The sequence below is a fragment of the Lytechinus variegatus genome, chromosome 4 (genome assembly GCF_018143015.1).
Source record: "Lytechinus variegatus isolate NC3 chromosome 4, Lvar_3.0, whole genome shotgun sequence".
NCBI classification, from domain to species: domain Eukaryota; kingdom Metazoa; phylum Echinodermata; class Echinoidea; order Temnopleuroida; family Toxopneustidae; genus Lytechinus; species Lytechinus variegatus.
In genome coordinates, this window is record NC_054743.1 from 35,655,003 (window position 1) to 35,942,615 (window position 287,613).

A 287,613-nucleotide genomic window follows, 5' to 3' on the forward strand; every position below is an offset into this window, starting at 1 on the left:
GGGGGACTTATTTTCTACAATTTGATTCCATTGATTATTTCACATGATTGATAGCAAAAAATTGTCTCGATGATCAAATGCAAACAAAAAATAAAAATGAAATACCTGACTTCACAATTTAGATGGCAGAACTTGAACTTGAAATATGTTCATTTTCTGGTGGAGTTCACTAACTTTTTCAAACAAATTTTTGGGTGAAGGCCATTTTATTGTAATCCCTTCAAATTCAGTTTTAGATCAATTCCGTATTTTTTTATCTTATCATAACTTTTTATTTAGTTAGAGGCTTGGTTATATATTTAATTGAATTGTTTACAGGAGAGTTCATTCTTATGTTTATTTTTTGAAAGGACAATTACAGAAACAATGATGAAAGTTGGGATAAATTGTATCAGCGAATATCAAGTTTAATAAATTTACTTTTAATTTGTAATGTTGGAAGGGATCAACTATCCAATATATCATGTACATGAATTACATAGAGTGCCATTTTGTTGGAAAAATTGAAACATTATTTACACAACATCATTTACTTTTTCATTCAACTTGTAAGACACATTAATACAAATCAGACATAAACCATTAAAAAGCCCTTAAAAGTGATGTATAGTGAAAATTTATAGTCCATCATGACATAAGGGACAGTGCATGTTACACGGGATGTTACACAGGTACATGTATATCATGAATTTTGAAAGTAAGTCTGTTTGTCTTTAATGATTTTTTTTTTTATCAACCCTTTAACCATATTTTCAAGCTTGAACCAAGAACTGTTAGAAATCACTGTCATTGATACAGATGATTTTTTTTTCTCAGCTGGGTGATGCACAATTGCACAGAACATACTTTAGTGTGAAATAATTTTATCCGCCGTCTTATTTTAACCCCTAATCCGTGCACTTAAACTATTTTAATATCCTCATTTGCAAAAAAGTATGAAAATTGGGAAACACTGCAGACAGCGCAGCAGAAGCATCATGCATGATGTTGAAATACAGAAGTTATACTGCCCTCTGCGACAATTAACAAGCAAGTGCAGTTCGATCCGCCATGAATTTACTTCGTACGTGAATTCAGGAGGAGATCCCTGTTATTTCCGTTTGTTTTGGGTGTGTTGCCCAGGAGAATACAGGAGTTTAGCATTTCTTTTAAATTTTGGAGACTTGCAGACAGTCTATAAGAGAAGAATATCACTTTATGGTATGTTATATTTATATAATTTTGTGTGAAACATGAGCCTTAATTCCAGTGAGTGAGTGGGCTTTGCGCGATTGGCCAATCCCTATCGCCGGATCGGGACCACTTCATTCAACACAGTGCACCCCGCCCTGGCCTGGCCCGGGTACAGCGAGCAAAGAGGCGCAAGGCCGAGGGCGAGGCGTCAGGTCAGGGGAGAGTAAAAAAGAAGTTAGGTCTTAACCTGACACTAGCTTTCTGCACATAGATGCAGCTGCATACACTTGCTTTCAACAATCGCATGTCACCAAAAATAAATAGCAAAAGTAAACAAAGGGGTCAAAGCTTCGAGTTTGACAAAAATTTTGCAGAAGGTCTGTCTCTGTTTTGTTTAGACCAAAAGCTTCAGTCTCTGTATTTTGGTTGTTCCGCTGAACTGCGTTGGCGCACTCACCAATACATAGACTGAAAAGCTTGGAGGCCCGTACGTACAGACAACGTATTTTAGCAGTAACGTTAGATCGAACAGCGGGAACCCGATTTTCCGATCGTTTTTTTGTACATAAAATGTCATATTATGAAAAAGAAATCACATCCATATTTACGAAAAAATGTTTAAAATTCAGAAATATCGTACCTTAGACCTCAGTTACCGCTAATTCTTTTGAAATGATGATCGAAACATCGTCATCTTCGATCCTTTCGTTGGTCAAGGTAAGTTGCCATCTTGGATGACGTCATCATCATTACAGACGTATTTACCAGTCGCTACCTATCGCGATTTGTGCCGCTGCTTTGCGCTGCGCTTGGACATATTGATGTGCGTGCGTTCGGAACTTGTCGCTCGCATTGATTGGCCAAGATATCGAAAATTTAATCGGAAAGCCTTGATAAAAGCACAACTCGTTGACGGCTGCCATATTTTCCTCTCCGGCAGAAAGTCAAAAAATAAGGAATAACCCGGGAATAACTCATCGGTAACGTATATTTTCAAAATATTATAAAATGTATATGATATCAATAGAAAGATTAGAGTCTAACGAAAATAGTGGACCTTCGTCCAAGATAATATAATGTCATTTAGAATCTAAAAGAAGTAACAAATCTGGACAAAACCCGTCCGCCGAATTCGGACCAGATTACACATGAAGGCTCGTACTGACACATTGCCGTCGGTAAATGGGGATTGTAATAAAATGTCAGAAATTGTTGAATAAATCCCCAGAAACGACGGTTATTCCTGTCTATGTTTTGTTGTGCTGAACTCGGCCCGGTCTGGCTAGCCTGGAGTGGAGGCGTCTGGGCCTGGGGAGTATGGTCACTTCCCCCATGTCTGCATGGTCTCCCAAGTCTGCGCACCCGCGTATCTGCGCGATTCTAGTAAAAGAAGATACGCAACGAACACGAACTTTACACTCAAAATGGTGGGAAAATAATGAATTCAGGGCATTTCATGTTACAGCCTCAAAATGCAGCCTTTCTCATCAAAATCCCTGAATCATGTGCAAAGTGAATGAGTGCGCAGACATGGGGTACCATTTTTTTTTCAATTTGAAAATGACTGCCCAATGTTTTTTCAAAGAAAATCATAAAGGCCCTATTTCTTTCACATTTTTATGAGATATTTGGCACACTAACTCATTATGATGTAAGGAACATTATCAACTGAAAGATTTTGTGAAATAAGAAGAAATTTATGTTAAATCTTAACTCAAATTGTTAGGTGCGCAGACTTGGGGCCCACCATCATAAGTCATCTAGGCCTACAATGTACCTATGTACGTAGGGTTCTCCCCTAACGCCTGGCTCGGCTTTATATGCCTGGCTGTAGAGGTAAGGATTACCCGTGGTGAACCTAGACCTAAATCACCAATTTTATTTTTTGTTTTTCACCCAAAGTTATGTACATGGGCAAGTTTCATGTTTAGATCTACCCCCATTTTTGTCATTTTCAAATTTTCATTAAATAGTGAAATTGAAAAAAAGTTAAGAGCAAGAGCGTTTACTTACCCTGTCTGTTTACGTCGCCATTTTTCTTTCTTTCGTTATCGATACCTAGATACCTCACGCATGCAGAGCTGCAACCTAGATTTTAAAAATACTTGCATTTGCCGATTAATATCACGATTTGTAAAATATTTGTTTCGGTTGATAAATATCATAAAATAATTTATATGATATTTATTGATTAAAACAAATATTTTGCGATTCCTGATATCTATCGGCAGATGCAAGTATTTTTTTAATCCAAGTTGGCAGCTCTACACTGTGTGTTACGATCACTGAGGTAAAAACCCAAATTTGTTTTGTGTGTGGATGCCAAAGAAATCCTCAAGAAAAAAAAGTAGATGGTGAATTTTTAAAGTAGACTGAAAAGGGGTAGTTTTTCATGAGGAACCTGCTCATTACATTTCCACTTTAATACCGCCATGGTAATCCCTTTTTATCAAATGTATAAGAAGTAAATTGCTCTCCCACATTGTACCGGCCGCAGAGAATTGTTGTTAGCACTAACAATGCACTAACAGAGGCCCTGTTACAACCAGTAATATCGCATCATCGATGCCTGATGACACAATCTATTTACAAATGTTTTGGCTTTATAATCTGAAAGGTGTGACTAGGCTTGCTGTTACTTTAGTACTCTGTTTATAGGATAACAACGTTTCTGTGTGGTTGGCGCTGGAGACTGTCTCTGAAATTTATAAAAGTCTGTGATATTGTAGATCTTCCACATGGGAGAAAATCTCCCATGTTGGCAGTGCATCTCTGCTGCTTGTAAAAACTAAAATGTGAAAATATGGTGAACTCCGTAGAACACCTCGATACACCCCGAAAAACGAGCAATGATCCTTTAGGGAAATGAATGCCCTTCATTTCTTGATGACAACACTTTAAGTTTTTCATACAATACTACATACATCTTTAGAAATGTTTATCAAACACATGGACAGGGAGCTCCACTGCATTTTGGACCGGGCAGAATCAGAGTACTGGAGGTGCAGCACAGTAGGGTAGAATGGCCCAGACTGAGCTCGAAGTGCGCAAAATTATATTTTGTCAGACCTTCATTTCTGAGGAGTGCAATCGTGCCGGCGTTCCTACCGCGCTCCTAAAAAACATGAGGAGAGCAAAAAATCATGCTCCTCAAAAAATTGCTAGAAATTCACATTTTACATCTTTAAATCCATGAAATGGCCATCTATTTTCCACAGTTCCTTGAAATTATTTTGATTTAGTTGTAAACTATCAGAAAAGTGAAGAATATTCACCTCTGATTTGAATTTAAACTCGGTAAATATTATAGTCCCATATGTAGATTTTCATGGCAACACCATGGAAGTCTACATTTGGGACTACAATTTACCAAGTGTAAGATCAAATCAGAGTTGTGAAAGAGGTGAATATTCTTCATTTTTCTGATAGTTTTCAACTAAATCAACATAATTTCAAGAAATTATGGAAAATAGATGGCCATTTCATGGATTTAAAGATGCAAAATATGAAATTGTAGCAATTTTTTTTTTTGCAGGAGCGCGATATTTTGTTAACGTATTGACCCAGGCCTAGATTCACCACAGATTAATTAATAGCTACACAGCTATTGCATATATGATGTTAAGAAAAATCTACAATTTATCATACATGTATTGAATTGATTTGAGCTCCTCAAGGAGATCGATTCTGAGGAGCTCAATTGAGCTCCTCAAAAAAACAAGGAGAGCGATTTAATGAGCTCCACGAAAACATAAACGTGAAGGACTGTTTTGTGCTACAGGTATATTTTTTATTGAAACATGTTCTGGGCACTGCAGAATCGACTGGGTATAATGTCAAGCCCATATACATGTACATGTAGCGTCACCTTGATACTTGATTTTTTTATTTGCCTACTTTATTCCTATCTGTGAAGTGACTATTTGATGTTATTGAGGGTACTGTATTTATACACTGCAACGAATAAAACAAGAGCAATTTCATTGAAAATAGTTGTATACTTTGCTCATCAATTGTTATGCCACTGATAGTAGCTACTGCTGTAATAAAATTCTGTCCCATGATGCATCAATACAATAACCGTGAACACATTGATTCATTTCTGACATGTCTTCAATTACACCTGATCACAGGTACATTCTGGGCTGGACCACCCTGGAGTCCAAGCCCATCTCAAGTTCAATTTCTGCTATTTGATACACAATGCATTGTATCATTGATCAAGGAAAATGGGCAAAGAATAACAATTTTATTTGGTTTAAGAGTAGGGCTAGCACTCAATGACTTCACTAAATGATAGATATTGTTTTTTTAAATACTGGTTGCCTGCTGTAGCATCAAATGGACGTTTGATATCACTTGACAAAATAAGGGAAAGATCACCCAGACTAAAACTTGTTTGTTGTTAAAAGATTAAAGGTTATTAAAATTTTGATATCTTGATTTGTGACATCAAGCTTTTTGCTATGGTCTTGAAGTAGAAAGATCAATGAAATGTCATTTTTGCAAAAAAAAAATGAAAGCAGTTTTATTGTACTTTCATTATTTCAAATCATTTCACACCAACTCTCGAAACAAACAAATTTCGAGTCATCTTGAATCAATAAAAAAAGAGCATTTTATGTACATTTAAGTATGGGGCAGGTCCTTGTGTACATGCATGTCACAAATCAAACACAAATTTCTAATAACTTCATCTTAAATGGATTTTCCTCAAGCCCCCACCTATAATATTAATGATTTTTTTTCTGGTATTTTCACAACAAACTTTTTATCAACATGAACTTCCCCTTTACATTGCTGATCATCAATAAAGTGGTATAAAACTGAAAATGAAACTTTAACAATTTGCTGTATCATGTGCAGTGAAAACATCTTTTAAAAAACGGTAGAAATTACAATGCTTTCATTTTCTTGCTTCATTTAATACTCATGTACCACATTTAACAGAAAATTCATGGAAATAGTTTCCCCTTGAAATTCAAATGTATATACACTTTATATCACATGGGTTTTTGGAATCTTCTCTTTTTAACCTGTGTATGAGATTGGCTCATTTTATCAAAGCTGCATCAAATCACATAAATGAAAGGAGGAACCAGTTGTTGCTATTTAGGTACAACATGTATCAATTAAATATCAATATAAGTATCTGAATCGCTTCGAGGGAATAAATGGAAATAGATGTATGGTATGTATTTGTGAATGTCTGTTTTCTAGAGCAATAAAAATGAAGATAAAATTTCTTTGATGATGGAAGCCAAAACAACATGCAGTGGAAACAGACTAAGCAATTGGCTTCCTGTATACAGTTGTGCGTCTGTATGATATAGCTTTAAACATTCCAACCCAAATAAAAGAGTTGTTAACAATGAAAAAGAAAAATCAGGCAAGTTGATATGTGAAAAGTTGGAACAATGTCGGACAAACAGTAGGAAAGTTATGAATTTCAAAAAGTTGTAAGAATTATTAATCACTATACCCATGGAGCCTTCAAATCGGCCGCATTTGTGATGTCATCATGATGTAAGGCAAGGACTAACTGTACTCTTCCCTGTACTTGAATACACATGGCTAAAATCAAACTCCCCAAAGTTTTAATATTTCAAAGTTCATTCTTTCATGAGGACATAGATACAATATGCTACATGTACATGTACCTGGATATTATTATTACTACTGACCCAGTGGAATACATGTACATGTAGGTACAATGTACTCCGCAGAAGACTACAAACCCTGATAATGGCCGAGATGGGAAACTTGTCCTGTCCCCGTGTAATAATTACATTACCCAGTTGCCAATTTGAATTTACATAGTATTTAATAGGGATCTCAATTTGAAAGCAGCCATAACTATATTATTTGCTTGTCCGATTTCTTTCAAACTTTCACCATTCTGTTGTACTTGTTTTTCTCCTTTCCCCAACAAAATTTTATGACTAAAGTTGGATTGTACTTTTAAACCTCAGTCAGTGGCTTGTGTATGCTACAGGCTCAAGTACTAGTGTAGCGTACATCACCTGAAGTAACACCAACTTTATGTACATGTATCCTACATGTAGACCAATCCATATTTTAGCCTAAGTTCAGACTTGATAACATCGGCATGTACTGTAAAATGTAGATTTTGAATTATTGATTGAACTGTGAATTCTGAGGACTCTGACAGTATGTTTTGTCCCCCTGCTGCTACCATAGTACACTGGAGGCATGGGGGGGGGGTATATTAATAATTTGAAACTTTTTTTTCATGCAGGAAGGACATACATACATTACATGGCATCACTGAAGGGCAAATATTAGCCTACAATGTACATGTAGGCCTATAATGTCACAAAGTGAACATTCACTTTATTTTTCTGCACATATATATCTACAGTTGTACAATATACAGTGTATGTGATGGTACTTCTCTGTGCACATTTTAGATGAATAATTGTAGTTGGAATGTGTATGCAGGAAAAGGCAAAATTCCCAGTCCTTGAATCAGGAGTGTGTAACGAAATTGAATTTGCATCTATTTCCTGGGTGCAAATGAATACAATTGTCACCTCGCTAGCCGAGCTGGGTTGGTTTGGCTACGGCTTCCTGTTCAGAAAGTGCTTTGATGAACCCATCCGCTGCCGTTTTCAGTATGACGTATGCAGGGAGCTACTGTGAATAAAGCCGTAGGAGTCTCGATAGGGTTAAAAGTCGTAAGAGCAGGACGGAGAGTTTAGGATGGTTTGGGGTTGGCCTCCTGCATAATGCATGGAAAACAATCTACCACTGGTGTCACAAATTGTAGTGTATACTGTAGAATTAAACTATCATGACTGCAAAAACAGGTTATGTCTCACATCAACTTATTTTTTATTTATTTGTTTGTTTCTTCGTTCGTTTGTTCATTCATTCATCTATTTATATTCATTTATTTATTTATATATTTTTTTTTGAGGGGAGGGTCCTGCTAAATTTACCAATTTGATTTCCTAGCTTTCCTGTATTCATGACTAGAAATTACATTTGGGTTTACTGTAACTTCCATCAGGCGTTACATTCCTTGTGATCGGGTTTGGGGAAAGCAGGTCAAATATGCTGCTCAAATGTGATAGTTCCATGTAGTGCTTGTATTAAGACTGCATTATTCATGCACCAGAGACAAGTACATGTATGTAGGCTACACCTACATTTGTCAGCACAGTCATAATTTTTCATGCAAACTGTCTTTAGTGCAGTCATCAACAGCTTTTGTAAAAACTGTGTGCGTACATACATGTACATGTATAAATGTACTGTAAAAATGACACTGCTGATAAATGTAGATACGTACATGTACATACATGTACATGTGTGTACTTCTTTCTGGTCACAGAAACTCAGAAAGCCTCTTTATAAACTTGGGTCAGATAAACCTCTCATGTGAACAGAGTCTTCGGATAAGCAACTGCAAGTATGTATTGCACATGTGTTTGTGTGTTCAGCAGGCCCAATGCAGGCTAGGCTTTCGGTCCCTGCATACGGCGTGCCGTGAGCGAGCGGCATATCGCATTGCAATTAAGATTCGAGTGACGATGAAGTTGTAATGGTAACCGTCAAAACAGGCTTCAATAAGGAAACGTCGAGCTGTCAGTACCTCACAGGGCCTCCCCAAAACTACAAGGAGGAAGCAAGCAAGTACATGTAGATGAGAATCCTCCCTTTTGTTTACAGATAAACTGCAGGGGTGGTATTGTTAATGGTGAATTTCACCCTGGCATAAAGTTTTCTTCGTCGAAAGCAGAAGAACAAAAGAAATTATATTATTAGTTATGATATTGCAAATATCTGTCAAGGAAATGAAGGAATAAGGAGTTTTGAATATTGAAAGTTTTAATTTTGTAGCGTCACAAACTAGTACATGTAGTTTTCCCTATGTCATGTAATGCCATTTTCTAAAACAAAATCGAAAGTGATATAATTGGAGCATGTTTTCATTAGACACATACCCCTATTCTATAAGAAAATAATACTATTATTCATCATGAATCATGATAATAAATGAGAATTTATGGAATTACATCTGCTCGCATATAAATGTCATGAATTTTAAAAACTGAAAGATTATTAAACTCTCTTATTCTTCGATAGATGGGTATAACCTTGAATATTCTTTCTCATACATGTAGATTGTAAAAAATCATCGGCTGGGTGAACTTCACCTTTAAACCTTCATGATGTTTTATTAAACTGAGACCATATTTTTTGGGGGAGTGCCTGCTGCTGTGTGCGCTCTGTAGGCCATTTCTCTCAACTGGTTCCTTTTTTTACATTCGGTGTAGCCTACAACATGTGTACGTAGGCCTACATGTATTTTAAATACTACCCAATGTTCCATTTTTGCTGAGTCAACAGTCATATTACTATGGTATGGTTGGTGTGATACTGTGGACCATGGTGATATTCTGGTTTCATCTTATATGAGATGGTCTTCCAACATTTGTTCCAATGTTGTGCACAGCTAAAAGTCAACTTGTTACAAAATATTGTGTTAAAGTTCCCCCATCGGTGGGCCCCCTGCATGCAGGGAAATATAATAGCCATCTGTAACAACTTGTCACCCTTTTTCCCAGGAATGTCTTGCAAGTGTCTTTATACCGAAGGCCTATTTCCATCAGCCTGTGCTGAACAAATTTGCTATTTCTGACCTGGGTCCCATAATACAAAGGTTAGCGATTAATTGTATGCTTGATTTTTACGATTAATTATTCATTGTAGTCAATGCAATTATGCTTAAAAATATGCTCTACGATCATTGCTACGCTTTGTGTTACTGATCCCTGGCAACTATCAGATCAGAACCATCACAGATCAAAAGATAGCAATTAGTGGGCTATTTATTTTGCTGGCTTCATCCCGCGATGATGTATTCTGAGTCAACTTGAGATGCTTGCAAATACTTTGCTATTTGCCAAACTTTTATTAAAGAAGAATGAAACCTTTGGAACAAGATAGCTTGTGTGAAAACAGAAAAAATCATAGAAACAGATCAACGAAAGTTTGAGAAAAATCGGACAAATAATGAGAAAGTTATGAGTATTTGAATATTGCGATCACTAATGCTATGGAGATCTCACATTGGCAATGCGACAAAGATGTGTGATGTCACTTGTGAACAACTCTCCCAATTTACTTAAGGGCAATTCCACAGGTTGGGACAAATCTGTAACGTGAGTAACCGACACATTCCAAAGATTTGCCAGGAGCATAATAGAATTTCCCAAGTTTTGTTTTTATACAAAGGATAGTCGGACTGTGTACTTTGTTGTGATACGGAGATGTTTAGTTCCTATCAATAATAATGGAGTTACAGCTCCAAGTATGAGTCAAGGTGTCTCCAAATGTAACGTGAGTAACCGTGGAATAGCCCTTAAGTATATATTTCACTTAAACTGCCTCTTTTATCACATCTATCAGTAGATCATGTGTTCTTTCTGTAGGAGGGCATGTAATACAGATTTTTAAAGAATATATCATGGATAAAGAGTTTGTATCGCCATAAGAAAAAGCAAAAAGAGACATTTTTTTTTGGGGGGGTATTTTATAGTCCATCAAAGGAAAGTTGTTCACATGTGACTTCACACATCCTTGTCGCATTGCCAATGGGAGGATCTCCATGGCATTAGTGATTGCAATATTTGAATGCTCATAACTACCTCATTATTTGTCCGATTTTTCTCAAACTTTCTTTGTTATTATTCAAACTTTCTTTGATTTTTCTGTTTTGACACAAGCCTACTTGTTCCAAAGGTTTCATTCCCCTTTAAAGTCAAAGATTCGGATTCACTCTGGTTTGGGGTTTGGAATAGGCCTAGTTTGTTAACAGTACCATATCAATGCATGCTATTTTCAAAGGAGTATTGAAAATGTTTCCTTTCTTGATATAAACCTAGGGTCACATTCTACACTCAAACAAAAAAATCTCAAATGTGGTCGTTAAGACCAAAAAGGTTTATCTTTATCGGGGCGAAAATATATTTGTTTGATTTGGCTAGGATCTTGAGATCATTATTTAAAAAGCAAACTCGGCTGGTGGAAAACCAGTGCCAGAAAAAAACCCGCAGCTCATTTGAAGGAATTCATCAAATTGCAAAAGCCAGGGAGGGCTGTAAACAGTGACAGTTTTATGAATATTCACGACACATACAGTAGTTCTTGCCACAATCGTCACCTCTGGAGAGATCAACGGTGAAAGGAAGGAACCCATTTCTAGGTTAGCTGAAGCTTGTCTAGATAAAGTATGGGGTTTTATACCTTCTTGATGACAGGAAATATGGGAAATAATATGTAGATGATGTCTTGTTTTTGCCTAAAAATACTTTTTTTTGCATCCCCACCTGCTTTTTTTTTTGGGGGGGGTGGGGGTGGCACTCGATCAACCCTTAAAAATGGTACAGATTGTGGCACAGGCAAAATGAAAAAAATGGGAGGGGGGGGGGGCTTATTTTGGAATGGGCTGAGCTGATCATGAAAGAGACATGACAGCATTTGAGATTCGAGATGGAGTTTTCTCTGCACCAGGTGGGGTAATAGTTAAGGGACAAGACCACCTCCCAAAAAATGATTTGAATAAAAAGAGAAAAATCCAACAAGCATAACACTGAAAATTTCATCGAAATCGGATGTAAAATAAGAAAGTTATGGCATAAAGTTTCACTTAATTTCACAAAACAGTTATATGCACATCCTGGTCAGTATGTAAATGAAGACACTGATGACATCATCCTCTCTATTTCTTTTGTATTTTATTATATGAAATATGAAATATTTTTATTTTTCTCATCATTGTCATGTGAAATGAAGTTTCATTCCTCCCTGCACACATGGAATTCCATTATTTTAATATTTTGTGCTTCAGGCAAGGAGGTCCTAATCATCAAATTTGTAAAAATTGAAATATTGTATAATTCAAACAATACAATACAAAAGAAATAGTGATTGAGTGACATGATCGACTCTCTCATTTGGATGTAACTGGCTCGTTCATATAACTATTTTGTTAAAATAAGCGAAACTTTGAAATGTCATAACTTCGTTATTTTTCATATGATTTTGATGAAATTTTCAGCATTGTGCTTGTCTGATTTTTCTGTATTGATTCAAATCAACATTTTTCTGAGGTGGACTTGACCTTTAATACTGGGTATTTTCAAACTGAAGTAGAATTTGCATTAAATTATATTTTGTTCCTGTTTGGTTCTGTAGGTGTGAATATGCCTTGGTACATGTAGATATTTTCAGTCTATCGTTTTTTTCCTTCAATTGTTTAATAGCCAATAGGTGGTTTCAGACCGCCTCGAAGTTCGCCAGTTCCAGGTATTCTCTGATCGGGAAATTTACCCCGATCAGAAAATACCAGGTATTTTGGTAATGTGAAAGCAAACTACGCGTAATCTCCCCGAAAGAAAATACCCGCTAAATAGTAGGTACTTGGCGAAATTACGAGAACTTTCGTGGGGATTTTTCCAAGGTCGCAGGTATTTTGGCGATGTGAAAGCAAATTACGGGAACTTTTATCCCAGCGTGTCGTTGGGCGCGGCGGCGTGGGTGGCTGCTGGGCTAGAGATTTTGAATCTCCCGCCTTGCCTGCTTATCAGACAACACTGCGCATGCTCGTAACTTCGGGAACTTATCCCGAAGGATGTGTTTCGGGGCGGTGTGAATGCAGGAATAATTAACGGGTATTTTTAGCCTTAAAAAGTTCTCGTAATTTAACGGGGATTCTTGTGATCGAGGCGGTTTGAAACCGCCTAATGTAACCTTCAAGTAGTTTCGAGCATTTGTTCTCTTCAAAGTATTGAACATGGGTGCAAGCACATCATCCAGCAATGGTCAGATACATGTACATGTATGCAATATACGCAGGCACTGCTCTGTTGTGTATCATGCGCAAGATAAAATTGATCTCTGATATATTTCATGAGAGATAAATTTTAATCTCTAAAGAATACCAATTTCATTTTTAAAAGATAAATATTTCGAAGATATACATGCAATGTCCATAGAATACCACCCCTGACCATGGGACCCAGACCATTATTAAAAGGTATGGTGATTGATCATTGATTTTTATTATGATTACAATCAACCTTATGATCAATCATGAAAAGGCTTTTATTGTACTTAATTGCATAGAATAGGCCTATAGATTTTAATAGTTTCTTGCCATTTTGCACACTTCGCCTTCCATACCTCTGGCTAGTGGCTACACACACATACATGTAGGCCTACACTCCAGGAAATAAATGACATCATTCATGAAGCCATTGTGAGCAAAATGACCAGGAAATGAAGCACAAGACTGCATGCTGATTGCAATTAATGATTGCTCTTTAAAGTATTTAATCCCATGTAATCTGTTAAGAACATTCCGAGATGGGTTTGCGCAATTACTGAAGTCCTTCCCTATTGGTGGTTGTATGGCGCTCAGACGCATAGGCCTTGAGGCGGATTTTAAATGAGTTTTAATGAATGACTCTTCCCAGGCCATGGAAGGTGTTACCTGAGGCTGAAACTGCTTTTTTTAGGGGGGGGGGGAGGGGGAGGGGTGTCCATCTGCTTTCTAAACTTTTGAGATTGCAATTGACTCTGTTTATTCTACCATTACCATGGAATCATGCTATTACTATCCTCTGTTTATACTGTAGGGCTCCCATGTAAAACAGTGTTCCAATTACTGATGGGGCTACCCTGCTGACATAAAATTTAATATGTAAAAGGTAAATAATATTGTGTACATGTATTTGATATGGAACATTGATTTTACAATAGTAGGCCTTCATGTACAGTATTTTTGTACATGTACTTGTATACATAATTGCAGGTACAAACATGTAGGCCTATTGGTTTGTGGCTTGTGCTGTTATTTAATACAATTGTGCTGTACATGTACATATGCATACTTGATACTCTTACATGTACATGTACATTACTTCCTGTAGATATTAATTGCAAAATATGATCACTGCTGAGTGATATTGTTTTTGTTTTGTACACACATGTACATGTAGAACAACATGAACAGCAATGAGTACTGTACATATACTGGTACATCCATGCATTATTTGTTTTTCACAAGAATCAAGTTTAGTGCAGTTGTAATATTGCATACATGTATTGCTCAGGTGACCTGACTCACTGTTCAAACAAGACAAAACACACATTCACCCATTGATTACAAAAGTATGATCATGTCTGTACCTTGAACATTGTCCTAGATGAAACCAAACTCATATAAACCATGGAGGTCTCTCTTTTCTATTTCCATGGTGATACATACCCTCTTTTTCAATGAATGGTGAGATATGGAATGAGAATAGGGCTCTTGGAAAGGAGTCAGAGAATAGAAAGGTGATACTACAGACACAAAAGAAGAATAGTTTGGTGTGTATCGAGACAGTAGGCGTATTCAGACCACCTCGAAGTTGGAGAATACCAGGGGTCCGTTGCAGAAAGAGTTGCGTTTAAACGCAAGTCAAAAAATCAATCGCAAGTCCCAAATGCGTGCTGTTGATTGGCTAAAAAATAAAGTTGCGAGTAATTTTTATAGTTGCGAGTAATTTTTATAGTTGCGAGTAATTTTTATAGTTGCGAGTAATTTTTATAGTTGCGATTGATTGCAACTGTTTCTGCAACAGACCCCAGGTGGTTCCGTGACATTTGCTTCGGCGACTGTTGTTCCGATGGGAAAACCTCCAAAAGTAAATAGATCGTAATCCTAATCTTGACATCATTCTGAACTAAAATATCACAAAATAAAATCCAAATTCTAAACCCTACAGAGTATGCTCACTATTAAAGACATGAAGACCGGAGCAAGTGTCGCAGGAGCAAATGTTGCATCATGATGTCACCTACTACCAGGTATTCTCTGATCCGAAAATTTGCCCTGATCTTCCCCGAACAGAAAATACCAGATATTCTTGACAATGTAATTTAAAGCAAAATACTTGTAATACTCCGGAAAGAAGATACCTTGTGCACTCTACTTGTCAAAATTACGAGAACTTTCGGAGGGTCTTACATGTATTTCAAGTTCACAGGTACTGTATTTTGGGAGTGTGATAGCAAATTAACAAGAGCTTTCTCAACCCAGTGAGTGGCCTCGCCTGCTAATCGTACCATATTTCGTTGGCTTGAAATGGCAAGAACTGCATCCCAAAGGGTCTGATTCGGGTTGGTGAGAATGCAGAAAGTTTGGTAATTTAAAGAGAAATTCCAGTAGTTGCAGTAAACACTGATTTCATGAGAAAGTCTGTAAAACAAGGCTTAATTGTCAGTATATCATCGAGGATCTAGATCTGGTACAGTTACATTAACTGAACTTTGTGAAATCTTGAAATCTACGCTGAAAAACTTTTACACCGAAGATCCCCAACACAGATATTAAAGCGCACGTGGGACAATGTATAATTATTGCTTAGAGCGTCGGGCCAGACGCCCTACCCAAATCCTGTGCTTATTTTCTGATTTCTCAGCAATTACACAATTTCTTCCAGAATCCTTTGGCACATGCGTTTTATTTACACATACAGACACTTTAGTGGTCATTTCATTGGATTCTGTACGAACTCATTTTGATATCGTTACCAAAACTAGCATTTCCCTTTAAGGTCTGAACAAGTAATCAGGTATTCTGGTGATCGAGTCAGTTTGAATACTCGTACTGTAGTGTGGCCACGAAGCAGTGAGGATGATGTCATCTATTTAATAGAGTTTTTTTTTTTTTTTTTTTTTTGGGGGGAATGCTATCTGATCTGGGCCCCGTCTTACAAAGAGTTGCGATTGATTGGATCAATCGTAACTCTTTGTAAGACGGGACCCAGATGTACATCATGTAGGCCTACGTGTACATTATGAAATGATTAGGTACTTGTCTTCAGATGCAATGCCATAATGATTAGTCATTATTGTACCACCTCGGTCTGTCCACCTCTATGGACATGTACATTGTACATGTAGGCCGACATGGTAGAAATAACATTCAGCTATATAGCCATCTATGCAGCTTTTTTGGCTTCAATTCAAGAAAAGATCCTGCATATAGAAAATTTAAATATTGACTGAGTGAGAGGAATGATAAAAGAGAGGCCAATCAAATGATTTCTTCTGAACATGTACAAGTAGGCCCCCCCCCCTAAGCTTCAGTACAGTGTACATGTACATACTGTATGTTCAGTTCTGTCAATTTGCAGAGCTGCAGTGCTGCACAGTTTTTTTAGAGACCAATATATGTAAATACCTGTACAGTAACTGAGCAAACAATATGACAGCATTGAACCAGATATGTGTACACAAATCCTTGATTTAAGTCCTCATGTCATCAGTTGCGCCCTGGCCTGAGTCATGCTTTTTGCATTGAGAAATTCTCTGAAATTGTCTTTTGTCCAGTATTTGGTACCACAATAAAAGATGCAGGAAACTGCCTTGTACATGTACATGTATTCATGAGTCTTACACAGAAATAAAAATTATGTAGGCATGCAGAGCATTTAATAGCAATTTAATCATCATGTAGGCTTAATACATGTACATGTAAAGATTTTTTCATATGTTTTTACATGTCATAATTGTTAGTTTTGATTGTAGATTTACAGATTACAGAATTTTGGCCTGCATAGTAGTTGTATACATGTACACTTTCCTCGGGCCCAGACAAATAACACATTGATAGACCTTGTTGCCCTGAATGGATCGTAAATGGATATCAATGCAGTGTTATTATTGTCTAGGGAGATACCTAATTGAGATCATGACATTCACACCTAGTAGTCTGCAACTGCAAGCACAGGCTCATATGTATTTGACACTTAATAAACCATTCATACCATGTCTCAAGTGAAGATTAGACACCAAACTCTATCAACGTGTCAAAGACAGCCATACTGTACATATAGACTCACTACTTCAGACTCTGCATTATGCACTTTGTGCGAATTGCAAAACCCAAAGGTCTATGCACGCAGACTATCATACAATGTACATGTAGGCTGCGCAACTACAGGTTTAATTTCAACAAAGCCAGTACAGGTAGAAGTCAAAATCACAAATTGACACTTATTTTTTATATAGATGGGTTTTATAGGCTTGTGGATTTGCTTCATCATGCAAATTAATTTGAATATTCTGTAGTCATACAGAACACAGAAGTATATCATTTCAAATAAAGATTCGTTGAATACATCCAAGTGAGAGCCCGAAAGATTGCTCACTCCCTCATGAATACACTTTGCAAACAAGGTGAAAATTTGTTTTGATACATTTTGTACATGTAGGCCTACATTTTTCTACATACACAACATACACCATGTGCAGAGTTTAATGATAAAGGGTAATTGGATTTGTACAGTATTTCATGAGGTAATACGGGGTAGTTGTGGTTGTAACACGCACATTGGTTATTATTTATTGATGGAGCAAGGTGAAATCAATTCCTGTTTGTTATCAGAGTACACATACATGTAGCGTCCTCATATTCTAGATTCCCAGGTCGTGCCTCGATTGTCAATCATCAGCTGAAATTCATAATATGAAGTCCTCTACTGCATTCTACTCTGAAGGAGACAGCCATTGAATACAGTAAATACGACCAATTGTCTTGTTTGACTGGACTGCTATTACCCATAGAAGGATACACAAGTTATGTCAATATGTCTTTCACTCTGCAAATTGGCAATAAAAATTGATTACCCTCTTGTATTGTTTGAAAGAGTTTTCTATGGATGTACATGTATGTGTACATTAACATGTTGGCCTATCGAGTGGAAATGAATTGTTTATGTCATGGCTTTGTGAATTATGTAGTTTCATAACTTTTGAATGAGGATTTGCTTTCAATACAGTTTGTTGCCATTAGCCTTGATATTTTATTTAAAGAGAAATGCCACTGCCAGTAATTGCAGTAAACACGGATGTAATGAGAAAGTCTGTAAAACCAGGCTTAATTCATTGTCAGTACATCATCGAGGATCTAGATCTGGTACAGTCACATAAACTGAACTTTGTGAAATCTTGAAATCTACGCTAAAAAATATTCACACTGAAGATCCCAACACAGATAAGCGCACGTGGGACAGTGTATTATTATTGCTTTGAATGTCGTGCCCGACGTTTGACCCAAATCCCCCCGAATCCTGTGCTTATTTGCTAATTTCTCAGCAATTGCACAATTTCTTCCAGAATCCTTTGGCAAATATTCTTTATTTATACAAACAGACACTTTGGAGGTCAATTCATTGGATTCTGTACAAACTCATTTTGATATCATTACCAAAACTGGCATTCACCTTTAAAGTTTACCGGTTTGTAGTCTGCTGTCTGCAGACCCATGTCCACCATTCCATCGATAACTGAGTCTTGATACAAGGCTAGCCCAAGGAATGAAGGTGTACCCAAGAAAACAACAACGGCACTTTGGAACACAAGTCCCATTAATAGCATGCTGAGTTGCCTACATGTTCATTGCGCTCCTGTCTATAATTTTAAGCTTCTTGTAAATTCAATCTCTTTTCCACAAATCTCAATTCCCAGTACTGAAGGATCATTCGTGTTATTTTGCATCATATACAGTAGGCCGTACAGGTTTTTAAGAAAAACATCCTGTTGTCACTCCGCTCTTCTTCCTTTCTACCAGTAAATCGGTTTTCCATGGTGACTGAAACATGATCTCCTGTTACAGGCATTTTGGTTTAATGCTGTTCCCACCATGTACTTGTTTCATTTACATACATGTACATGTACAACTTGTAGCCTAAATTGTACATGTTAATAAAACTGACCAAGTAGCAAAACCATGCAACAGGCAAAAATTCAAAATAAGGTCATAATTTTCAATTTTTCTCCACATTACTTTCTACCAGAATCATTTTGGGCTCTAAGTTGAGACCATTTTGATATTGTCATCACACAACTGGGCTCCGTAACACGAAGGTTTGCAATCAGTCGCTGAATACCAGTGACCAATCAAGATCATCGTTGCATGCGCGCTCTGTTTAAAATACCGACCGGGAACCAATCAGTGCGCTTCTTTTATATTGGCAATTCATTGGAAACCTTTGTGTTACGAAGCCCAGGCATTTATAATGCCAATAAAAAGACTAGTGAGTAGTCAGAATCATACACAGGTGCTAGGGTTTGTTGTTTGTGCACATATTGTTGACAGACTATATAGAGTACCTCCTCACATTTCATCCTTTCTGTCTCATGTGATTCTGCCTGTGGCTCAACTACATACATGTATCGCCTTATTCTCAATATTTTGAATCACCACGGACCATCCATCCATTAATTGGGGAGGGGGAATATGGATTTTAATCTCTCGCATGAATCAACACTTCACACTTCAATTGATAGCGATTTTTAGCAGACGTAATTGTAATGTGGAAGAAATTGGCTTGTGCAACCATTCGCATGTGATTTGTTATGGCAGCGTATGCATGATATGTAGAAAAAAAGACAATATTCACATTCAGTGGGCTTACTCTGGGTTACATGTATATTGTGTAATTTTGAGCCCAGAAAGTAGAAACACTAATCATAACATTTTGTCTCACACCATGTTCAAGCATTGGTCTTTGTCATTTCTACTTGTGTACAATGTAGCTTTGCTTTTGAACAATATTCTGATCAAATTGATCTTTTGTGTGAACTTTGGTTTTGATTCAAGATCTCTGTAGATAATGTGTAACATGTACTTGGTCTATAGCACTTTTGTGCTGGCATGATTATCCTGAATATGTGTTGAGACACTCAATTATTTATCTCCATTTACAGTACATGTACATTGCATCCAACTTGTTTTATATGTAGTTTACCGAAATTGTCATTCAAAACTTTCTTTTTCTCTTCATAATGTGACATTTCTCATTCATGATTAATTGACAATTTCACATTTGCATTTTTCATATACATTTCATCCACTTTTTTCTATTTTCTCCACCACAGGTTAGCAGTGAGATGACCGATCCGCGATGCCATTGATCAAGCGAGAGGTCGAGCCTGTCCTGGTCAGTCGTGTGGACATTGGCCAGGGCATCCAGAACGAGTTGGAATGTGTCACCAACTACACTCTATCAAGTATCATCCGTCAGCTCAGCAACCTTGGCAAGCATGCTGAGGACATCTTCGGGGAGCTGTACAGGGAGGCCATGGGACTGTCTGGGAGGGCGAACATCCTCCAGGACCGCATTGACAAGCTGTCAGATAAGGTCACCAAGTTGGACGCTACAAGGGACCAAGGTGAGTTTTAATCTAGGTCAGGTCATCCTCAAGGTTATTAGATCACAAAACCTCTGAGGAAAAACTTAAATGTTGCCCTAAGAAAAAATTTGAATTGGTGAAACTAGTTTTCAATTGATGTCAGTCATGTCTGTTGATTTTGACCTCTCACCATTGGTGTTCCCCAGGGATGTGCAGAAGTGTTTTGGTTCTTTTTTATTCTGGAAAAAACACTGAAAGGAAATTATGTTTATCAGAGAGGACTGTGGCCTGTGATTTGTTCTTCCTTACAAATTGTTTTTGGTCTTTATGGAATATAAACCCTAGGTCCTGTACTCACAATCACAAATCTTAGCGATAGATTGTACATGTAAGGCTGCTTTTATGATTATTGCATTGCTTCTTTAGTACATCAATCAGTCATACAGAAAAGCAGTACAAAAAATTGCTTTTAATAGGTTTATAGCTTTCTGTTCATGGCCAATGTCATTCTGTCCTGAAGTTTTTCAAGTGATAGATACATATTTAAATTCAATCAAAATGCAAAACCGGATTCAGCACATTATCACGAGGCTGTTGATAAAGACAATGAAACTGCGAAACTGGCTCTAAAGCAATTCTGAACCATGTTATTCTTTGCCTTGCTGGGAAGTGTTACATTCTGCTTGGTTGTTTGCCAGGTCAGGGGTCTGTATCTACAGAGCGATGGAGAATTCCAGGGGTATACATGAACAAGCACACGTAATTGCTTTGAATAGTAAAGGGCAATCACAGATTCTATGTACACTTCTGTTCATGGTCAGAGTCATTTGGTTCTGAAATTTCTGAAGGACTTTATACGTGTACCTACTCAATACATCCGTTTGTTAAGAATGCATACATGTACTAGGACAATAGAAAATGAACTTGTGATAGGTTTGTGAACTCAGTCCCTTGTGGAAATCAGGTGACAGGTCAAGATATATATCAGCCCAACATGCCACATAAATCTGTCAGCATGAGAGTGTAACCACCCATTCTTGTGACCAACATTTTTTCTCCCAGTTTGGTAAAAAAAAAAAACTATTCACCTACATTCATACTGAAAGTATAGATGTAGGCCCTACAAACATTTAGATGTCATAATAAAGCGACTTACCTTGGCTATTGGGAATTAATGTTGTATATTTATTTACAGCTTTACTACTCATCCTCAATTTTGAACAAGTAGGCGTACTGATTTTAATCATTGTAAAAATGGGCATTGGAGTCAAGAATATTTTGTGATACATTGTGTGGTTCAGGTTTTCTATACAGGGCTATTTCAAAGCTTTTAATCAGTAAATTTATAGGATTATTTGTATCATGGGCTGAATTGCCCTCAGTCCCTGCGTAGTCGGTACCTACATGTAGTTACCATAATCACAAAAGGTGGTTTCAAACCGCCTTGATCACAAGAATCTCTGTTCAAAAATTAAAAGAACTTTTTCAGGCTAAGAAATACTGTAAAAGTGGAAATATTCGCGGTGTGGAAATTTTCGCGCATTTCGCAGCAAGATCGGCGAGCGCGAATTTAAAAACACGCGAATTTATGAGCGTCTATTTTAATGCAAGTTTTGAAACGCGGTTCAATTGCGTGTATCGTTATGGCAAAGAGATTGCATAATTTGATCTAAAGAGGGCGGCATTTACACAAGCATGCTTGAGCTCCAAAATCATGTGCATCGCGAGAATTTCTAAAAAGCAATGCGATCATTTTTTAACAGTCGCAGATCGGTATTTAAATTATGATTTTGGTTGAAATATAAATTGCTTTTGCTGTTTGATTGGTGAGTGTTTAGATCTGTTTAGTTTTTGAGAAGACGTTGGGTCGATCGCCCGTGTTTGTTGATTGATCCCATGCACTTTGAATAGCCGTAATCCCCCCGATCCTTACCCGGTGCTCGGCCGTCCGTACCAGGCCAGCAGCTAGCAGCGCCTCCGTTTTGCCTTTCCCAATGTCCGCCCCGCAAAGAAAAGTTGCGCTAAATGTCACAAAAGCTCATAATTAGATCAAAACAATGCTGAATTATGCCGCCCTAGAGCTAAAATTATGATCAGAAAATACAATTTCGTTGCTAAAATTTTAATTAAAACCATTCAAAGACGGCAAGAAGGAAGTGACATTGTGACTATGGAGTGTGCAGCGCGAATTTAAAAACCCGCGAAAATAACAGCGTTTACAGTACCTGTTGAATATTCTCGCATTCACAACACCCAGAAACGTACCCTTTGTTATTAAGGTTCCTGAAGTTACTAGCATGTGCTGTATGGTCTGTTAAGCAAGCAAGGAGCGAGATTCAAAATCGCTAGCTCAGCAGCCAACCACGGTGCCTGCGGTCAACTACCGTACACACTGTGCTAAAAGTTCTTGTATTTTGCTTTCACACTGCCAAAACACCTGCATGCGACCTTGGAAAAATTTTAACAAAATAGTTATATGAACGAGCCAGTTACATCCAAATGAGAGAGTCGATGATGTCACTCACTATTTCTTTTGTTTTTTATTGTTTGAATACAATATTTCAAATTTTACGAATTTGACGATTATTACCTCCTTGCCTGAAGCACAAAATGTTAAAATAATGGAATTCCACGTGTTCAGGGAGGAATGAAACTTCATTTCACATGACAATGATGAGAAAATCAAAATATTTCATATTTCACATAATAAAATACAAAAGAAATAGTGAGTGAGTGATGTCATCAGTTCCCTCATTTGCATACCGACCGAGATGTACATATAACTGTTTTGTGAAATGAAGCGAAACTTTAAGATGTCATAACTTTCTTATTTTACATCCGATTTTGATGAAATTTTCAGTGTTACACTTGTTGATTTTTTCTCTTTTTATTCAAATCAAGTTTTTGTTGGGGTGGACTTGTCCTTTAATGTAGCAATCATAATATTTAACACACCTTACCTGACAATGATATGCTCTGTCTATGTATTGATGATATGTATCTTTGTTTCAATTTGAGATCAGTGGGTGGTTTCAAACTGCCTCGATCACAAGAGTCCCCGTTAAATTACGAGAACTTTTTAAGGCTACAAAATACCCGTTAATCATTCCTGCATTCACACCGCCCCAAAACACATCCTTCGGGATAAGTTCCCGAAGTTACGAGCATGCGCAGTATGGTCTGATAAGCAGGCAAGGCGCGAGATTCAAAATCACTAGCCCAGCAGCCACCCACGCCGCCGCGCCCAACGACACGCTGGGCTAAAAATTCCCGTAATTTGCTTTCACATCGCCAAAATACCTGCGACCTTGGAAAAATCCCCACGAAAGTTCTCGTAATTTCGCCAAGTACCTACTATTTAGCGGGTATTTTCTTTCGGGGAAATTACGCGTAGTTTGCTTTCACATTACCAAAATACCTGGTATTTTCTGATCGGGGTAAATTTCCCGATCAGAGAATACCTGGAACTGGCGAACTTCGAGGCGGTCTGAAACCACCTAGTGACTCGTCAGCAGTATCATGACTGAACTCGCCATAAAAAATGAGAGTGACAGTAGCCTAAACATTGTCAAGTTACTTGTGGTTTCTCTATGGAATGCAAACTTTAATGGGCTTCGAGCTGTAACGTGGATCTCATGTCCCCAAACCTTACTGAAAAATCACAGAAGAGGCAGTTTCATATTTCTAAAATGTTTCTCTCTTTATCCATTCCATTGAATGCCTTACGGCTGCCCAGTGTGGTGCCACTTCAAGACTTCATAATTGGAAAGATAGTCCTGATTTTGCTATAAAATGCGAACATCTTTTTAGAGTAGGGGATTCAGGGGAAAAGGTATTTTTCTGAGAGCAATCCTTTGTTGTTTAGGAGGGGGAGGGAGGGGATATTTTGGGGGTCTATGAAGAAGAAGAAGGAAAAAAACAGTAGTAGAGTACCTTAGTTACAGTTTTATTCAGACTTGTACATAATATAGTCTTTTCTTATAATCTTAATTTCTTAATCTTCAATATTTATTAGATTAGGGCCCATTTCATAAATGCTCTCAGTAATATATAATAAATTCTGATGTGGCATATTTACTCATGCCATAGCTATTCACTTTGTCCATCCAATTTTATCGGCTTTTATATACATACATGTAAAAGAAGTTGATATTATGATAATGTTCAAGTCTTTGAATCAGGGACAAGAAGGAGAACATGCTACCACTTATGTAATTTGAAGCAATAGGTTTACTAATTGCTTGCCAGGTCATTGACCTCATCTCAGATGCTACTCTAGTCAGTCTTCAATAATGAATACAAGCCCTGTGTTGTTATTTGCATTTTGGGGGCTGTGAACTTTTTTAGGCAATCATATGCAATGTTGTGTCATGTTGTAGGACATGAAGGCAGCATGTAATTTAGTCATTAAGTACATTGATAATTACCAGTTTAATTACAGTATCTCAAAGTAAAGCTGCCTGCTAGTGCCAGTTCAAATGTATACATGCACTGTATACTGCAAATCTGAGGGGATTTAGGGAATCAGAATACATACACAAGTACACTCCCAAAAATGAATAATAAGGTCAATAAATAAATCAAAGTGATGATAATAGTATGATAATAAAGTACATATATAAAAGTATATGAGTAAATAAGAAAGAAATGAAAATATGAAATGAAAAAGTAAAATATACATTTACACAAATGAATGATGATGAGAAAAGATCAATGAATTCTATATGAAAGAAAAACCCAAAACTAAAACAAAAATATTTGAAATAAAGGGATGAAATAACAAAAAAAAGACATGGATGCTTCAGGAATGCCTTTAATAATAATAAGAAAATGTTCATCAGCACTTTGCACAAAGTGCATACTTTACAATACATTGAACTGGAAGAAGACTTGAAGTTGTATTAGAATAATTACTGAGATCTTTATTGCTTTCAAGCTATATTTGAAAACTACATGTATGATTTTTAATGTACAATTGCCTTTCAGAGGACATTATTCTCAAAGTGATGTTCATTTCATGACTGACAAATATAGAATGCTTGAATGAAACCATGCTTTCAGTTGTATGCATTTGAAGCTTTGTTTTTGTTATCAAAGAAAGAGCTGATTGAATGCAGTCTTATCAAAGATACCCTTGGAGTCTCTTCTTACAGAATAGTTTAATTAAAACAAGGCAGATAGATTATAGTTTCAGGAGTTGATAAATGTCAAGACAGACATGTGAAAGGGGCATCTTACCATTATCCACAGGCGTGGACTATGAGGCTGTTCTCACTACGTTCCTAAAACTAGTTTACTGGAAACTAGTTTAGTGGAAACTAGTTTAACGCGTAGTGAGAACGGTCAAAGCGGTCTTGGAAGCGATCTTCCAAACCAGTTTGGAAAACCACCTCGCGATGTAGTTTTCAAGATCGCTTTGCCTTGTTAAAGTGGTTTTAGCGTAAGTGAGGACACAACCGTTCTTCGGGAAGCGATCTTCGCACATTTTGAGCGCGCTACTCCACACGACAGGTGTAGAATGTCTATGCTGCGGTTTCGAATTTCGCGCGAAACGTGTCACCCTACTGAGAGCGTTTCCATAGCAACAAGAGCGCTTCCATAGCAACAAGAGCGCTTTACGTGAAGTGATTTTGAAAACCACTTTCGTGTGATCAAGTGGGAACGCTAGCAAAGCGATCTTCCAAAGTGGTTTTCTGAATCGGCTTCCAGTAAACTAGTTTTAGAAAGCGTAATGAGAACGGCCTCTATCACTGTATAGGGAGGGGGGGGGGGGAGTGGAAGATGCAGACACCAGGGTTGGACTCAATTACTTTCTTCAATTACAATTATGTAATTGAGTAAATGTTCAATTACAATTACTTTTGTCAATTACAATTACAATTCAATTACTTTCTATATTAAAGCAGGGCTTGACATTAGCAGTGGCCCGGTGGTCCGGGGCAACCAAAAAAGAGAGTCGGGCCACCTAAATTCTGTAAAAGCCCAGACTTGGTTGCCCAGTTGGGCTACTGAAGTTAGTGATAAATTGTAATATTTTTATTGTTTTAAGGCAACCACATCTGCTTTGCGGGCCACCAAAAATATGAAATTGATGAATTTTGTGGACTGATTGGGCCACCAAGAAAAAAAGTTAGCGTGGAGCCTTGATTAAAGTCATAAATCAGATCAATTTATTATTTGTACATGTATGTAGCGCCACCCATTTTGTGCACTTCTTTTATATAGCAATAGTGTCTTCTCTTTCCTCCCTATTATGAAGGCTACAGTTCCATGCAAGAGAGCTCTACATGTATTACAATTACATTTTCTTTCCCTTAAAAATTTCAGTTACAAATTACAATTACAATACTAAAAAAAATGTAATTAATTATTATGATTGATCAATTACCTTATAATTGAGTCCAACCCTTGCAGACACAAAAATATGGAAATAGAATTGGACACCATGTAGAATGCCTTTACATTGGGCAACCTGTATAAACAGATAAAAATATCCAGATTACCTTTTTTTTCCTTGTCAGTTTTTTTTTAAACAAATTTGCACCTCGTTAATGTCTGGTTCTGGATCCACACCTGATCCACCTCTGTGATATACTTGCAGACACGATCTGTGGATATTCTTCATCTTCACATTCAAGGAAAATTACACATTGAAGGAAAATGAGACTTTGTGTCATGAGAAAAAGAAAGACACATATCTTCTGTGCCATTTAAAGCCCAAGTCTTGTTAAGGTTAGATATCAAAACTTTTTTCTTTGCAGATTCTTGTTTAAATATGTACATGAAGCAAGACAAACCATATTGCAAATTTTATTATTAATCTAGATAGAGATACATTATCAAATAGAGTCATTAACTACTCTGTGGCCATCAAGTTAAAAAAGTTTGACTGAAAATGTCCTAGTCATTATGAAATGTGTGTTGATACATGTAGCTCACAGAGAGTTGCCAAACAATATGTACATGTATGACACATTCTGATAGTGATAAACTGCAAGAATATTCACAAAACCCCTTGAAGCTAGCCTAACAGTCAAGAGCAACTGAAATTGCTCAATATCATTTTCGAAGGGGGAACACCCTTTTATCAAGTTGTTTTTTAAAGCAGAGAAGAATATTCAAGAATGATATCACTTGAAAGTTCAATTGAAGTTGAAGTCTTCATGCGTTATTAAAACAAAGTGATAAGAATGTTTGTGTTTATGATAAAATCATCACATTAGCATCTCTAGTACATGTACATATACAGTGGGAATTGATGTGTACTTCCTTTTTGCTTGTAATGCCACTCAATTTTTGATATAAACAGTTAAAAATTATATTTAATTTTAGTTCATGGCCCTCGCACTAAGACCCGCTATAGTGATCGTGCATTTTCTGTAATTGCTCCCACCCTTTGGAATAAACTCCCAATTCATATCCAAAATGCTCCCTCCGTAGAAAATTTCAAATCGTCACTTAAAGCTCACCTTTTCTCATAATTTTTTTTTTTTTACCGATTGACTGTATATTATTATAATCTGCCAACCTGTGCGCTTTGAAACACCAGTATAAAGCACCCTACAAATGTTATTATTATTATTGTTATTAGTCGTAACTTTTCACTGGGAAATACATATACATGTATCATGCTGTTTGAAATTTTAATCATTTTGTTTTTTATGAGCCTGTCACTCTAACAACTATTGTTTGAACTTTTAAACAATTTAAACAAGTTTAAAAGTTCGAACAATAGTTACGAGAGTGATGGCTTTAGAATATGTGCTTGAAATTTTAGCTTTGATTTTTACTGAGCAAATTCTTCATCTCTCCAAAATTTGGATGGTATTTTATGCAGATTCAGAAACAACGCGCATTGTTGTATTGGGTCTTTGTGCAAATTTGAATGCAAAACACAATCCTGAGAATCGCAATAATAGATTGTATTACATATGCCCTTTTTACACAGGATTTTCTTAACCCCGGACTATCGCTAACCCCGTACTATCCTTAACCCCGTACTATTTTTCTTCCTTTTCACACATGCCAAATTGTTATTGCTAACCCCGGATAAGGAATGCTTGCTTTTTACACACGAAACTCGCTAACCCCAGACTAGTGGTTTTTGTCGATCATTCGTAGTACAAGTGCTTCACTTGTACACTTTTTACACACGCTACAATTTCCTTAACCCCGTACTATAGGTGGGGCCAAATTGCCATTTAGCCCCACCTATAGTACGGGGTTAAGCTTAGCCCACTTTCGTTTTACACATGCGATCTTAACCCCGTACTATTGCTCTTAGCACCGCAATTGGTGGGATAACCCTGCTTTTTTGCAGGGCCAAATAATCCCGTACTATAGGTGGGGTTAGCCCACTTTGCAAAAACGCTGTGTAAAACGAAAGTGGGCTAAGCTTAACCCCGTACTATAGGTGGGGCTAAATTGCCATTTAGCCCCACCAATAGTACGGGGTTAAGGAAATTTTAGTCTGTCTAAAAAGGGTAATACATTGTACAGTAGTATCTGTTTTTGAGATAGAGACCTCTTTTTACAGGCATGTAGGAGAATAACAGAATCAATGAAATGTGTTGTTCATTGATAAATTGCCCTTGATCACTTCACAGTCCATTTCTCAAATTGCGGAACTGGGATTTTGTGGTTTTGATGATCTCATAATCCAATATCAAACTCTCTTTATTGGCCATTTGATTTTGAATTGTCACCCACGTGTTGATTTTTCTGCTTTTATCAAAATGACAATTTGGGATAATTTATTGTATGGTATTCTGTAAAACCGTGTTTTAATAGGGGATTTGAAGCCCTGCTTTGGTAACAAACAAACTGGTTTATGACACATTTATGCCACAGATTGAAATTGCCAATTTTTACTTCCCTGAGGTCATATTCTGGAGACAACTTGTTTAGGGGCCAAAATGTGTAAATGAATCCAGCAAAAAACTTCTTTAGGGGGTACATAGTACGTACATGTACATGTATTTTGAACTCAGAGAAAAAACTCATTTAGGGGGTGTTTCGAAATAAGTTGGTTGCGCATGCATACAGCAATACATTTGACTGCCCCCCCCCCGGTGCTGTATCAGGAATTTGTGCACGATTAATAATGAATATTTACACGTAGAATAATGAATATTTACCCGTAGAAGTAACAACAAAACGTTCCATACTGCATACAATACATGAGAACAAGCAATCAATCAAGCTAATATATAGAAGTAAATTACTCAGGAAAAAGTGAATTAAAAGGAAGTTTTGAAGGCAAGAATACTAAAAAGGCTCTCTTTAATATTGAAAGAGGCCCTGTCTCTGCTGTACTCCTTCAAATATCAAAGATCCTGCTCTTGAGCCTTTCAATGACTTTAATTAGATTGGCACCAATCTTGGTCGTTGACAGTTGAGGAAGACATCGCTTTAGGTATTACCTTTCTTTTAGTCCAGGAAATCGAATCTCTTCTCGGGGCTCTAGAGTACCGTTCTTATTTACACATGGCTGCACCCTCAAGATTGAAAGCTCGAACGTATTTCCGGGTGACAAACTTTTGATCACTCGGATTCTAGGGTAATCATTTCTACCCTACAGTATGTAGATTTATGTTTAGAAACAAGTATCCCTGTTTAAGCCTGAATCAAAGATGCATCGGCTATTGCACATGTTCATGTATGAACAAATGTATGGTGCACATGTATGTAGGCCTTCATGTACATGTAGGAAAACAAAATACATGTATACATGTAGTAATAATTCTAAACTTAGTATTAAACTTTACCTTTGTCTAGTTTGTAATATACTAAGATACTATAAAAGTTCTTTGAAAGTCCTTTTATTCTGAAAGGTTTTTTTTTCTATTCCAATTTAATAGTCTGAATTGATTTTCATGATTTGTCTCTGTACATACATGTTTTTTTTTTGGATATGAACTGGATGCAGAACATTTCTATTGATTGAAGGTCAAGGAAGAGAATTGGAATGCTGCTTTGAGTTTTAATAGTAGGACCTTGATGCCAAGGAACTGCACTGTGCCAAAATATTGATAAAACGTTGAATTTCTTGCACTACTATTACCGTGTTTACACATTGACTCGGCTCGCGTGTTGAATCCGCGAGCCGGGTTGAACACTGCGAAGAAGGGATCAGAGATCGCGTTTATACGTACATATAAAAAGGCGAGTTCAACATGGCTCGCGGATCTCGAACGGAAGAAGAATTATGACGTCGCAAATTAAAGGCGGGAAATTCACCGCCGGAATCGAATCTTGTCCGTGCGAACAACAACAATGCCAAAAGTGAAAGCGCGCGCAGTGACCTAGGTCAAGAGAGTTCGACACGGCTTTCTGTTTACACACGAAAAAATTGCCGAGTCTGACTCGGCTCGCGGGTTGAAACCTACGATTTTGGCGGATCGAAAAAGCCGTGTTCGACACGGCTCGCGGATCACACTGATCGCGTTTACACAGCATAAAATTGCCGTGTTGAGCACGGCTCGCGTGTCGAACCCCCGAGCCGTGTCCCTGTGTAAACACGGTATTTATGAACTAGTTGTACTGTGATACTCTGTATGTTTCCCTGTTACACTAAAAAAAAACTTTGTGCAGACTTATTTATTCTTTAATGATTAATGAAGACAATTTTTATTGCCTGGTCTGCACTTCAGGGCTTGGTCTGAAGTCTCTTGACTATTCATTCATGTTAATGCAAGAAAAGGGTACATGTACATGTACTCCTTTGATTGGATGGATATGCTCCTCCAAAGTCTTTTTTATGGAGGCATTTCATTTTTCATTTCTCTGAAGTAAAAAAAGTAAATTTGCCTGTTTTTTAAATGAAAAATACTGGTAAGCTATCAGTGCATTCAGTGCAATAGGTTTGGAGGTTTGATGTTAAACTTTTGAGTTGCCAAGCAAAGTAACAAAGTCACAAGTACATGTAGGTGACATCATATGCAAATATAATTTCCTGTTTTGGGGAACAAGGTCCAACTTTGAATTCAGAAACTTTAAATTTATGACAGACATAGCCTAAGGGTGGTTTTATTGCCACATAAATTTTGTTGTATAGGGTCATTCCGTGTCAAATCACCCAAAAATAAATTAAAATTAAATCGCACCATCTCAGAATTCGTTCATTTTTTGTATATAGGGAGTTTGACATGGCCCATGTCCACATATTTTTTTTTAGCGCAATCGGATGCACGGTTTTCCCGTTATGACACGCCCAATTTCGGTGATTTGACCGAAAATGGGCGCGGCCGCCAAGTTTTAAATGACCGTGGCTCGGTAACCGATGCACCAAAATCAGTAAAAATGGTATCATTGGATAGGAAATTGAATGAACTATATGAAAAATGTGTTATTTTTAATGTAGGGGCAATATAATGAGTGATGACCTTTTGACCTTTGCATTGACCTTGAATTTGACCCCCGGGGTCACACTATTTTGAGTAAATATTTCAATATATGAATACCTTACATTATTTCTATATAATATTAAAAAACTGGAGGTGTATTATTTTTTGTTTTTGTTCCAACTTCTCTCGAAGAAGGCATACTTTTTGCAAATATTTTTACTACAGTCCCACACATACTAATTTCTGTATTGTATAGTGAATACACATAATGTATGTTGATACGAAGTATCTCAAAACTTTGTTAATTACTGGAAATTCCCAAATTTTCCATGTATGTAATGATGTGCATGCCTGCAAATCAGCATTATGAGGTAGGTCCATGAGAAACATGAATTACACTACCTTAATACATTTTACCAATCTTCCGGGGGGGCAGTCAAATATATTGCTGTACACACGTGTGACAAAAAAAATGCATTTAAAGGTGTGGTTTTACAGTTTTGGATGCAAGCCACGCATGCACTCGTTAAGGATGTCAAAAACACCAATTTTCAAAAAAGGGGTAGTTTTGAAAGACTGGTCAATGGTCAATTGCAGGGTGAAGCGCATTTAGGGTATTTTTTTTTCCAAAGCTTTGTTATTAGACTGGCCAAACGTGTTTAGGGTATGTTTTTTTTCCCCGGGGTCATATTCTGGCGACGACTTGTTTAGGGGCCAAAAGTGTAAATAGTAAATAAAGCCCGTGAAAAACTTGTTTACGGGGTTATTTTGCACACAGAGAAAAACTCGTTTAGGTGGTGTTTGGAAATAATTTGGCCTCGCGTGTGTAACTGTACAGTGCTACATTTGACTGCCCCCCCCCTACCCCAGGACCAACCTTGTACTGATCAGAGCTCAAGAGAATGTGTCCAATGTGGGTATATTTTTGCAATATAAGTTTCTGAGATGACATATTTCTGAGATGATGATGAAAAGACGGAGCATTAATCTAGCACAATGTTTTCTTCTCCGACCCAACACATATCTTCCTTTGCTAGCCCATGAGGATGCATAAATTTGACAGGATAGTCTCCAAACTCTTTGGAGATCTCATCTACCGTACTAATCCAGGGTTAATCATTTTAACTATTATAATGTTTTATACCCTCGCAAATTGGACTGTAAACACGTAGCTTTCCTAGCGAAATAAATACATGTACCCTGTTTTCGTTATTTAAGTGTTTTTGACACCCTTATTACTCATGTAAGTAACATGCAATATCTTGAAAAAGAGATGTATATTTTTTACGTTTTTTGGTTGCGCATGTTATCTACTTGTCAATGGAAGTCCCCCCCCCCCATCTAACTTCTGATCACTAACCAATGTGTTCCCTCGATAAGTTGGACAAATTACGTACAAAACATGTGCTATCTGAATAGTCACTCATGAAATGGTACATCTATAGCATAAGATATCTAGGCAAGTGTCCAAGCAAAAAAAAAGCAAAAAACAAATAAACTGCTGTAAGTTGAGGAAAGAGCTGGTTCAGCAGGAACAAGTGTCTTATTATCTTATCAGTGAATCTGGTTACATGTAATTCTACATACATTACAATTTATGAAATGCCTTTTTGGTGGGGGGGGGGGGAGGGGCTCAGCTCAATGGATCAATTTGTATACATTGTACACTTTGGGAACAATCCAGTACATGAAACCCACACAGTGAAAATTTGTTTACATTACAAAGAAATTACAGTGGGTCATACATGTATCTGCCTCATATGGTAATTATGGGCAGGGAACTATTCCTCCATGATAAAACATGTTATTACTGTTTACTGAGTTTGGCTGGACATAAACTATATGTTTAAGAACAGTGGAAAGACATGAATTGTACAGCTTCAGTAAAAGAGTGCATCCATCCCTTATTGCATCACAAGTATTGAATGCACGTTCACTGACCCAGCACAAATAGATATGTGTGGGACTGTAATGAGAATTTTTGCAGTAAGAAAGCATATTTTGAGAGTGGTTTTAAGACAGAGAAAAAATAATACACTTCCAATTTTTTGATATTGTGTAAAAATAATGTTAGGAATTCAGATATAAAAATATTGACCTAAAATAGTGTTACCCGGGGGTCAAATTCAAGGTCAATGCAAAGGTCAAAAGGTCATCACTCATTATATTACCCCTACATAAAAAATAACACATTTTTCAGATAGTTCATTCAATTTTCTATCCACTGATACCTTTTTTACTGATTTTGGTCCATCAGTTACCGAGCTATGGTCGCTTAAAACTTGGCGGCCACGCCCATTTTCGGCCAAATCAACGAAATTGGGCGTGTCATAACGGGAAAACCGTGCATCCGATTGCGCTAAAAAAAATATGTGGACATGGGCCATGTCAAACTCCCTATATGAGCATGATCGGTTCATCACGGACGGACATTTGATAGATTTTGAAAGTTTTGAAGGCTTGTAACAAATTAGGAATAAGATGAACAAGGTTCCTTTGTGTTTTATAGTGAAGGGTAGGACATAGTATGCTGAATGATTAAAAAAGTTTGTTGCCATGGTTACCTACAAACACAGGTATCCACTAAATGTGCCATATCACGGACGGACAAGATAGAAATGTGGTTTTTTAGAATTTTTGTACATTTTTATTGTTTCTATCTAAACAGCTTTACATGGACCAATTATTGTTAATGCACCTAACACTCGGGTATGTTAGCTTTTATGTTCAGCATATTGAATTCTTAACCAATATCAAACTTCCGAGAGAATTGCAAATATTTTCCATCACGGACGGACATCATGGACGGACATCACGGACGGACACAATTAAAATACAATGGAAGTACTCTGTAAAAAGTTCTTAGTACTTTTTTGGTAAACAAATGCAATTGTTTTGATGATTTGTACATATTTTAATAATATTAAACAGTATTAGTTGCACAATCAAGTTGCTACAACTTCAATCAAGTTGCTGCAACTTGATTTAAGATGTAGCAACTTGATTTCTATGCTAGACGCACAGTATAATCTAGACATACGATTGCTCTAACACATTTCTTGTCAAAATCGAACGTAAAGAATAGGTGATGTACAACTGTATAATAAAAAAAAAAAAAAAAAAACGTAAAAAGCCATTGATATGCAGGCAGAAAGGAGCAAATTCACATGACAGTCCTTTTACTTTCAGAAGATGTTAGTATTCATAGAGAATTAGCAAGTGAAAAGACTTTAAATGAAAAATTGACATCCTGGTTCTTCCCGCATACATTTTTTACATAGTTTTTGTGGCTCAACTTACCCCAGACGATGGCACAACTTACCCCACAGATGGGGCAAGTTGAGCAATTTTGACATCCTTTTTTTCAAAGGTCACAATGACATTCAGCGTTGGGGTAGAAAGTTATATATAGGTGAAAAATATTTCCCAAGAATCAAATTTAAAGGTAAGGTACTTATTTCTACAATATTACTAGTCATATCAATTCTAACGTGCAAAATGCAAAAAGTGTCATAACTTACCCCGCCTTCCCCTATTGTCTTTTTAAAGTGTAGAATACAAGTAGGTTCAAAATCAACAGCTAGTTGATTATTGATCATGTTGATACAAGTATTTTTATGATCATGATGATTTTAGGCATTAATTTTCCAAGAGCAAAGATGTTTTTTTAAGGTCCAAAAACTAAATCTAAAAGATTAACAGGTCACTGATCCTTATGCTTGTTTGTTGGATCAACACTTGTCAGGGGCTCTCTTTAAATCCATCTTTTGCATATATCAAAGCGGAGACACCCCATAACATCAACAGCCCTCATGTATTTAGGCCCTGACCGAATCCAAAATTGAAATTGATATTCCAATCCAAAGCTTAACTTCTAAACACTACATTGCAAGCTTTATGCATTTTCACAGTTTACCAGATAAGCGATTTGCTTAAAATTAGCTCCAAAATGGACTTCGAAAAAAGGTATTCGTGTAATTTTCACAAACCTATGTTCTGTTAGAAGCATTGTGAATCCATAAGTCTGTACATGGAAAAATTGATTTTTCTGCTTATCAGATTATGCATTGCATTCTACTTCTTCTCCATCACTTTCTGCAAGCTTGAATTGATGAAATCTACAGCTTTGGACTTGTTCTTGCCATACTTTGTTTCCCGCTTTTTTGGCATATACATGTACATGCAGCTTTTCAACTCTATCTGCATTCCAATAATGCTTAACAATTTTCCTGACAACAATATAGCCCCAATAACGGCCAAACAAAGATATCACAAAAAAATTGTGAAGAGTTGTAGGCTTATTCCATTTGAGTTCTGAATAATTCTCAGAGCCATTTTTCACTGCAATTAGAAGCTAAAATTAAACTCATAATCTGCTCAGCAAAGTTTCTCATTTGCATATATGAATCTTTCCACAAGTATTTCACTCGTCCGTCCGTGATGAAATTAATGTCTGTCCGTGATCATTTTTCATTGATTTATTAAATGCATAAAATGTATGGATTTTAGCTATGTTCAAATAAAATGATGAACAGTGTCCAGTGAAATACTTCTACACACTTTTATTTCTGTTTCTATTCTGATAAAGAATAAAAAGCCGAGTCCATAGACATTATCCTAATAAAAGTGATCACGGACGGACATTAATTTCATCACGGACGGGAAATGTTAACATCTACAAGGAAAGTTTACTTCCCATATTTTTTTCCTACTAATTTATGTTTGATGATAGATTAATGTTCAGAGTGCAAGACCATTAAAAAAATTGGAGTAACTTTGAAAACAATAAAACTAGAGTGAAATGAATTTGAGTGAATTAACTTTGTCCGTCCGTGATCAAATTAATGTCCGTCCGTGATCATTTTTGACTGACTTTATGATATGGATAAAATGTATGGATTTTAGCCATGTTCAAATAAAATAATGTACAGTGTTTAGAGAGATACCTCTAAACCTTTTTATTTTTTATTTCTACTCTGATAAAGAATAAAAAAACTTTTCATCTTTTTTTCCATCACGGACGGAAATTTCAAAATGGAAATGTTAACACCTACCAAAAAAAATTAGTTCCCAATATTTTTTTTCTACTATATTATGTCTGATAATAGAGAAATGTTCAGAGTGCAAGAACATCCAAACCAAATTAGAGTAACTTTAAAAACAATAAAACTAGAGTGAATTTAATTTGAGTAAAAATGTCCGTCCGTGATGAGAGGTAGCAGCACCCCCATGAATAAAATGGACTATTCCGGTACTTTCGGAATCATCAATCTTCATGAAACTTAGTTTTTTGAAACCTGAGATATCAAAGATTATTTTAAAAGCAAATTTGATAAAAGTACCTTAAAAAAAATTTTTCACCTCAATGCGAACCCTTAACCGATCATGCTCATATACCAAAAATGAACGAATCCTGAGACGGTGCGATTTAACTCGTTGGGTGAATTGACATGGAATGACCCATTACTTTCTTTTGCATTTAGCTTGCAATTACATATTGTATGAAGGCCTGCATATGTACTGTCCATCCCATGCCATCAGTGTGAGAAAAATTAATATGGAAAATTTTGAGGGGAGCAAATCTTTTAAAAATGAAATATATCAAAAGTACATACATGCGTAGATGTATGTTTTCTTTGTATTGAAAATGAATAGCAATTCAACTTTCCTGGGAGGCTTCAAAAATTTAATAGAATTATGATTTTTAATCTCTAAATATCATATTAAAATGGATACATGTAGAAAAATAAGAAACTTATTGCCCATATTCTTAAGTCGGGTCGAACTTAGACCAGGCCTGGTGTAAACTCTGTGCTAAAATGACAGGAAGCCATAAACATCAAGATTTAGCCTACATGTACATGTTTTGTCTTGTATTATACTGAAATACACTGTTCTCTTTCCTTGTTCCCTAAAAATGGTGGAGACAACTGTCTTTATATCCATCCAAGACAGAATTTAAAAATAATTTGACAGTGATATGAGCAGATAAATTAATCTTTTTGCCTATCAATAATAGATCACAGTTGAGATTGAACTTGACTACATAATGTATTATGAGCCTACATGTACATGTATATGTACTGTATATGTGTAGGCCTACTTTGTATAATTTGATCCAAAAATTTGATCCCAATGAGAAGATACAAATGTACCGGGGTAAATTAATTTTCATTTGGAGTCTATAGGTGGTTTCAAACCGCCTCGATCACAAGAATCCCCGTTAAATTACGAGAACTTTTTAAGGCTAAAAAATACCCGTTAATTATTCCTGCATTCACACCGCCCCGAAACACATCCTTCGGGATAAGTTCTTGAAGTTACGAGCATGCGCAGTGTGGTCTGATAAGCAGGCAAGGCGGGAGATTCAAAATCACTAGCCCAGCAGCCACCCACGCCGCCGCGCCCAACGACACGCTGGGATAAAATTTCCCGTAATTTGCTTTCACATCGCCAAAATACCTGCGACCTTGGAAAAATCCCCACGAAAGTTCTCGTAATTTCGCCAAGTACCTACTATTTAGCGGGTATTTTCTTTCGGGGAAATTACGCATAGTTTGCTTTCACATTACCAAAATACCTGGTATTTTCTGATCGGGGTAAATTTCCCGATCAGAGAATACCTGGAACTGGCGAACTTCGAGGCGGTCTGAAACCGCCTTATGGCATCACAAGGACAGCAAGCTCTGACCAGTACAGTTGAGCAACTTGAGTTCAAGAAGAATGGGAATTGTAGTCAAGGGGGTGGGGGAGGGGGTAGGGTGGTGGAAGATGGAATGTTATATTCATACACTGTAATTGATAATGGAGTTGAGTCAGTTGACATCAAATCATATTAGGGTTGAAATATTACTTAAAGTATGAAAGCCCCCTCAAGGCATTGTCTCCTTTTTCATGAAGTTGATATCCACTTTTATTACAAATGTCGGTCAGTGATTTTACAAACCTTGCCTTACCTCCAAAACATGATATTGAAATAATTTCATTCAAAGTTTGGATGTTTTTCAGACGCTCGTAACTTAACGCTTTTCTATCCTTTTATAATGTATTCAAAAATTTGTTTGCATAGGATCAAAGTTATTCTTTATGATAGGAATTTTGATCTCAAATTTGGTATTAATTCTGTAGAGACAGGCTTTCAGAATATATACCTACATGTATGTAGACAACCCATTTTGTGAGAATTAAAAAAAAAGGTCTAAATGCCAACTCGGAGGTCGACATCTGTATGTAGCATACTTGTAGACCTGCATCCAGATTAATTTATTGTCTGGAGTACTGGATTATCATGGGAAATATTAATGTGTATTGAATGAGTTGCCTGTGAACTTAGAGCCTTTCGGGCGAGTGTTTTCAGTATTTTCATTCTGATGATGGATAGCTACCAATTGGTGTAAACATACATGTTATGTTTTAAAGCGTAAACATATAGGCCTACTGTTCAAGGGGCCTGGAAACTGAATCTTTATCAGGTGGTCCTTCTCTAAAGGTGGCCCAAAAGCTGGTTTGACTGTATGCCTATGCAGCCGATTTAGGTTTATTCTCTGTTTATTTGCTACAATGACATGTAGGCTCCTACATTATGCCCCATTTACATTGCATTATTTTGCATCCAAAGAGAATTGGTTTAAAAATCCATGTGAAGACTCACCGCATGTTCATGTCAGTGTACATGTCTGTTGGGACCAGAGAGCATTCATTTTATTTTTAATAGCTATCAGATATGGTCGAGGTTGCAAGGTGAGGAGGTTGGATCTCCAAAACATCTGGCATCTGCCACGAAAATTGACATTTTCCACATCTGTTTAATTGATTGGTATTCCACTCAGTCTAATGCTGTAGTGTGAGGCACACAATGCACGCAGCGCACAGGACACGAAGTGTAATCTACAATGTACATGTATCTTGGTTTCAACAATATTAAAGTTTGAGGAAACACGCTTAAGTTTCAATTTCAACCATTCCATGCCCTTTTAAAAAGAGTTTTCTATTTTCTTGATTATTTTGACAAACACTCATGTATGACATGCTATTTCCTTCCAATTGTTGTATTAAAAAAAATCATCTCTCCATTTTGTTTCTGTTTGAAAGGTTAGGAGGTATCCTCTATGCATGTTTTGATACTCTACATAAAAGAAAGAAAGTAGAAAAAATATAGGGGCCTATTGATGAATTATAGAATATTTCAATATTTGCAGCTATGACAAATTTGTGATAAAATTGATTCCCTACATAAGATTTGTGTAGGCTTACATAAAGTGCTTAAAAACAATAAATGGAAATTGAACATGGCCTCTCCTATACATGTAGGAATGAGAAAAATTGAAATATTTCATGTGCAGTGTATAATAATAATGAGATAAACATTTTTGTTCAGTGTTATTCTTGTTTGATTTTTATTATTCATTCATTTCAACTTTTTGTTGGGATGCGCTTGGCCTTTGAATAGAGAAAAAAGAAATAAATGCAGCTTCTTTTGTGTATGAAGAGTGTGAAATACCTTAAATTGTAAACATTTTCCACCCATTGTGGAAGAAAAAGAAAGAGTTGTGAAGAAATAAATATGTTTTGAAAAGTGAAAGCAAAATAATTTTATTTGATGTATATAATGAAAGTAAAGAGTTTCATCCGACCTGAGTGTGAATTTCAAAGTCATGTTCTCATTTTTCTTGAAGTGGAGAACTGGAGATCTATATTCATTGAAAGTTGAAACACTACTAATATTCCTGCAGCAATGTCCACTGCAGTACATGTGTATTTTCAGTTGTGCTGTGCTCGTAGACTGTTTGGAGGTTGAAATTGGGAAAATGGTATAAAAAATAATTTTAATAGCCATTTTTTTCTTACTGTGTGAACGCATCTTTGTACATTACATGTACATAGCAGTCTCCGACTCTTATACCCTTTTTAGACAGGCTAAAATTTCCTTAACCCCGTACTATTGGTGGGGCTAAATGGCAATTTAGCCCCACCTATAGTACGGGGTTAAGCTTAGCCCACTTTCGTTTTACACAGCGTTTTTGCAAAGTGGGCTAACCCCACCTATAGTACGGGATTATTTGGCCCTGCAAAAGAGCAGGGTTATCCCACCAATTGCGGTGCTAAGAGCAATAGTACGGGGTTAAGATCGCATGTGTAAAACGAAAGTGGGCTAAGCTTAACCCCGTACTATAGGTGGGGCTAAATGGCAATTTGGCCCTACCTATAGTACGGGGTTAAGGAAATTGTAGTGTGTGTAAAAAGTATACGAGTGAAGCACTTGTACTACGAATGATCGACAAAAACCACTAGTCCGGGGTTAGCGAGTTTCGTGTGTAAAAAGCAAGCATTCCTTATCCGGGGTTAGCAATAACAATTTGGCATGTGTGAAAAGGAAAAAAATAGTACGGGGTTAAGGATAGTACGGGGTTAGCGATAGTCCGGGGTTAAGAAAATCCTGTGTAAAAAGGGTATTAGTAAAATGTACGCCTAGGGGCTAATGGGACTTAAAGTTAATCCCTGTCCCTCACCGCAGGAAAAAATCACAGGGGGGGAGGCGATTTAGCTCAAAATGCACAGAAGAGCCCTGAAAAAGGTGCCATGGATATCCCGGGGATATCCCCATTTATTGCAATGGTATAGCTTATCCAAATTTGTTAAAAGTAGACCCCTACCCCCCCCCCCCCCAAAAAAGAGTCAAGCTGAAAAAAAATGAAAACCCCTGTAAATAACCACTTGGGTCAATACAGAACAATTACATGTAGGAATGAAGAGAGAAAACAGAATCCCATTTTCAGAAAGCATTTGTCTTTCCTGCAACGTAATTTGATTTGTGACTGATAAGTTTGTTAAACTTACTGTACATGTATGTTGCTTTTTATTGATTCAATTTCTCTCTACAGATTCCATTATCATTATGTCATGAGTTATAACCAAAATTTATCATTGTCATTGTTATTTATTAATTTCTTTGTCTTTAGGTTTCATATATGTTCTCTTTATTGCCATATTTACATGTATATTGTTGATTTATAATCCATAACATTATTTTCCTTTTCCAACTACAGGTTATTTTTTCAAATTTGTAAATAATTATAAAAGTGCAGCATTATTTTGAAGTATATAACTACCAAGTCATGGTTATCATTGCATCTCATTTCCTTCCATTGGAATGATTATCCATCAGGCTTTCTCTGAATTTATGATCTCTCCAAAGATTATTTGGTTTTTGAGCTTTTCTGTACTTCAATTAAAATCACATTTTAAGTTAGTATCATTATTTTTTGTTCCTTTTCTTTTCTTTCCACCATATTTCCATCTCTATCCATCAGTATCCCTCCAAGACATTCATATGCGCAAAGCCTTCAAAAGTTCGCTGGCCCTGGAGACAGAGGTGGTCTCCTCCCCCACCATGCCGTCGGCGATGAGGGAGACGTACATGAGATGCGAGAAGCCGCCAAAGTTATCACTGCTCAACCAGTTCAGGTAGAGGGAGCTTTCTAATCTCATTTCAGAGTGGTTTGTTTAAAATGAGAGTGGCATCAATGGAAAATGATCCCCTTTTTTGTGCTGCCTGCAGTTGTACAGTCAGCCTGCAGTGACTGTTAACCAGCAGGATTCATCATGTTTTTTTCAGAGGGGGGGGGCACCCCCTTTTTTTGAGGGGGGGTCTGCTTTGTGCAATACACCATTTTACAACACCAGGGGCCTGTTGCATAAAACTTTTTACCTGAGAAAACTCTGGTAAAAAATGAAAACTAAGGTTAGTCTGATTTCTGCCATTGACTTTATCACAGGGCAAAAACTCCGGTAAAAACAACCTGAGTTTTCTCAGGTAAGACGTTTTATGCAACAGGCTCCAGGTGGGTGTTTCATAAAAGCTGTTTCTATTGAGAGTGACTGGTGAACCTTTCTCACACGCTAAAACAGTCACCAATGAACATTTAATGGTGAATATCATTTATCGCAAGTAAAGGATCACCAGTCGTTCATAAAGTCACTCTTAACTTTAATAGGAAGTTTACAAACAGCTTTATTAAATGTCCCCTTTACTGACTATAAGAATAGACATTTTATTCAAGCATTAACCCTTTATGGTGAGCCATATAGATGTGTGCTGATAATTTTTCTTTTAGCATGGTAAATTCTCAATCAACATCATTTCACATTAGTGGTAAGGGGGTGAAATTGAAGGCAAAAGGACAACAAACTCCATTTAGATAAATCTTGTGTAAAGAACAAAAAAAAAACTTAGCCCTTGGACTTATGATATCTGGCAGAGGTCTTGACATTTGATTTGTCGTTTTGTGATATAAAAAATCATGATCATATAGTACAGTGGTTAGCACAAATTGCTAATTAATGTTTATGAAGCCTGAAATATATCTTCTATTGATTTTTTTACTGGCTCAGTACATGGTCTTTGGCCATAGGCATGTGGTTATAAACTAACATGAAAATAAATGTATGGTGCCACTCTCACTTTATACCCACTCTGTCGCATTGGGGGAGCTCTACATTGTTGCCACTTGAATCATAGTGTTTTCCATATTTTATTGAAATAGATGTTGTGGTGGTAACATATTCTTTAGACAGTTGTCTGATGGTTGTGTAATACTGCTTGCAATAATTGCTTGATACTGTCAGATTTCTTAAGGTTATTTTGGTGATGGGCAGTCAGTTGGCATGCTTTATTAAAACACTTGTTTACGTACATGTTACATGCTGGTAACTCCTTGGTATTAACAATGATGCATGTAACGCTACTAAAATACTTTTATTAGCAATAGCTGATAGTTAATTTGTCATAGAAATGGTGGATTTGTAATTGCTTTGTGAAAAGAAATCCTATTTGGGTGAATAACAGGACATCTTAAAGAAGGGAAAAGGGAAAGTTAATCCATATTCGCATTCCTCAATCTGGACAAGTGGTCTGTAAATACCATCCAATCGAATCACGTTCGGTCAAGTGAAATGTAAATATGAAGGGGAGAGATAGTGATTGAATATTTGGCTCCTACTACCAGTCTACATAAACTTTTCACTGTAAAAGAGGGTTTGGTGTAGAAAAGAGGATACAAAATCGTTTGCAAGCTTTCTTGTGTCCTTCTGTTGATTGCGAAAAAAAGGCCGCAGTTGAACTGCCAAACAAATGAAGGAACTGCCAAACAAACGAAAGAAATTTTTACGAGAGTTTGGTCACAGATTTGAGCTTGTTTTTATAGAACTGGGAGAAAATGAAAAATTGAAAATATCTTTCAATGTTGCATGTACAATTTAATATCAATTGAACAGATTTTTTTTCATGACTTTGTATAGTTTCTGTTCATTATTTTTGTTTCATTTTCCACTTTGGGCTAACAGCAGTTTTGATATTAGAATATTTTTGTGTGCAACATAAGGCCAGTTCTCTACCACTGCCACAAAATCATAATTTTCTTACGCTACATGTACACTTCATGTCGTTGCCAAGTAGTCCTTTGATTAATAACAATCTTTTCTGGGTTTTGTTTCATTTTGTCATATGAGTAGGTGAAAAAATCATTACAAATTCTTTTCATGTCTGGTTAAGTTGGGTATATTATAAGTGTGGCATGAATAATTTGACATTTGCAAAAGAGTTGACCTCATTGAATAGCACATGCTTTCCACCAAAGTTGCATGCATGATACAGGTTTCTTGAACTTGTACAGGTACTTCAGGGACACATTTTTCTAATAAAAAATTTCCTCAGTCACTCATTTCACATCAGCATCATTGTTGTCAGCCATTAATGGATTCATAGTTTATTTGATTGATTTTTGATACATGACTGAGATAAATCTTGAAAGAAAGGTATATCCCCAAATAATGAATCTAAAACAAACACATGCTTTACAATCCCACTGCTGCCACCGATAATATGGAATAGTTTTCCTGGATGAGGACCCTACACCATACCAGTGTTCTCAGCAGCCAGACACTATGCTGCTTACACCAGAGACACGCCCTCCAGCCCTGGCCACCCTCTATCACCAAAGTGATCCAATCCCCGCTCTAGAAATGCTAAATGTGTTCAGGTAATCCTTGTCTTGGGATTGGAGGATTAAGCAAGTTTGAATCGATACTTGTTTAAGAGAATTAAACTTGCACTTCAATTGATGACAACACTCTCGGTTGCACAACATTTGAAATTAGTTTTATCCATTTGTGCATAATATGCATGTGTGAATGATAAGGTCAATTCAATAAACAAAAGTTAATTGACCTATGAATATTCTTGAATTTGTCCAAAAAGCACTGCTTTATGCAAAATTTCAACTTTTGAGACATGAGCATACTGATAAATGTTATTTCCTGAGAGTTTTACACAATACATCGACTTATCTCTTTGCCTGAACCTAATTCTCAGTCAAAGGCCTTTCAGTTTCAAAGGATAGATCACTAATAAATATACATGTAAGCCTTCGATACCCAAATACATTTACACAGCCAGCCTGGGACAGCTTGTTTTCCACCTACTCTAATTTTTAAAGACATGGGTGAACGAGAGAGAGAGCTTGGTGCTATTCAAATAATAAGCAAAAGTGGTATGTTTTGATACAACCTTGGAATACTACATATTTATAAATGGTGGTCTTGCATGAACTATGTATTGATACTCAGTGGGCCAGTAGTGCAGTTACTTGTATCCATAACCAGCAAAGTAGTTTATACAGGAATGCTGAGTCTGAATATCGTATCTAAAAAGATGATCACATCTAGATTGACGTCATGTAAATTTCCTCTACGCTTGATACTCTACATGTTTGTTTTTCGTTCTCTTCATCGATTGCAGGGAGGATGGAAAAGACGGTCTAAAATTCTACACAGATCCCAAGTTCTTCTTCGAGAGATGGTGCAACGAACAACGGAAAGACATCGAGAATAACATTAGGAAAAAGAGGAGGAGAAGAGTATGTTTTTTGTTCCTTTGTGGATATTTCTTTGATAAATTGCCATCTTGGTCTATTTTGACCTAATCTAATTCCCATTCCTTCTAATCAGACATGGTCCATTCTCCTTTCATTTATATCCAATTTGTGTAATGCTTTGTGCTAGTTCGTCAAGTCCGTATTACATTATTCCCATTTTGGTGATTACACCCTTGGTCAAACACATACACATGCTTGTGACATATTAAAGCAAAAGCAACTCCCCATTCTGCTCCCTATCCACCTCCCGTAATTATTCATCTAAAGAACTATCCAAGTTCGGTATTTGTTGAAATAGTATAATTGGATGGGTGGAATAAAAGATCTGCTAAAATGAAATTGTTCTCTTGAGTCATGTTTATAGAACAATGACATGTCAGCCTTGGAAAGGTGGGAATGTCAACTGCCATATTACTTTTGTATTGATTTTGAATTTGAGTTATACTGTAGATGAGGTTTAGCTTGCATCTTACAGGTATTTAAATGAAAATGAGATCAGTCGACAAAATATATTTCTATTTTCTTTTTTGAACAGCAAAAGAAGCCAGCAACAGACAAGGGTTCAGTGCCAAAGGTCCCTGTCAATACGAGGAAGAATCGTTATCAGATGTACGCAGACGGGGCAGAGTTTGCTAAGCAACAGAGACCGCAGCAGAGTATAACAAACACCCATATATCATCGAACCAGGTCAACCAAGATCCAGCCAAACACAGGATATCGCACTCCGACTCCATTATCTCCAGTACGCCATCCGATGACTCGGGCATCAACGGTCAGTCGATGCGAAGGAAACCGACACAGGGTCCACCGCCTCCTCCGGTATCGCAGGGTGGGGAGCCTCCCATGAATGGGGATGTGGTGTTGAGGCCGGTTAGACCGGCGCCAGCGCGCCCGCCCAGCCAGCAACAGCAACCGCAACCACCACCCATGAACAACCACGCCCCGATGATGCCACCACCCCCGCCACCCGATGTGCCTCAACAGCAGAGCTACCTCAGCTCTGGGACGTCCGGTTACTCGAGCGCGAGCGACCTCCCACCTCCGCCACCGCCGCCGCAGCAACCCGTCATGATGAATAACCACGCCCCGGCCCAGGCGCCGCAGCCAGTATTGTCGCAGCCACTTCCAAACAACATTCCCCCGCCACCTCCCCCTCCCCCCGTGGGCGGCCCTGCCCCGCCTCCTCCACCGCCCATTGGTGGGATCCAGGTTCAGAAGCCACCTGCCACCAACAACAATGTCCCTGCCGCACCCCCACCACCCCCTGATCAGTTCAGGCTACCATCCACTCAACCAGATCCGGCTGCTAATCCCAACAATACTAGTCCTGTTGTCAACTCGCCCAACAAGCCGCCACCAGTACAAGCCAGTGATCCAAGAAGTGATCTATTAGCAGCAATCAAAGAAGGTTTGTATGGCTTCTTTGGCTCTGTGAGATGTATCTGCTTTCCTAAAATGGAAGTTCTCCCTTCATTAAAGCAGAAAATTGAGAGAAACATATGAATGAAGAGAGTTCAGCATTTTAAGTAATGAATTTCGTGACACGTGTACTTGCAGCTCCCGAATATGTCGTCTAATTCTGATTTTAAAAAATCCTGAAAGTAATCTTTTCCAACCCCCCCCCCCCCAAAATTTAAAGATTTTACCTGTGCATTCAATATATAATCCCAAATGCTGTTTTTTACACATTGAAAAATTACTATTAATTGAATTCTAATTTCATGATTTATTGCATGTGAGGGAGCTGCATGCATGTACATGTAACATCACAAAATTAAAACCTAACCGTATCTATCTCTTATTCTTTTATGGATTTATACCAATTCTTCATTACAAGTCTGTCATTTTTCTGCTTGTATTAAAATCAAATTTTTTCCGCTTGTATTAAAATCAATTTTTTTCCGCTTTTGAGAGAGAGAGAAAAAAAATCCCAGCATCACTGAGCACTGTAGAGATTTCTTTAAGAAATGAATGAAATTTGACTTTTCTTTTCCATTGTGTTGTGTGATCTGGCCAGTCGAGTAATATGTTACATACCAAAATTCAACTTGGAATTGAATTTGTAATTTTAAAGATAAATACCAGTTGTGGTGACAATCTGAAAATGAGTTCGAACAGAATCCAATGAAATTACCAACAAAGTGGTTGTATGTTAAATATGTGGCAAATAGCGCAGGAAGAAAAAGGTAATTGCAGAGAAATGAGAAAAGTAAGCACAGAATCCCGTCAAATGTGGAAGGCTGTGGCCCAGTGGATTAGTCTCCGGACTTTGAAATAGAGTTTTGTGGGTTCAAATCCCAATCATGGCGTAGTTTCCTTCAGCAAGAAATTTATCCACATTGTGCTTCACTCAATCCAGGTGAGGTGAATGGTACCTGGCAGGAATTTATTCCTTGAAATGCACTGAGCGCTTAAAGGCTGCTTGAGCTACAGCTTGGACAATAATATCCAAGTCCTTTGGAAGCGCATAGAGACGTTATTCATAGTAGTGTGTTATGCGCTATACAAGAACTGACTATTAAATTTTGGGTAATTTTCGAGGCAATATTAATACACTGTTCCACATATGCTTTTCTGCATTAGTATCATCAGAATTATAGATTTTTAGCTAAGATTTCATGATTTTACAAAGATAAGTTGACATTAATGTACAAGATCTAGAAGTATGATGATATTTTGACAATTAACAGTGATTTAAAAGACTTTCTCATGAAGTAATTTGCTGCACTACTGTCTTTCACCTTGAAGTTGCTCTTGATTCTATGTCCAAAAACCCCTGAAATGAGCGAGTACAAAAAATGTCAACAAAACAATGATTTCATCGTGGAATTTTTATTTTGGTTTCCTTTCAGGAATGAAACTTAGGAAAGTAGAGGTACAAGAAGAGAAGCAGAGACACAGCGAACCCGCACCAAACAGCGTAGAAGCCATCCTACGACGTCGTATAGCAGTCGAACTCAGCTCCGACGAGGACAGTCAAGTATCTAGCGATTATGAGGCAGAGTGGTCAGACGACGATTGAGCTAGCATTTTTTGTAAAGCCAGAGACGTATCTTTTCTAGGGCATTCGCAATCGTAGGGTTTTGATGATCAATATTGCTGTTTAGCCTGAAACATCACCAGGGCCGGTTACGTGAAGCTTATCAATTGATCGTTGGGCTGATCTCTACGATTAATTGCATTGATTATTGTGTATGAATCAGTCATAGATATCAGCCCTGTCATCTATCGCTATGCTTTGTGTTACGGGGCTCAGGGCTCTCTAACACAAAACTTTGCAATTGATCATCAAAATATATTTGTATGATTGATTGCATTAAATACAGTTTACAATCAATAAGATAAAAAAAACAATTGCAAGATCAGTCACTGAACATTTTGATTTAGCACCCAGGTGTTGTTTCACAAAGATTTAAGTACGACTTACATGTACGTCGCACTTGTATGCTGACTTGTACATGATATTCAACACGCAGTCTTATTGATCGATACACAGTAGTGCGCATCCTCTTGGCATGATCTGACCAATGCTGTCTTGCCTTTTATACCGCTCACAACTACACATTTAAGTGTGGCTCTAAGTCATATTTAAATCTTTGTGAACACCCCCCAGGTATATATATATAGATGTGAGGAAACATTCTTTTTATCACAGTCCAAGAAGGTATCCTCTATCCTTGAAAGCTTTCGCCTGCAGTGCTGTGATCTTCATCACACTTTCGTTGTAGCTTAGGAGTAGGTCTGATGGAGCTTGCAGCGTCGCAGGAAAAATCTTGCCAAAACTGGTGAATTTTTCCTGCTTTGCATTGAAAAGACATTTTCATGTCTTATCACACCAACTGGATGAACCTCCTCGGTGATCAATAGGTTCAGACTAAACAGCTTATTGTGACTGGGTGTGGAGCTAAGAAAACTTGCTCTTGATACATGTAAACAAAATGTGATTTTCTTTGAGAAACACTTTAGATTACATATCGTACAAGAAGATGTTTCGTCAACGAAACGATCGTAGAACTGATTGTGAGAGATTGATGAAAGCTCCCATTATTAAACCGTGTTTAGGAAATCATTTGAGACAGCTTGGAATATAATTCCTAGACTTGGCAATGTTGATGGTCGATATTGCATGATCTAAAAATTGATTTGTTGATTAATTTTAAGACCGATGAAACATTCAACGAGCATGCCTAGCACTGTTGGAGGTTTGACAAGTACATTATTTAAGCATGTATCTTGCTGCTGATGATAATTTTTGTTGTTGAGTTTGTGTTAGCTCCTGGAAAAGCCAAGCTGCTAGTATTGCGAAGCTTCCGTAATCTTGCATCATCGCAGTTTCATGGCTATGATGGAAAGCGGTGAAGTCTCTGGTTTTACAAATCGCTTAAGTTTTTCTATTTGATATAACTGCATTATCAAGTTAGTAGTATGATGTTGTTATAAAGTTACAGTATCATATTGCAACCAGTTTATTATATTGCATTTAGATTGAAATCTATTGCAAACAATGCTCAAATTTGCCCTCATGGCGTAATAATTTCCTCCATTGTTTTGGGGGCTTTTTTTCAAGGGGGGTAGGAAGCTTTATAACAGATTATTCAAATCAAAGTCAGAAAGTGTATGATTTCTATTTTTATTATATTGTAAGCCACTTTTTTTACAAAATGCATGAAACTTGATTTTTCATTACTGTAGATTTGAACCTTCGCCTCTTCAAAAACCCATCTTCTATTCTTGATATCACTTCATTTGGCCAAACACAAATGATTTTCAATAAAAGATGCATACATCCTTGTTTGTCGATTTCAAGGCAATGCGAAAATAGAAGTAACTGCAATAACTTATTTCACCACTATAGATAGTAATCAACACATTCATATAATCAAATACTCTATTAAAGCATCTTCACTTTCATAATAGGTATTCCTTTCAATCATACATACAAAAAAGATCATTAGAATCACTTCCTTTTTTTGTGTGTGTATAGTAATCTTATATAGTATTTTGAAAATGAAAAAGATTGTGGCCATACAAGAGTCAGGATCCTTCTGATTATATTACAGCTTTATATTCTTTCAACACTTTAGGCGAAAGTGTTGTTCTTAGCAGATGACTTTTTTTTTGCTGGCTTTAAATTACTGATCGATATATATATATTTCTATTTAATGATAGTCCTGCAAGGCATTTTACATTTGGCTCGGCCAAATGTAATGATTTATGACGTGTAATTATGCTATGTAAATTATGTGAGATAGCAGATGTGTAATTTTGAGTATGAACTGTATTGTACATAGGAACATATATTTACATTTTTGGTGAAAAAACTTTCAAAAGTGTCAAATTTTTTGTACATTAGGAATTTTCTATCACTGTCTCGTCCCAGAGTAAGGCTAATATGTGACACATCCTTAAGAATCATTGTCGACTTTGAAGTTCAGTTATCGCCCAGGCTTTGACAATGACAAACAAGGCACGTTCTTAATTGAAAGTGCCAGTACCCTTGACAGACCCAATCTCAATTAAGCGCACAGGGTAACAATGTTTTCAACATTTGCAGTGCAACAGAACGCATACCCCGAAGAAAAGTCCCAACCATCCAATTTCAGGAAAATTCATTGCATTGATATCAGCACAAAGTAATTAACAGAACTGCGGAATAGAGGAGGCGTAATAGATTTGGTAGAGCGGGGGTTTTGGTATAGGGTGACCCGGGTATGATCCTATGTGATGCACCAGGGCCATTGGTAAGGCGTTAGTCCACATTACCAGGTCCCTCGGAAAGGACCACAAGCATTCGGTCCACTGGTTGCTTGCTTAAAAGCATTATGCTTTCTTAGCAATTTGGTAAAAAATCACAATCATTGCATGGTTCTTGTTGCAGGCTTCCCTTTAGATACTTCTCCGTTGAACAAGTTCGGTCAGACAATGTTTGACAACTGCAAAATCATGTTCGCTTGCCATGGATGATATCAAGAAAGATGAACATGGTCTGTTGATGTATAAATATATGTCTGTTGATTAGCCACAATGGAAAAGTCAAACAGACATGCAAGTTTGTTTCTGGGATGTTTCTTGATAGATGACAACATGCAGGAGGGCCCTCATATGTTTTCGAGGGTAACGTCGAGAAGTATGCGTGATGCTATTAAAGGGGAAGTTCAACCTGAATAAAACTTTTGTTGTAAAAATAGCAGATAAAATAGTAAAAAATATTGTTGAAGGTTTGAGGAAAATCCGTTAAAGAGTAAGAAAGTTATTAGAGTTCAAAGTTTTGGATTTGTGACGTCATAAACGAGCAGCTGCCCCACTTGTTATGTAATATAAAATGCATGAATTTCAAATTTTGTATGGTTCCTGATGACTTAATTTTGGTTTCTATTCATGATCGGGTGTGAAATGATTAGTCTATTGATATACAAAAGGTACAGTGAACCATTTTCAATTTTCTGAGAAAATGACATTTCATTGATTTTTTTACCATTCACTATGTACGAATGCTGCTCGCATATGACGTCACAAATCAAATCATCGAAATTCTAATAACTTTTTAATTATTTGATGAATTTTTCTCAAACCTTCGGCAATATTTTTCATTATTTTTTCTGCTATTTTACAATAAACTCTTTGTCAGGGTGAACTTCCCCTTAAACGCATACCAACGAACTGGCTAAACAACGGCTCACAGAACATGCTTCTGATGTCTAAAACCCATCGGCAAAGTCATTATATGATGCACTGCTAGTTTTCACGAATCTGCACAATATATCAAAAGTCATCCATAACCAGAAGTATATGCTCATTTAGTTCAAATTGTCTAAAGGAATCTGGGATATCCAATTTTTGGAACCCACTGGTTCGATTTGTCGAATGTCGATTTGAGCTTTCTCATTTAAAAGGTATCGATCCCACTTTTCCTTGCTTCCTGGGTATATTTCAGAGGCGATATTTTGTTATCTTTGACCCATACTAGTGAGTCACTATCCTGACAGATATTGACTACTAAAACTGCATACGTTGAGTGATATATAGCACATACTTAAAATATGTTATATAGTCTACAATATCAATTCTTATATGTGCATGCCGATTTTAATCCTTACAACGATAATATTTTGAGAGGAATTTTCACTTTCTGTCTTCGGAGTATAGGGCCCCGTCTTACAAAGAGTACGGTTGAGCTGATCATCTTAAACACTATATGGAAATCCAACAACGTTATAATTTTTTTTCTCCAGGAAATTTACATGATGTTTTTTGTAAACAAAGAGAAGCACATTGAGTTTTTCAAGGAAACAATGAAATATGATTATACATCATGTTTAGAAAATATTTTGAACAAACATTCATTGATGTTGACGTTGCTGGCTTTCCATAGTTCTGGTTGGTTGGTTCAATTGTAACTCTTTGTCAGCCCATGTCGAATCTGAAATTAAAATACATGTGATCACCCCAAGATGAACTTGTCCCATTCATAACAGGCAATGTAATCAATGTAGTTATTTTTTACTACATGTAGTATTGTACATACAATGAATATATTACTAATGTTATGAAGAGACAGAAAATAACTGCTGTATCTACAGATTAATTATGTAAATTTTGTTACTTTTATTTTCCAATGCAATTGGGAAGGGGTGTCATTATATTATGCTCTATGTGCTCAAAGAAAGGCCAAGTGATTTCATTAATTAATTTGAATGTCTATTTCCATTGGAGCTACATGTATTGTTGATTTTGGGTTGGCAGCACAAAGTCAGGGTGCCATAAGAAAATGCGATTAGAATTTGATTGGTGTCATTGTTACTCGTTAATCTTTTTCAGGATTTTTTTTTTTTTGGGGGGGGGGTTACAGGTGACTTTTATATAAGGATCAAGAGGCAAGAATTTGCGTATCAAAAAAATCTTTGGAGGAATTTTCATAAAATTTTGTTACAGGGCCCAGGAAACAATACAGGTATCCTAGACATATTGATAAAGCTGCAGCAAATTCTTTTTTTTTAGATACCCTGTAATTGCATATTTTTTTGTTATTTTGAGAATAATATACTTTATGAACAAGAATGGCTTTGAAGCAACTTCCAGAACATCAGTTCTGTCCAATTGGTAAATCATTTGCATGTATAACTTTTTGAAAGTATGTATTTATCCACGTATGGATATTAATAAAGAAATAGTCCTGACTTGAGATCTACATGAGGAAAAGAAACTTTGATAATTTATACCAATATGGATCATGGTGTCGTGTCCTTTTTTGAGGGTATTTGGGGCAGTGATATGATAATGAAAAAGATAATACAATAATGTCATATTTACCCAGGCTAGCTGCTTCTTCCAGCGGGCTCTGCATAACATAGTGTTATCATACTGATACTTGACAATTTAGTTTCGCAAACCAAAGTCTGTTTGCATCCCGTATTGTTTTCATATGAAGTGTTCATTTTTGTTACCAATTATTTTGTTTTGAGCAATACATTGAATAATATTTTGAAATATTTACTTTTGTTTAGATTGCACTCTCAATTTTATAATCATTTTCAATGTCCTATTGGACAATATTTTTTTCTACCATGTAGGATTTTCATTCATTTATGTTTTCTATATTTTGATTTCTTTTGATTGGAGTCATTCATTTTGTTTTCTAATGTATTATACATGGTGGAAGGCTTAATCTAACTTTCTTTATGAGCAAAGAATGCGGAAGATTTTCAATGCTACAGCCACAATTATATTATTATTAAGTTATTGGCCCGTATTCTGATTTTATTTGTGGCCTTATTATGGAAGGCACATTGTGAAAATAATCTCTAGCAGTAGAGGTTCAATTCACCAGTACATTCGATGCCCAGTTCATTTTTGAAATATTTGTTTTCGAAATTATTCAGATAAGAAACATACAATGACAACAAAATTTTGAAATTTTTGGCTTCCCATTATCTTAGCGCTCCATGGTCTTTAATAGTTAAATTGGACTTTAGAATATGGACCATTGTCTTTATGATTGCTCCTATTGTTGTGATGTTGCTTGCGTATTGCGCGCAAAAGCTAGAACAGCTGTGGTAGGCAATTCCACGCGCACACACAGCACAAGGGTGTTCCTTACTCGTACGCATTTTGCTTTGTAAAAGCAGCAATTTTCACCAACTTGCAAACTTGATTCATGGTAACACAGTAATATAACCTTTAAAGTTCAAATTTGCTACATGTAATTAGGTTGTAGTTGTGTATTCATAGAGCAGGAACACACAACAATATACACATGATAATAATAATTATGATAAAATAATAATTATCATCAAAATTATAATTAATAATAATAATAGCTATTTTTTATAAAGTGCTTTTCCCATAGTGGCCCAAAGTGCTTTAAAGCATATTATAACCCCTGTCATTGGATCCTTGCATGCCCGCTTACAATGTATGCACCTTCTCCACTCCCTGGGGAGCATTCCAACAAGAGTTTCAAGACTCAATTGCTATGCATCCTACATAAAAAATATGTGACTAAAGCATTACATGTACATGGCATAAACTCTGGATTTAAAATGCATTTTTGTTTTCCCTTATCAATAATCAAACCTCATTATCAGTCACAACCACAGAAGAACACAAGACCATATCAACTTAAAAATAATCCCCCCCCCCTCCCTTGCAGAATGGTAGAATTGGAGTTAATTCCTCCATTGAAATATCGATGAAATGCTTACTGCGCTTAATGAAAAACACCACTATTAATAACTGATGAATGATTGCACTCATGCACATCGATCCAGACACCTTTTATAAAGATATAAAGGTGACCTTCATGAGATGTCCCTTCCATAAGTTGAATGTTCGCCCAAGTCGAAGTAAATTTTTAGACTTGATTATACAAAAAAAAGGTTCTATACCTCTTCTCTGTTGAACAGATACCTGTGACCCTGGTAGATTTCATGAAGACAAACTTATCTGTACTTCACAAAATGATTCTGGCCTAATGATATTAACGAATTAAAATTTGCTGCAATTTTATGTATTGTATTCTGCAACACTGTTAATGTGTGTTCAAGTCAATGTCTACAACTTGGCTGTCTTGGTCTATATATATATATATCTCTCTCTTCTCTACATGCTCCTATAATGGTTTCTGTGATTATCATGATGGTTTGAATTTTTGAATTTCTTTGCTCGCTCATTTGTACTATTACTACTATCATGCTATTGTAATAAAAGAAAGACTAACATTGGGAAATATATATATCATGCTTTTTCAGCTGTTTCATTTTTTCCCATCTGCGTGGATGGGCTGGAAATATGGTGGAAGGGAAGAGGATGAATGGTTATTCATGTGTACACCTTGATTTTTTTAAGGGAGAATGAAAGCTTGTGTGAAAACAGAACAATCAAAGAAAAAAATCAACAAAGATTGGAAAATATTAAGATAGTTTTGTGCATTTGAATGTTGAGAATGCTCATCTTATGCTAAGAAATTCTTACCATTGTCAATGCGACCAAGAGGATGTGTGATGTCACATGTGAGCAACTCTCCCCTTTGAACTCTTCAAGAAAATGCCTCCAAACATTTCTTTCTGCTGCAAGTTCTAACTCTTCACCTCGGATATATTGTGTGGAACCAGTATTTGGCGATTCCATACATGTCGTATGGGACATTTTGACAACAATTTAAAGTTTTTTAGCTGAATACTTAGCAATAAAACTTTCTTTTTTCTGTCGATGATTAAGTTCAAGCAGGCAGTAATGTGAAAAACTAATAACCAAAAAAGTGCTTGAGTACGGGTGAATTAAAGGTGAAAATGCTGCGTGTCGTACGGGACTCAGAAATGTCCCATACGACATGCAGCACTTTCACCCCTAACTCATCAACGGAAAACATTCTTATTGGATGTCTTTTTTTTTTACGTGACTACCCAGTAGTCCTTTAATATTACCACAATATAAATTGGAGTCAATAGACATGAAATAATTCAAGCACAATACATGTATGTTCAAGAGTAATAGAAAAGTCAATGTGTGACACGACACATCGTCGTCGCATGAGGATCTCCAGGGCATTTGTGATATTCAAATATTCTTTTTGATCTTTGAAGGTTGGCACAGTTTAACATAACATAGATCAGGTATACGAAAAAGGACTATTGGATAGTAGAGCATGAGAAGGGAGTCTTCATTTGGGACATAGGGAGGGTTCAAGAACATAGATAATGTATTATTAAATGGCCTTCATGACAAAGCACAACCACAAGGTCTTTGTCAAAAATTTGTGAATGAAAACATCAGTTTCGTCCTTGACTCTGGACTAACATATATGCAATTTTTTACAATAATAATATAGGGTATTTATATTGCACACATTTCCACCTTGTTACAAGGTGCTCAAGGCGCTCCTATATTACCTGGCTAAGCTAGGCGTTCTTGGCGCACAGCTTTTTAAGGAATTACTTCCTACCGGTACCCATTTGCCTCACCTGGGTTGAGTGCAGCACACTGTGGATCAGTTTCTTGCTGAAGGAAATTACGCCATGGTTGGGATTCGAACCCACGACCCTCTGTTTTAAAGTCCGAAGACTAATCCACTGGGCCACAACGCTCCACTTTGTCAGCTGCGAAACTTAGGACCTGCTGTTCCAGTTAACCAATTTTGGACAAAGACCTCCCAGCTGTCCATTGTCATTTGACGGACATTTTCAATACATTTACTGTGTTCTTGATCACTCTGTACGTCACATAGTGAAAACTCTTTAGAGATAACAATTGAAATGTGAGAAAGAGAAAGATAAGAGAGAGAAGTATGGGCCTATTGGTGCAAAGTGCAGATGACTTCGATGACTTTACAGACGGAGGCGGTGATTGGAAGCTTGGTGTAGATGAGTTGAGAAGTTCTGGAAGTGATGAGTAGATGCATTGGTGTTCCGATGAGGAAAGTGCCCCCCCCCAAAAAAAAAAAATAATGATAATAATAATAATGAAAATTAAATAAACAAAAATAAACTGGAGAGAACATTGATGAAAAGTTCAAAACTCTCATTTCAATCTCTACTATACCATCCATTGCTTTCACAAAGCCCACAGATGAGGGTAATAATAATAATATAGGTTTATTTACCCAGGGAAGCCACTTCAGTTCTGAAAACTGTTCTCCAAGCGGGTCACAAAACATTTCCTGTCACACTAACAGTTTCTACAAAAGAAGAATTGTCTTTATTCCGTGGTTATCAAAGCGAAATCACAATGTACATAAAATAAAAAAAACGTCACAAAAGTACAATAACTTGAGCAGCTTTATAGCTCCTTTCTCATACATGTATGATGGATTCATAAATCCAAATAGGTCCAGCATTCCATAATGGTCTCCACAAATACATTCCATAACCATTTTCTACACTTCCCCCCATAATGCACCACTCGAAATTAATCAAACACTGCTTTACCAGCAAAAACGCTGTCCTACCGAGCTCATTAGGGAGTTACCAGAAACAGAATAAATCTGTGCATTTTTGCTCATTGTTGACTGTGTATACTATTAGACCTTGGATACAAGATTTAGTGGAACAGAAATTCACTTGCTTATTTAAACCTGATTACACTTTATATGCAGATCTCCGATTTAATTTGATGTACAGTTTAATAGGCTGAGCCCCAAAGTACAACTATACTACAATGACTTTAATACTCCTAACTGTATCACTATTGTGTAGGCTGAATGAAGACATACTGCAGACAAGTATTTAACTTATTTACAACAAGGTGGTTTTATCGATACTGATTGCATATTGTAACATTTACAAAGCCTGACATCAGCAAGCTGTTACGTACTTCCCATTTTCTTCATACAGAAAGATGCAGTTCAATCTACAAAAGATTAGTCTACACATAGATAAACAAATAGATAAACAAATAGATAATCATACATGATTGTTTCATGTCTGTAAGAACCACAACGTGAGTACAAGCAAGAACTTATTTACGACTTCTGAAGTCAAAGATGTGCATTACAACAAAAACAACACCAAACATTGTATCTACATGCCTATTGTCTAATACTGCTTCTACAGTCAACAATCATGAAGCCTTCATGTATTATTTATCATAATTGTAGTTTAAAACAATCCCAAAATCTTCTTGAAGATAGATGCGCAAAAAAAGAGAAAAGAAATATGAAAGAGTTACTACTTCCAACATATTTTCTGTTTTCTCATGCAGTAGTAGTATTTCAAACACACCGACGACACCTAAAACTTGAGGAGAAAAGTAGTCGCAGAGACAGCGGATAGGGGTGTAAGATATGATGATATTAGAGTATCATGACAGTGAAACTTCATGGTAGGGCTACATGTTTACCTTTGGCACAACAGCTAAATACATACATGTACAACTACTCTAATGTTTGAAACATCTAAACTACTCATGTATATGTACATGGCCAGCATTATTCAATCAACAGTCATTGATCAAAAGAGAAAGCTACCGAATAATGATTATTGCTTTTATTCTGCATGGCCTCCCAAGCTAGTGATCCTTAAAATGACATGCATTCTCACATCGCAGACACTAATTCTGTGATGTTTATGGTTCATAATCACATTTAAACCTCCAGTGGAAATACTGATAAAAAAGTACTTTTTGATCATTAAGTAAACATTATTAATTGTAGTGAACAAATATTTCCAGACAAAATAAAAGAGATTGTGAAGTCATGAAAACACTGGGGGAAATAAACGTTTTAAACAACATTTCTGGCAATTCTGTGTGAGCTCATATACCTGGCCACATCAGGACGGGCTTCAATTTATTTTTTTAATGGCTGGATATGTAATTAACGTAGTGGGACCTCATTTCAATGTGGAGTAAAGGAATCTATTGATTTAGATTATGTATTTCTTCTTTGTCGTTCTTGATAACTATTGGTAAAAGATGACAATAATGAAGTAATACAAACAATTTCAAGCACTTTTGGGGCCCGTTGCAGAAAGAGTTGCAATCAAACGCAACTCAAAGAATCTTGCGCAACTTAATTTTCAGCCTACGAAGCACCCGTATTCGGGACTTGCGCTTGATATTTTGACTTGCATTTAAACGCAACTCTTTCTGAAAAAGGGCCAGGAGAAACAACTGTTATATGTCTCCGGGTGAATGAAGTCCGGAAAGACAGGGTCGTACTGTGTAGACAGCAAGGGGTGAATATTTGTAGTCCATAGGGTTCATAGAAACGTTGATGATAGGTCTCAGAAAGGTTGCTGACGGTGGTATAAAAATAGTTTCATCTTAATTTTGTGGGTCACTTACAAACATGAGTATTTTATACATGAGTATTCTGTCGATCATAAAAAATTGGTTCTGCAAGGATTGGCTCAATGAAAGATTGGTGACAAGTTGCTGGAGGGTCAGTCAAGGGGTCATGGAAGGTCACATGGCCATGTAGACCACCATGGGGCAGTGGTCACTTCCGAACGTCTGCGTTCTCATCTGGTTATCGCACAGCTTTGGCAAGAGCGACTTGGAAATCACACCGTAATCTAGCCTCCTACATGAAAAAAAAATGAAAGGCGAGTTACCAGGAGGATGTTCCATAAGGAAGCCACATAAACTAACTTATTGGACGATGGCAGGCAAAATGTGTGACTCTATCTCATTAGCTTCAATTAAAAAAATGCAGACTTTGATCAACACTGTATACTGTTAAATGTGAAATGTTAAGTCTACAGGACAAAATGTATATTTGCCTCATTATAAATCAAATTGTATGAATTAAAGTCGTATTCTGTCAAATCGGTGAACGTGATTTGATCTTTAACAATGAAATACACATTTTCCATAGAACCTAGCCAAAGTTATCTCTGCTACGGGCACAACTCAAAGGGTCAGTATTTTGTGAAAATCATGGGCTTCAGACATTTTGGCACTTTGTATCCCAGTAATTGGTAGAGTGTAATCTTTAAATATTGTTGTGACTTAATTGAGAATGAAAGAGTCTCTTGCCGAACAATTCTCAATAGTCCCCCCCCCCCTCACGAAAGAGAAGAACTGGACCTACCAGCCAACATTCTTTGCCCTGCAGTTTCCCATGTAGGTCCAGAACGAATATGCATCTGCCTGCTCTGGGTACAGATGACGGAAGGAATCCACAAAACCTGTGTCAAGGAGCGCAGTGAAGCCCTCCCTCTCTTGGTCAGTGAAGCCAGGCGTCTTGTTGCGGTTGCTCTTTGGATTCTTCAGATCTGTTTATCAAAATGGAAAAGATGTAAAAAACGGTTCCACAACATTTGCTCTGGTGACAAGTGCTCCGCTCTAAATTCCACATACTAATCGAATGACCAACTTCAATCCTGAGTTTAACACTATACCCTACTCTAAACCTAATATAAAACCCTATTGCAAACCTAACCCTAGATCTTAGACGAAATTAAGCCCAGAGCAAATTTTGCAGGAGCAATTGTTGTGCTACCATAAAAACTGGCCAGCTCATGAAAATTAGTCTGATTATAGACTGACCAGAGATATATATTTCTTTGCAACTGAGCACAAATTCAAAAATATTGTTTACTAGGCACATGCACATGAAGGTACATGTAGTTGGCATAATGAGATTTTTGAAAGAAAATGAATCATTATTTTAGCCTGGAATGAAATCCCTGAATAAGGAATTATTTTTATAATATCAATACATATTGTATCTCTACAAGGAACATGGTTTTTCAGTATTTAGTTACTATTTGCTATCATCTTCTTGATTTTACATCTGTGAGTGTTCCATTACATTACACGTACCTGCCAATTCATGTATAGAGGGAAAGGAAACATTTTATTCAGAATTTTCCAGAAATAGGACCATCATTAGGTATCCTATTTAATTACACACATTTCACAGAAAAATGGGAGCATACAATTTTTAATTTTCAAAAATCTTCAAAAATTTTTTTGACCAAAGCACCAAGTTGTGCCACCCCCTCACCTATCTCCTCATGTGCAACATTCATGTCACCACAACATATGACAGGTTTCTTGGCGTCAAGCTTTTTGAGATAGGCCATGAAATCTTTGTCCCATTCTTGTCTGTAATCCAACCTGTACAGCAACCAAGATAAAGGCAGCATAGAAACATTGTTTAAAAGAACCTTTTGGAGTGGACACAGCACATCATTCACTATGAATTCAGTTCTTGTATAGTCTGTGCCACGTCATAGTCTGTGCTTTCATAGGAAATAACTTACAAACAGATTTGTAAAACACCACCCATACAAAATATAATTTGCCAAAATTAAAGTATGTCCCTTGAAGATCATCTGTTTTAAATAGTATTTGCTCTTTAAAAATTCTGGTTCCATCCGACATTTTATGTAGAGGTGTTGTGGCTCAGTGGATAAGCCTCCAGAGACTTTGAACCACAATGTACAGGGTTCAAATCCAACCGCAACACTCACAAGGCATTGATCTACATTGCCACTCTCCACCCAGGTGTGGTAAATGGGTACCAAGTAGGAAGACATTCCTTGAATGCTTGAGCGCCTGATAAGAGTATCCATGCTGAAACTGGGGTTATAGAATGCTGCGCTTAAGCGTTTCATTATATTATTATTATGACATGATGTTTTATAAATCCATATTGTAATTCAATATGTCAATTTAAGTCATCATGAAAGGAAATAACAAATATCTGATTACCTGACAAGACCTCTGCTAGAATTGGGGACATCTGTATAAACAAAAGGGGAAAATAAACTTAGGTGTTTTGTGATATTCTCTTCCTCTCATAAAAATGTACATAATGAAAGAGTATAGAGAGTGCTCATGATGGCATATTATTAAAATTATTAACATTTATTTATTATCATCATTATTGTCATCATTATTATCATCATTATGATCATTATCATCATCTTCACCATTACTATATCATCACCATCATCATCATCAGTAGTAACTGTAGTAGAAGTAGTAGTGGATTTATCAGTATGATAACTATTATTATGTATAAAATGAAACATGTTTTATACTGTAGTGTACAAATACCTGTAGAGTACACATCCTATCATACTGTATTGTAAATGTTCAATAAGTATTTTAAAGATGTATGACATTAAATGTTACCTATAGGAAAATGATATCACCAAACCCCAAACATTGAGAATAAAGGTGGATATATTCATGATCAAGAATGATACAGGTCATAATTACTTCAGCACCTGAAGGAAATACTCCACTGTTCAAGATAAACTATAAAGGAAATGCTCTCTTGAGAGAATTTCCAACTATGATGATATGAATCAAGGTTTCATTCAGCTTTTTTATAAGGAATGCCAAATTGTGCGTGGCTTTATGTAAGCGAAGATAAATGAGATGAATGAACAAAAAATTTTAATGGTTTCCTTTCAAGAATATATTTGCTTTTGCTCAATGATAAATAAAAAAAAACCCACAGAATTCCCGATGTTGTTTTGATAGTCATTTAATATGATAAAAATAATTATTATGACAATAATGATCATAACAATAATAACAACACCAAAAACAATCATGATAAAAAAATTTACAAAAACAGAACAATAATAATGAGCTACAAAGCACATAATTATCAATGATAATCCTCTCTGTTTATGAATATAGAATGACATGGTTTAACCCTCAAACCCCTCCTAATTAACAAAGTGAACAGAACTGATAGTCTACTTACAGACCCCTACAAAATAGAACAAGTCATACTCCGCCGTGATCATACGCCCTTCTTTATCGTGCTCTTCAATACCTGTGTAAAAAGAAAATACAGTCTGATCATAAGCCTAATCAGTCCTTGATTATTATATTTTTTAATCTGAAAATCATTTAGTATATATGTTCACATCTGAATGGTACAGGCCTCACTGTATGCAATATACCAATAACAAACGGTTGCTTTGAAACCAATGTTATCTGCAAAAAAAGTTTTTTCAACATGAAAAATCAATATTAGCCATAAATAAGCATGTTAACTATGTACTCAGAAAATTTACACCTGACAGACTGGAGTGGAAATAATACCAATTTGATATGTTTTAGTGGAAGAAAACGTAGTCTTTACATTAATGTATCTTAGAGGCTAATTGATATACTGTTGAGGTAACTCCCATAGGAACTCGGCAAAGCAGCTTTTTGCCGCAACAATACCAAGCTGGTATAACCAATGAAAATTTTTATGTCAACGTTAATCAGTCACACTGGCCGGCCATTATAGACGACATTAAATACTCTTAGGCCTTTTTGGTTAAAGCGGAAATAATTTCAAAGCGGGAACTTGAACTCGCAACCTTTCAATCATGAGTCCAATACTCTAATCACTAGACCATACGGGTGTGTTGGCTCAGTTGGTAGGGCGTCCGTCTCACAACCGGGAGGTCGGGGGTTCAAACCCCAGCCGCTTAAGACCAAAAGACATTAAAAGATGGGAGTTGCTGCTACCCTGTTTGGCGTTCAACAATTAAAGGGATAGAGCCTCGTCGATCTGGCGCTGCACGGTGGCTGCCGGGCCCAGGATCAATTGGGCAAAGCAAATTTTCAGAGTATTTCATTTCATGTCTATTTCGAACAATAAATTATGGATTTTCATTTTTTTTCATATTGTCATCTTTGATTCTGGCCTGGACACACACAATATATGCACTTTCTCCACTCCCTGTGGAGCATTCCAGTATAAGTTTCTAAACTCGATTGCTAATCATACGACATTCAATTTGGCTTTCACATATACTATCAGGTACCCATTCAAGGTAAATTGCCAATTCGTCCACTGCCAACTCGCCCACTCACAACATGGTCTACTTTCATTTAGTCTAATGCCATTCCTAACCATTTGGTCCAATCATCACTTCGCTTTATCACCATTTCATCTATGACCATTTTGTCTCATAACCAGATGGTCTAATATCCATTTCATTTTTATTCATTTTGCACAATTAACACCTAGTCCAATTAGACCAAATTGTATATGAATTAAATGGCTATTGGATCGACTGGTTATTGGACAGAATGGCATTAGACTACCAGTAAATGAAAGTAGACCATGTGGTGAGTGGACGAAATGATGGTAGACCAAATGATAGTAGACGAGTTGGCAATTAGACAAATTGGAAATAAACACCCATTCAAAACTGGGTGGAGAGTACACAAACACTCACCCATGCCTTTGGTAACACTGATTGGCTTCTTCTTCGAGAACAGGGCCACGCCCGAATACCCCTTCTTCTCCGCTGCGTTGTAGGTGATGTGGTAGTCGTCCAGAGCTGCCTCGGGAGGGGGCTTCGTTGCGTCGACTTTGGTCTCTTGTGCAAAGAAGATATCAGGGGATTCCTTGGTGATGTAATCGATCCCTCCTTTCTAAATAAATATATGATGATGATGATAATAATAGTAGTAATAATAATAATAATGATAATAATAATGATGATAATAATATCAATAATATTAACAATAATAATTATAATACTACTACTACTAATAATAATGATAATAACAATTATGATAACGACAATGATAATAATAGGTTACATTTATATAGCGCTTTCTACTTTGTATTTCTAAGCAATTTTTTTTTATATGTATTAATTTTATTATCATTGGTTCCATCCACTGTTCCACATGTAAAGTGCACCATCTCCTCTCCCCATGGAGCATCCTGGCCAGGCAACCCCCCCCCCTTTTTTTTTACTGGTGCACACATGCAAACCTGATCACACTGGTATTAATTAACATCCAACTGGGTACCCATTAACACCTGGGTGGAGAGTGACAATGAACAGAGAATTGAAAGAGATGACAGAATGAGGAAGGTACAGAACTAAAGACAAGATTGCTGAGCAAGATAAGATGGACGTCAGATGTCCAGACAGTTAAGCATAAATATTAGCCTTTAGTATTTTTGCTCATATTTTGGGGCAAGCCATTTTTGACACCCTAGGCTACAATGTTGAACCAGGATAACAAATGTTGGTGTTCCTTCCAGCATGAATAAAAATGTGCCTGTTTTGATATCAACTGATAGAGCAGACTTATCATAGGCATCTGTCGATATCAACACATTTCCTTCATAATCCGAACAAAAAACAAGGCAAAAGCAATTTTGTGTCTCGCCCACTTATGAAAATAACCAGAAATATCATGATTTGTGAGGGCACGCAAGAGGATTATATCAAAACTTCATTGTGAAATGACTGGGATGGAATAACACTTGTCATAAGAGCCTTGCACGTAAACTTTAATGTTGACCTGAAAATGACCTTTGACCTTACCATGTGACCTCCGACTGCAGCATAACATGCACGTCCCCCAAGTCCATCTACCATCCAAGTTTGGTTGAAAAGCGACATACAGTTGCGGAGTTAGGTGTCATAAGAGAGTCTTGCATGTAAACTTTAACGTTGACCTGAAAATGACCTTTGACCTTACCATATGACCTCAGACTGCAGCATAACATGCAGGTCCCCCAAGTCCATCTACCATCCAAGTTTGGTTGAAAAGCGACTTACGGTTGCGGAGTTAAGAGTCTTGCATGTAAACTTTAACGTTGACCTGAAAATGACCTTTGACCTTACCATGTGACCTCCGACTGCACCATAGCATGCGTCCCCCAAGTCCATCTACCATCCAAGTTTGGTTGAAAAACGACATACGGTTGCGGAGTTAGGTGTCATAAGAGAGTCTTGCATGTAAACTTTAACGTTGACCTGAAAATGACCTTTGACCTTACCATATGACCTCAGACTGCAGCATAACATGCAGGTCCCCCAAGTCCATCTACCATCCAAGTTTGGTTGAAAAGCGACTTACGGTTGCGGAGTTAAGAGTCTTGCATGTAAACTTTAACGTTGACCTGAAAATGACCTTTGACCTTACCATGTGACCTCCGACTGCAGCATTACATGCACGTCCCCCAAGTCCATCTACCATCCAAGTTTGGTTGAAAAGCGACTTACGGTTGCGGAGTTAAGAGTCTTGCATGTAAACTTTAACGTTGACCTGAAAATGACCTTTGACCTTACCATGTGACCTCCGACTGCAGCATAACATGCACGTCCCCCAAGTCCATCTACCATCCAAGTTTGGTTGAAAAGTGACATACGGTTGCGGAGTTAGGTGTCATAAGAGAGTCTTGCATGTAAACTTTAACGTTGACCTGAAAATGACCTTTGACCTTACCATATGACCTCAGACTGCACCATCCAAGTTTGGTTGAAAAGCAACTTACAGTTGTGGAGTTAGGTGTCATAAGAGAGTCTTGCATGTAAACTTTAACGTTGACCTGAAAATGACCTTTGACCTTACCATGTGACCTCAGACTGCAGCATAACATGCAGGTCCCCCAAGTCCATCCACCATCCAAGTTTGGTTGAAAAGCGACTTATGGTTGTGGAGTTATGTGTCATTACAGGTTTGTGACGGACGGACGACATTTGGATCCCTAAGTCTCGCCTTCACCTCTGGTGGGCGAGACAAAAAATTGAAAAGATTTTCTACCAATGAAATGAAAAGCTTTATTGAGAGCTGGGAAAGTTTTAACCCAAGCATCATACCTTGATCCATGCTTTCATTCCTCCAATGTTCCATGCTGAGATTTTCAAGTTGTATGCTCTGAAAATAAATGAAGAAAAGAAAAGAAGGTACAAATTAATTCACACAAAATATAATTGCAAAGCACATTAGTATTGACCTTTTCTCACTCTGGGCCCCAAAATGGGGGGGGGGGGGTGTACATGTACCATTAACTGAACTGCATCCTAAAAAAAGAACATACATAAAAAGGCTATTATTCAGTTTTACATATAGGCAGGAAATATCTGGATGGCCAGTTTGGGGTATCAAGTAATAATCCTTTTTGAAAAGAAGAAACACAGAAATCATGAATTCATGCATTAGATTGGATCTGCTGAGCATTCTTTCTTTCCTTGTGAAATTTCCCAAAGAACTAATTACAGAAAGAGTTGCAATCAAACACAACCTCAAAATCAAACACAACTTGATTTTCAGCCAATCAGAAGAATGCATTTGCGACATGTGACTGATCTTTTAACAGACCCCAGTGTAGAACATGTAATTCTCGTACTCACTTTCCCGACTCTGATTTCCTATCTGTGGTGTAGACCTCTTCCTTTGGCTCCGACTCCTATTGTTGAAAAAAAGGAAAAATACAGATACTAATGATATAACTGATGATGATGATGATGATAAAGATAGTGACAATGACGATAATGATGATGAAAGTGACAATGACAATGATGATGAAAGTGACAATGACAATGATGATGATGCTGATAAAAGTGACAATGATGATAATGATGATGATGTTGATGATGATGAAAGTGACAATGACAATGATGATGATGTTGATAATAGTGACAATGACCATAATGATGATGATGATGATGTTGATGATGATGTTGATGATGATGATGATGCTGATGATAGTGATAATAACAATATATGCAGGGTTGTAACAAAACACTTAATTTTGAGTCAAGTCATTAAGGAGTTAAAAAAGAGTCATGGCAGTAGAGTCATTGAAAGTCGATGAGACTAGTCATTGAATAGAATACTGCTTGAGTCGCTACTTAGTGACCAGAGTCATGACTTGATTACAACTCTGACACACATAAATTCATGAGGTCAATCTCCATGGACATGTTATATAAAAAAAAATATTAACAATCATGGGCGACATAGGATAGTACATGTAATTCAATGAGATCAAATACTACAATAATGTAATTAAAGACTAATGTGAGGGCACGAGGGTTAATACAATATAATATCAATGTAAGCCTATAAACTTACCCCCCCCCCACGATTATGATATACGTGCACAAGGTTGTGACTGACTTCACATACCATACGCATTGCACACAATGCCCCCCCCCCCCCCCCCCCCCCCCGCCGAGAAAAAGTATGAAATTGAAAAAATGACAAAAGAAAAAGTGTACAAAATCCTGTTGGTTAATTCCTCCTACCCTCTCACCCTGCATAATATTTGCAGGCTTTTAAAAAAAAAATTTCGACAAATTTTCAAGAAAAGGGTGCCCCAAAATGAGCAAACTTTATCAAACAAATGTATGTTCAAGCAATGAATGATGCATTCTTTTGCTTCTCAATGGAAAATCAGAATTTCTTTCACAAATGAAAAGTAAGTAATTGCAATAGGCTTACCTCTACTTTGGTTTTCTTCTGATCAACATCTTTGTCATTGCTCGCATTTGATTCTTGCTGAAAAAGAAAATAATAATTTGTTTATTGCATTGCAAGTAATATCCCTCAAAGCAGGAATCACGCTTTGGTAAATATGACAAAAATAGAATGAAAGATAGGTTAAAAAATGATAATGAAAATAAACTGGGTTCCAAAAGTGATAAAACTTTACAAAGGCACTACACACATTCTACTCGGTTAAAATGAACAATATTTTTAATACAGACTAGCTTCAATAATCTTTATCCTTTTAAGTGCTGATGTTGCAGTCTTGCACATTCTTACAATTAAATTCAACAATGGTAATAATTTGTTTTCTCCCCTACATGTACCTTCAATTAGAGAAGCTAATAGAAGGCAACAGTTCCTGGATAACATCTATAATGATAATAAGTATCAATGGTGCAATATGAAAATCTTGAACAAAAGAAAATAACATGGAAACAATTGTCATTATTATCCCCCAAAATTAATTCAGAGTGCATGTCAATAATTAAGAGATTGTTTCAATGACAGAGAGGGTATAGCCCCTCACATCAATCGGTTTCGGAATCCAAAGTCACAAATCAATCTGTCTTTTGCCATTTTGTGACTTTGGATTCTGAAACTAATTTATGTGAGGGGCTATAGCGCCTCTCTGTGATTGAACTAATATCTTATAGTATAAGATAAAAATATTGTTCATTTTGACTGAGTAGCATTTGTGCATGATAGTTTTGGTACCCAACAATGTCAGGGTGAAACAAGTACTGTACAGATCAATACCGGCATATCATGTCCGCAAATTATTATTTCTTTTTGTATGTGAGAGATTTCAGAACTATTATGCTTTACTAATATCCAATCGAAGGAAAATTCTAAATTCAATGCCATCTACATTACTAATCAATAATACAATAACAGGGTTCCCACAGAAATTTGAAGACAGATTTCCATGACTTTTCCTTGACTAAACTGTTGCTTTCCATGACTTCCCGTGACGTCCCGGGAGTTACGTAGAATTTAGGATGTCACAAAACTGGGAAAAATGGAAATCATGAACACACATTATAATAGCAGAGTATGATCAGTGTACGGGAGTTGCGAGACATGACAAACTGGAAAGCTGCCATAGGCCTATAGCTAAGAGGTAATTCTGTGACTTTTCACAAATTTTCTGAATTCCCTGACTATTCCCTGGCTTCCATGACTACAAATTTTTCCAGGATTTTCCGTGACCGTGGGAACCGTGAAAAAGGAATCATCAAGCTTTGATAAAAGTTTGCTAAGTGACATAACAGACAAGCAGCAGCTGTTCCATATATAGTTTGGTATAAAAAAATGCCATTATCTAAAAAAATTATGAACATAACTTTATAAGAGCAGTGTAACAGACACATCATTTCATACCCTCTTCTATTAGAAAAAACATTTGTATTCATCTTGTTCCATTAATAACTTTGAATTACTGGAATTCATATAACATGATATATGGGGAAGCTGCTCTCGTGTGATATCATAACTTGAAATTCTAAAATTAATACCTCTCTTAGTTTCTGATGCATTTTCATCGAATCTTCACTAATAATTTTCCGCATTTTTTCTGCTTTTATAAAAACCAAATTATAGCCAACTGTTGTGTGAAGTAAACCTAAACCCTAATGAGGCCAGGAAGTGGGACCTTTATTTCTTTTGTTTAGAGCAGAATATCATTTATAAATCATGCCTAAATTAGCATAATCAATGCAATCGTACAATTTGATGATGCAATTTTGGAGATCATGCCATGGAAAACATGTACACAATTGTGCAGTTGACCGCTTTATAGACCACTATAAATGTGGAAGGCCCTTCCCGAGCTTTATAAATGACCAAAATAGCCCGGCCTAGTTGGAGTATATTTAATATATCTAAGCCTGATTTTTGTGTATGGACATGTTCCCAAACTTCCTGAAAGAATTGTCCCTCTTGACCTAGTCCCAATCATGGAAGTTTTTTGTGGTAAACACCGTGTATGTAGTCCTGAAAAGGACTGTTCAATCTGATAATTACCTTCCTCATTACCAACCTGCTTATACCCACGTATTCAAGTGGATCATCATTCCTGATGACGACCAGAACACGCTGGTCGAAACGTCGATACCGGTTCTTTTAAGAGCAATCAAGCAACCAAGAAAGAAAAACAGGACTACATACATGGTGTTTACCGCAAAAGATCTTCTATTATTCTCTCCACCATGGACACCTTTAAAGATCATCTTAGTCCTAATCATGGATACACCTTTGGAGAAAACTTTGTATTCACACCAACAGAAAGAACAGGATGTGAAATCATTGGAGGACAATTCCTCTCAAGTCTCTGTTCAGGTCTAAACCACCTTTTGCTGATGTGGTTTACGGTACACCATGTGGAGTGTTATAGAAGCAGTGGATAGAAGAAGAGAAGGAAGTGGATAGGCGAGAAAGTGGAGATTTGAGAATAGAGTATTCTTTCTTGAGAATAGTCCTGAAAACGACTGTAAACCAGAAGGAATGTTGAGTGAGAACAGCTTGAGTAGTAGAGCTGATGAGGAGACATCATCTCTACTCGCCGACGCAAGCCAGCATCTCCTCATCAGCTCTACTACTCAAGCTGTTCTCACTCAACATTCCTTCTGGTTTACAGTCCTTTTCAGGACTATTCTCAAGAAAGAATACTCTATTCTCAAATCTCCACTTTCTCGCCTATCCACTTCCTTCTCTTCTTCTATCCACTGCTTCTATAACACTCCACATGGTGTACCATAAACCACATCAGCAATTGTACATGCCACCATGCAAACCTTCAAACAACATCAAACCACCTTTTGTTCATCATTTTCACACCCTTCATTGAATACTTGAATACCTGTTTAAATTACCATTTTACATACAATACATTATAAACCAGAGGGAGAATTGATTATTAGGATGTGCCACTTGAGCTGGGTTGCTTGAAATCTTGCATTTAATATTTCTCAAAACTCTGGGGTGATGTGCCAGAAGGTCCCCTAAATGGCGCAACTTTTGGAGTATAACTTAAAAGTCACTACAACATACAGACATTATTGTTCTGAATAAGTATATATTCTCCATTATTGTCACAAAATTTAACATTTTTTGGTAAAAGTCCCTTTATTTTCTGCTAAATCGACACTGTGCAAATATAAATGTAAAACAGGAGTCAAATCAAATTGATTCAACTACTCACATATGTGGCCCATAACACAAAGCTTAGCAATCATCATAGAATATCTTTACGATTGATTGCATTGACTACATGTACTGTGAAAATCAAGCATACAATCAATCGTTAACCTCTGTGTTACGGAACATTGGTCAGATTTCTAATCCATATCATTCTCAGTAGTGTATTTTTGTTACATAAACCCACTAAGATGTAATGGGGTACTTCAGGCTGAAAATAATTATCTAAATTGAGTAGAATTCACCAACCAGAATGCTGAATATTTCATCAAAATTTAATGAAAATACCAGTTATCAAATTTTGCCAAAACAGTTAAATGCATGCCTTCATAAATATTCATTAGGTGGGCTAATGATGTCATGTCCCCACTTTCCTTTTTCTTATGTTATTACTTAAAATCATCATTATTCCATATTTTCCTACATCGGTGTATGAGATATCTCCCTTATAACAAAAGAAGTTGCAGCAATTATCTTACATATTAAATAAGATGTCAATCTACTTTTTTCAATTTTTGGTAGACAAAGTTTGAAAATATATAATTTCATACAATGAAATACAAGAATAAGTTGGGACAATGACATCATCAGCATATTGCATATTCATGAATATGTGCATACATGTATAACAAATAATGCAAAATTTAATGTCGCAACTTTGTTATTCCTTGTCGACATTGAAATGCTTCGTCTTCTTTTACTTCATCTGTTTAAATCATATTATTCTTCTTCGCCTGGATTACCCCTTTAAAATGGGTATGACGGACTATCATGGCAACCTCCCTCTGAAACAAATTATTTGTTTACCTCAATAAAAGAAAACTGAATACCACTTGGAAAAAGTTATGGCCACTTTATACCAATTACGGCTTCCATACATATATCAAACTTTAAACTTTACAATATTGCTTGTAGGTGCAATGGAATTTAGTATGTCATTTCATACATTATTTTCAGTTTCATGAAATAAAGAAACAGATGGACATTTCAGCTTGTATTGTTCCAATAAAAAACATTTTATTTTACAAAGTATAACATTCTACATGTATGTACAAGATCAACGCCCCTTCAAGTAGCAATATACAGTATTTGACAAAATTTAATTACTGAGCACTATGTACATATGATGGTACATCTTATTGAATTATTCCAGTACAAGCCCTGTCTTACATGTATGTCTTCATGTGCTGAACTTTAGCCAAATGTCACTCTGATAGCAGAGCTGCCAACCTGAACAAGAACATTTCAGTATTTTTAAAGCTGAAAATCACTATTTTGGTGAGAAATCAGAACACAATATTTTTTAAGAAAGACCATAGGACAACACGTAAAACCGAAATCATAGCAATCAGTATTTTGCATGAAACCTTCAGTATTCTTTTCATTTTTCAGTACTACACACCGAAAATCTGTACTACTCGGCAGCTCCGCGATAGGATGTTAAATGGATAGTCCCATATAGAGAAAAGTCAGCACTTTCAACAGTAAGATCAGCACTTGCTGCACAATTTCAATTCAAAGGCCAAGTAAATCTGATTAAAAAATTGATTTGATCAACAGAAGGAAAATCAAACCAGTGTTTTTATTGCAAACTTTGATAATTATTTCAAATATACAAGGAGATTATATTCTTTATGTTGACTATATCATTATTGTAAATATTACAAATCAAAGGTGGAAAATAAAAAGATTGAATTGAGTTGATATCATTGTTTTACATCATTGCAATATTTCTCATCTCATTTTGCTTGCAATGGTGAAAAGTAATTATGATATCGTCTTCAACATTTGAAATGACCATTTATGGAATTTATTGTGACTAAATCACAGTCAGTTTATCATCAACTATACAAAATTTCAAATAAATAGAGTGCTTGACAGTGTCTCATTAGCTCTTTCATTTTCATACTGACAACCCACACACATAACTGCGTACCATTTTTTCGTCTTTCGTACTATGCAAACTTTTAATGCTGGCTATAAATGGTGCCAATATTTTGGCAAGAACTCTGTAAAAAATCAACTCGAACCCTTATAAGCACCGAATGGCAACTTTGCCACACAATGGTAACTACTGCATAATCAATTTCATATTCTAATTGGTCAAATAAACATGTTATCCTGATAATTCCAATGCATATCACAGAAATAACTTACTAAAATATTTCATGCAATGGGGCCCAGGTCAATTTTTTTTATTCTTTTTCAAAATAAAATATACAACAAAATTCGAATGGAGGCAATACCCATGTCGTGCCCATTGCTGATAGAATCGCATTTAAAACAGAACTTGGTAAAATGAAGAGAGTCCAAAATGTACACTTCTGATAGGCTCTAAATCAAGTCATGTTTTAATTCTTGGTACATGTATTAATTACATTTGAACTCTCTCTGCAACCGGGACCATCCTTTCCTAAAGAAAAGCTTTACCATCTTGGTAAGATACAACAAGGGTCTGTTTCACAAAACTTGTTATAATGACAGTCACCAATAGTTTCAAGGTACTGAAATCCTTTGATTTGATTGGCCGATGGTATACTTGTAGATATTTTGCATTTTTATCATGACGAGTCTTCATGAAACGGGACCCAGAAATGAGAAGAGACAAGGGGCCTGATGCATAAAACTTTGTAGCTGAGAAAACTCTGGTAAAAACTGAAAACTAAGGTTAGTCTGATTTCTGCCATTGACTTTAACACATGGCAAAAACTCTGGTAAAAACAACCTGAGTTTTCTCAGGTAAAAAGTTTTATGCAACGGGCCCAAGGGGTGTCCTGTGTCTTATCTTCACATTTTAATATTTCTTTGTTTTGTATTTATATAGCATTTAGCAGGATAAAGCACGTCAGTGCCACTCAGGAGGTCAAATGATTATTGAAATGATCATACTTCAAATCAAAAGATTTCTTTTATAAGGCTGTAAATAGATTTTGCCCTACATTTTCCCAAACATGTAATAAATGGTTATACCATAATTTCAAAATAGCAGGCATACAATGTACAGGTGGGGCTATGAGTGTTCATGTATAAAGGGAATGGACGTGATAAGACAGGGAACATTATATTAAATGTAGGTGAAAGGGGCGGGGTGGAGTGGGACAGAAGTACATTAGGTCTGGGGGTGGGGGAGGGATGAGGAAAGGAGGTCAACCCTCTGCATTCCACTGTCTAAGCAGCGTGCGACACTGGAACCGGTCCGACGGTCCCAGACCAGAAAAAATTGCTGTCGCGCCAGTTGTTTTTCAGAAATAGCCAGATTTACTGGTCCGACATGACCAGTAAAATATACAATGTATATCAAACTGATACAAATGATATTTTTTCCTCTTTTGTAAATTATAAAAATGGCTCTGGCATCTTCAAAAATGGCCCTCCAAAATTGAGAAATGGCTCTCATGAATCACGTTGTGGAAGGCAATGAAAGCAATTAAAATCGCCAAAATAAACTCAAGTCTCTTTTTAGATTTTTCTTTACTTTGAAGGACCAGTAAACTTTAGGTTCGCACCAGTAAAAAATGGAAAAATTGGCCATGTACTGGTCCGACATGAACAGGTTGGATCTGTAGAAAAAAAGAGTTAGTGTGGAGCCCTCTTCTAAGTATCCTCTGGTAAAAATCAATCCTTCATGTGGAGTAGATTCACATCTGCAAACACCAAACTCTGAAATAATCACTGGAATGCCAGTCATGTAATAAATGTCTCACTTTCAGGCTCACCACGTTAATGCCTTACCACTGATTGAAGACAAGTCAAAACATATTCTTGCTTGCTGCTGGTTTTGTCAGGCAAGGATGATGAGATATTATATTTTTTTCATTATAAAGGACAATAGGAGAAATATACAAAGGAATACATAACAATTTTCATTTAAGTTCATTCTTCTCTGGACGATCTTCAACACCAATTACTTGGTAAACACCTATGCCCCAGATTCACAATGGTGGCTTTGAATCTCTGGTTTCAAACTATGTTTAAATTGCATATTTCATCCTCAATTATGCTTTATTCTGCACGTATATTGAGAAGGCGTTCAATGATGAGTGCGTGCTCTTGCCACAGAGAGCTAAGTTGATGCTTATTACAATGGTTGCTGTTTAGTCTAAAAAAAAAAAATAACCCCAAAACAAGTGAGGATGTATTAATGCTGTAAAGTTTTGTAAGTATAAGCCAGTGTCAATTTAGTGCATGGTGATGAAAGCATGTTTTCATTACCGATTCTTTCTCAATAAACGTGGAGAATTTAGAGTATTAAATGCAAAATATCTGCATTAACCACAGTTTGAAACTGCAGAGTCAAATCCACCTTTGAATATACAGGTTTAAATTCTTCCACAAAAGCTGGCATTTGGCAGTCATCAAAACATCTCATCAACACGGTCAGTCACAAATGTGCAATAGTAGATCTTCAAAACGCATCATTCCTGGGGCCCATAGCACAAAGATTAGCAACAATCGCAGAAGAATATCTTTACGATTGATTGCAATGTACAATGTACAATCAGTCGTGAGAATCAAGCGTATGATCAATCGCTATTGAGCTTTGTGCTACGGGAGCCTGATCATTTTGAGTTGACAAGAAGTTCATTTCAGCCTTGAAGACCAGTTCTGTGATTTCAAATCTTAGCTGGGCCTGGGTCATGGGTGGCAAGGTCCGCACCGTCGCACATATCGACTTGAAAAAGGTGTCCAGTCCGTCCTCTCGCGGGGCACTGTTGTGTGTGACGAGATACTGCATCATGCCATCTTCTTCGGGCTCTGACCGTTTCTTTCTCTTGGTGGGTACCTGGGGGCGGGGCAGAACTTGGGTGGGTAGATCTCCACAGTCGGCATCATTGACATCGCTTCCCTCTCCATCAACTTTCATTAAATCTTCCATGAATGAAGGCCTATATGGAGCATACAGATCACAAGTTACATTAGTTAAGTTTTACAATAATAATTATAATCATGATAACAATAATGATAACATCGATCAATATCTATCGATATCAGGTTAATTCTACAGTGGAGATAACTAAAAGTGGAAACAATGCAAACAGAAAAAAAATTGATGCGCCAAAGCAAATGGGTTAAAGGTTTCATGGCGATGAATTCAAGCACGATAATTGAGAAATCCTGCTCCAATACTATAATTTTCATTGCTCTCCTTAGTTGACTTATTATTCAGAAACATGGTATGTCTACGTTTTTGATATAGATCTAGATAAAGAAATAGGGCCTGAAAAGTGGTTGATATTCATAGTATTTGGTGACACTGCACTTCTTCATTTTGGTAGACCACCGGTTTGGGCAAAAATCCTGGGTGGGCACCAGTCAAAGAAAAAAAATGGGATGACTAAGACTTAATTATTATTATTATTACATACTATCATTATCATTGTTATCATCATCATTATTTTCATTACTATTATTATTCTTATTTATATTATTATTATCAATTATTAATTATCATCATTATCATCATCATCATCATCATCATAATCATCATAATCATCATTACATATAATTATTCCTATAAATACTATGACTATCACTATCATTATTATCATTATTAATACTATCATAATAATCATCAATGGCATCATTAACATGGGATCATGGCTAATGACAACAAGCCATATTGTCTTTAGGCAAATATTTTTGAGAGATACATCAAAAGAGAAAGAGTCACAGAAAAACTCACTCTAAAGACATGTATGGTAGATAGAACTCCAACTGGTCAGCGTATTTGTAGGGGCATCTAAAGGACTGGGACGTTTCCCTTTTCCGGTTTCTCTTCCAGCACCTGGTGAAGCAATCTCGGATATTGATCCACCGCAGCTTGGCATCCATGTCTGCAAAGATGATGAAACAAAAGTACCAACAACCATCACAATGTAGATTGACTCCAGAGAATCCATGCATAGTACAGGGATGGTAGAATGTCTGGGGTGGGGGGGGGGGGGACAAGGTATGTGTTGGTGGTAGATGTGAGGCTGCAAGGGAAAAATTGTGGACGTAAGAAAAGTTGTTAGGCTCAAGTTTGCCTCAAGTTAGGTGAAGTGGCTGCTGTTTATTTTGCTTATTGCAGGGGTGTGAGTGGTCTCAAATAAAAAGATCTGAAATAAAAGCTGAAGAGTGTTGAAAAAAGTCTGAAATAGAAAGAGCTCCCATTCTTTTTGTACAGAGGAAAGCCAAAAATAAGCTAAAATTAAGCTGAAAATCACAACAGAATAAAAAAAATCTGAATTCTCACACCCGTTATTGTAACTTCAGTAGCCGCAAAATGGTTTTTAAAGTGGGGGGGGAGGGGGCTGACAATGCAAAATCTTTTTAAAAATTATGTTTTCGTCCATCGTTTCCACAGCCTCTGCACTTAACCTAACGCCTCCTTGTCCTACTGTATTTCTCACACAGTGCAACACTGAATGACACTGATTTCAACACCAGACCTTGCCTCATATTGGGTGAGGCAGCTGGTGTTAGTTTTGTCTGAGCACCAACACTGCACTTAACACCAAGGTGTTTGAAATCCCCTCTGGTATCACTTACCTGATATGCCCACTATAGCACCGATTTCTTCCCATTTGTCCTGCCTCATTTGGTGGTTGCCGAAAGAGTCGTGGTTTCTGTCGTAGAGAAATGGATGCTTCACGACCTCTGCCAAGAGAAGCCGATCTTTCTCAATTGAATGCTGCAAAATCAAAATTGCATTTGGCACAATTTATTATTCTTTATCAATGTTTCACAGATAACATGTGAAATCAGTTCAAGAAATGAAGAGCAGTAGAAAATAAGAGTAATTTAATGAAACAGTAATAGTTTCAGCAAGCACCAACTTAAATAAGTTAGGCATGTATCAAGTAAACACATATTGAAATTGCTTAACAATTGAAAAGGGTGTGCAACTCCATTATCATTATTTCTCTTTAATCTGTATCTACATGTGCATGTATGCAACTGCTACTAATTGTAAACAACATAAAAATTCAATTGATCAAAACAAAAATAAGTTTCAGCAAGCATCAACAAATAGAAATTATCAAACCCACACAAATTTAAAATGGTTTAACAATTGTGTGAGGTGTGCATGAAATCCATTATCATCATCATGATAACTGCTCATATTGTATACAGCATAATTCAGCATAAAAACAATCTTCTAATTCACTTTTCTTTGCGACTTGCAATTGCATATTGTAAAGCCTCATGTGCCACGATTGGGCTGTACCTGGCCTAACTAGTCATACATGAATACAATGATCATTTTCCATTCTAAACAGTGCGATTTTGTCCAATTCAAAACTTTTTTTTTTACTCTCATACAGTATTTTACTAAATTATGAAAAGCTTTAAAAATCTCCACATTCACCAGCCAGACCGCTGAATTTGTATCCATGATATTTCTTGGGGAACTATCATCTCTTCCAAATCTTGAAGTGTTTCCGAAGACAAAATCCCAATGTTTACAGTGGACAATGAATGGTTAGTTAGAAACAACCAAACTTCCAAGGATGATTTATTGAAAGAAAAATGTGCTCTCAGGACTAACCTTTTTTTGATTCACCGAATTCGATGGCGAGACAATCCCTAGTTTTGTGATGCCTGGCTGGGGAATGTGGAGTGCTGGGCTTTTTTTTCTTGAAATACATAAATTGACTGTGCGCTGCTGCTGAGTATGTCGGCTGGAGCTATAAAAGGCCTAGGGTGATAAACTTCATAGCTCTCGCACATACATGTACTATGAGATTTGTATCTATCTCTTTGTTTTTCATACATGTATACCGTACTTGTGGAATGTCATACTTTTTCCCATGTTCAGATGTGATCACTCGTACATGCGAAGGTAAGTGTAACATACTCTAATATCCATGGATGAAAATACGAGCTAGATCTAAATACAAGTGTGTGAGTGGTCACAAATAAAAAGATCTGAAAAAAAGCTGAAGAGTTTGGAAAAAGTCTGAAATAGACAGATCCCCCAAACTTTTTGTACAGAGGAAAGCTAAGCAGAAATGAAGCTGAAAAACAAAACAAAAAATATCTGATATCAGCCAAAAATCTGAACTCGCACAAGCCTGTAAATATTACAAATTTTTATGCATATTGGGGAGGGGGGTGTTTCACAAAGATTTAAGCCCTTTTATTTCCAGCCGCATGTGGTATAGAAAGCAACAACACATTGGTTATGTCATGCTAAGTGAAAGTGCACTAATTATATAATATTGACTGGCCTCGAGGGGAACATCAAATATATTGCCAGCAAAAGAATCATATTGGCCGGAGTCTTTAGACGAGGGCAATATGGGACTTGTAAGGGCAATATATTTGATGTTCCCTGAAAGAAAAGCCAGTCAATATTTTTATTATCATCCAAATCAGATATCTAGAGCAAAAATCATAATGGGGATATTTCTTTTAAAAATAGAGCTCTATTGTGTCATGTTAATATCGGTCTAGGCTCTGCACTTTACCATTATGACGTACTTGCAAGCGCTCGGATCCAGCGTTGACTTTATTATGATGTATATTATTGGTGTACAGATCCTTATGAAGCGTATCTCTTTATACGCATCCTCAAATGCCTGGATGTGAGACCAGGGAAAATACAAAGGTATATTTTGCGTCTTCTCTGCATGCAAAGTAAATACGCGCATTGAGACCGAGGAAAATACAAAAAATATATACCTTTCCCTTCCCGATATTTATGAATCTTAGGCAAAACGGTTTTGTAAATGACCAGCTCCGATGTCTGATACGGGTTATAATGCGCATTAATCAATAAAATTGCGTGTTTGATATCATGTGCGCATCAGGATTTAAGCAACTCTAAGTCACACTAAATAAGAATACATATCCCAAGGTTTACCCGCAAGACTTGTCCAAATCCAAGTCTCTGAAACTCGTCCAATTTTAAAAGGAAAACAATTAAAATGAAATCTAAACGCTTGGTCCCACTGCACTTGCAGATGCAGAGAGGAAATAAAATGGAAAAGAATCTCGCCATCCGTTGACGTGAGTTATGTATCCGTTGTGTACTCTTTGCATACATGTTTCATACGCTTTATATCCATCGAGCATCTGTCTACTGTTATTTCATTGTTCACCCATTTTGTACATTGTCTAGAGCCACCCTGAAAATTTGCTTGTCCGTTGTATTCGTTATGAAGACGTTTTGTGTATTGAAAAAAAAATTGCTGTGAAAGAAAAAAACGTTATTGTTTTTATCCTGTCTAAAATGAAATGATAAATTTATGAGTATTTTTTGGAAACAATTTTTTTTTTTCGTATTAAAAAGCAAAAAGAAGAAGTTCAATTGTTCCATTTCTTTAAAGTACTTGACACTGAATAGTTACATGTAGATGTCAGATCCCGAGATGGTTCCTTGTATAAAGCTCAACTCATTTTTCTCAAGTGGCTTTTCGCCGAATCTTTATTTTGGTAACTAAATATGTTCATCAACTGTCACAAAAGGGGGTAACATTGACACATTGACGAGCAGGTCGATTTTCAGTTCTTTTTGGTTCTTTTTCCAAAACAGTACCGTATTTGTAAACGTTTTTTTAGGTAAACATTTTATTATGTAAACATTCGTTTGAACACAAAATAGTCTAGATCTAAGCATTTGACTGAAGGGCATAACATTATTAAGATTATATGTGTTTTCTCAATAATTCTGCATGACGCTAAAGCAACTTAAGTCAGTGGGTGGTTGCATTTCACAGACTGCAATTCCCCCCCCCCCCCCACCCAGAAAGCTCCGGCCCGTGAAGCTGCCACAGGTAAGATGGATACCTTTGAGGTTGGGGTACCAAAAACACCCAAAAATTAAAGAAAAAAAAGTAATCATGCACCCACCTCAATTCTAATGGATGAAGGTCTAGAACCGACAGCGAATCCTGACATCAAGGCAGAAGCCAGACCCTCAATAAAGGGGGACAAAAGACTGTATTTGTTCTCTCTTTTAGAAAATTGCAAACAAACGGCCGATCAACAGATTTTAAGCAAAAATCCAAATAAATAGACTTGGCCAAATTTGCGCATGCGCTTTCGGTATATCGATCAGCCAGTTTTGTTTGCAATTTTGAAAGCGAGCGAACAGGTCTGGCTGACTTTTACTGCCTAGAATTTCAGGATTCTGCTGGCCAGAGCTCTCTGGCACTCATCTGGGTTTCCCTTCCCCCCCTACATTTGACTTATTTAGACTTGACTCTAAGGCCCGTATTCTGAAGTCGGGTTTAATCTAAACTCAGGTTTAAAGTTGTGGTTTAAGTATGGGAAGCCAAAAGTATCAAAATTTTTATTAAGTTGTATGTTTCTTATGTTTACTGTGCTCTTTCCTGATTCATCGCTGGTGAAGACAATCATCTATTTATACTTCTTACACAATTATGAATGATTTGAGAGCCGAATGAGCTGAAAGTATGATATTTCTACTGTTAGTGATTATGTAACAATTGGCTGTCCATACTTAAACCACAACTTTAAACCTGAGTTTAAGTTAAACCCGACTTCAGAATAAGGGCCTAATGGTCTAACTGAACACTTATATATCTATTTTCCAACTTTAAACCTGGCTCTATCCCGTTCTGGGGCTTCCCTCTCACTTTCTGTGACTCAGTGGGTGATTTCAAGTACGGTGTCGAAATCTGGTGTTGGTGATGTGACGACACCAACACCAGCCACAACACCGTACTTGAAATCAGGCTGGTGTTGGGATTGACCTAGGAAAATATGACATACTTCCGGCATTTTGTGTTGAAGGATGGTGTTTACTGTTGTCTGCTGAACCCAGCACTACGGCTGGTGTTGTCTATCTACATGCAGTTTCCCCATTCACCAACACCAACCCCCATGGATTGGGAAATCATGATTTCAAGTTCGGTGTTGGTGTTGGCAATCTCAAGCCTGTTAACAAGTCAAGAACATGATGAAACTTCCTAGTAAAATTAGCTTTTACAGTTAAGATGTGTACAAATCATTTGAGCTTTAGGCCAAGTAAAAAAAGATAGTAGTTGATCGTCCGGGTTTTTTGAGAGCGGTGATGAGGGAGGTCCTTGCTATTTGCTATCTTACTATTTTTTTTAAGAACACGGAGGCATTTTCTCGGTCCGATTTTTGACATCAGTGATGAGGGAGGTCCTTACTATTTACTATTTTTTTTGCTATTTTTTATTCAAATGATTGTCAGGCCATGTCAAGCTCGAATTATGTGATCGATGTATGCTCAATAGTAATAATAAATGATTAGAAATATAAATATCTACGATTGATTGGAAATCTATGGAAAATAAAATCTATTGATGAATTATTACTGATGTATACTGGTACTGTATTGTTGTCAAACAGAATGTTCATGTCAAGTGAATAATTTAAACATTTTAATTTATGTAAGGGTAAAAAAATGCATGGGGGGTCTTTTTATTGTCATGGAGTCTTGTTCAATTTTCCAGAGCCAATCTCATTTGTAGCTCTGGGTATGGTTTCGCATCGCAGTTTTCGGGTGCTTGTTCGTTTACATAATGTTTAATACTACTGCTCAATTTTTATTCATTTTTAAAATTGATATTGAATATTAAATCCCTCATTGAATATTCGATGCATTGCCTCCTGACATTAGAAAACTCGCCAGAAAATTCAATGCATTTCACACATTCACATGTCACGCCAGCACAGTCAATCACATCATCCAAGCACACATGCAGTTCTCCCAACAGAGTCACAAGCACACAATCACCGTAACACACATCTAAGTACAGGCGCTATCACTCACCAAAAAACCCAGCTGAAATACAAATTACGTCATTAGAATTGATTTATCTGCGCCATATTTCAAGAGCATGCGACGGATTAGTTCAGATTCAGTAAGCGGGGTCCCCGAAAATGCACTAAAAATGAAGAAATCCGCGATCTTTTCCGAGTTAGCAAACTTTATTTCCTCGCTAATTTATGATGGTATCTTCAAAATCCAATAAAAAAACAAATCAGAATTTTTTTCTTTCTTGCAATTACGGCGATATCGGACTTTGCAATTGTTTTTGAAGTTGCAAGAGAGATCCCAGAGTAATCTTGTGATTTTTTTCGTTATTCAGCAGCCATAAAAATAGTTAATAACAAGAAAATTGATGCTGCAATTAAAAAGGGAAGATGGCGAGGACGAGAAACAACACAATTTTTTTTTTTTTTTTTTTTTTTTTTTTTTTTTTTTTTTTTAAAATAGTAAATAGCAAAAATTTTCATGCGGCGGCCAAAAGTGATGCGCGCGAGGACGATCAACTATACTTTCTTATTTTACTTGGCCTTATATATTTTGAAGAATAATATTCACTCTTTCGAATTATTGCTATTCTGTACGATAGTTTGATAGATTACTCTCCAATTTCATTTTCGTCATCAAGACTATGTTCTTGCGTGAAGTTGAGATTTAGCGGCGCAGATGCGACGTCATGTATGGTGAGACTACCACATATCGACCACGTCTTTTGAAACCGACCACCTTGCGCGCGTTAAAATTATTGCGTATTACAAACGGTACGAGCGGGAGAGTAGGCGCAGTGTCCATAGAAACAGTAAGAATCGATTTTACAAGAAAAAAAAGAAGCAACAAAAAGTAAATATTTAGTAGAATTAATCAAAATTGTATTGACCAGACCCAAATCCCGCTTAAAAACCAAGAAATCCGATAGGAAACGGACTTAGAGCAAATATCCGTCATCAATTGTCGAATCATGTGCCGGAGCTCGCAGTTCTTAACACCAACACCGAGCTTGAAATCACCCATGCCAGTGTGTGTGTTTGTATGAGACTTAACCCAGGGAATCATAACAAAATGGCAGAATGAGACTGGGGTAGGAGAGAACTTTTCGGTTTTTGAGGTTCCAGTCTGTGCTTTGATGTCAGGATACTACCACTCGTTAGACCATCAATCATCCATATAATCATGGTAAGTGCATAATTTCTGTTTTCACAATTTATATTGCTAGATATTTTGATCATAATCTACCCTTGTCCCGTGAGTATGCGTAAATACACAGTAAGCTCCTGCCCAATCAGTTTGAGTTAATCAACTTGTCCAGACTTCCATTGATATCAAATTACAAACATGACAAATACACAACACAAGTCAGCCGACACCCACACTATCTCCAGATTCATGATAAGCGCAACTTTTAGTGTTAAAATTACAACTAAGTTAGATCTAGAATGAGTAGGCCTACTAGTAACTTAGTCTTTCTTTTTACGCTGAGACAAAGACAATGCCAGCGCCACTTGCCTAGGTCAGCGGCGCACGCCAAACGGGCAGCGCCGCGGGGCAACCAAGCTACGCGGCACAGCGACAGTGACAAAAAATGAGGCACGATCCAAACTGGCATGACTGGAGTCTATTTTCTAACGAGAAATAAGCAATCTTACCTTTCTTTTTGGCATTGCTGCGATGTGAAACCTGTCTCCAAGGAGTTCAAAACGTGGAAATAAATGTTTATCTTTCTTGAGGTCAACGGATCTTTTAAAAAGATGGAAATAATCCACCCAAGTTCTCACATAAATTCTTCGAAGCATTCGCGATTTTGTACATTATTGTGTCTCAAAAGCAACGCAACCAATAAAGAAAAAAAAAATCTCAGTCTCCTCAGATCAGCCTCTGGCATGAAGTTTAGGGGGTGGGGCGATCGAGGCTGGGGTCGGTGCAACCCGGGAATCATTCAAGCAATAATTCAGTTCAGTGTGAACATAAAGAGACATAAATGACATTTTCTATATGCCTATATGAAAGACAAATCTGTGACAGAAAGATGGGCGTGTATTTTTCCTGACTGAAAATTTGAAAATAAAATCTAAAGACAAAAGTCATGCAGCACAAACCACAATTAAGGGCTTCCGACGAGATTGCACCTGAGATATAGGGGGAAGATGGGGGCATAACGGAACTTAGGGGCAAAACGGAATTTTGAAAGAGACAAAGACAAAACTGTGTCAGAAAGATGGCCCAGTATTTTCCTGAATGAAAATTTGAAAATAGCATTTTAAAACACAAGTCAGCGCAAATCACGAGGGCTTCCCACGAGCCGGGCCCACGAGAGAGGGCAAGGTGGGGCGAAACCATAGAGATGTATATTATTGTCAATATACATCTCTATGGGCAAAACGGAATTTTGAAAGAGACATAATTATATATGCATATATAAAAGATAAAACTTTGTCAGATGGACGCGTATGAATTCTTTTTAATGAAAATTTGAAAATACATTTTGAAAACACAAGTCAGCACAATTTTAAATCGCAATCAGGGCTTCCGACGTTATTGCACCAGAAAAAATGTAAGGGAAGGTGGGGGAATAACCGACCCCAGGGGCAGAACGGAATTATTTGAAGCAGACGGCATGGCGGCATAACATATCAAATGCATATGAACTTTCATCCAGCAACATCTGAGCACATCTAAGAAACGTCTTTTTTAAAAAATGCCTCGTGATATTAGATATGAAGGATGAATATAGAGAGCTCTGTAAATTTGTATATAGTCGTTGTATCAATCTAAAAACAAATATTCGTAAATTATTAATCATAAAGATATCAACGCCAGACACACGTTTTTGCATGCCTTTTTTGCTTCAGGGATTGCATTACAAACCTCTATCGTGTAAGAAAATACACCTCTGGGGCAGTTGGACTATAAACGTAGGGAACAAGATATTACTCTGAGTATATAATACTATGTACCATTTTGCCCCAGCTAGTAACAATATTATTTTTCTCAATCAAGATTTTTAAAATAAATTGCATCGTTTATGGTAGTTAGGGATAACGTTCAGATGGTGAACTACAAGCGGAAAACGACCTGGGGCCCGTTGCATAAAACTTTTTACCTGAAAAAACTCAGGTTGTTTTTACCGGAGTTTTTGCCCTGTGGTAAAGTCAATGGCAGAAATCAGACTAACCTTAGTTTTCAGTTTTTACCAGAGTTTTCTCAGGTAAAAAGTTTTATGCAACAGGCCCAGAAAGACATGGGATGAAGAGGCAATAAAGATTGCCACAGAGGGGGGGTTCAGATTTTATGTCATTATATGCCCCACATTTCTATAAGGCATAGGTGAAAAATACTCCGGATTATTGTGCGCTCCTTGACGAAGACAATTAATCCCTGTCGTATCTTTTCCATCATTCTTCCACTCTTTCATTTTACATTTTTATTCCCCTGTGCCCCCTCACCTCCATTTCCCCCTACTTTTCTCCCATATCCTTTTGTTTCGTCGGCCTCCAACAAAGAGAGGGGGCGTGGCAATAGACAGAATGTTTACAGGGGATGGTGGGGCACAATTAAAGACGCGTAAATTTTTTTCGAAGAAACCCAAACAGGTGCTTTTGCATTTTCTCAAGTGAAATTGAAATATTTAGTGCACACCTTGTTTAGGTGATTTTGTAAGAGTTTTTATTTAAAAAATGTAAGTTTTCAACATTTCAGGGAGGGGTGGCCACTTTGTCTACGCCAAGATACAGGCGTTGAAATTTCAACCCCTCTTTTTCACAGTCACCATGGTCACGGTAGTTTAATTCTTTGGCTGTCAGTTGCGAGAATATATTTCTTCTTTTCTTATTTCCCTTCTAATCTGCGCCTTGACTCACTTTTACTCCCTCATTGGGTTCACCCCGAAAGAGGCGCCAGCCAACAATCTGCCATGATGATCATGGATGAATTGGAAAAAAAAGTGACAACGAAATGCAAATTCGATGTAATTCATATAGCTTTCGATTTCTAAAGAGAAGTATAAAACAATACACAGGCAGGCGCGGTATTAGGGGGAGGGGCCTGAAGCACCCCCCCAAAAAAAGAAATAATTATAAAAAATTCTACCACAAAGAAAAAAAATGCGTATGTATGAATTGATTAAAGCAGTATTCCTTTCATGTTGTCAAGTGCTCTAAAATCAAAATTTTTTTCAAATTTGAGTATTTTCTTGCTCGGTCGCTAAACGCTCACCCGCAAAATAGCATGCATTAATGCTCTCTTAAAGTGCAAGTATAAGAAGTCTATGATCTCCTGCAAGATAGTAGACTGTCTTGCAATTTTTCCAGATCAACCTCCCTGTAGACTTTACCCACCACGAATATATGCAATAAAATTGAAGTTTCGATCACCAACTCTAAACATATCAGTGTTTTGTCAAAAGCGCTCCGAATTTTTAAAAATTTTAAGGATATATATTATATAAATTATTAATTATATATAATGCAGAATTTTGCACGTGAAGCACATGAAAAAAAATCAAATTATATATATTTAATGGTATTTTTATGTCAGGCTTGATGGTTTTATAGCGCTTTCAGATGTTTTCCAAGCATAAAATTCATTAAGTGCTCCATATGCAAGGTTTCCCTTCAAACATTTTCTCCCTGGTCAACACATTCCCTCGTGATATTTTTAAAAGGTGTCATTGGCATTAAAACCCCATCTCTTGCCATCACCTTTTTACGTTCGAAGTCTCTAAATTTTGAGAATAAACGCCTGGAGAGAGTAACGACACAAAACCATTTCCTGATATACCCCTTCAATTCCTTCATCTACATCATACCCATCATACCCCGAAGCATATTCATAGATAAGCAAAAATTTTCAAGCATTTTAAAATGTGATTTGTTTTTTTCGCTCGGTCGCTACGCCTTCTCGCATGTTATTTGAAATATTTTTATACGGGGGGGGGGGGGTAGCTGTTTTGTCAGTGTTCGGCTACCCACACTAGGCTATCATTTTCATTGTATTAGAATAATCCAACGTCGAAAATTTAGCAGTCCCCAGAAGCCCCCCCCCCCAAAAAAAGAGAGAAACTTATTAGTCTAGAACCTCGCCTGTAGCCTGTTTTGAAGCTTCATGCCAAAACGGATAATCAGGCACTGGCAAATATCACAGACTATAAAAACCATATAAGCTTGATAACTCGATACATATTGAGGGACAACCATGAATAAACATCGTCAACAATTACAACCTTATACCTGCACGGGATTCTCAATATAGGCCTATATATTTTGCTTGAAAAGGATTTTCGTGAGAGAAACCATGAAGTTTGATGATATTTTGAAAGTTGTTGGGGAGTTTGGGCCATATCAAATCAAGGTGTATAGCCTGGTATGTCTAATGATCTTCTTTTCGTCATGGGAAGCACTACTTACCGTGTTTACAGGGGCGTCTGTTGATCACTGGTGTGCGGTAAGTAGAACAGTCTTTTTTTTTTAATCGTGCCAATATAGATGCACGCACTGGCGGATCCAGGGGGGGGGCACAGCCGGTCCGTGCCCCTCCCCCTCTTGAGAGACACAATTAAAATTTGTAATGTAAAATGCCGTTAAAACGGTTTTAAGTGAAGACATTTTATCTATTTTTTTTTTGCTTGTCATTTTTTTCGTTGATGAAATACCCTTAAATTTTGGTTTAAACCCTTTATTTTTGCTTCTCATTTTTTTCTCGGGGAATATGTGTGCCCCCCTTACGAGAAGTCTTGGATCCGCCCCTGGACACACGTCACCATAACTAGGAGGCACAATTTTGATTTTACGCCAAATCAACATTGTTACAGTATTCAGAAAAGCATGGAATATTCTGCAAGTATAATAACTCGAGTTTATTCCAGCACAATGTAGTGTGGTTTACAGAAAAGGGAGTGAAGTTTATGATATATTCAAATATTCCTGAAAAAAAAGAGCGAGCAATTTCAGTTTGAAGATAATTGATTCTGCCATGCATTAATGCAAAAATCATTGTGAAATATATTTTGTCGGATATCCTGGGAAACAGTGTAGCCCTTCTCTAAAATCCCTGAACTAGTCCCGTATTATTGCATTAAGCAAATAGTTTACTTTAAAGGGGAAGTTCAACCTAAAGAAAAGTTTGTTGTAATAATGCCAGAAAAAAAAGAAAAATACCGGTAAATGTTAGGATAATCCATGACGATTAAGAAAGCTAATAGACTTTTAAGGTCTTGATCTGTGACGTGATGATGATGATGATAATAATAATAATTGGATTTATATAGCGCCTTTTCCAGAGGATACAAATCGCTGTTGTTGAAATATTTTTAGAAACGGTTTCAACTAATCTAACGGTATTTTGTCCACACAAAATCATGTGGATCCGCCAGTGTCTTCACCAATGTTTTATTTTTTCTGCTACTTTTGCAAAGAGGGTCCCTTTAACATGCCGTAATTGTTATCGTTTACACCCTACAAAAATTTGATTAGGATACCATAAAACCTTTGGTGACAACACGGCCTAACACGATCTTTCGATTTACTATTTTCTTTTATACGGACTGCATATGGGCGTGCCAAACTGATTTCCAATTTTCAGTTGTAGGAATGTGTGCACAGAGGAGATGCTACATGAAGTGGTCCCATGCGCGGATGCAGGGGGGGGGGGTGGGCATGACATATAAAATTTTCAAAAGAGAGAGGGAGAAGAAAAAAAGAATAAAACCCAAGCAGAATGTCTTCATTTGGGAGTGATGATCCATGTTTTTGTTCTTTTGTTTTGCTTTGCTTGCGCTTTTTTTCTGGGGCCAAACGCCCTTCATTCTTTAAATTATGATCTTGTTATCTATTTACTTTTGGGGGCTTTTCAAATACTTGGGACAAAATTCACCCCCTTCAGAAAAACCCTGTATTTTTCTACCTCGCTACCTGGATATAAAGTGCCTGGTTGCATATAAAATAAATGACCAAGGTTAATGTACAGGTTCAAGAGATAAGACAGGCTAATTGTTGCGGATCCAAGATATTTTCCAAGGGGGGGGGGGGCAATATAAATGTCTTCAACAAAAATGTATGGTAATTTCGTCCACGTAAAATTTGACAAGCAAAATAAAAAGAAGGAAAAAATGCCTTCTATTGTGTATACTCCCATTAAAGTTATATGATGTGACTTTCAAAGGGGAGGGGCACACTTGTGTAAGAACGGCATATTTACATTTAAACAATCGATTATGGCTCTCTAGGGGGGGGGGGGGTGGGCACGGGCCGGATGTTTTTTTTTTTTTTAAAGGATGTTTTATTATATTCTCTCAAATCAACATACATAATCAGATTCTATAAACACTTTGTACAAACTATTTGAAACATAATTATAAATTATACAATAAATCCATTACAATATAATTATACAACTTATACATCAAACTTCAAAAATACTAGAAATTAATATACTAATGCGTTTCAGCAATTACAAAATGAACTATTAACAAAATATGACATGATCAGAGAGAAAAAAGGATAAAAGAAAAAGGATTATGATTTTTTTTTTCTTTTTTTCTCAGCCCTTGTCATTCCCCCCCCCCCAACCCTCCCTTGAACACCCCCATCCCCTATCCGGTGGAGAACTGGCTCTGGGCTCCAGTATATGGTCTAATATAATTTAAGTTTTCCCATTTACAGAAATGGATTGTAAGAGTCCCCCTCTTTGTTGCTAATTTCTTTTCTTCTCTTTGATCCCCCCTAATACTATTTTTTATTTCAATCAATGAAGGAGGTTTTTTTAATTCTCGGTTTTGTAAATAAGATATTTAACTAAAATCAAGACATGATTAATTAATTGATATTTACCTTTACTTTTCTCCTGCTTCCCGAAAAGAATTTCCTGCCAACTAAATTTATCTATTTCAAAATTTAAACTTCCTGCACATAGATCCCAAAGTGATTTTGAAAATTCACAAGTATAAAATAGATGTTCATATGTTTCTTCTTCCCTTTCACAAAATGAGCATAAATTGGTCGAAATAAGACCAAAACGGAAAAGGTGGTGGTTAGTGTATAAAATATTATGCAAGAGTTTATACTGGAACTCCCTTAATCGACTATTCAGTGTGCAATATCTTAGTCTTAAAAATATACTTTCTATTTCCTTATTGGTAAGATCATAATTCGTTCTAATTCTGTCAAAAATGGAAGGTTTAATTTCATTTTTATATAACAGCTGTTCGTATATTTCTTTTGATTTTAAAAACATCAAATTAGTAATTTTCTTACCCAAATTGAAATCGATTCCAGAGTTATGCTTTGCATTCATTTCACTATTGTTCTTCCAACTAACAGGTAAACAGGCATAAATATGCTTAATCTTTTCAACATCATTTGCATCTAAATTCAAATTAAGAAAATGTGTATCACATTTTAGTTTACCGTTATTGTCCAAAATATGATGCAGTCTATAAACCCTTTATCGTATAGAATCTTATCAAATATACAACTCCCTTTATATCGAACAAGCTTATTATTAAAAATCACCACTTTCCCAAACTCTGTACTTCTAGTATGTCTTATATTTACCCACTCTTCTAATAAGTCCATGTAAAATTTGGAAGCTGTTACTTTCAATAAACCTGGTATATAGTCACATGAAAATAACAAATCTCCACCCAAATGTTTAGTGGCAAAATTAAAGTACCGTTTCCATTTCATATCTTCATCTTTATTTAAAAGTCTTTTAATCCACATTATTCGCTGTGCCTTTACCTGTACAGGGAAGTTTAACATCTTTAATCCTCCTTGCTTATAGTCTAAAAACATTGTATTCCTATTAATTTTGTCTTTCTTACCTTTCCATAAAAAATCAAAAGTTAATTTATCCAATGACTCATAAACCCACTTAGGAACAGGAGTAAGAGACGCTCGGAAGAGGACTTTAGAAAAGATATGCACCTTCAATAGTTGAATTTTCCCCATGAGCGTTATATCTCTTAGCTTCCAAAAGTTCAAGAGTGTTTTAATTTTGCTTAAGATTTCTTTGTAATTAAGATCTTCTTTCTTATGTTCATCTAAGGTGAAAAATACTCCTAAAACTTTAAGAAAATCCACGGTCTCGCTGAAGGAGAAGTCATTATGCAAATGTTGGCATGAACCTAATTTTAATACTTTAGTTTTGTCATTATTGATTTTTAATCCAGAAAGTTTTTCAAAATCTGCAAATAGAACTTTTAGCCTATCCACTGATTGTACATTACGAGCAAAAATTGTCATGTCATCTGCATAAAGAGCTAATTTAATTTCCTCATCTCCAAATTTAATTCCTTCAATCAGATTATCTTTTCGTAATTTATGAGCCATTACTTCAATACACAAAATAAAGAGGTAAGGACTAAGCGGACCCCCCTGCCTTACCCCCCTTTTTATTTCAAAATAGCCGGTGGAATTTCCTTCATTTAAAACGCAACTTAAAGTATCAGTATACAAAACTTTGACCCATCTCTGAAAGGATGGACCAAAACCAAAAGCCGTCAGAGCCTTTTGAAGAAAATGATGTGATAACGAGTCAAAGGCCTTCTCAAAATCTATGGCAAACAAAAAGCCAGGTAGATTAAAATGGGATGTATGAAAAATAACATCATCTATAGTACGAATGGCTTCACCAATATTTCTACCTTGTATGTAACCCACCTGATCCCCCACAACGATTTCATTAAGTATTTTCTTGATTCGCTTAGCTAAAATTTTTGTTAAAATTTTATAATCTACGTTAAGAAGTGATATAGGTCTATAATTTTTCAATAAAAGAGGATCTTTCCCATCTTTAGCGATTAACGTAATAACTGCTTGTTTTTGCGACGAAGCCAATTCCCCGGACCAATATGCCTCATTTAAAGCATCTTTTACTAAATCTCCAATATCTGGCCAAAAAGTATAGTAAAACTCCGAAGAAAGACCGTCATTTCCAGGTGATTTGTTATGTTTCAATTCTTTCAAAATTTCTAGACATTCTTTGTTAGTTATTACTCCTTCACAAAGTTCTCGAGATGACTCCGCCAATTTAGGTAATCCTTGAAAAAATTCATCAAAGAGGTTATCTGAACACACGCACATTACTTTATCATACAACCTACTGTAAAATTCTCTGATTTCTTCATTTATTCTTTTTTCATCACAGCAGATGTTTCCATCTGTGGTTTTAATTTTTTTAATTGTGGTTTTTCTTTTATTACTTTGCATCAACTGGTTGAAATAACGCGAGTCTCTTTCACCACATTCATACCAGGAGGCACGAGATCGAACCTTAATACCTTCATTAACATAACTATAGATTACCCTTAATTTCTCTTTTGTATTTTCTAGTTTTTCTAAGGTATTTGCATCAGTACGATCTTTCAATTGTTCTTCTAAAAACTGTATTTCTCTTTCTAAATCCGCTTTCATTATCCTTCTTTTATCAGCCAATTTTTTCGAGAATTTTTGTGTGAACCTTCGAATTTTCATTTTTAGAAAATCCCATAACAACCTTTTATCTTTTATTTCAGATTGCAATTCATTTCTCAATTCATGAATTTCTTTCCTTAATTCTTTAACATAATCTTCATTTTCACATAAACTGTTATTAAACTTCCAATATGACCTCTTCCTACCAATAATGTTATTTTTTCTTTTGTCGAATAAGTGTACAAAAATTGAATGATGATCAGGGGCCACAGATGGAATTATATCGCACTTTATAACCATTTCCTCTAAACATTCTGAAATTATCCAGTAATCAAGTCTGCTTTGCATGAAGGGGTTCTTTTGCATATATGTAAATTGTCTTTTCAGGGGATGTCGAACCCTCCAAACATCAAAAAATTGAAAGTCTTCCATAAATTTTCCAAAGTCTCGATTAAATCTATTTGAAATCCTATTTAGAGATTGTCCATTATAATCTAAATTATTGTCCCTGATCATGTTAAAATCACCACCTATTATAACAGGGTATCTATCTTTATTCAACTTAGCAAGAGTATTTCGTATTTGTTTTAGAAATTGCAATTGTTCATTTTCAAAATTTCTTGTAGGAAAATACACATTTCCTAAAATCAACCTAACCCCTTGAAACTTACAATCTATGAATATATATCTACCCTCATTGTCTCTTAAGACTTGTAATATCTCTATATCTACCGTTGGCGCAATTAAAACTAATACACCCTTGCCATGAGATGAACCATGACTAAAATAACTTGTGCCGTCCCACGATGAATCCCATCTATCCTCACATTCCCTAGTACTAAAGGTTTCTTGCAAAAAGACAATATCGGCCCCTTTATCTTTACACCAAAAAAAGATACGGTCTCTTTTATCACTATCTCTAATTCCTTTCACATTGAGGGAGATCAATTTACAACTAATCTGGAGACTCATGAAAAAACCGATATAAAACAAATAGCCGAACACCGGAGCCAATCACCCACCAAAGGGGATCCCAATACTTGAGGCCCCCGTCCCCTCCCACCCCAAACCCTCCCAAAAACCCAGGGCAACTCCGAAGAGTAAGCTTCATGCTGTGGGCAAGAGGCAAGGTGGGAACGACCATGACCATCATAGGCGAAACCCTCTCCTCCGACAATGAAAGAAGGAAAAAATAAGATAAAAATAAGAGTAATCTAACAAGCACTCTAAACATAAAAGACGACACCAAAACAACACCTGAACAAGACAAGAGACTCGCACTGCGTTTCCCTACATAAATACCACACATAACAAAGGAGAGTAGGGCTTCCCATGGGGTCTCCTACGAAATCCATTTCTTACATAAGTACGTAAAATATGTAAAGAGCTTGAACCTTGCCCTTATTTCATGAAAGAGCATTCTTTCCCGGCATTCGTTCCTAAAAAGGATATCTAGTGTGTGACCGGGAATTTACAACCGTTTAACATAACAAAGTTAAATGCAATGTAGGAATAAATTAAGATGAACACGGATCATTGAAATGAGAATAGGCGAACAGCGATTCCGGTGCTGTAGAGTGTGATTATAATTGTCCAAATGAAAGGGTAAAAGCTTCGAAACCCTAAAATATATATATTTTTTTTTATAGTAGATGCAATTGTAAATAATGAAAAAGTACGGGAAATGTTAATAATAAATATATATATATGCTATTTACAGCAACTTTGGCCTATTGAGTTCTCAAAAAAAAAAAAAAAAAAAAATATGTCCGTGTTCAACCTAATTACCTAAAATGCCATAAACATAAATCAAATTTTCTTCAGTTTACTTCCTGATCATTCTTCCATCAGCTTTTAAACATTTCCGACAAAATTAAGCTGAAGCAAATTGCTAATAGTGGTGCTACTTTCATCGATTGAGTTACAGATCTCTTCGTATTAGTTTTTTCAAAGAAACATAACCGAGGTAAAAATACATCTTGAAAATACTTATGTAAAATGCATGATAAACATGACTATTTCTTATGGTCTCGCTTAATACACACAATAATATTGATCTCTTGTCATTTGACAGTCATATGAATGCTCTTTTCATAATTAATATTCCGGAAAATGTTTACAGTATTTATCAAGTAAATATACAAGGAAAAAAAATCTTCCTTTTGAAAAATATAAAAAAAATATCTTGACTCTCTGTAAGAAAACTATAATTGATTCACTCGATTTCTCGTCCAAGCATCATGATTATGCGGACATACTAGCTCAAGCACTTTAAACTATACTTAATGACTGCAAGAATTGTATGAAGTGAATGAATGGAATCATGTTTTTTTATTTCCATTTCGTTCTGAATTTAATTCAAAAATATATATATATTCTTTACGTTTAATTAGAACATTTTTAATGTCACAACTTTTTTTTTCTCTCGTATTAATATAATTAGATCATTCTATTTCAAAATTGTCAAACTTGAAAAAGACTACTTTCTCTTACAAGCTATGAAGTCATTATATTCCACTTTTTCTAGTTTCACAAGCCTATGTCTATTTCACTATCTACGCATTGGATGTTTTTAATGTTGAGTATTATTCATTGTACAATCTGTCAAATAAAATTTCATGTCTTAAGATAGTATCACCACGTGCCATGCGTATATCTGTGGCAAAAATCTGTGGTCTGTGCTGTTTGAGTGAATGATACAATAAATACATCAATGTACTGAAATAAAAGTCACTTTTCTTCTTTTTTTACATGAAATTGTATGCATACATAGATGAATACTGGCTGTGCTACATTTCAACTTGTTTATAAAAAAACCCATAGCACATAACCAATATACATTTATAGCAATTACTATTCATCTTAGTCTATACCTTCCTTTGGCATTTTGTTATTAGTGAATCTATCTATCTATTTCAACCATAAAGTGGAAACTTATTTGTCATAGTTGTTTCCCATCTATGATAGCCATATTTTTTTTTAATTTTTTTTTCTTTACTTTATACTGTTTTGAATTAATTCTGTATTTTCTTTAAGAAACTATCCTGGATTTGGACAATCATAGTATTATTATTCCATATATTCAGTATTTTGAGAATATCAGAACAATCCAATGGAATTTTCATCCATACTCACTGTGAAGAAAAGAAAAAAAATCTTTTACAGTGAAATTACATATTCATGATACAATATTTTCTTTCAAAGGAGCTCACATTTTACAATCTTTTGTTGAATGTTTTACCTTGAATCAATGAACATGATAAAAAAAAAATGTTTTGATTATCTTTCTTTGCTTTATAATGTTTTGAATTAATTCTGTATTTTCTTTGAGAAACTGTCCTGGATTTGTACAATCATAGTATTGATTTCTATATATTCAATATTTTCAGAATATCAAAACAAACCAATGGATTTTTTTTATCCATACTCACTGTGAAAAAAAAAAATCTTTTACAGTGAAATTAGATATTCATGATATATTTTCTTTCAAAGGTGCTCACATTTTTACAATATTTTGTTGAATGTTTTACATTGAATCAATGAACATGATAAATATGTGGTTGTACAGAGGCTTGCTCACCTACTTCTTTTCAAGCGTTTACAAGTGCTGTCCAAGGTGATGTTGATCCCTTTACTCGACACTCTAGGGTTAGCTTGATTCCATTTAGACGGATTCTTGTTGATTTATTTTCATTTTTCCTCAATTGATAGGCGTGATTTTCCAACTCAAACCGTCGCTTTTTCAATTGTAATGGAAGATCTGTGACAACTCGAAGCCGTGGACTATCAGAACTTGGTTGAGCATGGTGATTTTTCTTCAGCTGACTTTGCTGATATTTTTTCAATACTTCATCGCGATCGAACATACTCATAAAACGAACGATGATTGGATCCGGACCTCTGCGTTGCTCCCCCTGAATCTGACGTCTTGGAAGCCTGTGGGCGTTTACGAACTTAATTTTACTCGTTTCCTCCTGGGTAAAACCTAACTTCTGTATGCTGCTTCTTACTTTCCTTTCAATATTTTCGTCTTTCTCCTTTTCTATTCCGTACAGCAGAAGGTTGAGTTTGCGATCGTGTAGCTCCAGAGCAAGGATTGAATCCTTAATTTGTGCTTCCATAGCATTTTTCTCCTTTCTTAGCTTCGGAATTTCCTGGTTTTCAATTGCGCTTATTCTTGAAGCCGAATCTGCTGCTGCAACCTGTAGATCAGCAAGTGTTGTATGCATTCCTGAAATATCCTTCTTGATAGCAGTCATCTGAGAGCCCAATGTATCCAACCGTTGTAGAATCTGGTTAGACAGTTTTTGAAAATCTGCACGTGTTACCATGTCTGATGTCTTGCCAGCTTCTAATGCATGGTCCTCTTCCATGGTGACTTGATTATTAGACACGTTCAAATCTCTCGTAAACTTGTTAGATCGTAACAAATATGGCCCTCTTTTGTTCTTTCCTTGTTTCCACTCATTTCATGTTAAAATCAGTTATTATTTGCAGTTCATTCCGTGGATTTCGTAGGATTTTAACGAATTATTCAGCACCTCCAAATTGCGTGATGCCGTCGTTCCTCATGGCGCCCTCTAGTTCTAGGATGTGCCACCCTGGATCGACCACTGATTATAACTATTAACTTGAAACAGAAATCTCTGACCGATGGATAATAGTAAAACGTCCATTTAACGATTATTGTTTTTTTTTATGTAGAATACACTCGCAAATCATTTTCAATACATAAAGAAAGTTTCTTTTACCATAATCTCAAAACACCTAGCAATAAATTTACAGTTTTATGTATGAAGTAGCGCTGAATAGATTTGGCGCAATGCGTTTGCTTAAATTCTAATAAAATGAGTACTGAAGAGTGCCCAAAGGACTCTAAATTCAATCCCCGGGATTCAATCCCATTCAAATGTTGTTTGCTGTTCAAACAAGACATATTCATCAAGAAATACAGTCGCAGTTGGAACGATTGTATTTACAACGTTTATAGGTAGAATATAACAACACCATGAACATGATAAAGTTTACACAGAAGAAAAAGCTAATAATATAAATCAAATTGAAAGGCATGAAATTCGACTGCTGGGTGAATAAACATAGGTGGATCGAGGAGTGGGGCGCTAGGGGCCGGGGCCCCCTACGTGCGGCGCAAAAAAAAGAGGGGGAAAGAAAAAAAAGGGACAGGAGGGGTAAAGAAAAGAGGAAAAAGGAAGAGGAAAACGAGTGAATAAAAAGAAGAGGGGAAGACTTGGAAACATGTCACTACAGTGCGTATAAAAAAAGTTTACACTTTGAAAAAGCCCTGGGAAATAAAAAATAAACATGTAGGTAATTTTTTTACATATAATATTGGGTTTGGGTTTCATCTATCTAATGAAAGTAAAAGTTTTGACAGAATGTTATATTTGAGTGAGCGCTGTTCATTTTTGTAAAGCTCGCAGAAATCTGTTTGCACAGAAATGCGTGTTTTTACGCTCTGTCCAGGGGAAAGGGCGAAATCAAACGTACGTACACTGCGAAACATTTCTCATACATTTCCCTTGCACTTTCAATCAATTGAAATAAAAGGGATACATTTCAAGCAATTTTGCCACCCAAATTGAAATTTCAACATTGAGAATATGTCCTCAGATCCAGCTGGCACAAAAAAGTAAAGGTTGTGCTTACTAAATGTTGAAATTTCAATTTGGGTGGCAAAATTGCTTGAAATGTATCCCTTTTATTTCAATTGATTATATAACTAAATTTGAACAAAAGTTTATATCAAACATCTCCACCATTTTTTCACTAAGTTTTTATCATTTAAAGTTGGTTTACATTTCATTTTTCATTTAATACTTGTTTCTTCACACTTTTTCCAAGCTTGACAATGATTATCAAGATGAAAATCAAGCCTAATCCATCAAAGCTCAGTGTAAAGAAAATATCGGCACGATGACCTGGGTGTGTGGGGGAGTGGGGTGGGGCGCAATGCACTCTTCGAAGTGTTTTGGGCAAGGAAACAAGTTAAAAAGGTTTAAAGATATCTTGAAATCAATTTTACTAGCTAAATTCCACGTGTTCTTCATGATCTAGGTATAATTTTATTCAAATAACTATTTCAAAAGTTCTGCGCAAATCATTTTTCACTAACTTCAAAACTAAGTGGTACTCACTCAAGCGGAAATATTTTTCGACATTTATTACGTCATTTGCTTAAATGGATCTGTATTAATGTCAAAATGTGGAAAAATCTGCAGGATATTTCAAATGTATGATTTTACAGGATTTTAACAGGAGTGTAAACTTTTTTTTTTGATACGCACTGTATACAGTATAAAATTTTCCCTGGCGCATCGCGCTCGCATTGCATGTTCGATGAGAAACAGATCTTGCCTTATAGGCTGAAATAGAGCTTTGAAATAGAGATTTGAAAATGAATCAAAATCACATTGCAGAGCTGAGAGGCTTTCGTCGAAAGTTGGTGGACTGGGACAACAGATCATCCGAAGATCCAGAGTCAAAAGATTCCGATGCTGTCCCGGTCCACCAACTTTCGACAATAGCCTCTCCGCTCTCCAATGTGATTTGACTTGCATTTTCAAAGGAACTGGTGCGTTGTGGAGAGTGTCTCTGTGGTAAATGCCAAAGGTCAGGATTGACGGAGGGGATACCGCGGAGCCAGACGAAGTCTCATGCAGCGGAACATTATGATATCCCTGACAGAAAAATACCCATTTGTCGGTCTAGTCTTTGTCTTACGGCTTACTTGAGCGCATACTCCTCCTATGCAGACCTACTTGGCCGCTGAATGCTTGCAGGAAACCCATGTGCAGGAGAATGCCTTTGATTGGTGCGCAGGTGCGGTAGCATGGCCCAGGGGGGGGGGGGCACTTCCATTCACGAGTGGATACCATGCGCGACCAAGGGGTCTCGAAAAGCACCCTAAACACGTAATTTCCATATTCTGAAAATGAACCCCTTAACAAGTATTGGCGTGTGAAACCCTACCCTTAACAAGTATTGGAAACAAAACGATACTCTTGGCAAATATTCCCAGAAATGAACCCCTAAACAAGTACAGGAATGTTTTATTGTTACGGGTCCTTCGGTCGTCGATCGGCTTTATACCTTATTTGGTTTAGTTAAGACCCCAACTTCTACACCTCGCGCAAATAGGACTCTAAACACGTAGTGTTGGGGCAAAAAGGACATCCTTTATAAAACATTTTAATTTTGTTTTATCATTCCCGCAAATACGACCCTAAACACGTAATTTTCCTAGCGAAATAGATACCCTTTTTCCATTATTTTTGTGTTTTTGACACCCTTATCACCTTACGTACGTAACGTTCCCTATCGTGAAAAGGACATCCTTTTTACGTGTTTTTTTGATCGCGCATGGTATCCACTCGTCAATGTAAGTGCCCCCCCCGGGTAGCATGGTTATGCGGTGCCACTGCGAATATAGGCCTATGGGGTCGGGTCGGCCGTTACGAGGCCGTAATTTAAACATGGGTATTATACTTCCTTCTTACTTTTCTTTCTATTTTTTTTTACATGTTTTTTACATGCCTCAAGTTAAAAAGGACACTTTTCTGCAGGATCCCCCGAAGGGGGGGGGGGGGGTTCACCCCCCTTAGTCCGCCTCTGCGCCTGAGGTACCTACGAATAGTTCTAATATACGTTTCCAGAGGTAACACTTGTGCCTTTTTTTAACTTAGATATCCAAGCAAAATTACACTCTAAAAAATGAAGTGCTAATTCAGCTCTTAAAGAGCGTGTATAGTGACTGCACTTCGGAGTGCTGATTTTCCTCGTTCAAATTGAACTAGACACAACAGCACTCCGAAGTGCAGTCACTATACACGCTCTTTAAGAGCTGAATTAGCACTTCATTTTTTAGAGTGTATGTTTGGCATGTTAGGCTAGTGATGTTCATCCTTCGTATTTGATAAATCATTCATTTCTCAAAATCATAACCTGCCATTAGAATCATTCGTTAGAACCGGTCGTTAGTACCAACCATCGGCACATTTTCTAAAATTACGTGAGGGTTTCAGTAAAATTTGATTAGGATCCATTTAAAAATTGTACTAAAGTTGTAAACGGGTAATCTACTTAAATTGATGAATCTCTCAAGGCCAAGTTTTCAAACAAAGTTCAACTTCCAGAAAAGTTGGCAGTACTGTTTCGACACCACACGCGTGAAGCGTGTCAGTTTTACTGAAGTATTACAAGTTGGTGTTTTCTGTAAGTTTAGTGATTGTATATCTTTTTGATAGACCTAAAATATATAAAAAAATTTAAATGTAAACGGGACATGCGGCTGGCTTGGATGAGCTATATACGCTCCCATTCAATACACTTTTATTTGTTTCTACTCTGTAGGTTCCCGTATTGTTTTTTTGTTTGTTTCATTTTGATATGGAAAATAAATGCCATAACCAATTCCAATATATACTCGCAGAGAATATTTCCTGTAAATTATAGGTTCCAGAGTGGAATTCGGAAGATTGCAGTGAATATGGCATCAGCGAATCCGAATGCGACGTATTCAAGAAAGAAGGAAGCATCCCATCCAATTATATATCGAGCGGAGAGCTGGTCTATGCCCAGTGTGAGAGATATAATGTGTCAGGAGTGGGATTCTTGCCCGGGATAACACCTTCGAACTACACGGACGGGAACACCGGGACCATCCCGTGTGATGACGGATGGGTGTACGATCATAGTCAATACAAGTCAACCATCGTGGAAGATGTGAGTAATAGGGAGTTTTCGCAACCACTACACGCACACTTTAAAAACTGTGGTGTTAAAACGGACACCAGTTGGTGTTAATAGAGGACCATACCCTGAGGTGTTAAAAATTACCCCCTAGAAATTGAACATAACACCAAAGAGTGTAAATATAACAACCAAAGGTATTGTAATAACACCTATAGGTGTTAAACAACACTGTCAACTTAACCGTGACCGGTGTAAAATAACTGGCGTGGTCCTCTATGTACACCGTTTAACACCAAAGTTTATGCTGTGCAGACGCTTTCTGGAACGTTGAGAATCTATTGTTAAAAGCCCTTCATGTGGCTTGCCACGTGCATCTAATTTGAAACTGAAAGTCATGAAAATGTGGATCATACATTTTATTCCTTTGGACCGATGAACCGGTATAGTCCTACAAGCATCGTTGGATTAAAGTGAATTAAAGTATGACAAAGCAGACTTTGTCGAAAATCGGTGAATAAAAACAGCAGTGTCATTCTGGACTCGAATGATATATTTTCTATTTTTCGTCAGCTCCGACGGTCTGCTGTCCCGGTTCACTAATTTTCGAGAATGACTTCTAAGCTCTTCATTGCCATTTGACGCGCCAATTCAACAGGCCTAGATTCTCAGCGTTTAAGAAGGCGTCTGCGTAGTGGTAGCAAAAATTTGCTTATGATAATCTGATACTCCATAATACATTCCTCGAATGGAGTTAGTAGATTTCCGCTAGATTAAGAATGCATGACTTTCACTAATTTGTTTTATAGCTAATTTTACCGTTTTTAAAGTACAATGAAATGTGAAGTAACCACTCTAAATTTACTCCAACTTGAGTGGTCTTTGGGGTCATTACCAAGGGGAGTGAAGCACGAGTGAGATTTTCAATAAATTTTTAAGAGTATATATATATCTATATAAAAATATACTCTAACATTAGGAATGATTGATTTATCTCTCAAGATTAACCATATACATTGAAAACAAAGTACTATACAACATCATTTGGTTTTTATTTTAAATCAAATTATCATTCAAGATCTTTCGCTGTTATTTTCTTTATTTCATTACTATTTCAGTTTGAGCTGGTGTGTGGTAAGGAGAATCTGAACGAGGTCTCGCAGACAATTTACTACGCTGGATTTCTGGTAGGATCCCTCGTCTTCGGATTATTGTCTGATATGTAAGTTTGTGTTCTCTCTTGATGTACACAAGTGAATCCCATTCGCCCGAGGGGTTGACGAGGGCATACCTGCGTAATAATTTTGGAGGGAGGGGTAAGTTGACCCCCGAATGCTGATTAGCCCTCCAGTAAAAAGAAAAAAAAGTTGCGGGTCAGTTGGCAAGGAGGATTTTAATGTCATCAAAAAAGAAATGAGAAGCAAAAACCTGTAAAGTAATTATGAAAAATCATTTTAAAAAGAGAGATCGTCATTCCAACAGGGAAAATGATCATAATTTCCTTTACAAACTGCCAAATTTGCACTCGACGCCGGAAACTATGGAAGGAAAACAAACGTTTTGAAGTGGAAAAATCAAACAATAATTTACTTGAATTTTCGGAGAAAAAAAAGAATGTTTCCAGATATAGGATTCAATCCGTTCCAAAGACGCTGAATTAAATATTACATTCACAGATCCCCGAAATTAATACCCCATTTGATATCTTTCTGCATGAATCAAATATCCCAAACATTCGAATTTATGAATATCCATGACAAGCATGGCCATTGACTAAAACTAAACTGGGCTCCTTTTTATTGTTACACAGGTATCAAATTGAGTCATCTATATTAAGCGGAATTGGCAAATACTGCTAGGTTGGGCATGCGGTAAACAAGGGAATTATGCACTATGTTTAACAGAAATGGATATAAGGCTTGCAAAATAAAGCACCAAACATGACTTAAAAAAAACCCCAACCCAATTATGTTTTAACCACAAAAATCGTCCTGGTTATAAAACGCTACTGTCCTTTTCCGGAGAAAAGACGCCATTTTGTCTGATTAATGTCACGAAAGCATAGAAATGGAATGTGTCTGATAGGCCAAAACCAAGATATTCATTTATGCTCGCTCTACCATGGGCAAAAAGGGACTATTTGAAAGGGTTCGTATTGTTCTATGGGCTACCGTCCTTAATTCTTCATGCCGCTCGATATAACGTAAACTCCCTGTATGCTCCACAGAATCGGACGTTGGTGGACTCTTCAGATGTGTAACGTGGTCAGACTGGTAACGGGTATTCTCACAGCATTCACCAGACAGTGGTGGGCCTATTCCTTTCTAAGATTTTTCCTCGGGATGGCGGGAATGGGCCATTACATCATTCTCTTCGTCTTTGGGTATGTTTTCGACTCCGGTTTCGATTGAATCCGACTCGACTCGAAATCCGCTAACCGATCGAGGACCTTGACTACCTAACTCGGACTCATCACTCAAGCACTTGGACTTGGTCAAATTTTGCTTTGCCAAGAACTTGGTGTCGCTTTAGAAAAGCCAAGGAACCAACATTTGCGATTCTTTTGGACATAGGCCCTACAAATTTTGAATGTGAAAATAAGCAAAATAAGTTATGGATAAAGATATAGATGAAACCCGACAATTATTGTGGGACGCGGACTCGAAATTATAATGGCTTATAATGACTTACAATGAATCATTTGCCTTAGGCAAAAGATACAAATTTGTATCAATTTGTCAAACTTGTGGAACCTCAAATTAACAGCGCTCAAAATATGATTCCGTGATAACAAAGATGTTCATTGTGGTACAATGTGAAAATTGTTGGGGCTGATAAGCTCTATCATATACAAATAATGTTTCACTTTAATATGATATCATTATTTAATATTACAAAATATTATGACGATGACCACGAGGACGACGATGATACTTAAACAACGCCTCCAATCCGCACTGCCAACGGACTCACGGGCAATCTATACACCAACAACAACAACAGCAACAACAAAAATCCACTTCCTGGGGGGTGTTTCACAAAGATTTAAGTATGACTTAAGTCGCACTTAAATGCCGACGCGTGCATGATATGCAACGCGCGATCTTATTGATAGATACGCAATAGTGCGCGTCCTCATGACACGATCTGACCAATGCGGTCAAGCCTTTCATACCGTACGCAACTCTGTATATAAGTGCGACTCTAAGTCATACTTAAATCTTTGTGAAACACCCCCCTGGCTCCCTAACAGAAAGGATTGCGAAAAATCGCTATATAGCAATGGCCAATGGAGATAATTGTTATACAGTCATGTGCATTTTGTTCAAAACACTGACGAGGAACTAATCACCGTCGTCCTTCCTCGTTGGCTTTCCATCGCAAATCTTAATGTTAGTGAATGGGCAAGTTGCTATCTTCTTGAGATATGAACTCACTTTTCATTTGTCTAAATTGGTAAAATGTCACGTGATCTCTATGTACGGTTCACTTGCGGTTATGAATAAGTCTAAGTAGTGTTTGAATACACACACCCACACCTACACCACTTCCCCGCACACGCACAGAGGGAGAGAGAGAACTCAGAGGGGGGGGGGGGGCAAAGATGAGGGATAAGAATGGGGCTGAAGGATGTTAAAGATCTCTCAATTTACATCAGCCTTCCAATTAGAGCAAGTTTCTAATATGTCATCTGTGTCTGAGATGGTTAAGCTCAGCAAAATATGGTACAGGTCCAATACAAGATTTCATTAATATCAAAAGGGCTTTCCTGTTGAAACTAAACCTACAGTCATTTCTTTTCTTTCCTTCTTTTTTTTTAAACATGTCTTCTTTTTATTTTATAGGAACGGAATACGTTGGGACATCCAAACGGAATATTGCTGGCATCTTGCTCTGCATCCCCTATTCTTTGGGGTACATGGCATTGGCTTTAATGGCCTTCTACCTTCCCTACTGGAGAACTCTTCAGCTGGCCATCATGGCGCCACTTGTGCCCTTCTTCTTCTTAATGATGTAAGGCAACACGCATGGAGGCGCAATGGAATGGGCGACCGACCCTCTTAAAAAAGACGAAAAAAGGTTGAGATGCTTTAAGAAAACTCCAGACTATACCTACTTCAAAATGACACTAAACATTGTTACGACACACCCAAGAATTTTTTTCCCCAGGAAGGGGAGGGGGGCATGGGCATGCGCCCCTATTGATTTTTTTTAGTAAAATCGAGAAGAAAGAATAAGAGGAAGAAAAAAACAGAAAAAAGAGAAAGTGGTATAATCATGATTATAGGACGGCTGATCTGGACCGTCACTGCTCTTCTAATTCACTTAGGAAATATTACATCACATTCAATGATTATTGATTACTAAAATTAATATCATTTTTTTTTAATTTTCGTCCATTTTGTTTCGCATCATAAAGATATGTACCCGAATCAGCAAGATGGTTGATATCAGTCGGGCGGTATGAGAAGGCAGAGAAAATCATCACAAAGGTGGCTGAGGTCAACAAAACAACTGCGCCGGATCCAGTCTTTACTGAAGACTTAAAGAAGGAAGAGGTATGTATGTGTGTGGGTGTGTGTAAGCACGCGCACGAGAGGGTGGGTGTGTGGCAAGGTGTGTGGACGAGGATGTATATTCACGCGCTGATGGTCACTAAAAACTGTTGTAAAATCATAAAGATACTAGTTATAACGCAAACTAGTAATAAAACTCTATGGGTAAAACCAAAGACGTTATATTATATTTACTAGACCGAAAGCTGCGTGCACGTTCAACACAAAACAAATGAGATTAGGCTCCGCCTACCGCTATCATTTGAAGACAAAAATAAGCCCTCATTGATGTTCATGAGCATGAAGATATTCATAATCCGGCCTGTAGTGAAACACTGGTGCGGTGCAATCAGGGGAGCGTTTCATCAATATTTTCATCCGACAAGTTGTCAGATCTGACATCTTTCCATGATTTTTATTGGCTGAAAGGCATTGTTCCCATGGTAACTGTCGGATAAAATGGGACTTGTCGGATAAAACGTCCGACAAGTCCTTTCATGAAACGCTCCCCGGAACACCGACTGGCGTCCGCATCATCAGGGCCACTTTGTATAAAAGTTACTGTTACGATAACTTTGTCATCCAATGGCATTCTTTCATAGAATGCTTGAATTTCATTGGCTGTTGAGCATTGTTACCATGATTGGTTACCACTGAATGGTAGAGTCACCATAAAAGTAACTTTTATGCAACGGAACCCAGGTGTTTAAAATACACCATGCGGTTCGAACATAACACCGAACGATGTAAATATCACAGAACATGTTTATACTAGTAATGATGATATTGGTCGGGTGTTGATCGAACACCACTAAAGTAAATACTGGCGTGAAAGATTCTGTGGTCCTCTTTAACCACGGATACCATAAGTTTATCACAACTGCCTTTGCGGAATACCCGATGGAATTCCTCTTTAACAGTTCTTATATGCATTGTCAATACAATTCTATTTCAAATTTTAACAAAGTCTGGTAGTCTAATGATTGTGAAAGGCACGTCTGTTGTCTATACGAAATATCATGTAATTGGAATCATTGAATTTGTTTTTTTTACTTGGTGTATCTGAAGGCGAAAATTTTATGCTTGTTTGCAGACGATAAATCGGGATCAAAACAAAGCCAATTTCCTTGATCTCTTTCGTACTCGATCAGTCTGTCTCCGGTCTCTTAATCTTATTTTCAGTTGGTGAGTAACCATTGTAACATATATATACTGAAACCTTAATTTTTATTCACGGTATTGAACTGAATAAGGGAAAAGGTGAGCCAATAATAAATTTGAGTATGAAAGCTCTATACCTGCACACTATGCAGTCATCTTGAAGAGGAAAATGGATAATTACATGAAGAGGCGTAATGACTGCATGTGTTCAGAATCCCTCCCGTGTATATCCATAGGTAAAGATATAATAAAACATACCTATAACATGACAAATGCATCAAGATGAGTCGAAATACTCATGTTTATGCATAACTACACATAGGAATGTACGGATGGAAATGTATTAATAAAGTTGATTATTTGAGTGAATATTACCAACTACATGCCCTTTCTCTCCATTTCAAAATGTCAAATCATTTTTGGAGACGAAAAGTAACCGATTTTCGAGGGTAAACTTTTCCTTTTTAATGCCATTTTGTAGGAAATCCATGCAAGCTCATCCCAAATCTGAATTCCTATCCTTAAGAAAAAAAATGTTACGTATTCTTAATTCTACTTTAAATAAGTTCGATCTAGTCTTACTTTGTACCAAATTATGGAAAGCCGAAGGGGTCAAAATTAAGTTTACATTGTATGTTTGTTATTTTACTCTGCTCGTTCCAAATCAAAGTCTTATGAAGACAACTAACTTATTTATCTTTCCCGGGTAGTTAGGAATGATTAATTGATTGTCCAAAGATTTTATGAAATGAACCTCTACTGTAAAAGATTTATGTCACAATCGGTTATCCATAGTTAAACCCCAAGTTAAGGCCAGAGTGTAAATGAAACCTTGTGGGTTTTTCATAAAGCTGTCTGTTATTAAGAGCGACTTTAAGAACGAGTGTGATCCTTTCAATGTTCATTGGCGGTAATTTAGCGCGTAAGAAAGGTTCAACAGTCGCTCTTAAAGTCGGTCTCAACACTTAACAGCTTAATGAAACGCCCCCTGGCTCTGGAATATGCGCCAATGTGGTCACTTATTGCCATGTTTTCAGGATGGTGCATACGACGGTGTATTACGGTCTGTCTCTGAGCACTTCGAGCCTTGGTGTCAATGATTTTGTAGCCTTCGCCGTTTCCGGTGCAGTCGAGATCCCCGCGTACATCCTCACGATCTTCACCGTCGAGTACTTCGGGAGAAAACCGAGTATCGTTGCCTTGGTGATAATAGGGGGGGCGTGGCATGTCTGTCAACTGCTGCAATTCGTAAGTACATGCCCTTGTCATAGAGATATGAATAGTATGGCAAGTGGCGGATCCACATCCAGCCCGTGCCCCCCCCCCCTCTTCAGAGGTACAAAAAAAAATTATGGAAATATATAATGTATACGCAAGTGAGGACCTCGATGATGTAGTCACAACTTTTTTTTGCTCTTCAAAGTTTTCCTGGAACAACATGACCTCGATTTTCTAGTGAAAGCCTTTTTTTTGTATGGTCACACTTTTCGTGTACAAAATGCCTTCTCTTTTGGCCCTTATGACGCGTGTTTTCGGCGAGTGTGCTTGCTATGGAAAGCGAGGTGTTGCAAAATTCCAAATACCCCTGGCAAGGAAAGGCTAGTGAGGTATTTTGAAACACCTCGCCTGCCATATAGGATCCGTGAAATGAGAGACAGAAAGCGAGAAGGCGGAAGAGCGACAGGGGATAGAAAAAGAGATCCATTTGATCCGTCGCATTTTGATGGGGTTCGATTATGCGAAAAATATCCTTCTTCTTAGGAAATGGGTGTTACTTTGTTTTGTGTTCCTTGATAAAGAAAATGTGCATATACTAACAGGTGTGGGTTTTCAAAAATGTATTGAAGTGTGAGTTGTTGTGTCCTATAATCATACTTCTGAAAATAGTTTGTAGGCATATTTGAATGGAATTGGAGGGCATGCATGGGGAGGGGGATGGGGCAATTTCAAATTCAATAACAGGTGTAATACAATTACATGACCCCAACATCTCCTGTTTTATTCCACTTTTTCCTTTCTTCATTTTTCCTCCTCTTTCTTTTATTTGTTTTTATTCATTCTTTGATTATAACTCTCTATCGGAAAAATCATACGGATTGTCCCAACCCACTGTAGCGCTTCCACTTCTGCATTTGATATGTATACCAATATTGCCTAGATATGCCCTTATCGAGATTTTTTGCTTTTATTTAGCTGATGGTGTATGGCTTACAACGGTTGCTATGATAGGCAAATTCGGCATCTCGGGATCATTTGGGGTCCTCTATCTATACACGGCTGAACTTTATCCAACAAGTATCAGGTAAGGTTGGAAACAGCCTAAGTTCAACAAATATATTTTGTTTTTAATTTGGGAAGTTATTTGAATAATAAAAAAGGAATACAACATTAAAGATATTTGAGGGGTGGATAATTTCACAATAATGTTCTGCTCTTTGCAAATATATCCTGTACGGATGTGGTCAGCCGAATACGGATATTGATTCAAATCTTGAAGATCTACAATTCGATCATAAAAGAGTGAAATGCAAAACTTCACGTTTTAAAACTATATTCAGAGTTTTTTTTCAGATGTTTTTTTTTTCTAACAGAGACCAACTATAATTTATTTCATAAAGTATGGAACGCAAATGGAGCGTTCTTTTGCCCCTGATCCCCAATCTTCAAAATCAAAGGCATATCGATGGCACTAAAAAATGAGATGCGATTAAATTTGACCAGATTTCAGTTTAATCTGCCATTTTACACCTTTTATCCCAACAGTGAACAAATTGGCATTTCAACCTTCGAATAAGTCAAGTAAAATCAGGGGCGAATCCGGGGGGGGGGGCCCGGGGGAGGGGAGCTCCAATATTTTTATCAACGGGAAAGGGCCTCCGATGGTAATGACTTTGACCTTTTTTGCATGCGCATCATCAGATCTTTCGACTCGAATGTATCGTCGATTGTCGTGATCTTCGACCTTTTTTTCCCTCGAGACACATCCCCATGTTAACGCTGGATCCGCCCCTGAATAATACTCTATATAATAAAAAAGAAGCTGCAAGACAATAAAAATGTGCCTGTTATGGCCTCGTCCACGGACACCAAACTCTTGTAACCCTCATCGAAACCGAATAAAACTACCTTCCCTCCACACCCCACCCCCACCTAGAGACCCATCTATTTTCTGTTGTTGTTGCAGGACTGTGGCGGTTGGGGGATGTTCCATGTTCTCTCGGATGGCCAACATGCTGGCACCTCTGATCCTCACCCTGGACAAGTACTGGACACCCATGCCGCTTGTGATCTACGGCTCCATGGCCGTCCTGGCGGGGCTCCTGACCCTCTTCCTCCCTGAGACCCGGGGTATGATGCTACCAGAGACCAGGGCGGAAGGGGAAAACTTCGGAAAGTAAGAGAAGCATGATTTTCTTTAAAACTGATTGTGAAAAATGAAATAATATTATATTGGGGAGGGGTGAAGACTGGAGCCCCCCCCCAAAAAAAAAGTACAATCGAATGATTTTATTCAATAATCGTATTTTGACCAATTACAAATTAGAATTTCCATCGGATAGACCTACTTGACTTTTAGAATGTATAATCTATTACAAATTCATTATTCACATATTAGGGCTTATCATAAATATGAATTTACAAAAAAAATCTTTGACTAGCTCGCTTCGCTAGTTTGTTATTTTCCAATACAGTGCATCAAATCCCGAAACTCTTGCCACTTGCTATTGTTTGCCTCATTCACGTAACATGATTAGGTGAATATCTTGGTGAATATATATTTTTTTCATATAAAGAAAGGGTCCATCCTACCGGCCATTAATAGGCCCTAAATTTTGTAAAATAAAAAAACTTCATGAAGCGAACCGTTCCCATCTTATTGGCATGAAACTATCACATTTCTTTTGAGCAGAGCAGCTGTTACTCGATCAGTGTTTCAATATACATATTCACCTCTCCTGGGTTGAGTGCAGCACAATTTGGGTAAATTTCTTTCTGAAGAAAAACACACCATGACTGGGATTTTAACTCGTCTTCCACTGATTGAAAGATATTTATCGTGACCACTAGACCACGGCGCCGAGCAAGGTAGTTTGGTGCTAGCATTCTCTCTCTTTCTCTCCCTCTCTGCAGGAGTCTGACTGCTGATGATGGCGTGGACGATAAACAAAACGGTATCCTCGATGACGTCGTAAGTAAGGGTATCGGACTCGACGAGGTGAAGACGTCACACGAGAAGCGCAATAGCATGGCCAATGAAAATCCATCGTATTATACGTTTTGACTGAAAAAATGGGGGGGAAGGGCTGAAGGTCATTTGAGGTATATGACATTCAATCTATTTCATTGACAAAATAATGAATGGGTTATTTTTCATATTAGTTGTTTTAACGTCATCAAAATTAAAGTCGGGCGTTCCACTTAAATGTCGAAGGATATTATGAATCAAACAGTTCACTAAGCATAGACTATGATAACGTACAGTATAGCTGTTCGTCACGATTGGGGTTCCTCAGTGGTATCTCCTAGACCCGCTTTTGTTCATTGTAATCATTTACGTGATTAATTGACTCGGATAGATAATGATTGTTAACCGCGCTTGGTCTACATTGCCTCAAAGAGCAATTTAAAAATTCGTATTTGTTCATTTTTCAGTGTTTAAATAATCTGTTTGTCATGCATGCAAGTGAATCACCAAGATCAAGATGACATTTTTTTTAGAAAGAAACATGTGCAATCAAGGCTTATGAAGACATGAAGTGGCCGCGGAACGGTTTTTAAAGGGGGGGGGGAGCTGATCATGCAAAAATATCACATTCATATGGTCATTTATACGTTTTTGTATACGGTTTTGGAAAAAAAAGGTGGGGGGGGGGCTGAAGCCTCCCCCTCCAAGCACCCTGCTTCCGCGGCCCCTGCATAATAAAGGTTAAAATTAAACCGAAATCGTATCAAAATTGTTAAAAAATAGTGTGAATAAAGAGAAAGTATTATTTAAAGTCATAATATTTATCATCTTGATCATGCATTATGAAGTGTGGTTATTTATATCCCATTTTGGTCAATTCAAATTAAATGAATTGAAAGTGAATTGTACCAGTCTCATACTCTCATTTTGTTTCTTCATGTGAGTTTGACACTTCTGTATTAGAAAGTGGCGAATTTTAATTCACAAGTAGTGGTATTGATAATCTGATTTGATTTGATTTATTGTTTTCTTCTGCATCCATAACATTCGTATAATACATTTTTCATAACATAATAAACATAATATGTTAGCATTTTTGGCATGAATTATAAATAAAGAGTACTAAAAAGATAATTCCAGACGAAAATGATTGTATGATATTTAAAATTTGCAGGAGGATTTTCATCAAAAGCAGATTGCTTGAAAAAAAATGACAATCCCAAACTTATACTAAATGAATTAATTAATACATTTATAAAGCAGAATGGGAATATATTTTGATGATGATGAGGAAAAAAAAAAAGAAATTCAAAAATTGTTCGCACTTTTTTATAGTGAATTAAAAGGGAATAAAATCATTGTGAAGTAAGATTAAAGAGTGAATTTTATTTGTTTTCCAGTAACCTCGGGGATCATTCGGATAGGTTTGAGAAGTTCATGTGTTCATTCTTAAAAATATTTATTTTACAACTCCTAATTTATTATCAATACTTTCTTTAACAAATTCTCAATCAAATTTACGTTGTTTCGTGTAATTTTTCACACCTTTTTCTTGTTCAGAACCAGCATGAGGGTATATATGTGTCCAACCAATTTGGGGCAGTATTTTACCCAATGCGGGAAGCGCATCCAGTAATAAAGGTTTAAAAAAATAATCAGCAATCTGAATGGGCAAAATGCCCAAAAGAAATGCCAAATGTTGGTTGGAGACATAATTAACCTAATGGAGCATTTTTACCCAATCGAGTGTACAGAATGTAGCCATCCTGAAAATAACGAAGAACATTTTTTGTACGTTACGACGGAGGCATATTTCATGTGGTAGAACGCTAAAAAGGGAACGCCAATAATAAAGTGACGATTACTCTTTTGTAGATATTACAGGTATAAAGTTATCCATATATTATATTTACAATATTCAGCTCATCTGGTATTTTGCTTTGAAAGCCCATATCCACATTATGTTTCACATTATTAACTGAATTATCGAATCCGTTTTTGTTTTCTTTTCTGCCTTCCTTTCATGTTTAACATTACGTTATTATATGTACAATTTTGTTATCATAATGGATATACTGAATGCTCCATTGTCGATGTCATGTTTACTTTACCTTTGCTCATGTAAGCAAGTCCCCGTTTAAAGTCCGAAATGTTAATGCAAATTTACCTATCCAGTTTTATTGTACACTGCAAAAACTAAGTGTTGATTTAACACCAGCCCTGAATCTATATATGTCCACACCTGGGGACCGTTTCATCAACATTTTTGTCCGACAAGTTGTCAGATCTGACATCTTTCCGCGATTCTGATTGGCTGAGAGTCACTGTTACTATAGTAACTGCCGGATAAAATGGGATTTGTCGGATAAAACGTCCGACAAGTCCTTTCATGAAACGCTCCCCAGAGAATTATTGAAACAACACCAGTTTGGAATCAAACCGATGCTGTTTTAATACTAATTGGTGTTGTATTAACACCTATCTGGTGTTAGACCAAAACGAAACTGGTGTTGTTTATCACTTCTCAGGTGTGGACACATACAGTGCGTATCAAAAAAAGTTTTCACTTGGAAAAAGCCATGGGAATTAAAAACTATACAACATGTTGGTAATTTTTTCACATATACATTCTTGGGTTTAGGTCTCATCTATCCAATGTAAGTATAAGTTTTGACAGAATGTTACACTTGAGTGAGCACTGCCCATTTGTGTAAAACTCGCAGAAATCTGCGCAGAAATGCTCGTTTTCACGCTGTGTTAAGGGGAAAGGGCGAAATCAAACTTACCCTGCGAAACATTTCTCATATATTACCTTTGCACTTTTAGACAATTGAAATAAAACGGATACATTCAAGCATTTTGTAACAATTTTGCCACCCAAATTGATATTCCAACACATATTAAGCACAACCTTTACCCTTTTTGTGCCAGCTGGATCTGAGGACAACTTATTCGGAACAAAAGTTTATGTCAGACTTCTCCAGCATTTTTTCACTAAGTTTTTATTATTTAAAGTGGGTTTACATTTTATTTTTCATCTAATACTTGTTTCTCCACACTTTTTCCAAGCTTGACAATGATTAACAAAATGAAAATCAAGCATATAAGCCATTTCATGTAAATCACAGGTCATTGTTAAGTGGTAAAGCAAATATCGTCACGATGGCCTCAGTGTGTGAGGGAGTGGGGTGGAACGCAATTGCACTCTTCGAAGTGTTTTGGACAAGGGAACAAAAAGGGTAAAAGATGTCTTCAAATCATTTTACTAGCTAAATTCAACGTGTTCTTCGCGATTAAGGTCTACTTTTATTCGCATAACTATTTCAAAGTTCTGCGCAAATCATTTTTCACTAACTTTTCAAAAGTAAGTGGTGCTCACTCAAGCGAAAATATTTTTCGACAGTTATATCGTCATTTGCTTATATTAAATGGATCTGTAAAAATGTTAAAATGTGGAAAAATCATCAGGATATTACAAATGTATGATTGTTTTTTGTTTGCAATCAATGTTTTTAATGTCTTTTTCACTTTTTTATGTACATTTCAACCTGCCTTAAACCATTATAGGTTCATGGACCTGGTTTTGCTTGTTACGTTTTCATTGCTTTTTTCTTTGTTCATTTTGTATACTGCTTTTCTATGAAATAAAGAAATGATTACAATAAATCTTCGTGTATCCGATTTCGATCAGAGTTATGCCTATTAGATTGTTCCCGCTTCATCCAAATCGAATATTTGTTGGGGTAGACTTGACTTTCACAATGATTGACAAAATATTGCGAAAGGTTCGATTAACAGTAACTAACGCAAATAAGATACAGTGTAAAAAAAAAGACGAACGAAAGGAGTTATTCAGTTCCTTTAAACTATTGTTCCCTATACTAAGTCGTGAAATTCGAGTAATTCTTGTCGACAATCGGTATAGAAAGATTCTGCACGCTCTGCACCATGCATACTATTCAAGTTTTTGAATAACGCCCTCATACGTGTCATAAGGAATAGGTTATTGTCATAAAAGAAGTTGAAAATCCCCCCTAAAAACTAAATATCGTGTTTTCGGGGGGGGGGGGGATGAAGTACATAATAGATATCTGTCGGCCACCATCATGTTTTTTCTTCCCCCCTTCTTCATGATTCAATTAGGGTAACGGTAATGACTCCACCATGAGGGGGCAGTCTGCCCCCCCCTCCGACGAGCCACAACCACAACCCATGCAAAGGACGTACATGTATCCCTGCCCCCCCCCCCTGACGAGCTTGAAAGAAATCCTTTATTTGTGATTGAAGACTTTTTTTGCTTGTCAATTTTTTTTGGGTGAAAAATCCTTTATTTGTGATTGAAGGCTTTTTTTGCTTGTCAAAATTTTTTTACCGGACAGTTCCCCCCCCCCCCCGTGGAAAATCCTTGGTACGCCACTGGCAAGCACAAATTCATGATCTAATGAACAAAAATAAGTATTGATAGAATAGGGCCTACCGGTTTCTCAAAATCTTCCCCGAACATGCCGAAGGAAATGTAAATTCATCCCGAGATCCTGCTAAGTTACTTTCGACACAGGCAAGGAAGAAGGAAGAATGGCAACTAATAATTACTGATAATTTGCATAGCGGCCTAATAGTGGGGTAATTCTGAAATCATTAAATTAATGTCTTAATTGACCTCGAATACTTTTAAAAATTCCATTTACATATTGTTAAGGAAGAAAAAAAATAGCGTTGATTCATTTTCAGAGTATATATATATATATTGTATACTATTATATTATATATATATATATATATATATATCATATTGTATGTAATTATATATTTAAAATATATTTTGAAAATTTTGAGCAATGTTTGTGATCCTGAACAAGATGCGTATATGTAACAAAATAATTACTGCGAGCTCGAGCTGAAAATGTTTGCCATCCCGACCTATGAACTGGACATTCTAGCCACTTTTTGTAACCAAGCAATGATGGGAGCGCGATCCGCGTGCGGGAAAGTGAGATTTAGACCTAAAAATGGACACTTATTTATGTTCTGTAAATCATGAAAAGGGTGGGTAATTTGATAGTTTCTTGCATTGATAGTGGGAGGGTGAAAGTGGATAATTCAAGCGTGTTTTAAATAAAGAACTGTGTATCTCAATAAACATGCGTGCGCGTGTTTTAGATTTAGACCTAGAATATGGGCATTCTAAATACATTTCTTTTAATATGAAAATCAATAATGCGGGCGCGAAGCGCGAGCTGAAAAAAAGTGATATTCCGATCTGAAGGGTCAATAAGCATTATTTCAAGCACTGTGTCGGTAAATTGTGAAGTGGCTACGGTTACAATTTTATTGTGAGCGAAAAGCGCGAGCTGAATTTTTTTAATTTTCATTTTTGACCTAGAATGGGGACTTTTTATGAACAGTTTGTCATAATATAAAAAATGATGACTAGCTTCCTATTCCTCTTCCTAAACTTAAGAACTCCATTCTGAAAAAGGACATTGTAATTATTAGGAATCAATGGATATGTTATTATCTTATTTATATATCTAATAAACCTTATAAGAGCGCGAAATTTGTTGATATTAAGACCTGAAAAGTGGACAATTTAAGCACCGACTATTTTAATTTTGAAATGATACATGGGTTCATATTTTTCAACAATACAAGCGTAAATTGCGAGCCGAAATTCATGATAAAACTGTCATGAAAAGGGAAATTTTAACTCGCCTGGATCCGCCTATAAAAAAGTTTGCGATTTTCTTGTTTATTCATTGGCAAAAATAATGCCAATATATTGAAATTCCTGCGTAGATGTAGCTTAACAAAAGTTCCAATGATAGATGGAATCATTTCCCGCGCGGAGAGCGCTGCATTTTGTACTATAGATGTAAAAACCAAATTTTATACTGTACGTACGGTACGTATTTGGTTGATTTGCCAATTTCTCTGTTAACTGTAGTTTTTATTTTCCTTTTGCACTTACGGAATTATTATTATTATTATTTTTTTTGGGGGGGGGGCAAAACGCTATGCTTGCCCCCAACAATATTTTCTTTGGTAGGGCGATAGCCACCCTGCATGCCCCCCCCCAAAGATCGACGCCTCTAAAAAACTGAGGGGCGTTTGATCAACATTTTTGTCCGACAAGTTTTCAGATCTGACATCTTTTCAGGATTTTGATTGGCTGAGAAGCACTGTTACTATAGTAACTGTCGGATAAAATGCGACTTGTCGGATAAAATGTCTGACAAGTACTTTCATGAAACGCTCCCCTGGTCATGATTAAGCAAGATCTTAATCATGACCAGTTTTCAGAGGAGTCGAAATTGACTTTGATCGGGAGCAGGAAAGTCACGCGTGATGAAGAAGAGTGAGAGGGATATAATTGAATGAGGATTAAAGAGTGGATGTGAGAAGAGAGTCAGAAAGACAGAGAAAAAAGAAAGAAAACAGAGAGAGGGGGGGGCCGGGCTCTGCTTCTAAAAAAAATTGTTGGCGCCGCACGCCACGCACGCACACAACGCGCGCATAGCTAGCAGAATTACTAAAGCTATTACGATTGCGAAATCGAAATGTCTGTCGTCATGTCGAGAGGGAAGGCTTACACAAAAAGTAAACAGAAAACCACAACTTGGCCTACACCACATTTGACCACCATCGCAGTACAATCACAATCCTACGGATGCTGAGTGTGATTGCCATTTCTCCCAAGACTTTCTTTGCCTTTGCTCGTGGTCATTCAAAAAAAAGATGACAACTTTAAAAGCAGCCGTTCTTTCCGCAGTCCTGGCCGCCTTTTGGTGGGAGACCACCGGGGCGCCGACCGCAGCCAGTGCCTCAAAGCCCCTTGTATTGATTGTGTCTTTCGACGGCTTCCGCTGGGATTATCTCACCAAAGTGGACACTCCAAACTTTGACGAACTTGTTGCTTCAGGGGTGAAAGCAAGATATATCAAAGATGTGTTTATTACCAAGACGTTTCCAAATCATTTTACCCTGGTAACAGGACTATATGAAGAATCCCACGGAGTGACTGGAAATAGAATGTTTGATCCAGCTTTCAACCAGTCCTTTGAAATGACAAGCACAGACCCAAAGTGGTGGAACGGAGGCGAGCCAGTTTGGATCGCAAACCAAAAGCAAGGAGGCAAAAGTTCTGTTGTTTTATGGCCCAGCGGGAACGTCAACTTCAGTGGGATTTTACCCGATTTTTATTTCCCAGTGTACAACGTAAGCATTCCATTCCGCAAACGCATCGACGTGATGGTGGACAACTTTGTGAACGACCAAGTGAATTTTGGAGCTCTGTATTTCCATGAACCTGATCATTCTGGCCACCTGTTTGGGCCGGATTCTCAAGAGATTTTGCCCATACTCAGGATGTGCGATGAGACGGCAGGTTATCTTGTTCGTCGACTGAAAGAGAGCGGTTTGTATGATCGGATCAATGTCATCATAACTTCGGACCATGGGATGACAACGATAAGTCCGGACAGAGTTCTTGTGGTCGAAAGCTTTGTGGACCCTAGTATCCTACCCTATTTCACCACCAATAACAATCCAATCCTGAGTATTTGGCCAGAAAGTGGTGAGATACAGATTCAGTTGCCTTAATTGTCAGTCAAAGATTAAAAGCAACTCTTTGTTATCATTTCATATAAACCATAAAAGTTCACAATGTAGAACTCTAGACGTAATTGAAACTTTAAAGAATATCTCAAAATTTCCGACTGTAACATTTTTTGTAGTTCTAGCTTAAAAATAGAATCACTAGACCTTTACCTAACAGTTTTTCTACCTTTGAGTTCTCAACACCAAGTGTCTACTGAGCAGACTACTAGGGCATGAAACAGGCCCAAAAATGTACAACAACAACAAATAGAACTTTACAAAACATAGTAGGGGAGATCGGGGTTCATAGTTGGAATGTGGGGTAAGTTGAAGCACTGTAATTTTCTTTAACGCCTGTAAAATAAATTTATGCAACACTGCCTTCAATTTATTGCTATTAATACAATGATCAGTGTTGTATTATTAATAGCAATAAATTGAGGGCAGTATTGCACAAATTTATTTCACAGGTGTTAAAGAAAATTACAATGTTTCAACTTACATGTACCCTGCATTCCAGCTACCCCGATCTCCCCTACAGTATTTAATCTATTACTTGTACAGTACATGTATGTCAATATTTTTGTAAACATGGAGGTTTTCGGACAGTGACTGTCAAAACAAAATAAGGAATATGATGCAGAAGAAAAAAAAATGTAAATAAGGTTGAAAATGAGCAAACACACCAAACATTGTTCATTTCTGTTTAGTGTAGGCCTACATATGTATAGAATACATTTTCAGAAATGTTTTTTATTATAACTGAAATGTATATGACGAAAGAAATAGTATCTGGAAGTAGTTCATCATAAATGAAGGGCATTTTATTATGAAACCTGGGGAAACTGGCTTTTCCTTGAAGCTTGTTAAAAGGTTAGTAATTTGATCATTTGGCCGACTACCGGTACTTGAAGTGTACCTCAATAATCAACCTTTAAATTTTCCAAGATTTGTGCATTTCATGATATTTGTGAAGTAATGCCTCAAACATTTTGATCTTCCCTCGAATCCCTGCTCTAAAGATGAAGATACTGTAGCGATCTATGAAGGATTCCATGGCAAGAGCCAACACATGACAGCCTACCTGAAAGAAGACATCCCTTCAAGATATCATTACAGGGACAATCGTCGCATCTCACCCATTCTGTTGGTTGCCAAAGAGGGTTGGCAGATCATGAGCAACAGAACAGGGTACAAATCAAGTAAGTTCTTGTCACAACTAAGCCAGTTCGTAGTTCCTTTCTGCGCATGATCAATCGATGCATGATCAGAAGAAGGTCATTTGTACTCAAGAGACATGGTGCTTTAAAATCTAATGAGATAAGCACCAACTTTGATGTCTTGATTATTCATATATTCTTTTGAATTGTCGTTTTCATTTACATCCACAAAAAACAAGTATGCTTCCACGAACGACTGGTATTTCACAGTTTGTCAAGTACATTGTTCAACATGCTAAGATATGCATTCAAAGTAGGAATGCAACAAATACCTTCATTAAAGGGGAATGAAACCTTTGGAACAAATAGGCTTGTGTAGAAACAGAAAAATCAAAGAATAAGAATAAAGAAAGTTTGAGAAAAATCAGACAAATAATGAGAAAGTTATGAGCATTTGAATATTGCAATCACTAATGCTATGGAGATCCTCCCATTGGCAATGCGACAAGGATATGTGATGTCACTGATGAACAACTTTCCTTTGGTGGACTATAAAATACCCTCAAAATGTCTCTTTTTGCTTTTTCTTATGATGATACAAACTCTTTATCCATGATGTATTCTTAAAAAATATGTATTACATGCCCTCATGTAGAAAGAACACATGATCTACATGTATGGATAGATGTGATAAAAGAGGCAATTCAAGTGAAATATATACTAAAGTAATGGGGAGAGTTGTTCACAAGTGACATCACACATCTTTGTCGCATTGCCAATTTGCTATCTCCATAGCAATAGTGATCGCAATATTCAAATGCTCATAACTTTCTCATTATTTGTCCGATTTTTCTCAAACTTTTGTTGATCTGTTTCTTTGATTTTTCTGTTTTCACACAAGCTATCTTGTTCCAATGGTTTCATTCTCCTTTAAGTGTTCATTGGTGTGCTATTCTAGTCACCTGGTCTATTCAATTTCTTCATCCTGCTATGTAAGGCAAGCTTACGTAATACCCTGCTTTGAAATCTGCCTATCATGATGAAAGAAATGAAAGGTCATTTGACCAAAATTGCCCTTGAAGTAACTACGAACTGGTCTATTGTATGGCATGCTTGAGAGATTGACATATAGGACACAAAATAGTAACACAAAACTAGTGTACCTATAGTTTATACATGTAGCAAGGCTCCACACCAACCTGTTTTTCTTTGTGGCCCAAATGGTCCCTCTCAATTTCATATTTTTGGTGGCCCGCAAAGCAAATTTGGTGTTCCTGAAACAATTTCGAAAACAATCAAAACATTACGTATTTTAATCAAAACTCTGGTCGCCTCAGCGGGCCACCAAGTTTGGGCTTTTACAGAATTTTGGTGGCCCGACTCAAAATTTAGGTTGCCCCCGTCCACTGCTGATGTCAAGCCCTGCATGAAGGATGGTTATTGTATTGTAGTGTTGAGAAAATTAATTGAAAGATTAGATATTGGATAGTTATTGTATTGTAGTGTTGAAAAAAATAATTGAAAGATTAGATATGGGATGGTTATTGTACATTGTATTATTGTGATGAAAAAATTAATTAAAATAAAAGATTATAATAGAGGTCTATAAGATTTAGGATGGTACATGTAGTGTTATTAATGTAAAAGGCTAATTACAGTGTGTGTAATGTTACACCCATTTTAAATTTGAAACCAATTTAAGGCAGACACCACTTTTTGGTGTTGGCTGACAATGTTCAAAGCAGAAATATTGAGGAGTCACACATGAGTTGTTGAAAGCCTTCAAAAGAAAATAATAGATTTGGGTTAAATTCATGCAGATTATGTCAAAGTTAGATTGCAGTTTTAAAAACAAAATTGACTAGAGATAGAGGTTCATGTTTGAGTTTATTTATAATTGGAATATTACAGCACTGATTTGTTCAAATAATGTTCAAATTGTGTCCATATAGAGTGAAAGACTCATATCTTTCATTGAAGCACAGTATAGAGAAAATTTAAATCATGTACATGTAATTTAGTTCCATATTGATTAAAAAAATTATATGTGTACTGGACTGGTAATAGTACGACAAATTAATATATTTTAAGTTATTGTTATTTTCAAATCTTATTGTAATCCTCCACCACAGCGCATCTAGGGACACATGGCTACAACAACGACCTCATGTCGATGCACCCGTTTTTCATCGCCCATGGCCCCGCATTCAAGAAGGGCTTCGTTGCCGAGCCGTTCAGCAGCACCAATGTCTATGCCCTCATGTGTCATCTTCTAGGCATCAACCCCTCCCCAAACAACGGCAGCTGGGAGAACGTCCAGTCGCTGTTGGCGCCCAAGCCAACTCCCACGCCAAGTGGTGTCTCCACACATGAAGCTGGCGGTAATGTGAATCCTGAAGGGGGCGGGAGCAGCGGTGGAAGAGGGGGCATATCAAAGTTTACCATCTTTGGTAAGTGATTATTCATTGGCCCGTATTCTGAAGTCGGGCTTAACTTAAACTCAGGTTTAAAGTTGTGGTTTAAGTATGGAAAGCCAAAATATCAAAATTTTCACTAACTTGCATGTTTCTTTATGTTTACTGTGCTCTTTCCTAATTCATCGATGTGAAGACAATCATCTATTTATACTTTCTACTCAATTATGAATGATTTGAGAGCTGAATTATGAGCTGAAGTATGATATCTCTACTGTTAGTGATTATGTAACAATGGCTGTCCATACTTAAACCATAAACCTGAGTTTACATGTAAGTCAAACCCGACTTCAGAATATGGGCCAAGATAGTCTTTATGTATATGAAGAAGTGTCCATACTAATATTTGTACAGGTTAAATTCATACAATGTATTAACCAAAAAAAATATATTCAAAATCAAATATTAAATTCAACCTACATGTACATTTTGAAATTTGATTTTTTTATGCCAAATGTGTTTTTTTACACTCAGCCTTCGGATAAATGAGGATATTTAAGATTATTCCAACCTCATTTGATATGTGACCGTGGTAATGTTTATGGTTTCTACATGTACATGTATGATGTATGTACAATGTCCACCTTTATGCCATGTAGTAAAACTAGCTTATTTGGTATAGCCTACACACAGATTTTACATGCAAATATTCATAAAAGGTTTACAAAATTACACTGTTCATCTCCAAACACGAAATGAATGGAGTTTTTGCCAAGTCTCAAAAGGTCATTCATTCTTCATCTTGGCTTTCTTGCATTTGTGCATCCCACATTTCGAGAAACTGTACACATTGCCGTGCAGGATGAAAAAAATATTGAAGGTTTTTACTTCCCTCCAGCCATTTACATTGAATTCCTTGTCTCATCAAGGAAGTGTCGGCTATTGAAATGATAATCGTATGAGCTGTGGTTTCTGCGGTTGCAACTGAATTAGAGTGCTGGGCAAGAGTATAGTGTACTTAAAACTAGATTGTACCAGCAACTGCATTACTGAATGCATGGACAGTATATATTGACATCTTATTGTTGTTAACTAGGATATTAGAGGGTACTGGTAGCAATTTGGAAATTGGTTCTGTGACGATGAGGTTGAGAAGACACTTTGCAATCGATGCAGGAGTTGTGAAACCATTGCTTTATCGTTTAAGTTATATTAACTAAATGTTGCTGCATACATTATAAAAGTATTTTGTTATCTTTATCCATAGACAAAAAAAAACTTATTTTATTGACTAAAATATACAGGTACAGGTAGCCTTGCAGGTAAAACAGAATGAACAAAAATAAGTACAGTGTACAGTATGCACACAGGGGCTGACTATGCATCGTATAGAGGGATAAAGGCCTGCAATAGACAGGTCTGCATAGTAACATCAAGTACATGTATATATGATGATTAATTTTAAATATCAGTGTCGTGCACATATGCCTACATGTACATGTAGACCTATGTTATTCATCAAAATCCACGAAAATCTGAATGATTTGTAAAAAAATAATTGCCAGATCTATAGAAAAATTGAAAAATGTGTTAAAGTAAATATACATGGTGAATTGTCTCCTTACTATGTAAAATCAATATCAAAATGGAGATTTTTATATTGATGCCCCTGGTGCTAGGAATTGAATTACCGGTGCCCCCAAACACTCCCCCATACACTGGTGTACAAATTTAAAATCTGTCACAACATTTTGTTCAGTTTTATTAGGTATTATGTTTTTGCTGCCTTGCTTTGCTCTCTCACAGCTAATGGGACCCCTCCTTGTATTCTCCCCCCCTCAAAGTCTTGACTCATTATATCATATGGTACACTGCCAACGTGTAAACCTTATATCTCCAGCCCCTCAAAATATTGTTGGAAAATGATGATTTATAGTACTTTATAATGCAAAGCAAACAATCCGATATATCTTTTTATAAAATTCCTGGCTGGCTGATCTATTCTCTAATGGCTATTCATGCTATTGGGTATTCGTATCTAAAATCTAGAAAATTATTGAAATGATACAGGGCTGAAATGATACCATTGATTTTAATTATTTTTTTATGGTTATACTACCTACATGTGCCATGGTTAAAAAATGTTTGCAGAACGTGATATGTTAAAAGCAATCACCATTATCTCTACGTAGTTAAATTAATTGCCCGTTTCCATGATGATGCTTGTAGTCTGCAGAGTCAGGCCCTGCATGTACTATGTAAATGATGATTTAAAAAAAAATCTATTTGGTCTAGACAAGTCTATGACAAATTCAGATAAAGGACCAGCATAATACTTTGTGGATGTTTTGATTTTTCACAATGTTTACAAAGGAACTTTACTCAAAAGCCAAGGCCATCATTTGTTTTTACGCCCCGACTGACCTCTTTGATGAAGAACTACTCTGAACTTTATAATTTTATAATGTACCGTACATGTACATGTACATGTAGATCACACTGAACACAGCAAAAGCTTTCGTGTCCAGAGTAAACATTTTGCTCACCTTTTTAAATTCATATCATACATGTACATGTATCACAACAAGTTGATTTGAATAACTTTTAAAAAATCAAGACAAGCAATCAGATCTAGACTGCATATGCAGGCCTACTGCTACTCTCACTACTACTTCTGCTGCTACTCCTACAACAACAACAACTACCACTACTTCATGTAGTACTACTAAGTATTACTACTACTACTACTACTACTACTACTACTACTACTACATCATGTACTACTATTACTTGTACATCTACTACTATTACTACTACTGATTATATCACTACCACTGCTTACACCACTACTACATGTAGTAGCAGTACTACTTTTACCACCACTACTACATGTAAGTACTACCACTACTACTACTACTACCTACTAATACTAAAATACTAACTACTATGACTGCGAACTACTACTGCTACTGTTACTAGAGTATACTACTACCATGTGAGTAAAAAAAAAAGACTTGACACCTCACAAATCTCCAAATATTTAAAGTGAAAATATGTCATGAACACATGATTATTGTATGCGTTTTGAGTAGGGCCCGTTTCCGTTACAACTCAAATTTTCCCCCCAAATCGCACAATTTTATAGACTCATACAGTACATGTATTTCTTATGTTTTGACATCCTGTACCAATATTGATATACATATTCTGAAAAGAATGAAAAAATTGAATCAGAAAAGGAATAGGATAATGTCAAAAGTAGAGGTAAAAATGTGGTGGAAATTGTGAAAACAATTATAACTTCCCAATAAATCTGAGAATTAGAAAAACTTTACACCCTGTAGGAAAATAACATGCGTATTTCATATCTTTCCAATTCCATGTATAACTTGTATTTACATGTATAACGCTTAGATTTTGTGCAATCATCTTTCAAGACAAAATTTCATATCGCAATTTTTTTGGTTAGTATGCCTAATTTGCCCCCCCAATGTAATATAGTCTTGCCCTAATAGTTGCATGAATATACTTGCAAACACTTACAAGAACATTATGATATGATACAGTGGTTATTAATAAAAAATGATTTCATCTGACTCATACCATGGGATTTGTCATCTCTTGGCTCAAAGACTGGTGGAGCAAAGATGACAACTTAGAGTCCAGGGGGGGTATTCTGAAAAGTCTCGTAAGTTTCCACTTTAAAATATCCTTTTAAGTTACCCATTTAATGGAGCGCTAATGTACCTCCAAATTCGTATTCTGAAAACTCTATTAGCGCTCAATTAAGTCCCTTTAGGCCACTCCCCTACTGAGCCGAATTAGCCAATCAAATGCGCTCTTACAACGTAAAATTTTCTCCTAGCGCGCAGTGTCTCTTCACTTTGCTGCCTTGCAGCGCAGCGCCCGGCTGCTGCAGGTGCACTGCACCACGATCTTGATAAAAAGATTTTTTGCTGAAATGCTAAAGCATTTGCATCTGAGATTAGAGGTTTGTTATGTTGTTAAAATTAATTGTTGTCTTTTCCCTTTCTCTCTCATTTAATGTACCTTTGTGCTTTTCTCTTTTTTTCGAACGCGTTCTGATTTTCACAACTCTCTATTTGAATCCATTTGTAGCTTTCTTTCTTTTTCTTTTTCTTGTTTTTTACAATAATTTTTATTTGCCTCTGTCTCGGGGCCATGGTAGAGGGGGTTCTTCTTTAACTTAATTCCTACTTATTTTAAAAACTACATACTTTTCATTTATATGAGAAATATTCTCCAACAAAATTTGAATAAACATATTTTAAATATAAAAAAAGCATAATAAAAAAAGCCGAAATTTTATTGATATTGGATGTTGAAACGTTATGACATTTATAGGTTTTTATAGGTGGGGAAAACGATGGCAGCACTCACTATTTTTTCTTTTGTATTTTATTCTATATATTCGTTTAAATACTAAAGGGGTCTATGCTTATTTTTCATTGTCAGAAACAAGGTTTAATTCAACCATGCACATTGCTGCATCTATCGTAATTTGGCAATTTCATTATTGTCAAAAAAAGTGTGCAAAACAAAAGAGTTTACGATGCTAATAATTAAAGAAAATATAGAAAAAATAATAGTCATATTTTCCCTATAAGTACACAAATATTTCTGTCTCCTTTTTACCCCTTTTCTAATTTATTTATTACCAAATATAGTCCCATTTAAGAGAATCAACTGAGGTGACGTGGCCGAGTGGTCAAGGTGGAGCCTGACTGGGCACATGAAAGTATGGGGTTCAATCAAAGACCCTATTCCTTATTTTACTTGTTTCTATACACCACCTTTTCCCCTTTATTCTTTTCCCTTTTTAGCTCTCTCCTTTATTCTCTTCCTTCCTCCTTCCTTCCTCCTATTATTAAACCGATTTGATGATATTTATACGAAATGAAAGCCACATTTATCAAGATATGATGAGACTTAATGGACCTCTTATCACCATTATCTTCCCCCACTGGAAAGTCCGCTAATTGAGCGCTATGAGACTTTTCAGAATACCAAAAGTCTCGTAACTACTCAATTAAGTCTTTGCGCGGTCAAAACGCGTACTATTGCAAGTGCGCGCAACGCAACCCTGCCAAATAAGGAAAGGGCACTTAAGTGACTTTTCAGAATACCAAAATGCTAATTGAGCGCTAATTGACCGCTAATTGAGCTTTCAGAATACCGCCCCCAAACAAATCAGGGGCGGTATTCTGAGGTCATTTATCTTTAAAATATTTTATTTTATTTATTTCATCTCTTAAAATGAAATTGGTATTCTGAGATGACATTTTATTTCTCGGATAAAATTTAAAATTTTATCTTGCATATAAATTTTATCTTGCGTATCTATACGCAACAGAACAGTGGCTGCGTAGACATACCCATCGTGTATCTGGACATTGCAACGCGGGTTATGTGCTTGCGCCCAAGTTACTTTGAAGAAAAAATGAAATAAACCTAAAAGACGGTGGGCTATTTTATCTCTGTGACGTTGATTTCGTCAATATTTCTAGGTGGATGAACTCCAAATGTTGACAAGAAAGTGAAGAAAAATTATATATTCATTCATTTCATTGAGACCAACACCTTAAAGTTATTCCTGTACAATCAGGAAGTATTTCATAATAATTTTCTGGACTAATATTGTCTATAAAATGATGCTTGAAAAGATGCAAAATAGACTTCGAAAAAAGAAAAGAGTAGTGTCGTTTTTGTCTAAAAGAAATCTCTGAAAGACCGCTTGCAAGCGTATAGTGCAAGCATATGTGAAGTCAATAAATTGACGCAATCTCACACCTTTGCCACCCCTCCTAGCGGAATGGATTTCCATTGGTTGAGTGATATGAGAGAGCTATAAAAGCGCATTTCTGATTGGATATTGATTAAAAAATAGGTGTGTCTTACAGAGATAAAATGAAGATAAAATTGTTCTCAGAACACCAAGAGAGATTTTAAGGGTATTTTATCTCACTGATCTAACGGAGATAAAATATCTTATTTTATCTGAGATAAAATGGATATCAGAATACCACCCCAGAGGTTAAATATATGGGAAATATGAATGCACATTGAAAACTTCTCATGGCTTTAGTTTTTTTGTACAAAAACAACTGACATTATAATCAATTCATCTCACACATGGCAAAAACACTCCGATTAGGTTATTTTATAGTGCCATGTTTGAAAGATATGGTCCTCTTGCTCAACATTCTGCAGGACATGCAAGTCTGGTCTCTTGGTACTGGATTGGATGTCATTGGCAATGCCATATTATATGAAACAAATTCTTCGGGCACAATTGCCCCTTTTTTAGTGTCATCTTCATTTGTACCAGTGTCCTCCTCTAGTAATTTTTATGATTGTGAAACATATTCTCTGAACACCTTTGTGCCAGCCAAATGTGTCACCACGTTGTGATGTTGTGTCATCTAAAATCATGCAGTGTGATGTACCATAAAGAAGAAAAAAAGGGTAAATGGCATCGAATGAGGGCTTTTCTGCAAACCAGTCTCCAGCAAATAAAATTTTATAAGAGGTTTACTGGCTATCTGTTATTTTACCAGAATAATCTGACAATTCAGAAACTTCAAAGTATTCACTGTCAAACTTAGTCTGTGCTTTTCTTTTGAAATTTTTGCAGCTTCTAAAAACTTTATTGAATGTGTATAAAGTTAATCCAAATTTTTCTCTTTTTTGGGGGGGGGGTCGCATCTGACACCCACAATACATTTCATATCGTGTTAACTTCATGATTAGCGTAATTAGGTATTCTTCAAATTAAAAAGGTCTAAATTTTACTCACTTTCCAATACTTACTGGTATATAAAAGAATAAGCTAATGAACCCCCAACTATTTCATATCGGGTACTGTGATGTCAAATATTTAGTTTTGTTATTGAAATAAAACTCTATGCTACCCTCGTCTACCACCATGCAAAAATGGCCAATTGATTTTACAGTAATTTCTGGTAAACGAAGTAATCTCAGGGTTTTTTTCTTTCAAGTAATTGGTATAAAGATTCCCTTTCACATGATACCAAATACGCCCAAATATCACATGTATTTAAAGTTTTATCCCATTAATCATTTCTGTCCTTGTCGTTCAAATGTAACGATACATATGTGGGCTCACCTTAAAACACATGGCCATATGGCCTTCTCCCAAATTGGAATGAAACCATTTTATGTGTATGTATGTGATATGAATGAACACTTGGATAATCAGGAGGAATTTTTTACTGTGATGTTTTTGATTTGCACCAAAGTAAGGCAGCCAAAGGCATGGCTGCAATGAATGAATCTACATGTACCTGTAGATGTCAATGATGTCATAATCCTACATGAGTTTTAATTGCAAATTAAGAGAATACTAAAGTTTATATAATATTTCTAATGTCAATTTTTGAAAAGGTGATTTGCCATGGATTTTAATTTCAATGCAACCCTTGAGGATTGTGACATCATTGATTCATTAATTGCAGTCATGCCTTACATGTACTTTGGCACAAAACAAAAGTTACATCACTGCAAAGAATACTTACTGATTATCTAAAGCGTGAAGACATACAGTAGGCCTATTAAATCATTTGGGAGAAGACACTCTTTCAGACAATAATGATGTACATACTACATATACATTGTATTTGTTCAGGTAATCAATATTTTTTCCTTAAATTGGGGATTTGTGAGGTGTCAATTTTTTTTTGTACTCACATGTTGTACAGGTATTACAAAAATTAAATGTACTACTTCATGTACTACTACATGTACATGTACTACTACTACCAAACCACCATCACTACTGCAGCTAATACTACTCCTACTACTACTACTACTACTACTACTACTACTACTTCTACTACTACTACTACTACTACTACTACTAGTACTACTACTACTACTAGTGTTACCACTACTATTACCACATGTATGCTACTAATGGCACTATACTGACCAGGAGCTCAAAGTGCTTGTATTTAATGAAAAGGTAGGCCTACTGTGATCAACCTCAATTACCCTTTTTGGGTAAAAATGGTTTTATTTAAGTAGTGTACTCCACCTTTCTTGATGTAAACTTCAATAATTTCATTTGGTTGGCCCCAGGAAGGAACATTGCTACATATATTACTTTTTTTAAAATCATGAATCCTGCCACTTTCACCCTTGCCGGTTGCCACTCTCGAATCCAATAAACATGCAGCATAACCCCAAAACAACACCACTTTTATCTCATTTCCTGTGCGTGAAAACCCCACCCAAAATGCAATATCAGAGAAAAGGATCGGAATTGGATGCCTGCGCCTGGATATTAATTTCATCACTATTTTTGAGAGCTGTCTTTGGCTGTAGAATTGATTTTATTTATTGATAACATGCTGGCAAGGACAAAATGCGGCCCTGTTTTGCTGACAGAGAGCGTAGTGGCGGCGTGATGGATCATCAAATAGATCATTACATTGCAAGACCTTGCTTGCTTATCACAACTGAAAAATATGCATATATTCAGGAAGGCAACGGTGTATGATTTTCTTAATGAATGTAATGATTTCATCATTGAATTTTGAATTGTATTTGATATATTTCCACCAGATATAGATTACTGGTTGGTAATTTGCTTTAAAAGGGCCTTGGAAAAAATAAATTGAATTGCGTGGCTTGGAAATGTAAATGCCTTGAAAACTTGTTAATTTAAATGATAATTTTACTTGAATATGATCTGATTGCTCATATGGAATAAAAATTTACAATGAGAAATATGCATACCAGAAAGATAAAAAATGTGATTATATTTTCCCTCTATCAAAAAAAGTATAATTGAAGTTTTGTTTTCATAGATGTTGGGGGAGGGGGCATTTGGCTTATTTTATCCTTGAAAAAATACAGTGTGTAATAATCTTTAGATTGTTGAATTTATGCATTTTAACAGTGTTATTCAAATATTCACATAGTTCACATTGTGAACACACGTAAGCATTCGGTGTCCACACTCTGTGAATACTCTGTTCATATAAACACTCATGAAGGTAGCATACTCTGTGAACACGCTGTACTACACTCATAGAGGTGTCCACACTCTGAACATCTTGAATATAAACACTCATAGAGGTATCTATACTCTGAACACACTGTATACAATTATAGAGGTGTCCACATTCTGTGAACACACTGTACAACACTCATAGAGGTGTCCACACTCTGTGAACACACTGTACATACAAACGATCATAGGTGTCCACACTGTGTGAACACACTGTACAACAATCATAGAGGTGTCCACACTCTGTGAACACACTGTACATACAAACATCATAGAGGTGTCCAAAATGGCATATTACTGGCTTTTTCTTCAAAGCCTCATTGTGGGGTCACCATTATTCTTTTCAAAATCACCCCAAATCTGCAACATTTTTTATTTTTTTTCTTCAATCATTTCCACATTGTTATACCCTATGATGCCTCATGTACTGTAGAGCCCATACAATTTCTTTTTAGACTTGCATTGCATGTTAGTACAGCTATACATGTACATATATGTTGATGACCTGATTGTTTGATAAGATATACATGTATGTAGTCTTGTGAATATAAAGAATAATCATAATTAGTTTCAATTGCACCTACCCAAAGGACAATAAGAAGCACTTTAAAACAAGAGGTTGATTCCTTCTAATGGCATGTAATTAAGAGCTGTGTTCATGGTATCAACCAAAAGTGAAAATGTGAAACATAATATCACACCACTCACTTTTAAGATTATCAAACTGCAATGGTTGCAGCTGTATGTACATGTACACAAGAAATTTACAATTTCTAGTGTACTCCGCATAAAACAGCATTCTTTGAATTGAATAATTGCCCAGAAATATTTCTTCAGACCAAATTGAAAAGCATACATTAACTTATTTACATCTTTCTGAAAAAGAAAAAAAAATTTTTTGCTGAAGTTGAACAGAATTCTCTTGTCCTGTGAGATTCAAACTTTTTGAATGATATTAAATTATAAAGGTAAAAGACAGTAGACTGTAGTTGCGGCAAAGTCTTTAAATCAAGGTTAGGCCTAATTATCTACATGTAGGTCTGTCTGGTACATTAATGTAAACTTATCTTTGTAAAATCATGAAATCTTAGCTCAAAATCAATAATTCTGATGATCACTAACACAGAAAAGCATATACAGTATGTGTGGCAGTGAATAATGTTGCTTCGAAAAATACCCGACATTTGATGGAAAAATCGGTGCTTATTTTGCTTTCTCAGCAATTACACATTTTCTTTCAGTGCTATTTGGCACATATATTTTATTTTGTATACCGGTATAATAGCTTTGGTGGTATTATTTAATTGGATTCTGAACTCATTTTGAGACAGTTACCACAACTGGTAAATTCTTTAACATGTCGGCTTACATGTACCGATTCCTACTGATGAAAATAATTTCACCTGTATTTGATATGTATGAAAGGATTGATGCAATCCAATTAATCTCAATTCTCAGTATTAATGTAGGCCCATTTATTGATGAACATGAATTTACAAGCAGACATTACAATACATTCACATGTATGTACACTGTGTGTGCATTATGTACTTCTATTCGATTTTTAAAGAGAAATGCCAGTAGTTGCAGTAAACACTGATTTCATGAGAAAGTCTGTAAAACCAGGCTTAATTGTCAGTATATCATTGAGGATCTAGATCTGGTACAGTTACATAAACTGAACTTTGTGAAATCTTGAAATCTACGCTGAAAAATGTTCACACTGAAGATCACCAACACAGATAGCCACATGTTGGACAGAGTATTATTGTTTGCTGGAATAAAGACCCGATGGAAGTGACCGAATCTGCGCTTATTTTGCTTATTTCTCAGCAATTACACAATTTCTTCCAGAATCCTTTGGCACATATTTTTTATTCATACAAACAGACACTTGGGTGGTCATTATATTAGATTCTGTAAAAAGTCATTTTGAGATCGTTACCAGAACTGGAATTTATCTTTAAATCAGACCTACATGTACATGTACAATGTACTGGTATATGCATGTACATGTATACAGTATATTGAAAGAATGATGCTTACATATCTGGTATCAATTCAATAAATCTCACTTTTCAGTTTCATCTGTTTTTTATTTGTAAGATTGAATCAGGCAGTAGAGTAATTAATACAGTTATCAATGCAACTCCTCATTAACATAAATTTCAATCCTCAGTATTAATGGTCGTTGATGAAAATGAATTTTCAGGCAGACCTGTGTCATGTTTGTGCATTCTGAAATGTTTACTTTCATTTGAATTATGTATCAGGCCTAGATATAGAAAGAATGATGCTTTTAGAGCATCATTGCAACTCCGTGTTTAACAAATTTTTTTCTCAGTATAGTGTTGTTGAAAATTTGTACAAACACGTAATAGTAGAGTATGGCTGTACGTGCATTCTGCAGTGAACTCTATAGATGTTAGTCTGACGGAGCCTCGGTTCTAAGATGGCAGTTAAAATCGGTTGCCTTGGTAACCAGTATTTCATCTCAGGCAGCTGGCTAATTGCTCGTACATGTACATGGACGTGCAGTTAAGTCTTAGAATTGGAGGACATCGCTTTTTCATTGCGTGATCCAATCCGATGCACTTGTACTGTTTATGTTATCAAAGCATACTGGTACCTCTTTAATATTAAATTATACTTGCCTATCAGCATTATGATAGTGCATTAACAGTACTTAATGATACTGATAGATATAAAATGATAATGTGTTTTATTTGATAAAAATTTCAAAATCCATATTGATTGCACTGCACCTAAATAAAATATGATAAAGACATCTGGGTTTTTTTGTGAAGTGAGATTTACTCCTGAACCACTCTCTCCGGGCTTTAATAATTTTGTCTAAGACAGGGGTTAGGGTTGCAATAGGGGTTTGTGAATAGGTTTAGGGTAGGGTATATAGTGTCAAACCCAGGGTTGAAGTTGGCCATTCGATTTAATGTAGTGTGTGGAATTTAGAGCAGAGCAATAGTTGCTGTCAAAGCAAATGTCATGGATCCATTTTTTTTTACACAGTGCCTGCACATTTATAGTCATTACCACTTTGGAAATAAATATTTCATACAAGATATATCTTTATCGTTCTGATATTAAATCACTATGAAGATGATTACGCAAAAGGCCATATTTATTATAAGAAAAAAAAGTGAAAACATCACCAAGAGAGGGCCACAAGATGCATGTACATGCCCCCAAAAAATTGAAAATTAAAATTTTCAGAGAGAATCAATGGATGAAAAAAAAAGATTCAAAGACTACAACACGTTTTTTGAGATTGGAGATTTAGATGACACATTATTTGACTCTTTGCCACAACATCCAACAAATAGTATTAACTGTGTCCCCACCTGCCTTGCCCTGTATACATTCTAAACTTTTAATATAGACTTTAAACCTGTTGAACTACTTAATTTAGTAGTTTCCAAAGCATATCTCACATCCATTAAGATTCATCAGATCGAATAATATTTCTGTGTCTTATTCGAAACAGAAATAAAAGCAAAAGGATATGTAATAATTGCCTGAGAAGAAAGATGTTTTCTTCCATACCAATAAGGATTTTTTTTTGTAATTTGGTAGGTATGCCATAGGCCTTGAATAGGGACTACCTGGTTCAAGATCACATTGGGATAATTCTTCCAGGGGCCCGTTGCATAAAGCTTTTTACCTGAGAAAACTCAGGTTGTCCTTATCAGAGTTTTTGCCCTGTGTTAAACTCAATGGCAGAAATCAGACTAACCTTAGTTTTCAGTATTTACCAGAGTTTTCTCAGGAAAAAAGTTTAATGCAACAGGCCCCAGGAAGAGATAAAGCTTCAACACGCCCTTCAAATTTGGAAATTTAAAGTTTGAGCAGCAATAAACTTTATTCGAACGTTCATGGACATACAGACATTGATCTGCATCCACAAGAAAAAGTACATGTATTACCTCATATCTGTTCTGTTTATCTGAAGGAAATAAAACATTTGCCTTCGATATCCATATCAAAGTGCCGGTAGAGTTATTGACCATTGCCCGAAGGGGACTATTGTAGTGTCTAAAAGGTCAAGCAAGATATCAATTTCTTGATCCAGGGGCTTCGTAAAGCTTCTTTGAATCCCATCCATTTTAATGCTGAAAGTATTATGGGAAAGTTCAAGGAGTCATGACCACTTTTATTCATCATAATTTTGTTCAGACTTATTATTTTTTTTCATAAAGTAGTGCATAAACCCACTCATTAGAAATGAAGAATGGAACAGTTCAGTTTTGATTTGGCAGTTTTCCATTTGACAGATTTTTATTCATTCTTTCCCATGTCATTCTATTCTATGGAGCCCCCCCCCCCGGCCCCTTCCCCCCTGTTTCAGTTATTACCACAACTAGATCCCTAATATGTTTTTTTTACACTACCTACATTTGACTGTTTTTAACCCCATACATGTACAATTTTTTTGTTTTGTTTCACTTGGTCTTTCTTAACCCTATGCTATTTCATTAGCCAGGGTTGCGCCCCAATTGCGGACTATCACACAGCTCATGAATATTGATGAATTTACCACACAGCGCGTGATTGATCACCAATATCTCACTCTGTGATTGGCTCATGTTTAGCCCCACTTTTCCTCATCCTGGTTTTGTTGCACACTATATCTCTTAGCACCGCAATAAGCTGGCTAACTCTTTACTATGAAACTGAAGTGGGCTAGATTTACCCCAATAAATTGGTGGGGCTACGACCCCCCCCTCCCCCTAGCCCCACCTTTATCCGGGTTAATTTTTTTTTGTTTTGAATAATTTTTTATTCTGATTTCATGAACATAACATTTCAATTTAACATTTCAAATCATATATAATACTTTACACTTCATATTTTCACTTTTTTCCACTAACTTAACAAAATCATGAGTCATATATATCTTTTAAAAAAAAAAAATGCAAAAAAATGCAGTGTGAAAAGCATATTATGTTTTTTTACTCATTCAATCCCAAGACTTTTCAGCTCATCACCTTGATTTCTTAATCAGTCTCATAGATTTAAACATGTGCAGTGTATGAATTGTTCTCATAAACTTGTTCCCTCAGCTTCAATTACATGTATGTTAGTAGCTCTATTGGCTTTTAATGTGGGCACAAAAATAATCTAATGGAGCAAATTATTGAGTTGGGGAAAGAGTAATAGATTATAAATCAACGGATTAACTATTCAGTTGAGTAAACTTTTAAGCATGTCATGAGTACGAGCTTAAAATCATATGTAAAATCATGTAAAATCACCTTGGGGCTCCCATCATAGTATACCTATTCAAAAGCTATCCTGCTTTCTTGGCTCTTCAAACACATATAGGCTACATGTATTATAACTCACAAGAGCATGATTATATCAGAATAACTGTAATTATTCTACATTTTTGTCAATAGTCCAGTATAGTAATTGTTTACTGTTTTATGGACATTCCATCGGCAAGGATATTATAATTGTGTACAGCCCCTCATGCGAGCCACAGATCCTCTTGTTAAATACTTGGGTGGATTTGTTGAATTGGCTGTAGTGTTGGTCCTTTTGTGAACTCTCTTTTATGCGGTCAGGGTTCACACCTACACATGTAGGAATCTGTTATTGCCACATTTTCTCAAGGATCGAGAGAAATCAATGTCTTACCGACAGTTAGGGCATTTGAACACAATTTTTGCAAAATGATTATGCTGTTATAATCTCACTGTAGTTGTTTCAATTCCTTTCCCTCTCTTTTCTGCTCCTATCTTTTAGGCATCTGTCTTGCCGCAGGGTTGGTGATCCTGGTAGTCACTCTCCTGTCAGCCATGTGCCTCAAGCAACGCACCTACTGCGAGAAACCCATGTCCTACCAACCCATCGCCGATACCTCACTGGAAAAGGACAATCAGCAGGAGCCGTTCCTACCAAACTCCCGACTCTGATAATGGGCACCAGAGGAACTCGTGACCTACATGTACCACCCCGTAGCCGATACCTCACCGGAAAAGGACACGCAGGACAAGCCGTTCCTACCAAACTCGCGATTCTGATCATAGGCATCAGAGAAACCTGTGTCCTTCCACCTCACTGGAGAAGGACATGCAAGAGCCATTCCTCCCAAACTCTTACTCTGATCACAAGCAAGAGACTAGTTTGAGAATCCTTGATTGCTTTGCTCTACTAATAGCTAGGACACTTGCCCAAGAAAGATACATGGTGTACCATGGAAAACCTATTACACTAGCTTGGACCTTCGTTAAAAAAGGACAAGCCTTTCCTCTAAGATTCTTGATTCTGATCATGAAAAACAGACCTACTGCGAGAAATAGTGCCCTTAGCCCCTTACCACCCCACAGCTGAAACCTTACTGGAAAAGGACACTATAAGAGCCACTCCTACCGAATTCTTGACTCTGATCATGAGCAACGGACTAGTTTAAGAATCCCAGATTGGTCTACCAATAGCTGGAGCCTTCGCTGCAAAAGGGAGAAAAAGCCATTCCTACCAAACTCTTCACTTTATGATGCTTTTGCAGAGATTTTCTGGCAAGGGGTCTAATCTTTAATGTACATTTGGGTTGGGACGGAAAGAGTTAATTTTTTCTAGGTCTACATTGAAGACCCAAACTGCTCCTGCTACGAACCAGGGAATCTGGTGAAATGGGAAAATTTCAGTCAGTGATTTTCACTGACAAAAGTTTAAAGGTACTGAAATTCCTACCGAGTTACTAATTCCTCAACATACAGCATTGATAACAATTTATAATTGCTGATTGCGATTGATCCGATCAATCGCAACTATGGACGGCTAGCAATGTCAACATCTATTCTGCATGTTCGTTCAAAATGTTTTCCAATTATGATGTATATTCATGCATTCATCATTTTCTTGACAATTTGGCGTGTTCTCCTTTGTTTACAAAGGACATTTTGCAAATTTTCTGGAAAAAAAATTATAACACTGATGGGTTTCCATAGAGTTATGATTGATTGGAACAATCGCAAGACGGGGCCCAGATTATTATTTCTATATTTTAATCGAAAGTGTTGAACGGACCATCGTTCAAACTACTTGGCATCGTCAAAGGCAAAGTCCTAAGATCCCTCTATCATTTGCATTGACTGATTGCACTCGCTTCCCTACCCGATCCATCTGTTGATTTTTCTGGCCGCCGTTCGTAAATATTTGATGATGTAATCAGGGCTTCTGATGCTTCAAACGTCAGAACGAGGGAGGAAAGTGATAGATTTCCTTGTAGATTTGCGCTCAATTATTCAAGATTTCAGTAAACAAGGAAATGACTGAAGGCAGGTCTCATGCATTTTTGCTTTTTACACCAGACAGAGAGCCTGATTGAAATCAGATTCTCTTCACCGGTGAGCTCTGTGCATTTTTTTTTTCAAGTCTTTCATGAAGTGACTTGTTGGTGATTTTCATTGTCAGATATATGCTCTGAGCCAATCAGATGCAGGGATTTCAGTAGTTTTTACATCGCAATAGTCAGTGAAAATGTCTTATTTGTTTTATGTGAAATGCTCCACAAGGAGTGTGGATGCTTCACATAGATCATTGCATACATGTACACCTGTACTATGGTTCAAACCAGTATGTTGTAAATTTTTATATTTCTCTTTTATTCAAATGAAATTTCTCTTTATGTTTGGTGCTGGGCCTGGTGTAGAAACGTGCCCAACACTAACACCAACACCAATGTCATTTATCAACACTGTACTTGAATTTATGCAGTACCACAAGTATGTAATTTTTTTGCACCAATTAAAAAAAACGTACAAGTACAGATTCTTAGACTGATCATTCCTTTCGATATTGGTGTCCATTGTACATGTAATTAACCATTGTAATTGAGTGCATGTACAGTTCATACAGTACTTAAACAGACTGATCGTCGTAATAGTAGTGTTTGTCATTCATAATTCAATATTGTAATTAAGAACATACTGTACATCAGGGCCCTGTCTTAGAGATACGATTGATATCGTAACTCTATGGAAATCCCATAATGTTATAATTTTTTTCTTTCGGAGATTTGTTTGATATCCTTTGAAAACAAAAAAGCATACTGAAGTGTCAAGAAAACAGATCATGTATGAATATACATCATTTCTAGTAATTAATATGAACAAAAATGTATTTTAGATGTTGACGTTGTTGGCTTTCCATAGTTGTGATAGATCAGATCAATCGCAAATCTTTGTAAGACTGGCCCCTGATTGCACCACCAGCTTTATAGCAATCATCGTAGGACATTTTTCTATGATTGATTGCATTGATGTACAGTTAGTTGTGAAAATCAAGCGTACGATTAATCGCTAACCTTTGTGTAACAGAGCCCTGGAGTCGGTATTGCCTTTTTGACTGCAGCAAAATGGCCAGTACTTTGAATCCTGGTTTGACTTTCGCCATGAACCAAGTCAGGGCTAAAATTATGAGAAGCCAAAAGTAATAGAAATTTGGTTCTCATTGTATTTTTTCCTGTTTAATTTCTCATGTTGAGCTAGCTCAGTCCCTCAAGATTTCATGTTGAAAATTTGTGTACATGTAGTTCTTATTTCTAGGCAGTTTAAATAGTGATCGTGAAAGGATCTTAATTGATAAATTGAAAATCTTCTCTAAAAATTTGTCACATTTGGCTTTCCATACATTACCCATCGATCAAGACCACATTTTAAGTCAAACCAGGATTCAGAATACGGTCTCATGAGTTCTGAAGAGAAAATAATGGTGTCAAAATTAACAACTTTATCAGAGAACACTGTATTATACACATCTCTGAAGAGTCTATCTATTTAAGTGAAACTAATTATTTTTTTTAGTCCAATAGAATTGTTGCTCTACATGTATATGTGGAAACTTTTTCTTCTTCTTTTCCTTCTTTTCTCCATATCTTTCTTGTATATATTTGTAAATCACATTAATTCCTCAGATTGTGGACTGTGTTGTATATGATATCTGTATAATGAAATCTATTTATCAAGAATTTATCTTATCTTTCTCCGTCCGATTAACTCGCTCTATTAGACTTTGTTTTCTATGACTATACATTTACCCTATAATTTTATACATTATGTGGTTTTCAATTTGAAATTTTGAACTAAATACAATTCATACATTTGTGGATGTACATTCATGCTTATTTCATGTAGTTCAGATCACCTGTTTTAATATACATGTAAACATGGGGTATATAGAGGAAACTTTGTAGATATTACATTTCATTTGAATAGATATCTGATAAAGCTGCTTTTTCAAGTTTATTCCCATTAACTTTGAAAAAAATGGTTTGTATCACAACAGAGAGGGAATGTTTTTGTGTCAGAATAGTGTAGAATTTTGTGAAACCAAATGTTTGACTTTTTTTAGTAAAAGTATGAGTGTATATATTTTCTTCCCCAAAAGGCATAATTGTAGTCTTTATCCCATTTACTTAAAACAGTTACATTTTAACTTTTATTAGAAACCATTTTCATTTTCTACCTTTTTGTTTGAAAGAGTCTATTTTTTTCCACAGTCGGCAGAACTATCTGAATTTGACGGTAAATCTGAGGATTTCTTTGTGTCAAAATATGGTGGAATTTTTTAAAACCAAATGATTACCTTTTTTTGTAAAATTCATTAGTGTATATATTTTTCCCCCCAAAGGCATTGTTGTAGTCTTTATCCCATTATTTACTGATAACAGTTACAATTCTGAGGATTTCTTTGTGTCGAAATATGGTGGAATTTTGTGAAAACAAACGATTACTTTTTTTTTGTAAAATTCATTAGTGTATATATTTTCTTCCCAAAAAGGCACTGTTGTAGTCTTTATCGCATTATTTATTTAAAATAGTAACATTTAATATAAGCCACTTTCATTTTCTTCCTTTTTGTTTTCAAGAAAGAGTCTAGTTTTTTTCACAGTCAGCCAAACTACAGCACTTCTGCCAAACTAAACAAATATATATATATTTATTTGATGGTAAATTTGGGGACTTCTTGCAATGTTTGTTGTAAACTTTAAAACTGCAGCACAAACTATCAAGATTTTGCAAGCAATCATGTAAATGCATCAACCACAGTAAGCCCTCTGATCGAATTTGTTGCATAATATGACCCTTTAATCGTATTCTAAAACCAGAGTGGTGCATCAAGGTTCATCATAATAGTACTTCATGAATAATTAATTCACCATATTGTCAATTTAGTGGTGTGCCGTGATCCTTTCATAATTGTAATTCAGAACATGCACCAGATTGCACCATCATATTTCATACCTCAAAGTATTTATTAGCTGAAATTCATGGAGAAAGGCCTGAAATAATAATATATAATAATATAGGATTTGTATAGGGCACGTATCCACCTTGCGACATGCTCAAGGCGCTCCTATTTTACCCCGGCTAAGCTAGTCTACTGATTCTGGTGCGCACACAGCTTTTTGAGGAATTACTTCCTGCCGGTACCCGTTTACCTCACCTGGGTCAAGTGCAGCACAGTGTGGATAAATTTCTTGCTGAAGCAAAACATGCCATGGCTAGGATTCAAACCCACGACTCTCTGTTTAAAAGGCGAGAGTCAGAACTAATAGACCACGACACACCCACGTCATATACCAACATCCATTTCTTGAAAAAAAATGCAGCATGGTATGTCTCGCAGTATTTGCTCAGCTGTCCCTCAACTTGCATAGTCTAGCTATAGTAGGATACTGTATACACTCTTTTCAAATATCAATTTTATACAAGAAGTGTATGCAGAGACGTAAGCAAACATAGCTGGCTGCTCGGCATAGTGTCGGAAATTCCAAATAAGACTATGTTACAACAGGGAAGTGTTACTTCCCTGGTTACAATGTGGTGTGATTTAATAACACAGATTGTGGTCATGTCAAGGTTTAGAGTTGACCTCTGTGGCTTATGTATAAATGGGAATAAATGGGCATACTTATTCTATAAAGACTACCTACATTGTGCCGTTTCAATTTAAGTTCATTATGTAGCTCACTTGGTTTTATCAAATTACCAGTGGCTATACAGTAGTGATACAAATGGAAATTTCCACTCATTCATTTTAATACTGTAATAATTGTCTTGATAACTATGTGTATCTGTTTACATAATATACATTTATGCTCTCTGCACTATAATTTTGAACGCTTGTTCATATATGGCGCAACAGAGCCGCCAACATTTTTGTGTACAAAGTCAATGGGGAAACGAGACGTCACAAAAAAAAATGTAACAGTGGCAAGCAACTTTCACTCCCTTGCAAGGTGACAAGTATCTGCACAATCAATTCTTTTTAAGAAGTTAGTACAAATAGTCTTTGTGCTATATTTTTTTCTTGGTAAACTCACACTATTCCACAAGTACATGTATTTAAATGAAATAATTATGACATCAGCAAGAAATTGATGCACATTGTGCTGCGCTCAACCCAGGTGAGGGTACCAGGTGGGTGTTTCATAAAGCTGTCCATAAGTTAAGAGCAACTTTAAGAACGACTGGTGATCCTTTATTATGGCAAATGGTATATTCATTAGCAATGGTTTTGCGCGTAAGAAAGGATCACCAGTCGTTCTTAAAGTCGCTCTTAACTTACGAACAGCTTTATGAAAGGCCCTCTAAAATTCCTTGAATGCACCAAGCGCCATTTGCAGCTGGAGCTTTATTGCCTGGGAAATATAAAGTGTGCCTTTGAATAGGCAACTTAATAATCGGTTCCTCATAAAATTTAGTGTAAATTAGCATGAGAATAATTCATGACATAAAAATTAAATCATAATGCCATGCGTTTGTCCGCTCAGTTTTGAGATTTGAGGCATAGAATGCCCATTTATTAGCTTATATACATGTAAGTAGAAGTAGTAACACCATGAAATGTTACTGGGTTCTGTCAATTATATCAGAACGAGGCTCAATTCTTCACCTTTCAACTGAAAATTTATGAAAATTTGATCGATTGAAATTATGCTGCATTCTTTTTGATATGATGTGGTTTGTAAGTTTAAATAGAAAATAAATTTTGAACTAAACTTTGATTGTAATTATGTGTCAGGATTTATTGTGCTTAATTACTAATGGCTATGAAATAGGCCCCAAAAGTTTTATTTTTACTGAATTTAGCCCTAAATTGGATTGTATGAATATTTTTTATTAAATATGTATATAATTTTCTATTTGAGCGTTTGTATTATTCTTCTCTTACAAGATTTGAGAAAATGAAAAAAAAACATGACATGATCCATAGTGTAAGTTATTTGAATGAAAACATTAGGTCAATGAGTTCACTTTTCAGTGTGACTATGAAACAAAATTAAATCGTTATTTTGAAATTTATAACCATCATTCTATCATGACTTTATTTCATTGTTAATTTTGTTAAACGATGTGAACCCATAATTGTTTGCATTGTTATCGTCGACATTGCAGTGAGAAGTGTACTCAAATTTATTATTCTATTGACAATGGTTTTCTGATTACATTCAAGTGTTTTGGACAATTTTAGTGGGCTCAAGCCACCCCCAAATTTTGCCAGTTGTTTGAAAGAATTTGCTTTGGAACAATGTTGTAATGTTGAATGTCCCCATTTAATACTTTCTATAAAAGGATTTGTGAGCTACAGTCGCCCCCAACAAGTATGTCATTGAGCCCACTGGCTTTGCATTGCAACACTGTTATGTTGTTAAATGCTTTCATTGAATAATGTATTTTTTATTATTAAAAAATCTAGGGGTCTCAAGCCAACCCAGAGTATAACGGTGATCTCCATGGATATGCATTGTAGCAATGTTTTAGAATACAACATCCATGCCATGCGATGTTGCACGTATGTTCCATTATGGCACATATCCCAAGGGGTACATTCTCATATTCTATTCATGATGAAAAAAAAAAACCCTCAACATCCTTGGAGCATGTCGTCGTTCATTAGCCCAACTAATCGGCATAAAACAGGAAGTCATCATGATTAGCATGATGGGAAGGCTAATGAGGACGCAGGAAAGATCCATTTTGATCTTCAAATTGGCAATACCTGCTTGCCGGATCAATTCTAATTGAAAGAAAGGATGGTAGATTCATGAAGGCATTTCAAGACCTCTGTTTTAATCAGGAATATTCGCGTCTCTTTTGTGGGACGCAATGGGATGAATTAATTAGTCTGACATCTCTTCCAGGTACCTAAGATGAGAATCAATTATATCAAGTTTAAAACATCAATTTATATTAACTTTTATCCTGTTCTCAATGGTGAATTGAATTGAATTTATTGGAACATCACTGGCATCTGCTAATACTCTGGTCAAAACAAAAACACAAAGTAATGCAACACAAAAATATAACTTGAAGAAATTTTTTCAATCGAATGTGACCATAATATAGATATGTACAAATCATAATACTGGTATTTGAATAATAAGGTGTACAACCGTCATAATAGTTTGCTACATAAAATAAAACATACCGGTAATTTGAGGAATATTTTAGGGGAAGTGACAGAAGGTACAAGGTTTGAAGAAATATTGAATACAAGTGATTTAATCGAATGTAACCATATATAGATATGTACACATCATAATACTGATATTTGAATAATATGGTGTATAACCTTCATTACATGTCAGTTTGCTACACAAAATGATAATGCGTCTTGTGTTCATCTTTCCACATTTTTTTTACCCCAACGTTCAAACCCATTCCCTTTCTCGCCACTCTTGCTTTTTGCTTTTGCCCCCTCTCTTATCTCCCGCCCAATTGCAGCCCCGGCCTCTCCCTACTATCTTAAAATATTGCCTTAAATTTACAATGATGAATATTTTTCGTACTTTCTCAGCTGTACTAACACTGAAAAGTGCACTGTGGGGTCACATAATATGATTCTACTGGAAAAGCCAAGTCATGTACTCACCTAATTTTTTTTTTGTTTTAGGCACATAATAAACGCAATTATCTCTCGCATTAAGGCAAAATAAAACGTTCTTTATAGCTGTCGTCTTTGTAATTCCAAAATGAATGGCAAACTCTGAAATGAAGCAATGTGTGTAACCGCATGTTATTCAAAACAATTTAATCCTAATTTATCATTGTTTTGTTGTCTAATCTGCCAACCTTATGCACGCTGTACGCAAATAAATCAGATAAATGAAATAATTATTGATTTTTCTCGTTGATAGAAGATCGTGTTTAAAATTAGCGTGATTTGTACATACATTCGTGTTTGTCAGTGTGTACGTATATATGAGCGCCAAGACAGAATAATTATGAATGTCTGTCTGGGAGAAAATAACATGGAAAATGACTGTACGAATTTGAATTCTCGATATGTTATGAAAATATGAATAATTGTGTTTAGAGAAGAACTACAGTTTAAAAATGCTATGGGGGTGAAAACGCTCTACATCTCGAGCAGGTGTTCCTAGAATCACAAGCTAGAATCATGTTGTAAATTCGTACGTGTATTAGAAAACTATTTCACATTTTTATCAAATTTGTAAATTGTTTCGATATTTTTACGTCATTCGTGCTTTCCAGTTGTGAAAGAGTGTACACAGAACGTGAATTGTTTCATTTTGTTCACAGTTTTAACTGTTGTGCACAAGTTTTATTAATAAAATCGTTTGAAAAAGAATATTTCTGTGTGCTTGCTTTTATTTAGAGTAAATTGATGTATTTCACAATTAGAGAGCGAATAATGTTACCGTTGTCATGGTGATTGTTAAGTGTTGGGGTTGTATATTGGAAGAATTTCAGACGACACAGAGAAGAGGTGCGACTTCACTTTTTGATGTCTAAACTAGAAGTGTTTATTCCACAAAAATAAAGAGTACTCTCCCTTGTACAAGCAACTATACATTAATAATGAGTCAGAGAGTAGAGAGAGAGCAGAATTTCGGAAGAATATAGATTAATGTCCACTTTGGAGAAGAGAGAGACAGGTGATACTAAGATTAGAATTACCAAACTCAGGGTAAAAGTGAAAGTTCAATACACATTCTTGCATGGAAATACACTACAGGGCCCCGTTGTACAAAGAGTTACGATTGATCCAATCAATCGCAACTATGGAAAGCCAGCAAAGTCAACATATTAAATGCATGTTTGTTAAAAAAAATCTAGATATGAATCCATATCCATAAATTCATCGATTTCTTGACAATTTGGAGTGTTCTCCTTTAATTACAAAGGACATTTTGCAAATTTCCTGTAGAAAAAAATATGACACTGATGGATTTCTATACATGTAGAGTTACGATTGATCGGATCAATCGTAACTCTTTGTACAACGGGGCCCAGATATTCCTCATTTTATTTCTTTCAATCTTTTCCCTCCATTCTCACTTTCTTCTACTTATTTTCATTTTGATTTAATCAATGGGAATTCTCAGCAATGCGTGATATGCAACTGGATGAAGGCTGGCGCGGTGAGGTGTTGAAGTAGGGGGTGATTATTATTTGGGCTTTTGGTGCTCTTATCCATCTCTCCGCCCTCTTCATTTTCCTCTTCCTCTCTCTTTTCCTTATATACCGTCATCAACCTCTTCTTCTTTAATCTTCTTCTTCTTCTTTTTTCTTCTTCTCTTTCTCCTTCTCCTCCTTCTTTTCCTTTTTTTCTCCTTCTTTTTCTTCTTCTCTTTCTCCTTCTCCTCCTCCTCCTCTTTCTCCTTCTTCTTCTTCTTCTTCTTCCCCTCCCCCTCCTCCTCTCCCTTTCCATAACACATTCTTCTTCTTCCTCCTCCTCCTTCATGATCTCTTCCTCCTTTTTATTCTTCTACATCTTCCTCTTGCTTCTTCTTTTGCCTTTTCCTCCACTTTTCGCCTTTCCCTCTTCTCTTCCATCTTTTTATGTTGCACATTGAAACACTATACAAATTATTGCCTCGTTATTCCATGCAATTAATATATATCATTGTATCAGCTGGCCGAATTAAGTTCCGTTTAGCACTTCTTTGTTACCTCATCATAACCGTGCTTTCTGCCCCCTATAAACAAGAAACAAAGAGACCGTCTGTCTCATTGTCCCTGTATTTGTGGAATCTACCTCTTTATGCTATAGTCTCTACAGGCGTGCCTTGTTATAAGTTAGAACCAAAATGAAAAATGAAGTGGAAAAGTGCACCGGGCCGGAGAGACCCTTTTTAAATGGGCAGTCTCCAAAATCCTCTTGCTAAATATCCCTTGACGCGTTTTTTGTTACCCCTCATTTCTCCCCCTTTCACCTAAAAAGCATTCTATCACTTTCCATCCATCGCAATACGTGCAATAGGCAGTCTAAGAGCAAGTGTGCATCGATCAGTGGCGTTTAAAACATTTCATCCCCTATCATCATTGCGCTGAGTCGACTTGAGTTGATGTGTCGCCTGGAGGACTCTACCCGGTCCCGGGACTTTTGATGAAATCTGACAGATAAATTGCCGCTGCTTTTCTCCCCGAGAGGCTCCGGGGGCAAAGAGCATTAAAAATATCCCCTTTGTGTCTTTGGCAACGACCTATGCAGAGTTCATGACCTTTAACGCTTCTTAAAACAAGAAAGAAGAAACAACAACAAAGCGGATATGCCCTACGTCGTTTTTAATTTGTTTCAAAATGTTACATTGGTATTGTGTTTTTGTACGCTTATCATCATGAATCAAAAAATAAAACTGGATATATTGACAAACCAAATTGATATGCTTTTTGTGAAAGATGAATGAAAAAGTACTAAGTTTATTTACTTAATCCAGTCATGTTCTCTTCTTCCCTCTCTTTCTCTCCTAACATTTCTTTGAAATTCTGTTTATGTACACTTATGGTCAAGAATCAACAAATAAAACTGGTTACATTAACATATTGAAATTGTATGTATACCTTTTGTTCAAGCTGAAGAAAAATGCAATAAATTCATTTACTCCATCTAGTTCATGCACTCCAACCCCCTCTTTCTCTCATTTCATTCTTCCCCACCCATCGATCTAGACCTATTTTTTGTTTCTCTTTTTCTGTTTATGCAACTCCCGTAGGCATGGTAAGAACTACGTTGAAAAGCTTTTATTGCTGCACGGTTAAACGTCAAGCTGGTGTATAACCAATTACATTGAAAATATATTCCGTCTAAGTTAATCAGGCATAATGGCTGACCTTATCATGCTTATAGACGACATATACTACTCTCGGACCTTTTTATCAAAGTGGAGACAATGAAAGAGCGGGGATTCGAATTTGCAACCTTGCGATCACGAGTCCAATGCTCTAACCACTAGACCACACGGACCCATATCGAACTCTCAGACGCATTAGATATCCCTTACTCATAATGTGGCTACGCAAGTACTTGATTGAATGATAAGTGGAGAGTGGTATCTCCACTGTCTTTAGGGCCCATTAAACCGTTTCCTGACATTGCAACATGGGAATGTGTGATGTTAGGGTGTCACTTTTCATTTTTAAAGGGATCGGTTAAATTTGACTACTCGCTGATCTATCTTTTCGGAGATCATTTTAGAAATCCCTCTTTTTCATATCTTTAGTAGATATAAACATGTCATATTACTTCTGACCTTACATGACCTGTCATGACCTTTCATGGACCCAACATTTTTTGATATGTTGACCTCTGTAAATTTGAATGTTGCTTAATAAATCGTAGGATAGAATATAGATTTCAGTCTTTTGAACACTAGAGTGTATCCCTGTCCCATTGCATCTCTGAGAAGTATACCCAGATTAAAAAAAAAATATTCATTTATTTATTTGTTAATTTATATAATCATTTATTATTTATTTAATTGTTTGTTTATTTATCTATTCATTTATTCGTTTATTATTTATCTATCTATTTATTAATTCAGTCTTTTTTGTGGAGGGTTGAAATATAACATAAAAAGAATAATGCACAATAATTGATTTATTATCATGTAGTAAAACGGCAATATAATAATCATTATTACATGGTCGGTGTCCCTGGATCCGCTACCCGGACCTTTTGCATTTCCTTGGAGGAAACCCTCTACAACTCACCAATTCCTTTGAAAATGCCAGTCAAATCACAATGGAGACCCGAGAGGCTTTTGTCGAAAGTTGATGGACCGGGAAAGCATCGGAATCTCTTGACTCTGGACAACGACAGAGTTGCAATTGTTCTTCCGCGGCAAATCTTCGGATGATCTGCTGTCCCAGTCCACCAACTTTCGACAAAGCCTCATTGTGATTTTAAATGCATTAATTTTTCAAAGGATTCGATGCGTTGTAGGGAGTTTCCGCGTCGTAAAAGCGAAAACTACATATTTTCCGTGACTACGATGACGTGTTTAGGGATTTTAGCAGCGGCAAGTTCCATGACAATTATTCCGGCGACAATGCTCCTATGGAAAAACTGCAGGTTATGCCAAACATAAAACATAACTTCCAAAACTAAATAAACCTTAATCCTTATCTTTACATCATTCTGAACCGAAAAGTCCATTATGATCCTAACTCTACTAATTATATTAAGACCGAAGAAAATGTGTCGTGTCACCTGCACAAGTATACTGTAGAGCTCACATATCAATTTTGACGAGCAAGAGAAGCGCGCGCAGACATTGCATCGAGGCACCAACCCCGCCGAACGAAAAACCGGGTTTGACGCTGTCCATGAAATATATCTTAAATTATTCGGCGCCACATTGACGGTTGGCATCGTCAAGGCCGAATTAATTATTTAGAATACAATTAAATGAAATGATCTACTGATGACTACTCCCACAAGGCAGAGGACACATTCTAGGCAATGTTTAGTGAGGAAATTTTCTTTTTATCTCCAATAAAAAAATCTAAAATCGAAACTTGAAAAAGAAAAATCACCAAAAATTTGCAACATATTGAGATTACGTGCCACTTAGGGGATGAGGCGAGACCGCCCTTTCACATACCCCCCAAGAAAAAAATGAATAAATAAATAAAAAAAATGAAATAAAATTAAAATCTGGGGGTGTCATGCCTTCCCCGCGTCCATTTTCTTTTATCTTTACAATTTAGACAGAACATAATTTATAATTATTTTTTTTCGGAGGGAGGAGGGGGGGGGGGGGAATATCAGAATTTCTCTTTTAAAAAGTGCCCCCCTATTTCATATTTCTAAAAACCTTCATTTGTCATGATCTGTGATTATTGATGGACTATATCCTGCAATTTTGAATATCAACATGACCTCGTACCGGAGAAGTAAAATGCTGAAATAAATAAAGATAAATTTGTCGCGGAAGGATCAATGATTGCCCTAATGACGGACTGACCCAAACATGTCCGAATCTGGGGCCCGTCTTACAAAGAGTTGCGATTGATCCAATCAATTGCAACAATGGAAAGCCAGTAAAGTCAACATATAAAATGCATGTTTGTTCAAACAAAATTCATGATTTGAATGTACATCCATTAGTTAATTGATTTCTTGACGATTTGGTGTGTTCTTTGTTTACAAAGGACATTTTGCAAATTTCCTGCAGAAAAAAATATGACACTGATGGATTTCCATCGAGTTACGTTTGATTGGATCAGTTGTAACTCTTTGTAAGAAGGGGTCCAGGGCTCCGTAACACAAAGATTAGCGATCAATCGCTAAATTAACCAATCAACATCAATGTTTCACGCGCATTTGGTTTAAAATATTGACCAGGGACCAATCAGTGCGGTTCTTACACATTTGCAATCCATCGCAAACCTTTGTGTTACGGAGCCCAGGTCTGTTCCACTGAACTATACCACTACTCCGCCTAACAAAGTAAGGCCAATAATATACAAACCCTTTGAATCAGAAGATATTTGTAAAATAGGCTAATGAATTGCAGCACAGTGGAGTTCCTATATCATCTACAGATTGATTAATAATAATGTCATGTTTATTATGTTTATAAGGCAAAATGAAAAAAATGGTAGCAAAAAATCATATACATTATCTAAGCTGAAAAAAAAATCACTGCAAAAAGGGAATTTATTTATATTAAAAAGGCATGGTACCTCACATTCACACGTGTAGTGGAAATTAAGCAAAGAGGAAGGAAAAAGAGAAAAAAATTGAAAAATGACTATAAAAAAGAAAGGTCTGAGTATCTGTAAAATATTTCCCTATTATCATGAAAAAATGGCGTCCTCTTTGGATAATCTTAATTACCCCCCCTCCATTGGTGTATAGATGGGGAGCTTGGGGGCATGGTCCCCTAAATTTTTACCTCCAAGAAAAACAAGGAGAAATGAAAGACAAAGAAAGTAAAGGGTGAAATACGATATCATTATTTTCTGAATATTAATAATAAAACTATGAAACATTTATATAGCGCTAAATACAAATGTTTAAGCGCTGCAAACTGTTAGATAATATGGTAATTTACCATTATTCTGTAGGCAACGAGAGTCGTTTTCACAAAAATTCATGACATAAATAATATAATAATAACAATACTATAATAATGTTGTATCATATCATATTATATTATGAAAATTTGTGAGTAAATTATATTTGCGTTCTACGGTAAAAAAAAAGGTACACAAAATTTCCTTGCTTGCTTGCAACTTTCTAGAAATACCATACGACAAGTCTGGCCCCTCAAGGATTTTTTGCTTATCACGCTACTGGCTTACATATGTCACATTCGCAAACCCAAAACCTCAATGCAAAAACAACTAAGCAACCATTAATGTTTGGTTTCGACATGTAGGAGTCCAAGGACTGATGAATAATACGATGAAAGAATTAACGATTCTCAAAACACTCCCGAAAGGTTAATAATTAAACATCCTCAGTCTGCTTCTGTATCGAATTCTACGTGAACACGGAGGGGAGGACAGAGAGGGAGAGAGAGGGGGAGAGGGAGAGTGTAGGAGTAGGAGGGGAAGAGGGAGGAGAGAGAGGGAGGGGGAAGAGAGGGAGAGGGGAGGGGGGGGGCAACGGAAGACAATTTTAAAGAAGTAAATCTCTTGATACAAGCAAATGCAACTAAAGTTTAAACCAAATGCGTGAACATATGCAGAAAAAGAGGGACAGCGAAAGACATCGTAAAAGAAGTCAATCTCTTAATACAAGCAAAGGCTAAACCGGTAAGGACAAAAGGACAAAATCAATTTTATGAACGCCTCCGAGCGACGGCAGGGGATGCCGGCTGCTTGACGCGCTTCATTAATATTGTATTGGATACCCTGTTCACATTCGAAAATAAAGTTATTTCGGACTTGATCAGGAACAGGGGCCCGTAACGTAGAGTTAAGCGATTGACATGAGACTGATATCTACGATCGATTGAATGTTTATTGTGTATGACCAATCGTAAAAACAGCCCTAAGCTCAGTCGCTAGGCTTCATGTTATGGGCACCCGATCAATTTAAAAAATAAAATCATGGATCATTTTCTTTTCAATTATGTTTTTACCGTGTTATTACTAGTGAGGGTGCATGTGTGCAATAGTGAGCGTGTGTGTTGAAGCTTGATTTAAAATGGGATGCAATGATAATACATATAGGTTGATTTCTGTTTTCCTGCAAATCATTTAGCCATTATTATTAAAATACATAGAGGGCTGGGGGCTGAGTTAAGTAATTTCTTTTTTCAGATATAAAAGTATAATTTTAAGGAGTTTCATTTCGTCCTTATTAGCTTCAGTTCTTGGTGAACATAATACATTTTTGCATATCCTTGTTGATATGAAATGAAGATTTGTATTTTTTTGTATTTATCTGCAGTTTACTAGTATGTAATTCATTTGAATGAAATCCTTAATAGAAACATGTTGAAAAAAAGTGTGTTAGGGTGCGTGTGGGTGTGTGTGTGTGTGAGTGGGTGGGGTGTTATGTTTTCCAGCTTGGTCGTAAATATCAGATCCATGCATGCTGGCATCTTAAAATTTGTAAATTCTTACTCATTTTGCCTCGTGAAAGGCCTATAACTCCCTAGTCTCTCCGGGGCGCCTGTCTCCCAAAATTTTGCGATAGAGGGAAATCAAATTCAAATGGAGATGTTTCTTTCATATCCCAGATGATACACAATTGAGATCAATTCTTATTTCAGTCTTTCACAAATGTTTGTAAGACAGACCCTCCGTAAGGTATGGCATAATGAGCATAAGTGATATCACAACTCATTGTATGACGGGTTCTAGTATTATGCGTATACATTCGTAATTCCGAAGCTTCGTTATTCCGAAGGTTCGACAGTCCGAAAACGAAATGAGGTTCGTTGTTCCGAAGGTTCGTTAATCCGAAAGCGAAATGAGGTTCGTTGTTCCGAAGGTTCGTTTATCCGGAAACGAAATGAGGTTCGTTGTTCATTTCGTTTTGGGACTAAGAACCTTCGGAATTACGATTCTCATTTCCTTTTCGGATTAACGAACCTTCGGAATTACGCCAATGTTCGGATTAACGAACCCTTTTTCGTTTTAGGACTAACGAACATCGAGGTATAGGCAATTTACGTGTTTCGGAATTACGAACCTTCGGAATTACGAATTGTAACCGTATTATGTATAGTTGGGATTTTCTTAAATTCGAAATCTTCATTTTCCCCACCTCTTCTATCCATTCAACCACAATAACGCATTATAATCATTTTGTGGGAAGCGGTAAATCATTTGCGGTTGTTGTGTTTACTTTGTTCAGCCGCATAATGCCATTTTTCATCGTTATTTCTACTATTATCGTTTCCAATATTCTATGTGCGATCTCTCGTATCGAGGCCTACTTCAGATACCTTTCATAGAGTTATACCATATCGGTAACTATGGTGACAGGGATAAGCAGCCAATCAAAGCCACGGTTTCCACGTGCTTATACCAAACAGTAACCAAACGACTAACTGCTATATGAAACCATGTTTTTGTATAGGATATCTAATGCAAAGGCCCCTTATTATTTATACATGTATTGGTTTTTCATTATCAAAAAAAAATAATAATGTGTATACTCTTATATTCGGTCTGTTTATACTGGTGCGTCACAGAAAAAAAAATACGGCACGCCTAGGTCACTATCAGATGGAATATCGAAACATAGTTTTTCTGAGCTTTAAACGTTGGTGTTTCATGGAAAAGACTGGAACATGACGAGAAAATTTGATCAACATTTTCCCCATTTTGCACGATGAAAATTGTATAATTACGTGCTCTGCAATATGTTTTCTGCTTAAACGTGACTGGTATCACCTCTTTTGAGAGGTACTCATTGATGAATCACCTGTTTTCTCACTTATTCTCTTCTATTAAATACAGTGTGTTCCAGAAAAAATAGAGGGGATAGTGGGATTCTAAATTAATTCTGTCAGCAAAGGATAATTGTTTTCTATTGTATTGACCTTATTTGGCATAGGTTTTTTTTATTCTGATTTCTTGTATAATAAGTTTGATGCTCAGATGAGCGAGTTTGAAAAATCTAAAAATAAATAAAGACAAAGTAGCAAAAAGTACAGAATCTGATTCCAGAATTAGGAAATAAAGAAGACAAATCAAGATTCAAGATTTACTGAATTAATTGTTTCTTCCACTCAATCTCTGAAAAAGAATAAATAGGCCTATACCAATTTTGATACAAAATTTTAATTTCTGCATCAAGTTTTTTTGGGGGTTTGAATTTACGACCTGTAATCATGGTAAACGATTCATTAATTGTTTGGTCTAAATGAATTTAAAAATAATTTGATATCTGATGGTTTATCCTTTTTTTTCTGGGACACACTGTACCACCTGAGTTTTGTGTACAGTAATGTTGCGGGTATGCCGTCGCCTGGAGGTGTTATAGCTATTGGCGCGCACGGTTCGTTGGCTTGAAATATAATTTAGCCGTCACTCAAACAGCCAACATCCGTGAGGGTATGGATTTTTCATAAATCCGCGAGCATTATGAACGATTTAATTCTTTGAAGACTTTCATAATGAAAATCCCAAACGGTAATGATCAGCGCTCGCTCGGTGAGAGTGTGGCTGGGATTTCAGAAGCTTCGTGACTCGAACGAATTGTATAGCAATCTCATCTGTGTGGGATTATGGTTGTTTCTGATGTTGTTTTCCCGTGCATTTCAATTTGCGTATAATTATTAAGAAGTATTATTGTGCATGGTGTGCACAGGGGCGACGCCACATGGTCGGGGGGGGGGGCGTTGACCACCCCTTTATGTTTTTCAAGGAGCAAAAAATGGGGGAAAAGAGAAAAAAATAAGGAAACGGAGAGGAAAGAAGAGAGAAGAGCCTAAGAGAGAAAGGTTTTGGTCGTGCAACTCTTTATTACCCCTGTAATTTAATTGAAAAAATGGCCGCCCCTGACCTACCCCTACACATGGGCAGAAATCCCAAGGGGACGGGGGGGGGGGACGTGTCTCCCCTTCTCACAATAGTAGGGGGACACAATATCAAATGTCCCCCCTACTATTTGTGGTCTTTTATGATGGTAAGAAATACATCATTCAAAAACGAAATAAAACATGTATATTAGGACAAGATTACCATACTTTTGGGATGATAACCCCTTTATTTTTTTGCTTGTCACATTTTTCACATTTTGTCACATTTTCCTTTCCCCTCACCTTTTGGGAGAGATTTCCGCCCCTGCCCTTATATCAAAATTTCCTGCCGTCCCTGGGGTGCTTGTGTAGCATAATGTTTGTTGTTGGTGGACATGTGGTGGTGTGCGGTATATGATTTGTGTTTGTGTACGATTATCATTGTTAGGTAAATATATCTTAATAGATGTTCCGTTCCATTGAGTTAATTTTCACATAATTTCACACAATTTCAATTCAAAACATTTTTTTCTACATTTCGCGCGTTGATTTTTTTTTAAGTTTTCGTATAAACATTAACTTTGCGTTGAGCGTTGAGTGTGCGTGTGTGTGTCTTCAATTCAGTTCAATCTTAATTCAATTTATTTATTCAACCATCAAAAGTGTAAACAAAGTAAGATAAAGGATTCATAATACACTAAAAAACACAAAAACCTATATACTGTCTGCAGTAGATGTGAACATAGTCGATAACAGTCTGTGTGTTTTCGTTTGGAAGCGTGAATAAATCAGATACGATTATTTAAACATTGAAACCGACCTCTAACAACCTGGTTCGAAAAGTTTACCAATTTCGCGAACCCCGAACCCCATAGCCCTGTGAAGCGGGGGTGATGCCTGTATTATTCTTCTTATAGGCAGCACCCCTGGAATTCTGGTAGGTGATAAAAAGGTAGAAATGTAAAAAAAAATAAATAACATAACATTTTGCAGTGAAAATCGTTTTCTTTCTTTTTTTTTGCTTGTCATATTTTTCTGAACCAAGATAACCTCCACTGTGTTGTGAAACGTTTTTTTTGTTATCAAATTCACATCAGCACCCCCAGTAAACAAAATTTTAAAAATCGTTCCCAGGGCCCCGCCCAACCCCGGGGTCAATCCTTCTTTCAGTTTGTTGCTTATGGGGAGCGATTCATGAACGGATTTGAAAGATGTTTTATCCGATAATTACCATAGTAAAATTACTTTTCAGCCAATCAAAATCAAGGAAAGTTGTCAGATCTGACAACTTGCCAGACGAAAATGTTGACGAGATGCACACGCCAGTGCACGATTCTCATTTATTTGTAGCTTTCATTGTAAAAGAAAATGCTCTAATAAATGTTTGAATTTGCTTTCCTTTTTGTAGCCATTTATTTGCCCCTTTTCTTTATGAATGAGAATAATTTTGTTTATCATGCGTTCGTCAATGATTTTTTTTCCGTTCACATTTCCAACAAATGTTAAACCACAACTAAAACTATTTGTATTGTATTTCTCCCTTAAATCATTTATTTTATTCTGTCTACATCTACCGATTTCAAAGTAACTGTATTTGAAATATAATTCATAACATAATAGACAGTCTTTCAATCGAAATAATACTCTCATTCCCACACTTTTGAGTTTGAGGAATCTGTTTGACATAGTCCTGTCTCGCTGTTCCCCAATGGACCACAGCTTCCTCAATAGCTACACCAACGGAGACATTCATATCTACTGGATTTACTGAAAATAAGCCACAATTAAAGATTAATAGAAAACCCTGTGTCGCCAAGAAGGAAACATGATTATTAGACTGATAAGTGAAATTACTGATGGTGAATGTATCCGAGGGATTGCCATGATCAATATAGCATAATGAGTTAAAGCGAGCGAAAATATCGACCCTTTCTAAATGATTCTTTGAAAATTTCACTCTTTTTCATTAAATGTAATTGCAATTCAAGCTCTCTCATTAAGACGACGTGGAAAAAAGACAAAATGGTGAGCAGACGAACTTAGATTAAACTTAGATGAGATCAGGTGGGATAATACCAAAACGGGACTGGTGTAGCCCAAGTGGATATCTACCTGGAAAATTATTTCAATTTTTTCTAATTACGAGCCCCTTAGGGGCCCCCGATTTTATGAACCCTTTAGAAATGAATATCGTCAGCCAAAATAAAATGTAATGGAATTAATCAACGCGAGAATGACGTATAGATCTATGTGAGATAAATATCTCATCGAACAGATCAGAATATAATCATAATTGTTATTATGAGAAAGAATGAGGTATGGATATTGTAATAGGAAATTTAATGAACGCATAAGACTTTGAGCGAGGTAATTATGGACTATTATGCGCGCGTTGTTCATGTATATTACACAGTGTCTAAGATTAATTAACATTCAGTATACGTTCTATTAAGCTTTAAAAATACTTTTAAGTTTTATGTAAGCAAAATTGTGGACTTTATATTTCGATCTTTTTCAGTTCATAAGATACTCAAAACGTTTAATCTATTTTCATTCATAATAAGAAAAGTACACATTTGTGCCATGGATGAAAATGGAAGAAAATAGACGATTAAAAGAATCATAAAAAATTCAAACAGAGTAATGACAATTTACACAACGACAAAGCAGCGAATGCAGATTTTTAAGTTGATTAATTTCTCTGAACAACACACAGCAGGGACTTTGATTAAAAAGGGCCTTCATACTTGCTTATGAGATCGTTTGCGATTTTGGTCTCAATATCATGTTGTACACAATTGCAACGTTTGTAAGAAGTTGCGCCACCAATTGTGAAATGCACTTATGCCAGTATATACACACTGCAAAATAAGCTAATGCTGACATGCGATCCCGACCCTGCGACCGGCGAAGGCGGGAAAACTTTCATCAACAAGAAAAGCACTTGCAGCCGACCATAAATAAACGCATTCCGAGTCTGGCCCATTCCGTGTTGCAGACGTTCGCGTAGCCATGGCAACTGTAATCAACATGTGTCATCGTCTCGGAGTATATCTTGATGAAACGTCTGTGATTAGAAAAAAAAAAACAACCCTGGTGAGAGTTTTTACGATTGAAAGCAATGATAGGCTTGTCTTTTTTTTTTGGGGGGGGGGGATTATAAATTATTATAAAAACACCTCAAGTTGGTAAGAGCGAACCGGGGTAGTAAGAGGGCATTAGCTGAGTGCTTACTCGCAATTTAGCAAAACGTTTGAGAGGCTGAAGTTTGGGTAAAAATATTGAAGAGGATAAGCTAGATAGCAAACAATGTTATGAATTTGCTGGATAGATTTTATTGGCAACTTGCTATTTTGCTATTTGGGAAATAGAGAATATCAAGCTTGGAGAAGAGAATATCGATATAAAGTACATAAAAGTATGTCTTGTGCTTCGTTGGATCGGTAGCTTGTTCGTTTAGGCTAACATGTTAAAAAGAAGCGGGACAAAGACGCTTCCTTGCGGGAGACCACACACATTGAGTGAAGTAAATCCCAAGTATGTAGAGTTGTATTTATCTACACTTTGTGTGCTTTAACTTGCAGTGACGAAACTGATTTTGTAATTCACAGAAGACTGAATTTTGTTTACATTTTGATAGATCCGAATCGATTTTTTTTGTCTTATTGGGTAAAGAAAGGTTCTGTAAGGTGAAGACATTCGGCAGACTAATACAGAGTTTGAGTAAAAAAATCCAGACTAGATTTATATGATTGGCGTTTTAAGAGTTCATAAAAAAGTGAAATTTTGTAGGCATTTTACTTTTAATCAAGAACCGCAGCTAAAATTTCTGATGTGATTTAATTTTACTTCCAATATTTGAAGAAATGAAAACGCAATACATGTAAAATGTAATGTTTCCCTTTTTGGAAACCACTGTGATTGCTGGGATATTAGACCTATAAACCCCCATTTTCCTTCTCGCAAGTAACGTCATCGAGCATTTAATGTTTAAACCTACAGGGCCTACACGAACATTGCAAGTTCATTTACATCACCTTTACATAACCTACTTCCAAAGTTCTCTCCACACTCTTGGCGGCAAAATCAATGTCATTTTGGCGGAAATGACTTCAACATGCACCGCGCTAAACACTTTGAGAACAAGCGAAAAGTCCTCCAACCACCTGTCCATTGCCCATAATCATTAGAACTTCGTGGCCCTTCAAATTGCAACTTTCACTTCACTTTAAACCCGCCCCTTTTCAAGGTGCAATTTAAAGTAATTTCCGTCATTACCTGGTGACATGCCGAATGGAAATGTCAAACACTGCGGAATAATCAAGGGGAAAGCTTTGGACAAAAGCCAGCAAGAAACGTAATACATTTGGCCCGTGGTGCCAACCTTTAACAGCCGACAAGCATTCGGGCGTCGCCGAGGACTGATGAGGACGCGTGTGTTTAAGTCTGCACACGTTGATTAACGCGCGAAATGTCAACGTGAAATCGATAAGATCTCGGCCAACGCGGGAATGCATATCGCCTTCAAAGTGTAATTTATTGGTGAGCCGAACAGCGAGTTTAAGAGCGATTGCAGATCATTTCCTGGTACTTCTTGCGACATTATAGCCCATGGCGACAATGCTTAATATACCGATTAAAATACAAGATAACGCTTTGTATGGATTGCAATGCTCAGAAACCAATACCAAATTAAAAAGCTTCATCAGCTGTTCTGTTAGGGTGTGCTTGCCTTCTTGATAATCTAAATTACGCAAGTAAGAATTGGCAGCCTACAGAGTTGAGAGACGAACGGGTATTAACCCTAAAGCTCCTAAATATTGTGCAAGATTAGTTTTTCTTTTTCTATAGAACGTCATTACTCCCTTCGACACACACACACACACAATCCTTGTATAAAAAGGCGCCACTTTTTCGTAGACCTATATCTATGGTGTTGGTCGTCGACCCGAAATTGAAGCAAATTGATGCATTTTGGCATTTATCTCCATTGCTATAGGTCCCTTTACTGGATAGGAGCAGAGCCTTTGCGCTCGTATATTACTCTCAAGTATATTATGTCTTTAAATGTAAATATTACAAGGATTATAATCATACTCCTTTTATATAGGGGGGGGGGGGGGGTGGGTGGCATCCTCGCTTCTATATACATCTGGGGCCCGTTTCATAAAGGACCTGCAACTGTTTTAACTTTTCCGTTATGGCAACTACCATGGTAACCTTGATTCTGATTGGCTGCTGGGCCCTGTTACCATGGTAGTTGCCATTATGTCAAAGTTACAACAGTTGCAAGTCTGTTATGAAACGGGCATCTGGAATCTGGGACAAATCACGAAATACAATCATTAAACATTGCACACATTTGGGACAATATCTCCAGAGAAAACCCCACACCGCTCAAGCAAGCTACCCTTATCATGATTATCATCGATCACTCTAACCAATTAAATACACGTCTACAAACAAAAATACACAACTTTGAAGATACTATAGCACATGCATGCAGCCAGGAAAGCGAGAAGGATTGGTACAGGGACGGCGGAACTTTTTCGAAAGTGTATGTGTGGGTGCGTGTGTGTGGGTGTGTGGGGGTGTGGGATATCGCAAAAAATCTCAAACAGATTACGTTTTTGTACATGTTTATTAAAAACAAAATCCCTGCAGCCCCCTCTCCCCTGGTTCCAAGGCCCTTGAGGAACAGTTACTTTATGGCGAACGTTCGACATATAATTTTTCATTATTTGGGTCATCCAATAAAAGGGGAAAAAGCCGAGCAGAATCGTTGATCAAATTGACTTTTCTGGATCACGATGTTTGATATGTAATACATACGTGACATCAAGAATTAATGTGTTGATAGGCGAGAGGCGGTATAATGGGGGCATGTCGATAAAACGAAACGACGACAATCATAATTTATTATATATACTTCACGAAGGTATAAATTGTCAAATAGAGAAACAGTGGAAGGGAAAACCCTCCTCTTATCGGTTTATCATGGGGCGAAAAGATTTCCTCCCTCTTCTAATAGTAATTTTAAAACTACCTGATGTAGATGTAGACCTATACAAAGGTCTGTTTACCCTCCATATTATTCTGTCCAGTGGCGTAATAAGACAAAAAAAAATGAAAAATCGAGGGGGGGGGGTCAGATATGGCGCATGGGGCAATATATGTGTGTGTGTGTGAAATAATATATGTACAATAGATTTGGCAACTCTTATTTAAATGTTTTGTGAAAGAAATGGATGAAGATGAATGGTAGGCGTAGCTTAAATCAAGGTTCTCCAGAGCTATCTGCCCTTTGGAAAAATTAGTGATGCCGAAAAAATGTATCTGCTGGGAATGAACCCGGGCCTCCAGCTTTGAACGCCGGTGCCTTAACCAATAGACCACAGAGACGGTTAGTGGCTGTAGGGCGACCCCGATCCCATTGACCGTCAGATAGACAGATTTTCGACACCATACCAATTATGATTTCCTTTGTCGTGTGCAGGTGGGTTTAGAACAATGACAAGCCGCCATGCCTCAGTTGGATCAAAGCTATTGCTTTGATACAGTACACGTATGGGAGAAAGTAATTAGTAATTTTACGATCTAAAGATTTTTAATGAAACGTTTAGAGCATTTAAAGCATTTGTATTTTGAACAAACTTGATACCGCATATAGGTAATGAATTCCTTAAAAATAAATGAAGCAGATTATTGATATCAAACAAGAGTCATTTCTCTCTTGCGAGTTGTCATATTCTATGTTTTGTTATTACCCCAATTATTATTATTGTTGTATCAAATTGTTTTTGTTGCTTGTCTGTATTTTCTTTACCATGTTTTTAAAGTTGTTGGAGTTGAGCTGGTACAAGTCCTCTAAGCATTTTATGCATATCCCCATATCATTTTCATTTTTGCCTTTGCTTATAAATAATTTCTTATAAATGTTTTGTATTATATATTTTTTAATCGAGAATGAAATAAATGCAAATTAAATTGAACTGATATATCTGATGAACAGCAGTCCTCACATTTCCTGTAATGCTATTGTTTTCAGTGTGTTTTCTGTGGTATCTTGGTCCTTCATCAGTCACGTTCTCTCCCAATCATTCTTTTAAAATTCCTTAAAACTAAATCAACTAAATCAATCTCAATTTTGTTTTATGTTTTACCAATAAGAAGCGTGGCGAGTCATGTGAGCTAAATACATCGAGGGATTCTAGAATCGTCGCTGTTCTAATCACTTTTGCAATCCAAACCTGTCTCTTTCACGGTCATTTATTTCGTTTTCGACAGGCCCAGTTCGTGAATCGGGACTGAAAAGCAGCAATTAATGTCGAAAGTTGTATTACCGCGAGAAATAAATGTAAGTTTCGTGATCATGTTGCTCATCTTAAGCATGTTAAGCAAATCTACTTTAGGTGAAGTGGTTAAGACATGCAGGTCTATACATGAACTGTTTTGAAGCGCAGTTAAAACTGGCAACTGGCTTGAAACAGGGTGACGGATGAAAGAATGAAATAATCAATGAAAGGAAGAAAAACAAAGGGGAAAAAGAAAGACAGGGAGAGTGAGTGCGTGGCAGAGAGAAAAAAAAGAAGGGGAGGGGGGGGGGGAGGAGAGCGAGGGAGGGGGAGAGAGCAAAAGACAGTCAAGGATAGCGCCATGACCTAAAACGAATTAAACAGTAGATGTATTCTGAAAGATAATACCTTGATTACTGGTACATGTACAATACGGTGCTTCTATACCAGTGGATTGAGACCATGGGGAGGGGGGTGACATGAAAATATTTTAGAAAGTAAGGAGCATAAAGAAATATTTTCCTTATGACGGTAGGTGATATACACATTTTATAGGAAAAGCAAATCACGTTGCATCAATAATGACAAAATTATATATAAATATAAAAACAAGGATAATGATCAATGTTTTCCGATTTAATTAAAGACATTACAAGTTTGTATAAGTTGGGGACGGCCGGTATTATAAGCAATAGATATTAAGCAATGCTTTGATTCGACTAATTGTGATATTTCTTTTGTTATACTTTAAATCAAAAATATGTGTAATCATTCTCATTAGTGGCCTCCTCAGAAGAACAACCTGTGGCTGAAGAGGGCCATCCAGCCCACGAGTGGAGAATAAAACAATAAAGTAATTAAAATGAATTGCAATTCCGTGAGGCGTGTCGCAAAAGGCTCATGAAAGCCAGCAAGGTACGTGATCAGTGTTGAGCTAAGAGAGAACGAGAACGACATTCCCCGCCGAAAGAACAGTGTCACACATTGTAATCACAATGTGTTCACAAGGTGAACTACAAGTACATGTACAATTATGTGAAGACGTAAAGTCACACTGTTGAAATGTTCATATTGACGGTATGAAGATGGTTTCACACTGTGGACACTTCGACAGCTTTAGTGTTCACAGTGTGGTCACATTGTGTTCACACAGTGGATGTGAAGATGTGGTTCACACTATTAAAATGCTAATATTCTTGACAGTGTGAAAATGATTTCACACTGGAAATCTCGAAAGCATAACTGTTCACAGTGTGTTCACAAAGCTGTGTTTCACGCAATCAACATGTCCATACTAACAGAGTGAAGATGATTTCACACTGTAAACACCTCGACATAATAAGTGTTCACGGTGTGTTTGCATTGTTGACTATGTTAAGATGTGGTTCACACTATAAAATGCGCTTTTAACTGTGTAAACAGTGTGAAGATGAGTTCACACTGTGGACACTTCGACAGTATAAGTGTTCACAGTGTGTTTACACAATGGGCCATATGAAGATGTGGTTCACAACGTTAACAGTGTAAAGGTGATTCCACACTGTACACCTCGACAGTATAAGTGTTCACGGTGTGTTCACACAGTAATCTATGCACGGTTGTGATTCATATTGTTATAAGTGACTTCAGTTTAACAGTGTGAATACAATTCCACCCCATGTACATAATCTACAGTGTGGAATATTTCACAATGTCCTCACATAGTGGACTATGTAAACTGTGACTGGCACTGTCGAAAAACTCAACTCTAACAATGAGAATACCAATCCACACCTTGGACAACATCTACAGTGCGTCTAAAAAAACTATACACTTTTGAAATGGCTGCCAAATAAAAAGTATATCATTTTGGGGGCAAAGACTTATATATATGAAAAGCCAATAAAGTCATCTTTCACATGACACCAAAATGTTGCAAAACTATTCAAGCTTGAGTGAGCACTACCCACTTAAACAAAGGGTATGAAAATTAGGGTGGGCAGGAATTAGCCTTTCCGATTTTTTAGTTTTTGAGAGGCGAGTCTGTGACGATGAGTTCAGTGTGTTTCACATTGTAAGTGCATTGTGTGACACTTATTGGGACACTGAATTATTTCATTTGTAGCAGACAATACCCCGGGCAAAAACTATGTGAAAATAAAATTTATCTATCTATCTATCCATCTAAGAAGAGGGACCAAAGATGAAAAAAGGGAGAGAGAGAGAGAGAGAGGGACAAAATGTGGGAAAATTGGTTAGGGGTGGGGCTTGAAACACCAGACAACAGTATTTGACCAGAGGCAGATTTAACGGATTATTAGACAAGATTGATGATGCGATGTGGCAAGTTAAGTTTGGTTTCAATTATCAATAATTGCATGTACGTCATACCCGTCTCTTCTTGTCTCTTCGTTTGTCTCTGTCTCCCTTTCTCTCTCTTGTTCTTTCTTTCTTTTTTCCTCTCACATTCTTTCACTCTCTCTTATGTCATTGATTTACCATCTCTCTTCCTTTCTACCTCCCCCATCTATTTTCCCCTCCTTTTCTTCCTTTCTCCCTCTCATTTTTCCTATCTATCTTTCTTTCTTCTTCTCTCTCCCTCTCTTCACTTTCCCGTCTTTTTTATGCTCTCTATCCTCTCTTCCTTTTTACCTTTCAATCTCACTTTTTCTCTTCTTTCTCTCCATCTCTCTCTTCCTTCCTTTTGTCCTTTTTTCTTTTGTCCTTTTATTCTTTCTTCCTTCCTTTCTTTATCTTTCCTCTCTGTTTATATTCTCTCTCTACTCTTTTTGTTTTTCTTTCTATCTTCCTCTCTCTCCCCTCTCTTTTTTCGCTCTTTTTATTCCCTCCCCCTTTTCTCTCTCCCCCTTCCTCTCACTCCATCTCTCTCTCTCTCTTCATCTGTCTCCTTTCTTATTTTTTCTCTGTACTCTCTCCCTATATCTAATGCTCTATCTAGTTTCATTTTCGATCATTTAGACTTGTCGTTCTGTATAATACAGACCGACATAATTGTTATATTCCAACCACCTACCACACACAACATGCAGCATACTTTTCTTTTTCATATCTTTGTATTTATCTTTGTCTCGGCATGTGTGGTATTTCATAGCGATCGATCAAAAATAAGTACTGTCATAGATTGGAAATGATTGCCAGCCTCAAAAAGGAAAATCATGGAAGTCTGAAGCATTTAATACACACATTTTCCCACCAAAAAGCATTAAAACAAACAGTAAAATAAAATTATTGTAAAAAGTCAACACTCGTTGTTGGTTCTCGGATGCCGAACAAATTATGACAAGGGCATCGCCAGAATATCGTGATTGTGGGGTGGGGAGCAAGATGACGTAAATATGACGTCGTATTTTTATATCATTCAATTCGAATTATTGGAGTATTATAAAGCTTTACATGCCCCAGACCTCACATTTTTAAACGTCTTCGTTTCTTCATTTTCTCTCTCCTTTTTGTTCCTCCCCTTTTTCTATTTCCCCACCCTTTCATTATTTTTTAAAAATAACATTATATCATTTAAAAAAAACATAAGGGGGTTGCCCCTTATGTAGAGCCACCCCTGAATTCCGAGACGTCTCAGCCAGTAAGGATAGCGAGCAGGGGGGGGGGGGTGATCGGTCTCGTTAACCTTACAAAAATACCAATGAATCAGTACCCAGCGCTCGAAAATTAGAAATCAAATATTCCAACAATTTACATCCATCTCGATAATTGAACGTCACGCTTTGATGGCGTAATAATTGATCATTATACACATCGCCCCCAGCAGATTCCAGAACTCTTATGTTCAAAATAGTACTTTGATATTTACGGGTTGTAATGGTAGAAGTTGTTTGGCGCCAAAATTGCCGGGCGTGTGATATTACAGTCCTTGAAATGAAGGTTTCATTGTCATCTTTAAAGGTTATCCGACTTTTGGTGCGTGTATTTTATTTATTCTTGCTTGCGAATCACGTGAATGACGCAAAACAATCCTTTTTTTCAAATTGATATGTTAGGAGGTTGTGAAATGTGATCAAAAGGACCAGATAGATTTTCGCTTTTCGAAACTTCTTTGGGATTTATTTTACTGAACATGATTCAAGCAAAGTGAAAACAATAACAAAATAGCGCCAAAATAACTTCAAAGTAACATCGAAATAACACTAAATAATGTACAACCACTATAATACCAATTGGAGTTGAATAAACTCCATATTCCAACACTGGTGTAAAATGCTTGGTGATAGCATATAAGGGCGTAATTCAAACCTTACACCATCACAGCTATTGCAGTGTTTACACGAAGCCATTTGTGATGTTTTAACATCTAATTTAGATAAGACATGAACCTGAAGCGCGGCTGCTGTAATCGTCAGCACTTATCCAGAATCTCGGGTATAAGCTAAACATATCTTAATCCTTCCGATCCATTTCATTTTTTTTTATTTTACACTCTAGATTTTTTTTAACAACGAGCATGACAAGTTGGCTAAAATGTTATGAACCAATCGATAATTGGTTTAAACAAAACTGCATGTAAATTGAATTTTAACATTCTTTAGCCAACTGTTGGTCGGTTCGTAATCTAACCATCTTTTGGGTTGGTTTTAAGAATCTGGAATTTAATATCTAACCTCTCACACGAAAAAAGTATAACCAAGGTGAGCTTCCCCCTTCGATATTACTAAGATAACTAATTCATTGATTGATAGCGTTGATCAAATTACTTGAATGGTTTATTAACTACTGAGTACGGGCCGGTGGGTTTACGTATCTCATGTATTTGCAGAGAAACGATGCCAATATGTTGCATTTTACAAATTGGTGCAATAAGAACTGAAGTAGAAAGAGGGCTGCTCCCGTGGGTGTTGCAGTTACAGTGTCAGAATTTAAACACAACACCAAATATTAGATTAACACCCGAAATTTGAAAGAAAATTAAAAGTGTGTGTTGAGGTATAAAATACCACAAAATATAACAACCAGGAATTTACACCAATGTAGTGTACGAGCAAAATAGCACCAAATCGAACAGCACCAGACTAGTTCATATAAAATCACTAGTGTACAACCAGTATAACACATTGGGTGTTTAATTTACTCCATAATCCAACTCTGGTGTAAGATAATCAGTCTTGACCTATGATGAATCAAATATAGGCTATATTGTGTTGCAGTGTTAAAGGCTATCCCAGTGTACAAGCACAGGACCATGCAATGGACGGTGTTTTGATATCTACTACAGATAAGGGATCTATAGATAGTAAGATATTTACCTGTCAATTCTTATCTGTTCGTGAATGGATCGGTCAAAGGTTTCATTGAAAGAACCAAATAATGTAATGTTGTTTTATAATATGAAGAAAAAAACAAACAAACGAACAGATAAATTTAATATAAGTAAAGGTGCAGTGGTCACAAAGGGCCTACAGGTCAGGGACAGATCCAGGATTTATGCTCTCCCCCCAAAAAGGGAGGGGGACACATTTCTGTTTTAATGGCATTTTTACATTATGAATTTTAATTTTGCGTCGCAAAAGGGGTGGGCACGGGCCGGATGTGCCACCCCCCTGGATCCGCCAGTGCTACAGGTATATATAATTATGTATATACATGTATATTTAAAATAGGCCACATGATGTACGGTTAAGGTCCGGACTACGAAAACGCCCCAAAATAACGAAAATATCATTATTTATCTCACCTCTTATACTCAGAACGATATTTGCTTTTACGGGGACATGATATCAATGTACTGGTTTTATTGGTTATATTTGATTTTCGCTCCGGGCAAAGTATGATTAAAGGTCCTCCCCTTTCTTTCTTCATCTCTCTCTCTTTCTCTCTGTGTTCATCTCTGCACGTTTCTGTATATCTCGTGTCTATCCCACTCTCCCTCCCATTTTTCCTGATTTCAACCGTTATTGCTAATGCTTTATCCAAACAGCCATCGGCTGACGCGATTCATTACACCACCATGCATCACAGGTAATAGAGCAATTTGTTTTACTTGATTGCGGCGATTAACCCGCGATTTAGAAGCCATTACTTCAAAGACACCCGCCCAATGACGTCCCTCTATTTCTCAAGGTCATTTGAATTGACCCAGAGGACAATTAAATCAGAAAGATATAGAGAGGGCGGTGACTTATATTCGGCTCTTTATATGTTAATAAAATCCCCTCGAAGGTCCTGTCACACAGGCCTATTGCCCTCTAAACAAGCTGCAGCAGTGGCGTAACTACGGGGGCATGGGGGCACGTGCCCCCCAATCGGCTGGCCTAAAAAAAAACGGAAAAAGGAGAAAAAAGAGGGAGAAAGTTAGAGAAACGTAGTGGGAAAGAAAAAGTTATTGTTCATTATAATGTAATATTATAATTCACTTATGTTACATAAGAAACATTTTTTTAAATATCTTTATGAACATAATTTGCTCAGGGCCTATGTCTTCATTGTTCCTGGTGCTCGCATTATCTGTTTAATGAGATATATAATCCTGTTGTACTAAAACCTCACGTTTTCAAGTGAATACAAAACAAATATATCTCCTCCCACTGACCCACTTCGAGTTATTATAGTTTTATGTACTGACATAATGCTTCTTAAAGTGATTGCCCCATTTTAAGGTCTTAATGTAAAAGATTTCCTGTCCGTGCCTACGTTCGAATTAGTGGATCGGTGAGATGTGTCTGCTCTTCATGAATTCTGAATATCAAAAATTTTCAGCCTGCGCTTCGCGCTCGCATAATTTGGTTAATAAAATATGGTCTTAGTGCATTCCCACAAACAAGCATTGAAATGCCCCTCTTCAGGTCTGAATTTCCTAAATTTTCAGCCCGCGCTTCGCGCTCGCAATATTTGATTAGTGAGATGCGTATGTTCATGATTATAATGACTACATTTGCTTCATGTGTTCAGATGTAATTCTCACAAAATCAGCAAGCGCTTGCATTAGATGACTATGGTGAAATATGTATACTCTTAATGGATTCCTAACATATAGCCCTTAAAATATCCCTGTTTGGGGTCAATATATAAAAAATATTCAGCTCTCGCTTCGTGCTCGTATTGTTTGTTTAGCGAGACAAGTACGTATCATGAGTACAAAAAAAATTGCTTATAATGTCCCTTTTTAGGTCTGAATATAAAAAAAATTAAGCTCGCACTTCGCGCTCCCATCAGGAAATGACCCCCCAAAATTTCTGGTGCCCCCCCCATGCCGTGACCCAAGGTATGCCACTGAGCTGTAGCCACACTTTGACTTTTTAAGCCCGCCGTCTAATCTCCATTTACCAGTCGTTAGCCAGTCGAATTAGATACCACACAATTCCCGCGCTCCGGTCTGAGTGGGTAAAGTTTATCAATATCTGCCGCCAGTCCCCATGGAGTAATTCTTCCGCTTTTCGGCTCATCACTACAGACAACAATATTTTTCGGTCAAAGGGGAGGGGGGGGGGAGGAAGAGGTGGGTATAAAATTCGTGCCGTATCATATGAAAATGTCTTATATTGAATTCAATGAAACTTGATCTATATCCCTGCCTTGTTTTGGGCCCATAATGAGCAATCTTGAATGTTCCCAAAGTTTCTTAAAACTACAAAGGATGGCGCATATGAGTTCGAGAAAATAAACACCATTTTTTTATCGGAAATCCTTGCATCATTTCTTTCCCAGTTTTCAACTTTTAGAAAAATCTTAGAAAATCAAGCAAATTGGAGCTTGTGAAGGTACTAGAAATATGTGCATTTGGTTCACAATTTGATATAACATCCACCCTTTAACATATTTAAACTTCAGAGCTTATATGCTATGCACAGGAAGAAATAGTGGCTTACAGATGGGGGGCTTGGGGTCTCTTCCCCTTCCCCAAATTTGTCAAGACCAAGAAAAAAAAGAGAAAAAAGAAATAAAATGAAAAAGAGAAGTGTGAAATATGATATTTTAAAAATATTAAGTCAAAATCTATCACAAAATTTGATGTTTTAAAATGAAAATGTGGAAATTTTTGCTAGCTCGCTTCGTTCGCCAGCTCGTATTTCTTTAAAATGAATTTTACACGACTGTTACATTTAAAATATGTTCATTTATTTCTTTGTTATTATGTGAAGATCTTTTTTTATTAAAATATGTTCATTTATATCTTTGTTATTATGTGAAGATGTTTTTTTTTATTATCAATTTATGAATAAAATGCTGAAATTCCTGCCAAAGGGGGGAGGGGGGCTTCACGATTCGCAGGAGGGGGAAAACTCCCCTCCCTTCACGAACCATCTAGGGGGCGCGCTTCGCGTGCACTTACAGCATCTTCCAAAAATCAAATCCTGGCTACGCGGGTTGCACATGACACAAGGAGAAGGATGATGATGATGGGAGATGATGCAATCCCAGGAAATGTTCTTCGGTGACAACCGATGTGACACCCACTCTATCTCTGTCTGCTTTTGGCTCTCTTATGCCTTTAAAAGGTGTCATTACGAGGTATGGCAAAGTTACTGATAGAATGCTTGATGTGATTGAACTTTCCATTTTTAGGAATACTGGGCAATGCTCATTCACTTATAGCATGATTCGATGTCTATTACTTACTTTGAATTTTATTATGCGAATCTCATGCAGTTGTGTAACATCCAAACTATAGCATTCTTCCCGATATGAACTGTCGTTCCAAACATAATTAATTTTGTTTACCACATTTGAATGGGGATAAACAATTCTAAATTATTAAAGCTATAAATCGTGATATAATTTATAATAGCGCACCAATCAAAAGAAGTGGGTTTCAGCCTCTATACCTCAGCCCACCAAATTGTGATTGTACAGTTGTATGCATGTTCAACCCTCTCCCTTTCGGCCCAGCCCTTGTCTAAAATCTAAACTAACGAAATAAAAACAAGGAATACCCTCAAACACCGATATATGAATTAAATAGGCAACGCACGAATGATATAGTTTCTTCTAAATAAAATCATATTATATAATACATGGCTTCTGCTCTGTACTTATCAAACAATCTTATTAATTTACTTTCATAATTATAAGCTGAATGTGATTATGATTTCTCTGTTATCGTTTATTGACGGGTAGGCCTTGCAGCCTTATGAGTGCAATGCCTCCTTTGAAAAGTACAGAGATCGCACGGTAAGACTGGGCAGCGGACAGATCAAGATAAATACCACATTCCTTCGTCTTCATTATCAATCCCAATTATTGATCATCTTTGCCGTAAACGGCGAAGACACTTAACTTATTAGTAGGTGGAACGTTCTCGACGTGCAAGGCTGCGTGGATGTCTTAAAGAAGACATAAAGAAGAGATGAATTACCCCTTTAGTCTCTATGTGTGTTTGCTTTCCGTTTTGTTTGTGACCGAAGCGCGCGCTATGGACTTGTACGTGTCGTGGATGCGTTGTTTTCCGGAGCTACAACTTCTTAGCGAAATTTATTGCTAATGATGCATTCGAATCAGGGCTAATTTGAAAATGGGACGTGGTTTAAGGATCATTAAGGGTAAGTCGTAGACGGAATGAATGATCCTTCTTGCGCCAAGTGGTGTTTCGTCTTCCCTGTCAGATGTACTTGCGGCCGTCTTTCCATTCTTTGTTTCGGGGAAGGGATTGAAAGCTTCTGACGTCCTTAAAGATAATTATGGTGCAATTATCTCAGTATTACAAGACGTCCAAGATCAATTTTCATTATCAAATTTTCTTCTTCGGATGTCAGTCAGGTTCTTAAACCTCAGCAGAAGAGATTAATATAAGACTTATCACTGGAGCTCTTGGAATGCAATTTGAAAAATTAAATCAAGTTGGCGAACTTAAAATGTTAAAACCTTTCTCTGTAATTGTTTTATTCATGGTATATGTTAATCTCAGAAATGACATCCGAAGCGGAACAACTTAATATTTCAATATGATGATATAAACGTGAACTGAATTTATGCTGCATTCACATTTCCCCTACACCGGCCGTACGGTGAGTAAAAAACAACCGTTTTAACCTTTTTTGTACCACCTACATATAGGTGGTTTGAATAAAAATGAATAACACGACTGTTTTCGACTTGTCGTACAACCGCCGAAGGGGAAATGTAACTGCAGCACGACTGTTAATTGCTTGGACACCATTTCGCGACTCTCTTCTGATACAAATAAAAGTCAACCATGTTGCCCCCTGCAAGCTGTACCAGATATGTTATCTCTTTTTAGATATATGTTCGTTGTTATAGTTTCTTTGTTCTTACTCTTTAATTCCGTCTGTCTTGTCCAATTTCTTCATCCTCTCCCTGCCTCTCAGCTTACCTGTCCGAATTACTTTCTCTCCTCCCTTTTTTTTACTTGTTTGCTGTACAACACTTTCCGCCTAACCCCGGCACCAGCACATGATGTCTCGGGCCTACTTAGAACTTTTAAGTTCTTGGTGTTAAAACACCAATAACAGCCATGGACCTGTCCACGGCGGATTATTTTATTGTTACTGGGGGTGCCGAGTATTGTCACAGCACCCCCAATAACAATAGATTATCCTCCGTGGCCAGGTCCATGATAACAGCAAAAGCAACGACAATGTTTAACTTTTCAAGTCGATAATTTCACAATATGAAGTTATCATTATTACTTTTTTTTTTACTATTTTCTCCAGTTTGCCATTTCTATAGTCATTCAATCTCTCGCCTGGCCGTTTTTTCCCTCTCTCTCTGGCTTTGAAATCTCTCTCGTCTCCCAGATACTCATACCCTCCTCAGGGGCGGATCCAGGATTTTGAAATAGGGGGGGGGGGCGCCAGCGACGAGGGAGCGAAGCGACCGAGCGGGGGGAGGGTGTGGGAGGGGGGATACCCCCCTCCCACGGCAAGGACTTTTTCAAAAAATCATGTCCAAAAGTCGTATTTTGAGAGCACCTTTAGAAGAAAAATGCACACTTAAATCACTGTAACTTCATGAATAAAAGACACATACTGACTCATTTAGGAGCTGGTTTCCAGTCACACACCGTATAAGCGGTCATTCAAAACATACATTTGGCAAAGGCTCTTCACTTGCTTGCATCGTGTGATTGAAACGTCAAATTTAAATGATACGAAACTGAGACTTGTAATCGATAAGTTCCGAATAATCCATTCTGTTTATTGTCATTTGTGTATTTACATTGTGTGTTTCATACGAGAATTGTTTAGTCGTATGGCAACATGCATAAAATTTGGTTCTTTTTTCCCCAAAATGCACAGTAAATTGTTACAAACTACAGAAAAAAACGACATCATCTTCTGGTAATCAACCTTTTCCCTCGTATTATTTTCAAATCATCTTCAATAATCCAGTCATTCTGCACAACCTCAAAGTAATATAATGCAAATGGGGTAAGGGGGTTAATGTCACAATTTCTACTTTTTAACAATACACAATGTGTCCTCGGGACGTTTTTCCCCAGCACGAAAGTATTTTTATTCTCCCCCCCCCCGTCACATAAAATCTTTGCTCCTTACGCTGACATATAGCTGCCTATACACAGCAAACGCGGAGTGGGGTCGACTGGTGATTGAGAATATACAATTTTGCTCCTTGATAATTCGTTGGAATGATTGCTTCGGCGAAACTTAGTTGGGGCGCCCTGGATAATATGCCTCTGAATCTACCAGAAAGTGTAAAAGTTAGTTTACATTAAATACAAATATGTCTGACCTATACATTTCAGTGAAAACGTACATGACCAAGGCAGAATGATAATGCTGCGCACGTGGCGCCCGATATAGGGCTTCATCTTTGAGTGAAGAATAATCTCGGGGATAGACATTATCATTCGCATCGTTGACACTTTCTCTCGCGATCTGTTACTTACAATTTACATGTATTTGCCATAAAGACGGACAAACGCATGTTACAAAAAACACAAAATTTCGGGAAAAAATGATATCCAATCCAACATCTTCACACTGGTCACTGCACTGCAACTCCCGATTACAAGTGGTGCAACTTTCCAACCAATCGACTTGCGCGCCCTGGAATTCCGGAATTTACATATTGCAATACAGTATGACAGAGGTGCATTTGTGCGAACACAAATGAGCGTAAGTTAAAATATAGTTTTGACTAGATCTAGCCCTTGAAAATTACTACATTGTACCAATCCAGTAAATATAACCATCCAAAAAAAAAAAAAAAATCCGGCGAAAATAGGGGGGGGGGGGGGCGCGCGCCCGGGGCGCCCCCCTGGATCCGCATATGCTCCTCGTGCGCCTTTATATATCTCCTTCTCTCAGTATATATAGTTCTGCGGCCGGACTCATTCCATCTCTCGCTTTAATTTTTGAGACGGCCTTTTTCACCCTTTGCCGTCTCTCTTTTTTGGCAGGTGCGAATTCAGCTGTGTCAATTATACCAAACTCTGATATCAAAGTCAGATATGATACCCTCCTTTCGTAATAGTCTGGACTGAACCCCGATATCATTCTCGTCACCGGGTGCGCCCAAGCAAGTTTTAACGTCTAAAAGGTCTGATCTTCTCAATTCCACGTGTTTTTCTCTTTCTTTGAACGAATATGGTCATATTCCATAGACCTACATCAAATCATAAATATCACCACATTTTCTTCACGGTCAGAGCACACGTTCAAGGCTTTATGAACATTATTTGATGAAGAAGGCTTCCTTCTTGATTATATCGTTGATATCGATTCGAGAACAGACGACATTAATACCACGATGTTTTATCGATTTGTTTTTCCCGCGCTTATTAATTTCACCTCGACTGCGTGCGCTCTCCGTGACATGAAAGACATTGACATTACAAGAAAATGATGAACCAGCGACGACATTTCACCAAAATTCACACTTAATTTCCATTTGAGGGGAACTTGCAAAAACATATTTTATTATTCGTTTATAGGCATATCTGCAATTGAGGCTCATGACACAACCTTGACGAATCCCCATTACGAAATTACAACAATCACCTTCAAAAAGAGGCATGACAACGTGATGTTTCAAATAATAATAATCATTCATTTCGTTAATCGTATTCCAAAAATACGTGACCACGGTGGCGATTAACAAAAAAAAGTTGACAAAAGACAACTTACCTATTTTCCTTCAATCCATCACCGTCGTCATAGCAACATCATCACCCACGTGAGCTGCATTTTCCTTTGTCGCGCACACTGGAAATCCATACAGCTGCACTCGGGAAGAGGTCCGTGGTTCGAGCTACATGCAGCTCAATGCAGGTAGGTCACTTAGAGACGTCTCAGGTAGGCCCCAGACATTAGTGGTCATATTTGATTGAAGCATGACTGTAAAGTCATGTCAAATAACTTGCTTATTCGAAGTCGCAGTCCGTATGACGGCGATGACGACGACGATGATCTTGATTATGAAGAACAACGTTTTAGCGCCACTTATTTGTAATAAACATTTACAGGCGCTAGTTTCCACAGTAAGTGTCATTATTCTTGCAGTTGCTGGAAAAGATGTCTTTGCTTACTACAGATTTGAAGTTCTAAGACATGGAGCAAGGTACGCCGAGTACACAAGTACACCGAAACTATTCCAGAACTTGAAATAGATGAATTTAAGCCTTCAAAGCGTCACTTTGGAGCTCATGAGGACGTGTATGCTAATTTATATCTATAAGAGGGATGCAGTGCATTCCTAGAACAACTTACTGTACCTTAAAAAAGAACCAGGCTGATTCCACGATGTCATGTTCAGGATTCTTTGGTATTGTTCGGACCACAATCGACCAGAAACAATGGAGAATTTGCTTGTTAAAATAGGCCAACCCGATAGGATTCACAGTCCGTATTAAACGTATCAAAAGTAGGCGTCATTGATAAAAGATTTGCTTCTTTTGTTTACCGCGTTAAGCAACAACCTTACTCTCTCTCTTTCTACCCTCGCTCTTTTTCTCTCTCTTTTGTTATTCAAATTCATCTCTTCCAATCAAAACTTGACATTTCTCCAGACCCTGTCACACAGCATAACTGAATAATACCTGAAAGAAAATAGTTCTTTCGAAATCAGTGGATTTTTCCTCTTGTATTATTTTCATTACTAGCAGTATTATCATTATTCTTTTATTTTCATTTTATATATTTTTTTACATAATTTTTTTTTATCTAATATCTGGTCACTCGAACTAGTGACCAGATGTTAGATATAGCCGTTTTTAATAAAAAAAAATAATGATAATGATGAATAATAACAATATTAACTTTTCAGTAAATCCCTCCACTTATCATCTTCGTCACCCTTTTCCATTTTGCAGTGTGTGTATATACTTGTTATCATTATGAATGAATAAAACCAAATCAAATAAATGGATGGTAGTATAGGCGGCGATCCAAGGGGAGATGGGGTTTGGGGTGGGGTGCAACGTGAGGTACATGTATTTTATCTATATTTTGAAATTTTGTTCAGAAGCCTATATCCGCACACGGATGCTGTAATATGACAGGTCACTTTAAACAGATATTTATCATTCCTTCCATTTTTATAATTCCTTTCATCCCATCCTCATCTTTTTGTCAGATTTTCGTTGTCCTTTGTAATTTTACTATTCCCTCATTCACCCCTTTTTCTCATGTATTTCTTTCATTCTAACCTGATCTTCTGCATTGCTTTCCCCCTTCTTCCTAATTGTCACAGTGACTCCCTGTTAAGCTTATCGATACCTTTCCTGTTCTCCTTCCTCTTCTTCTCCTCCTCCTTCTTCATTATCTTCATCACCCTCATCTTTCTTCATTTTCTTTTGGTTCCTTCTTCCCCACTTTTTTTCAATTGTAGAAACTTTATTCTGGCAGTTGCACAGAAAACAAAACTAAATCAAACAGACTCAGTTTCCTTCACGTTTCATCGCTTTATTTCAAAATATCATGCAACAACTTTACAAATATACATAATTTTCTTCGAAGCTTTTACACAACAATCAGACAAAATGTGAAACACACAACATACACAAAAATTTTACCGAGGAATATATAATAAATATAATTATTATTTTTTGTCTCCGCCGAAAATACAATGAAATTATACAATATAAAATATGTTTGGTATTAGTATGAAATAATGCACAGTGAAGAGTATTGCCATATTATGTTGAAATTGCCCATGCAAATGTACATAAATTTATACAAATATACACACAATAGAATAGATGACAAACTATCTCCAGATATACAGTATGTTAAGTTTATCGTGCTTGATATAAACTTTAGATATATTTATTTTTAAAAAAGAAAAGGAATCTATTCATCTGACCAGCAGAGAAGCATGCATTTCTTGATTTTTTCAATACTGTTTTTTTTTCTTCAAAATTTCAAAGTTGTCTCCATAATGCTCAGAATTCTTTTAATGTTTGAACCTATACAGAAAATATTAGAAGAAAAAAACCCTAATCAAATAAGGGGAGGATGAAACAATGCATTTTCCAAAATAAAATAACACCCAGAAAAAAATAGAACACAAAAAATCACTTTCTTTATAGGTCCAGCCTGTATATAATTTTCAACATCAAAAAAATATAAGACACATTTACCAAGGCATTCAGGTTTAAAGAACGACAGTCAAGTTTAAATGAAAGAAAAATGAGCCACTCAGTAACTCGTGATATGAAAAAAAAAGTAAAAATGTTTAAGTGTTCTTGGATAACAATGGCTTATTTGAATAATTTTACTGTCAGAATTATTGCTCAATCACATGTTAGCTAGTCCATTAATTTCAGATGAGAAATATACATGTAGGTGCATTAGTGTCTGTCTTTTAGTTTGAAATATACTAATATTTACAACACTTTAAAGGTGATATGTTTGTCCGACTTTAATTCACAATGTTTTCAGCATGGAGTATCCCTTTAACATTCATCATAGGCCTTGAAAATAAATACATGACTTTTTCATGTATCACATTATAATCTACATGTATTGCACATTTGCACCTGTAAATAAAAGACCATAATATAAATATGATGCTTATTGCTATAACATACAGTATATTTGCATATTCACATATTATTTAAAATATCATTATAACAAACATACATTGTATGCGATGACTGATTTGATTATTGCACTATTAAAGTACCAAGCCAAATTGATTAAATAAATTGATCAATATGACCTTAAAAATTCTCCATCCATCCCTCAAACAAGATTTAAAGAGATACAGAAGAAATGCAGGAAGAAAGGGAAAGAATTATACATATACCCCCAAAAACAACAGAGCGAGAGAGATAAAGAGAGAGAGAGAGAGAGGGGGGGGGGAGGTGAGAAAGTGTGTGAGAGAGAGAGAGAGAAGACAATCATGCATGAACGCTGCTTAAGATGACCTTCCGAAAGTCAAATAAGTCAAACCATACTTTCACATCTGGGGCCAAGAACACAAATTTTAGCAATCATCGTAGAAGAATATCTTCATGATTGATTGCATTTACCACAATGTACAATCAGTCATGAAAATCAACAGTACTGATAATCGCTAACCTGTGTTTTACGGGACCCAGAACGTGAAATCATGCTAAGTCAAATAATTTTCTGTTCCTCAAAAATTTGACTTTAGGGCAATTCCATAAAATGATCAACCTGTTTGTACGCCCGACCTCCATTTTTCTCAAGTCTTACTTTACTTCATAAACTACCAGTACAGACTGTCACAGGAACAAGAAATCAGAGACAGAAAATTTCATGAAGATTCCACATATAGGGCGTTGGATGTACATGTTTTACGGCATTGCCCTTCAGAAGTTTCAATTATTTGAATTTGAATTTGTTTATGTGACAATGCTGCCACTTATAACCAATTAATACATGTAAATTCTGCCACCAACAGAGTTTAACACTAAGTAACACCTCAGACATTTTACGCATATGTACTTATCTTGATAATGCCCAATGAATAAATGAATAAATAAGTAAATGAATTAAAAAAATAAAATAAATTAACAAGTATAAAAAATAATTTGATCAATTTCCTTTTCAAATGGTGATAAAATGAAAAGTATTCAAATTAATCTTGTTGTCTGGATAAGAAATGTTCTATAGTGTTGAGCTATCCATGAGTTTTGTATTCCACCCATATTTGGGCTTGATGCTAGGTTGGGCAGCCTCATAAAATTGAAATCACAAATTATGCAATACAGAACTGTGCTCAATAGCTTTTGTTATCACATCACAATAGCACAACTGTTGGTGTCACATACAGTTGAGGCCAGATACACCCAGGATATTAAAAGAAAAGTTGACACTTGCCAAACATCATAAAATTTCCTGCATCTTATACAATATTTGTGCTATCATGAAGAATTTGATATCAAACAAATGAGTATATCATGCCCCTTCATCACATTGCTTTGTCATCAGGAGCGGAAAAATATTTGGGTGTCATTTTTCCCCCAAAAAATCTTCATATATTAGACAAATTGAAAATGAAAACTTGACAAAAACATTCATATTTGTGCTAGTGACTTTTTAACACAAACATTTCAGATTACACTTTTTTTGTTCAGTGGTGACATATCATGATAGAAATGCAATATAAATCATAGATATAACATTTGCATATTTCTATGAAACGATGTTTGAAAATATAATAACAGACATTAGAATACATTTAGCACGAATATTACTTTTTGTTCTTCAAAGAAAATTCAACCTGAAATATTCTTTGATCTCAATGGCATCCCAAATATGTGTAAGAGCTTAATACACTCTTTCATTTGATACCAAATTAGTCATGGTAGTATTTATATTTCTGAAGATATAGTAAATTTTACGATGTTTGGCAAGCGAACAAATTTCATTGAATTCCATAGGTGAATGCAAACTTTTGGCCTCAAACTGTACATTTACTGAACATGTCACAAAAGATGTGCCTTTAAGTTTCTCAAATGGAATGCATTATGGGAGAAATTTCCATTGCACTGAGAAGCAATGCACTAACCAAAAAATACATATAATCCTAGCTCTCTTAAAATAACTCATAATCTTTGTAAAAGTACCGAGATCTAAAGATATCATCTCCAAAGAGAATGTTGTGTAATTGAATGAACAAAGTGGTGTTAAATTGATTAAAACAATGATCAAATGTGTGCTCTTAAAATCAGTGTTCTGGCAAATGATAACGCTTCTACTATGCTGTGTTAGTTCGATGAAAGAAAGGTATTCGAATGTCAACAACCACAGCCAAAAGGACATTTTTTATCCTGCTCATATTATAAAGAACGATACAAGTCTACTCCAGGTTCCTAACACACAACAGACAGCCTGCAATCAAAATGTAAAATCAGTTCCCCATTTCCCGGAAGAATAGAAACTGGGCCACTTCGGCACTCCTGCAGCTGTATATCAAGGCTTTTTATCTTGAGAGCATATCAATAGTATCTCATTGCAGGGTCTTGCTGATAAGGAGCTTAAGTGGTTTGGGGTTGGGTTGGAGGTTTCGGATGGACAGGGATAGTTGCCTGAAATGAGCCTTTTTTTCTCATCCCGGGGATGGTTTCATTAAGCTGTTTGTTAAGTTATGCATGACTTTACAATGTACATTACGGAAATATGAAGCGCAAAAGACTTTTCATGAGATATTATACATATGATGAATGTGGATAAGTTCATTTCCCAGAAGTTGAGGATGTATTTAACTTATCACTGAAGCCATTAGGCTGGGAGCAGCATTGATCAAGGCCTTGACAACAGCGGATATATCATATCATAAACAGATGAAGACATGCATTATTCATTTTCATACAACTCCTCTAGATCTTGTTATTTGTTAACATTAACAAAAACATAATTACTACAAGTATAAAACATATTACAGTAAACATGTTGTTTAAGAGGAAAATATTATTGGATTTGAAATTATCCAATTTACATCAAGGCAACGAATATACTCTAAATGAATATTGTTTTTCAAATTAAGCTTAAGTGTTGGATGCACACACATGGCTTGCCATAATCAAGTCGATCAGAATGTTATGCATTACTTTACAAATAGCTATATGAAACATCCCCAAGCTCTGTATGTCATTTGACACTATTCTATAACCTTTATATTTTTCTTTCTCCTTTGGTCGTTCAAACCTCAATAATATACCTGTAAAGAACAAGAGACATTTTTGTGCTACAAATGAACTAAACACTATATAAAAGCAGAATAATTATTGTGATCATAATTTCTTTTTTCTCTCACTCTTTCTTGTACCTTGTTTGGTCTTTCATCTTTCTTCTTGTTTAATCAAAATGCACTGTACATCCGACCCATTTTACACACACGTAGCGTTGTCGGGGTATTCATCTTTATTCTTTTGAGTGTGTCCATCTTTCTTTCTGTACACTTGTCTGCCCCATTGGATCATTCAACGCCTCCCTACTTCCTCTCGTCTATCCTCTCCTATCCTCACCACTTCCCTCCTTGTACTCTTGCTGCACATATTGGGTGTTGGGGGTAGGGCTGATATACAGTTGTCACAGTTACATATGGCTTTACAAACAAACCTAAATTATGGAATGCTGAATAATTTTACAGTCATGATGAACACACTACAACTCTTGGTCCTAAAACAGTGGCCAAATCATGAATGAATGCATATTAGATCAACAACAAATTTCCTCCACAAGAGGATGAACAGGGTCATATCCCTTGGGGAATACTGGCAACATTACATATTCCTCAAGAAGGTCGCAACACATTTGTACTTCACGCTTCTTCTTGTCCAAGCAATTGAGCTGCTTTTCAAAGACAATGTTCTGCTTGCTACATGTATATACAGGTGTATATGAACATATTTTCTGGACAGCTGGTAAGAATACCTAATGGACAAGATTGTCACACCTTTGCACTCAGTTCTTATTGACCAAGCAGAACTGCTGCCTGATACAGGTAATCCTCATCAATTGCTATGTTGATCCTCCTAAGGAAAGGTGTAAAAGATCTCATTCCTTGAGGAGAGCTGGTATTGTTATATATTCCTTAAGAACCCTTTCACTCGGGTGTTTCTTCTAGACCAAGGGATTCTGCGGTTGGCCGACACAGAAAATAATTATGAAAGACTATGTTCCACCATCTCAAGGAGGGTATAAGAGACCTCATTGTTGAGGATGGCTGGTAAGGCTGAATATTCATTGATGAGGTGTCACAGCTCTGTAAGCCTCTTTATCCACATGAGGATTGATAATAGTAATGCTTCTTATCTGATCATTAGGATGGAGAACACTATGGTGCCAGATTTTGCCACCAAAAGAAGTTCTCCCTAATGACCCTTCCAGGAATTTCTCACTTCTAGAAGGTCCTGAAGGAACTATTATTGGAAGTTCTCACATTCTGAAGCAGCAGAACCCGTAGTGCTAGACCAGGTCATCATACCTCTGTACTCCTTGATTTCTTCCTCACGATGCCATCCAGGAAATCGGTTCCAACCTCCAGACGATCCTCACTGAAGTACTCCATGTTCCAGAGAAGGATGTACCAACCCAGCCTCTCCTGGCCTGTGAAGCGGGACGGCGAGTTCCCGTATCCCCCCACCAGATCGTTGAAGCCCTTCCCGAGGGTGACCAAGGTTGGGCGGCTGAACCTGAACCGATGCGCTACAGCTGCCTCTGACTGGTGATCTGGGATGATAGATGATGAATCGGGAAGTTCGGGCACCATGTGGTGATGATGAAAGGGCGCTACGGGAATGACGAACTTGACGGGACCTTCATGACAGGAGAGCAGGATGGCCGGGGCTAGGGTTGAGGCATCAAGGACAAGGAGATGGCCGCAGGATATCCCGATGTATAAGTACTCACTGCTTAGGCACATGGAGTTCACCTGGGAGCGGAAGGCTAGAGGGGGGAAAATAAACATTAAGAAAGATGGTCTTTTACATGTACATTGTATGACAATGTTAGGAAAGGGGCTGTAACACCTAGGCATTACCCAGTGCAGGCCAATCTACGTTATTAGTAGGGAGGTGGTTCTCATTTAATCCCAGTAAACATTCCATTTTTTATGTCGAGGATTGCATTTTAATCACAATATTTACAGATTTCAAATTCCTTAGATGCAAATGTTATTTTGTTAAGAAAGAGAAATTGCTGATGTCAATAAAGCGTGATTATTAAAGAAAAACTGCTAGTCATACGCTATATCAGACACCGTACATCATAATAACTGTCACTACTCTAATATTTGCAGGATCATAGCGGTATGGTTGGGGACAGGGTCAAGATAAGTCAAGGGATAATATAATGATCTTGTTTAATATGTGCGAGTTACTAAACACTCCCCCCACCACTACTGTTACTGAACTCTTCAATCATAATTCAAACCATAGTGAAATATTTTATTTCATTTCTAATACTGCATATTGTATGCAAAAATCAGAGTCATTACTGGATGTGGCAAGAAAATTATTCGCAATTGATCACACATTTCATTAACAAATTTGAAATTAATTTGATCAATTATCTGATGCAATAATCAGACCATCAATTAATTAGAAATTCACTTTTCACCTGATTTTACATTATTTTTACATGATTACAAGATGAGAATAACTTGTTTGTTTTCATCTAATTCCTACACCTAAACAACTCACTTGAAAATAACTGTAAAATGCCAATCAATGGCAAGATTTACGATTGATTAGGGGTTCTGAAACTGACCAGCAAGCGACTTACCACTCATTGGTCGATGACTCTGTCTGCCTCTTGGTCGTGGGTTGGATCTACAAGTTGAGACCGTTGCAACAAAGTCAAGTCTGCCCTCTATTGTTCTCGTTTCCGTGTTCCACTTGTACACTACTGGGCCTAGAGAAATAGTGAGGGGATATGAGCAAATAATTTCCGTTGGTGAAGAAGGTGAGGGTAAAAATAACACTACTGACAGGCCTGACATTAAATATTTGTGATTATTATTCATACAGACAATTTTAGAGCCCAAATACAAGTGTTATTTTGTTGGTGCACTCGACCCACTTAAAAAGTTTGTTGAACTCGCCTAATATTTTTTTCCGAGGTGACACAATATTGAAAATATTGGACGACTAGAAGGGGAATTCCCGATATGTACGCACCAGACATCGCGCGCGCATGCAGTTTTCAAAGGCAAGTGTGCACTCTGTGTGTGGAACTGTGACTGCAGAGTGATGAACAATTACTATTAAAATTTTTCTACAAAGGCTGCAGTAAATCTCTAAATGCAGAGAAAACCAACAACTGTTAGGAAGTTTGGAGTTATATTCGCTTTAATTTCATTTTATCCTATAATAATTTGAATATATTTTAGAAATTGAGGCACACATGGCACAGGAAATACTATTTTTTTTGCATGATAAATCGAGTGCGTAGCTTTAGGACCCCTTCTACATCGGGCGGCGAAATCAAGAGGTGTTCGAAAAACACGACGGGATTTTCGTATTAGTGAGTTTTGTGATATTTTCTACTTGGTTAATGATCTTTAGAATGTTTGCCACAAATTAGTGAAATATAATTTGTTGAAATATTAAAATTGGGACAGTTTTTATTGTTTGAAAACAAAGTGCGTAGCTTTAGGTCCCCCATCATACAGCAGAGTCAGAGTCTCAGGGCGGGAGGGTAAGTTAAAAATTATTTGCTAAAATTCTCTGTATGAATAATAATCATAATACTGGATGACCCATTTTTCGGTCAATACAAGGAAATATAGGACTCGCTTTGCAAAATATTGGACTTGTCTTCGACTCGTCCAATATTTCCTTGTATTAACCTCAAGGCCATCCAATATTCTATAAATGTCCAGTTTGAAATCCGCAATAATGGGTGAAACCGAAATCTTAGTTTTCTATATCATTTAAAAGAGCAGTTCCTAAAGCTGTGAAATGACGTAAAACTTGGACAAAATTCATCAATGTAAATTCATGTTACTACTTGACACAATTTGCATGTCTCACAATACATCCATGCAAGTTGTTGACACAGTTTAATGACATTTGTGGTAATTAATTAAATTGGATGAGCCTGCGCCTACGGATGTTTAAATAGAAATACAGCTCAATATAAATTCTGTGGATCATCAACTTATAAAAATACCATGCAATAGTTCCATGACATTTGCTCAAGTGACAATTGTGCCGCTCTCAATCCTATATACTAATCAAATGACCAACTTCAACCCTGGGTTTAACACTATATACCCTAAACCAAACATACAACCTTGTTGCAACCCTAAGCCCAGAACAGGACCAAATGCTGTGTCACCCATGAAAACCCCCCAGAAGCCACACCCCCAAGAGGCCACACCCACCTGGCTGGACGTACGACCAGACGTGCTGGAGACCCATCTGTTCCTGGATGGCAAGGTCATAGGTCACCATCTGAGTGACCGGTGCCAACGAGAGGGGTTCGTCAAGATGGCAGAGGACGACCTGCTGTGTGGTCAGGTTGCCGGCATTCAGGATGGTCACGTACCCATCGGTCTGGCCGCACCATAGCTCGTAGGACCTGAGGATAACGAGAAACAAAAATTTGAACAGGTTGTTACATCAGAAGTAGTTTATAATTGGAAGAAATCATTTAGCTTGAATTACTTGGGAAAGGAGAGACAAGTGAAACCTGAGAATAAAGGCTGCTGAAGAGTGTCAAGAAATTTGAACTTTTTCTTAAGCATGATGGCTATATTCCTTTCGGTCTAGCTACACCATAACCAGTAGGATGTGAGGAAGCAAAGAACAAAGATTGGAACAGGTTGATAATCAGAAGTAATCAAATTTATAATAAAAAATAAAATCCTTTAGCATGCATATATCCATGATGTGCCCAGGGTAAAAATTTTGGATCACGCCACCACTGTCAGAGATATGACACCGATGTCTTGCTTCCACTTTGCAGGCGAGACAATTAAAATAACATTTTTTTCAACGTCTGACCCCATTTTCTTCATTTTTACTTTACAAAATCCTCAAGCCATAATAGTTTGAGGGCATGCAATGTTTCATACGAAACACAAAGTGGAAACAGATGATTAAAGGAAGGGCCTGTATACAGGGGGCCAGACATACATACATTTATGGGCAGTGGCAGCAATTACACTGTAAGGGGGGGGGGGGGGGTGATGGATAAAAACATAAGACAATGTATCCTAATCAACTTTGTATTATGGCACAAATCTTCCTAGTTCGTTTCAAGTCACTTTCCATCACATTTATCTAAAATCCACCCAAAATTCTTTGAAAAGAAAATCGATGGGGGGGGGGGGGGCATTCCCCCAAATTGAGGTGATCCCCATGCCTCTGGGATCAAACAATCAATGGAATACCGATAAACCATCTATACATTATAACTGATTTACGATTATACTATCAATTGTTACCTTTTACTTCCATTCTTCTTCAGGACGATGGCCATGGATATGATCTCTCTATGCACATCGACATAGTGGAAGCCGTCCGGGTCCGTAGAGGGCGCCCCGTTCCCGTCTTCTTGCCTGAAGGCGACCTCGTGATCTGCTGCTATGGCAACCAGCTGGAGAGGGGGTATGTGGACCATGCAGCACGGGGAGCGCGGCTTGCTCTTGTACTGTGGAAGAGAGAGGCGTGCTATCTCGTTGGGGTAGGAGAACCTTCCGTTCCTGGTTAAAACAAGAAAGAGAGAGAAAGCACAATAAGGACGATGTTTCTGGTTTGTTCATGATATTATAGAATGTAAGCCCCCCCCAAAAAAAAATAGGAAGAATGTCTGCTTGCCAAAATGGGAAAAAATTAGGCTAGGTTGTTGTTTTTTGTAAAGTATAATATGAAAGCTCAGATTTCTTCTTGTGTATGTCGCAGGGACCTAGTCAAGATGTTTTTGCCTCTGTTCAACTGGTTTAGACCATACCAAATCAGATACCAAGGATACAATGCTATCATGAACACATCTCTCCTAGAGGAGAGCTCCCTTTGGGGCAGGTCTCCATGTATTACACACTATTCAATCAACAGCTCATTCAAAGACACCTTACCTTCTTTTCAAAATTATTCTAATATTGTAAATAGATGTGATGTGTTAAATCCATGGCCTTTTACAGTATTGACTATTCTGACAATTGACCAACATTCTTCCGGACCAGAAGGAAGGCAACACAACATTCGCTCCTGCGACAATTGCTCCAGGCTTAATTTCATCTAAGATGTAGGGCTGGGGTTTGGGTTGCAATAGGGTTTTATGTTAAGTTTAGGGTAGGGTAGAGTGTTAAACCCTGATTGAAGTTGGTCATTCAATTACAGTGTGGAATTTAGAGCAGGAAATTGTCACCAGAGCAAATTTCATGGAACCCTCTGTAAAGACCCTTCGTCAAAACTCTGGTGGAGTCATCCTAGAACAGACATGATGTGTTAAATCAATGCCGTTTTAACAGTACTGACTACTTTGCAGATATTTATTTTGGCGATATCACAAGTAGTCTTTCACACTCGCAAAAATACCAGGTAATTTTCATGAGTAGGTATGTGTGAGAGCATCTAATGTGCAAATCAACCTGTTAGCACTTACTCATAAACAACAATAGAGCCTGAATTCAGACCAAGCCACATTGTATCGGCCACAGAACACACACAGCGGACGCTGCCTCCGGAAACAGTCAGGTTGAAGCAGGTGGTGTCATCGCTAGGGGTGCGGTCAATGTTGAGGATGACCACCGATGACGACTGATCCTCTTCCATGGTCTGGGTCATCCAGATGACCGGCAGACTGGACGAGGTGTCTGAACCATCTGAAGAGTTTGAGAAAAAACATGAATTTTATAAAGATTATACAAGAATTTGATACAGTATTATAAGTTTGTGAACTCCTTCATTCTGAGTGTTGGAGATAGATGGCAACATCACAATGTTTGACGAGCCCAGAGAAGCAAACTTTATTAAATGTGATATTTTATCACCTGACTTCACAATTAAATATCTAAAACATGGCAGAACACTTTAAATATGTTAAATTTCTTGTGGGTTCACTTACTATTGAGTACCACTGTACATGTAGAGACCACCCAAAGTATACAAGAAAATCAGTCTTTATGAGTAAGTGGTCTTTAGGAAAAAGTTCCTGTAATACAATGAAACCTTCCCATGAAATCCATCGAAGGGAAACATGAAGAGCTGTCTTTATTAGATGAATAGGTGGTCTTTATGAACAGGTTCCTGTAATACAGTGAAACTTGTACATTAAGACTACGGCACTTGATAGAAGAAAAGTGGACTTTATGAAGAGGCTCCTGTAATAACATGTTTCGATGGGAAATACAACTTGAGGGAAATCAAAATTATGGTCTTTACATGCAGGTTGACCCAAGCCAGCTTGTCACTACAGCAGATATGACTGCACAGACTTCATATCTAACTGGTAATTAGGCCCCCAACCTGAAGTACAATCCCTTTCAGAAGCTCCTTAACTATCCCGTAATAAAGATACACTGTGCACCAGCGTGAGGTGCCAACTGAAGGTGAAGTTTATCTACATTTCACAATACAAGAGACCAAGGGGTGTGTCACAAAGATCCTAAGTATGACTTAAAGTTGCTCTTAAGAGCCTAGTTGTGTGTGGTATAAAAGGCATGACAGCATTGGTCAGATCAAGCTAAGAGGATGCGCACTACTGAGTAAAAATAAAGTTGCGTGTTGCATATCATATACGCGACAGCATTTTAGTGCGACTTCAGTCATATTTAAATCTTTGTGAAACAGCTCCCCAGGCCCTCGGACACAAAGAGTACAAATGAATCATGGATCTGATTTGTATTATTGCATTCAGTTGCTAGTTTGTATGATCGATCCTAAAAATCAGCTCCACAATTTCTAAAATTGATTGCATTCATTATTTTGAAGGATCACTCACACAAACTAGCCTTACAATCAATTGCCACGCTTTATGTTACAGGGCTCCAACCTTTGATATGACAAACTGTTCAATCGTCCTGCAGGAGATAATGTGCCACAGACAGAACCCAACTCACCTCCTTCTGACCCACATCCCGCCGTGGTGGCAACGGCGCAGGATACGACTGGCTTCTCCTCCAGAGAGAGCACTTCCAGGAGGTTGGCAAACTCTGCTGTCTTTGAGATGTCCTTGATCTGTTCCATGGACGGGCGGTCCCTGGAGTCTTGGGCCCAGCACCATGTCAGCAGGTCCAGCATGTAGGTTGGGTAGGACTTCTCCTGGAAGAGAATAAGGAGGAAGATATATCAAGGTGCATCCTATTAACTGGACATTTTCTTAAGATTCAATTGGAGGGAAAGCCTGTGGGCCATGGCCATTAAGTTGACCTATTCCCTACCCAGGCTACCTGGTTGGGTGAGAAAGGGTCTAAAAACTATTTGTATTTTTGTACTATTTCTCAATCTTGCATTGTACATGCTGTCTTCTTTTCAATTAAATGCCGAATAAAAAAAAATAAAAACAATACATAAACTACCACTACACCCTCTTTCTATAAAATATTACTGGAACTTTTATGTCACATCATCCACACCAATTTTTTTTTTAGGATATGCACATTTATGTGATCCAGGAATGAAGTGAAACAGTGATAAACACTTTGGATGCCAGGCTTATTTTGCTCATTTCTCAGAGATTACACATTTCTTTCCAGAATCATTTGGCACATATTTTCTACTCATACAAATAAACACTTCATGGTCATTTTATTCTATTCTAGTGTAGTAGGTTTCACGCTGCACCATATGTCATTCTTGGGCGAGTGTTGTGTTGGTCCTTTTCAGGACCAAAACTTGCCCAAGAAAGATACATGGTGTACCATAAAACCTCCTACACTATTCTTCTTCACCATGGAAACCTTCAGAAGTTACATTATTCTATTCTGTTTTAATTCATTTTGTGATCATTGCCAAACTGGCATTTATCTTTAAGAGAGGCTTTAATGAACAAGATCCAACCTTTCTTGACAGTACAGGCCTCTGGCCATCCTTGATGAGTTGCTTGATAACCTCTGACAATCGACCTACGTCCTTCCCGACCAGACACTCAAAGGGTCTCTGGAGAGACATCAGCTCATACATGAACATTCCAAAGGAGAAGCAATCAACCTGAAAAATGAAAGAGGGGGGGGGGTAGATTTGTATTTGATTTCTTCCTTTTAGAAGCAAACAATATGAAACAATTGATAATGCAACTAGTACAGTGCACGAAATCACATTTCAAGGATGCGTATTCCTGTAATTAATTTTCTACACCTGGTGAAAAAGTTGGATCAACCACAGTCTGGTTAAGAAGCAAAGCTGCAAACTAGATTTAATATACAAATGTACCCTATCAACAAGAATTACACCAAAAATTAGGAAGATGAATGCCAATAAAACATAAACCAATGATGGTTACCTATGTACATTACATGCACATGTAAGAATCAGGGAGACATAGAATTTGTAGTTTTAAACTTTACAACACTCGACTCATGGGCAGTCTTCCTGAAGATTGTGAACACTGCAAATGTGGTAGCCAATATAAGAATCATGGGGACATTGAAAATTTATAAATTTTTATTGCTAAACTTTTCAACTTTTCAGGTAGTTTTCCTGAAGACCCAACAAACACAATTTCAAGGCATCTCACCTTCTCATTGTAGGTCTCCTTGCCGTCATACTGCACAATCTCCGGGGCCATGTATCCCGGTGTCCCACCATACCCCTTTGTTCCTGAAGGCAGAGCGGTCACGCTGATGCCGTAGTCAGCCAGTTTGATCTTGATGGGATCCGCGGGGTTCGGACTGTACGGGTCCGGGAACTTCCACACAAGGACATTCTCCGCCTTGAGGTCACGGTAGATGATGTCTTTGCTGTGGAGATAAGCGACGGCCGAGGAAACCTGCAAAGTAAAAGGAATTCAGGCATACTAAAAGCAAGTTCTCACAATTATTTTTTGAGGAAAGCTCAGAAATAGCTGACATAAGTTTTAACACAACTTTCCTTTTCCCTAGAAAGATTTATCTACAGGATATACAGCTTTTTCTGGATCCTTGTTTGCTCTGAGACTTTTGAAATTTAATGATTTTAAATTTCTACCTCTATTACTACTTGAATAAAATCTGTTCACTCCTGTTTACAAATGATTAGGTTGTTTACCAGTGATTCTAAAATTAATGTGGAAAGAGAGAACGATAGGAGGGGGAAAGGAGTGGGAAAGGGTAGGGGACGGTGAGAGAGAAAGAGATACAGAGAAAGAAAGCATGAGAGAAATACATCAAATATGAACTACAAACCTACATGTAAATGCCCATGTTTCAATCATAGCTGCAGCTTAAAGTAATCTTATCTTCAACTTCACATACCTGTACGACTAATTCTTGCAAGGTGTGAGGCGTCAGCCTGGCTCCAACACGCTTGAAGTTCTCCATCTTGGTGTCAAGGGCACCTTGAGGTGCCAGCTCCAGGATCAGACACATCGGATGCCTACAGAATCCCAAGAAAGGAACTATGTGTGGATGGTCAAGGTTATTGATGATGGATAGTTCCTTGCGAGCCGTTCTGTAAGCCTCACAGGAGAACCTCAACGGATCCCGGTGCCACTTGGTGTTGTCATTGTCGTAGCGCCGCCTGTCGGTGTTCCCGGCGCCTTGCCCCGGCGGGTAGGGCTGGAGCATCTTGACTGCGATGGGACGTCGGTGCTCTGAGGCACGGGCCATCACCCCCTGGAAGACCAGGCCGAACGTCCCACTGCCCAACAGACGCTGGATGTCCAGCGCCGACTTCTCGGTCAGGAGGGATGGTCCAAGATCTGCATACATCTACATACACAGTCATTTTAACAAATAAATGAATAGTAAGAAAATAAAAGGAAAAAGGGAGGGATACATTGTTCTTAGTGACAGAAGTCAAATCTAATGATCTATTCAAAAGTTGTATTTTGGGGGAAGAAAGAAAACTTCTCTCATAAAGATTAATGGAACAACATTTGCAGAGGTTAATATTATACAACACAGAAGAGAGTTTTTACATTGACAGAATCTTTGCCTTTTTAGCAAAGCAATTTACTTCTAAATGTTTTACAAATGGATTATCAACATGCCATTATAAACCATGTATAGAATAAAGAGAAACAGGTGAAAGATCCCAATAACATATAGTCACAGGTTTTGAAAAATTGTATCTGCATTCATTGGCCCGTATTCTGAAGTCGGGTTTAACTTAGACCATGGTCTAACTCTGTGCTAAAATTATGGGAAGCCAAACGGTTCAAAATTTTGTTTACAGTGAAGGCTTCTCATGTTTACTGTGTTCTTCACAAATTATTTAATGGTGAAGACTATTGTCATACTTAATAATGTTTTGGGAGTCAAATGAGCTGATATTTATGTAACAACTGGCTTTCTATACTTAAACCACAACTTAAAACCAGAGTTTTAATTAAACCCGACTTCAGAATACGGACCATTAAGTCTTACATGTATAGTGTACTCACAACATCTGGTGCAATGACCGAGATGGCTATGTTCCCGTGATTGGGACACTCCACAAACTCATTCCTCATAGATTGCAGGACAAGCTCCTCGAAAAGGAACCCATACACGCAGATATCATGCGGCACATCACCACTTTTATGGATGGAGCTCAACATGGTGCTATTAAGGACAGTGTCCATGACGATCATGTCGTTACTGACATCTGGTTCAATGCCAAGCTCGCTGCAGGTTTCCAGCGGCAGGGGATTATCTCTGTCAGCGTCTATTTCCGTCTGTAGAGTCATGTCGCCATCGGTCGAGAGACGGATGTTGGCCGCTGCCGCTATGCGATCCTTTCGATAGAGTGCATGGGCAGCTTTTCGCCTTGGGTTGAGGTGCCTGAGGTTGACACCTGTCAGGATGTCATCATGGAGTCTTGGGTAGCTGCAGGAGAGTCCGCAGCAAAGCTTGCTTCGCTCACCTGTATTGGTGCTGATCATCTGGGCATCTGCAGAGCTGATGGACGACCACAGGAGCGGAGACTCGTGTTCAGCATTCAGGTGCAAATCTGCATCAAGAGCATGGATGAATTCCCATTCAGAGACGTCCACCTCGTCCCAACTTGGCTTGTTGTAGTCTCGCCAACACCGGTGGCAAGGAACTACCCTCGTGATGAAGAGTTCTCCTTCAAACGTTGTCCCCAACGGTTCACACAGGTTGGGATAAAAGTTCTCTATCAAGGTGTCGATCAGGTCAATGATGGTTGACAGGAGGCGGGAAACGGTCTCCAATGACGTAAGCACTTTCACTGAATCAAGAGTTTTCTTTCCATTGCTGTCTCTCGGCTGCACCTTATGTGTTACTTCTAGATTTTGGTTAGGAATAAGGATCTCCAACTGACCACTCCGGGAGAGGGACACATTCCTCGGGAAGTTGTCAGGGTCATCTGTCAGGCTCAGAACGTGGACGGACTCTGGTCTCCTCTCCCGCTCAAAAACAGAACTCAACAGCTTCTCCCTGACAACAGCCTTCACGTGGAACACAGTCACTGACATGAATTTCAGTTCGATCCCAGACTGCCAACACACCCACTGGAACTCATTGGTAAATTCTGATACAGGGGTATCTTCAAAGAACCTGCGGACATCGTCTGAGAGCAGATACATAGAGTTGATAAGACCAGGGATCATCTGGTCGGATAAAAGTCTGCTGATCAGGTGTGACCAAAAGCCACTGGGAATGTACTGGAGGATATAGAGTCTTCTGATAGCAGTTTTCAGGTTCTCCACAGGAGTGAACTTATACCCATCAAATGGGCTGGGCACCTTGTCATCCTTTGCCTGATTTGACACCAACGCAATGTCTGCCCTGTCCAGCTTTCCTTTGACAGTTCCTGTATTGACATCCCCGGAGCTTGGGCTCTTGGAGATGGTGACCGACTTCCGCAACAGTTCAAAGGTAGGCGTATCACTTGTGTCCAATCCCAAGGTGGACGTTGACGCTTCACTGTACATCTCGCAAGGCGGTGACGAAGCGCAGTTTGCCATTCTGGCCTTGCCCTGGAGGTTCCTTCTGATCGGGACTGGTATGGACATTGAGGCCTGGCTCCTCTCAGGTGGTTCGAGGGTCTCAGGGGATGTCTCTCCAGCGGATGTCACATCCGTCGGTGATGCATCACGGCAATAAATCCTGGATGGGGACGGACTGTGACCACGTACTGCTTTTCTGTTCCATCTCTCTGGAGGAGAAGACTGGATTGGTGATGGACTTCTTGCTCCCGTCTTCCTGTAAACCTGTACAGACATAGAATATCAAAGAAAATGTGTAAGGTCCACAGTTACTGCGGACTTCATGATCTAGGTGAAGGAGGGGCATTGCAAGGAGTATGCAACGTTGTGGCAAAATCCTTGGGCAAATTAGACTTATCGTGAAAAGCGTCAAAGACAACAAAAAACATCCCCCCCCCGACATAGCTTGGGGGTCAATTAAGGGGTCAACCAAAGTTTACTCCCATCCCAAAGCTAAAGATAGTTGAGTCAAACCTATTTCAGAGCCTGTAAAGAAGGACCACCTACATGTATAAAGACCACAAGATTGGTTTTCCCTATTACTGCATCAAACCACTGGACCACACGGGTCGTGTGGTCCAGTGGTTAGAGCATTGGACTCATAATCGCAAGGCTGTGAGTTCGAATCCCAACTCTGCCATTGTCTCCACTTTGATAAAAAGGCCCGAGAGTGATATCTGTCGTCTATAACGTCAGCCACTATGACTGATTAACCTCAATGTAAAATGTTTCATAGGTAATTGGTTATATACCAGGTTGGCCTTTACCAGCAAAATGCTGTCCTGCCGAGTTCTTAAGGGAGTTACCACAAACAGAAAACAGAAACATGTATATATAAATGAACCTGTCCATAAAGACCACCTGGGCCCCATTATCTAAAGGTTTGCAATGAATTACAAATATAAAAGAAACACTCTGATTGGTTCCAGGTCAGTGTTATGAACAAACTGCACATGCAACGATGATCATGATTGGTCACTGGCAAATAGCGAAGGATCACTTCATGTTTTGGAGCCCTACTGGCATTGTCGCATAAGTGTGTAATGCAAGTTACATACATGTAGGGGAAGTTACAAACTGACATAAAATGTTGGAGCCCTGGTCACGTCTTCGGACTGGTGATGCTAAAGGTCAGTTCCAGACGTAAATCATCAGACACGGTTTGGTGGATTCACAATAAGGTGCGCCATCTTTGGTTGCACCGGACAGGCCGAAATGGGAAAAAGTTGACATCTGTTGCATGCGCTAGTACTGAAGTGCATGCATGAGATTATTGAGTGCTGGCCAATACGGCTCGACCGGAAGTGCCATTTACTAGGGTCCAGGAGGTGGGGCAGAAATTTGCCTGCATACTGATATTTCTGTGCGAAGTTTAGACCGTTTTTGGTGAATTTCTGCCATATGGTTTTCATTTTTGAAGCACCACAGCCACATTACAGTACACTAGCAACTCGACTGCGAAGTTAGACAATTGGCCTGTTCGCTGCAACCAGTGAATCCACCGAATTGATACACGTCTCGAAAACTCTCTTACACTCAGACAACTTACATATAATGACCAATTTTCTGTTTCTCAGTTTAGATAGTCCTTAAATACAGGTTTCACTGCATTTCTAAAAAGTATGATCAACCCTTACCCTCGTGGAGTCACTCCTGCTCCTGAAAACCGGTATAATGGTGGTATCCACGCCCTCCTGGGGTAAACGAGACGGAATCAAGAGGTGCTTGGGGTCATAGGTCACAGCGACCTCAAACTTGTTGAGAAGGCTGATTATGAATTCCTTCACGCTGGAATCCTCAAACTTCCGATGCAGGTCTCTGACGAGCATCACACCTGTATGAAAGTTTAAAAAAAAGAGAGAGGAAAAGATGTACATGTAGGCCTAATGTTCCAATCTATTAGGGAACTACATGTTATCAATTTTTTTCTCTTCCTGACATTATCACCTTAGTGTGTAATAAATCTATCCAATCACATAAAGAAGATACACATAGAACAAAAATAATAATTGCTTTTGTGGTGTTTTTTAATTATTAAAATACTTATTTCATCACAGTCTCCAAACATTCTACAATAATGCAAATGTATAGAATTCAAACTTGTAAAGAAATTCTCTTTAAATCTTCAAAAACATTTTTCTAATACACATTTGGAAAAAAATAAATAGTGATAAAAGAAAAAAATACCAGTGTTGGCTCTTTGGAGAACAAATGGAGCTAAAAATAATTCACTCCCGCCAATGGGTTCAATAACCCATTATCCCCATACGGGGATGTGCCGCTGGAATGGGCCGCTTTTTTGGAAGAAATCCCTAAACTTGGGGTATGGTTTTATGCTGGAAAATCCCTAGACATGGCCCCAATTTTTAGATACTGGCCTTACACATGGGTCCACGGCCCAAATTTAAGATACTGGCCTTAAACATGGGTGCATATTTTCCTCCAATTTTGGGTAATATTTCTTTTTTTGCTTGTCAAATTTTAATAGATCCCTAATAATGTGTACCTTTTAAGCCAAAATGACCTGTAAATATGGGTATGGGTTTTGAACCTTCAGCCGCACACCCCCGTCCAAACCAAATCTAAGTACACCCCCCATCATCCTTATATCATACCTTTCTTAACATCCGGGTTAATCTCTGGAATGGTCACCACCTTGGCCAGCGTGTCACACAACCACTGCGGGTCCAGGAAGAAATAGTCGTTGAGCATTGAGTCCTCGTAGTGAAGAAGAATACCTGATAATTCATTTCAGAAAATGTAAGAGAACAATTTAAATGTTTACCATTCTAAATGGAAGAGTCAATTACAAATTCAGGTGAACAGAAAATCTAGAAAGAATTAATTGTTGAGCTTCCCATACTCATAATAGAATAATAAGAATAATAATAATAACAATAATAATAATAACAATATTAATAATAATAATAATGATAATAACAATGTTGATGATGATGAAGATGATGACAATATGGATAATAATAATACAATTAATTTTAATAATAATAATAATAACAATGTTGATGATGATGAAGATGATGACAATGATAATAATAATATTCCGAGGTGCAATTTTATTTTTATCAACTTTTCCCCTACCTGCCATTTCTACTGCTGTGCATTCAAGGAATTAATCCTGTCTGGGGGCCGTTTCATAAAGCTATTCGTACATGTAAGTTAAGAGCGAATTTAAGAACGACTGGTGATCCTTTCTAACGCGCTTAACCATCGCCAATGAATATACCATTTTCCACAAGAAAGGATCACCGATCGCTCTTAACTTACAAAAAGCTTTATGAAACACCCACCAAGGTAATCTGAACTATTAAAATGGAAATAAACCTCAACTGGAAAGTGAATCAAATCATTAGTGATGCCAAGTGAGAAACGAAAGCGTACCGTTGTTATGAAGGAACCTAGTTGCTTGGAGAAGTTCTTCCTTATCGTGGAATGAGATCTGAGACTGTTCAACCATCATCCTCATCACCTCAGACCTGGATAAGAAAGACGAAATATAACTTGCAACATATCATAGCACCTTTAAAGGGGAAGTTCACCCTGAAGAAAAGTTTGTTGTAAAAATAGCAGAAAAAATAATAAAAAATATTGGTGAAGGTTTGAGGAAAATCCGTCAATGATTAAGAAAGTTATTAGAATTCATAGTTTTGAATTTGTGACGTCATATGCGAGCAGCACTCCTACAAAGCAAGTGGTAAAAAATCTTTTAAATGTCATTTTCTCAGAAAATTGAAAACGGTTTTTACTGTGCCTTTTGTATATCAATAGACAAATCATTTCACACCCGATCATAAATAGAAAACAAAATAAAGTCATCAGGAACCATACAAATTTTGAAATTCATTGTTTTTTTACCATTCGCTATGTAGGAATGCTGCTCGCATATGACGTCACAAATCCAAAACTTTGAATTCTAATAACTTTCTTAATCTTTAACGGATTTTCTTCAAACCTTCACCAATATTTTTTATTATTTTTTCTGCTATTTTTACAACAAACTTTTCTTCAGGGTGAACTTCCCCTTTAAGGAGACACTGTACAAGGCATCCCAAAAAAAAAATTATCATAGCTGAACATATCATTGTAAAGCTTTGAGTGTTGTCTTTCTTTTGATATACTTTATATGAAGCATAAATTGCACTTTTCAATAGTCATCAATGACAGACCATATCTTGAACTAAAACTTGTACGTAACATGTGTAACTTAATATCAAATTCACTGATAAAGTCATGTAGTCTTTTCATGAGGCATTTGTCACATTTTGAGTGCCTTGTGCAACCAAATAATACTTTTCCATGTATTTGGGGATGACCTACTCAAAGGAAATGTCTGATTGACATACTTATATTCAGTACTGTGCAGAACGGGTTCTCTCTTAGCAGCCCTCATGTCAGCAGAGATCTGCATCACAGCCTTCTCAAGTGCAAGATAGGATGTCGGCACCCTCTGCATCAACAAAGGCTCCCTCTCTCGACCCTCTGAGGGAAAACAAGAATATGGAATAAGTTTTCATTACATTTGTTAAAGTGTTATCGTCACAACATGTACATCATAATAAAAAAAAACATTCCAATTAATACCAGATAATTCTAAGATACTTTCACAGACAGTAGTAAAATTAGTTGTCACATCTGACATTTGAATCATAAAGTAGCACTCTTGTGCAAAGAATCAATTGTGCATTATTTGACAACATTACCACTTCGCAATGCTTATGAATTTTGACTTAAATCAGGTATATGATATCTGATACTGATAATTTAGTATACATTAATCTTTTAGCTGATTAAAATACTGAGTAGGACATTTGCTTACATCCAAGTATTGAAATTGAATACAGGCTCCGATTTCATTCATTATAATAATATGGATTTGTTATGTACAGTTTCCATCATAAGAAGATGCTCAAGGTGTAGTAGAGAGAAAAAAGGAAATTTAAACATATCAAGAGGGGTTGAGAATTACATTTAATTGAAAACCTGTCTGAAAAACCAGGTTTTTAAAAAGAGTTTTCACATGAAACCCACAAACAGAAAACCTTGCCACTAGGGAAGCAAAATGTCTTGTACATGTACCTCAGAGTGGGACAAGTAGACTGTAAACGATAACAGTTCATGACATATGATGAATCGCAACACTCACCAGTCAGACTATAGGCTGTGTCATACAGCAAATCCCGAAGCATGTTGACATTGTAGGACTTGGAGCTGGCAGCACAGCTCACCTCTACGCACGCTATCACGTGGGGGAGCCCCGCATCCTGGGGATGGGCAATGTTGATAAACCGATCGAAGATGGTCCGTTTCAGCTCGGGCCAGTACTCCTTGGAGTACTTCTTGTCTCGTAGGATGACGTCGTAGTGAGTGCCCACGATGATGACAGGAGAGTTGGGAGCCCTCGCCTGGTGTAAAAAAAATAACATTTTAAACTCACAATTCTGAATTTGACAATTTTTATTATTACTGGAGAACCATGCCAGGCAACTAAGTTGGCTTGTCAAAAATAAACCCTTGATTATCAAATTTAAAATATATCTATAAATCTGTAGACAAATCTGACAACCTTGAGATTTGCACAAAGTGCAGTCCGGAAAAAATGGTGTCAAATAAACTCTTGTTTCTCTTCTTATATCCAACTTTAGATTTTCGCAGTATTAAAAAAGAATTCGCTTTCAGATAAGCTAATTTTCAGACCAAAATATTATTTTGCCTATTGACAGAATAGCCCTGGCGACTTTATGGTTTTTAGTGGCAGGTTGCATATACTCAATGGATTGAATTAGATGAAGATAGATTGATGTGCATGAACCAACCTGTATGTTAACCAGCCATTGCTGGAGTTCGTTGATGACCTTTGACCCATCTGTGATCTTGCAGACCACGAGGTAGAGGGATCGCTTCGTCAGGAAATACTGATGTGTTGCGTAGAACTCTTGCTGAAAAAAAATTAGGAGATAGATAAGTGAATGATCGTGAAAGGGACAAAATAAATTCACAAATTATATAAACGAAAAAACAATGCATCATTAGAACATCAGAATCAAGCCGTTTGCATTGTTCAGGGTGTTTGCAAACTTTCAAGATGTGCTATGTGAATTGTAATGTGTACCTTTCAAGCCAAAATGACCTGTAAATATGGGTATGGGTTTTGAACGTTTAGTCTAATGCCATTCCGTCAAATAAGCAGTTGGTCCAATAGCTATTCAGTCCATATACCATTTGGTCTATAAACTTAACTGTTAATTGTGCAAAATGAATGAAAGAAAATGGGTATTACACCAAGTGGTTATTAGACGAAATGGTCATAGGCCAACTGGTGATTAGATGAAGTGATGATTGGACCAAATGGTTATTGGACCAAATGGCTGTTAGACGAAATGTTGATTGAAGGAATGGCATTAGGCTAAATGAAGGTAGACCATGTGGTGAGTGGACGAGTTGGAAATAGACGAAAAGGCACTTTACCATCCATCAGAATGCCCATGAAGGTAGTTGCAGATGTCTAGGTTTTCAAACGTACCCTGTGGAAGAGAATCCCACATGGTCAGCCCTGCATGAGCATGAGGCTGTTCCCCCCATTTCTTTCCCCATAGACAAAATATAAGGAATGCAGAAGCCTATGATAAGATGCGTTACCTGCTAAGATGGGGCACAGAATTCTGGAAAGGTGCCTTTAGTTTGTCATTTCTAGGTCTTCCTTTTTTTCTATTCAAAATGATTTTAGAAATATTTTTGAAATGTCACCAACAAAAATGTCCCCTATCTTCTAGCTTTCATCTCACCTGTCCTCCGAAGTCCCATGTGCTGAACGTGACCTTGCCGTGTTTGCCTTTCTTCTTGTTGTAAGTCCACTCGCAGACGTCCACTCCTACCGTAGACAGGTGTGTCCCCTTCAGGGTTTTACCACCAATGTGGCTATTACCTTGTCTCTCCCCAAAAGTCTAAGGACATTAAAAAATGAAAGAGAATTGGTTGAAATGGATGAAAGTGATTAAAAACGTAAAATTATAGCTGAAGCAGATCGATTTACATTCTGTGTTGCAAGAAGATGGACAATCTATGGCAAACTTGCAATGAATTGAAAGATATATGATTGATTTGAAGACCCCAAATAGATTAAATGTCCAGCACACACTATTCAATTCATGCGACACACTATTTTAATAAATCACATTTTGCATTAATTGTGAAAGTTACAAAAAGTAAAATCATTTCATTTACAGTTTGGCATAATGTTAGGGATAATAAAATCACAATTTTGCCTTGCGGCAAGCCCTGTGGATGGAGTAAAGTCCAAATCTGCTTCAAGTCGCAGCCGATGATGATGTCATTATGATTTCGATTTGAATTGCTCTTATTCCTACAAGAAGGCTCGAACTAGACTAAATTTTGATTTCAGTTGTCCCACCACTATTCTATTCTGATGGCTAAGGTTTTATTGGTTGGAATGTTCATATCGAATGTTATTACTATTTCTTAGAAATTCAGATTGCAATGAATCGCCGGGCTCAAATATATCTGACTTACCCCGAGTGACTGTGCGATATAAGCACCCACTCCGTCCCTGCGCAGTTCATTCAACAGAGTTGTCTTTCCGATGCCAGCTTTCCCCACAAACATCAGTTTCATACGGGTGTATGGCTTGGCACTATGGAACAAAAAGTGTTATATCATGTCTTTTTAACAATCATGTACAACATAAGACCAGCAACCATTAAAGGTATTGTTTAACTTTGTGAGCAGCCGATTTAAAAAATTCTCAAACCAAGATGAAACATGTGTACAAGTGCATGTATTAGAACTAATAAACCCTGAAAACAACCTTTATTGAGAATGAAAAGCTAAAACTACAAGGCAAACCCCGATTTTGTAAATAGGCATCTTATAGACACCTAAATAGTACACATAAGTGTATGGGATGAAATTGAGATGGTGTTTCTGGTCACTTTATATTTCAATTCTTGAAGCACTAAATAATTATTTTCGAATGCAAGTTTTCTGGGCTTCATTTTTGTAACATATCACAGACACAGGTGACAAGTGTGACCTTCTAGCTCAGATTTTTTAAAAGTCAAACCAATGTTAACCAATCACTTTAAGGTTAGCCAGCATATTACTTTTATACTACATTGTATAACATTCCATTTTAAAAAAAAATCACTCACAATAATACATTATACATAGATAACTTCATGATACACTGATATACAGCAATGTTGTGAAACAGGCCCTGACTATAATTTAATGTGTGTAAAGGTAATGAATGATTACAATGCCAACAACTAGGATACAAATCACACATGATCTACAGAATTTGTGAAATATCCAGTACCATACGGATTACTGAAGCCTGCTTTGTGTGTAATTGTGTCCCTCCCCATGTTCCATAGTTGCAGGCTATGTTACAGTGGAAAACACTCTGTCCCTCGGACAGGGCATTAAATTGAGGCCCCATGCAGAGGAGAGTCAGGACCTATGCACGTTCAGAACCCACTACACTATTCGTATGAGTTTAAGGGGAAACTCCGGTGTTAACCCAAGGCAGTGTCATCCACCTTCAGTGCCAAAATGTAAGGCACTATGTAATACGGATGGAGAGTATATTTATAATAAACAAGAGACTTTTGCAATGTCACCTCATAGCACATTTATTTCAATATCATGCCAGGCCATATACCATGGATCCAGCATTGTATTCACCAAAGTTTAAATGTCTCAGCATTTCGATATCATCATCATCATATCGTGCAGCCATAGCTAAATTGGAACTTACTCATCGAGAATGGAGCGTAGGTACCCCAGCACGTCTTTGACGAGCGATGTCTTGATCATGGAAGAGAGAGGCTCCACAAGTTGGCAACCGTCTGCGTTGAAGTCGTAGAGGCATTTGAGTCTTCCCATCTCAGGTGGTAGGGTAGTGATGTTCACGTTACCATCCACCTGAGTGTTGACGGAAAGATATAACCATAGTAACAATAGCTTAATTTGTATAGCGCATATTTTCCAGAGGATACAAAGCGCAACTATTCTTTAGTCTGGATATAGCAAGAGCTAACTTTATCAGCAGTGCTCAGTGCAAAAGAAATTAATATTACCAGGGATCCATTCACCTCACCTGGGTTGGAGGAAACACAATGTTGATGAATTTCTTGCTCAAGGAAATTACAACCCTCTGTTTCAAAGTCTTGAGACTATTCCACTGGGTCAGATTACCCCATCAAGTCAATTTCCAACTAGATGGAAGACCATTTTGACATTTCTTGAAGAAAACAAAACCATCTGGTCATTTGAAAAAGAATATTGTGAAATTGAATGAGGTTTAAATACTCAGAACACTTTCAATTTCTATATTTCATAAAAGGTCTGGGGTTGGAATTAAGACATAGATCTAAATATTCTTTACACTTGCAAATTCCAGATAATTAATATTGAAAGTGGACAGCGCTGATAAAGTTGTAGCTGAAGCTAAATGCGCTGGGATCAAAGCCAGATCCTACATATTGATAGAGGACTGTCTAACCTTGAAACTGCTAAGTTTGGTCAAGTACTGTACATCGGCTGGGATCTCACTCAGCAAGTTATTTGAGAGCATCAAGACGTTAAGACTTGGAAAGAGGAGGGTGCCCTCTGTGTCCGTACATGCAGTATTGGTGTACAGCTTCCAAGCATCTGCTGGAATCTAAAAAGAAAAGAGAGAAAAAAGACTTCCTTTGATCTACAAAAGTAACAAATGATACACAGTAAAATGAAAGTGATATCTTAAACGAATATATTGAAAAGTATAGTGAATTCAGTAATCGTAATTATTTGCCATTAGTGCCAACATCATCATCATCATAACCATCATCATCATCATCATCGTCATCATCATAACCATCATCATCGTCAATACCACCATAATAATCTGCAATGAATTATAAGTTGGCAGGGAATAAGCTTGCTTTCCAAATTTGATTAGTATTTTTGATCATAAGAGGAAAAATCTCAACTAATTTCTGTCCAGTCATATGCAGAAATATGCTACACAAGACATTTTGTGTAGCAGTCTTAAAAAAAATGAAGAGCAAATTGTGATGCGATGCTAAAGATATTATTCCATGGAAAGCTTACTAAACAGTCATTAGATCCTTCGAAATAATGTTCGCATCAAGAGTCACATACACTTACATTTGGATCTTCATCCTGCTGCCCGTGTATGGTGACCACCATGGGCTCATCCTCGTCTTCACCAATGTCATGGGGTGCATCCACAAGCATCCTGGAGATGATCTCCAGCTTCTCCAAGCAGTTGTTGGACAGGTCCAGAGTCCTCAGGTTGGCCAACGTCCGATGCCTCCGATGCTTGCAAACTTGCACCAGGCTGTTGGTGGATACAGAAAGAGTCGGCGGCACCATGACGGACTCACGGCTCCTCCGCCTTGATGACGAGGATGACGACAACGGCGAGGTGACCAAGTAGCAGGAGGTCTTCGGACTGTAGCACGAGTCTGTGGTATTTGTTGGATTCTCCACGGTAGATGCTGCCCGTATGAGCCGTGATGAAGTGTTCTTACCTCGAAGAGAGGTCCTTGGTGCAATCACCGAGATGTGCTTGACTCTATTATGGGCTAATTCTAGATCCATCAGACCAGCTGGCAGTTTGCTGATAGAGCAGAGTTCAAGGATTTCATTGTGAGAAAGGATGAGTTTGGTAAGCTTTGGAGTCAGGCAAGGTAAACCTGAGGGTATCTGGGAAAGTTTGTTATGTGACAGATCAAGAATTTCTAAGGAGCTCAGTTCATCGATGTTCCCATTTTCTTCTTCTTCGTGCGTGACATCATACGATCCCATGCTACACAAGCGATGTCGCTTCATGTTGACAAAGGAATACCGCCGTGGGGGAGTGTGCGACCCCGACTCCACTCCCTCAGAGTCTGGAGCCGACATTGCCCCTGAGGAAATCTGACGTTTCATCCCCCTAGAGGGGGTCGATTGACTCTCCAAGCCGGCCTCGTCAAGCGTAGGGCTACTACGGGATTTCCCACCTTTGACTGCTGACGATTCTTTCTTTGAATCGGCCATGAGCACCATGGGGAGAGACATCTGACTTGTTTTCTGGTTGCATCCTATGTGATTTTCATCAGCACTTCCTGGAGTCTCCAAGTGGCAGCTCATAGTGACACCACCAGCAGAGTCCATCTGGTAACTTGGTAATTCTTCTATCCTGTTCCGACTAAGATTGAGCATTTTCAGCTTAGGTGCCATCCACATCTCAAAAGGCATGTGCGTGAGCCGATTGTTTTGAAGGTAAAGGTTTTCCAGACAAGGTAATGAGAAGATGTCCGGTGGCAAGGTACTTATTCTATTGTGCTCTAGGTGAATATGCTTGAGCAGTGGAGCGTTCCACTGATCCAGAGCGAATACATCAGATCCTTCTGAAAAGGTGCTCTTCCTTGAGCATTGTTCTCCCACTGCGGCACCATCAGGGAGCCTACTGATTTTGTTCCTACTGGCATTAAGGTGCTGCAAGGATGGCAGCTGGAATACAACCAGAGGAATCCGACTAAGGCTGTTATCAGAAATGTCAATGCGTGTGATGGTTGCGACTACATCATGAATCCCTGATTCAGGAACGGGGTAATGTCTCAGAGCTGGGTTATGCCGAAAACCAGCCTCCACCAACCAATCTACACTAATGTCTGTTAAGTTATGATCATGCCAGTCAATGGTGACGGCAGTATCGAACGTTCCATGCGTGCTCACAGATCGCTTGATACTAGCAACTGTTTTCCTGCGATCTAAGATTCCACCCTTGCGTCTTTCACCTGGATTTGAGTCCTGCCTCCCAAAACGGGATCTCTGCATTGATGCAGTTTCCCGCGATCCCTTCCCAAACTTGATCGTAGATTCATCCAAATCCACGCTACTAGTCCGCGAGCATTCCAAAAAGTAGTTTTTGAACTTGCTGAGCGGTTTGTCCCCAATCACAAAGTCTGGATCTGGATGCACACCAGTGTGTGCCAGAATACTAGTCTTGACATCGTTGTGAACTGCCAATGTAGCGGCCATCAAGGCCTTATCATCAACATCACGCGCACCTTGCCTCAGAAGCATATTGATGATGTCAATGTTGTAATCGTTGGCACTGCACGCTTCATAGAGCAGGGAGGAATCCTCTTCCGCAAAGAACATCTTCTCTGTCACCTTTCCCGAATCCTTCTCCTTCCCTGAATCAAAGAGGCACTGTATGGACTTGATGGGAAGGTTGACATCAGCACCATGCCTGAGCAGAAGTGCAACAATCTCAGTATCGCCCTTCATGACAGCACTGTGCAACGGCGTCTGCCCAAGCACCGTGTAGCAATCAACATCCACATAGGACTTCTTTTTGAGCGTTGCGTAAGAATGTCTCGCTGTTCCAGAAGGTTGGTACTCCAGGAGAATTCGGACCACTTCTGGGTGACCTGCCATGCAGGCTAGGTAGAGAGCGGTCTGCCCGTTGATGTTTCTCTGGTTGATATAGAAGGGCAGGTTGCCCTTGTAGGACTTGAAGGTGATGCCGGAGGTTCCAAGGTCGGACTCGCAGATGCTCTAATGAAACAAACAGACCAAAACAACAACTCAATCTCAATATGGCAGTATGCTTGATATTCAAACTAATCATTTTAAAAATGTTTAACAGAAAGTTTCCAACAGGAAACTCAAATTGTGATTATGATGGAAATATTACCATGGTTGGATGTTCTTTGTTCACGTCATGTCAAGGGTAGCTTCGCAAATCCCCCGACATATAACCAGGGGGCAAGCTTACTGCAGTTTCAATTTTGTTTTTTGTTTATAACCTAATATTTTTGCCATCAACTTTTGAACTGAAAACTTTCCAAATGAAAGAAAGCTCTCAAAGTCTGCTTGCAGTACCAATTAGCGTTCTTAAACCCAATTTACACCTAGAACAATGCATTTGGATCACTAATCCTACTGATCCTACCTGTGCTTGTTGAGTGTACATTGAGTCAAAGAATGCTAGCTGGTAATGATTCCTAAAGTGCATCTGGGGCTGACCTTTGCCACGGCCATCATTCATTTCACCACTTTATATGCCATATGAGACTCAAATAAAAAAATAAAAAATTTCAAATTAATACCTGTGAACCTATTTTATTCATCTGTTAAATTGAACGAAAACTGACATAGCACCTATATATGCCATTAAATAAAACTCGATTTAAAAATGAGTTGAATGTTTACAGTTTTACAAAAATAAATTTTAGAATTGCTCCTCCTATGGTAAATCATATGAAAGAGTGACAAGAAAGACGGTCGTTGCAAAGACTCTGGTCCTCTTTCATAAGGACCTGTCACAATAACAAATGGACAATTTCTATAACGATTTCAGTAGCTTTTAACTGTTACTGCAAATTCTTATCATGAAAAGACTTATAAAACAGGTACTAGATCATGCAATCAGCTCATCTGCTTTAAAACAAGATATCCTGAAGTTCTTTGTCAAATAACAGTTTAAAGTGTACTCCTTACCGATTCTTCGACAGCCGTCTTATAGTCGAACTCCAGGAGAAGTTTGACGAGGGCGGGGTAGCCTTCTTTGGCAGCGGCATGCAGCGGGAGCTCCATGTCCTGTGTCTGCTCACTAGCCATACCTGGAAACCTCTGAAAAAAAATTAAGATTGATTGAATATGACCACATGCACAATGTAAACATTGAAACTCTTGCTGGAATGCTCCTCAGGGAGTGGAGGATGTGTATACATCATGGCCCGTATTTTGAAGTCAGGTTTAACTAGACCATGGTCTAACTCTGTGCTAAAATTATGGGAAGCCATAAGTGTAGAAATTTTTTATTAAGTTGTATGTTTCTCATGTTTACTATGCTCTTTCCCAATTCATCAATGGTGAAGAAAATCAATCAATTTATACTTCCTAGACAATTATGAATGATTTCAGAGCCAAATGAGCTGAAATATGATATCTTTAACCGTTAGTGATTTATGTAACAATTGGCTATCCATACTTAAACCACAACTTTAAACCTGAGTTTAAGTTGAATCCGACTTCAGAATACGGGCAAATGTGTGTAGATAGGACAGTACTTGGGAAACATTTAGTAGCATCTTTCACCAAGCGTCTAGTGTCTTTCACTAAGGAATCCAGCTCAGTGTCTTTTCATTGAAGTATATTTTTAACTTTTGTTCTCAACACACATAGAAAACTTGAAGAATTAACGCCAAATCTTTGGCTACCAACCGCAGTGTTCCTCAGCGATTGACATTAATAGTGACGTAGTAGTGACGTAGTGATCAGTGAACAAAGGTTTAAAATTTCCTTATTTTTAACCAACACTGATGAACTTTCATGATCGTCTTTTCATTTAAAGCGATCTTCCATTGACATATCATGGGGAAATCAAGGCTAATCTCAGAACAGAGAAGGGATTAAAGTCTTTCACTGGCTACATATGCCTGGGGGTGTTATGTTATAGACACCGGAATGTCTGGGAGGTTTAATATACTTGTACTTGTAGGAGAGCTGATAGTTAGTAGACTAACCAAACAGAAGTAAACTGCATGTTTTCACTTTGAAATATGTAACTTCACAGAGGTTATCTATTTTGGTTTAGCAATCAAGAGACCTACAATGAGTCTAGGAATTGGGTAGCAACGACCCAAAGTAAATAACGATCACAAGTTGTCTGAACTTTTATCGCATTAGTTCGACCAGCTCTCATGACGGTCAGATTATATTATGTACATGTAAGTCAATTGGCCTTTTGCAAATTTTGTATTGATTCAATTTCCCCATGATTTGTCAATGGCAGGGCGCTTTAATATCAGTAGAGCTATCAACCTCAATTCAGATTCTTACCTATCCACACATGTATGCTTTTCTTAAAAGAGTGATAGCAGAATGCAACAGGATACCTCCAATACCCTTTTTACACACGCTAAAATTTCCTTAACCCCGTACTATAGGTGGGGCTAAATTGCCATTTATCCCCACCTATAGTACGGGGTTAAGCTTAGCCCACTTTCTTTTTACACAGCATTTTTGCAAAGTGGGCTAACCCCACCTTTAGTATGGGATTATTTGGCCCTGCAAAAAAGCAGGGTTATCCGAGCAATTGCGGTGCTTAGAGCGATAGTACGGGTTAAGATCGCTAGTGTAAAACGAAAGTGGGCTAACCTTAACCCCGTACTATAGGTGGGGCTAAATGGCAATTTAGCCCCACCTATAGTACGGGGTTAAGGAAATTTTAGCAGGTGTAAAAAGTGTACGAGTGAAGTACTTGTACTACGAATGATCAACAAAAACCACTAGTCCAGGGTTAGCGAGTTTCGTGTGTAAAAATCAAACATTCCTTATCCGGGATTAGCAATAACAATTTGGCATTTGTGAAAAGGAAAAAAAATAGTACGGGGTTAAGGATAGTACGGGGTTAGCGATAGTCCGGGGTTAAGAAAATCCTGTGTAAAAAAATGAGTGTTATAGGAAGTTCATCAACAAACATTTTTTTTTTTAATATAAAGAAAAATTGGTCAGTTAAGAAAATTGAATTCAACCCTCAAGAATTTTTCAACTGTCCATGCAATTCAGCCGCACAGATCCAATAAATATCACAGAACTTGGTCATCTTGGTGGCTACATAGGGGCAAAAATTAATATTATGCCTATTCCAAAGATATTGATATATCCATAAGAGGGAATACATGGAGAAGGGGGGGGGGGGGTGAACTCTAACATGCAGCAAAGCTGCTAAAAGATTATTGCTAAATGACCTTTTTGTTTGGTGACCTATCGGGACCAATCATCTTTCAGACTTATATAAAATATATCATACCTGAACCTGAAATAGGGAGTCTGATGCCAAGAAATAAAGCAGTTAAGAAAATATATTAATGCTCTTTTTCTCAGCATACATGTACATGTATTGATATTACAATAAATGCGGAGGTTTGTGCTTTGTAATGTTGTCGGACATATCCCACAAGCAATTTAGGAAACATTGCTTGCAAATTCTTACAATTAATGTCTTCTCAAAACAATGATATACAAAAACTGATTAAATATACAACACAAAAGCATTTTAACATTCTGTGGGGTTTATACAATACAGATCAATGAGTGAAAGTGAAAGCTCATGGTGTACATGTAGTAATAATGTATCTGTATGTAAACCTTCAAAAATAAACAACTGGAGTTGGCAAACACTCAAAATCCCTAAACAAATCGCTGAAATCCAAACAACTAACTTTCTAGAAGCAACAGGAAAGAGCTAACTTTCCCTACATCCTTCCGTTCGAACTGAAGTTTCATCAATAATAATGTTCTTAGTTTTTGAAGAGATCTTAAAAGATCAGAATAGTTGTACCATACTGCAACGGCAATGCCAGATTACGCATTGCTTATTTCCTGATTTTTGGGGAGTTTCCAATAGCCTTACCCCATTGTTTCTGACATGCCCTGACCCCACTTTCTCTAACATCCCATTTTCTAAATCAGTTTTGTACATTCAGTATTCTCATTCTTTTTTTAAATGAGTATTAATCACTTCACGGTATATAAATGCCCTTTTTTCACAGATGTTTGTCTGAATTCCATTCTGTGGTTGGCATTTATGCTACTGAATATTCACGTTTCTTCACAAATGGCAGCCTTTCATCACGCAAAAAATGAGATTAACTTCTTTGAAATATCATTAAAAAAATCAACAGGGTAATAAATAAAAGTAAAATTTATTATCTCAGGGGTAATTATTTTGATTCATGGATAATGGAACAAAATGGAAAGTTATGTAGGGCTTATATATATCTCTCTCTTTTAGGGCCATTCTGGGGGGATGATAATCCATGTGCACTGAATTTAGAGTAATTATGCATAAAATCTGGATAAGCCATGGATTAAAAAAAAGAAACACCATTAAAAAGTGGGTCTTAATATTTAACAGAACATTTAAAACTTTTATTTCATGTACATCTGTTCAAGTCCTTAAGGCAAGATGCATCCACGTAAAGGATATCAGTCTATAAGCAATGACGTTGAAATTTAATCTTAACGTAAAAGAAAAAGGGGGTGAGTGGGAACTTTCATTGTCAGGAAAATGCTTTATAATTGTGACGCAGATGGAACCAAAAATAAGCTAATGTTGATGAAACATCTAAATTTACAATTTCCTGTTATTGCTATCACCAAGGAGGAGTTTACGTACAATAATGTAACTTATATATATATATATATATATATATATGGTTACTTTAAAGCCAAAATTTACATTGTTACAGTCAGCCAAAATTTCTTTCAAATTAGTGATTATCACCATACACGCAGATAATTCTGACATTATTTAATTGAGCCAAATACTGCGAAATTATGTAAAAAAACAGATGGCAACCAAGTAACTTTTCAAAACAATGAAAATCATCAATTATCACAAAGAGACTCACATGCATTCATGCAACTGAAAAAAAAAGACCTGTCTCAATAGTATACATGTATTAGTGGCTTGTATATTTTTTCTGCCATTAGAGAATACACAAAGTAATTTGGCACATATTCTTTCTTATTTCAACAACCTCTTGGTAATTATTTTGCTTGATTCTATTATAATTCATTTACTGATTGTTTAGCACATTTGCAAAATTGGCACTCAAACTCCAGATTACATATCTCTGAAATTGCAAACCAACATTTTCACAAAAAAAACCTCTGTTATTAGACACCATCTCCCCAAATGAGAAAGTCTCCAACATCGGGGTGTGTCTCTACTAAAAAAACAACAACAAAGAAACAAATTAACCTAAACGTTATGAGGTAAACCACACACCTTAAGCAGAGTTTCTGCCACTTCCAGGTAGCCATATTGGCAAGCGGCGTAGAGGGCGGTTATCTTACTCTCCTGATTGGGTCGTCCATCCGCTCCGCAGTGCAACAAGAACTTGACGACGTCCAGGTGCCCTCCTTGCGCTGCCCTGTTGATGAACACAGAAAAGAAAGTTGAAATCTTTTTAACTTACAGTCTCAAAGAGATACAGTATATTGTAAAGCATGACGAAAAACTTCCATTTGAGAACACTATACCCCAGTTCCCTTCTCATCAATTCTCTTCTCCAGCCGTAACTGCCTCAAGAAAGCAATTTAAGTATCAAAACACCTGTTTCTTGATGTTGGTCCGAAGATAAAACAACAGCCCGGCATATACAGTCACAGCAGGGGGCCACACACGATGGGATGCATGCGCAGCGCTGAGTGCGGTCCCTGTAAGCATGCCGTCATTTTTATTCGCTTACTTTCCTTATTCCGAGGTCGATTTTCTTCGTTCGAAATTGAAAATGGACTAACATTGGGTTACTGAATACAATATGCCTTTGAAAACGTGATTAAATATGGAATACAATAATTTCATTCCGAAGGTCCTACTACAGGCAGAGAAGTCTTACGTAATAGCGCAGCTGTTGTTTATCTTTTTGTCCTTTGCTCAACACTCATATACTGGCCTGTGGGGGTGAAATTGAGACAGCAGGGATTACCCCTGGATTACTTGGTTTTTAGGAGATCCAAACGGAAAATGGGGTACAACACCGCAGTTCGCAATCCGAACTGCGGTATCGTTTCAAAGGGAATTTTGACGTAATGGGTAAATCCAGTTGTGCTCAAAAGTTAGTGAACCCCACCACAAAATGTACTCCTTCATGCTGAGTGTTGAATGTAGACAGCAACCCTACAATGTTCAGCAAGCCCAGAATTACAAACTTTATTGAAAGTAATATTTTATCACCCGACTTAACAACTGAATATAACAGAACTTTAGGAGACTCCTGAAGACGGACAGTCAACCTGTCCGAAACGTCGCGTCTCTCTACTACTCATCATCTCTACTAGCCGACTCAAGCCAGCATCTCCTCATCAGCTCTACTACTCAAGCTGTTCTCACTCAACATTCCTTCTGGTTTACAGTCCTTTTCATGACTACTTTCAAGAAAGAATACTCTACTCTCTACTCTCAAATCTCCACTTTCTCGCCTATCCACTTCTTCTCTTCTTCTATCTACCGTTTCTATAACACTCCACATGGTGTTCCGTAAACCACATCAGCAATCACCCTTGAGTTCATTGGTATTGATTTAGCTCTTAAGAAAGGATCACCAGTGGTACGTAAGAAATGAACTGCTTTAATGAAACACCCATCTCATGAGATGTGAAAATGGTAAAATCTCCTAGAAAGAATTATTCTTTCAGAATGCAACATAGACAATCACAATTCTAGGATAATCATTACTTCATTCAGAAAAGCTTATTTCATAATTTGTTTACTTTTTGAAGACAGAATTAGTCTTAGCCATTTACAGAGGACATTATTTTGTAACCTATTGTTGATTTTAGGGGATGTTGGGTCACAAAAAATGAAAAACTAATCTATCTACCCTCATTCCCGGCAATGATTATTTAACATTACTCCTATCACAAACAGCACATATTTTTTTTAGAAACAACACATGCAAAAAAATATCTCACCATCTATAAGCACTCCTATTTATCAGCTGTTTATCTATCATCTTAAGTGTATTAATTACATTTATTTAATTTCAAGTGTATCGAAAGGGAAATTAATTAATGCTATGAGGACCCAATTCTCACTGGAGATAGAATATCTAGAGTGGAAAGAGGGCTAACCTTTTTCACCAGTTTCGTCTGCATAATACAGAAGATCGAGGGAGAAAATCAACAGTTTCCGCACATTGATGAGAAATACCATAGGCATGATCAATGACAGTTTACTGATGTGAAATGAAGTACACAAACGTTTAAAGCCAATATCTGTATGATTTGTTATCGCAGTAGTCAAATGATTTACGAGAGTGATGTATTTTGGAACCATAATCCATAAAATTACAAAATAGTATGGACCAGAGTAAACTGTCAAATTAGAGGCAGAACACCATGTAAAAAGTTTATAAAGTCAAGTCTAAAGTTCACCTTGATCATGAATGCAGAAAATAAATCTATAGGGGGTTTATAAACACACTTCACCAATTATGCTTACTTTTCACTTTCATGCAATTAATATTGTTCACACAGAAAATGAAAAGTGAAAATAAAAAAGCAGATAACACTTGAGACATTAACCTACCTTGTGGATCCTTAATTGCCAGCATTCAATAAAAAGACGACAATTAACATTTAGATTAATTAATGAAGATGCATGAATCTTAAATAAAATTCAGAATGATTATTCCTTATTTTCACTATCAAGTTCTTTTGCAACGTTCCCTCATGTATGATAATATCCAAGTGAGACAAAAAGAAGGCAATTAACATTTAAAATAATTAAAAAAGACACATAAATCTTTTATTAATACATTCAGAACTATCATTCCTTATTTTCACTTTCAAGATCTTTTGTAATTTTCCCTCATATATGATATTATCCAAGCGAGAAAAAAAGAAGACAATTAACATTTGAAATAATTAAGACACATGAATCTTTAATTAATAAATTCAGAACGATGATTCCTTATTTTCACTTTCAATATCATTTCTAATGTTCCCTCATAAATGATACTTTTGTATTGTCTTTGTTTTGTATTGCTTTGGTATTTTCTTTAAATCCTGCTTTTCTTATTCCCCCCACCAATGCTAGTGAAATCATGTTTACAAGCAGAAGCCAAAAAAAGAGGGGCAATCAACCCCTCATGATTTGTCAAGCATTTATTTGATAAAAGATAAAGGGGGAAAAGAAGAGAAAAGAGAGGAAGAAAAAGAAATGAAAATAAAGTCACACATCTGGGTACTGCAACTCCATTGTCCCTCTTATTGAGAAATGATTATGTCCACTTTCAGGTAGTCGCCCACACCCCCCCCCCATCAGAAGACCCTGGTGCCGGCCACCCCTGCAATTACATAAACATTCCATCCACTTCCAATTCTCACAAAATAGATGGGCTAAAGGAGAAAAAATAGGAATTACAATGAGAGTAGGAATTACAATGAGAATATGAATATAGGCATAAGTACATTTTAGTTCAATTCAAGCAGATAAAAATATGAAATGATTTTTATTTTTTTAGTCCAACAATGATTTTAGTCAGTTGTTTATATTTCAACTTAGAATCTCTTGACATAAATTACACACAAGATGGACTCATGTGTAAGTAAAAATTTTCTATCCATTTAGCCAAGAGCTAACATACCCAATTGTTATATGAAAATATGCAAATTATTAATCATACAATTGTAGAAACTGAAATTGAAGAAGATTCAGTATATAGCTTACTTGTAGAGAGGAGTTTCCTTGTAGTTTTTGTTGATTGCACTGAAACCCAGCTTCTTAAGCAAAAATTCTAACTTGCGTATGTCTGAACATGCCTCCAGTAGGTCCAGCTCAAGCTCCGCCTGGAGTTGCTCTCGTTCAGCTGCACAAATGAACAACAAAAAACATTATTCTAACTTAATTAGCTTTCACATAGAATGCAATAAATACAAGGATCATATTTCAATCTTTAAAGGGCTGTTTGGGACATTTTGGGGCCTAAATAAATTTTCACAAAGGACCATCTATTTTTTTTGCTACATGTACCGTGTAACACGACATTAATTAATTCAATTATCTTGGGCTTATATGAACACATCATGGTGCATCAATCTTTTCCTCAATTAGATTTGTCTCTATAGCCACGCGTACACACACGGTCTATTAATGAGACTCACATGAAAATCTTACGTCGGTGAGTCACCGACTATTTATGATCCATGTGTTACAGTCGAATACTATACAGTGTGATACGGGTCTGGGAAAAGAAAATTATAGAGTTTGCTCTGATTAAGGAACTACATCCCTTTTCATATTCTTTGTAAGTCGTCAAAATGGGAAGACTTCTTTTTTGACATCACTGTAATACTATCTGATTTCATTTATTAATGATGAAAAGTTTAAGTCAAACCAAACAACAAGGTGATCTGAATAAGTCAAAATGTTGAAAATGTCACCAAAATTAATTGTTTCATAAGAAAATAATGACAGCATACAGTTTAGCTGAATTTTTGCAAAACAGTTGTTTATGTTTGGCATGAGGGAGCTAATTATATCTATTTTCATAAATATCTCATTCTATCATGTAAAACATGTTTTGATAAATTATGGAATTTTCATTGAGCCCTACGCTTGCTGGATTTTTAAAAATTCAAATCAACTTTAGTTGTTTAGTTTGACTTGACCTTCACAAATAACACTCAATGTTACAGAAGAGTAATAACATTTATAAAAAACAATTAAGTATTCATACATAATGAATGCACTCTAAATGTATAATTATTGATTAATGAACATATCAAAATCAAAAGTGTGAGTACACAAAACAGTTCCATACATCCATGTGGTATTCCTTCATCCAATAGATGTCCCGATTTTCAGCAGAGTAACAATCTAAGCATTTCTCATGTTCACTCTGAGACAAAGAACTCACAATTCATTCTCCCAAAATGACATGACTTGCAAAAGTTTACATGCTATATAGTATACTCTAAAGATCTAACAAATCCCCATAATTGCACTTGTAACCACAACAGAAGATTTATTTCAAAATTATTTTTCATATATTACATTTTTTTATTAATCCATCCATCCATCCATCCATCTATCTATCCATCCATCCATCCATCCATCCATCCATCCACCCACTCCCTCACTTGTTCATTTGTTTGTTCATTCATTCATTCATTCACTTTTACATTTTATTTGAGGTTGGGAATTCATTATACAAGAAAATGGTTTGTTACACATTTTTTTCAATTAACAATATTTAACCTTTTATGAAATCAAATAACACATAAACATTATATTCCTCATGTAACATTTCATAAAAAATTATTAGTTTAAGATGATTGAAAATGTAAATAAAAGTGAAATGAAATAAAGTTTCAAAGAAAGCCCCCCCCAAAAAAAAATAAACATTTCAATATTTGAAAAATATATATATCATTGCTACATGTAGTATATATTTCTTTCCTGAACCATAACAAAGCTATACTTATATTTTATGATGTTCTTGAGCTAATGGGTATGTCCTAGCTTGACTGAGTACTACTTCATAGCATGATGGACACTGCTCAAGGATCTAGAATAATTTGAACAAGCCTTTTCCTCGACTAACCATTGCCATGAATCTAGCATACAACCTTTATAAATCATTAATACAGGAAATAGACATCAATATTTTAATCACTTTATGCCTATACACACATAAAATAGTATTCCCCTGGTACCTCTGTAAATCAATGGAATCACAAATACTTAATGTGTTTTTTTAATGGAAACAAATATTTTTTTCCCCTTTAATCTCTGCCCCACACAATTTTCTCTCTCTCTACCCATATCTATGTTCCTCTCCCCAATCCTTAACTTCTCCGTACACCCCCTCCTCCCTTCTACTTTCCCCATTCTGTGTCTTGTTCTATCTCTCTCTCTCCCTTGAGATTATTCTCTATACCTCTCTCTCTTTTCTTCCACCTTTCTTTCCCGTTTGACAAGTTGGTTTGACCCAAGAATGATCAGCTGCACCGTAATGGGCGTCCTCCCACCCCCACCCCCTCCCCTTAGATCTGCCTCTGTTCAGCATGAGCGACTCTAGGGAAGGGGGAGTGGGAGTTTGATCCCACACTCTTTCAAAATTCTTTTCAGGGAGCCCGACGTTTGGGTCTAAACCCCATAACCCCTCCCCTAGATCTGCCACTGCCCCCTTTCCTGACTTTCCCCCTCCCCTTTCTCTGTGTCTCTCTTCTCAATGTTGAATGTCACGGGGGCGGAAGAGGAGGAAGATGAGTCACGGGTAAGTCATTACAGAGCGGCAGCCAAAAAAAAATTCTGCCTGCCTTCCCTCGTAATTAACAGCCTATCGGTAACGTCAACAAGGGCTTAAGCTTTAGATTCAGCACACACAGTTTTATTTACAGCACTCCAAAGATAATACCAATTAAAACAAAACACATTTCAATAAAAACAAAATATAACCCCCAAGGTAGAAAGTTAATAATTTTCGGCAGTTCAATGCAGTATGTACAGTTATGTCAATAACTATGCCAAACTTTCAAGCTATAATACCCAATAACAATTGACTGCATTTGCTATTAAAGTACAAGTTGTAAATTTTCATTCTAATTGATTTTTTTTAATTCATGTTAAAAAACTTTTCATTATCACAAATGATCAATTTCACCTTGATTTAAAAGGTAATGATTACCAGTAGTGGTAGACATATCTAGCTAAAGAACGACTGGCATAACCCTTAACAAGTGGAACGCTGTACTGGCAGTCTCACCTGCATTGCGCAATTCAATATAGCAGTATTGTTGTCTTTGTGAAATTATCAAACATTTTTTTACTTTTTTTTTTACCCCTTTGAACATACTCTATATTCAGTGGCCTTAATGCCCATCTTGTTAGCTGTGGAAGTTTTAGTGCCCTTTTACTCTCCCCCCCCCCCATTTGTGCTGGAATAAAGAAATGGCAAACTATGCTATCGCCATATTAAAGTCCTGTTAAAGTTATGGAAACATTGTCTCGGGAAACCCATCAAAGTTAGACAAATTTCTGGTTATTATGCACTGCACTTTATCTTATTTTCATGCCCACTCTAAACATTTTTTCTCAAATTGAAAGTACTCAATATATAGCCTAATAAAATTTCTAATAGGATTGTTCCTCGTCAGACATGTTGACACATCAATAAGTGTTATCATTATTCAATATTGAGATCCATAATTAATTACAATATCTGCCGTAAATAGAACTCTCGTGCATGTATATTAAAATGAAAGAAAAACTTTCACTTTACTGTCAAACACAATGCAACTTTTGTTTGGAATGCACTTCCTCAATAGGCATGTCAAAAATAGTAATTTCAATCTTATGGTAATAAAGGAAACTATGAAAAAAACCTACATGCAATCCCTATTCGTGCAATTCTTTCATACAATATTTATGTACTGCACTTTATCTGATTTTCATGGCCACCCTAAACATTTTTTTCTCAAATTGAAAGTACTTGATAAATATATAAGCCTAATAAAACTTCTAATAGGATTAATCCCCTTCAGACATGTTGACACATCAATAATTGTAATTATCATTCAATATTGAAATCCATAATTTACACCAAAATCTGTCATAAATAGAACTCTAACATGTGCATGTATATTAAAATGAAAGAAAAAACTTTCATTTTATGTCAAACATTATGCACCTTTTGTTTGGAATGCACTTCCTCAATAGATACGTAAAACTATGGTATAAAAGGAAACTATAAAAAAAAGACTTTAAAAACTAACCTACATGCAATCCCTATTCATACACAGCAAAAACTGTGGTGTAAACCAACTGTGTACATAGAGGACCACACCAGTTATTTCACACCGGTGTTAAATTGGTGGTGTTAGTTTTACACCTATATAGGTACTATTACAACACGTATGGTTGTTACATTTACACTCTTTGGTGTTATGTTCAATCTCTAGGGTGTTATTTTAACACCTCAGGGTGTGGTCCTCTATTAAATTGGTGTCAGTTTTAACACCACAGTTTTTACTGTGTATAATTCTTCATACAATAACATCCAACCTTTCACTTCCTCTTCACTTAACTTTATACCTTGTAAAATTCCTTTATTTTGTACACAGTAAGCATGTTGTTTAAGCCTATCACACTAACAATAAGTTGCTTAAAACTTTTTTTTTGTAATTGTTTAAACTTGTTAAACAACTTGTTTAAAAAGTTTTAACAGTTGTTTAAAAAGTTTACACAGTACTTCTAACAGGCTTAAAAACATGCTAATTTTTTTACAGTGTATTGCTTTATCATTAATAAATATCTTAAAAGATTTGTAAAAATATGTAATTCCAGCTTATGGCACTGCCTCAATAATTCACGTCTTTTTCAACTTTTGCAGGGACCCAATTCCATTTATATGTGAATCATGGATCCATGGTGAAATCCATGCCCTTGTTGAGTTTGCATAACTTTTAATGTATGTTAATGTAAATCTTGTAAATTTGTATGAAAATTTGTATCTTTTTTTTAATGGAATGAATAAATCTTGAATCTGTATAAAGTAGGTATGATTATTGCTCATGATACTGATAATGCTGGCACTCCAAGTGACCTTTTAATATTCCTGAAAAAGTATCAAAATATTACGTACATCCTTAACAAGCTCGTCATATGATTTCCTCCTATTTTATGATTTCCTTCATGCTACAGAATCAAGCCCTCCCTTAATAAACCTCACCCAATTACAGCTAAACAGCAGCACAGTGCAAAAATAAAATGAATTTGCCATTGAAGGGAGTGAAGTCAGTGCACATCAAACATGAAGAAATCAAATATATATTGATAGTCTAGTTATATGTAAAGGAATGACCGCAAATAAAAAGAAGTAGAAAGAGGACATGAGACAGAAGAGAAGATGAGGAAGAAAAAGTGGGGCGGGGAAGATTAGGAGGGGGAGGAGGAGGAAAAGGAGGAGGAGAAAAGAAAGAGGAGGAGAAAGAGGAGGAGAAGGGGAAGAAGGAGGAGAAGGTACGATAGTACGCCAGTGGCGGACTGTACCAGACTGGAAGAAGAAGTAGAAGAAGAAGAAGAAGAAAAAAAAAGAAGAAAAAGAAGAACTAGATTTTAATTCGTCATGCGGACGAATTAGGTGGTCTGTCTTTATTCTTGCCATAATGATTACTATTACCATGTTCATGCAGATCAATATGATATGATGACGACGGATTGCTCATTATGGATGGAATACTTGTGAAAGACGGGAGATGATAAAGCACTGTGAAAAGGGTCTCTTTGATGTATGACAATACATGTGATATGAAAAAAGTAATTATAATCTGTTTTATCTTGCTAAATTTTAACTTTTATACCTTTTAATTATCATAAAGGATCATGTAAGAGGTGGTAAAAAGAAAAAAAAATGGAAAAAAAATCTTGTTCACCCCAGGATTCGAACCTGCGCCCCCGAGAAAGCAAGTCAAATGCGTTATCCATTGAGCCACGATATTTCCCATAGAGATTACACGTAAGCAAATTTGAGAATTACAATTCCAATTTTGCAAGCGAAATACGGGCATGATCCCGGCATCTGATCAAAAAATAGAGAGAGCACTCTCAAAAGCTTAGAATCTCAGCTACAACATACTAAAAGCTCAGGGAAAACTGACAAGAAACAATGGAGATATGGCTCACGAAATAGAGGAATGTCGAATCTAGTTTTGAGAAAAAGTCATGTCCCATAGAGATTACACGCAAAATGAGGAAAAATGACATGCCTTTATTATTTGCAATTTTTCAGGATGATCCGTTTATCAAAATGAAAAATAAAGGCAATAATTCATGAAGAGTAAGACCTAAGCTACATCATATCGAAAATTGGGCGAAAATCGACCAATATTCACAGAGTTAGAGCCTAATTTGCATAATTATTATGACGTCATAACAAGGAAAATGGATATTTTGACTTCCGACGCCATTTTGATGACGTCATGATCAAATTAAGGGACAATGGTGACATGAAATCAAATCTACAACTCATACTCTATCGATATATGAAAAAAAAATTGGGGGTCAATGGACTATTAAAAGAGCTACAGTGAATTTTCAATAGGCATGTTTTTGCCCATATATGGCCTATAGTGAGAGCTCGCGCGCACACGTGCTGCAAACTTTAACGGGTGTTAATTTCATTATTATTGGTCGTAGAGAGCTATATTGGGTATTAAATTGCTCAGAATTATATTATCAATGCAATGATGTAAAACAAAAGGTGTTTTTGCACTGCGTTAGGGCATTATGCGCGGAAACGCGCCCACATACATGTGCACGCCCAAATTTTTGAAATGCTTAGAATGACCTAAAACGTACTCTACTTTGGTCAAAAAGTGATTTTGAGCATTTTGAAATTTTGACGCGCGCGTACACGCGTGTCGTGACCTCCAGGTGACCTTTGATGACATGACCTGATGACCCTTGACTCGAAGTTGATGTGATGTTAATTTGATTGATTTTTGATAATTGATAATGGAGATATGATTGATTATGTGATTTTACAAAATGGCGCCTAGATGACGTCATCATGACCTGATGACCTTGAAAAGCTTATTCTGACGTGTCCATGACAGATCCTATAAATGACATGAAATTCAATGAAATTGATCAAGTCCATTTTGAGATATCTTGGCGACAAGAAAATCCGTAAAAATAAATAAATAAATATAAGAAAATTCTGACGAAATTAAGAGGTGATCTGTCAAAGACAGACCACCTAAAAAGAAGAAGAAAAAAGAGGAGAAGATGAAGAAGACAAAGGAGAAAGAGGAGGAATGAGAGGAGGAGGAAGAAGAGGACAAGAAGATCAAAAGGGGAAAGAAGATGTTGAAGGAGGGGGAGAACATGGATGAGGATTGGAAAAGAGAAAGCAAGAAAAGAAAATACAAGAAGTAGAAGAACAGAATTATCTCATGAGTAATGAGTAAACAAAAATAACAATAAAATATCTAAGAATATGAAGGCCAGCAGCTGTAGGAGTTGGTTGCAGGGGTGGTTGTGGTTGGGGTGATAGGACATAGAAGAGAAAGTAGCTCAAAAATAATGGTAACAAAGAGGTAGTTGGTCCAAACAAGTTTTCTTCAACTTTCAATGAATAAATGAATGAATGAATGAATAAATGAATCTTTATTTTGTTTCAATTCTGATATTAACAACATCAACAGTAAATCATTGCAATATAAGTAAATAGCAAAGAACAAAAGTAAATAACAAGGTCCAAACAAGTTGATAATAGGTTCCATGACCTTTGCTCCTGTGACTAATGCGCCAACTGAAAATGCATGAATTAAGCAAATAAACCCGAGCTTGAAACTGTACCTTAACCCTAATCCTCACAAGTATGATTCTTTAATAAACCAAATTCTTAACAAAAATCTGACCCTCACCTAAATCTTCAGATTAAGTTGCAGAGGTGCATTTGTTTGTTGTACGATTTACATGTAACTAACACACCAATGAAGTATAATAAACAAATATATCAGGCTTTGAGAAAGTATAGTGGAATTATTTATCCAAGTTGGTCTGGCAAGTACTATTTTTCCCGAGGGGCGAAGCCCCGAGGGAAATATAGTAGTTTTGCCAGTCCAACCAACGATTAATAATTCCCACTATGCTTTTGAATGAAACGCACGATATATTTGTTTTATATCCTACTTTTAATAATTTATAACCAAAATCTATGCGCTGAGCTTGCAAAGTCCGGTTACTTGCATTGAATTACCTACTTTTCTCCGAGCCACTGCACTCAGCGGAACGCAGATGAGTGCCTGCGCCTACACATCGCTGGACTTGCCTGGGAGAGAGAGCATGCTGGCCTGTGCGCCCGAGAGTATAGCTAAATATCCAGTTTTCGGAAATAATGACGTCAGAATATTGGTATAGCGAGAAATATATCGAGGTCTGACATCACGCAACATCATAGTGGAAATATATTCGGTCACATGATGCTATTTGAACCAATCACTATACAGGATTCAATCTATGTAGGATATAATACTCACTCTTTCTTCTTCGCCCACCTTCCCCTTCACCGTAGTTCCATGACCTTGAGCTCCACTTTTTGCCAAACGACCTGAAATTCCTCTTACATCTCAGAGTCAATGATGACGACATCATGGACACACAGGCAGCAACTTTCCTCTCTAAATGCCAATGTAGGAAAAGCCTATGGATTACTGAACAGTCAACCTGAACTCCGGCTCAGGTCAAAGAATATCCACTGAAAATCCTCTCAGCCAATTCAGTTACAGTTTTCCCAGTTTGCAAATATATGGCGGTGAGCCTGATAATTCCTTGTAATAAGATGAAGTAGAGTCAACGATATCATTAAGCATCAGCCTTTCTTTCCTTTTGAAGTTTGAACATGATCACATTCTGAACATCAACACTTGGACAAAGCACGTTGCAATCATTGCAAACAGGTTAATTTTCACGACATATGTTAGTGAGGATATTGGTGCAAAAAGGCATTCATTGCCTATTCACCAACACATCACTGATCAGTGGATCACAAGATGTTCACTCTTGCACATGTTCAGGCCACACTGCTTTCGTTCATCCCTGTATTTTGGTCCTGCACAACAGGATAATTTGACCACACCTGTAGTCTGATCAGGAATTCCGAATGACCAATTCCAAGACATCAGAATCCGAGATATCCCAGTGTATCCTATGCTCTGGAGATGGCAAACTGACATTAGCTTTAAAACTAGATTTGCATGTGGACATTTCTCTTCAGAGACATCAGAATTATATTAAGCACAATCACCATGATCTAGGAAGACAATTCTATAAATGACAACTGATTACGATGGCTAAGCCTCCAACATAGATTTTCGAACAGGCTTCCTTGTTATCAGGTGTCCAACGTTGCGATAAGAGACAAAAACAAGCAACAGGAAGATACCTGTGATATCCTTTCACTTCAGTGACAATGAATATAAAATGGCTTGCTAAATCATAGTTTGGGAAGGCAACAATCACTTTCCTGACTCTTTGGGGGGCATCCGTCGAACTAACCCTGAAGCAACCCTTGCATGGTGCTGGAGCGAATTCGATTACGGAAACTAAAGAATAATTGCACGACTTTAATGTCAAACAGAAACAAACATTCAACATCAATACTTGGGTTCATAAACACCATTAAAACTAATGAATTCCTGGGAGTGGCTGTCTGGAAAATCATTAAGAGTTAAGTTTTGGAGAGAAACTAGAAGACAGTTGCAGGTATCGACATTGCATGATTACAGTTTGATCATGTGATATGGAAGCGCTTGTTGAGATGATATGAAGTCTAGGTAGCACATGGCATGGTGAAGATCCACACAAATCAGACGGATTCTTATCCTGGGTGTCGCAGGAAAAAAACTGTTGAATCCTGGTTCTGCCACGCATGGCCTAGTGACCCTCTCTAGTCATGTGGGTTCCAAAAATAAATGTGCAGCTCTAAAAAAATTAAGGTTTACTCTTCCAAACACAAAGTGTTACCAGTCGTAGGAAGGATTAGAAAAATATGAGTGATCAATTTCATGCCCACGTTAGCATGTAGATGTAGCTGTAGAGTTGGTTAAAACAGGACTCCGTGGTAGAGAGAGCGCAGGCCGGGTGATAATGCCTGGTGTGTGTGTTACCCAAAATATCTCAACTTCTAATTCAGACAGGCGACACGAGACAATTCATGATCATGAGAATTAAGTAGTCATTAGATTATTAACCAATGAGTGTTAATGTATGACTACAGGCTTCCTAATTTGGAGTGTGTGTGTGGGGGGGGGGGGTGAGTCAGACCTGCCTAGGATGTACTATATGTACAGTATGTCAAGGCAGGAAGACATGCAGGGAGGGGGGGGGGGGCAAACTGCTATGATTAAAGGAAGTGAAAGAGGGAAGGAGGGTCAATAAGAAATTATGACCACTTGTTAAAACCAGGCATAGCATGGGTCTTGCTCCAAATTTCTGTACCTATAAAGACAAAGCAATACCTGTTGGGAGGGCTGAAGTAATCTTGTAAGTAGCCAAGCAATGTTTGTGACTTATTTATACCACCTCCATGGGAAAAATTACTATGACATCATATGGATTACTACACTTTAAAAAATCAAAGGGTAAAATAGGTGGAAAAGGGTGGAGAAGCGTGAAAAGGGGCCGAGGAGGGAGTTTCTTCCATCCTTTTTAGAAATGCTGTCCCTTATCAGCTCTCATTAAGTTTGTTTTGATGAAGGCAGAAAAACAACAAAATAGACATTTAAGTGAAGGTTTAGCAACGATGTGTAAACAAATAGAATTTAAAACTTTCGAGTGTGTGAGGTCATGTGCAAGCATGTTCATGTAAATTCTATAATAATACTATTCTTACAAATTGAAAATTTATAACATATTATTTGCATGCAATATCATCAGACACACAAATCATTTCGTAGCCAGTTTTATATGAAAAACTATATTTACAATGATTTACATGTTCCATAAAAATGGAAATTTATGGAATTCATATCACATGCCATATATTGGGCAGTTGCTTGCATGACATCACAAACTAAATCAAACCTAAAAATAACAGAACTCTCTAATTATTTGATGACATTTTTGCAGATCTGTCAGTTACATCTTTCTCTGATTTTTCTGTTTTTTTTTTACATTCATGAGGAAAATTTAAAAGCCCACAATTTTTTTTCTTCAATAGATCCCACAACGGGGTATCCCTTTAAGAATGGAGATACTTCCATATGCTTTAATTACTGTAATGATCATGTGATTGAAAATCAGGTGATCTGAAGTCAGACGTCTACATCCCCCTGAGCACACAAAGAGCAGGACAACTGTCAATTTGGTGAAATTCACACAAGACCGTTTCATCAGTTTAAAGTCAGTAATTAGGCCAAAGATAATTTAAACAGCACCTGCTTGACCTAAAGCAACTCATATTAAAGTACCTGGATCCGGTTTAAATGTGACCCCCTCCCCCTCAAAAAAGTCGCCAGGATAGATTCTCTGTAAATAGCCAAATAGCAGTATGATCTTAACATTAGAAATTGTTTAGCTGACAGAAATAATTATCAAAATTTTGAGTTGTACACTTAAACTGTACAGATAAAGGACGAGATATAAGACTTTCTTTGATCCCACTTTTTTCAGGACTTGTTGGAAGCTCCACTGAGATTTATTTTCATGGAGCGAGAAAAACCACAAACCAAATGTGTCAAGATTTCACCAACATGACATCATGAATAAAAAATCCAAATAACAATAATGAAAAAAAGTGTTCCTAGATCCATCAAGAGCATGATCTAATTTCCATTCTTTCATGACTGCGTATTAAAGAGTAAAACTATCTTGCAATGCCGACAAGGGGAACGCCCATAATTACTCAAGCTTACGGAAGAAATGAATGCTCTGTAGACACTGGGATTAGCATTCACAGCTTCATGTTCAGCTGTCATGTGACTGCCAAAAGACGAGATAATTATAACTCTTAACCTCGACCCGACGAGTCTTGAGCATTGTGCGATGCTAACATTCTGTACTGCTTAAATAGTGTGGTGGTGTCATATAGCTTCCCTATCAGAAAGAACACAGTTCTATGTTGTGTCACACAGAGTATTTGCAGTCATCTTATTCTCTGGTCACAACACATGTACAGACCTGCCAACCTCTGGGAATGAAAAACTGTAATCTGTGATAAAAAATCTGTAATTTTCCCCCCAAAAGTGTATTTTATAATAAAATGCTTGGCGCACTCGCTCATCGCGGCGCTAAAGCTGCATGCAAGCTAAAATGCACACTGCTTCTTGCAGATGAAAAAAAAAAAAATTGAAACATGTGTATATCTTCACCCTGGTTTTAACAAAATGATTGAAAAAAAAACAAGTTACCTGAAATAACATTGATCTAATAACCATATTTGTGTATGTTTTATGAATTAGATACATATATTTTTTTAACAAAAAACATATTTTTTAAAGAAAAACGTAATGCCGTATTTTGGTTGCAAAAAACGTACTAAATACGCCTAAAACGTACTGGTTGGCAGGTCTGTTTAGTGGTAGAAGTTTAGTGTGTGGGAAACAATGTGAATTCATCTTTAAACTCTTCAATTTGAGCTTTTTAACAGCATGAATCATATTTTCACATAGTCCACTGTGAACACACTGTGAACACTCAGTAGAGTTAGCCACAGTGTAAAATCGTTGAATCTTAGGATTTTGACAGTGTAAATCACATCTTCACATAGTTCACTGAATGACCACACTGCAACCTCTCACACTGAGGAGTTGCACACAGTCTGATATTGCATCTCACACTGATAAATCACCATTTTGACAATGTGAATAACTTTTTCACACAGTCTGATACTGTGCAAACCCATTGTGATCCCTCACACTGTGAGTTGCCCAGTGTGAAATAACCTTTAACAGCATAAATCACGTTTTCAAGTGAGTAGCAAATAATCTGAAATGGTCTTCACACTGTATAACTGTAGCATTCTAATATCAGGGATCACATCTGCACATGTCTACTATGTAAACATACTGTGAACATTCACACTGCTAATTTTTCCACAGTCTGATATTCCTATTACACTTTTGAATTTGAGCAGTTCAACAGTGTGAAAAAGTCAATGGTGTGAACACACTATGACCCTTCACACAGTTGAGTTGCCAAGTGTCAAATTCTCCTCTCATGATTAAAATTTGAGCATTTCAACAGTGTGAATCAAATCTTTGCATAGTCTACTATGCACATCAGTGCACTGTGAAGTGTGGGAACACACAGTGTACAGTTGTCCACAGTGTGAAAAACATCTTCACTGTGACCCTAGCTAAACCTGTAGAGTAGTTTAGTCTAAAATTCTGTTCATAGTATTAAATTAGCATATCTATAATGCAAATCACATCTTTATGTTTAGTCCACAGTGTGAAAATACAGTAATCCCGCACACTGTTTATGTGTCCACAGTCTGAAATGATCTTTTCCACTACTCGTATGTGAATCACAGTTCACGTCTATATATACTCTACTGTAATTACAAAGTCCAGCAAACAGGCTGGTTTCAACTTCTTTCAATCTCTTGCCCCCCCCCCCCTCTTTGGAACGAACTCCCTCCATCTCTTCGAAACCTCTCTTCTCTTAACCTCTTCAAGAAACATCTCAAAACACACTTACATAACCATAAACCTAACTTGTCTTATGCAATCAACAGCGCTTTGCATCCTCAAGAAAAGGCGCTATATCAAACCATTATTATCATTACTGGGCAAACACACTATGAACACTCCAATTGTAGACTTGTCCACAGTGTAAAATTACGTTCACACTGTTAAATTTGAGCAGTCCAACAGTATAAATCACAGCCACATAGTCCATTCTGTTTAGTTAAGGCAATGAATTCTTACACTTTAGAGTTGTCCACAGTCTAAGTGTGAGTCACACTTCAGATTTTCTACTGTTAACATGATGTGAACACATCGGATTCAAGAAGAGTTTGTTGATTATCAAACAAAGGTTTGGCTAAGATGAACAGGGATTTAGAGGGTTCCATGACATTTCCTCTGGCAAAAATTGCTCAGACTCTCTAAATTCCATCATGGACCTACTAAAGATTCCACACACTACATGTAATCAAATGACCAACTTCAACCCTCGGTTTAAAAATAATAACATAGTATTTGTATAGCGCACGTATCCACCTTGGTAGGTGCTCACGGCGCTCCAATATTACCCCTGCTAAGCTCGTCTACCGATTCTGGTGCGCACAGCTTTTTGAGGAATTACTTCCTGTTTAAAGGGGAATGAAATCTTTGGAACAAATAGGCTTGTGTAGAAACAGAAAAATCAAAGAATAAGAATAAAGAAAGTTTGAGAAAAATCGGACAAATAATGAGAAAGTTACGAGCATTTGAATATTGCAATCACTAATGCTATGGAGATCCTCCCATTGGCAATGTGACAAGGATGTGTGATGTCACTGATGAACAACGTTCCCTTTGGTGGACTATAAAATACCCTCAAAATGTCTCTTTTTGCTTTTTCTATTACAATGATACAAACTCTTTATCCATTATGTATTCTTAAAAAATATGTATTACATGCCCTCATGTAGAAAGAACACATGATCTATGGATAGATGTGATAAAAGAGGCAATTCAAGTGAAATATATACTAAAGTAATGGGGAGAGTTGTTCATCAGTGACATCACACATCTTTGTCGCATTGCCAATATGCTATCTCCATAGCAATAGTGATCGCAATATTCAAATGTTCATAACTTTCTCATTATTTGTCCGATTTTTCTCAAACTTTTGTTGATCTGTTTCTTTGATTATTCTGTTTTCACACAAGCTATCTTGTTCCAATTGTTTCATTCTCCTTTAAATAACGTTATACCCTACCCTAAACCTAAACATACATGTAAAACCCTATTGCATCACTAACCCTAACCCTACATCTTATACGAAATTAAGCCTGGATCAAATGTTGCAGGAGCAAATGTTGTTTCACCATTTAGAGCAAATATCATCACCGTTGGCATTCGATGGCAAATTTGATAGCATTCGGGTGCTTTCCAGGGACAAGTGCCGATTGGTCTACAGTCGCTTTATCAAGTTTACATTTTGTCTCAACCCACATGGTCTAATCAAACTCTATCTAGTACCAGTTTGTCTACTTATCATTGGTATAATTACCATTTACCCTATTCAAGAACTTTTTATGGACCAAAATTTAATTTGAAAGTGTAAAAAATAATAATAAGGTATATATGTAGGTATAAGACCAAGTATAGTCTAGTGTAGAACAAATAGCCATTAGAGCAATTGGACCCCGCAGGACCAGTCAAATATATTGCTGTACGAAAAAACGTGTTGAGAGGGGTGTTTTTTTCAGTTTTGGATGCGGGCCACCCGTGCACTCTTTAATGGTCAATCGCGTGGGTCAAACTATTTAGGGTATGTTTTTTCCCCAAGCTTTTTCCAAGGGTCATATTCTGGCGACAACTTGTTTAGGGAAATAATTTGGTCACGCATGTGTACAGCAATACATCTGACTGCCCCCCCCTCCCCCCCCCCCGGGCAATTTGAGAGTGGTCCAATATACTTGTAGACCAAGTGAATACAACCATGGCATGTGCACTTATGAAATCGCACCAGGGGCCCATAACACAAAGCTTAGCAATGATTGTAGAACATTTCGATTGATTACAATGACTACAACATACAATCAATCGTATAAATCAAGCAAACGAGTAATCGCTAACCTTTTTGTTACGGAATCCTTGGGCCCATAACACAAAGGTTAGCAATTAATCGTACGCTTGATTTTTACAAGTGATTGTACATTGTAGTCAATGGAATCAATTGTAAAAAATGTTCTACGATCATTGCTAAGCTTGTGTTACGGGGCCCAGGTCTGGAGACTCCCTAGGGAAAAAAAGATTTAATCCAAGGACCGGGTCAATGATACATATATAAAGCAATTCAGAGTGATTCTTCCAATGCATTATCTGCTATAGAAAAAAGGGGAATAGTAATACTCACCGGAGGAGGTATTATTCCCCCTCTTTGAGTTACCATCATCACATCCTGATTGGTAGGACTTCCCTTGGAAAACTTCTCCACTCATAACAAACATTGTTTAAACTGTTGAATACCGAAAGCTACAATTCACTTCGGTTTTGTACATGGTTCTGGTTAAAACAAATGTACATGCACGTAACTTTTATAAAAATCAGTGATAACATACAATGGCTCCTTTTTTAACGAGACTGACCGTCAGTCACACGATTGCGCAATATCAAATTTTCACTTGCTGGAGAGATCACTAGCTACCTTCGACATTGTTGTAATCCTTCATGTGACTTTCATGAAAGTAATCCAATGTTTCATTTGCCGAACAAATCACTGTAACCGAGTTATCACCACGTGGCACAAAGCCATAAGCTCCCTAATGCATCATTGTCGTTTTTCTGAAGCACTATCATGGTATCAATGAATCCTTTAACAATGATGTCCATGCTTTATCAAACCAAAGCAATTGTTGTACTTTCAGTGATTACTTAAATTAAACACTGTTTGAGCACAGGTAATAAAGTAAAATGGACATGGTACTTGAGGATCCTAAAAATATGATGAATGGCATAAATCTGCTTTTGAAGATACAACTGAAACAGGAACAGCAAATTCTAATTAGCTTCTGTCTCAATAATCAATCTATCTGAAGATAATTCAGAACTTCAATTAATCCTTCAAGTGGAGCGAATCTTGACAGTTATATGATGACATATTCTACTGCACTGACTAGAAAGATTTCAGCATAGCAAGCTATTCCTCTTTCAATTTGACAGTTCTGAATGAATTGTAACAGACTGCAGAATTCACACATATAGATTCCTATTAAGGCATACAAGTCGACAAGTATATCTTAACAACAGGATGAGTTATGAAGATGGCTCCCATTGGCTTCTAACACAAGTTACTATAGAAAAAAAGAGAACAATCAATGTTCATAGTCCAGTTTTATTTGAAAGATGTGCCAATATTCAGACGCTAATTTGTCATTCTGTAGGTCAACAAGTCAGAGCTGCTGGATTCTCCATTTGTGAAGAAACTTGGCAACAGGACAGTCTGTAGATTTCCTCTCGCAATGACATTAAAAAGTAGAGTCTGCTCCCCATTCTAAACAATTGTGTTTGTTTAATCTTCTCAAGGCAGCCAGAAGATAGTACAGTAGCCTTTTCTTAAATGAACAGATTTAGTTCAACAAAGATGAATATTTCTTCTCAAAGTAGCTTCCTCACAAGTCACTCCATGCAGACTGATGTATCGGTGCTAACATTCAGCTCTATTCAGTAAAATGTCATTTCTCAATGTAAAGAGTGCAGTCATGATATATTCAGTGTTGTATCCCTAAGATACGCTGTCATAGCAATAAACCCCTCCATGAATGTCCGTGCCACATACAGGCAATAATCCTCGATCCTGATTTGAAAGATGAATTAAATTCAAACCAAGATCTGAGACTGAGATTCCAGGCATAACAATTTTTCCTAATGTCCAGTGAACTTGGGCGAAGAATTTGGTTCCTAGGAACAGAATTCAACGGATCTTGAGCGATTAATTTTAGCGTACGTGACTACATGTAGCTCGGCCACAGCCTGAGAGCAGAGGGATGTTTACTTGGATATGCCGTTGCTACGGCAGGATAAGGATGGTGGGCGAGGATTGGTGAAGCTCTGATCTTCAGATTCAGGAAAGAACGTCTTGATCGGTGCCCTAGGCTTGAAAATGTCAAGCAAGGCGACATGAATGACGCATCGAATGTACATGTAATGTGGGCGTGCAATGTGTTTGTTGGAGCAAATATCCCGGCCCATTTTATCTCTCTCTCCCCCTCTGTTTACTGTCTGATTTTTTGCTCTGTCTAGCTCTCACTCATTCCCTTTCTCCATCACTTCATGAATGATGCACTTAAGACTTCTATTACAATTTTTTTACTTACTTTTGTTCTTTGTCGTACACTTATTCTTTATTTGCTTCTGTTTATTTGTTTATGTTCTAATTTACATCTCCCTTTACCTTTCCCTACTTTTCATTTTAAAGGGAGATTCTGGGATGAGAATATTTATATCTAAATGAATAGAGTCATATACACTGAGCAAAATGCAGAAAATTTCATCAAAATCTGATAACAAGTTATAAAGTTATTGAATTTAAAGTTAAGCAATATTTTGTGAAAACAGTTGTATGCATGCCGTTAAAAAAATTCATGAGGTAGGCTGATTAAGTCACATTCTCACTTTCCTTTTTCTTTCATGTTATTACATGAAATTGTAATTGTTTCATATTTTTTCACACATAAGAGAATGATATGTCTCCCTTATAATGCAGCAATCAGTTGTCAATCTTTTTTTTTGGGGGGGGGTCTTGGAGGAAAAAAATTGAATAAACCTAATTTCTTACACCATGTAAGGATATGACACCATCGATTTCCTCACTGAATATTCATGAATACATACCTAGAACTATTCCACTGGAATTATTCAAATCTTTATAAAAATATCATAGCTTTGTTATTCCTTGTCCAATTTCAATGACATTTCCTGTGTTTTGTTTTGCCTGATTTTTCTTCATCTGTTCAAATCATACTATTTTCAGTCTGGAGTACCTCTTTAATTCTCTCCATTGCCTACCATCCTCTTAATCTCTTTTCCTTGTCTATTAACATAATGGCCCATATTCTGAAGTCGGGTTTAACTTAAACTCAGGTTTAAAGTTGTGGTCTAAGTATGGACAGCCAATTGTTACATAATCAGTAACAGTAGAGATATTATACTTCAGCTCATTCGGCTCTCAAATCATTCATAATTGTGTAGGAAGTATAGATAGATGATTGTCTTCACCATCGATGAATCAGGAAAGAGCACAGTGAACATAAGAAACATACAACTTAATACAAATTATGCTACTTATGGCTTTCCATACTTAAACCACAACTTTAAACCTGAGTTTAAGTTAAACCCGACTTCAGAATACGGGCCATACACTATAAGTTCCAAGAATTTAAAATAAATCCAAAACGGCTGTGGATAGTGACCAGCCGATTGTTGGATTTATTTGAAATCTTTAGGATTAACTTTCAAATCTCGAAAGATTTAAATTCAAATCTTTTAGAATTATAATACTTCAATCTACAAGGTTTAAAACTAAAGCTAATATTTGGCTGGTCACTATTCATAGCCGATCTGGATTTATTTTAAAACCTTGGAATTTAGAGTGAGTGTGGATGTATCACTTTCTCTTTCGTTCAATTTCTACCCCTTTCTCTCATTTTGTTTCTCTCCATTTTGTCTCTTCATCTTGGTATTTCTATCTATTCCCTCTCTTTCTTTTCTTTTCTCTCTCTTCCTTTCCCTTTCTTACTCCCCCTCTTTCCCCGACACTCTCTCTCTTCTCTTCTTTCTCTTGAAGCAGAAGTGCCAAAGCAGGATGAATGTTCAGGACATCATAGTGTCGTGGTGAAAGAAGTAATTATCACCGATAAACATCCATATGCAGCACAGAATATGACAACCTCCTATTCCAATAAGCCATTTCTTCGCAGTGAAAATGCATCAAACTCTTCAATGCTCTTGAATTATTTTCTCTCCATATTTTTTATCTAACCATTGACAATCCACTTTAGAGGAGATGAATGGGTAGTTCTAACCCAGAAAATGATATCCTTATTGTACTTCTGGTTTTGACAAAAGATAATGAAAGCAAAACTCATCTCACTCATCCTCCAATGATATCAAAAACCTAATACTAGAGAAAACTTGTTCCATCACAATGGACTTACCTTTTTATTAATCTGATGATTGGTATAACCTTTCAAAACTAAATTTCTGCTAATAAGATAGCAATGAGATAACAAGGGTTCAATATGGTTGGCATGAAATTGCATTTGAAGAACATGCACATCGCGGAACTTCTTTTCCAGAACAGACTGCCCCCCTCCCCTCATTGCGCCTCCCATGAAGAAAGAATAGCATTTATAAAGTAAATACAATTTAGCAAAGTGTGTAATAATCAGCCAGGCACAAGTTCATGCTTTAACTCTATGCAACCAACCCCTCTGCTGTGCAGCACTGTGCATTTTTGGTGCATCCTTTTATTCATAACTCGTAAAACCGACACTGCATCCGAACTGCGCGTTCTTTCAAAGACGAAGCTATGGCGAAGGATTTTGATGCTTAGGCGGGCACAGTAATGCAGAGCTGCCAACCTGAACTAAGAACATTTCAGTATTTTCAAGGCTGAAAATATGTATTTTGGTCAGGAAATTAGGATTTTCACAGGAATACCATAGGACAACACATAAACTGAAACTTAAGAAACCAGTATTTTGCATGAAACCATCAGTATTCTTCTCTATTTTCATTACTAAATACGGAAAATCAGTACTACTTGTCAGCTCTGGTGATAGATACACGTACACCTGTGATCTCATAATAAAAAGCAGTTGTACGGTGTAATTTCTTCATCTGTGCGACCCTCGAACAACCTATTCACTACAAATATATTTCGCCAACCTGCATAAAACAAATAATGCACATTTATTAATTTGCGATGGTAATAACAAAGCAGGCATCGCGCGTATTCAAAATAACCTTCACAAGCACTTGGTGCAAGTGCCACTTGCTTGTTGCATATTGAAAATAGCCTTGAATGAGCTGCATTATTACAACTCGCTCACAAGTACATGTATCGATTGTGTGTATAATACTACTCTATGAATTGAAAGAGGGAAAGTGCATGTAGACATAAATTCTACACTTGCTGGTCATTAAAACCTCATAATTCTAACCCCCTCTCTATTCCTGATAAACAAAACATGCATAATTGCTTATAGTGGTTGAGATCTTATCTTTATGAGCTCAATCACTTATTAAATTGAAATTGAAAATGAGATTGGTATTACAGCTTGGAGAGCACTTAATTGAAACAAGACCATGCTTAATTTCCTTGAATAGATCAACAGACCACAAATGAAAAAAAGGTAACCCCAAATTTTATCTGCAATTAATCTGCAATACTAGAATCTAAAAACAAAACCAATTAAATCAACTGAAACAAAAAACCTAATTTTGAAAGTTTATCAACTAACTTGATTTTATTGCTTTTGTGGTAGATGAAAAAAAGGGATATCATTATTCTTTCTTGATGGCAAATGTTAGTATTACTTAAATCACTATTACATACAGAGAAATACATTTATTTACTTACTTACACACTTATTAATTTATTTATCATTTATCTATTTACCAATATTTTTACTCACTCACTCACCACCCACACATCTACTCACACGCACATTTATTTATCAATTAATCTATTAGTTCATTTACTTATTCATTTATTTGTTTACTTATCTATTCATTCATTTATTCACTCACTCACTCTCTGAAACACTCACTCACCCACCCACCCACTCACTCACTCACTCGCCAACCCACCCCCACCCACCAACTCACTCACTCACTCTCCCATTCATTCATTCATTCTTAATAGAAAAGTATAGTTCCATTCAAGCCAAATACCTGCCTTACAAGGGAGCTAAATAGTCCCTGTTCACCAGTGCCGTAATCTATCATTTACTATAATGTTACTGTGATTTTCCCCAAAAGCGTTTGTAACTATTTCAATTCATTACTACATTTTTTTTTCAATTAATGTGTTTTCCCTAAATATGGAGTCAATGATGAAATAAAAATGTGTGTTGGTGCAATGAATTTTGTAATCCTTGCAAAAAGAAAGATATCTGCACACACAATGTTTTGGAGCATTCTACATCATGGTACTGGATGAAAATGTCAGGATATATATGTCTGTGGCTTTATGATGAGCACACAATTAGCCCCTTTTGAAAAAGATAACCAAGAGAGGGCCTTAAATATTCTCACAGGTAAAATTCACATTTTGAATGGAATAAACAGGTAAAAATGGCGGTGGTCCAAACTGACGCCTCCAGTTTCTTAAGGATTATTCGATTAAGAATTAAGCCAAACTCACAAATATCCTACCATGTTTGTTCCTGAGGTACTTGACAACGTCTTGACGAAAGTTAATGCGAGCGAGTTCTACTGCAGTCAATCTCTTGACATCTCTGGCATCGAGGTCTGCACCGTATTCTACCAAGAGACGCACCATCTGAAGTTTGCCATCTTTAGCTGCAATGTGCAATGGTGTCTAAAATGGAACAAAAATCATTGAAAAGCAAGGAATTTAACCTAAGTAAAAAGTTTTCATTTAAAGGTAATTCCATAATTCAAAATTAAAAAATGAATGAAAGAAGAACAAACATACACATTGATAGCCTTTCTCAAATTATCATCAAATGCAGTAATAACCAGCTTTATGGCTTTATGTACAATGAGCGGCAGTGGTTGGGCTCAAGCAGCACAGAAGATCTCTGACCACCACTCATAATGATAAACACTGCTTCCATCCACCACTAATTTCAAATGAAAAGTGTTACATAACTAACTCCTTGCAAAGAGGATCTAGATGTGCATTCATTTCCATCTTTAATTTTATTTGCCTAATTTACATTAAACATTCTTATATTTGATAAGTATTTAATTTAGTTTATTTTCAAAGATTGCTATGCCACATTACCACTATCTTGGCCTGAAGAAAACAAACTTTGTAATGTAATGCCGTGAAATAGCAACCACCGCTAAAATGGGTCTAGCCAGGACACTCTCGATAACATTTTTAAAGAGCTGCAGTGCGCTATTTCTGCCTTCATATCAGTTCCATTGTTGAAAAAGCAGATAATTGCTTCATTTTCGAGGTTTAATAGAACAAGTAATTTTTTTCACTCTGAATTGAAACATATAACCATTTAATAAAAATACTGAGTTCACATCTTAAAAGATGATCTTTACTATTAAGGCTTGTTCACGTGTTAAACATGACATGACCAAGTTAGTCCACATAGGTGTTCAGCCATCCCCAAAACAATAATTCACCAGGGAAGATTCTTTGGTTTTCAGAGAAAATGAATAATAATAATAAAAATAATAGCTGGATTTATAAAGCGTTTTTTGCTAGAGGATACAAACCGCTGCTATTATAACACCGGCTTTAGCTCGAGCTACCATCAACGGCGCTAAGTACAAGCAAGGACTTACTCCTGCTGAGTACCCATTCACCTCACCTGGGTTAAGTGCAGCACAGTGTGGATAAATTTCTTGCTGAAGGAAAACACACCATGGCAACGATTCGAACCCAACCCCGTTTCAAAAGGATAGAGTCAGAACCACTTGACCAAAATGCACCCACAATTAGCAAACATGTTTCTGAGAGAGTAATTTATCCAATATCAAAATTTGAAGTTGTAAAATTTACGAAAAAACACAAATTACAAGTTTATCTCACACCATGTTTCCAAGTGGGTGTTTCATAAAGCTGTTCGTAAGTTAGAATGTCTGTGGAATGCCTTTTCAAAATTCAATAATAAAAATCTCAAAATTTTGATATATTGGGCAACTTTTTTGGGTGGCAGGTCACATATCAATAGAAATAACTGGAAATTTACCCCATCCTCAACCTCAACCTCAACTTACATATCTACTGTAGATCTCCTTAGCCTGGACGTTGGGATCCGCCGCCGACTCCAGCAGGATCTGCACGCACTCCACGCTCTCCTCCTTCTCCACCACCTCCACCGCGCACACCGCGTGGAGCGCCGTCCGGCCGTACGAGTCCGCTTCGTTGATGTACTTCCTCTGAGAGCCGCGCAGCAGGTCCGCCAGGAGACTCGCGTTGGAATAGATGGCAGCCTGGTGGAGGAGCTTCCCCTTGAAGTCGGGCCGGTATTCGGGGTCGCGGTCGTAACCTGGCCCCACCCCGATGCCATGCTTTGGAGACGATGTGCTCACCATCACTGACTGATGAGGTGGACGGTTTGTGAAACCTGGTCTCCTACATCCATTTTTCTGAAAGACAAGGACATACAGATTGTCTGCTCATCATTAAAAATGATTCATAACACAGAATCTAAACAATTTTCTTTTGATTTGATAGCAATGTAAATGTACTAGTACATGTAAATATTTATCACTAAACTATATTTATGGTCACTCTTAAAATGATATGCCTACTTGTGATAGGTATGTAGTCTATCAGTCACTAAGAACAATGTGTAATACATTTATGTCACAATGTGCTCAAGAGCTTGCTACAGGAGAAGTTCCCTATGAAAAAAAAAACACAAGCCCAAAATACTTTTTCAAACATTTTCAGGAACTCTTAATACAGCACAGAAGAATATGCACATATTTTCTATAAGACTTTACAAATCAGTATTATTGCAATACATGCTACATTATGGGTTGAAAATCAACTTGTGCTTGATACCATGGCCCCGTCTATAAAGAGTAAAGATTGATTCGTTCAACCTCAGCTACACGTACATGTATATGGAAATCCATCAACGTCATAATTTCTACTACAGGAAATTTGCACTGTAATGTCCTTTGTAAATAAAGAGAGACAGACTGAACTTTCAAGAAAACAATGAATGTATGAATAAACAGCATATCTAGAAAATATCTTGAACAAACATGCAGTTCAGATATGATGTTGCTGGCTTTCCATAGTTGTAATAGATCAGGGGTCCGTTTCAGAAAGAGTTGCGTGTAAACGCAAGTCAAAAAATCAATCGCAAGTCTCAAATGCACGCTGTTGATTGGTTGAAAATCAAGTTGCGCCTGATTTTTAGAGTTGCGATTGATTGCAACTCTTTCTGCAACGGGCCCCTGGTTGATCACAATGCTTTGTAATACGGGACCCTGCTGGAATTGTGTTCAATTGCAACTCCTTCTGCGAAGGACCCAGGGCAACAGATGCTCCTCATGTTACATTTATCACATGACTACCTTGACTGCAAGGCCCGGCGATGACTCTTGTTTCAAAACAGGAAAGGGGTGTTTAAATCTCTCTGGTTTTGGGGTGTACCAAAATCGGTCATCCCTCAAGTACCAAAAGGGCGCTACCTGTGCATCAATGTGTACGACCAGGCAGTGTTAATGCCCTTTTGGCAATCCACAAACAAACACTGAACTCTACACCACTCATTCAAAATTCAAGATTAATCACTGGAAAGAAACTTGATAGGGTATTAATTCCTCATGATTGACGTCATATTCAACGGTTTTGGTGAAGGGCAAACATCTACAATTACGAGCAAATGCGACTCCTAAATATTGGAAATTGGAGTAAAATACTGTCAAACAATATCGAAGGAAATATGTAAAATGTATCATGAAAAATATCACTTTCTTTAATACACAATGTGCAGTATAAAGGGTGTCCATTATCTTCCCTAACTTAGGTCCTGTCACATTGTTCCATGCAAGCCTTCCTGGTGATTGCCTGCAATAGACACACAACAAAGTTTTGAGCATGTTCAAAACTTTTCAGCATGTAAATCAGACTTGCCGCCCTTTGACACGGTACCAAACTCGTAATTTGAATGATAATTCCAGTGAAAAATAATTCTAATGACGATTTTTTAGCATGTGTGAAACCAAACTAGAATCACTAATCACAATCATGATTTCAAATTCTACTCCGGAGGTGAATTCCAGGATAAAGTTTCATTCAAATTACGGTACAAATTTTACGTCTGACAGGGTTGACCTAAAAAAATCTTTTGAAGGGAGGAGCTTAAGTGACCTTTCACGCACTTCCGTAGATAATACAATTGTCATGCACTCATCGTAGTTTCTCCTCTGCGATGTAGTGCTTTGATTGACAAGTCACCTAGGACACAATAGCGTCTTTGCTCTGGAATTCGAATTCAAATCACAGTTTTTGAGTTATAACTTGTGAATGGTACAATGATTCTGTAAAAGACGAATTGCAATAATCATAACAATGATGATTCAAGATTCTCGTGTGAAAAGGCCCTTGCATGCACTCCAGCAGGCAACTGCAAGCGAGATACTTGCTAGGTACCGTCGACCTGTGCGTAGCAAAAAAATTCACCTGCAAGTCATACGCAAGGCTTGCATGGAAAGATATGTGACAGGGCCCTTAAAGTGTGCAGATACGTTAGGGTTCTTTTTTTATAACCTTTCTGTTGATTTGTTTTTCTCTTCTGCTGTTTTGTTTTTTTTGAAATTTTGTGCTTTCCAAATTTCCTAGGTAAATACTACAACAATACTATGTTTTGGGGGGGTCAACAAACTATAAATACTTGAATTATAGTGGATCCATCCATCTAAACAGATGTTGATAATACAGTGTTTACAATAATTTTCTCTTATATTTTTCTTGAATATTTACTCATGGAAACAATATCTAAATATCTCGATTTATATTGCTTTTTATTGTGATAATAATAATGATAATAATAATCGTAAAAAATAAAAAAATAATAATAACAATGGACAAATATAAAGCATATTCTATACATACATCCATGACTATTTAGCACAATTTATTTGAGACATGCATTTAGTACATTACAAATACTAAAAGAAAAATAAGGGAAGCTTTCATATTTATCTACAAATTACATTACAAATGTTACTTATTTATTGAAAACTCTCTTGAAAAGTGGAGGCCATCAGCTGGGTTTTAAATTAGTGAACAAATGGTAAATTAGGTTTTTTTTTTAATTGGTCCAATGCCGATTCGTCCAATTGCCAACTTGTCTACTCTCATTTGATCTAACGTCAGTTTGTCCACTATCCACATGGTCTAAATGCCATTTCATCCACTCACCATTTCTTCTAATAATCAGTTGTTCCAATAGCCATTTAATCCGTATACCATTTGGTCTAATTGGACTTGGTGTTAATTGGGCGACATAAATGAAAAATAAAGTGGATATTAGACCAACTGGTTATGAGATAAACTGGTGATTAGATGAAGCAATGATTGGACCAAATGGTTATTAAACAAAATGGTTGTTAGATTATATTTCGATGGACGAAATGGCATTAGACTAAATGAAGTTAGACCATGTGGTGAGTGGACGAGTTGGCAGTAGATGAATTGGCAATTTACCGTATATTATTATTAAGGAAAAGAGGCTATTTCAGAGTTTGGGTGCATGCATGTATCGAAAAAAGATTATCTGTAAAATAATTTACTGCACATAAAAACGTCACTTGCAATCATACAGTCTGCTTACATTTGAATTATGACTCAGAATGCAAGAAAACTCCCCTATCAACCCTGATTACTGTTACCATGGCAACTGTACCTGCAAACAATTTAGTCACAGACTACAGCTACAAATGCCACCTTGCTTTGACCTCGTTCATACAGGAAGTTAGTCGGATTTCCTTCACTGCCTTCGTTTTATTTCTTGCTGTGCAGTTTAAAGGGCCATTCACACAATAAGGAAATGTTTGACCATTTACTTGCAACATATCATTCACAAAATTGAACTTACGACATTGGTTCGATTGCAATCTCTTTTTAATACCCCATTTCTTTCTTGCACCTATACCCTAGATAATAATCAGTCCATTATCATCCCCACACATTGATACAGAAAGAAAAGCCTTGCATGCTAAAATGTCCAATAAAGGTAACCATGTTAATGCTCAGGACAAAGACCAAGAAAGGCATCACCATCTGAGATTGACATGAGACACACGATCATTGTCTTGAGACATTGTCTTGATATGCCTCAATACACTCAACAGTGACAGACTGAAGCAGTGAGATTACATGTACATGTAGCTCCAACAACTTGAGCCCTCTTCAGTTTCTCAGCGTCATGCAGAGACACAAGATATTTTTTTCTTTGAGAAAAGGACAAGGCTATTGGCAGTACCGTCTGAGACTGAAATAAGACGTAAGATATCCAATCACTGTCTCAAGACAAAAAAATATATCTCAAAAGTCTCAAGACACTCAAAACTGACAGACTGAAGCAAAGCAGTTGAATAGCTACCAAATATTCAGGGTTTTTTTAAGTGTATTGGCCTTTGAGACATAAGACATTTATCTTTGAGACAAAGAAAAGACAATACATAACACAAATAATCACTGTTTCGATGTTGCTAGACAGAGATTAGTCTCAAGACACTCAACAGTGACAGACACAAAAAACTATAGATTAGCTCTTAAAAAATTGAGTTCTTTAGTGTCTAAGCATATAAGACACAATACAACTTTCTTTGAGAGAAAGACTAAGCCACAACTATCAGAGACCAAGATGAGACACAAGACATACAAGTAGAAGCTCAACAATGACAGAATGAAGTGAAACAATGAGACTACAATGTACATGTAGCTCCTATAATAGCTTTCCAGAATCTGTGCCTCTGAAACACAAGCCACGATGTCTGAGACAATAAAGACCAAGACATTACCATCTGAACCTGAGACTAGACTTAAGACACACAATCACTGTCTTGAGACATATATACTGTATGTCTCAAGGCATTCAATAGTGACAGACTGAGGTAAAGAAGTTGAAGAGCTCTTAAAAATTAAGACTTTCTTCAGTGTGAGACAAATTCCTCTATATGAGACAAAAACGAGACAATATACAAGACAAATTATCACTCAACTAGAGAGAGATTTGTCTCAAGACACTCAATAGCGACAAATATAAACAGTTTATAGACTTGGCCCTAAATATTGAGCTTTTTAAAAGAGAAATTCCAGTAGTTGCAGTAAACACTGATTTCATAAGAAAGTCTGTAAAACAAGGCTTAATTGTCAGGATATCATCGAGGATCTAGATCTGGTACAGTTGCATTAACTGAACTTTGTGACATTTTGAAATCTACACTGGAAAATGTTCACACCGAAGATCCCCAACACAGATAAGCGCACGTGGGACAATGTATAATTATTGCTTAGAGCGTCGGGCCCGATGCTCTACCCGAATCCTGTGCTTATTTGCTGATTTCTCAGCAATTACACTATTTCTTCCAGAATCCTTTTGCACATGCATTTTATTTATACAAACAGACACTTTGGTGGTCATTTCATTGGTTTCTGTATGAACTTATTTTGATATCGTTACCAAAACTAGCATTTACCGTTAAGGTCTAAGCCTCTGAGAAACAGGATATTTTTCTTGGAGAGAAACGCTAAGACACAACTATCAGAGACCAAGATGAGACACTATACACACAATTACAGTCTTGAAAAATTCAAGTGAGAAACTTAAGTAAAGCAGTGAGTTTCGATAGAAAAGAGCTCTTTTCAGTGTCTCAACCTCTGAGACACTACTTTAGACACTCTGAGACAAAGACCAAGACATTAACATCTAAAATCTGAGACCAAAGGGAGACATGACACACACAAAGTAAATATCTTGAGACAGAGATACAACTCAAGACACTCACAATGACAGACTGAAGGGGAAAAGTTACACATACAGCTCTTGAGTGTCTCAGCCTCTCCAACATTTCTCTTTGAGACAAAGACCATGACCAAGACCATTTGAGACCACTGAAGATGAGACACTAGCTACACAATAACTATCTCAAGACAGAGATGCGTTTCAAAACTCTCAACAGTGCCAGAAAGAAGTTAAACAGACTAGCTCCCAGAAATTAAGCTCTTTTCAGCGCATCAGTCATTGAGACACAGACATTACATTTTGAGACAAAAACCAAGACAGAAAATGAGACAAAAGACACACAACCGCTGTCTTAATTAATCTTGTGTCTTTTGCCTATGCTTGCTTCGAAATAATGTCTCTTAATTATAAGTTTTATATAGAAATTATTGCTCACTTCTTCTTTCATGTTCATCCTCAACATGTAGTTTAGTTCCCCCAACTCTGAACACAGACAGATCAAGCAATATATATGCGCTGAGCTTCCTTCTATTAATAGCAGAACACAGCCTCCAGAGGTCTCTCGAAGGCCTATAAATAACCCCAGAGTAGCACACTCAGTGACAAACTAATTATCATGTGGACAATATTTGTCCTTACTCGTGAAGATAAAGTCACTCTCTATATTTATCCCACTCCCCTTCTCCTAAGTTCTGTTTCTAGAGGCAACATTTAATTGTGCCATTGGGTATAAAATCAGTTTTTATCAGGAGTTGGTCCAGGATTTCAAGTTTAAGAATTCTCTCCGACATTATAGCTTGGGTAAAGATAAAGTGAACAAAAAAATAAGTGTATTGACATCTCTGGATGCCATAGTTTTCTTTCATAGACTTAGACCATGGTTCAAGTGAAACCAGAATTTAGAATATGGATTTCAATTCAGGTTTAATCAATTGTATACATGCCCAGGGGCGGATCCAGCCTTCGCCAATAGGGGGGGCCCGGAATTTTTTTCAGCCATATTTTCCCCGATCGGCCGCTCGAATATGATTTTTGCCGGGATTTTTTTGTTTCTTTGAAGGGGTAGTCCTAAATGGTCACTTTTTAGATTTATTCTTATGAAACATAAATGTATAATACCATAACCCTTATTTGTATAATGCGAGCGCAAAGCGTGAGCTCAAGTTTTTTGGAAATCTTATGTACTTTTTCCTAAAATTTTGAACATTCTGGGAAATGTTTGTTTTCCTGAAAAAAAAAGATGTGTATGCAAGTTAATAATTACTACGAACGTAAAGAGTGAGCAGAAATGAAGTGATGGAAAAAATACTGTTAGATACTTGCTTGCAGTTAGCCATGAAGACGTTACACATTTTAAAAAATCAAATAATGCGAGCGCGAAGCACGAGCCGAAATTTTTTGACATTTTTACCAAAGGAATGGAAATTCTTAGCACGTTTTGTAACTTAACTGAATAGGTATATAATTAAACATGCGAGCACGAAGCGTGAGCAAAAAGTTTCGAGATTTAGACCTGCTAACCAAGACACTCTATTCAATTAGTAGGCCTATTGTAAATCATGAAAAGGATTAGTAAGTGGGGATCTTCCTTACATTAATAATGCGAGCGCAGAGCGCGAGCAGAAATTTTGTGTAAACGTTTTGAACTGCTCAAAATTATACCTGTTATGGACTGCTTGCATTTAGCCATGAAGACTTTACATATTTCAACATTCAAATATTGCGAGCGCGAAGCGCGAGCTGAAAAATTTTGACCTTTTTTACCTGAATAATGAAATGCTAAGCACTTTTTGTAATCTTGGAAGGACTCTAAGTATTTTATTGATGCGAGCGCGAAGCGCGAGCGGAAAAATTCTGGACACACTATTCATGTTTTATCATGAAAAGGATAAGTTATTTATCCGCGAGCAGACACTTTTTGATATTGTGATATGAAACTGGATAATGATTTAAATAGAGAACAATCTGTGTATCTGAATTAACGTGTGTTTTAGATTTCGACCTAGAATTTCTAAGTAACTTTCTTATCATGAAAATCAATAAAGCGAGAGCAAAGCGCGAGCTAAAAATATATGATATTCCGATCTAACAAAGGGTGAATTTTAGCTCTGTAATGCAAACACTTTGTGGGAAAATTGTGAATTGTGATGGATCACAGTTAAAAAAGAGCTAATGTATTTTATTATTATTACTTTGATTTTTTACATAGGACCGGGACATTCTATGAGGGCATTATGTCATCATATGAAAATGATGACCATCTTCCTATTTCTCTTCCTAAGCATGAGAGCGCGAAATCTGTTAATATTATGGCCTGAAAACTGGACATTTAAAGCACTTTGTAATTATGCATAAGAGGCATTATATCTATCAATGCGAGCAGAAATCGCGAGCCGAATTTTTTGATAAACTGTCATCAAAGTAGTTTGATTTAGAATTAATATTGGGATATACATAACCGACTAATCAAAATGCTAGCGTGCGGCGCTAGCTGATACGTTTTAACAATCTGACCTGAATAGGGAACTTTTTGAGAACTTTATGGAATACAGGAAAATAATAGGTACCTGAAAAATCAAATTTTGCGAGCACGCAGCGCAAGCAGAAAATGATAGTGTTCAGACCATAACACAGACATTTTTACAGAGCACTTTTTTTAAAATCAATTTGTAAATCAAACAAAATAATGAAAGTTCAATTTCCCAGCTGAAATATGTTTTGTATATTGACTTCAAAGTTTGATATTTCAAGCTCCATATTGAGCAAGATATGCAAATACCCTAAAAGACAATAAGGCGCGAAGCGCGAGCGAAAATTTTGTATCCTAACAAATAGATTTAAAAAAAAAATATTTTCAAAGTCTTCCCCTCATGTTATTTTATTTAATCATGTTCCTCCTCTTACGTTTGCCTTTCTTCTTTTCTCCTCTCTTTTCCCTTCCTTTTCTTTTTTTCCTTTCTTTTTTCCTTTTTTCTTTTTTTGCTCCGCCAATAGGGGGGGCCCGGGCCCCTCGGGCCCCCCCTGGATCCGCCTATGCATGCCCCTTTTTCTGAATACTCTTAATCATGAATGCTAGCAATTACACATAGACTACGTCAAGATTGAGAAAGAGTAAAACACACATGGATCATGGATAATGGTTAGATCCATTTTCAGTAAGCTGTGCTGTTCTTGATATAAAAAAACAACAGTGAAAGGGTAAAATTTCCGCATACATTCGTAATTCCGAAGCTTCGTTATTCCGAAGGTTCGGATATTCTGAAGGTTCGTTATTCCGAAGGTTCGTATTTCCAAAGGTTCGTAATTCCGAAGGTGCGTTAATCCGAAAACGAAATGAAGTTCGTAATTCCGAAGGTTCGTTAGTCAGAAAACTACATGATTAACGTACCTTATTTTGTTTTCGGACTAACGAACCTTCACAACAACGAATCTTATTTCGCTTTCGGATTAATGAATCTTCGGAACAACGAACCCTATTTCATTTTCGGATTATCAAACCTTTGGAATAACGAACCTTCGGAATAACGCCACAAATCTTCGGATTAACGAACCCTTTTACGTTTTCGGATTAACGAACATCGGGGTATAGGCAATTTACGTGTTTCGGAATTACGAAGTGTAGCCAAAATTTCTAGATTTAAAATGTCATGCCCCTGATATTGATTAATTGCATTTACATGTATTTCTGCATTCAATGCATCAGATATAAATTTACTAGGTAATATGAACAAATGTACTAGATTGTTTTATAAGCATTTGACAAATGTATTACGATACTCAATAAACAAAAAGAAAATTTAAAAGAATGCAGGAGACCACTATCTATGTCTTCCTTTCTACTAAAATTTTATCCATTTATGTTTTCATCTCTTTTGATTTATTAATTGTGCCCAGCAACCCCAAAACAAACAACAAGTCACCAGGGAACGTAATCTGTGAATAGCAAAAATAGTAATTTGGACTCATAAAGCAAAAACTTGAAAATGAGCTTGTATCAAAGAGCGATTCTTTTTCTTTATGCTGATAACATTTCAAGTAATAAAGAAAACAAGAAACAAGGGTTTCTTTGACATAAGGTTTTTTTTAATAATGGACTGCTTGGAACTTTCACCGAGAGTACAGAGTGAACTCATACTATGCTTGAGTAAACCCTGAATATCAAACACTGTTTTTTCCTTATTTTTTGAAGCTCTCATGGAGATTTTTCTGCCGTCAATCAAGTAATTGCATGGTTGTTGTTGATCAATTTTGACAAGTTATCACATCAAAGATGAGGAGGTGCCTTTTCAAACTCAAAGTCTCAAAATTCATTTTGGGCAACTTATTGTCGGTGTTGGAGGTGGCCTTACACAATTCATATATTATTTTAAAATTTTATTATTATTATTTTTATTGTTATTACTATTATTAGTAGAATTAATATTATTATTATTATTATCATTATTATCATTAATAATACCATATCATTATCATTATTTTTTACCTTGGCTCTAGCTGTTACAAAGTTCCTGTACCCCATATAAATTAGAGCTCCATATCTATTATTTATTATAAAATATTATGTTGCTTATTTACAAAACATTTTCTCTTATTATGTTTGCAACTTACAGCTCCTCTTGGTTATGCAATTTCATCAAAAGGAAGAAAGAGACAGACAGTCTGATAGATATAAACACCAGGTATTGACAGAAAGACTGAAAGACAGAGAGGGGGAGGGGGAGGCAGAGACAAGGTAGAAAGGTAGACAGATCGAGAGAGACAGAATGCCAAAGATAGTCTGAGAGAAGAAGAAAGTAGAACACAAAGATGGGGGATGGAGTAATAGAGCTTATACTTGCTAATATTGGAGAAAAAACACACATGCAGGAATGGTAAAATGGTAAAAACAGACTGGGACTAAAAATGAAAATATGACTGAGAATGAGGAAGAGAGAGGTTTAAACTGAAAACTGAAGGAAAACCAGGGAGAAGAAAGTGGGAAATAGGGAAGAAATGTTCTGAAAATGTCAAATTGATTCTTTGGCTTAAAACTTCAACTTCTAAAATGTATTTGACTGGGTGAACCCAGAAGAAATATCAATGCACGTTGCCAACCTTTCCATACATTGGCCAGGGTCCATGAAGGAAATCAAATCCTACTTGAGGCAAGTTGTTCCGGAAAAAAGATTTTTAAAAAATCAGGGGTCCGTTTCATAAAGAGTAACGACTATTGTAACTTTAGTATTAAGTTATTGCGAACATGGAAACCTTGATTTTGATAGGCTGCAAAGCCCTGTTACCATGGTAGTTGCCATAATGGCAAAGTTACAAAAGTTGTAACACTATAGAGCATACGAAACAGGCTCAAGATGCACATAGTCAGAGCTGCCAAGTTGTAAGTTGCATTTTCAATATTCTTATCCCCCAAAATCAGTATTTTGACCAAAAAATCTGTATTTTTACCATGAGATTAATATGCATGCATAATGGCCAAGCTCGATCACTTCTTACATTATTTTGCGCCCCACACCGTCGCACACGAGACCGAAAGCTTCAGTCTTGATTTTGGTTGTTCCGCTGAACTGCGTTGGCTGACTCACCAATACATAGACTGAAGAATTTGGAGGCCCGTACGTACAGACAACGTATTAGCAGTAACGTTAGATCTAACATTCGATGGAAACCTGGTTTTTTTCCGATCGTATTTTTGCACATAAAATCATAAAATGTCACATTATGAAAAAGAAATTGCATCCATATTTACGGAAAAATGTATGAAATTCAGAAATATCGTACCTTAGACCGCAGTTACGGCTAATTCATTTCAAATTATGATCGAAACATCGTCATCTTCGATCCTTCCGTCAGTCAACGTAAGTTGCCATCTTGGATGACGTCATCATCCTTACAGACGTATTTACCAGTCGCAAAATATTGCGATTTGAGCCGCTGCTTTGCGCTTGTAAACTACGTGCGTGCGCTCGGAACTTGTCACCCGCATTGATTCGCCAGGATATCGAAAATTCTAATAGGAAAGCCTTGATGAAAGCATAACTCATTGAACATAGAGGGCAGCAACACACGGAATACCTTTTCTTCTCTAATTTGTTTTTTCCCGTATTTTATCATGAAAAAGCGTACTGCCGTATTTTAAATTGATTTCCATATGAAATACGGAAAAATCGTACTACTTGGCAACTCTGCATAGTACATAGGTGGATGTTTGAACAAATTTGGAATGGTTAAAGTTATAGATTAAACCCCTCAAAAAAAGGTTGGAAATCTGAGTTTGATCGAGAATCCCTACTCGGTTTTAGTGACTATTAATGTGTGATTGGTACCAGTGAAAAGATGATTTAATTGTCTCTAAAATGATACCCTACATGATATGATTATGGTTCACATGGAGGTTCAGTGCCTTGAAATGTGGGGCAAGGTCAAAGTTGCAAAATGACACAATATTGAAAATCACTGTTCGTTTTTCCGTGGTAATGAGTGAGTTTCTCAGCGGTTTCTTTTCTTTTCATGCACCATAACATTATCATGGAGATCTGTGGGATAACATGGTTTGAGTCTTGGTTTCAAATAACCATGCATGTTTGTTTGTTATGTGTTTGCTTGTGCAGAGGTGTGTTTTTCAGAAACCACTGAGAAGCCCACTCATCACCACAGAAAAAACGAAAAGTGACTTTCAATAGTGTCATTTTGCAACTTTTGAATTTTGACCTTGCCCCACATTTCAAGGCACTGTACCTCCATGTGAACCATAATCACACCATGTAGGGTATCATTTTACGGAAAATTAAATGATCTATTGAATTATATCAAAGATGTGTAAAATTGGGAGTTGGGAGAAATTAATGGCCAAACTCAGATTTGCAAACTTTTTTGAGGAGTTTATAATGTAATGTGCTGCAGCAACACTGCACCTCAACATATTGGGTGTTGTTAAATATTCATCATGCTTTCCTTTTTTCTTAACACTTAAAAATATTGTTTATTACACACTAGGCTAAGATACAAGCACGGAATAACTTGCATTCTATTACAAGCAAAACTTCTATATTGTAGAATGTGGTATAAATTTGGAAAGTTTTTTTTTTTTATTCAGGGCAACATAGCATAGAAATTGATAGTATACAAATAGCGAATAGGCATGAGTGCGATGGTGCGAGATTTCGCATGAGGTGAAAGATGCTCTATTCAACGAGGCGATAGCCGAGTTGAATAGAGCATTTCTTTCTTTCACCGAATGCAAAATCTCGCACCATTGCACGAATAAGAATATCCGCTATTTGTGTTGTAGAACGCCTCGGAATCTAGCGAAAATATGAAAAAACATGAGTTATTCCCTCCAGTAATCTATAAAAAGGGAGCAAAAATATTGAAAGCGAAAAGCAAAATCCCATAAGCCGGGCCCACAAGCGCACATGATCTTGGACAGCATTGCGCATTTAGCCAGCGGGCTGTACGCGCATTATCACCTTATTCAATGAAATCGCATTGTGACGTCACCTCATAAAGCCGTGTAATGGTACATTTTGGATGGTACGTCTTGTGTGCAACGGTACAAATGTGTGACATTCAGCCTCCCATTTGATCGCGTACAACAAGCTACGTAGGCGTTGTACGATGCAATATATGTGCATGACAACCCATCCCAAAACCAATAAGTTGCCAGGCAGGGACAACATTGGATAAATAACATTGCAATGAAGGTGCCAATATTTTCTAGGTCTCCTCTTTTAATTCCAGGGCTCTTTGAAGCATTTCGTGGGGGGGGGGCAAAATCGCCCCCCCCCCCTCCAACCCGTGCCTTTTTTTTGTTCCCTTGTGCAAAGAAGGTCCCTGAAATTGAAACAGCAGGCAAGTCATATTTTTGCTAGTACTTGATGGTTGTTAAAAATTTCAGTCAGGGTCTGTGCCTGCAGACTAGGTTTGAATTGGACCGAAAGAGAAAAGGAAAGTGGGTTGTATAATAATTTAGGCCTATGTAGCACTTAATACTTTGTGTTTCTAAGTGCTTTACCTTGTAATTATTAAAACCCTGGTCATCGGATCCTTGCATGCCTGCATGCAATGTAAGCACTCTCTCCACTCCCTGGGGAGCATTTCAACAAGAGTTTCTAGAATCCATTGCAAGCATACTACATAGGCTTTCGCATCATACTGGGTACCGGTACCCATTTGATCAACCAGCCCATTTTTTTTATTCTTAATTGGCAGGAAATTAGAGCCGTCCTGCAGTGTTCTAACTGTACACTTGGCAGTGACATTTGTATCTTGTTCAGAGAGACACCGCGAGTGGATCATAAACCTTGGATTTGGGCTTGCCTGTGACCTCTGACCTCAGATTAAAGTTTCTGACTTTGTATAACACCATAACAACAAACTTCCCTCATAGCACGATTGTGCAGGTACACAAACATAGAAACTTGTGTTTTATCCACTTAGCTATATAGGCCTAGAACTAGATCTATCCTAAAATTTAAAAAGGGGTTAGCTCTACATGTGCTTGACATCCATGACTGATTTGCACACTTGTAAACCTACAGGGCTAGAAAAAAAAGTGTAAAAAATTGTTGGGTATGTCTCCGATTGTCTAAGAGATCACTTATTAAACTAGGCTTAACAAAAATGGTAGTTTTTTGTTCAGCAGATGTCCGATTCAGCATCTTTCCACGCCACATTCTCACAGTCCGCATGGATTCTAATTATCAATCTATGATGATATTGGGAGAATTAGCTAGGAAAAGATGCTGAGTGGGACTCCTGTGCAGAAAGACGCCTTTGTCTGTACAGTGAGGAGACATAGGAAAACAGCAGTGCAATACTTACATATCCTCTCGAAGCAAAGACAGTGTCCTCAAAACGACCGGGTCTCCATTCGCAAAGGGAATCACACACGTGTCTAGATCCTAAGCGTACTAGCTTAAAACTAGCAGCAGCGCAGGCGGACTATCGGTTCTGTACAGTCATATGGGTACACTACCGGTACTGCTGCACTGCAGGGCCATACGCTAGCTGAGGGATCGCCGTACGTCCGTCCGGCTAAGCAGCCAAGAGAGAGAGAAAGGGAATCAGCCAGTAACCCCAAACAGGAAATGTGATGTCATCCTGGTTTTGTCCCAGGCAGCCAATAAACAGCTGTCAATCACCTGTTGCCATGGCAACCCTGAGAGGAAAGGAGAAAATGAGAAAGGGGGAGAGGGGAAACAAACGGGGGTGGAAAATGAAATTCAAGACGAAAAACTACTGTGATGTGCATGGAAAATATTCAACTACAGCATTCAAGATTATAACCACTGTTTGAACAATAGGGTCATTCACACAGATATTTCTCAATAAAAAATATAGACCATATGTATATTTTTGACACACTTGTCAAAAGTTGTCATGACTCTAAGTAAAATTCTTTGTAAATAGAAGTTGAATTATTTGAAACTACAAGGAAAAATATAAGCCCATAAGAATCCCTACATAAAACATCTTTATAATGATAGAAATGTAATTCGGATGAGGGACAGCTCCCCGGGAGTCCCCCCCCCCCCCCCGATCTATGGATAGATTTGATTAAAGTGATAATTTCACTAAAATATGTAGAAAAGTACTTGTGGAGACATCACACATGTTAGTCGTATCGCCACTGGTAGGATGGCCACATCATCAGCGATCTCAACAAACATTCAAAGTACTCCTGGCTTTCATATGTTGTTCGTCCTATTGTTCTGAATGAAACTTTCACTGATCTTATTCTTAATCATTGATTTTTGCTTTTCATTTAAAAATTTCATTGATCTTAATATTTGATTTTCAATTTTCTTATAAAACTTTCATTGATCTTAATATTTGATTTTGCTCTTTATATATTAAGCTACATGTAACTTCTTCCAAGGGTTTCATTCTTCTTGATAAAATTTTTCTAACTTTTTTTTTCTTTAATCCCTGCAATCCCTTTTTTTTGTCTCAGTGTGAATGGCCTTATTGTTACTCTTTTTGCAATTCCTCCCTCACATGTTAGTCTGCAGGCACAGACTTACATTTGACACTTGACCCAATAACGGGTCTAGAGTAAAGACTAGACTCCAAAGAATCTGTCGGTGCCAAACAAGACCTTGGCAGAGCCAGCTGCAGTACATAGTGAATCTAGTCTCGCTACTTCAGACTCTGCAGTATGCACTATGCGAAATTGCGAGAAACCAAGGGTCTGTGCTGGCCAGCAGACTACTCACATAGTACAGACACAAATCAGAATTGAGACAGGAAATCTACCAAGGCGCTGTCCAATATCAAAGCTACTTGAAAGCTAGGAATGATTTTACAAAAAACTGATGACGCTGTCTTATATATATATGGCAGTGTATCCTATTGCCTGAAACTTTTATTTCAGTGCTCTAAAAATGACAACGAGAGGAAATACAATCAAGAAATATTATCACTTGCTATTCCAAATATTCTGAAAATTATGAATATGATGAAATTATTTAATATTTTCCAACCGTTTTCTTTGCACCGCACTTGCCGCATACCCCTCCACGAAAGACAATTATTTTTGTGCGTTACAAATTACATCATAATTCCGGACGCACGCCGGATGGGTAAAAATATTCTTGATTAAAAAAAGAATTGGTGTGATTTTCATGATATATCATATCATGAGTAAATTCTGAGTTTTTGTTTGCTTTCTTATATCGATTCTGAACAGATCTTTGTAATAAATTTGTGTTTGCTAACTAATTTCATTTTTTTTTATTGCATGTTTGATATTTCCAGTGTTAATGCTCGTTCATATCGTGACCCTCAGTCATCAAGTTCTATCGATGCGCTGTCGATCGTCGATGGCTCTCTATCACAGTAAACCTCGCGCATGGCCGGGGTACTGGGTACCTTCAGAATTAGCCGTCGACGATCTAACCGATGGAGCAGACAAGATTGAAATTCGGCAAATCAGGTCCATATTCCCATCAGAAAATAGATCAATTGTTAATGCAAAACTATGTTATATGATATTTTAAGCATTAACTGTCATTTTGGAGAAAAATAAGGTAAAAGTTTGATTTTTAGCCTTGTTTTTGCAATCTTATATTTTGAAATTGAACTGTGGAAGTCGTACGAAATTGATTTTCTACGCAGTAATATGCGCATCCGGAAATATGAGAGTGTCCGGTATTTTTACGTGACTATACATATACCCCAAAATTTCATTCATGTTGCTTTGGCTCCTCAGAAACTATAAAGAAAAGGTCACCAATCATTTGGAAAGTTGTTTGTAACCTATGAACAGTGTTATGAAACATCCACTAGTTGAAGCTCTGAATTTTAACAATTTCTCCTGTTCTACTTGTAAGTTTGATATTTCCTAGATTATTTATAACTAGATATAAGAAGAAAAACAAGCTCAAAAATGTGAAAGGGATGATGCAAGCTAGAAGGACTTTTCCTTCCTGATGCATGCCACGGAAACCTCTGTGATTTATCTTCGAAGACAAAAGTCGTGTAACCTCATTCATATTAAGCGCTTCCTTTTGTTTTGGAACATGAGTGATATTCAAAACTGCAAATCAATGGCACAGAACAAGACAGAAAATGGATGTGAAGCAATATCAAATACTTTTGCATATTGCATGGCACAAATTTAATGCCTCCCCCTTTGAGCATATACTTTGCCAAAAGTTACTTGCTGAAAAGCAGATGAAATAGCATTTGTTGACTAGGGGAGTGATGGTGATGTTAATACCAGCTCCTTACAGAAGAGCCAAAATTTTGTGTCAATGCAATAAAAAAAAAAATACTTTTCATACTCTAGACCTATACACTCATGTATACTTTTAGACAGCTGGCAGCCGTCTGTTTCGAGGAGTTTTTAACATTTTTTTTTTATTTCTCCTCGTACACAGACGGCTCGCTATCGTGCAGCCACCATTAGGGGACTTGCAATGCAAAATCCCCCCGTCGGGGCTCTTCAATTTTTGTCTTTAATGAATAAAAATTTTGAAAATATACGCTACCAAAATGCAAATTGATATTCCCTCTTAACAGAGAAAAATCAAGTTAAAAGGAACAAAAACAGTGACTTACCACGGCTGTTGCGCAAATTCACTTCCCCGTTTTATCCAATCTTAAGTACATAAACATATGGCCATTGAGTCCCCTGTACAGATCGCGCTAGAACTTCGGTCTCTGTATTTGGTGAGTGAAGCCAACGGAGTTCAGCTGAACAACCAACATAACAGAGATCGAAGCTTTTGGTCTAGTATACTTTACAATTTCTGGCAAGAATATACGATTCCCACAGAGTAAACAGAGTAGAAAAAAGGTGTATGAAACAAAAAGGAATGACAATTTTGATATTTTTCCTGTGCGGAGTGCAGAAGCGAAATTTTGTATGAAGAGAGAAAGTCTTGCTTAGGTGTATTTTCTTTTGACCAAAAAAAAAGGAAAAAACAACAAAGCTATAACTTTCTTCCCTTTTCCCCTTCTTTTTTTTCTTTTTGAGAGCGTTTTTTGGGGGAGAGGGCAACCGCCCCCTGGCTCCGCGTCTTGCCAGTTCAGCTGAGACGTCTACCTATTCAAACACATGCAAAACAGGAAGTGCACAACATCTGAGCAAGTTCAGGCCTTTTTTAAATTTGGGGTTTTTCATTGACTTGAGTCTTGACTGTCTTGAAATTTGTTACAAAAAAAAGAAAACCAAAAAAATATATTTTCTGAATTGAATACACAGGCGTTTAGAATTCATGTGCTAGAGCAGGCGCGTAGCCAGGGGGGCGGTGGGGCGGTCGCCCCCCCCCCCCCCCAAACGTCCCCAAAAAGAAAAAAAAAGAAGGGGAAAAAAGAGAGGAGAAAAGGAAAAGGGAAGGGAGGAAAGGGAAGAAAGGTAGCTTTGTTTTTTTTTTCTTTATATTCTTTATTTTTTTCTCAAAAGAGAAACTCCTTCACTCTTCTTGCTCTAAATTTATATATGAATTTTGCTTCCGCGCTGCGCGCGGTTAAATGACAATATTGAAGTTCTCCATTGTTTTCCCCACCTTTTCTCTAACCACAGCTGTTTTTCCACCTCAGCTATATGCTTCTTGCCAGTTAAAGTTAAAATTGTATACATTAGGGCATGAATTTGAGTAAGGTTAGGCCGAAGTAAATATATGAAGTCATCTTTTTTTTCAATTGATCGCGCAACTTCTGGTCTGGTCGGCTCCGAGCGGGTAAAATCTTTATATCAGTTTCTGCCGTCACCTCCATAAAGTCAACTTCTCCCGCTTTTCAGCTCATTACTAAACAACCATAATTTTGGGGCAAACAGGTTCCTAATTTAAAAAGAGGAAGGTATGAAATTCGTGTCGTATTAAATAAAAAAGTACAATATTTTTTATCAAATTGTATTAAACTTAATGTCTTTTCCCTGTATACATTCATCTCCTGTCCTGTTTTGCGCCCTCAGTTTGAAATTTTGAATGACACTTAAGTTTCTTTATATTCAAAATGAAGCGCTTCAGGATAAGTCAAAAAAATTAGGCATCCTTTTTTATATATATAGATAGATAATTTCAATAAATCACAGAAGTTTCAACTTTTTGCGCACTATTTTCATTGTAATGAAGTTCAATAATCTTAGAAAATCAATTGAATTAGAGCCGATTGGGTATTAGAGATATCTACATTTGATGAAACGTCCGCCCTTTGAAATTTCAGAGTTTCATTGCTCTGCGCGGGGAGGAATATCTTCCTCTACCAATCTTCTCCTCTGTTTTGCGAGTTAAAAAAATGCACTGTTGCTAAATTGTTTGTAATCAAATCTGATCTGTCCAAAGAAAGTATTCAATATATCTTTGAGAATACCCTTTTCTCGGGACCCTTTTTATGGCAAGAAAAATTGATAAAACGCTTTAGCTTCCGCGCTTCGCGCGGAGTTATTATTTTAATTTCCTCCATTGAATTTTCAATTGTATACCTCTTTTGTGCGTTCACAATCACTATTTGGAAACAAGATTCAAAATCACAATATAGTCAACCGAATTGGAGGTACTAGAGACAAGAGGAACGGCTCCTTTTTATTTTAATTTATGAAACACTAAAAGCTTCGCGCTTCGCGCGGGAGGGGGAAACTCCCCCTCCCTGCACCCACCCCCTAGCTAGGAAGCGCGCGTCGCGCACTTTGTAAGTGTTGGCACGCTTTGCGTGCATTTACCACCCCCTCCAAAATGAAATCCTGGCTACGCGGTTGTGCTAGAGTAGTCTAAAAAAATCAGTACCCCAGCGCATGTTACTTTATATCCAATGTATCGGCCTACAATACCGTTTCACAACTTACCGAATGTATAAATCGACGCACAGCCCAACTCACTGGGGTGATCGAGATGCAGAATTCCGTTCAACACAGACTGCATCGAGAATCAACTCGAAATTCCAAATCATCATCTTCAATTCCAAGTCATCTCCGACTTCATTTCTCGCTCATAATTTCTAGGAGGAGCTGGGGGTGCAGCTTAACATCCACTTAAGTTAGCTGTAGTTTGCAATAATAAACAATAACAGTTTTAGTTAAAATATGAAAACTTAGCTCCGAGTTGCGCCATCGAGTATCGACACCGTCGTCTGCATCTCGACTCGAGTTCGCGCGTGCCGGTATGATAGGGAAATCCCCAATTCCTCCCATCACCCCCCCCCCCACAAGCCTGGTGGCGCTAAAGTGAGATAAAACGTGTTGTCATGTTTGTGGCCCGTCGTGGGCCCCGTCTCTGGAATTTGAAACAGAGGGTCGAAGAAATCATAATCATGGCATATCGTCATTATGGAAAAGAAAGAAAAATCACTGCAAGCGGTTAACAATTTTAGCCCACGAAATTAGAATCATTTGAGAACTCAATTTATAGGCCCTAGTAATGCAGTGATCAACCCACCCCCATTGGAAGGGGGGCATAACAGGGTCCAGACGATTTTTTTACTAGGGGTTCTGATGTAAATTTGACAAGCGAAAAAAAAGAAAAAAGGGCTTTCACTACGAAATGATCGTGATTTCGGTCCTGAGAAATATTATAGGCAAAACAAAAGTTTAACATGATTAAGGTTTTCCAGACAAAATGAAGGTCATTTCGACCCTAAGAGAATACATGGAGTTACATGGGAGTGTTGCCTGCTATGTGTTACCAGTGGAGAAACTTTCACGCATCAAGGAAAATCACCCCACCCACCACATGCAGGCTGGACAAGGCCATGGAGGGAGGGAGGCCAATTATGCAATCATGGAACTAAAAGAAGTGTTTATATAGAGTACGGCCTCTATATCAGACCACTGGGGCGTTATACCGACAAGTTTCACGACCAAGAAAAAAAATGAAAAAAGGAGATATCGCCAGACACTTATGAATCAGGAATTAAAAGAAAAGGGATAACATTTTCGGATTTTTTTTTGTTTCTCCACCGTCCACGGTTTAAATGAGAAATCATAACCTTCTGTCCGACACAAAAGCACAATGAGCCAAAATAAATTTTTGAGCACTTGCTTGGCTCACTCGCTCGGTAAGAAATTTTCTTGCGGTCTCCTATGTTGCGCCCTCTCCGACATTTTTGGCTTATTATGCTTAAATTGTGTCGGACTGAATGTTCTTTTTCTCTCTCTCTCATTTAAACCGCGGACGGTGGATAAAAAATGGAATGAGTGTAATGTTGTCTGTACATTCACTCGCATTTATATAGTTTTGGGATTATTATGCAAAATCAAATTTTGATTATATTGTATCATTTTGTCTTATATAGTTCACGAAAAATTGAGTGTCAACCTTAAAATTGCAATGGATTTTTTTAACAGCAATGCATTTACATTATAATTGTTCAATAAACACTTTTAATACCCCATTTCTTAATTTGAAGAGGGATTTGCAACTATGTTTACTATATGACATCATTAGCATCTGGGCTTCATTCATTGCATTCAAAATACAAATGTCATATTAGGTTATTTTATTTCTTGAATTGTGTTCCTTAAGTCTAAGATTATGTTATGTTTTGCAGTATTTTCGACCTTGTCATGTTATATTTGTCATACTTACGTTGTGAAACGGTAATCAAAATAATCAAATCAAATCAATTCATTCCTTACTTTGGTGCCAATCAAAATTTTCATCACTGCAAAAGAATACCTCCTGATCATCCAAGCGTTATATACACGTACATACCCCATTTTCTTTCCAGTCATACAATGATTAAGCGTTCGTGACATATTTTTCCTAAATTGGGACTTTGTGAGGTGTCATTTTTTTTTTACTAACACAATAGATTGTAACCTGGGGTAGTTGCTCTTTAGAAGACAGTTGCTTCTTACCATTACCTGCAATCTCCACGGCCTTCATCATCATCATCATCATCATCTTCATCATCAACATCATCATCAATATCACCGTCACCCTCAGCTTTATCATCTCCATCTTCATACTATAATATTGCATGGATTCACGTTTCGTATTCGAAAATATATGCCCATTCTGCTTTATAAATGTATTAATTAATTCAATTAGTATAAGTTTGGGATTGTCATTTTTTTCAAGCAATCTGCTTATGATGACAATCCTTCTCCTGCAAATTGTGAATATCATATAGTTAATCATTTTTGTCATTGGGAAGTGCCACTTCATAAAACAATTAAATTCGTTCAGGTGTAAAAGAAATAGAGATTATAGAGATCAAGAAATTTTGTTGGAAATCCACATGGTTGTATTTAATTGAATTTCTGACACTAGTTTTGTGTGTTTGTGAGCGTGTGACAGGCATGGCAGGTATGACAGCCTCCATTCGCAAAACTGATGGAAGTGAAAGGGCGCCGTCTACGCCGTACTTTTTAGCAATGGAAGGTCAAGTCCTCCCATACCGTATATCTCTACGACCCCACCTATCTGTAGATCAGCGAGTCCACCCCAGAAAAAATTGTCGATTTGAATCAAAGGAGAAAAACAAATAAGAAAGTTAAGACAATTCAAAGCATCACTTATTTTTCACAAAACAGCTAAAGTATGCACATTTCAGTGATATGCAAATGAGAAAGATGATGATGTCCCCACTCACCATTTCTTCTGTTTTGTTTTATTGTTTGAATTATACACTATTTCAATTTTTACAGATTTGACAATAAAGACCAACTTGATTGAATCAAATAATGTTAAAGCAATTTAATGGTAATTCCACATTTCCATGGAGGAATAGCTCTTTGTTTCACGTGACAATTAACTGAGAGAAAATTAAAATAATTCAGATTTCACTAAGACGTCATCGGTCCTCTCATTTGCATATCCTGACCATACTGTGCAACCTGATTTTCACATAGGGAGTTTCCACACCGCCACGCTGAACGAATCCAAGAACACAGTAAATGTATTGAAAATGCCTGTCTAATGACAAAGAACAGCTGGGAGGTCTTTGTAGAACATTGGTGAACTGGTACAGCAGTTTCGTCCTAAGTTTCGGAGCTGACAAAAATTGCAGTTCTGTCGTTGTTCAGAGTCCCGGAGCAAACTGCTGTCTTGATTCATTATTTTTCGACAAAGACTTATGTATTTATATATATATATATATATATATATATATATATATATATATATATATATATATATATAAAGAAATGGATGAAGAGAACAATGGTAGGCGTAGCTTAAATCAAGGTTCCCCAGAGCTATCTACCCTTTGGAAAAATTGGTGATGCCGAGAAAATGTCCCTGCCGGGACATATATATATATATATATATTGTATTTGATTAAAATGGCATAAACATGAAAATACAATTAACATATTAAGATCATGAAGTGCATTGTTTTTATGTTAGTGAACCTACGTGTTCAAACATCATCTAAACTCCTATTTACTATTTTGATGTAGGTATCACGAGCAACGAAAATAGTTCATTTCATATGCCAGGACTCCTTCCTATGCAGCTGATAGACGAAAGCCTATACCCTATCGTCGTTGATGATTCATTGACGTCATGTGCTGAATATGCATAATGCGATGGCCCTTTGCAAATTTTGGTAATTGGTAACTAGGAGGGGCGTGGTCAAATTCCATATTGCTTTCTCCTCGAGTGAGAGGTTTCATCGCTCGGTGAACATGAACAACTACAAAAAAAATCTTTTGAGTGGGAGAATTTGAAAATGAGTAAAAGTTTTTTTGAACTCCATGATGTGAACATTGGATCAGGGATTAGGAAATGGTATCAGAGAGACGTTCTTTTGGGAAGATTATTTCAATTGATCATGAATTAACTTTTCCGTGATCAGCTCAGTAAATTTCAGTTCGATATATTTGGTTTTCAGAATACATTGAATTCTTATAAGGTACACATGGATGCTTGAAATAATGCAGTGCATTACATGTATCGGAGCAAATCAGAAATCGCAGAAAATAACTGAAATTACTTTCGAATAAAAAGAATTGATTGAAATAGATAATTCAATCATATTTCACCATCAAACACAAACATAAATACAAGTGGAATGAGGAAGGGGCGGTAAATGAGAGAGAGAGAGAGGGAGAGAGAAGAAAGAGAAGGGGAGGGGGGTATATTTTGCATATTACTATACATATCTATACTTATTAAACCTGGTTTCATGACGTTTTCTTGCAGTGAACTTTTCACAGAAAGGTTTTTTTTCAAAACTATACTGCTGTACACTGTTAGAAAATGTATCCTTAAAATAAAAGAAGTTCCTGCAGCAGTCTCGAGAACACCTGTAATCTTACAGGAAATTGGTATTTGGTGTATGGAACCTTACAAATTTCCTATAAGAAAACACCCTTTTTAAACAGACCTCATCTGTTAAATTTCAGAAAAATTCCTGCTTTATGAATTTACAGAATGATTCTGTTATTGCTTTCTGCAAAATCTTATGTTTTTTCTGTAAAATTAGGTTTTTTAAACAATGAGCTCAAGGATGGCGGGCGGCGTCGCTTCAAAAGAAACTCGATAAAACAAAATAAAAATTCCCAACGATATCCGGCGCAGGCTGTCACCATCTGTCATATTACCTTCAATCTTTCAACGGAAGACAATAATAATAATCAAAATAAAATATTGCTTTGAAACCTAGAACAGTGACAACAACCTATCTATGGTTTGGAATCGTCTATCTCACGAGTGTATTGTTTGGCAGCAGAAAGATCGATACTTTAGGGGCGTTTTCAGATTTGTCTCCGCTTAGAGTAAACAATTGCTCTCTGTACATTAGGGCATATGCTTTGCAAAAGTATTAGGAATGGAATTGATTGTCATATCCATTATCTTGCAAAGTAAGGCTTTGGAACTTGTTGGAACTTGTACCACATTGAAAGACGTCAGTATCTTTAACTCTAACTCTATGACTAATAATAGTTGGAATCCGATCATTTGGAATAATAAAGATAATTATAATCAGTCTTTATTTTACAAAAAATATCTCATAAGACCGGTTTTCTTTTAGTAAATACTTGTATAATGTGGTATGGTTACGTATCAATGAAAAACATTCAGACAAAGATCGACGTAAAAAATATAAGAGTAATGCTGTTTTTGAATACACAAGAATGATAGTATAATACCAGCAAAATTTGGAAACTTTTAAACAGGGACGAATTAGGAAGGATAGAAAACTAACAAGAAAAAAACCCAGTACATTCGGAAATCTATACATACAAAAGAATCCGAATCATTGACAAAGCATTAACGGGGTTTGATTTTCCATGCGGATCAGTGGAGGTGAGGGGGTTAGCTATGGCGTATCGTGTAAAATTTATTGAAAATTGCAAGAGAGCGAAACGAGATTTCGACATCCTGTGCGAGAGATTATTAGATGATAAGATCACAGATCTACGGAAGCTTAGACGTGTCCCCAGAAGACTAGATGTTAAGACGAGAAAACAAAATTAAGATGACAAGAAGACGACGAAACAAGACAAGAAGACGAGATCCTCGATCTTGTCAAGTCAATTCATTTATCATGTTTATAAAGAGAAGAGGAGAAGAAAAGATCCTCAATCTCGTCAAGTCGAATTCGTCAGGACGAGAAGATAAGAAGACAACATCCCCAATCTCGTCAAGTCGACTTTGTCAGGACAAGAAGATAAGAAGACAAGATCCCCAATCTCGTCAAGTCGACTAAACTATGACGAGAAGATAAGAAGACAAAATACAGAATCTTGTCAGGCAACTTTGTCAGTACGAGAAGAGAAGACGAGATCCATGATCTCGTCAAGGCGACTTATTTACGACGAGAAAAGAAAAAGACAGATCGACAATCTCGTCCAATCGTCTTCGTCAGGATGGGAAGTCAAGACGACGTGATCTAGCATGTCGACAAGTCGACTTATTTAGAACGAGAAGACAAGGAAAAAAAATCCTCAATCTCATAAAGTCTACTTTGTTAGGATGAGAAGACAAGATGGCGAGTTGTTAAAACTCGGAAAATCAACTTCTTGGTGCCGACAATACTAGATTACGGAAGCTTACACGTGCCCCCAGTAGACGAGATGAGATGACGAGAAAATGAGTCAAGAAGACGAGGAAAGACGACAAGAAGACGAGATCCTCAATCTTGCCTAGTCAATTTTAGTTATAATAAGAAGACAAGATCTCGTCAAGTCGACTTCGTCAGGACAAGAAGAGAAGAAGACAAGATCCTCAATCTTTTCAAGTCGACTAAACTAAGACGAGAAGATAAGAAGACAAGATAGTCAACTTCGTGCTGGCGAGAAGAGAAGAAGAGGCGACTTATTTACGACTATAAGAAAAAAACGACAAGATCCTCAATCTCGTCAAATCGTCTTCGTCAGGACGGGAAGTCGAGAAGACGTGATCAAGGATATCGTTAAGTCTACTTATTTAGGACGAGAAGGCAAGAAAACAAGATCCTCAATCTCGTAAAGTAGACTTTGTCAGGACGAGAAGACAAGATGACGAGTTGTTAAAACTCGGCAAGTCAACTTGTTGGTGCCGACAATACTAGATTACAGAAGCTTAGACGTGCCCCCAGTAGACGAAATGAGAAGACGAGAAAAAGATTCAAGAAGACGAGGAAAGAAGACAAAGAAGACGAGATCCTCAATCTTGTCAAGTCGACTTCGTTAGGACGAGAAGATAAGAGCACAATATCCGAATCTCGTCAAGTCGACTTTGCCAGGACGAGAAGATAAGACAAGATCCTCAATCTCCTCAGGTCGACTAAACTAGGACGAGAAGATAAGTCAAGATACAGAATCTTGTCAGTCAAGTTTGGCAGGACAGGAAGAAAAGAGGACGAGATCCATGATCTCAGAAAAATCGATTTATTTAGGATTAGAAAAGAAGAAAAAGAAAAAGTCGTCTTCATCAGGACGGGAAGTCAAGAAGACGTGATCCAGGATATCGTCAAAACGACGTACGGTATTTAAAAAGAGAATACAAGAAGGCAAGATTCTCAATCTCGATAAATCGATTTTATCAGGACGAGAAGACAAGATGACGAGTTGTTGAAACTCGGCAAGTCAACTTGTTGGTGCCAAGAATACAAGATGGCTATTCGCGATTGATTATAATTCAGTCGTTTCGTTTAATTTTGTGGTTGTCAATATTTCTGGAGTTGTCTTATATTTTCAAAACTTTTTCCTTTCTGTGTGAACCTGGTCAAAAAACGGAGGAAAGGAGAGAAAGAGGGAGAAAGAAAGAAAAAGGTAGTAGGGGGGGGGAGAGAAATCATTGTATATTATATTTATATTATATTGCATGAATAGTTTTTTCGTAACTTTATGAAACATTATTTGCTTAGAGCCTATGAACCTACATTTTTAAAGATTCTTTGCAGGGGCGGCGGAGCGAAGTTGGAACTTGGGGGGGGGGGGGGTGCGCATTTTCTGTCGAAAAAGAAATGAAAAATGAATCTACAATGGCATCATAAGCCACAAATTTTGAGAGGGATAGATATGGCGTATCACGTAAAATTTATACGGAGTTGCGAGCGAGTGAAGCGAGCTAGTAATAATTTTGACATATTTAGAAATATAGGTTCACACAGAAATAGAGTTAGTGTTGGAAATATATAGACAACCACAGACAGTATCGTACCATCATGACCATGGGTCACGGAATGGGGGGGGGGCACCATAAAAAATGGTCTCGTAGTAGTGGGCTTGCAAAGCGCGTTCAATTGCCAAGTATAATGATCTACTAGATACATTACTGTGCCATTAAATGTTGTGTATCTCACAGATCAAATAATGCGAGCGTGCAGCGCGAGCTTAACATTTTTAACTTTCAAACCTAAAAATGGACATTATATGCAACTTTGTAATCATGATACTTACGTATCTGCCTCACCTCACTAAACAAACAATTCAAGCGCGAAGCTGAAATTTTGTATATGTCAAGTGACCGCAAACAGGAATATTTTAAGGACTATTTTCAGAAAATCTTGAAGAGCATACATCTCTCACCATATGCACCTGGAGAGGGGCATTCTTAGGCTTTTGTTACCAGGAGTTCACGAACACCATAAAGTTTCACTAACTAAATCATGCGAGCTGAATCTATTTTGATATTCAGACCAGAAAAAGGAACATTTTTAGGACTGGTTTAAGGAATTCATGAAGAACAGTCATATTTCATCAATCCACTAACTTAAGCGCAGACTGGAAATGTATCAGAGCTTAAAAGGAGGCAATCATTTTAAGTATTCATGAAATGCCAGTACATAAAACAATAGTAATTCAACGCGCGAGGAAATATATTTGGTGCATATTGAATTGAATGAAAACGAGATGTTTTAGCACAACAGGGCTATATACCTCAATAAACGAGCACCAGGAATGATTAACACATAGGCTCTAAGTAAATAATATTTCATAAAGTTTCGAAAGATACTAATGAAATATTATATATACAATATAATATAAATATCATATATAATGATTTCTCCATCCCCTACGTTTCTCTTTCTTTCTCCCTCTTTCTCTCCTTTTCCCCATTGTTTGGCCAGGTTCACACAAAAAAGAAAAAGTGTTGGAAATATAAAAGACAACTTAAGAAAAAAAGACAACCACAAAATGAAACAAAACGACTGAATTATATCTTGGCACCAACAAATTGACTTCCCGAGTTTCAACAACTCATCATCTTGTCTTCTCGTCCTGACAAAGCCGACTTGATGAGATTGAGGATCTTGTCTTCTCATCCTCTGTAAGTCGAGTTGACGACATCCTGGATCACGTCTTCTTGACTTCCCGTCCTGACAAAGACGATTTGACGAGATTGATGATCTTGTCTTCTCATCCTAAGTAAATCGACTTGACGACATCCTGGATTACGTCTTCTTGACTTCTCGTCCTGACGAAGACGATTTGACAAGATTGAGGATCTTGCCTTTTTCTCTTCTCGTCGTAAATAGTCCACTTGATGAGATCATGAATCTCGTCTTCTTCTCTTCTCGTCCTGACGAAGTTGACTTGACAAGATTCTGTATCTTGTCTTCTCATCTACTTGTCAAAGTTTAGTCGAATTGACGAGACTGAGGATCAAGCGTTCTTATTTTTCGTCCTGACATAGTCGACTTGACGAGATTCGGATATGGTATTCTTATCTTCTCGTCCTGACGAAGTCGACTTGACAACATTGAGGATCTCGTCTTCTTTTCTTCTTTCCTCGTCTTCTTGACTCATTTTCTCGTCTTCTCATCTCGTCTACTAGGGGCACATCTAAGCTTCCGTAATCTAGTTTTTTATCGGCACCAACAAGTTGACATGCCGAGTTTTAACAACTGAACTATGAGTACTGATTTTCTAGTTTAAATTTGAACTAGAAAATCAGCACTTGTAGTGCAGTCACTATACAAGTGCTAAATTAGCACTTCATTTTTTACAGTGTATCTTACAAATACATATCTATTTCACTTAGGTAAAGTGTGGCGTTAGTGCATTGACATTTCGGGTAAAATCTTCGATCACAAATCAACTTTATCTACACCAGACGTCTATCAGCGAGACTGATGGGGTGTACGGAAAGAGAACAGGGGTGTACAACAGATACATACTCTCGCATAAGAGCTAACTTTCACCTCGATTTTATTGCGAGGTGTATCGTACACCCCATTTGCACCGGGATTTCTCAGTGTATACGCTCCAACTTTTGTGGGTTTAGAATACAGTTACGACCTTTCGGTAGAGACGAGGGTTACACGTTCACAGAACTTTCGACCTTGGGTAGTTGACTTAGTGTGTATTTATGGTGACCTATTATTTTAATCATAGGTCTAAAAGACTTAATACACACAAAAAAAATCTAAAGAAATCGATCATTCCTCCAAGGCTAGCATCTGGATAACAAAAATAACAGATGCTATTAAGGTTCATGTCGAAGGCCTATCTGTAACATTATATCTAATCATTTCAGGCGGATTACAGATCATTTCGCTTCGGATCAGTCTTGCGATCAACATCTTTGTTCATTTCGCTGAGGTAGACAACAACATGACGTGGCAAGTAGCAATCGCTCTCCTGCTGGTGGGAGTTGGTGTCGTCTCCGCATCTCTCGGTGAACCAAACTTTCCTGGGTGTTGGCCGAGATGGACCAGCGATCGTCCCCGACCCGCCTGTGACTGCAGCAAAGCATCGGATAGAGACTCGTGGGTTTATGGTGGAGATGGCTTCCTGACGTGCTGGGGTAACCCAGGAATGGTGTACAAGTAAGTGTTGTTTTCACACATTTTGTCAACAAAATTCAACGCTATATATACAGTGCGTATCAATCAAAACTTGACGTTTCTGGGGAAAGCTGTAAAAACTATTCTTCTTTATATCAAATATATTTCTTCATAATTAGTTTTTTTTTACTAACAATCACTGTTGCGTTCAAAGTAATATAGACCTACAATACATAATATCAAAAGTGCTTACATAATTATGTAACAGACAATATAATTTATATAAGCAATAGTCATAATGAATACAACATATAACGATGTCAGCATAAACTTCACTAACTAATAAAAAAATTATAATAACAAAATGAATATTGATTAAAGGCGTAACTACGGGGGTGGGGCACGTGCCCCCCCCCCTCATCGGCTGGCAAAAAACGGGGGAAAAGGAGAAAAAGAGTGAGAAAGAGAAACGTAGTAGGAAAGAAGAAATTATTGTGCAATCTGATATGTTATATTATATTATATTATATATATTATGTTATATTTTGATATTTTTTGTTAATGATTTAATGAAACATAATTTGTTCAGGGCCTATGTTCTCATCGTTCCTAGCGCTTGCATTGTCTGTTTGGCGAGATATATAATCCTGTTGTACTATCCCGTTTTCAAGTCAATATACACCAAATATATTTTCTCGCACTTCGAGTTATTTATTTATTTATTCACGTTTTCTTTAAAAGACAGGGTAGTCCCATTCAAGCCAAAAGGCCTGCTTTACAAGGGAGCCCTGTCAAAGTGTACATACATGATTTACATATCAAATACAGAAATTAACACAGTGAATGAAAATAAATAAAACAACGCTTTTCATAGAATAAAAATCATAAATGAAATGAGTATAAAACAACGAAAATAATATATAAACACAAAGACAAAGCACGATGGGCAAGTACACATAACGAAAAAAAAGAACATGATAAGACAATGGTCATTATGGTTACTTATTGGAAATCTGTTCAAACGGTCTGGTGTTGCCTTGGGCGTCTTTTGAAGATTTGGAGGGAAGGGGATGTTTGAATATGAAGTGGTAGGGAGTTGAAAAGTTTGGTTGCAATATATGAAAATGAACGTTTTTTGTTATCTTTTTGGGGCTTGGGAAGGTATAACTGATTGGTAAGAACATGTCGAGTAGGGTAGATGGTATGACGGTAAGTAATTAGTCTTCTGAGATATGGAGGGGATAATCCATTTAATACCTTATAAACTAGAACGCAATATTGATAATCAAATCTCGTGTGCATGGATTGCCACTTTAAACCATTAAGCAATTGAACGGTCGGGGTATAATTATCAGCGTTTAATATGAGGCGGGCATATTTATTTTGACATCTTTGTAATCTTAAAAGGTTTTTCTTGGTTGACGACGCCCAGACTGTACTGCAATAATCAATTATTGTTTTATCTAGTGACATATGTTTATTTTTCATAACTACTTAAAGTGATTGCCCTTTTAAGGTCTGAACATAAAATATTTCAGTTCGTGCTTACGTTCGCATTGGTGAGATATGTCTGCTCTTCATGAATTCCTAAAATCAGTCCTTAAATGTCCTTTTTTCTGATCTCAATATAAAAATTTTCAGCTCGCGCTCGCATCAGTTGGTTAGTTAATTACATATGGTCTTCGTGATTTATTACAAACAAGCATTAAAATGCCCCTCTTCAGTTCTGAAATTCCTAAATTTTCAGTTCCCGCTTCACACGCTCGCAATATTTGATTTGTGTGATGATGACAATCATGATTACAATGACTACAAAACATAATTCATGTGTTTAGATGTAATTCTAACGAAATCAGCAAGCGCTTGGTACTCGCATTAGACATGTTAGATGTCTATGGTGAGATATGTATACTTCGCGCTTGCATTATTTGATCAGTGATATACATATTCCGTGTAATGGCACAGTCCTTAAAGTGTCTCTATATTAGCTCAGTATATACCTGGCAACAATGTGCGCTTCGCGCGCCCACTAAGTAACTCAAAAAGATTTGGTGCCGTGACTCACGGCCCGCCACTGCCCTAACGAAACTTTGTTGTAAAAATAGCAGAAAAATAATGTTCAAAAAAATATTCTTGAAGGTTCGAGGTTTGTCAGGGTGAGCGTCCTCTTTAATTAACGCAGGAGACCGCCATCGTGAGCGGTTTGAAGCTTGAAATTGATTGCGGCCTTATAAAAAGGTTCATGACTGACATTGATATTTACAGATGAAGCGGATGGAATGCTGGCTCAGGAACGGGTGCCAAGTAGCATAATTTATAGTAAAACAAAGAATGTTAAGTGGCAAATGTTGATATTTGTGTTTTTATGTTCATTTGGAGTATGGGATAAATAAGATTGACTGATATTTGTTTGGGATGAATAAGATTGAATGATATTTCTTTTAAGAGTAACTTTTAAGGATTATAAGGTGGAACAGGATTAAATATTGCCTGCAAGATTATTCAAAAACTCAAACATGTCATCAAAAGACGAAGGGAGTAAATTATTGATATACTAAACATTATAGCTACTTCATACTATACAAGTCGGCAATTTTGAGTATTTTTTTTAATAAATAAAGAAGTCTCTTTGGGTCAAGTAATGCGATCCTGCACAAATGCGAATAACTCTCTTTTGTAATTTACAAATAGAAGTCAGCTATGTAGAACCACTATTAGCCTAAACAACGTTACAGTATGTTATATGTTTATGAGAGTACCAAGAAATTATGCAATAGGAATAAAGTTTGATGAGGTAAAATATTTTTTAACTTGGAAATAAGATGCAGACACTCAATCCAAGATAAAGCTTCATTGATGACAATCCCTAAAAATAAAGAGTGAGATTTCGGTTCTAATGGCGTACCGTAAATATGTAAGTAATATGAGAATGATGTTTTAATATATGTAATGTTTCTTTTTGTGTCCAAAGATAGCTTGCTAGCTTTAAACCACATTGATACTTCGTTCATTTTGTGATTTAATATGTTGTTTAAGGAAGTGAGATTTTTTAAAGAATAAATATTGGTTTAATCAGTGAATGATAAAAAAGATAAAATGTATGATTTATTATTAATATCATTGACATATAGTAGAATTAATAGTGGGTCTAAAATAGAGCCTTAAGGGAAAACACAATGAACTGAAAATGAATCAGTCATAACCAATAAATGTGACGTAATGTCGTCGATTTCTTAAGTAATTCAGAAACCAAAAGAGGGATTGGTTTCGTACACTATTATAAGTTTTTTTTGTTTAAAATCATATTTATTTCTTCCTCATATCACATATAAAAATATATATATATAACATGACATCATTAAAACTTAATTGTTTCAAGTTTACACATAAACATTTTAACATGGTGAGAAAAGGAATATATATGAACTTCAAATTTAAACTTAAAATTAATCTGCTCACATTTCTTTAACAACTTATAATAACGAAGGGATAAATACAGAACAGAATCCGGGTACAACAGCAAAAATCTAAATTACGGAAATAAACTTATAATCTGTATATAAAACTCAAGTTAAGATTCTCCATACTCTTCAATCAAACTGATTAATGAGGAAGTTATATAAAAAAAAATACACACAACTTCAAGTTTTGAAAATAAATTATCGTGGTAAAGTGTATCGAATGCCTTACTGACAAAATATACAAATTACATGTTCTTTATTAGCATTGGCGTTTGTAATTTTATCATAAATTTGGATTAAAGCCAAGTTTGTTGAGTAATTTTTCCCGAAGCCATATTGATAATAATAATGATAATAATAATACTATTTGTAGGGCGCTTTATACTGGTGTTTCAAAGCGCACAGGTTGGCAGATTATAATAATATACAGTCAATCCATTAAAAAAGAAAAAAAAGAAAACAAGTTATGAGAAAAGGTCAGTTTTAAGTGACGATTTGAAAATTTGATTAGAATTTAGCAGATTGTGTTTTTTTAATTTATAAAGTAATACTATTTTTTCATATGTACGTGGGAGAAGAGAAATGGGGCGATAATTACATATTTCATGAAGATTGCCTTTTTTGAAAATTGGATAGACTTTGGCGATTTCGAATAGGTCAGGAAAACACCTAGTGATCACGATTTATTAAAAATGTGACTAAAAGGATTAGCTAGTGGGTGAATTATTTCTATAAAAAGAAACATACTAATTCTTTCATGTGCTTTAAATTTTGAGCTGATAAGAGACCGTGTAATATTGAGAACTTCAGTGTGGTTCAACAAAAGAGATTGTAGATAAGGGTCGGGAAGATGATCGGTGAAATGTGCATTTTGGGCTTTTAATTTTACTGCATTTTAGTTTCAATTGATGGAGTAGACTGTATACTTTCTAACAATATGGCAAAGTCTTTGTTTTTATTTTAAAAACAACATTTTTTCAAGACAGTTATCATCAAAATTAAACTTTAAAAAGGGGAAAACTATGAACATGTATACAGCTATTAGCCCCTAAACATAATCTATGTCTGATGGCCTATTTTTCAAACTTTCTTGGTAATAATAAATGTGTAAATCGTATAGATGACCGACAAGAAGATATGTGATCTAAATACGGAGGAATTGCCAAAAAAACCCAAAGACGCTTATCGAGGGCAATCCCAGAATAAGAGTTCAAAGATACATTTATACCATGAGATACAGGGAGTGCGAGGCAGACAGGCAGAAATTTGAGAGAGGGGGATTGCAAAGAAAAGGGAGAGAGGTAGGAAAAGACGAGAATAGAGAATTGATAAGAAAAAAAGAAAATTACGAAGCAAAACATAAACATGCTAAGTATATTCAAAATCTACACGCAGTATATAAGCCTTGTATTTACGTTTAAATGTTTACAAAGTCGGACATAATTTAAGTTCATCTGAAATATTATTCCAGCATTTAGAACCAATGAAATCAATGGTAGTTTTTGAGAAATTAAGTTTTAAGAAAAGTAAGCGTAAATCCCCTTGTGCCCTAGTACTATACGAATGTATTGCACTATTCTTAGTAAAAAGATCATTAAAACTCATAGGCAGTATACTTTTGAAATAAGAATACATAAATATGGCAACTTGCAGGTGATTAATATGAAAAACATTTTTTAAAGAGCTGTGACTTAAAGGTGGAGCATTGCACATAACCCTAATTGCGCGCTTTTGTAGTATGTATAATTGGTTTAAAATAATTATTCCACAGTTTCCCCCAGATAACAAGACAAACGGGGTAAAATCATTGAATTGTATAGCATAATTGATACTATAAAAGGCACGACAAGTTAAATACGGTTTAAAACACAAATGGCTGCATTACTAACGTTCGTAAGGGAGGGGATAAGTGCTCCCTGACGGTGAAAACAGAGTAAAAGCTGGAAAGAAGAAAATAATTAAATACATGATTAGAGCTATTCTTGCTTCTCTCCGTCCTTTTCTCTCATTCTCCTTTTTATTCTCTCTCTCTCTACAGATTAAACGCAGAGTTACAGACACATTCTGAAGCCTCAAAGGGCTGCAACAACTGGGATGAAGCAGTGTGTGAGGGCGAATACTCGGATGGAGAAGACCAACGGCTTTGGAGAACCGGTTTGCTGAACATCCAATTTGAAAACGAACTGGAAGGGGGTGTCATACCTGCCCTCGAGAAAGCCTGCATCGCTCCAAGAACAAACGGGTACGTGTGGTTCTGGGTCAACAGGATCGACTACGGCAAAGTGACCTTCGCTGATGGGTCAAGTACCAAACAAGACGGCGAATGCTTGGCTATCAGGGTCGGTAACGATGGTAGAATCTACGGCAGGTACTTTAGTTGCGGTCAGAAGCTACCATCCTTCATTAGGATCACACCAGTACAAAGTCACTAGAGGAACCGATCTAAAAATGAAAGGCGATTGCCTTGACCAACCGTAGATCTTCTTTCTCAATTCGACGTTAAGTGTGGTGCGAATGAATCCTCCGGGTTTTAGTTAGCACAGTGTCTTCCAAAAAGCAAGATTAAAGTATACATTCACTATCTCGACCTCTGTTGTTGTTTATCGCGTTTAGGCTAAACTAATTAAAGAAAACCTGATTAATAGGCAAAACGAGTTCATCAGGAAAATTACGGGTAAACATTGACCTTTTCGAAACCCTGAATAAAAATCGATTTGAACTTTGCTATTTTGTCCGGCCTGATTTTCCTGTGGCATCTAATTCCGGGGGTGTAATATATCATTTAATTAGAGACTGAGATTTAGTTCATTTCAAATATGAACATTGCATTCCCGAATAAAGGGCTGTTGAAAACGTGAAAAAAAAATTCGCCCCGTGTTTTAAAATAGTACACGACACAAGTTTGGCCGCCATTCATACCTATTCTCCTAGTAGAAATGAAGATCTTTCATGTTATTTTCATGTTTTCTTGTTGGTGTTTTTAATGTACAATAATTATAAACAATCAGATTTCACGGTTCGTGTAACTTCCTGTTATGATCAGTCAACGAGAGAAGTAATAAAACGGTTGGACAAATACAATTGTGTCTTCAAACTTTGTTTCTGTTTGTGGTAACTCCCGTAGGAACTCGGCAGGACAGCATTTTGCTGGTTTCTGTACATGTCTGCTGGTTGTCCTGCATGAGTTTGTTTTGTATTTCAAAGGGGATTAAACCTTTGGAACATGCAGACTTTGTTTTAAAACAGAAAAATCAAAGAATAAGAACAAAGAAAATTCGAGAAATATCGGACAAATAATGAGAAAGTTTCGAGCATTTGAATATTGCGATCACTAATGCTATGGAGATCCTCTTGTTGGCAATGCGACAAAGATGTGTGATATCACATGTGAACAACTTTCCCTTTGATGGACTACAAATACCCCCAAAATGTCTTTTTTTATGGTGATACAAACTCTCTTTCCATAATAAAAACATGAATAAAGGCAGTTTAAGTGATATAATATAATACTGAAGTACTGGGATAGTTGTTCACAATAACATCACACATCTTTGTCGCATTGCCATAGCATTAGTGATCGCAATAATCAAATGCTCATAATTTTTTCATTATTTGTTCAATTTTTTTCAAGCTTTCGTTGATCTGCTTCTTTGATTTTTTCTGTTTTCACACAAGCTTTCTGGTTCCAAAGGTTTTATTCTCCTTTTAAGTTTGTTGTATAGGCCTGCTGCGTGAGACTGCCTTGCTTATATGAAGTCATATACGATGACTTCTCCTCAGAGACAATGGTTCGTATTTTGGCCTCCGATTAAGGAGATGATTTTAATAATTTGAAAAAATAAAAGCCTTTGAAATCGATGGTTCTTCCGGTCACCGACATGAAAAAATCTCACCAAGGCGTTTCCCAAATATTATATGTATTCGCCTAGAGGCAACTCTCGATCATTTTGCTTCGGAACAGTCTTCTTATCAAAATCTTTGTTCATCTCGCTGTGGTAGACAATGACACGACGTGGCGAGTAGCAATCGCTCTCTTGCTAGCGGGAGTTGATGTCGTCTCTGTGCAAGACACTACAATCTATGATCCTGATTGGCATTTGCCAAAATGGACCAGCACTCACCCTCGACCCGCCTGTGACTGGAGTAAAGAATTGGGTAGAGACCTTTAGGTTTATGGCGAAAGTGGCTTCTTGATGTGCTGGGGTAATATGGTGCCCGGGGGGGGGGGGGCTACTCGAATTATAATATAAAACATGATGCTATGTGCCACACATTATCCTATGTTCCATCTCAAGTAGATATGAAAATGTTGAGATGATAAATCGATTTTTTTTCAAAGATATATGATCTTTAAAACTATAGATGGATTAAATATGCGTTTTTCATATCAAAATGAAGATTTCTTTTTAAACATTTGAGATATGTTTAACTACCCTTTGGGCTACCATTTATAATATTGTAGGTCTGTTAGTTTGGGATCCAACTCTGCTTAAATTATAAATTAGAATTACTATTTTACTGGCGATATAATCTGATACAAACCAAATTCATTACCAGTGGTGTATAGGAACCACCGCCCTCAAAAAGTAAAATGTAGGGGCCACACACGGAGTATGGGGCAAAATTTGTAAGGAACCGATTGAGCCAGAAATTACTTTTTTTTAATCTTTTTGACAGATTTTGATATAATGCCCAGAAAATATATTATTTCCCCCATTTCCTTTCCCTTTTCCCCTCTAACTTCATTATTTTAATTCTTGATCGTGGCATCTGTTTAGGGGACAATGGACCCAAAACCACTCACATTTTTACATCAGGATTCTTTACTTAACAGTCATGTTAAAATGTCAGAGTCGTTTTTACTCCTAATAGTCATTACGATATCCATTTTCCCCCAAGTAACTATGATGATCTCCGCCACCTAATCAAGTATCAAAATGATACTACACTGTTAGAAAATTTATCCTTAAAATAAAAGAAGTTCCTGCAGCAGAGTCTCGAGATCATCTGTAATCTTATTGAATTGCGTAATCTTACAGGAATTTGGTATTTGGTGTATGGAATCTTACAAATTTCCTTGAATAAAACACCCTTTTCCCCTTTTTTTAACATACAAATTGCAGAAAGATTCCTGTTTTATGAATTTACAGAATGATTCTGTTATTGCTTTCTGCAAAATTTTCTGTTTATTTTCTGTAAAATCACGGGTTTTTTAACAGTGTAGATGATAGGCCCAGCGATACGACTAACATTTCAAAGTGATAATCTATATATCATGATAATTTTTAAACGAAGCTTACATTGCCAAAACCGATGATCAAGTTCAATTCTCAGATAAATTTTGCTATTCCCATTCATTTTGAATTAATAAAGCAATCGTAGGAATTATTTATCTTCAATTCGAATCAAACAAAAATTTATTTTATTGAAAATTACTTTTCAATACTTTTCATGTATAATATACTCATCAAGAATATCATTAATATAGACAAAAATAATTGAAGTATAGTGCAGTATATAAATTTTACATGGAAGAAGGCGTGTAAAACCAAAAAGCGGAAATACCTTTGTAGGCAATCGGGATAGTAGTAATGATAATGAGTAAACAGCAATTAAAAAAGAAAGGGCTAAGAGAAGGGAAAGGAAGAGAATACAGAAGAAAAGACCATAGAGAGGCTATAGCAAGCAACTAGAATAAAAAAGGGTAGACCTTATGATGACATTTTTTTCTTGGAAAATATACGAAGAGACACTATTATACACATTACATGTAGAGAGTGACTGGTACATCAAAGCCTTGCCCCAACAGGCAGCACCCTTTTGGGAAAAAGAGGCATTCTATCCCAATTTCACATTGTCGTAATGATGGTGATGATTACTGTGTGAAGTACAGATACATGTATATAGGTAGATGGTTATCCTACTCTTTCATCACCGGTTGGTTTCAAGAAAATACAAATGGCTTTACTTTATTTAACAAAAGTGCCTTTTTCGCCTCAATGAGGCTCAAACATTAGCAGATTTCTCCGAAATTGGGAAAAATAAGGAAAAGGGGTGGGTGATTTCTGCAGCAACCTGAGTGGGGAAGGTTTCGATGTCCCAACACCTCTTTACATGTATCTGATAGAGAAAGGCCTACTCTTTTGTCCCAGGGCAGTTTTATGGCAATACAAGTGACTTGTTGTACAGCGAAAACAGCCTTTTGCCTTTTTTTTTTTGGGGGGGGCTCTAAAATGGCAGATTTTCCAAAAAACAGGCAAAATACGAAAAAGGGATGGGTAACTTTGGCAGCCCCTGAGGTGGTCGGAACTATCACCTACTAGGTGTTAGTTCCGACCACCTCATGGGGGCTTCTTTATATGTAGCTGATAGGAAAGAAAATAGCGTTTCAAATCCAATTAGCTTTAAGCCGACTTTAGTGGCTTGCTTACAGCGAAAACAGCATTTTCCCTAAATGGGGGCTCCAAAATGGCAAAAAAAAATCCGTAAATAGGCAAAAAACGAAAATTTTCACATGTATTGACAGGAGGGGGGGGGGGGGGGAATTGTCGGCAGGCCCCGAGAGGGTAGGCTTCGATTCCTTAGCCCTGATTAATATGAAGCTGATAAAGATGGAGGCTTCAAAATGACAGATTTTCCCATAAATAGCCAATAATACGAAAAGGGGTAGGCTCCTAACGCTTCTTTATAGACAAAAGACTAATCTTTTGTCTAAAAATAGTTATACGATTTAGGTGGCATGCTTTAGAGCGGAAACGGGTTTTTGCCTCAACAGGGGCTCCAAAATGGAAGACTTTTAGCTGGGTGACTTCAGCAGCACCCACCCCCCCCCCCCCGAGCGAGAAGACTTTAAGGTGTAACGCATAGATAAAAGGTATACTATTTTATCTCCAAGTTGTTTCAAATGAATTTAAATGTGTTTTCTACATAGAAACGTTTCTAGCCTCAATAGGGGATTCAGAATGGCACATTTCCAAGAACTGAAGTAGAATTGGGAAAAAGGGACGGGGCGAATTTGGCAGCCTTTGGGGGACATTTAACCTTATAAAAAGACTTCACAATAAAAAAGAAATGAAAAATTGATGTTTGAAGAAAAAAAATGGAATATGGTTGGAATCATATTGTGTCGCCAGTTAACAAGGAATTGTAATTGATGAATGCAGTGTTGGATCTCAAACTAACGGCACATGATTATGAATAGTAGCCCACATACATGTATCTGCACACATGAAGGTTCAAAATTTAACCCCAAAAGGTTGATGCAAAATCAGCACCCTGTGCCTATGGGTTCAAAAATTGAACCCCTGATTTGGGGTTCAAAAATTGAACCATGCGGTTAGTACTCAATACTGCACCCCAAGGGGTTCAATTTAAAATTTAGGGGTGCAGTTTTGAACCCGAAGGGTGCAATACTGCACCCCAAGGGGTCCCGCAGGTTTCAATTTTTGAACACATAGGGTGCTGATTTTGCATCAACCTTTCGGGGTTCAATTTTGAACCATGGATGTATTCCTATTTTGAAGGTTTGATATCTAAATTTCACTTTAATGTTACTGTAACGTTAGAGCTATCACCCAGGAAAATTTTGATACATCAACGGCTTATTTATGATATATTCAAGCGGAGAAAAAGCAACTTACATTTCACCTGACTCTTAAAGGTTATTAATTTTTAAATGTTTTGCTATTTTACATGGTTCTTTAAATTCGTCTGAAGAAAAAAAAAGTGATTCCACAATTCAAGACTACTACTAAGCAGTGATCTAGAGGCAGGGGCGGATCCAGTTTTTTACAAAGGGGGGGGGGGTAGGGGGGCACATTTTCCTGAGGAAAGATTTGACAAGCCTGAAAAAAAATTAACCCCAAAATTAGGACATTTCGTTCACCCAAAAAATTGACAGGCAAAATAAAAATAAAAAGGTCTTCATTTTCAAAAGGGGGCACACTTTAGTTTTAACGGCAATGTTACATTACTGTGCCTCTCAAGGGGGCACGGGCCGGATACACCAGTGTCTAGAGGGTCTATACTTACTGGTGTTAAACCTTTTTTTGTGGTGTGGGTTGTACGATACTCTTAAATAGAGCCCCTATATTTTGCTGGATATTCGGACCTAAAAAGTAACATTTTAAGGATTGTTTGTAGGAATTTATAAAGAGCATACGTGTTTAATAAAAATTGGGATGCCAAGAGCAGGGGAGCACTTTTAGAAAAAAAAGATGTGTTTGTTACTAAATAAAATGATAAAAGCTCAAATTGCGAGGAAACATATTTCATGTATATAGACCAAAAAATGAATGTTTTCAAGTACAATACGTACAATTAAACTTTTCTATGATAAATTTGAAACCAAAATAAATACTCATTGCATTTCTCATTCCCCCCCTTTGATTCTCTTTTTTCCCCTCCCTCTTTCCATTTCCCTCGGGTTTTTTTGATCAGCCGATGGGGGTGGGGGCAAGTGTCCCCCGTAGGTGGCCACTGCCCCCCCGGGCCCCTCTTTAGTCCAGTGAGCATGATTATGTACAGCCTTTCCTCGAGAAAGAGGTTCCCAATAATAGACCAAAGGATTGTTTCATGAAAATTGTCAGCACTAACAAGTTGTCTTTCTCCGACAGTTACCATAGTAACAGTCGGAGGCCAGTCCCAGATATTACCGGTCACCTAGTAAACCAATAAAATGTCAAAGCTGTTTTGTTCGGGGTACGTTCGGAATATTATAGTAGTCCACTATTCTGCAGGGGATTCATTTGATTGCGGGACACTAAAGGGGATATAACCAGCAAAGTGCTACATATAGTGGTACTACTACTGCGAGTAGTACTGGCCGTAACCATGGACCTACTACGAATAATAGTAATAGGTCCATGCCGTAACAGACCCATCACCGCCCCCAAACTTCCCGGGAGATAATCGTGCAGCCGATGGTCAGACTCAAGTCAAGGGGAAGCAACTCCACTCCACTGCACAACGGAGATCGATCGATAATCGACACAAGGTGGAATCGCATGAAATATGACATTTTTTCCATATCCTGTGGGTAGATTTACAAAAACATCTCGTCCTTTCAGTGCAGATTTAATTTTATCGACTTGGAAATCTTTAAATCGGTCAATATTCATCATGTTAGAGGCATATTCAATGTTCTTTGATAATCCGTCGTCACTCTCCGCCTAAAATGCGCGGGTCGCCATTCAAGACAATGTTCAAGATGAGCTCATTAATATTTAATATGACGTCATAACAGCCCGCGCTCTCTTTGGATGATTTCCACCGACCAGTTTTTGGTCGGAATATTTGTAAAAAAAAAAAAGAAAGTCGATTAAATTCGGCTCAGATTCGGCCCTGTGTCGTGCCGGTCTCGCTGCGCTCTGCGCTTCTCTCTATCCGTTGCTTCGCCATGTTCGCTCGGAGAGCAGCCGACATGGCCTCGACAAGAGGCTTTCACCCTTCAGAATTCTGGATTAGTTCACTTCGCGAATCACTTTTTCCGATTAACATCTCTTGTTTATTTCGTTGTGGTAGAGAATCACTGGTGGATCCAGGGGGGGGGGGGCCAGCCGGCCCGTGTCGAGACAGAGACGGCGATCACGTGGCGATCACTGGGCCACGCTCGAGCGGTAACAGCTCCAGCGGATCAAGCTCCAGTGGTTCCAGCTGATGATTTCACATTTTTGTTCATTTCAGTATGGAAGGTTAAAAAGTGCCACCGAGATGCTGAGATAATTATCTCGGGAAGTCGACATCTTGATAGCATAAGATAAGATGACGAGATCCCAGATCTCATCATGTCAACATCTTTTAGAAGAGATGATGAGATGACAAGATCCCGGATCTCATCATGTCAACATCTTTTAGAAGAGATGATGAGATGACAAGATCCCGGATCTCATCATGTTGACATCTTTTAGAAGAGATGATGAGATGACAAGATCCCGGATCTCGTCATGTCGTCATCTTTTAGAAGAGATGATGAGATGACAAGATCCCGGATCTCATCTTGTCAACATCTTGTAGAATAGATGATGAGATGACAAGATCCAGGATCTCATCATGTCAACATCTTGTAGATGAGATGATCAGATGACAAGATCCGGAATCTCATCATGTCGACATCTTTTAGAAGAGATGATCAGATGACAAGATCCCGGATCTCGTCATGTCGACATCGTTTAGAAGAAATGGTCAAGTCAGATGACAAGATCTTCGATCCATGATCATGTCATCTAATCATCTCTTCTTAAAGATGTAGACATGACGAGTTACGAGATCTTGTCATCTCATCATCTCTTCTAAAAGATGGTGACATGATAAGTTCCGGGATCTTGTCATCTCATCATCTCTTCTAAAAGATGTTGACATGATGAGATCCGGGATCTTGTCATCTCATCATCTCTTCGAAAAGATGTCAACATGATGAGATCCGGGATCTTGTCATCTCATCATCTCTTCTACAAGATGTCAACATGGTGAGATCCGGGATCTTGTCATCTCATCATCTCTTCTTAAAGATGTTGACATGATGAGATCCAGGATCTTGTCATCTCATCATCTCTTCTTAAAGATGTTGACATGATGAGATTCGGGATCTTGTCATCTCATCATCTCTTCTAAAAGATGTCGACATGATGAGATCTGGGATCTCGTCATCTTGTCTTTTGCTATCAAGATGTCGACTTCCCGAGATAATTATCTCAACATCTCGGTGGCACTTTTAAGCTTCCATATTTCAGCGTTTTGGGATAGCATGTATAGTCTGAGCATGATAAAAAAAAACACACTACCCAAATGAGTGCACGAGCTAGAACCGCAGGCATACTGGCTGTATACTGACCAAATCCGATATTGACAATTCAAATAAAAAAAAATAATGAAATTAAAATAAATAACAAAAAGAAAAAAACACAAATATTGAAATGTTTTTGTTTTTCAATTTTTGGGAATAAAGAGTTTTCGATTCGAAAGATGAAAAGTAAGGGTAGATTTCGAAAAAAATAATCTGCGCATGCACATTTATTTTCATATAAATACATGCATTTTCTTTGGATTGATTGCTCGTTGACTCAAAGACTCAAAGCTTTAGATCAAATGGCTTAAATAATAAACAAGTATAGGAACCTACTTTGTTTTCTTCTTAAGACTTACCTACCAAAGTAATTTTACCACGATAATTTGTTATCCAGAGGAATTATAAAAAAGCCTCCTAAATCACGATGACCTAAAACGTGCATAGTATGGAAGCTTAAAAGTGCCACCCAGTTGTTCAGAAAATCATCTTGTCATGTCTTCATCCTGTGGGAGAGATGATCCGATGACAAGATGTTGTATCTTCATGTCTACATCCTATAGAAGAGATCCGATGATAAGATCTTGGATCTTGCCATGTCTACATCCTAAAGAAGCGATGATCAGATGATAAGATCTATCTCGTCATGTCTACATCCTATAGAAGAGACGATCCGATGATAAGATCTTGGATCTCGTAATGTCTACATCATGTAGAAGAGATGATCAGATGATAAGATCTTGGATCTATAGTCATGTTTACATCCTGTGGGAGAGATGACCCGATGATAATATCTTATATCTCGTCATGTCTACATTCTATACAAGAGACGATCCGATGATAAGATCTTGGATCTCGTAATGTCTACATCCTGTAGAAGAGATGATCAGATGATAAGATCTTGGATCTAGTCATGTCATCCCGTGGGAGAAATGATCCGATGATAAGATCTTGGATCGTGCATGTCATGTCTATAGAAGAGATGATCAGATGATAAGATCTTGGATCTCGTCATGTCTATATCCTATAGAAGAGATGATCCGAAAAGATCTTGGATCCGAGATCTTGTCATCTCACCATCTCTTCCACAGGAGCTCGACATGACTAGATCCGAGATCTAGTCATCTGATCAGGAGCTCGACATGACTAGATCCGAGATCTAGTCATCTGATCAGGCTGTTGACATGACCAAATCCAAGGTCTTGTCATCAGATAATCTCTCCCACAGGATGTAGACATGACAAGATGATTATCTGAACAAAATTATGTGTGGCACTTTTAAGCTTCCATACTTGCACGTTTTAGGCCATCGTGAATTAGATGGCTTCAGTCGTTTTGACATTCCATTCGCGTTCCGCGCCTACTGCGAGAAATACAGGAAAAAAAGAAGATCTCTGCAGGAATCAACATGAGATCGAGCCTTAGGCGTAGTCAACATCTTCATTGGATAACAAGTGATTTATGTGCACGGGGGTCTCACTCTCATTAAATGACTGGACGTAGGAGTGACGACTGCATGGGGCCAACTGCTGCAAGCACTAAATGTATGATGTGTGTTGATATTTTGTTGTCGTTGGTACAGTTTGGAGGAGAGATGAGCTTACTGTCGGTCGAAGTCGGTACAAATTACGTACTCTATTTTGCTTTTCATGCCAACGAGATTTAGGGGGATTAAAAAAAAATAATTTAGGCGTTTTAACACTATTTGCATTTCGCGCCTACTGGTAAAAACACTCCCTTTTCTTTGCCGCCGATGCTGTCCACCGTCCAATGGCAATGAGCCCCCCCCCCCCTCCGCAGTCACACTGGAGAATATTCGTATGGTCATCTTCGTCATCTTTCTGTTTCTGGATCATTCTGCTCGAAATACTTTGTGCTCTCACA

General features: G+C 37.1%; 5 protein-coding genes and 1 pseudogene across 7 annotated transcripts; 4 read left to right on the top strand and 2 right to left on the bottom strand.

Moving 5' to 3' along the window:
- Window positions 1–1,023: 1,023 nt before the first annotated feature.
- Window positions 1,024–50,980, top strand: LOC121413935 (wiskott-Aldrich syndrome protein family member 3-like). Its single transcript, XM_041606952.1, has 6 exons — window positions 1,024–1,200; window positions 20,137–20,430; window positions 42,047–42,200; window positions 45,532–45,649; window positions 46,203–47,076; window positions 48,521–50,980. The coding sequence occupies exons 2-6, from the start codon at window positions 20,163–20,165 to the stop codon at window positions 48,688–48,690; spliced, it is 1,584 nt and encodes a 527-aa protein (XP_041462886.1). The 5' UTR covers window positions 1,024–1,200; window positions 20,137–20,162; the 3' UTR covers window positions 48,691–50,980.
- A 7,567-nt stretch (window positions 50,981–58,547) lies between these two features.
- On the bottom strand, window positions 58,548–85,650 carry LOC121413936 (DNA-(apurinic or apyrimidinic site) endonuclease-like). 3 transcript variants are annotated; one of them, XM_041606954.1, is made up of 10 exons: window positions 85,462–85,647; window positions 68,827–68,883; window positions 67,734–67,789; window positions 67,200–67,257; window positions 64,809–65,007; window positions 63,332–63,403; window positions 62,323–62,353; window positions 61,613–61,725; window positions 60,695–60,878; window positions 58,548–60,184 (listed from the first exon to the last, which is right to left on the bottom strand). In XM_041606954.1, exons 1-10 carry the CDS (start codon window positions 85,606–85,608, stop codon window positions 60,067–60,069), a joined length of 1,035 nt encoding a protein of 344 aa, XP_041462888.1. In that variant the 5' UTR covers window positions 85,609–85,647; the 3' UTR covers window positions 58,548–60,066. The 3 variants fall into 3 exon arrangements, with proteins under 3 accessions (XP_041462888.1, XP_041462889.1, XP_041462890.1); XM_041606955.1 differs by lacking the exon at window positions 85,462–85,647 and adding an exon at window positions 70,897–70,920; XM_041606956.1 differs by lacking the exons at window positions 58,548–60,184; window positions 60,695–60,878; window positions 61,613–61,725; ... (4 more) ...; window positions 67,734–67,789; window positions 68,827–68,883 and adding exons at window positions 73,163–76,955; window positions 77,753–77,903; window positions 78,601–78,742 and having other exon boundaries at window positions 85,462–85,650.
- Window positions 85,651–88,997: 3,347 nt separating this feature from the next.
- Window positions 88,998–113,904, top strand: LOC121413937 (annotated as a pseudogene).
- Window positions 113,905–119,357: 5,453 nt separating this feature from the next.
- Window positions 119,358–139,894, top strand: LOC121413938 (bis(5'-adenosyl)-triphosphatase enpp4-like). Its single transcript, XM_041606957.1, has 4 exons — window positions 119,358–120,406; window positions 121,452–121,631; window positions 123,722–124,039; window positions 138,819–139,894. The coding sequence occupies exons 1-4, from the start codon at window positions 119,569–119,571 to the stop codon at window positions 138,986–138,988; spliced, it is 1,506 nt and encodes a 501-aa protein (XP_041462891.1). The 5' UTR covers window positions 119,358–119,568; the 3' UTR covers window positions 138,989–139,894.
- A 42,264-nt stretch (window positions 139,895–182,158) lies between these two features.
- On the bottom strand, window positions 182,159–261,462 carry LOC121413939 (leucine-rich repeat serine/threonine-protein kinase 1-like). Its single transcript, XM_041606958.1, has 28 exons — window positions 261,170–261,462; window positions 255,700–256,036; window positions 241,169–241,540; window positions 239,621–239,786; window positions 217,749–217,887; window positions 214,302–214,446; window positions 210,002–210,133; window positions 206,654–209,056; window positions 206,007–206,165; window positions 205,260–205,426; window positions 204,014–204,134; window positions 203,269–203,427; window positions 202,300–202,422; window positions 201,630–201,888; window positions 200,830–200,965; window positions 199,868–199,962; window positions 199,084–199,206; window positions 198,106–198,302; window positions 194,921–196,693; window positions 193,791–194,246; window positions 193,076–193,327; window positions 192,400–192,549; window positions 191,460–191,661; window positions 190,004–190,223; window positions 188,844–189,101; window positions 187,779–187,975; window positions 186,176–186,304; window positions 182,159–185,338 (listed from the first exon to the last, which is right to left on the bottom strand). The coding sequence occupies exons 3-28, from the start codon at window positions 241,484–241,486 to the stop codon at window positions 184,872–184,874; spliced, it is 8,946 nt and encodes a 2,981-aa protein (XP_041462892.1). The 5' UTR covers window positions 241,487–241,540; window positions 255,700–256,036; window positions 261,170–261,462; the 3' UTR covers window positions 182,159–184,871.
- A 9,759-nt stretch (window positions 261,463–271,221) lies between these two features.
- Window positions 271,222–277,486, top strand: LOC121413940. Its single transcript, XM_041606959.1, has 2 exons — window positions 271,222–271,527; window positions 276,985–277,486. The coding sequence occupies exons 1-2, from the start codon at window positions 271,313–271,315 to the stop codon at window positions 277,376–277,378; spliced, it is 609 nt and encodes a 202-aa protein (XP_041462893.1). The 5' UTR covers window positions 271,222–271,312; the 3' UTR covers window positions 277,379–277,486.
- Window positions 277,487–287,613: the final 10,127 nt, after the last annotated feature.

Excerpts from the sequence above, each read along its gene's own strand:
- LOC121413939 (XM_041606958.1), bottom strand. The coding sequence starts at position 241,486 with ATGGTGAGCACATCGTCTCCAAAGCATGGCATCGGGGTGGGGCCAGGT. Across the intron at positions 206,166-206,653 it reads AGCAGGATGAAGATCCAAAT|ATTCCAGCAGATGCTTGGAA; the intron begins GTAAGTGTATGT and ends TTTTCTTTTTAG. Across the intron at positions 187,976-188,843 it reads AAGAAGAATGGAAGTAAAAG|GTCCTACGAGCTATGGTGCG; the intron begins GTAACAATTGAT and ends CGTTATCCTCAG.
- LOC121413935 (XM_041606952.1), top strand. The coding sequence starts at position 20,163 with ATGCCATTGATCAAGCGAGAGGTCGAGCCTGTCCTGGTCAGTCGTGTG. Across the intron at positions 20,431-42,046 it reads GGACGCTACAAGGGACCAAG|TATCCCTCCAAGACATTCAT; the intron begins GTGAGTTTTAAT and ends TCTATCCATCAG. Across the intron at positions 45,650-46,202 it reads GGAAAAAGAGGAGGAGAAGA|CAAAAGAAGCCAGCAACAGA; the intron begins GTATGTTTTTTG and ends TTTTTTGAACAG.
- LOC121413938 (XM_041606957.1), top strand. The coding sequence starts at position 119,569 with ATGACAACTTTAAAAGCAGCCGTTCTTTCCGCAGTCCTGGCCGCCTTT. Across the intron at positions 121,632-123,721 it reads CAGAACAGGGTACAAATCAA|CGCATCTAGGGACACATGGC; the intron begins GTAAGTTCTTGT and ends CCTCCACCACAG. Across the intron at positions 124,040-138,818 it reads ATCAAAGTTTACCATCTTTG|GCATCTGTCTTGCCGCAGGG; the intron begins GTAAGTGATTAT and ends CCTATCTTTTAG.
- LOC121413936 (XM_041606954.1), bottom strand. The coding sequence starts at position 85,608 with ATGCTTCGAAGAATTTATGTGAGAACTTGGGTGGATTATTTCCATCTT. Across the intron at positions 68,884-85,461 it reads CAGCAATGCCAAAAAGAAAG|CAAGAATCAAATGCGAGCAA; the intron begins GTAAGATTGCTT and ends TTTCTTTTTCAG. Across the intron at positions 63,404-64,808 it reads CAGTGTTACCAAAGGCATGG|GTATTGAAGAGCACGATAAA; the intron begins GTGAGTGTTTGT and ends CTTTTTACACAG.
- LOC121413940 (XM_041606959.1), top strand. The coding sequence starts at position 271,313 with ATGACGTGGCAAGTAGCAATCGCTCTCCTGCTGGTGGGAGTTGGTGTC. Across the intron at positions 271,528-276,984 it reads AACCCAGGAATGGTGTACAA|ATTAAACGCAGAGTTACAGA; the intron begins GTAAGTGTTGTT and ends CTCTCTCTACAG.